Raw genomic sequence first — 263,055 nt, 5'->3', positions numbered from 1 at the left:
ACTAAAAATCGTAAGCGCCATTCACATTTTTATCAAAAAGTGAATGAAAATATTTAGTATTTTATAAATCAAAAACAGTCACGAAATCGAGAAGGTAAATACCTATGTACCTATTTGTGATTTTATACGAATTATTATCGTAAAATACGGTTGTAATGAGCATTTATATGATATTTTAGAGGTAACTTCAGGATTTTTTTTATCGAGCAAAATTTTTCCAATCGTGTTTTGGAAACAGTCATCCCATCACACATACGTTCTGTAATATATATTAGAAATTTCAGTGCGAAAAAACTTCAATATTGCACGCCTCATAAGCGAAGCGTTGAGGTGGGTACTACTGTCACTTCGCGCAAAACATCTGATTTTTCAAACTTAAAATGTCTTTATGTATCATACATTGCACTTGTAAGATAATACATACACACACATATTAAGAAAAAACACTATTTTTAACATTCATGATATTTTTGATTTCATTTTTGTTATTTAAACTAGTTAAAAACAGTTTAAAAAAGTTCTGTCTTGGACGTCCGTGTGTCTGTATGTGCGGAGGATTTTCTTGTTAACACGATAGCGACCGAAATACTTTACTAATCGAGTCTTTTTTTTTCTCTTACGCTTGAGTATGCTCAGGAATAGAACCCTTTCATTTTTCAGGGTCTGATTTGATGTGGTTTAATTGTTATTAAATAAACAAAAATAATAATTAATAAATAATTATTAAAAAAAAATTATGAGGCGTGCACTTTTGGATTTTCCAAACTATTTTTTTTTTCAATTATAGATAATAGTCCATTTTGCCGTTTTCACCTACTAAGGGCCCTTAAGAATGTGCCTTTAGCATCCTAAGTAGGTACATTTTTTTTTAATAATACATAAAAAGTATATAATAAAAAAAATTGCACGTGTACTAGTGTACACACGTAAGAAGTGAAACTTCTTTATGACCTTATTTTTCATAAAATAATACTTTACAGAAATACGTCGAATCACGCGCCATCCTTTTCTAATTCCTAGATAAGAAAAGGATGGCGCGTAACGGAAAAATGTCACGCGTAACGAAAAAATGTTACACTAAATTTTTTTCCAACCCCGATAAAGAAGTTTCACTTCAACAAATATTCGACTTAAAATTTTGACAGTGTATTAAGCATATAACTACAAATAAATAAATAATATAAATACAATGAAATTAGTGACAAAAAATCGCCTTAAAAATTACTTAATAAATACTGTTTTAAACGTATTACATTTTTTAATAAATACCATAAACAATATACACACAAATAGATTTTAAAAACTAAAACACGTTTAAACTCATGAAATTATTGTATTGTCACCGATCCTTGATAAGTGTACAAGTTTGAATTAAATCTGTCCGTTTAAAGTCAAAATCGAGTGTAAAGGAGTCGGTTACATACAAGAAGCTTATCTTCTTCTCTTATATATAAAAATGAATCGCAAAATGTGTTGGTAAGCGCATAACTCGAGAACGGTTGAACCGATTTCGATAATTCTTTTTTTATTATATTCCTTGAAGTACGAGGATGGTTCTTATGTAGAGAAAACGTAAACATGTACCACGGGCGAAGCCGGGGCGGACCGCTAGTATCTAATAAACTGGAGATTGCACTATGACCATTAACTTGTGTGAAAGGGATAAAAAAAAACATACAGGCGTCATTCAAGGTCATATTTTCTTGTTATAAGTTAATGTTCATACTGAAATCTCCAGTGTATTAGATATAAGCTTCTTGGTTACATACAAACATACAGGTGAAGCTAATAACAGCGTGTTAAAAATACAATTTTGTAAACTTTACTAACACATTTTTTTACACAAAAAAAATTATCTAGACGCATTTTTTTTAGAAAATTTTCTTTATTATTTTAATATATACGAATGTTTTATATTAAAATGCATTTCTTCATAAAGATCCTTCAATATTTTACCTGAAAAAAAAACCAATAATTTTCATATAAATACGTTAACAAAATACAAATCAGTTCAAGTTAGGACGTAACAAATAAAAAAATCGCCTTTTTTTCCAAATTACAAACCCCCCTTGTTACTCCCCCCCTTTTTCCACTTATATACTCACCCCCCACTAATCCTCGACACCCTACAAGCAACGCCAGGCGTCCTCATTAGCACGTCTCGACCATTTAGACCATAGTTTCTTCAAGTGCACTATATCCTACCTATATCTAACTAACCCCCCCTTTTTCACTACTTAAGTAACCTCCACTGTATTAACTAACGAAGCTACTCCCCTTTTTTACATTTTAATCCCTATTTCCCATATCCCCTCTTTTTATACTCACCCCCCACTAATCCTCGACACTTTGCAAGCAATTCCAGGCCATTTAGACCATAGTTTTTTCAAGTGCACTACATCTTACCTATAGCTGATTAACCCCCCTTTTTCTTCACTACCAACCCCTCCTATTATTCCTCCCCCCTTTTCCCACCCATATACTCACCCCCCGCTAATCCTCGACACTCTGCAAGCAACGCCAGGCGTCCTCATTAGCACGTCTCGACCGTTTGGGCCACGGTTTCTTCAAGTGAACATGTTCAACATGCGCACGCAGTTCGCCAGATGTTGTGAACGCTTTGCCGCAAGTGTCGCATTTGAACGGCTTGAGACCGGTGTGGATCTGTTTGAACAAAAGGATAAAACGAACGAATAAATAATCAATCAATCGAACGAATAAACAATCAATCAATCAATCGAGCAATCGATTGAACGAATAAACAATCAATCGAATAAACAATCGATAGATGAGTCGATTGTTAAATCGAACGATAAATCATTCGAACGAATCGAACAATTAAGCAATCAACTGATTATTATAATAATCAATCGATCGATTAATCAACTTACCAATCAATTAAATAAACCGACTTTACATGTATCAAGTGTCATGCACAGTGAAATATAGGCCTCCTCATTATCATCAACGTATAATTATCATCCTCAACCCATCCTTGTCATCCTCAACCCATCCTCACCATCCTCTTACCATTTTTAAACCATCCTCGTCATCCTCAACCCATATTTTCCATCCTCAAACCGAAAAATACTCACAAACATGTGCCGCCGCCGGTTATTATAGAACGCAAAGTGTTTCCCGCAAACTGGACACTCGTAAGACGGTCTCGTAGCGCTATGCACACGCATGTGAAACACTAGGTTTGTCTTATTACTTGAAATTTATCTATCCTCAACAAACAAATATAATCTTCAAGTTAACCTATGCTAACATCATAACTTCCATCCTCACCCTATAACTTCTATTCTCAAGCCCTCCTAGCCATCCTCAACGTATCCTTGTCAACCCCAACCCATCGTAGCCATCCTCATCATCTTCAACTCATCTTAAACATATATTCGTCATCCTCAACCCATCCTCATCATCCTCAACCCATCCCCGTCATCCTCATCACATCCCCGCCATCCTCAACATCCTCTTACCATTTTTAGCCCATCCTCAACCCATATTTTCCATCCTCAAACCGTAAAATACTCACAAACATGTGCCGCCGCCGGTTATTATAGAACGCAAAGTGTTTTCCACAAACTGGGCACTCGTAAGACGGTCTCGTAGCGCTGTGCACGCGCATGTGAAACACGAGGTTCGTTTTTTGCGTGAAACTTTTGTCGCAGCGATCGCACTTGAAGCGTTTCTCGCCTGTGTGCACCCACATGTGATCTTTTAGCAGCGCATTGCTCTGAAAGATTGAAAAAAAGATAGATAAAGATAGATAGATAAAAGAAATCCCAATCTACAATATGCTCTGAAAGATAGAAAGAAGAAATGTTCATACACATTTGGAATAGTTATAAAATAAAAAAGAGCGTGTGTGCCGAGCACACGTGTCACAAGTGAAACTTGTTTGGCACGATTTAAAGATACCAAAATGATGCTATATATTCATGCACTAGTATTTTCAGTAAATTCGTCGTACAAAATAATGTCGATGTTTCACATCTGCCAGGAATAATCAAATATTTTGAAGTGAAACATCTTTAGGCGCGTTGAGAGTAAAATTTCAAGGTTGCGTTATGGCAATACCGTCACGTCATGGAGTAAACCGACGATTTTGGTATCTTAGAATCATGCCAAAGAAGTTTCACTTCTGGCACATATATCTTTTTGTATAATTTAATACTAACCTGAAATATACGTCCGCACTGTTCGCACATGGCCGGTGTTTTCATGGCCGGGTACTTGGTTCGATTCTTGTCCGGGTGCACTCTGCGGAAATGCTGTGCGTATAGGCGCAAACCGTTTAATTGTACACCACACTGTAATATAAGAAAAATAGGAAAATTACATTTTTGAAGTGAAACTTCTTTATCGGGGTTGGAAAAAAATTTAGTGTAACATTTTTTCGTTACGCGTGACATTTTTCCGTTACGCGCCATCTTTTTCTTATCCCTACCACGCGTGATTCGACGTGTAATTTCTGTAAAGTTGCATATACACTGGTCATCAAAAAAATCGACCCACCTACACTATGTTTGCTATTTATCGATTATTTCACGAATAAGTCGTCTTATATTGTTGTATTTTGTTGTAAGGGTCTGATAACATGCTAATCATTATGTTTGTCGTAAATTTTACTGCACTGAATGATTCTTAACAAATTTGTATACAGAAATACTGTACAGTGTGGATTTGACGCTTTACGGCGGGACAAATTATGCCCGTGTTCCCAGTTCCAAAATGACTTTTTTCGGGGTCTCTTGTTCATAACGTTAAGTTTAATAATTGATGCTGTAGTTTTGATAAATTTTGTCTCAAAATAATGGATAATACTGTAGCTGAGGGGGCCCAAACTGTGGCTCTACTAAAACAGGGGTTATGTCAACTTGCCGTGGCTAAAAAGTAAAATCTGAGCTGTTTTGCAGTTCGATGAGTTTACCAAAGGTTTCTAGAGACTGGGCAGTATCGATGAAAATATTGATCTGCAAGAAATAGGGCGGCAACTCAAAGGGACGACCCCTAGATAATGTAACCAACTCTACAAAATCGACATCTGTCTGGTGTAGATCTCTAGTGACGCCTGCGTGAAGATAAGGAGGTGGGTATAAATGATAGAACTGTTAGAAGAAGACTTTAGGAGTAGAACCTAAGACCACACAAGCCAGAAACAGGGCCACAATCAGCCACAGCTCATCGACAAACCAGACTTCAATTGACTCGAAATCACGTAAACTGGACTATAGGCCAATGGGAGTCAGTGCTTTTGAGTGACAAGATGCGAATGACTTTATATGGTGCTGATAGACGTCTTTATGTCATGCGATGACCAGATGAACGATTTGTTCAGTGCTAGGTAAGAGAAACGGTCGATTATGATGGAGGCTCTGTAAAGTTCTAGAGTGGCATTTCTTTGACAAGACGCACGGAGCTTGACGATAAAAAGATGCTCATTAAATGCTGTTCAATACATTACCAAGGTTTTGGACAATCATATCGTGTAATATGCCGGCCGTATCTGCAAAAACTTCGAGTCTATGCATGATAATGCTCGGAAACACGTAGGGCGAATCGTGATCCAGTATTTAGAAGAGGTCCGCATTAGAGTTACACCCTGGTTAGCAAAAAGTCTCGGTTTGAAACCTACAGAGCACATGTGGGACAATTAAAAAATAAAGCTTAGAGCTCGTAATTCAACCCCTACAACAATAGGAGACCTGAAAACCGCCATGAGGGAAGAATGATAACGAATTCCTCAAGAGACCATCAAAATCTTGATTATTTCTTTAAAATGGTGAACGCAGGCTATCATTCCAGAAAGAAGAGAAAGTACTGAGTATAAATTCGAAGGAAACGTGGTCATAAGTTTCATGATTACAAAATAAACTGCATTTGAAATTAAATAAAGAAAAAGCTGAAAATTGAGGATTTTGATCTTTATTCGAAATTGACAATTTTTTTTATGATGTTAATGATTTTATGTGTTTATATTCGTGTAAATATGCACGTTTAATTAATCAGTTCAGTTTCCAAACAATTTTTTTCTTTAGTTTGTGAGAAAACCGCAATTTTCCGTAAAAATGCAGGTGGGTCGATTTTTTTGATGACCAGTGTAGTAAATAATTTTTTGAATAATATGTAGTTTAAAAAAACTAAAAAACACGCTTTTCATAGAAAACCGAACTAAAAAATAGAAAATTTTATCAAATTATTGTATTGTCATCGGTCCTCAATAAATCTACAAAGTTTGAACGAAATCTGACCGTTTAAAGTGGGTCAAAATCGCGCCCAAAGAAGTCGGTTACAAACATACAGTCGGTTACAAACATACAGGTGAAGCTAATATAAAGCGTGTAATAATAAAAATAGGGTCATAAAGAAGTTTCACTACTTACGTGTGTACACTAGTACACGCACATATTTTTTATTTTTAATATATTTTGTTCTATGCATGAGACACTCCTACGTCTGGATCGATGTCATTGAAATTGAAATTTTATCTATGTGCGTACATCCATACTTTAATATTATAAATGCGAAAGTAGCTCTGTCTGTCTGTCTGTTACTCAATCACGCCTTAACTACTGAACCAATTTGCATGAAATTAAGTATAGAGATATTTTGATACCCGAGAAAGGACATAGTCTACTTTTTACCCCGGGAAATAGGATAGGGTTTATCCCGGAAATCCCTCGGGAACGGGAATTATGCGAGTTTTTCTTTGATTGCGCGGGCGAAGCCGCGGGTGGAAAGCTAGTAATAAATAAAATCTTTATTTGAATTCATACATTAATTTGTTACATTAGATTGGGGTTCAGGCCCCCTTACTAGGTAATAGGTATAACCTGTATTAAGGGGACCTGTTCCTTCCCTAGTATTGATCCCTTACATGAATTAAAAAAGAGAAACATAAATTTAAGAAATTAAACAGTGTGTGTATGGATGTATAATGTACTAGCGGTCCGCCCCGGCTTCGCCCGTGGTACATATTTACGTTTTCTCTAAATAAGAACCATCCTCGTACTTCAAGGAATATAATAAAAAAAGAATTATCGAAATCGGTTCAGCCGTTCTCGAGTTATGCGCTTACCAACACATTTTGCGATTCATTTTTATATATATGAAGAAGAAGAAGAAGATAAGTATGAGTGTGTTTATGTGCATGTGTGTGTGAAAATATTTATTATAATATTATGTATGTCTGTTCGTGTGTGTTTTTTTCGTGGATACGTGTTTGTGTGCGCTTAGTATACTCAAGGTATTTGCCTCATAATTTTTGCTACACAATTTTTATTTTTTACACTACCTCTTTCCTTCTTTTTACTTTGACTGACCAGTTGACTTGGTTGGTAGTGATCCTGCCTTCCAACCCAGAAGCCGTGGGTTCGATCCCCACCCGGGGCAAATATTTGTGTGATGTTTGCTCTGTGTCTGGGTGTTAATCCATAGTAATATTATAAATGTGAAAATAACTCTTGTCTGTCTGTCTGTTACTCAATCACGCCTTAACTACTGAACCAATTTGCATGAAATTTGGTATGGAGATATTTTGATACCCGAGAAAGGACATAGACTACCTTTTATTGCGAAATATGTACCACGGGCGAAGCCGGGGCGGACCTCTAGTTATCTGAATAAGTATTTATTTAAAATGATATACATATGTATGTTTATCAGCCATCTGGTTTCCATAACACAAGCGAAAGCTTAGTATGGGATCAGATCGTGCCGTGTGTGAAAATTGTCCTGAAATATTTATTTCTCGCTATTTATTTATCGCTTCGCCCGCGTTTTCAAAGGAAAACCCGCATAGTTCCCGTTCCCGTGGGATTTCCGGGATAAAATCCTATGTGTTAATCCAAGTTACCCTCTATATGTGTGCTAAATTTCATTGTAATCGGTTCAGTAGTTTTTACGTGAAAGAGTAACAAACATCCATACATCCATACATCCATACTTACAAACTTTCGCCTTTATAATAGTATTAAGATTATATATTACGTATGTTTATCAGCCATCTGGATTCCATAACACAAGCGAAAGCAGGGATCAGATCGTGCCGTGTGTGAAAATTGAAAAAAATTATATTTATGTAAAATGTAAAACAAGCTGTATCTATTTATCTGAGGAATAAGAAAAAAATAACTGGAATGGTGGGTCGTATAAAAGTGAATTATAAAATATTTATATATTTATTTACTAATATTACCTGTTCACAAGTGATCACCTCAGCGGGGTTTTCATCATCTTGTCGATGCATCATCATCCGTCGATCACCGCGTCTAACCGCCACGCCCTTTTCTAGCGAACCCATGCTTTGCGAATCGTTGCGGATTCGATTCCTGTGAGAATTAAATATACATATCACTACATAGTATAAAACAAAGTCGTTTTCTCTGTCCCTATGTCCCTTTGTATGCTTAAATCTTTAAAACTACGCAAAGGATTTTAATGCGGTTTTTTTAATGGATAGAGTGATTCAAGAGGAAGGTTTTAGTATATAATTTATTAGGTTTTAGACAAAGCGGGCGAAGCCGCAGGCGGTAAGCTAGTAAATAAATAAATAAATACCACTCACGGATCATTATCGCTGCTGTGTTTCGACGACAACTTCAAGTGCCTTGAATGAGCCTCGTCTGATACAAATTTCACGTCGCATATTTCACAGTATGGCCCTTGTAGAGTTTCTTGTAGCTGCGAAATGGTTAAATGTCATAAATCTTAATATATATAAATCTCGTGTCACAATGTTTGTCCTCAATGGACTCCTCAACCACTTAACCGATTATAATAAAATTCGCACACCATGTGCAGTTCTATCCAACTTGAGAGATAGGATAGTTTAAACATGTAGGTACCACGGGCGAAGCCGGGGCGGACCTCTAGTATATATATATATAAAACTCAAAGGTGACTGATATAGTGATCTATCAACGCACAGCCCAAACCACTGGACGTATCGGGCTGAAATTTGACATGCAGGTAGATGTTTGGACGTAGGCATCCGCTAAGAAAGGATTTCCCGAAATTCTTGCGGGAGCGGGGAAAAACAGGGATGCACGTACAAAGTCGTGGGCGGAAGCTAGTAAATAAATAATAAATTAATATTTCAGGACAATTTTCAACTAATATGTATTATAAATATGAGAAAAATTTTGTGGATGGATGTATGTTTGTTTGTCTTTCAAGCGAAAACCATTAAATTAATTTTGATCATACTTGGCAGTGATGTAGCTTATGTACCAGAATAACATGTGAGCTATAGAAATACATATTTGCATTTTCCCCCGGATTCTCGTCTTCTAAAAACTTAAGGCCTTAAATATTTTTACGCATTGTAACGCAATTTCATCAATAAATAAATAAATATTTTGGAAAAATGTAATGATCAAAATGGAAATAAAACCAGTTAAAACTGACCATATCAGCTTAAATGGTTGCTAAAAATGGTCATAAATCCAAAGACTTAAAAAAATTTATTAGTCCCAGCTTATGCAGAAAATATCCCTAATTACTACCGTCAAATACCGCCAAAAAATCGTAAATTCTGGATAAAAAACACTTTTAAATATCCAAACTTATCCAACACTTAATTGCTACAGAGCACTACAATAAAATATCTGGGAATCCTGCCAATAAATCCAACTTTAAAACCGTCAAAATCGCAATTAAACCAATCAAAACTCACCGTTTCAGCGGCCAATCGGTGTTTCTTTTTCTTGTGAACCTTTCCTGTTTAAGAATGTATAGCCGCAGAGATCTCAAACGGTATAATATCTTCATTAAATACTGCAAATAAACCGGCTTTAAAACCGTCTAAATGGCAATAAAACCGGTCAAAACTCACCGTTTCAGCGGCCAATCGGTGTTTTTTCTTCTTGTGAACGTCTATACCCTTTCTGCTTAGGAATGTATAGCCGCAGAGTTCACAAACAAAATCGGAGACATGTTTGATCCTCACGTGGCCTAGGTAGGTAGTTACTTTGCTGAAAATGATGGGATTTTGGGTTAGATGTAGCTTGAACAAATATGTAGTTAGATGCAATTTAAAATTAGAAAATTTAAATATTATGATGCTCTCGGGGGGATTCGAACCCGCGTTCATCTCACATTATATTCTAAGATTTTTCATAATTATCTTAAAACTAGTGGTCCGCCCCAGCTTCGCCCGTGGTACATATTTCGCAATAAAAGGTAGCCTATGTCCTTTCTCGGGTATCAAAATATCTCCATACCATATATCATGCAAATTGTTTCAGTAGTTTAGGCGTGATTGAGTAACAGACAGACAGACAGAGTTACTTTCGCATTTATAATATTAGTACGGATTACTTTTGCTTCTATAAAAATAATGAAAACCCAAAAAAAACAATACCCATAACATATTGTTATGGTGTATTTTAAAATGAAGGCATCCTTTCGGCCTTTGCCTAGTAATTTTATTTTTAATTTTTATCTACTTCGAACAAATTAGGGGGCGGAAGCTAGGTTCAAATTTTAAATTATAGTTATGTAGTTTGTTTGAACGCGCTAATCTCGACAACTACTGGTCCGATTTGAAAAATTCTTTCGGTGTTAGATAGCCCATTTATCGAGGAAGGCTATAGGCTATATAACATCACGCTAAGACCAACAGGAGCGGAGCAATGCGGGTGAAACCGCGAAGCGCAGCTAGTTATAGATATAAATAAACTAGCTTACCGCCCGCGGCTTCGCCCGCTTTGTCTAAAACCTAATAAATTATATACTTAAACCTTCCTCTTGAATCACTCTATCTATTATAAAAACCGCATCAAAATCCGTTAAATAGTTTTAAAGATTTAAGCATACAAAGGGACATAGGGACAGAGAAAGCGACTTTTTTTTATACTATGTAGTGATAAATACTCACTCAAACTGACTAGGGCAATGTGGACACTGATATTTAGTGCCTGCGTGCCATTTTTCGTGCTCCCTTGCAACACCCCTGTAAAATAATAATATTTATTTTTATGGAAACTTAAATAAAAAAAAAAACTTTCTAAACAAATTTATTTCGAAGCGAAACTTCTTTAGGCGCGTTGGAGTAAAATTTCAAGATCGCGTCATGGCAATACCGTCACGTCATAGTATAAGGCAAATATATTTGGTATCTTGAATCTTGTTAAAGAAGTTTCACTTTGGACACGTGTGCTCGGCACACATGCCCTTTTTTTTAATTACGTTTATTTTTAGAGGTACTTTTCAACACGTCTGTATATTATTAATTTCACATGTATGTTTGTATGTAACGGACTCCTTGATACTTGATTTTGACTAAACGGACAGATTTAATTCAAACTTTGTACACTTATCAAGGATCGGTTACAATATGTACAATATTTTCATGAGTTTAAGCGTTAAAAATAAATATGTATTTCAGGACAATTTTCATACACGGCAACATCTATCCCATACTAAGCTTTCGCTTGTATTATGGAAACCAGATGGCTGATAAACATACATGTATAATTTTAAATAAATACTTATATAGATAATTAACACCCAGACACAGAGCAAACATCACACAAATATTTGCCCCGGGTGGGAATCGAACCAACGACTTCTGGCTTGGAAGGCAGGGCCACTACCAACCAAGCCAACCGGTCAGTCAGTACACAAATGTACTAGATATGTACTAGATAATAAAAGAAAAATACCTATTTCTCGTGACAAACGGACATCCCCTACAACTGAATTGCTCCGTGTGTTGCGATGTGATGTGCTTGCGCAGGGCGCGCCCGGTTTTCAGCCTAGTCTTGCAAATGAAGCATTCGAATGCCCCGGATTCCTGAAATTTGTTGAACATCCATATAATATTATAAATGCGAAAGTAACTCTGTCTGTCTGTCTGTTACTCAATCACGCCTAAACTACTGAACCAATTTGCATGAAATTTGGTATGGAGATATTTTGATACCCAAGAAAGGACATAGGCTACCTTTTATTGTGAAATATGTACCACGGGCGAAGCCGGGGCGGACCTCTAGTAATAAATATAAAAAAAGACGTGTGTCACTCGGGGACTGCCGCGGTAAAGCTATTGCATGCTATGCCTTCAAGCCACACCTCCGTGCCCGTCCCCGTGGGGAGCGTGAGGTTTTTTCGTTACGGAATTTCTGGATTCGGTCCCCGCGCTCAAGGCCCGCGATAGAAGCTATGCAATAGCTTAAAATTATTTTTTGGCGTCGTGTATGTATTAGGTATATTAATTTCTCCCTCCATTTTTTTTCAAAGTCAAACATTTATTTATTCAATTAGACTTCTTCTAGAAGCACTTTTGAAACGTCATTATATATCTTTAATATTTAACACCGATTCGGAAAGCAGTATCTATGGTGAAGAACCGGCAAGGTTTTTATTTTGTATTCATTTCTACATACATTATTGTTCATGTAAGTATAGGTGCTTTTTCAAATATATTTTTTACACTAAGGGCCGATTTTTCAATGCTTGGATAAAACTTATTCATCAAATAATGTATAAAACTTCAATTTTAAAAACATATTCTAATTGTCCGTATTTGACAGTTTACGTGACATTTTAATATTATCGTGTAATACTTTATTGGACTCATAAGTTTTATCCAAGCATTGAAAAATCGGCCCTTAGAGAATCAATTTTTATCTCTCTTTTACCTTTTGATTTCTTGTATTTTTTATATTTATTATCCATTCTCGTGCATCTATTTCTAATTCTACTTATGTTATGTTATGTATTTTATAAGGCCTTTGATTATTGAATTAGATTATTATTACATTATGTAGATCTTTATGTTTATTCTTAAATGGCTTTTGACAAGTGTATGTATCATGAAATGGGCAAGGTTAAGTGTCATAATACGCTTTTGACGTGTCGCGTGTCGTGTGTCTTGTGTCGTGTGTCGTGTGTCGTGTGTCGCGTGTCGTGTGTCGTGTGTCGTGTGTCGTGTGTCTTGTATCTTGTGTCTTGTGTCGTGTGTCGTGTGTCGTGTGTCGCGTGTCATGTGTCGTGTGTCGTGTGTCTTGTGTCTTGTGTCGTGTGTCGTGTGTCGTGTGTCGTGTGTCGCGTGTCGTGTGTCGCGTGTCATGTGTCGTGTGTCGTGTGTCTTGTGTCGTGTGTCGTGTGTCGTGTGTCGCGTGTCGTGTGTCGTGTGTCGTGTGTCGTGTGTCGTGTGTCGTGTGTCGTGTGTCTTGTATCTTGTGTCGTGTCGTGTGTCATGTGTCGTGTGTCCTATGTCGTGTGTCCTATGTCGTGTGTTTTTTGTCGTGTGTCGTGTGTCGTGTCGCTCACCGCACTGTGCCGCACCGCGTGCGCGTCGTACCGCGCCCGCACGTGGAAGCCCCTGAAGCACACCTCGCACTTATACGTCGCGCCTAGATACAGTTCCGACTGGCTGCGTTTGTTTATCTGTTCGATTTGTTCCTCGTACGATAGACTGGTGATTGTGAATAGGTTTTCGTCTATGTTCTCGTTGGTGCGACGACGTTTTACGTCGGAGGTTTTGAATCTGTGAAATTAATTAAATAAAATAAAGACGTGCGGCACTCGGAGACTGTCGGTAAAGCTATTGTATAAAAAGTATCACCGCTTTGCCGGTCGGAGTTAGGGGTGTTAGGTTATTTTCGTTAAGGAATTTCTGGATTCGATCTCCACGCTCAAGGCCCGCGATAGAAGCTATGCAATAGCTTAAAAGTACTAGTAAATACTTGTAAAAATACTTATCAATTAAAATTTTAGCAACACCATAAATGTAATCTAAAACTATTAGCGAGTACAGATAAATGTAGCTGAATTGTATCTATTAGATTAAAAATCACTCTAGTCATAATGTTCAATACTGAATGTAAATCATACACAGTACCACTGTCCATACAAATGACAATTTTTATTCAAATTTACAAATCATGCAATTCAAATTCAATTTTAGTAAGCAGTAAATTACTCATATGATTTGAAATAACACACTAATAAGTTCAAAATATATTGTTGAGATCTTTCCCAACCTTTAAATACTTACTTATCAACCGTCGCCGTAGCGCTATCTTCTATCTTAATCTTTTCCTTTTCATCTTTTCCCTCCATTTGTTTTATCTTTGCCAAATACTCTTTGACTTTAACTTTCTTTTTGACTTTAACTTTGTTCTTAACTTTCTTGACTTTGCACACTTCACTCAATGTCCTATCGTCTTCGCTTACGAAGCCGCATTCCTCAAAAAAAATCTCGTTACTTTCAACTTTAACTTCAACAGTTTCTTCTGGTTTGTCTTCCTCATTCTCTTCATAATCGTCATTGTTAGTTTCAAAGTCGTCATTTTCGACTTTTTGGCCGAAATTATCGACTTTCGGTTCTGCATTTGGTGTATTGTTATTATTATATGACGTGTTATTAGAGTTAGGTGTGTCTGCGTTTAAAAAATGGCTAGATAGATTAGATTCTAGACGATGGTTGCATCTATCTATTGATTTCACGTGGCGTACGGTTATCTGAAAATGCGAAACCTACGTTAATATTGCAAGAAGTCGGATTAATTCTAAAGTCACAATGAAATCGAATTTTACTTCACTATATATGTTTTATTTTAAGAAATAAGAAAACATAAGCTTTCACACTTTTTGTTATAGCCAAAATAAAAATCTACCATACTTGTTTACTTATCTACTTTAAAAATAGAGATTAAAAAGTGATAGGAAAATTACTAAAACCCGTAAAGAACATAATTGTATAAAAATGTCTTAGAAATATTGACAATGTTCATATTTTCGCTGTTGATGATGAATAAATAAATATAAATAAATAAATAAATAAATAAATATTATAGGACTTTATTACACAAATCGACCTAGTCCCACAGTAAGCTCAATTAAGGCTTGTGTTGTGGGTACTAGGCGACGATAAATTTAATAAATACATATTATATAGATAATAACACCCAGACCCAAGAACAAATAAATGAGTTCATCACACAAATATTTGCACTGAGCGGGGATCGAACCCGGGACCGTCGGCTCAGTAGGCAGTTACTTTACCACTGCGCCAACCGCGTCGTCCAGTATTGTTGTTGTTGACTGACTGGTTGGTTTGGTTGGTAGTGGCCCTGCCTTCCAAGCCAGAGGTAGTGGGTTCGATTCCCATCTAGCAAATATTGTGTGATGAACATAGATGTTTGCTCTGTGTCTGAGTGTTAATTATCTATATAAGTATTTATTTAAAATTATATATGTATGTTTATCAGCCATCTGGTTTCCATAACACAAGCGAAAGCTTAGTATGGGATCAGATCGTGCCGTGTGTCGAAAATTGTCCTGAAATATTTGTTCTTGAAGCTGTAGATGATAATGATGCTCTTAATGAAGATAATACTCACAAATTTATCAGAATTCAGCATGTCCAACAAAAGGCTATGGGCCCTGAGAGCCTTGCGCCGCAAGCTGTGCGCGGACACCAGGCGTTGCGTGCACTCCCAACATAGCTTTTGTGGCAGCTTGTCGGAAGCAGATATCTGAAAATGACATTTATTTTTTTATATGTATTGCGAATATTTAAATTATTAATTATAGTTTCGTTCTCAAAGGGTAAAACGGGACCAACATGCCGAGACTTCTCTGTCCGTCTGTCTATCACCGGGCTCTATCTCATCTTTAAAATTAAAAAAGAGCATGTGTGCGGAGCACACGTGTCAGCAGTGAAACTTCCTTGGCATTGCATTGACGCAACCTAGACATTTTACTCACAACGCGCCCAAAGAAGTTTCACTTCAATAAGTCATTGTTTTTATTAATTAACTTAAAAATTTTCTAATGGTCAGAAGTGGATAAATGTAATTTTAATGGCCTAATTCCTTACAAATAAAAAAATCATCAAAATCGGTTCACCCAATCGAAAGTTCAGTAACCAACTCAAAAAAATTACATTAAATTCAGATATTTTTTTTAAGTTGGCTGAGAGAGAAAATGGACACGCAAAATATTAAAAAACACCTGAATTAATTCAAATTCGTTTATTAACCGACTTCAAAAAAAAGGAGGAGGTTATCAATTCGGCCGGTATGTTTTTTTTTTTTTATGTATGTACACCGATTACTCCGTGGTTTCTGGACCGATTTACGTGATTCTTTTTTTGTTCGATGCGGGATGGTGTCGAATTGGTCCCATAAAAATTTTATTCGGATAGGCCCAGTAGTTTTTATTTTATGAGCATTTTTGTCTGTATTTGTAAATGTTGCAAGTGCAAGTTTGAAGTCGGTTGTTTTTAACGCAGTTATTGACTTGTTCAATCAAACTTAACCTAACCTTAGAGCTAAATACATTTAGGTGGTAATTGTATAATGGTAGCTGTATTTATGAATTAACGGTTCGAGACTGGCATCTTTGCTAAGTTACCGAGTAGGTGTATTAAAGACTAGCTGCTCCGCGCGGTTTCACCCCCGTGGCTCCACCCCTGTTGGTCGTAGCGTGATGATATATAGCCTATAACCTTCCTCGATAAATGGGCTATCTGACACCGAAAGAATTTTTCAAATAGTTCCAGTAGTTCCCGAGATTAGCGCGTTCAAACAAACAAACAAACTCTTCAGCTTTATAATACATATTAGTATAGATATCAGTGAATAGTACAATATTTTAATCAAGTATAACATATTCACTCACGACTCTATAGTCTATACACTAATAATTCAATAATCGGTTTCGGCGACGGCGAGGCAATTTTATAATAAAAAATTCACACTCAGACGTCGAACCTACCCATTATAGTGAAATATGATTATGTATTCTTTTCCATTAGTCGTAGGAAATCGATCAGTGAAACAGAATTTATAATGCATCTGACCTATACCTAACAAGGGTACACCTGACTTCAATTTAAAATTAAAGACTTCTAATTGATTTTAAACACATTTTTTAGTTATAGCATTGTCCTGACGGTTCGAACATTTTGTAGAGGTAGCGGTTTTTTTAACGGAGATACATATACATTTTTAATTTTTATTTTTGTGCTACCTCCACTTTTTTCTGTTCATGGTTTGAATTATGTATTAGCAAAACGTATAGGGTTGGCATTTTTCGTTAAAATCTGTAAAAAATTATCTCATTTTTAATTTAAATCTGCACTAAGGAACTGTTGGATCTCAAGAACTGTTGGTTCGATTTGAAAAACATAATATTCATTTTCTGTTGGATAGACCATTTATTCACTCTACGACGAATAATAGCGGAGAACATATTACTAGCAAACCTGGTGAACTCCGTTTCGCCACCAGAGACACCTTTTATTTGCTATAAACCTCACGGAACCCGAGACCTTTCCAACGAATGCAAAACCGTGGAATTCGGTTCGTGCGTTCTGGAGTAATAGCGTCAGGAAGGAAAACCCGACTTATTTTTATACAGTACATAAGTTATAGTTATATTTAAATGGCTCTACTTTAGTGCATAAAACTTAAGGCACATCTAGTCTATAATCGGGTAAAATGTAAAAATACTTAGTTACAACTTAATATTACTTAACCATTAGTCACTCACCGGTATTCCCGTCACCTCGTTGAATATTTGATGCAATTTGTGCCCAGTGAGGTCGTACATCTTTACGTCGATGTCAAGGCACATGCGACATACCTAGAAGCAAATATAATTAACTAGTGGTGCGCCCTCGCTTCGCCCATGGCACAAGTTTTCTCTCCATAAGAACCTGCATCCTCATACTTCAAGACCGCCTCCTTGGTACAGTGGTTGACGCGTGAGCGTAGAAGCGAGAGGTCCTGGGTTCGATTCCCGGTGGAGATGAAGAAAAAAAAATGTCTCTGTCTTGCAGGACACAGAAGGCCGATAACCTAATTGTCCCTAAAGAAAATCGATCAGTGAAACAAATGTATGCATAATCCATCTGCCCCTTACCCCACTTGGGGACATGGGACTTCACTATAATACATTTAATTAATAACTCAGGACCCGGAACCACAGACAGAATAGAAAATCTATTGTGTCTGGGACCAATCGGGCCGCTTGGGGCTCAATGGGTTAAGGTCACATAGTTTAATTCGCATAATGCAGCACATATAATAAATATTTAAGCAATAACCATTGAAATAAGATGTTAGAAATACATTTGTAACTACTGCAATGCAATATTAATATATTGAATAAATAATATAGATTACATACCCGAGTCAAAGCTGGATCGTCCATTTTGAGATTTACCTGAAAATAAATAATAAATAAATAAATATTTCAGGACAATTCTCACACACGGCACGATCTGATCCCATACTAAGCTTTCGCTTGTGTTATGGAAACCAGATGGCTGATTAACATACATATATAATTTTAAATAAATACTTATATAGATAATTATTAACATCCAAACACAGAGCAAATATTTATGTTCATCACACAAATATTTGCCCCGGGTGGGAATCGAACCCACAACCTCTGGCTTGGAAGGCAGGGTCACTACCAACCAAGCCAACCGGTCAGTCGAGTCGTTGTGATAAAATTATAACAATTAGAAATCTATAGTAATATCACAAAGCTGAAGAGGTTGTTTGCTTGAACTTGCTTATCTCAAGAACCAGAGGTCTGATTTGAAAAATTATTTCACTGTTAGATAGTCCATTTATCGAGGAAGGCTATAGGCTATATATCATCACGCTAATTCTAATAGGAGCAGAGCAATGCAGGTAAAACTGTGGGGCACAACCAGTAAAAAATATATGCAATCAATAATATATGATGTTGAGAATTGAGATACAGAAAATTATAATTAATTTTATTTTTTAAACAATAATTAGTAATGCATGGCAGGCCAGTGTAATATATAATATATTTTTTAAATTGCAATACTTTGAAAGCTGAAACCATTGTACTGTTCCCATATGATAAAATTTTGCATATGGAGAGATGAAGTTAATGAAAATAATGTATTTTCTACTGTGGCAATACCTATATTGTTGAATGTTTTTAATGTGAAAAGAAGTATAAATGTAAAGAAAACAAAACAAAGCAGGATATTCCTTAGAATTATTGAAATGAATATGAGAAGTACACATTCAGGGACCTATGCTTATTTCTCCATAGTAAAATAAAAAAAGGTACATATTTCATAATATTTAAAAAATATATACGTACACAAGACCGTTCAGTTAGAGCGCTTTTTAAAGACACAGCTGTTATATGTTCGGTAAAGAACGAAGTGTTTCATCGTAAATAATTTATCAAATAATCAATAAGTGCAACAGATGTAAGAATACCTTCGCACCTCGCTTTTTGCATTTAAAACGTTATATAAGTCAAATTATGGCTAATCAAGTGAGTATTTATTATTGAAATAGGATTTTTTTTACATTATCTTGCGTGTGAAAAATCGATATTTGCGTATCAAATATAATAAATTTTACTTACAAATTTGAATATCTCGTAACTTCTGTTTGATGTTTTGTGTGCAGCAACGTAGTTCCGAATATAACACCGGGTTTAAACGATTTGAATGCAATAATCACATAAAATAATATAATATACGTCGATTTTTATAGGCACGCATAAATATAGGAAACTTGCATAAAATTCCCCGTTACCGCTGTATAAAGGGGAAAATCTATCAAATTATAATTTTTTTAGTGTAACAATTATTTACAAGATACATAATCAATAAAATAAATTAAATTATTTATTTGTTTTGAGCATTCTGACAACAATTTATTATTGACAAGTGCAAATCTGACGCAGCCGCCATTATGTATTTAATATTTATGCCATTCATAGACAACCTATTTTGCTTGCGCAAATTTTACATTTTTATTTTCATTACAATAATAATTTTTAATTTATCTATACTAATATTATAAAGAGGAAAAGTTTGTAAGTATGTATGTATGTATGTATGTATGTATGGTTTTCACGCATAAACTACTGGACCGATTTCAAAAATTCTTTCACCATTAGAAAGCTGCATCTTTACTGAGCAACATAGGCTATATTGCATTTTCAAAAAAATTAGAGATCCTTACCAAAAATGCAATAATGTAACCCAAGGTGTAAAAAAATCCTCAATAAAACTTCTGTCATCGCGTGCGCTGCGGAATCTATTGAAGATAGAACAAAAAAATGTTCTACGGTATTATAGAATGGATCAATATCTACAAGAAAGTCCGCGATACCATATGTCCATCTTCAGTAGTTATGTTACTACAACAACTTTTTTACGTTTTCAAAGTAAATAGAAGTGCCGACAGTAATCAAACCATGTTATCCATACACATATATTAATCCTTATCCCATTAAATGATGTTTTATTATAGACTGTTTCAATACCAGCAAAATACTTTTTAAATGAAAAGAATTGGATATTCGAGCAGGCCGTAGTGCGGGGGTCACGGAGGAATTCTACCAATATGCGTCTTGACGGAACACATCTATGAAAGATTTCCCCACTAAAACAAAAAAAAAAGAAAAGGCAGTAGTGCGGGACGGGGTAAAGGTGATTTTCATGTGATTAAAAATTAAACCTATAGTCCGACCTATAGTAGACTTTTCACTGTAACGATATCGCTATCGATGCGGGTGAAACCGCAGGGCATTGCTAGTATATAATAATAGGTAGCTAGTTTGGATATACGATACACGCAAGATTGCTGGTACAGAATGGCGGCGAACAGCTGAAGACCGAGCCAAATGGCGTGCCTTAGGAGAGGCCTATGTCCAACAGTGGACGGAGAAAGGCTGAAGAGAGAGAGAGAGAGAGCTAGTTTGGAGCTCAAGCTGAAGCTATTTGTTGCATCTTCGATTGATTCTACCCTAAGATTCTACCGATAATCTATATCGATAATCCATGAAATTTATAATATTAATATTGCTATTTTCTGTGATCATTTCCTGTAAATTCTTATTCTTTGATACGATACGATACGAGTTGTTTAATGTTTAATAGCTGTTAGAAACTGCGATTATTTATGATACCCATTACTCATTTTTGCCCTAGTTAATGCATTTAAAAATTTAATGACATCCTAAAGTAGGTAAATACAACTATACAGGTAATTATTGGAAGATAAGTAATTATTAATGCATAAAATTTATAAAACTCATTCTATGTGGAACACTTGATTTAAATTATTAACGATAGGATTTTTTTTATTAAAGTGAAACTTTAATTACATCATCTCAAACTTTTTGGTCTGTGTAGCGCATGTCGCGTGTATCGCGGCTGCCGAGTAGGTATACCTACTCGGCAGCCGACCGTCACGCGACATGCGCTACACAAAGCAGTGTTCGGAACCGTTCGAACAGTTTCACTTTTACCGTGGTTTCATAAAACCACACAACATTTTTTAATTAATGTATATAAACAGTTTTTCTTTGATGTTTTTGGCTTGAAGTTGACCCGTCGAAGCAACGCGTTTAAAAAGAAGATCTGAGTAGCTTACAATTTGGTTAACAGCATGATACAAAACACAACTATCCTCTATTTACAAAGAATGTTACTGCTGTATATCGGTTCATATCCAAACTTTGTAGCTAAAAGTTATCAAGCGTTATTTAAAACTATCATTCTCTACCAATTAAAATTTTATATACTTATAAATGTGATAATTCTTGTAAGTTGACCAGTAATAATTATTATAATATAAATATGTACTATTAAAAATATAAATCGTTATTATTTATAGACCATGATTTTTAGTTTTTTCTATTTCGAAAAATCCTGAATTTACAAACCAGCGTGGTCACCCCACAGAAAGAGACAAAAAACATAACTGACGTCATTCAAGGTCATATTTTCTTGCTACGTTAATGTTCATATTGCAATCACCAGTGTATTAGATCACGATATTATAAGCTTCTTGGTCAAGCAAGGGTCAAGAACATAGAGTGAGAATAGTTATTCTACGGTCAAGCATTACTTCGAGCATCATAATATAGATTATGGAAAAATTAAGGCATTCTTACAACAATATTTACTCTGTGTAAACGCTTATATTTGACAATGACAGCGAAAGGAAAAAAATCATTTTTCAACCAATAGGTAGCTCTCGGCAATACCTAGCTTTTCTCGTAGGCTTTTCTAGTCTGCTAAAAAGAGACAGAAAATTGTTTTATTCTGTGGTTTTAAGCAGTCCCAATCAAATGGGTCAATGCTAAAATAATAAAAATGGATATTAAAATTGCGGAAATAGTTCTCTTTTTAAATAAATAGTTTTAATTTATGTAATAGGATGTAATATCTATTAAGTTTACCATTTCAATATATTCAGTAGTATCTAGAATCTAAAATAATACATAATTACAAATATGGTTGTGAAAAGCTAGCGACCGAGTTGTTTTTAAACATGTTTTTGAGAAAAACGATAATATTTTGAAAAACGATAATATAAAAATGCGGTGTTTCGTTCCGTCGTGTTATAATGACTCCAGGCATAAGCTTTCCAAATCCCAAGGGATAACATTTCACATGTAAGTAATATTAAATATCTTGGAACGTAAAAAACAAAATATATTTTTTTGTTTACATCACAAAACATAAAGTTTGTTTCATCATTTGTAAATGTAACGTGTATAGGTACTTTATTATTTAAAAATCTATGTAGTAAAGATAAATATGTATTTATTAAGTTTAAAAAAAGAACGTACCTACACACGAAAAAATAGACAGCATATCTAATACTGAGTGGTCCCTTTTGTCAACAGAGAAATGTTCAATACCAATTATTAACATATGCTTTTCTTATATTTTATTACTATTGTTACCTCTTATTTTTGCTTTGAATGTTACTTTTGTTTTTATTTTTTAATCTTGTATTGTATGTTTTTGTGTGCTGTTGACAATAAATGTTTTATTATTATGTTTCTCATTTCCATAATACTCGGGTACCACCAGAAGGACAGTACCCGGATCTTTGGAAGGCTTACGTGGGGACACGGATCCAACACGCAGAGGCCCTTTCGAGAATTTTAATGTGTTGTGGGACACCAGCCGCAGCCTGCCCATGACTGCACTATAGAGATACAGCCCTGGGCAGTCCGCGGCCGATGTAGGACTATTGCAGGGTATGGAAATTTAATGATTGGGCTATGGATTGGGATGCTAAATGGACTGGTACTGAGGACTATGGGAAACTATGGCACCTGCCTTTCTACTAAAAGAAAGTAAAAATATGTTGGCAGGTGGTGACTCGCCCTCTCACTGTATGGGCCCCCGAAATAAGTCGCTGCAATAGTGCGACAAGGGGGCAACATATTGTGAGCAGCTAAGGGTGGAGAGGCGTCCCTGGACTTTAAACTACGATCACGCGCTCCCTGAGGGTCCAGCATCACGTGCCCACTCGCCACTTACGCTTCGCATCCACCCTTCGAGCTAAAAGCTCTCGCGACTCCACTCTGGCCGGCCGGTTAAGGCAAGCCAGAGGTGGGGGTCCTGTCCTCGTCAGGCTTCACTCCGACCGGCCGCTGAAGGCGAGCCGGAGATGAAGACAGGGGCCTCCCCCGGGAGCACTCGGTTCCCGCGGGGTCGCTACTCCCCGACACCCCGCCACAAGGTGTCCTGCGGGTTGACTGATTGCACGGGTGGAATATCTATTGTCACGTAGACAATAGATATTCCAACCGTGGGCGATGGGGTCGTCACATCCCTACGCCCTTATTATTATTATGTTTCTCTCCATAATACACGGGTACCACCAGAAGGAAGGTACCCGGTCCTTTGGGAGGCTTACGTGGGGACACAGGTCCAACACGCAGAGGCCCTTTAGAGAATTTTAATGTGTTGTGGGACACCAGCCGCAGCCTGCCCATGACTGCACTATAGAGATACAGCCCTGGGCAGTCCGCGGCCGATGCAGGACTATTGTAAAATATGGAAATTAAAAATCTGGGTTATGGAAGGAGGTGTTCAGTGGATCGGTAGGTTGGGTCTATGGGGACTATGGACGTCTGCCTTTTCAATATTAAAAATTGAAAATAATGGCAGACGGTGACTCGCCAGTTCGGTCGATGGGCTCCCAAAAAGGTTACCGAGAATGGCAACAAGGGGGCAACATCAGCTGGACGGCTAGGGGTGTAGAGAGGTGCGGCACCGGTTTCACCATCGCGGGCCCGCAGGCCCGGAGCGGGTTTCCCCGCTATTACGCCATTAGACACTTCCACCCCCGAGCATATAGCTCTGGCGGCTCCACTCTGGACGGCCAACAAAGGCAAGCCAGAGGTGGGGGATCCTGAACCTCGTCATTGTTCACTCCGAACTGCCACTGGGACAGTCCAGAGGTGAGGACAGGGACCTCCCCCGGGAGCGCTCGGTTCCCGCGGGGTCGCTACTCCCCGACACCTCGCCACAAGGTGCCCTGCGGGGTGACTGACTGCACGGTTGGGATATCTATTGTAGATATGCCAACCGGGGGCGATGGGGTCGTCACATCCCTACGCCTTATTATTATTATTATTATGTTTCTCATTTCCATAATACTCGGGTACCACCAGAAGGACAGTACCCGGATCTTTGGAAGGCTTACGTGGGGACACGGATCCAACACGCAGAGGCCCTTTCGAGAATTTTAATGTGTTGTGGGACACCAGCCGCAGCCTGCCCATGACTGCACTATAGAGATACAGCCCTGGGCAGTCCGCGGCCGATGTAGGACTATTGCAGGGTATGGAAATTTAATGATTGGGCTATGGATTGGGATGCTAAATGGACTGGTACTGAGGACTATGGGAAACTATGGCACCTGCCTTTCTACTAAAAGAAAGTAAAAATATGTTGGCAGGTGGTGACTCGCCCTCTCACTGTATGGGCCCCCGAAATAAGTCGCTGCAATAGTGCGACAAGGGGGCAACATATTGTGAGCAGCTATGGGTGGAGAGGCGTCCCTGGACTTTAAACTACGATCACGCGCTCCCTGAGGGTCCAGCATCACGTGCCCACTCGCCACTTACGCTTCGCATCCACCCTTCGAGCTAAAAGCTCTCGCGACTCCACTCTGGCCGGCCGGTTAAGGCAAGCCAGAGGTGGGGGTCCTGTCCTCGTCAGGCTTCACTCCGACCGGCCGCTGAAGGCGAGCCGGAGATGAAGACAGGGGCCTCCCCCGGGAGCACTCGGTTCCCGCGGGGTCGCTACTCCCCGACACCCCGCCACAAGGTGTCCTGCGGGTTGACTGATTGCACGGGTGGAATATCTATTGTCACGTAGACAATAGATATTCCAACCGTGGGCGATGGGGTCGTCACATCCCTACGCCCTTATTATTATTATTATTAATTGTAATTTGAAACCTTTGTATGTTTGTATTGAATAGGGTCAAAAACTACTGGACCGATTTCAAAATTTCTTTTACCATTACTTAGAGGGATTCTTCCGAATCCGTATAGGCTATATTTTATTCCAGAAAACGGAAATATGTACCACGGGCGAAGCCGGGGCGGACCGCTAGTACTAGATATTATACTAGATAAACATTTTCATATTAGAATATATTTACACCAATAATTTTATAGTCCAAATTTTTTTATGTATGCTTTATTCGCCTGCGTTTTCAAAGAAAAACCCACATAGTTCCAATTCCCGTGGGATTTACGGGATAAAACCTATCCTATGTGTTAATCCAAGTTACCCTCTATATATGTGCTAAATTTTATTGTAATTGTTCCGTAGTATTTGCTGATATAGTAAAAAACAAAAATACACATCCTTACAAACTTTCTAATATTAGTAGGAAGGATAGGATAGAATAGGATAACTATCTGTTTTGAGAGAGCTTTGAAAATGACCTATTATATTATGTACTAGCTTACCGCCCGCGGCTTCTCCCGCTTTGTCTAAAACCTAATAAATTATATACTAAAACCTTCCTCTTGAATCACTCTTTCTATTACAAAAAACCCCATCAAAATCCATTGCGTACTTTTAAAGATTTAAGCATACAAAGGGAAATAGGGACAGAGAAAGCAACTGTTTTATACTATGTAGTGATTAGTATTTTCTATAGTATTTTTAACATTACAGGTTTCCTACAGAACCCATATTACGAGACGCCTGGTTGAAGGCCTTAAATATAGAGAACAGTTCACTGAAAGATCGTAATTTCATATGTTCAGAACATTTTAAAATGGAGGATGTGTATGTAACTCCAAGTGGCTTAAGGCGGCTGAGAAGTGGAGCGGTACCAATGAATGTAAGTTTATGATTAACTAGCGGTCCGCCCCGGCTTCGCCCGTGGTACATGTTTACGTTTTCTCTACATAAGAACCATCCTCGTACTCCATGGAATATAATAAAAAAAGAATTATCGAAATTGGTTCAGCCGTTCTCGAGTTATGCGCTTACCAACACATTTTGCGATTCATTTTTATATATAAGAATTAAAAGATAGAACAAACAAGCAAAAATAATTTATTGTGCACTAAAATAATAGGTATGGAAGTAAACATAAAACAAACTGTAATGGAATTAAAAATCCTACGACAAGAATATTTTTGCATTGCAAATGCAATCACTTTTGCATGGATCATTAATAGAAAAATGATTGAACAGAATATGATGAAACTTTAAGCTTTAGTCTGTAAATATTTTGTGGAATAATAACATTATTATGTTACTTAGGGCTGATTTTTCAATGCTTGGATAAAACTTATCTGTCCAATACAGTATTACACGATAATATTAAAATGTCACGTAAACTGTCAAATACGGGCAATTAGAATACGTTTTTAAAATGGTAGTTTTATACATTATTCGACGAATAAGTTTTAACCAAGGATTGAAAAATCAGCCCTAAATATATGTTACTAAATATGTTGTTGCTCTTTTCAGATTGATAACAATGAGTTTAGTGAAGATGTGAAACTGATGGTAAGTATTATCTTCTTAATATATAAAAACTTGGTGTTCCCCATACCTTTACCTGTATTGCTCCGCTCCTGTTGTTCTTAGCGTGATGATTATAGCCTTTGACGAAAATGGGTTATCTAACACCGAAAGAATTTTTCAAATCGGACCAGTGGATCCTGAGATTAGCGTGTGCAAACAAACAAACAAATACTTCAGCTTTATAATATTAGTATAGATTTGTAGTTTTTGACACAAACAGACAGATGCTTTAGAGTTTTTTTTATTATATAGGCCAAAACCTGACTGCAAATTTGACTATTAAATAATGGTTGGTGCCAATTTTTTAATTTTGATGTACCCAATGTCTCACACACATCTTTAAGTCAATGTCAAGGCGACATACCTAGAAACAAATATAATTAACTAGTGGTGCGCCCTCGCTTCGCACATGGCACATGTTTAAGTTTTCTTTCCATAAGAACCATCCTCGTACTTCAAGACCGCCTCCTTGGTACAGTGGTTGACGCGTGAGCGTAGAACCGAGAGGTCCAGGGTTCGATTCCCGGTGGAGACGGAGAAAAAAAAATGTCTTGGTCTAGCAGGACACAGAAGGCTGATCACCTACTTGTCCCTAAAGAAAATCGATCTGTGAAACAGATGTATAATGCATCTGCCCCTTACCCCACTAGGGGACATGGGACTTTTTAATGTCTCACACAATGGAGAAGAATGTATTAAACTGAGACTGTTTTCGCACTTGCTCTAATTCTACAGAGCCTGACTTTCGCGCGTCCGACTCGCGCTTTTTTTACCAATTTTTGACTAATTTTTTTATATTTGCAGGTATGTAGGGTATGTCTGGGCATGGATTTACAGTTGATACCTATTGCAAGGTACAGCTTGAACCAGGCGTATGATAGTGTAACGGGATGTGATGTGAGTATATTTGAATTTTTTTAGTGTTATAGCGTGAATGTAATGCTTTTTTTTTTAGTATTTTTAACCGATTTCAAAAAAAGAAGGAGGTTCTCAATTCGGCGGGTATATTTAATTTAAATATGTATGATAAGTGAACAATAATACTCTATCTTCTTATATATAAAAATGAATCGCAAAATGTGTTGGTAAGCGCATAACTCGAGAACGGCTGAACCTATTTCGATAATTCTTTTTTTATTATATTCCTTGAAGTACGAGGATGGTTCTTATGTACAGAAAACGTAAACATGTACCACGGGCGAAGCCGGGGCGGACCGCTAGTTTTAAATATATTCTAAATACAATACTACAATTGTTTTGAAATGAAAAAATATATTTTATAAGTAGTACTCCGCCCGCGGCTTCGCCCGCGCAGTCAAAGAAAAACCCGCATAGTTCCCGTTCCCGTGGGATTTCCGGGATTGCGTCATTTTCCCGGGATATAAAGTAGCCTATGTCCTTTCTCGGGTATCAAAATATCTCCATACCAAATTTCATGAAAATTGGTTCAGTAGTTTAGGCGTGATTGAGTAACAGACAGATAGACAGAGTTACTTTCGCATTTATAATATTAGTATGGATGCCACAGAATATGCCGCTTTCTACGGCATGTAAATTTTGCAAAATTTTCGAGCTTACTTTGCACAAACAATCTTTTTTTGACGTGACAACGTCTTATAATTCGATAGAGACGGCTGCACGTACGAAAAACATGACTCATGCGGCGTTACCTCGCTCTGAGGCGTTCCATGTAAGGCTTGAAGTGCAAGCGAGAGCGCGGAACGAGCGACAAAGAAGCACAATCGGACGTTGTCACGTTCAACTATCGTCAGTAAACCGACTTTACAACCAATTTTTTTTTGTAAAGTAATATATTTTTTTTATTACAGTTTCTAGAGAACAATCTACCTCAATACATTTGTATGGAGTGTGCGTGCCGTTTGAAAAACTGTTGGAGTTTTAAAAATAAGTGCCTGCGTGCTAGAAGCCTTTTGGATGATCTTTTTAGGAATAATATTAATGTGAGTATATATTTTATTTTATAACTAGCTGTGCTCCGCGGTTTTACACGCCGTGCTCCGCTCCTGTTGTGTGATGATATATTATAGACCGGTTGCCTTGGTTGGTAGTGGCCCCTTCCAAGCCAGTGGTCGTGGGTTCGATTCCCACCCGGCAAATATTTGTGTGATGGACATAGATGTTTGCTCTGTATCTGGGTGTTAATTATCTATAAGTATTTATTTAAAATTATATATGTATGTTTATCAGCCATCTGGTTTCCATAACACAAGCGAAAGCTTAGTATGGGATCAGATCGTGCTATGTGTGAAAATTGTCAAAAAAATTCTTGGTTTTTTAAATTTGTTGAATATTTCTATATTACAACCATTACAAAAATGTTTTAGTGATGCGTGTTTAAAAATTTGTGAGACATTAATTATTATACTATTGAGCTGCCTCAAATAACTGTTGTTATTGTTACAGGTAACATTAGACAATGTAAAAAGTATAGATCGTCAAGCGAATCAACTTACATCAAATTTGTCCACAAAAATACTAAATCCAGATAATATTATATGCATAGAATATACCGAAAATGAGAATATATTAAAAACTGAAGATGATTCAATTGACGAAACAAATATATTCTTAGTGGACGATTTTAATGAAAATCATTTAAATAATGATGAGAATAATCTGGCTGGTGATGATAATATCATAGATGATGGTGATGATAATATAATAAATGATGGATATTCATCAGATGACAGCTTACCTCTCGAGTTACAAAGAAAGAAAAGAAAGAAAGATAAAGTGAAGTCAGTGAAGAAAGTAAGGAAGAAAGAAGAGCCAAAGATAGATAGGCGCAGGAAGCCGTTCCTAAACAATGATTTGAATGAAACACTATTTACGATAACGGATTTGACGGTAGAAGAACAAGTAGCAGAAATACAAAAGAGACAAGAGTCGAGTAATTACAAAAATTCAGTCTACAAGTGTACGGCGTGTTTCAAAGGGTTTCTGGACGAAGATGCGTATAATTGTCACGTTTTGAGGCATTCTAATGTGAGTTTATTTAAATTAACCGACATTAAAAAAAGAAGGTCCTCAATTCGATTGTGTTTTTTGGGTTTGTTACCTCCTAACTTTGGACAGGATGAACCGATTTTGATTATTTATTTTTTATTTAAAAGTTGTTGCCTTCTGTGTGGTCCCATTTTATTCTGGTCTAGTTCTGACTATTTGACGGTAGTTCAATTTTTGTGTAACAATTACAGTAAATATATACTAGCTGCAACTTTGTCTGTTCTCAAATTTTGACCAACTAAAAATAACAAACTAGCCTTCTGCCCGCGGATTTCTTTCCCAGCTCAAACTATGTTTGTACCAAATTTCATTCTAAATCTGTTCAGCGGCTTACACGTGTAGAAGATACAGACAGAGTACTTTTTCAGTATTCATATATTCATATGTAGTACTAGTAGGGATAAATAGGAATTTTTCATGATAATTAAAAAATATTAACATTTTAAATTTTTAATACTGTTTCACAGCAATGCGGCGACCATCAATGCAGTATATGCAAAACATACTTCAAACACCCGCACGCGTTGCGCAAACACATAACCGCGCACCACACACAGCGGTACAGCTGCAACCGGTGTCCGTACGTCACTACGCATAGGTGATTATTCATTCGTTCGTTCATTTTTCATTTTAATGAAATTAAGTTCGATTATTCACACATTCATTCACCCCGTTTCATTTATTCACTCTCACTGTGTAATATATTATTGACTAGCTGTTCCCCGCGGTTTCACCCGCACTGCTACGCTCCTGTTGGTCTTAGCGTGATGATATATAGCCTATAGCCTTCCTCGATAAATGGGCTATCTAACACCGAAAGAATTTTTCAAATCGGACCAGTAGTTCCCGAGATTAGCGCGTTCAAACAAACAAACAAACAAACTCTTCAGCTTTATAAGATTAGTATAGATACATTCGTTTTTTTTCACACAGACACACACACTCACAAACGAATAATTTCGATCGTTCGTTCATTCACTCACAACTTTTTTTCACTCATTCGTAAGACTTGCCGAATTAGCACGTGAAATTTTTACTGTGCATTAAGACCAAACGAATATAGAGCGAGAGCTTTTAGTGTAAACGAAAATCATGTTCACTGTTGTTCAGTATTAGAACATTGCATACAATCTTTTCGAACGCAATAAGAACAACAAAAGAATGCTCTACGCCTGTTTACACTAAAACAATTTGATATAGTGGGGTTAGAAGGAACATTCGCTTGTTTGATCCAAATGTACCGTTACTAAATTAATTTTGTAACTTTGCGTATTTTTGGTACATTGTAATTATCGTTATCATTCACTACTTTTTGACGTGACAACGTCTTATAATTCGATAGCGCCGGCTGCACGCACGAAAAAACATGACTCATGCGGCGTTACCTCGCTCTGAGGCGTTCCATGTAAGGCTCAAACTCAAACATTCATTTATTCAATTAGACTACTATTTAGTAGCACTTTCGAATCGTCATTACATAGTATTTTTAACATTTACCACCGATTCGGAAAGCAGTATCTATGGAGAAGAATCGGCAAGAAACTCCATAGTTGCTCTTTTAAAATAATGTCAATAAATTTACATAATATGTAACTTATATCTAACTACATAATATGCCAAAGAACTGTCCTGTGGTTTTTACGCGACAACCCTCCATGGGTCTTTATCGTCCGTATATTCCTGAATACTGTAGGCATGAAGTGCAAGCGAGAGCGCGGAACGAGCGACAAAGAAGCACAATCGGACGTTGTCACGTTCAACTATCGTCAGTAAACCGACTTTACAGGCAACCAATTTCTTTTGTTATTTTATTAATACGCTTTTTTTTATATTACAGACAAACAGCTAGGCTCCACGAGAGATGGCACAAAGGGACGAAATACAAATGTCCGCATTGTCAAGATGAATTTGTGTGAGTACCCGCATTTGTAAAACAAATATTTAAATTAGGATTTTAACTTGTTTCAACTCATTAAACATGACGTTTTTGAAGTGACCCGTCTTTAGGCGCGTTGAGAGTAAAATTTCAAGGTCATGGCAATACTGTAATGGAGTAAGGTGACGATTTTGGTATCTTATGCCAAAGAAGTTTCACTTCTGACGCGTGTGCTCGGCACACACGCTCTATCTAATATATATAAATCTCGTGTCACAATGTTTGTCCTCAATGGACTCCTAAACCACTTAACCGATTATAATAAAATTCGCACACCATGTGCATGACTTTCTTTAATATATTTATAACTAGGTTTCCGCCCGCGGCTTCGCCCGCGCAGTCAAAGAAAAACCCGCATAGTTCCCGTTCCCGTGGGATTTCCGGGATTGCGACATTTTCCCGGGATAAAAAGTAGCCTATGTCCTTTCTCGGGTATCAAAATATCTCCATACCAAATTTCATGAAAATTGGTTCAGTTGTTTAGGCGTGATTGAGTAACAGACAGACAGACAGAGTTACTTTCGCATTTATAATATTAATATATTATTTTTCAGTAAATTCACAACATACATGGGCCACATACGTATAAAGCATCCATCGGATTTTGTGTGTGCGCTCTGCGGGTATTCCTTTGTGAGCGAAAAGGGTATAGAATTGCATAAGAAGTTGAAACATCGGTTGGAAGATGGCAAGGTGAGATTTAGATACTTATTTATATATTTATTTAAAAAAAATAAAATAAAAATTCTTCATTGACTGATTGATTGAATAGTTTTACATTTTGAAATACTGTGAAGTCTCGGACTCCCAAACTAGGTAAAAACCTGTTGTATTTAATTTATTTATTGTATTATCAAAAATTTTAAAATATATATTCAAAATCAGTACGTAGTATAAAACAAAGCCGCTTTCTCTGTCCCTATGTATGCTTAAATCTTTAAAACTACGCAACGGATTTTGATGCGGTTTTTTTTAATAGATAGAGTGATTCAAGAGGAAGGTTTTAGTATATAATTTACTAGCGACCCGCCCCGGCTTCGCACGGGTGCAATGCTGATACTAAATACCTACTATACAGAAAAATTGTGAACGTTGTATAGGTATAAAAATATAGCGGCCCGCTCCGGCCTCCGGCATCGCACGGGTATAAAATACATAGCCGGGCGGCCGCAAACGCTACGTCCTGCAATTTTTAAATCTGTAATATCTTCGAAAATATTCACTTAAATCATATGGTGTAAAGGGCCATATAGATCTATATTAAATGAACAATGTATCCATGGTATTTAATTGGTTAAGGATTAATGCTGTATTGGTTAAAATCGCTTCGAAAATTAGCCATTATTTGTCGTAAAAAGTAAATGACAAAAAAAAGTTATTGTGGGTTATCCATAAGAGATAGACATATACCATCGCGGACTTTTCTGTAGACCTTTTCAATGTGTATAATACTTAGTACATTATTTTGATAAAACTCGTAGGGTTCAGCCTGCGTTTGCAATGTAAGCGGAATAAATGTAATTTTTTACGACATCACATTAGAAACCTCAAAAATAACAGTACTTCTCCACTACTTAATGGATCTTATTATACATATAAACCTTCCTCTTGAATCACTCTATCTATTAAAAAAAACCGCATCAAAATCCGTTGCGTAGTTTCAAAGATTTAAGCGTACAAAGGGACATAGGGACATAGGGACATAGGGACAGGGAAAGCGACTTTGTTTTATACTATGTAGTGATTAGGTTTAAGACAAAGCGGGCGAAGCCGTGGTGGGAAGGCTAGTATTATATAAAATAGACCCAAATTGTATTGCTGAAGAGTTTGTTTGTTTGAATGTGCTAATCTCAAAAACTACTGGCCTGATTTGAAAAAATTCTTTCGGTGTTAGATAGCCCATTTATCGATATCATGGATCGAAAAGCGTAAGACGGATACCATTCCAAAATATCAAACATGCTCAACGTTAATAATCAAGTTTTCACTTCTGCCGGCACTTCCCCAGTGCAACCCGTCTTTTTTATTATTATTTGTACATATTTTAATTTAAGTTGATTTTCTTTATATTTTCTTCAAAATTTACAGATACCGGACGACGGTCCCCACTGTGAACTTTGTAATGTTCGATTCTTGGATCAATCAGCTTATAAGAAACACTTGAGCATGTCAGCGAGGCATAAGAATGAGTGAGTATAAAAAATAATGTAGAAATAAATATAAATTGTAATATATATTATGTATAAAGGATAGTAGCTTATGTACTTCTTTACCTTTTTTTATACGTTTAAAATTAGCTATCTATAAGTAAAGGTGTTGTTTGCTGTGAATTAAAAGCATTGCAAGTCATTTTTGCCCAGTTGTTTATCTTCGAGCCTTACATACACATCCATATAGTTAAAATCGAAGGTATTATTGAAGTGAAACTTCTTTATCGGGGTTGGAAAAAAATTGAGTGTAACATTTTTTCGTTACGCGTGACATTTTTCCGTTACGCGCCATCTTTTTCTTATCCCTACCACGCGTGATTCGACGTATTTCTGTAAAGTAGCATAAAGTAAATTATTTTTTTGAAATATAAGGTCATAAAGAAGTTTCACTTCTTACGTGTGTACACTAGTACACGCACACATTTTTTATTTCTTAAACAACACTATAAAACAAATACACTGCTACCAAACAGATCAAATCGATTACATATAGTATAATTTATTTTCCAAAAACACATTTCTACCGGGCAGAATCTAAAAATCATTCCCAAATCATTCATTCATTCCTTCATTCAAACAGCATTTCGAAAGACGACAGACGCAGGAAAGGCAGAAGAACGAATAATATAAAAGACAAGAAAGACGACGGTAGCGACGGTGATGAAAAGAAAAAATCCTATCCGAGCCAGCTTAGGAAGGCTGAGGGTCCTATACCGTGCGAACAGGTACTTATAAAATATTTATTTTTAAACATTTTCTGTTAAATTTTGTTTCCTTTAGTTTTTTAAGTAAGTATAATGAGGAATAATAATTTTGTCTATAGGTCAATACCATATAAATCTAAATAACAAGACACTATACTCGGATTTTTAATTAGACAAAGTAAACTGACAGCAGCTAATGTCACTTTGTAAAATAATGTTGCCACATTTAAAGTAATAGTGAGGAATTCAGTGCTCATTCAATCAGATGAATGAACAATGACTGTGAATAGTTCATCATTTCAAACTATAAAATAACATTATTTCTAATTATAATATATAAAGCTACATAAGATATAAGTTACTAGTAGAGTGTAATTATAATCATTTTTTTATTTTTATTGTTACGCTGTTTACGTTATTGTTTTTGTAATTTTTTCGTTAATTGTAACTAATTACGTTGTGTTTGTTGTCATTGTTGTGTTTATTTGATGTTATATTGTTACACACTAAATATTCACTAGACGATCGATTCAATTTCATTCATTCCCGATTTTCAATCATTCACTTTGTGACAACGCTATTTTTATTTCATCAAAAACTGACAACACAGAAAACGTCAGTTTACTTTATCTAATTAAAAATCCGAGTATAGTAGTATATATTGATTATTATTAAGTAACTAGCTTACCGCCCGCGGCTTCGCCCGCTTTGTCTAAAACCTAATAAATTATATACTTAAACCTTCCTCTTGAATCACTCTATCTGTTAAAAAATCTGCATCAAAATCCGTTGCGTAGTTCTAAAGATTTAAGCATACAAAGGTACATAGGGACAGAGTGAGCGACTTTGTTTTATACTATGTAGTGATAGTGATAAGTATGTTTATAAAATATTGTTTAGTATTTATTTATTTCATTTTATTTTATAATTTAAATAAGATTTTGATGCCTCTCTTTATACAGCAAACACTTGTCCTTTGCCTAAGGGGTCGCCTGGTAGAGATCACTCTGAAGTGATAAGGCCGCCACGTTGCATCTATTAAAGCTGTAACTATGAGATTATTTAATTTTAAATTTTACAAAAATAATATGTGTTATAAAGTGTTAAATAAATAAAATAAATAAATACTTACTTATTCAATCAGTTATGTTCTCTCTCATTGAATATTTTTTACTTTGTTAATATTTTTTCATATTTATTTCCAATGTGACATAAGTCATTCATTCATTCCTTCGTTCATTCATTCAGCTTTATAAATTATGCATTTATTAATTTATTCCCAGTGTGGCCTCCAACTTGAAGACTCAAGAGCGTACCACAGTCACTTTCGACGAATGCACCCGGACAAGAATCGAACCAACTACCCGTCCATGAAGTCGCCTTGTATGTGCGAAGTTTGTGGGCGGATGTTTCAGGTATATACAAACTCAAATAGAAACTAATATTATAAAGCTGAAGAGTTTGTTTGTTCGAACGCGCTAATCTCAGGAACTACTGATCCGATTTGAAAAATTCTTTCGGTTTTGGATAGAGGAATATCATCACGCTAAGACCAACAGGAGCGGAGCAATGCGGGTAAAACCGCAGAGCACAGCTAGTATTAAATAAATGGTTATATTTTATATGTACTATATACCCTTTAGAGTTCTAGTTAACACAAGTACAAGTTTATAAATTGAGAAAGTAAGTTTTGCGCCACGTTATGTTTTTATTATTTACTAGCGGTCCGCCCCGGCTTCGCCCGTGGTACATATTTCGCAATAAAAGGTAGCCTATGTTCTTTCTCAGGGTCTAAAGATTGTCTATGCCAAATTTCATCAAAATCGGTTAAGAGGTTTATGCGTGAAAACAATACATACCTACATACATAATTACAAACTTTTCCTCTTTATAATATTAGTATCGATTTTAATCCTATTATATCATCCACATGTAAACCTTAAAATTACATTCATAACTATGTTAACAATTACAAAATTAAAGAATATTTTTTTAAAGTTACACAGTTTTGTTCAGCCCTAGTATCTAGATACCCTAGTTTAGGTAGTTGTTTTGAGTGGATAACAACATTAGCGTATTTTACAGTATTAAGGAATATATGGACGATAAAAACCCATGGAGGGTTGTCGCATAAAAACCACAGGACAGTTCTTTGGCATATTATGATAATATATTATGATGTTACATATGTAATTTGTAAAATTGTAAAACTGACATGATTAAAAAGAGCAACTATGGAGTTTCTTGCCAATTCTTCTCCGTAGATACTGCTTGCCGAATCGGTGGTAAATGTTAAAAATATGTAATGACGTTTCAAAAGTGCTTCTAGAAGAAGTCCAATTGAATAAATAAATGTTTGAGTTTGAGTTTTTTTCGTTACCAGAGCCACGCCCTCCTCAAAGACCACCGCTGGGTGCACACCGGCGAACGTCCGTTTTCCTGCACACTGTGCGGCAAATCGTTTCGTATGCGACAACGTTTGGTCGCACATGGCCGTGTGCATAGTGCGGAGAGATCTGCGTACACTTGCGCACTGTGCGGCAAGAGCTTTAGCACGCATAGCAACTGTCAGCGGCATATGTTTGTGAGTATATACACTGTACACGGCTACATTTATTCATTATACTGGCTGCGCCACGCGGTTTCACCCGTATCGCTCCGCTCCTGTTGGTCTTAGCGTGATGATTAAGAGCTATTACGCACTGTCGACCAGTCGCTGGCGACTGTGACTTACACTATAGTTTAAATAGGGGCTTGCGCACTTAGTCGTCAGTCGTCCAGGAGTAATCACAGTCCACGACCACGACCAGTCGCCGGCGACTGGTCGATAGTGCGTAATAGCTCATATAGGCCGGTTGCAACTGACCATCAGTGCGTACGTCAGTCGCGCTTGTCATATGTATGGAAATTCATAAAACCGTTCATAGCTAGACCGACCATACGCATGCGAATTTCCATACATATGACATTGAGATAATATTAATAGGAGACGACACCGCCTACATCACTTATGTTCCACTCAACATACGTCATGTGACGTATGTTGAGCGGTATTTTTTAATGGTTTTAAAGTGAAACGCATCAAACATGCCTTCGTGTGTGTTACGATATTGCACAAATAATACAAATAATACGGAAAAGTGCAAAGGAATAACTTTCATCGTTAAGTACCTAACTAAATAATAATTTTTAAAACTTAGTTAGAGCAAGAAAATGGCGCACAGATTTTGTTCGTGGTGTCTCCTCCATACGTAGTAATATTATCTCAATGACATATGACAAGCGCGACTGACGTACGCACTGATGGTCGGTGAAGCTCTGCAACCGGCCTCAGGCGGCCTTAGGCGCGGGACATATCGCCGCGCCGGCAGCGGGCCTGCATCGAGTGCGCTATTGGCATTTTGTCTACACTAATATCACACCCCGGACACTCCATACAAAATGATCGTTTTGACAGTCACACTGTAGAGACTGCAAATGTGTGTGTTAACGCTTTATGGTTGGCACATTTGTGACTAGCGTAAAAAAAAAATTCGCGTTTTTCTGATGAAATACATCCGTAAACAGCACAATATCTAACCATTTTCTACGAAAAACGATAATCACAAATCCAAAATAATAAAATTACTTTAAGTCAATTTGATTAATGTTGTCAATCTTCGTTGCGTATCGTCCTTGCAGAAAAATATGGCCCATTTTATGTCTGATCGCGCGGGGGTGAGGTAAGTTTAATTTTGACGGGAGGCGGAGAGTGTCCGTTCTGTAGCGTTTAGTGTAGTTGTAGTTTATTATGTATTCTGTGCTAATATTATAAAGAGGAAAACTTTGTTTGTTTGTTTGTTTGATTGTAATGAATAGGCTCATAAACTACTGGACCGATTTTAAAAATTCTTTCACCATTCGAAAGCTACATTATCCACGAGTAACATAGGCTAGGTTTTACCCCGAAAATCCCACGGGAACGGGAACTATGCGGATTTTTCTTTGAAAACGCGGGCGAAGCCGCAGGCGGAAAGCTAGTATGAAATAATTTTGGAAAGGCGGCGCGACCTTGGCACAACCGTGGCGTGCCGTCTCGACGCCTGTCCAAAATTATTTCATACAAAATGTATAAGAAGCACGTGGTGCAAAACAGATTCAAGAGGTGCGCTTATGGCACGCCCGCGCCAAGCCGCGCGTGTTTGACCCGCGCCTTAGCCTTCCTCCATAAATGGGCGTGTTCAAACAAACTCTTCAGATTTATATTAGTCATTAGTATAATATTATGATTCCCAAAGATTTTGCCAATCTATACTAATATTATATAGCTGAAGAATTTGTTTGTTTGTTTGAACGCGCTAATCTCGGGAACTACTGGTCTGATTTGAAAAATTATTTCGGTGTTAGATAGCCCATTTATCGAGGAAGGCTATAGGCTATATATCATCACGCTGCGACTAACAGGAGCGGAGCAATGCGGGTGAAACCGCGAAGTGCATTTAGTTATAGATATAAACCGCTTACCGCCCGCGGCTTCGCCCGGTTTGTCTAAAACCTAATAAATTATATACTAAAACCTTCCTCTTGAATCACTCTATCTATTAAAAAAAACCGCATCAAAATCCGTTGCGTAGTTATAAAGATTTAAGCATACAAAGGGACATAGGGAAAGCGACTTTGTTTTATACTATGTAGTGATTAGTATAATAATATTATGAAAAAGGTTACAAAGGTTTTGTTGATAATATAGACTATTTCTTTACAACAGATACACACAGGCCTTCGCCCGTACAAATGCGAAATGTGCGGAAAATCCTTCAAACACGCGAGCGAGAAACGAGCGCATATAACTTATGTGCATCTCAAGAAACCGTGGCCGAAACGGAGTAGGGGGAAAAGGAGGGATAAGGTGAGAATCTATATATTGTATATAATAAATAATAGTTAAAAAAACTAAAAAACACGCTTTTTGCAAATGGAATAATTTTATCAAATTAGTGTATTGTCATTGGTCCTCAATAAATCTACAAAGTTTGAACGAAATCTGGCCGTTTAAAGTGGGTCAAAAACTCAAAATCGCGCCCAAAGAAGTCGGTTACAAACAAACATACAAACATACAGGTGAAGCTAATAAAAAGCGTATAAAAATGAAACCCGTTTCGCGTTGTCACGGCATCATGTATGAACGGCTGAACCGATTTCGATAATTCCTTTTTTTATTATATTCCCTGAAGTATGAGGATGGTTCTTATGTAGAGAAAACGTAAATATGTACCACGGGCGAAGCCGGGGCGGACCGCTAGTTTATAATAAAATGAAAATTTATTTGTCAGAATTGTGGTTATAAAATTTTTATAAAATTTATGTCACGACCGCACAATCGCCAACAAATGGCATACGAATATATATATGTTTACTAGCGGTCCGCTCCGGCTTCGCCCGTGGTATATATTTCGCAATAAAAGGTAGCCTATGTTCTTTCTCAGGGTCTAAAGATTGTCTGTGTCCATCAAAATCGGTTGAGAGGTTTAAGCGGGATAGCGTAACAGACAGACAGACAGAGTTACTTTCGCATTTATAATATTAGTAGAGATATAAATTAAATTAAAATTCCAATATATGTATATCATTTATTTATTTATTCATTTATTTATTTATTTATATACTCTTATCTATCATTCAACAACCATGAACACATTTTTGAACCGTATACAGAAATATTTATTAATTACTACTGTAAAAAATATGTTATGACGATTCAAAAGTTCTTCTAGATTCTAGAAGAAGTGTAATTGAATATTTAAATGTTTGAGTTTGGGTTTAATCCATATACTAATATTATAAATGCGACTGTCTGATAGACGTCTGTTACTCAATCACGATTCACGCCTAAACTACTGAACCAATTTTCATGAAATTTGGTATGGAGATATTTTGATACCCGAGAAAGGACATAGGCTTTTTATCCCGCGAAAATGACGCAATACCCTAAATCCCACGGGAACGGGAACTATGCGAGTTTTTCTTTGACTGTGCGGGCGAAGCCGCGGGCGGAAACATACTCATAAATAAATAAATAAATAAAATTATTCCAATTTCAGGGTCCACTACAGAATCAAGCAATGCCAAGCGAAATGGACACAAGTCAAGCAATATGGGCGCCGTGTGATCCGAAGTTATCGGAAATAAACTCTATTATAGATAAACCTATGTATTATAATTTAAAAATGTGATTAAATTTAGTTTTATAGCTCAAATGCTTTAAATATTAATAAAATGAAAAAAATCACGTGTGTGCCGAGCACACGTGTCAGAAGTGAAACTTTTTTGGCAAGATTCTTAGTTTGATCCTACATAATGATAATTCAATATTTTTAAGAGAAGACAAAAATCGATCACGTGGCGGGATTCAAACCCGCGTTCTTTTGGACGCATTGAGAGTAAAATTTCAAGGTTGCGTCACGTCATGGAGTAAGGCGACGATTTTGTCAAATCTTGCCAGAGAAGTTTCACTTCTGACACGTGTGCTCGGCGCTCTTTTTTTACATTAGACACATAAAAGACATTGATGATCGTATTTTTAGTTGAATTGCATTATATGTATATTATGTCACGGTTAATACTCATTATAGTCATTTATTTTGGTTATTATTATTATTAACTAGCTGTGCTCCGCGGTTTTATCCGCATTGCTCCGCTCTTGTTGGTCTTAGCGTGATGATATATAGACCATAGCCTTCCTCGATCTATCTTCTATCTAACACCGAAAGAATTTTACAAATCGGACCAGTAGTTCCTGAGATTAGCGCGTCCAAACAAACACACTCTTCGGCTTTACAATATTAGTATAGATATTGCAATTATCCGCCTGCTTAGTCAAATAAAAGTACCATGGGAATGAAATGTTTCACCGTGGTAAAAATATGCCTATATCGTTCCAGACACAAAAATAATATAAAATCGTTCTGTTGCGACTGGACAGAAAGACAAATAAACACACATTCGCATTTGTAATAGCTATAATATGTACTAATATTATAAAGCTGAAGAGTTTGTTCGTTTGAACGCGCTAATCTCAGGAACTACTGGTCCGATTCTAAAAATCTTTCGGTGTTAGATAGTCCATTTATCGAGGAAGGCTATAGGCTATATTATATCATCACGGTAAGACCAGCAATGCGGGTGAAACCGCAGGGTGCAGCTAGTATTTTTGTATATAGTAAGGATGCCTCAAGCCTTTTTATAAAAAGTACATGACATAGTGTTTCCTATTATACATAAAAGCTAGATATGGATTATTGCTATATTTTCACGAATTTTCACCAAAATCGATACAGCCGTTGTGTAACTTTTAAGTAGATATGTAAGATGTATGCATAATGTATGAAAGATGCTGGATAAATTATTGTATGAATTTTAGTAAGTTTATATTGAGTGGAATAAATAATTTTGTATTATTTAATTGTGGTTTTTTTTTTCTTTACCACCCATATTACCAACTTCAAACCAGATAGCTAGTTGAATTAGTACATAGTAACTCAATGAATTAAAATAGGTTTATTGCGCTAGGTTAGGTTACACACATGATTATGTTGTGCGCCAGGTAAAGCCTAGGTGTTATATTTAGCACATAATTATTTAATTCATTTACTTACACAACTTATTTTAATTCAATTAATTTTTTTTTTTCACCTATTTTGACTTACCTGTTTACACCTGCTTGCCAGTTAGTTATACACTGAAAAGAGTAGGCAAGCATACCTAGGCATATTCTGTGTATCAAAAACTATCAGTCAAATTTCATTTGGTTATCAAAAGTATGAAGGTGATGAAAAAAAATCGATAGAAGTTAATTTGATTAAAAATAGCCATGACCACTTTTCGATAGGCAAGCAATTATAGGCATATTTGTTTATAAAAAATATGTCTCATCTGGAAGATGAATATGTCTCATCTGAATTTTCTCAGTTCTATATACGATGCTATTTTATTAAAAACCTAACCTAACCAAAAACTTTGACAAAAACCTAACTTTTCAGAAAACTTAGCTAAACTAAACTAACCTAACTACAAAGAAACCTAACATGGATGCGATATTTTTGACACCGCGCTCCTGGAGAGTTTGCCACAGACGAAAGGCTAAGAAAATAAAAAAATGACGAGAAGATGCGGGATCTTTCGCAGAGCTTATAAAAAAAGGGAAAATTTTCAGTTCTGTATACGATGCTTCGGATTTGTTGAGCCAACGCTGCCCATTGTGAAAAGGGCTCATTAAATATGATTTTTATAATGTGTTAATTGCTACAGTTTATTGTAACTTTATAATATACACTGCCTAATTTAACAAAAGTAGATATAGTAACCGATGGCACGAAACAAAATACCTAAGCATAAAAAAATACTGTCCAGGTTATAAATAAAAAGAAATAAAACAACACATTAAGTATAACAAAAGGTTTATTAACAAAATGATTAAAATTAGTTCTACATTTCACTACGATACTTCTTAAATTCAAGCATTATATCTTATATTATGTTTTTCAACAATAAATATCAAGTAATTACTTCAACTAGCGTTCATTAAAATCTTATTTATTTTTTAACACCTGGAAAAGATTTATCGTATAAATAATTTCTCAAAACTTAAGCGAAATATCTTTTGATACCTACACGATTTTCAAAATGTACTTATAAAAAATAGGATTAGAACACGATTAGAAGCTTAGCTTTGTAGTATAAATAATAAAATTATTAATTAACAATTTTTTGGCTTATTTTTTTAAGTTAATTTAAAGCAGTATGAAAAATGTAAAAGTGAATTAATTCTATAAAATTTGAAATATTTATTAAATTCCCGCCAAAAGGAAAAAAAAAGATAACTTTTTCGTTACATAACAGCTGTCATTTATAAAATTTTGAGTGATCGTTGAATGGTCAACAAAAATTAACATTTAAACAAATTAAAATATTAAATTTGTTGTCGTTCATAAAATTATATAAAAATACATACATAACGTAACCAATAAAAAATACCATAATGTTTTAACTTAAATGTAAAAGTGTACAGATAAAAAAGAAGTTTAGTCACAATTTTTTTTATTGATTAAGTAATTTATTTGTTTATGGTCTATTGTCAATATAAATTATAGTTATTTAACGGCAGTGATATTTGGAATGATTTTAAATATTTTTTAGTCCATGTCGACCATGGCGCTAGTGTTGTGTGGTTGATCAATCTCTTCATCGTCCAATTCGATTTCTTCATCATCAACTTGAGCCTCCTGTGAAAAAAAAATTGAAAATATTATAATTATTTTAATTCCACGATGAAAAAACAAGTATGAAAACTAGTTTTTTCAACTAGTTACTTAATTTAAAAAAAAGTATCAGAATTTAGTTTTTTCGGTGCAAAATAAACTGATATTTTAAGACTACTACCAGTAGTGAAATAAAACATACAATTTTATAAATTGCGATTTATTACCTTTGCAATGTGAATAGACAAGATTCAGTAACAAGTATAAAGTTCTCTACGTATTAGTTAATTAATTTTAAAATAATCTTATCAATACGAAATAAACAATAAAAAGTTATACATATTTGAAGATATACTTGTAACGGTGCATTAAACCAAACGAACATAGAGCTAGAGCAAGAGCAAGAGCATTCTTTCGTGAACTTTTAGTGTAAACGAAAACTCGCATTAAGTGTTGTTCAGTATTAGAACATTGCATAGAATCTTTTCGAACGCACTAAGAACAACGAAAGAATGCTCTACGCCTGTTTACACTAAAATAATTTGACATAGTGGGGTTAGAATCAGCATGTTGTTGTCACTTGTTTTTTATAAATGCACCGTGAGACAAAAGGTATTCTTAATAAGCTTTAAAAGAAAACTTTCAAATTATATTACAAATTATAATGTGACCACAGACTGTTCTATTATTAAATAAATAAATAAATAAATAAATAATACTTAAATATTTCAGAACAATTTTCTCACACGGCACGATCTGATCCCATACTAAGCTTTCGCTTGTGTTATGGAAACCAGATGGCTGATAAACATACATATATAATTTTAAATAAATACCTATATAGATAATCAACACCCCGACACAGAGCAAACATCTACGTTCATTACACAAATATTTGCCCCGGGTGGGAATCGAACCCACGACCTCTGGCTTGGTCACTACCAACCAAGCTAACCGGTCAAAAGTCAATTCATATAAAACTAACCTGATATTGTTGATATTCCGATATCAAATCGTTCATATTGCTGGACGCTTCTGTGAACTCCATCTCATCCATACCTTCGCCTGTATACCAGTGGAGGAAAGCCTGGAAATAAATATTAGTGTTATGAATTTCTATTTGAAGTAAAAAACAGTAATGAAAACAGTATTTAGTAAACTATCTCTTCTCTTATATAAAACTAGCTATGCCCCGCGGTTTTACCCGCAGTGCTTCGCTCCTGTTGCTCTAAACGAGATAATATATAGCCTATCCTTCGATAAATGGGCTATCTAACACAGAAAGAACCAAATCAGACTAGTAGTTCCCGAGATTAGTGCGTTTAAACAAACAAACTCTTCAGCTTTATAATATTAGGTACAGATAATATTATTAACGCGCTAATCTCAGGAACTACTGGTCCGATTAGAAAAATTATTTCGGTGTTAGCATAGGCAAATATAACCTATTAGTCCATGGTGTTAGGCGCGGGTCAAACACGCGCGGCTTGTCGCGGGCGTGCCATAAGCGCACCTCTTGAATCTGTTTTGCACCACGTGCTTCTTATACATTTTGTATGAAACAATTTTGGACAGGCGTCGAGACGGCACGTGCCAAGGTTGCGCCGCCCCAAAATTATTTCATACAAAATGCCAATAGCGCACCCGATGCACGCCGGCAGCGCGCCGCTTGTATATGTCCCGCGCCTTAGATAGCCCATTTATCGAGGAAGGCTTATAGGCTATATATCATCACGCTAAGACCAACAGGAGCGGAGCAATGCGGGTGAAACCGCGGAGCACAGCTAGTAAATTATAATATCATTGATTTGAAATAAATAAATAAAAATCGTTTATTTGTTTCATGACTAAGTGTACAATCAGTTTTGAATACAGTAAAAATTGCATATTATAATAACGGGCACTTAATAGAGATATATTTAACTCACCCGTCTCCTAAACATAGCAGTAAATTGTTCAGAAATACGTTTAAATATCTCTTGTATAGCTGTAGTATTGCCAATGAATGTGGCGGCCATCTTGAGTCCGGCCGGCGGGACATCGCATACAGAAACCTTGAGGTTATTTGGAATCCATTCTACGAAGTATCTGTAAGAAAAAAACACTACATAGTAAAATATAAATATTTCAGGACAATTTTCACACACGGCACGATCTGATTCCATACTGAGCTTTCGCTTGTGTTATGGAAACCAGATGGCTGATAAACATACATATATAATTTTAAATAAATATTTATATAGATAATTATTAACACCCAACAAAATTTTATTTATTCATTCGTATTCCTTATGATTTAACATTAGTATAATAACTGAATAATTGAAGTAACAGTAGTATTTGTATTTTAGAACGAATTATATAATAATTCTTCTGCTGTTGACATTAATTTTGACTGAATAAAATTATATTAAAAACTTTATGAAGAGACTTTAAAATAATATTTAATAGGTAGGTAGGTAATAGGTAGTTCAATTCTCAACAAATAAATTTACTCCAGTTTACAAATACTTCTGCCCAGATTAATTCATTTATGTAACCATATTTAAATTCAGTCTACTAAGTCCCTTTTAGTTTCAACTACACTTCATTAATACCCAGTATCTTTATCATACTCATTTCTACCTCACTTCAACAACTACTCAGTTCAGTGTCAGTCTAAAGCGCGTCACACACGGTGAAGATACTATAATATTTTATCTTAAGATACGGTTATATTTTATATTACAGTATCTTAAGGTATCCGGTATCAGCGTTCGGACCATCATTTTTCTTATTGTCATTGCGTACTAAGAACTCTGTAGAACCGCCATCCTGTTACAAATGACCCACAAAATTTTGGGTCTTAGTACGCAATGACAAAAAGAATAATGATGGTCAGAACGCTGATACCGGATACCTTAAGATACTACATAATATAACGTTTTATATTAGAGAATCTTAACATAAAATATTATAGTATCTTCACCGTGTGTGATGCGCATTACTTTCGCATTTATAATATTAGTATGGATGTATAGTGACTCACCCGGAGTTCTTGTTCTGTATGGCCAGCACCTGTTCGTCCACGTCCCGCATGGACATGTGCCCACGGAACATGGTCGCCACGGTCAGGTAGCGCCCGTGACGCGGGTCGCACGCGGTCATCATGTTGCCCGGGTTGAACATCTTGACAAATTCAATAATTATTATAGACTAGTTTTCCGCCTGCGGCTTCGCCCGCGTTTTCAAAGAAAAACCCGCATAGTTCCCGTTCCCGTGGGATTTCCGGGATAAAACCTAGCCTATGTTACTCGTGGATAATGTAGCTTTCGAATGGTGAAAGAATTTTTAAAATCGGTCCAGTAGTTTATGAGCCTATTCATTACAATCAAACAAACAAACAAACAAAGTTTTCCTCTTTATAATATTAGTGTAGATGGGCCGAATATTCGTTTTATATTCGGTATTCAGCATACTTTACCGAATATTCGGCTGAATCACATTGTTCGGCAAATTGATACTCAAAGTTTTTACTGTTAAGACCCGTATATTATCGTATTTTAGAGTGTAGCTTTCTGATTTCTGTCACTGAAGCTTTATTTTCAATTAAAGTATATATTATTAATAAAAATGTAATTGTGTATATTCGAGTGTAGTATATTCATCTATATTTATCTTTATTTATATATCTACCTGTATATCTATTTTAATTATTATCATTTATTTATTTATCTTGTTTTTTTGTTCCTTGCCTTTTTTCTTCTACCTACCATCGTAATTTCAGTAAGCTTGTTACCTTTTGCCCAGGTTGCCTGGAAGAGATCACTTCTAAGTGATAAGGCCGCCTAATAAACTACACTGTTTTTTGTTTTGTATATTAGCAATAAGTTTTCTATGTATAATTTTATTGAAGAGTAAATAAATAAATAAAAATAAATAAAGTTGGTTGGTAAAAAGATAATAACTTATGCATAATATAGGTATCTAGCTGTACCGAATATTCGTATTCGGTGAAACCGATCCTTGATAAGTGTCAAAGTTTGAAATAAATCTATCCGTTATAGTGGGTCAAAATCGAGTCTAGAGGTGATCAAGGCGGTTCTTATAATCTATGACCTATGATCTATGAGAAATCCATACTAATATTATAAATGCGAATGTAACTATGTCTGTCTGTCTGTTACTCAATCACGCCTTAACTACTGAACCGATTTGCATGAAATTTGGTATAGAGATATTTTGATACCCGAGAAAGGACATAGGATAGGTTTTATCCCGGAAATCCTACGGGAACGGGTTTTTCTTTGAAAACGCGGGCGAAGCCGCGGGCGGAAAGCTAGTTACTAACTACAATACTAAAATACAAACATACAAGTGAAGCTAATACAAGCGTGTTTAAAGTGATTGAACAAACAAACCAACACAGGACTTTATACTTTTTTTTTACATTTCTAAAAAATGAATATTATGTCACTTACTTGGCTCATAAGCTCCGACACGTTTTGAGGTCTGTAGTCGAAAGAGTTTCGTGCGGTCAATGGAGCGAATCCTGGAAAAGAAAATTGTTTCATAAAACTTATTTTAACCCTAAAAAGAAGTCTCAAACAGCGCTGATTTCCTGCCAACGCATGCATTTCTAGCATGAATGCATTTCTAGCATAGGCTAGCATGCATGCATTTCTAGCATAGGCTAGCATGCATGCATTTCTAGCATAGGCTAGCATGCATGCATTTCTAGCATGAATGCATTTCTAGCATGGGCTAGCATGCATGCATTTCTAGCATGGGCTATGGAATGGGGCATTTCTGTAGCCCATGCTAGAAATCAGCGCCATAAAAGTAAAATTTTTATTAATTTGAATTAACATGTTTGTTTGAACGCGCTAATCTCAGGAACTACTGGACCGATTTGGAAAATTCTGTGCTAGATAGCCCTTTATTTATTGAGGAAAGCTATTATATATCATTACGCTAAGACCAACAGGAGTGGAGCCATGCGGGTAAAACCGCACAGCACAGCTAGTGTTAATTATAAACAGAAGATACAGATAATAATAATTACCAGGCATAAAGAAGTGTAATCTCGGGAAGGGCACCATGTTAACAGCTAACTTGCGTAGATCTGCGTTCAATTGTCCCGGGAAGCGAAGACATGTTGTTACACCTGACATTGTCATCTGTAATATGATATTATAAATCCTTACTAATATTATAAATGCGAAAGTAACTCTGTCTGTCTGTCTGTTACTCAATCACGCCTAAACTATTGAACCAATTTGCATGAAATTTGGTATGGAGATATTTTGATACCTGAGAAAAGACATAGGCTACCTTTTATTGCGAAATATGTACCACGGGCGAAGCTGGGGCGGACCACTAGTGTGTTATAAATGTTACTATGAATATCAATATGTATTGGTATTACCACAAAACAATTTAATCGCAGTCTAACTTTAAACCAGGGATCTGTCACTTTAATAGTTGTCTATGTGAAATACGACAAAACCAGATTACAGAGAACCCCCGGTTAAAGTTAAACCCTGTCTAAAGTTTTTTTTGTGGTAAGACATTATGTGTATTAAAAAGACCGCCTCCTGGTACAGTGATTGACGCGTGAGCGTAGAACTGAGGGGTCCTGGGTTCGATTCCCAGTGGAGACGAAAAAAAAAATTTCTCGGTCTGGCAGGACACAGAAGGCTGATCGATCAGTGAAACAGATGTATAATGCATCTGCCCCTTACCCCACTAGGGGACATGAGACTTCACTCATAGTATTAAAATACGCAATGGATTTTGATGCGGTTTTTTTAATAGTGACTAAGAGGAAGGTTTAATTATATAATTTATTATGTTTTAGACAAAGCGGGCGAAGCCGCAAGCGGAAAGCTAGTTGAAATATAAAACTTACCAAAAGAAATAAAACTTACCGAAATCAAATGATTCAGATCGCCATACGTAGGGCTGGCCAGTCTCAACGTCCTGAAGCATATATTATATAGCGCTTCGTTGTCTATACAAAATGTCATGTCCGTGTTTTCGACGAGTTGATGAACGGAGAGAGTTGCGTTGTATGGCTCTAAGACTACTTCTGATACCTGGAAATAAATTGTAATGTGTATAAGTATGTAAACAATGGACTATTTTTAATTATTTAAAATAATAATTTAAAAAATATATTCATGAGTTTTCAATCTATAGTGGTTTAAAGTTAACTCAAAAATGGAGCATTTTCGTAAATTTTCTAAAAAATCTTAGAGAAAGTGTAAGAAATGTTATAGTATGCTATATATTCGTGATCTACTCAATAAGTTCTTTCATTTGATACCCCACACGGCATGTTTTGGAAATTTTTATTTTTTTCTTTGTATGCCATATTTAATAACCGGGGTGGGGGGAGGGGGACCACAAAACTGGTTGGCAAAATCTGTATATAGGATGTCTGGGATCTATACAATATGTATCAGAAGTCAGATTTAGGTCCGCTATTTTTGCAAACGAACATCTCCTTGGAGCCTGTTCTATATCAAGTTATTGTTAACAATCGAAGTCAGTTTTGTTTGCTTTGTTTTTTTTTTTTTTGATATCTTTGTGTGTTGTTGTTAATGATCGATGCCCAAAACCCAATATACGAACCCCCAAACCCATCCATACCTTGGGGGACGGCACCACACTGAAGGTAGTCATGATCCTGTCAGGGAATTCCTCTCGAATCTTGCTGAGAAGGAGTGTCCCCATACCAGAGCCTGTACCACCTCCAAGGGAGTGGGCTAGTTGGAATCCTGGAGATAATTTATGGTTATCATTATTATATTAGGTTATATTATATTAATTTTTACGTAGCTTTATGCCATTACAATGATATTCCGTTTGAATTATAACAATTCTTAACATTTACGAGAAATTATTTCAACCTGACTTTACGTTTACGTCCTGGAAAACTTACATCGTTGGTATTTATCGACTAGTGCGGAAAGTATCGATAAACAAATGGCGATACTGGAAATGAGTACATATTTTTAAACCCGAAAAATCAAACCAAATAGTGAGACTATACCTGAAAAAATATCCATTTACCTATGACAACAATAGTTTTACAGACAAATTAAATGGGGACATCCATTTTCATAATAAATTAATATACACTAGCGCATACGTGTTTAACGGGTTAAAAATTACGAGAAAATGATAAGATGCATTTTTATGTTTTGGAAAACTTTCATTTTACTTACCTACTTAATCTATGCTAAAAAACTTAAATCAATACAACAACAACATAATAGGCGTTAAAAACCTACCGACGTGGCTGAATGCAAGCCACGCCTTTGCCTATAAAATAGTAAAGTATCGACACGAGCAATCACTAACGAACTGTCATGCGGATCAAGGATCGCCGTGCCAAGTTTTTTTTTTTTATAATATAAAATTCACAATAAAATTAATAATATCTAAATACACACTACAAAAACAATGTTTTTAAAAATGAACCTAAATACAATTTTATATTACCTTGTAAACAATCACATCCCTCAGCCTCTTTACGAATAACATCGAGCACTGCGTCGACCAATTCAGCGCCTTCTGTGTAGTGACCTTTGGCCCAGTTGTTACCTAAAGATAATATGATTATTTAAAATTATAGTTTTTTAAATGTTTATCACGTTTAATGAGTATGAGTGAATCGAGTAGGTATATTACCTACAAATAAATGTTTTGAAAAGTTACGTAGGTACCATAGTACCATGCAGGTATTAAGTTACAGCTACGCTACGTAGTTTCTACGAGAATTAACTTTGAGTAATTTTATCGATAGAGTCTGGCCAGTCAAAGCTGAACCGAGTAAAGGGCGGCAAATTGAAAAAATATGGACCTAGTAACATCGGCTTTAGTAGGAAAACACATTTTGATACTTTTGATATTCATAAAGGTGATCATAGTATATATATAGGTACATTAGGTACAACACAGCAGGATTTAAACGTTATTAAAGCAAATTATTTGAACCGTTTTCAACAAAACTGACAATTAACTACGCAGAAACACCATGATGACATTCCATAGTGTGGCCGCTACAAAAAACACTGGGTTCAGCTTTGGCTGGCCAGACTCTACCCTATAATGTTATACTCAAATGCATGAGTAAATTAAAAAAATAGTTTGGAAAATCCAAAAGTGCACGCCTCATAATTTTTTTTTAATAAATATTTATTAATTATTATTTTTGCTTATTTAATAACAATTAAACCACATCGAATCAGACCCTGAAAAATGAAAGGGTTCTATTCCTGAGCATACTCAAGCGTAAGAGAAAAAAAAAGACTCGATTAGTAAAGTATTTCGGTCGCTATCGTGTTAACAAGAAAATCCTCCGCACATACAGACACACGGACGTCCAAGACAGAACTTTTTTAAACTGTTTTTTAACTAGTTTAAATAACAAAAATGACATCAAAAATATCATGAATGTTAAAAATAGTGTTTTTTCTTAATATGTGTGTGTATATATTATCTTACAAGTGCAATGTATGATACATAAAGACATTTTAAGTTTGAAAAATCAGATGTTTTGCGCGAAGTGACAGTAGTACCCACCTCAACGCTTCGCTTATGAGGCGTGCAATATTCCATGGAACTTCGATAAAATACAATTTTATTTTCCGTTTGTTTTGGTCAGGTTTTTCCTCGTAACATTTATGATTTAACTAACTAGATATTTTCTCTTTTAATGTTTCACTAAAAACTGACAAAACATAACACATTTTAAATTGATGGTAAAACTTACCAGCCCCACTCTGTCCAAAGACAAAGTTGTCCGGTCTAAACAGCCCTCCATAGGGGCCAGATCTCACGGAGTCCATGGTCCCAGGCTCCAAATCAACCAGAACAGCGCGGGGCACATATTTCCCTAGAAATATATTACATTAAATATTTCAGTACAATTTTCACACACGGCACGGCATCCCATACTAAGCTTTCGCTTGTGTTATGGAAACCAGATGGTTGATAAACATACATATATTATATAATTTTAAATAAATACTAACATAGATAATTACCACCCAGACACAGAGCAAACATCTATGTTCATCACACAAATATTTGCTCTAGGTGGAAATCGAACCCACGACCTCTGGCTTGGAAGGCAGGGTCACTACTCACTACCAACCAACCAAGCCAACCGGTCAGTCTATATTATTCCATATTATTTATATTATGAAGTTTTATATACAGGGTGTAATCGTTTGTGCACAAGCGATTGTTCCGTAACTATTGCATATATCAAAAAACTTCAAATTGATATTGCAAGTAGGTACCTACTTAACCTAATGAGTAATGAGTAAAATGTTATAATAAAACGAGAAATTTTAAAAGATGTTACAATAAACACTCCCATACATTTAGTATGAGATATGAATAGCCCATGCACATTTGATATGAAAGATTTTAAGGTTTTTTTTTGCTTTCTAATCCATTGAGCCCCGAAAGACCCAATCGGTCCACGACACAATAGATTTTCTATTGTGTCTGTGATTCCAGGGCCGAAATAAATACACATTTGTGTAATAAATTAAAGGATAAAGTTTCTGAAAATAATGCAACAAGCAAAACAAATCTTACCACTAGAAGCTTCGGTGTAGTACACATTGAGTCTCTCTTGTAAAATGGGACTCTTGCCCGCGTATATACCATCTGGGCCTATGGCATGTTCGTGGGAGATTACCTCCCAGAACTGTAAATAAAATAACACATAAAATATAACTATAATATTATAGGAGATTGCCCAATTGACTATGGCACTTGGTATCGCAATCAAACTTATTGTGTCAAGATGAAATGTAGCTCAATATAAAGCTTGAAGTTAGTACTTAGTACTTTTAGAAACGATTAAAGTTTTTATGTAAATAAGCCGCAGTTCGCGAGAATAAAAATAAAACAATAGCTTTATTCAACGCTTCAAAAAAATACTTTATCGAGTCGATGAACGTTAAGTTTTACATTTATTACATAGGTAATATTTTAATTTACAATACTAATGTGAAAAGTTAATCGTAATAAACATTATTTCAAAATAATTAACGTCGAACACATTCATTCAACATTATAAGAAACTATGACATATATGACGCAGGACGCTTGCAAGAGAGATAGATATATGTGTCAAAACCACGGGTCAAAACAAAAACTTTTACTTTTATTACTATTTATTCGGTATAATTACGACTTAATGATAAATATGATCATTATAAATACAAATAGGAATTAACAATATCACGAACACGTGACACAACTAGTATTTTACCGATTCCATTCGTGGTCATACATGTTTCAATAGAATAACTTTTACTATTATTTCAATTTATCCGGTATAATTAAGACTTAATATTGATACATATGATCATTATAAATACAAATAGGAATTAACAATATCACGAATACGTGGCACAACTAAAATTTTAACGATACCACCCGTGGTCATTCTCCTTTACTAACGGTCCGCCCCGGCTCCGCCCGTGGTACATATTTACGTTTTCTCTGCATAAGAACCATCTTCGTACTTCAAGGAATAAAATAAAAAAAGAATTATCGAAATCGGTCCACACGTTCACACGGGTTTCATTTTTATATATTATCACTACATAGTATAAAACAAAGCGCTTTCTCTGTCCCTATGTATGCTTAAATCTTTAGAAGTACACAACGTATTTTGATGCGTTTTTTTTTAATAGATAACTAGAGTGATTCAAGAGGAAGGTTTTAGTATTTAATTTATTATGTTTTAGACAAAGCGGGCGAAGCCGCGGGCGGAATGCTAGTATAAGATAAAGAAAAAATTCGATCATGAGATGGGATTCTAAACCGCGTCCTTCACCCCAATCCAGGGCGAAAGCTTGAACAATTCAGCCACCCGTGATCCCGCCAGAGCATTTTTATTCATCTCTTCACAATAAAATTAGTGTACATTTCTTGCAAATACATTGTGAGCTTACATGAGATATAGAATGAGATTTGCACACATATAGAGCAATAATGCTTCGTTACATGAGTAACTAATACAAAACAATAATATACAAAAAAATGTGTGCGTGTACTAGTGTACACACGTAAGAAGTGAAACTTCTTTATCACCTTATTTTTCAAAAAATAATTTACTATATGCAACTTTACAGAAATACGTCGAATCACGCGTGGTAGGGATCAGAAAAAGATGGCGCGAAACGGAAAAATGTTACGCGTAACGAAAAAATGTTACACTAAATTTTTCTCCAACCCCGATAAAGAAGTTTCACTTCAATAATATAATAAATTATGCCACAGTGACTGTCTATCTGTCTCTTCTTCACGCCTAAACGACGTATCACGTAACCGATTGAAAAAAAGAGAATACATTTCCAAAACACACTTACTAGTCACTTGGATGAAATTTAGTACAAATAAAGTTGTGGCCTGAGAAAGTACATAGGATAGGTTTTATTCCCGAAATCCCACGGAAACTAGACCTGTTCCTGTTTTTCTTTGACTAAACAGGCAAAGCCGCGGTCGGAAAGCTAGTAGGTATAATTAAAATATTTTAACGCTTATACATAATCGTGTTCTTTATTCGCCTCGATTCGCACGAATGTGTAAATACGGCATAATATACTTAAGGGGGCGCATAAAGCAAAATAACCAATCTTCTATTAGATGATACGTGTAATATGCAAGACCAAATCTAAAAAATAAAATATATATCAAACTAGATGATAATATGTTCAACGATTCTGTTTAATCAAAAACATAAAATATTAAAATTTACTTGATAAAAAAAAATCACCAAGTTAGCTCTAATTTTCACACTTTTACGTTTTCTACTTGACATGGTAATACTTATTATGATTTTTTTTTCATAAACAATTATATTAAAACATTATAAAAAACCACTTTTATCGTGACAAAATCAAACGTTTATCTCGAGAAAAAAAGAGCGCCAAAAGTGGTTTATCGCAGATAAAACCAAAACTAAAAGTAATTACACAAAATGCTCTGACAAATATCTTGCAAATGTTTTAATATAATTGTTTATGAAAAAAAAAATCATAATAAGTATTACCATGTCAAGTAGAAAACGTAAAAGTGTGAAAATTAGAGCTAACTTGGTGATTTTTTTTTATCGAGTAAATTTTAATATTTTATGTTTTTGATTAAACAGAATCGTTGAACATATTATCATCTAGTTTGATATATATTTTATTTTTGAGATTTGGTCTTGAAAATTACACGTATCATCTAATAGAAGATTGGTTATTTTGCTTTATGCGCCCCCTTAACGATTCGACTAAAAATAGGATTGATTTTACATCATTTTGTGACGTCACAGGTTAATTCAAATTTCAAACGTAAAATAATAAAATAATGAAAGTGCAAAAATATCATTTATATTTATTTTAATTTAACTATGTAAGTCAGTGAAAAATTAAAACTAATTGCTATTGAAATGTAAAAATGTAATTCTAAGTAAATCGTACCGTTATCGTAATTATCTAAATAATAAATTATATATCTATATTTATTAACGATACGACATTATATCTTCTAGATTACATTATACATTATTTATTACATGTATGTTTTATTATAATTTGTCACACTATTAACGACTCTACCCTCTATATTTAGATTTTAGATAAGTATGAAATAAGTGTGAAATTAAATAATTTACACTCATATACCTACATATTGCACGCCTCATAAGCGAAGCGTTGAGGTGGGTACTACTGTCACTTCGCGCAAAACATCTGATTTTTCAAACTTAAAATGTCTTTATGTATCATACATTGCACTTGTAAGATAATACATACACACACATATTAAGAAAAAACACTATTTTTAACGTTCATGATATTTTTGATGTCATTTTTGTTATTTAAACTAGTTAAAAAACAGTTTAAAAAAGTTCTGTCTTGGACGTCCGTGTGTCTGTATGTGCGGATCCTTTTTCTTGTTAACACGATAGCGACCGAAATACTTTACTAATCGAGTCTTTTTTTTTCTCTTACGCTTGAGTATGCTCAGGAATAGAACCCTTTCATTTTTCAGGGTCTGATTCGATGTGGTTTAATTGTTATTAAATAAACAAAAATAATAATTAATAAATAATTATTAAAAAAAATTATGAGGCGTGCACTTTTGGATTTTCCAAACTATTTAAATTTTCCATCTACAATAGTAGAAATATGTTCGAACTACCTAGTATAGTATTACATTATCTATGGTACCACAAATCTGAAGAGTTTGTTTGTTTGAATGAACGCATCCCCGAAACTACTGCAGCAAATTGAAAAATTGATGAGTCATTGCGTGACATACATGTTTAATATCTAGATATTTGTATGGATAAAGAAAAAGATAAAAGAAAGTCGTGTTAATTAATTACCGTATAACTCAAGAACGTAAGCAAGAACGTAAGCAAGAACGGCTAAACTAATTTGAATGATCTTATGCGGCGGTATACTTTGCTTTCTTCAGAATAATTCGTGATTGAAAATTTTTATAATTTTAGAAAAAGGGGACCCGTGCGTAGCCGTCTTGATAAGCTAGTATCACACTAAAATTCTATGTTATATAATACTAGCTGCTCCTCGCGGTTTCACCCCCGTGGCTTCGCTCCTGTTGGTCGTAGCGTGATGATATATAACCTATAACCTTCCTCGATAAATGAGCTTTCTAACACCGAAAGAATTTTTTAAATCGGACCAGTAGTTCCCGAGATTAACGCGTTCAAACAAACAAACAAACTCTTCAGCTTTATAATATTAGCACAGACTAATAATAATATATACTACGTATATATTAGTATAGATGTACTTCTATACATTTAAATGGCTATGCATAAAGCTTTAGAACATTATTTTTTTCCAATTCAATGTCTTCTGTACAATTCTTTACAATAACAATAATTATAAATTGAAAAGTAAGTATGTAACTTTGTAGGTAGGTACCACGGGTAGGTACCTACTAGATTTCCGCCCGCGGCTTTACCTACGCAACGTAGTAAATAATACTGAAAACCCGCGCAGTCCCCGTTCCCGAGGGATTTCTGGGATACAGGTAACCTATCATAAGACCTTTCTCAGGTCACAAACTATTTTCGTGCCAATTAATAATAAAAAAAAAATCATCCAAATCGAATCAGTAGTGTAGGTGAAGAGACAAACAGACAGACACACAGAGTACATATCCACCATAACCAAATGCAGAAAAGGCAATTGAAACAAGACAAAAAATTACAAATTAACTAGAGAAGGCCTTAACCTGTCAGCGGTTCAAAGTTCAATGACCGAATGAATAACAATTTCGACGTGTACTAATCTAATAATTTAAAACTTCAACAGTACATTGATAATTCAATACTATATAATATTTGAATAGACTAAAAGGTTTTGCTTGGTTTTTATACACAAGTTTTAAAGGGTTAGAATAGAGAGAGACAATATTCGTTAAAAATGAAAATATCTTTCGTCTCATTCGCACATCACGTCATAAACGATAACCTACTGAAATAATTAAAAATATGTTTTTGTTAATTCAGCTGTAATAAATTGGTTTTATTAAAACTGTAATTAATTAGTCACAATCGAATTCTACATTCTTTTAATCATTTACACAATAAAAACTTTAATTAATTAGCGGCCAAAAAGGTTTCACGATTTGCCGGCCGTCACTGCATACATTTACGTAACCTGATGCATCGATAAATTAAAAAAAAAAGAAACAAAAAATACCAACCTTCGATCCAATTTGGTTGCCACACTGACCAGCCTGCACATGAACTATTTCACGCATTTTCACCAGAAACTAATAAAACAACAAATAACACAAAAATACACTGCAATTCAGTACTTCCAACTATACAAAAATTCACTGGAATTCAGTATTTCCTAGCACTTGCACTATGACAAACTTGGAAATCGAATATGTTATCTATATTGTGATAAGAAATGATAAGGATTATATCGAACCCATAAAGACCTACGTGACAATATAAAAATAGGTCAGAATAAAATGGTTTAGGTGTGTATTTCTATCGATTAAGATTCGACATTCGACCTTCGGTTGTAATAACATTGGGACTCATTTTGAAGTTTACTTCCTGAACGAATGTTAAGTAGATATTAGATAAATTTAATGGTATTTAATTGTTAATATGATATTACTTGATCGTTTATTTATTTATTTAGATAAATTGTTGTTAAATAAAGATCATTTATATAATAATATACTAAGATAATATATTATAGTATAAAAGAAAGCAATGTGTAATGTGTTGTAAAATAATATTTAATTTGTAGAAAGTCGCGTTATAAAAATTGTAATATGTATCTTTAAATTCCGTGATTATATTTGTAGTAGGTACCTATTCCTGTGGGATCCGGTTTTTTTAATATTTAAGTATAACATCATCATGACTGTCAATTAATCAGGATAAGATAGAGATAGTCAAAAATTAAAATAATTTGTTGAACATTTTCAGTATGGAAATTTCCATTATAGAAAATTTTTTAGTTAACATTAATTTAATGAAAGATACAATAAAGTAGAGCTGAGTAGAGCGAATTAATACGTTTGGTTTTTAAACTAATATTTTTCTGTCAGCTGTCAAATGCCATCAATATTTTGACTGGTGATACTTGTAAGTTAAAGAGGCTAGCAGCAATGTAAATATTATGTAAATATTAAAATAGAGCTCTCTAGTTGTATGAAAATTTATTGTTAAACATATGTTTTACAATAAAAAAAAGAAAGTATACGAAAAACGAAGAAATTTTGAACAAATCATGAAAGATATCACAGAATAATTCTGAAAAGTACAATAACTACAAGAAAATGTATAAAAAATCTTTATAAAAAGCGAAATGAAACTACGAAAACAAGCAAAAACATGAGGTTCATCAGTATATTCCTGTCGGTATCTATATTTGTTACAGCAATTATTGGTGATTATATAGTTTTTCATACAAGATACTCTGATGCCTTGATATTTAGAGCTCTAGCAGATAATTTCATACACGCAAGCATAGGATTTCTCTCAGCGCTGCTATTTTTCGAAAATATAGACGTGACGAGGCAAGCATGGTTGTACAACGTTATATTTTGTACCATTGTATCATCTTTTATTGATATAGACCATTTTATTGCTGCAAGATCTATACATTTCAAGGTAAGGTTCAATATTTATTTGTTTAACTATTAATTGTACCTAAGACACCATTTAATACTAAAACACATACTACAGAGATGAAGTAACTATAGTAGTGTGAAGTTCTATGTCCCCGAGTGGGGTAAGGGGCAGATGCGTTATACATCTGTTTCACTGATCGATTTTCTTTAGGGACAAGTAGGTGATCAGCCTTCTGTGTCCTGCCAGACCGAGACATTTTTTTTTTCTTCGTCTCCACCGGGAATCGAACCCCAACCCTTCGGTGTTACTATAGTAGTAACTATTTACTATTTCAAAATTAGTTGAGAATAAATTGTTCTGTTATTTTACATATTTAAGACTTAAAACCGATATTTTGTTTTAATAAATTCTTTACTATTATGTACTAAAATTGAAATTTTATTATTACTATTTCTCAGATGTGACTATATAATTAAAATGTACTCTATATATCTATACTAATAATATAAAGCTGAAGAGTTTGTTTGAACGCGCTAATCTCGGGAACTACTGGTCTGATTTGAAAAATTCTTTAGGTGTTAAATAGCCCATTTATCGAGGAAGGCTATAGGCGATATATCATCACGCTACAACCAAGAGGAGTGGAGCCACGGGGGTGAAACCGCGCGGAGCAGCTAGTTCAATATAAAGACATTTATTACAATTTTCTTTTCTCTAAATTTCACTACATAATATTATGTATTAAGATATTTTTCTTACTTGAATTTAAAATAAACTAGCGGTCCGCCCCGGCTTCGCCCGTGGTACATATTTACGTTTTCTCTACATAAGAACCATCCTCGTACTTTAAGGAATATAATAAAAAAAGAATTATCGAAATCGGTTCAGCCGTTCTCGAGTTATGCGCTTACCAACACATTTTGCGATTCATTTTTATATATAAGAAGATGAGCCATTCATACTAATATAAATATATTTTCCAGGATCTAACAAGCTTGAAACTACGGGGGTTCCTACACTGCACTACACTATGGTTAATAATCACATCAATTTTATTTATATACAGTTATATGTATAGAAAACTAAACATATACATTTTAACGTTCATGCTTACTATAGCATATACTAGTCATCACATTAGAGATGCTAATCGCAGAGGTATATGGTTTTATCCGTACGGACATACACAACCGATACCTAAATATATTTATATATCTCTTCTTTCTATATTACCAATGGTATTTGTATATATTTATCATTATTTCAAACCAGTGGGTAAAAATACAGTTGTGCAGTATTATTCTTTAGTCTAATATTTATTTTGAAGCATATATATATTATATATATCTATTGCATATATCTATTGCATAGCTTCAATCGCGGGCCTTGAGCGAAGGGACCGAATCCAGAAATTCCGTAATGAAAAAACCTCACGCTCCCCACTCCGACGGGCGCGGAGGTGTGGCTTGAAGGCATAGCATGCAATAGCTTTACAGCGGCAGTCCCCGTGTGACACACGTCTTTTTTTATACTGTGATTTATATATTAATTCAAACTCTTATTTATTTAGTCAATTAGACTACTTCTAGAAGCACTTTTGAATTGTCATAACATATTTTAACATTTACCACCGATTCGGAAAGCAGTATCTATGGAGAAGAACCGGCAAGAAACTCCATAGTTGCTCTTTTAAAATCATGTCAATATTACAATTTAATAAAAACTAGCTGTCCCTGCAAATGTTCTGCCATACTCTTATCACTTAGGGGTATGAAAAATAAATGTTGGTTGAACGAATTTACACAATAGACACACAAAGTTTCATGTGAATTGGTCCAGCCGTTTCGGAGGAGAATGGTAACTAACATTGACAATGGGAATTTTATATTAATAGAAAAGATATGTTATTTATATAGATATAGCCTAAAGTTAGAGCCAGCGCGCACGAGCAACTTTGTCGCCGCAACTATTTTGTCTCTCCACCCATGGGCTAGTATGAAAGTGCGCGCACGTAGCGACGCAATTCTCCATACAATTGATGGGAGAGACAAAATAGTTGCGGAGACAAAGTTGCTCGTGCGCGCTAGCTCTTATAGACAATATTTAACTAATGATATATTATGACAATAAATGAAATATAATTATTAAAATATGTCAATATGACATCAATAGTTGTAAAGCCTGCTACTCACTTACCTGCAGCAGGGGCAATATTGGAAACGCACCCTTAATTGGCTCCTTAATTGGGGTGTGTATAGGCAAGCAGGGGCAATTTAGAGAATAGCTGACATTGATGTAATTTGTGTGGAACCGAATTTGTTCCAATATTGCCCCTGCGGCAGCCGGCAGGTATGTGAGTAGCTGGCTTTCAGGATAGGCCTCTTATTTTGGAAGATTTCCCCACTTAAAAAAAAAGGATAGGCGTCTTATATGAATTTGAGTTATTATTTAGTGCCAGTTGGCAGATATCACATATTTATTTGTTTATAAAATTTTATTTATATTTATTACAGCCTTGGTTATGTTAATTTTTTGCATATTTATGTAAAATATCACAATGTTATAGAAATACTACTTATACCAGTAATAGAATAATATACATACTATAATTTTATGTAGGCCGTTTATAAATGACTGAAAAAGTTATTGAAATTCATCACAATTTGTTTAAAATTAATTATTAATTATTTTTTTATATAAAAAACCGTTGTGGTGTGTAGGTATGTAACTGAAAAATTATTGTATTCGAAAATTTTGTTTTTAAGTTATGTCGTTTTTATAGTTATAAAATTTTGTTTTTTTACGTTTGTGTTAACAAAAAAAAAATGTTTTGTGTGTGTTTATCAGCTGTCAAGTTTTTATACTAGTGGAGTTTACTACATTTGGGACTAGATGGCGCTGTACTAAATATTTTATACTTGTTTTAACTTATCAAGGACTGGTTTTTTTATAATAAGAAATGCAGTTCATTGGCATACTTGTAAATTTGGGGTACTTTCGAAAATTTCTGAATTTCTTTTAAGGTTTTTTTGGGTTTTAAGTACCGTATGAATATATGGCGGAAGATTTTTGCGTTGATTATTGCATTGGCATACTTAATCATATTATTTGTTATAAAACCATTACTTGATTTTACATTTTTATATAAGTTATATAATTAAATCAATATACTATTTACTCAACTATAATTATTTTAGTGGCTTTTAAATCCTCATATGAGACCGGATAGAAATTTCTATGGAGAACAGCCGGCAAATAACTATGTATATGTACTTGCTTCTTTCAATTCATATAATTATGTTAGTACCTAGACATTTCAAAAATAATCATCACATTTGATAATGTAATTCCCAAGAAATAGTCTACATACATACAATAAAAAAGTACCTCATTGTAGAATTAATAGGGTGATTGATATAACGGGTATTCATGGTACACAACATGTTTATTTATAAAAAATAATGCTTTAAATTTATATACTTAAGTAATTATACGTAAAACCAAGTGATTTTATATTATTTTTTTTCATAGCTTGTTTTTTTGTGTTTATTATACATAATTATTTTTGCTTTTTATTGTCCCAGTGATTTTATATTGTTATTGTAACTATAATGTTATAATGTTTTTATGAAATATATATGCTTTATTGACTTGTTAATTTACGGTTGTTTTATTTCAATATCCCAATGAATTATTAATTATAGAAATATGAATTAATGAATGATAGAAAATCCTTTATTGCTATAGAAATGAAAATATAAAAACATACAATAGTTAAGTACATTTAAAATAAGCAAAAGGCAGGCTTATCGCTAGCGATCTCTACCAGGCAACCCTGTATATAAAACACGTAGTATATTATTATTAGTCTGTGATAAAACCTATACTTACCTATTCTGAAATATATATTTTTATTTAAATTAGTTTAATTATTTCACAAGACTTTTGTTGGTCTTGCGTGATGATATATTATATAGCTTAAAGCATTCCTCGATTAATGGGCTATCTAACACCGAAAGAATTTTTTCAAATCTTACCCGTAGTTCCTGGTAAGCGCGTTCAAACAAAACAAACTCTTCAGCTTTATAATATTAGTAAAGAATATAGATTAAAATTTAAAAACTATATTACTTAGGTGTACTTTTGAAAAAAAAAGCTTGTCTGTACCAAATAGGCTACGAAACTATTGAAACAAGTTTTTTCAATTTAAAATTATAGTTTATTCACAGTTAAATTAATGAATATTAATATTTCCTATAAAAACAGTATTTACGGAAAGTAATTGACTATGCTAAAATAGCGTGTAACCAAATATAGAATTAAATTTCACTTATTTATACTTTGCATGATTATTACAAAGCAATAATACGAACTTTTCAACCAAATTCAAACAATATTGTTAAAAAAGAGCTTGTCTGCCGAGCACACGTGTCAGAAGTGAAACTTCTTGGCAAGATTCATCTATACTAATATTATAAAGAGGAAAAGTTTGTATGTATATGTATGGTTTTCACGCATAAACTACTGGACCGATTTTAATGAAATTTGGCACAGATAATCTTTAGAGTTTAGACCCTTGAGTTTAGAAAGAACATAGGCTACCTTTTATTGCGAAATATGTACCACGGTCCACGGGCGAAGCCGGGGCAGACCGCTAGTAGATACTAAAATCGTCGCCTTACTCCATGACGTGACGATATTGCCATGACTCGACTTTGAATTAAACTGATTTTGTAAATTATTTAACCACTAGTATTCCGCCCGCGGCTTCGCCCGCGTTTTCAAAGAGAAACCCGTTCCCGTAGGATTTCCGGGATAAAACCTATCCTATGTCCTTTCTCGGGTATCAAAATATCTCTATACCAAATTTCATGCAAATTGGTTCAGTAGTTAAGGCGTGATTGAGTAACAGACAGACAGACAGAGTTACTTTCGCATTTATAATATTAGTATGGACTAGCTTCCGCCCGCGACACCGTCCGCGCGGAATAATTAAGATTTATTTTTTTTCTACGTATTTTTCCGTGATAAAAAGTATCCTATTTTATGCCCAGGATATACCAAGTTTCATCGAAATCGAACCGTTAGTTTTTACGTGATGCCTTCACATACAGACAGACAGACAAAAAATTTTTTAATCACATATTTGGGTTTGATATCGATCCAGTAACACCCACTGCTATTTATTTTTTCAATATTTTCAATGTACAGAATTGACCCTTCTACAGATTTATTATATGTATAGATTAATTGAACGCTTCATTTATTCTTGAAATTAACTTCAGTGACATACGCTAGGTAGGCGTATAGATACCTGTACGTACGTTTTATAAATTTATAAGTACATAACACCTACAGACTATCAATGAACAAAACTACTATGGTCTATGACCTATGGTATTACCTAGTAGGTATATTATTACTAGCTGTGCTCCGGCCTCCGCGGTTATACCCGCATTGCTCCGCGGCCCGCGCCTGTTGGTCTTAGCGTGATGATATAAAGCATCAATGAACAAAACTACTATGGTCTATGACCTATGGTATTACCTAGTAGGTATATTATTACTAGCTGTGCTCCGGCCTCCGCGGTTATACCCGCATTGCTCCGCGGCCCGCGCCTGTTGGTCTTAGCGTGATGATATAAAGCATCAATGAACAAAACTACTATGGTCTATGACCTATGGTATTACCTAGTAGGTATATTATTACTAGCTGTGCTCCGGCCTCCGCGGTTATACCCGCATTGCTCCGCGGCCCGCGCCTTTTGGTCTTAGCGTGATGATATAAAGCATCAATGAACAAAACTACTATGGTCTATGACCTATGGTATTACCTAGTAGGTATATTATTACTAGCTGTGCTCCGGCCTCCGCGGTTATACCCGCATTGCTCCGCGGCCCGCGCCTGTTGGTCTTAGCGTGATGATATAAAGCATCAATGAACAAAACTACTATGGTCTATGACCTATGGTATTACCTAGTAGGTATATTATTACTAGCTGTGCTCCGGCCTCCGCGGTTATACCCGCATTGCTCCGCGGCCCGCGCCTGTTGGTCTTAGCGTGATGATATAAAGCATCAATGAACAAAACTACTATGGTCTATGACCTATGGTATTACCTAGTAGGTATATTATTACTAGCTGTGCTCCGGCCTCCGCGGTTATACCCGCATTGCTCCGCGGCCCGCGCCTGTTGGTCTTAGCGTGATGATATAAAGCATCAATGAACAAAACTACTATGGTCTATGACCTATGGTATTACCTAGTAGGTATATTATTACTAGCTGTGCTCCGGCCTCCGCGGTTATACCCGCATTGCTCCGCGGCCCGCGCCTGTTGGTCTTAGCGTGATGATATAAAGCATCAATGAACAAAACTACTATGGTCTATGACCTATGGTATTACCTAGTAGGTATATTATTACTAGCTGTGCTCCGGCCTCCGCGGTTATACCCGCATTGCTCCGCGGCCCGCGCCTTTTGGTCTTAGCGTGATGATATAAAGCATCAATGAACAAAACTACTATGGTCTATGACCTATGGTATTACCTAGTAGGTATATTATTACTAGCTGTGCTCCGGCCTCCGCGGTTATACCCGCATTGCTCCGCGGCCCGCGCCTGTTGGTCTTAGCGTGATGATATAAAGCATCAATGAACAAAACTACTATGGTCTATGACCTATGGTATTACCTAGTAGGTATATTATTACTAGCTGTGCTCCGGCCTCCGCGGTTATACCCGCATTGCTCCGCGGCCCGCGCCTGTTGGTCTTAGCGTGATGATATAAAGCATCAATGAACAAAACTACTATGGTCTATGACCTATGGTATTACCTAGTAGGTATATTATTACTAGCTGTGCTCCGGCCTCCGCGGTTATACCCGCATTGCTCCGCGGCCCGCGCCTGTTGGTCTTAGCGTGATGATATAAAGCATCAATGAACAAAACTACTATGGTCTATGACCTATGGTATTACCTAGTAGGTATATTATTACTAGCTGTGCTCCGGCCTCCGCGGTTATACCCGCATTGCTCCGCGGCCCGCGCCTGTTGGTCTTAGCGTGATGATATAAAGCATCAATGAACAAAACTACTATGGTCTATGACCTATGGTATTACCTAGTAGGTATATTATTACTAGCTGTGCTCCGGCCTCCGCGGTTATACCCGCATTGCTCCGCGGCCCGCGCCTGTTGGTCTTAGCGTGATGATATAAAGCATCAATGAACAAAACTACTATGGTCTATGACCTATGGTATTACCTAGTAGGTATATTATTACTAGCTGTGCTCCGGCCTCCGCGGTTATACCCGCATTGCTCCGCGGCCCGCGCCTGTTGGTCTTAGCGTGATGATATAAAGCATCAATGAACAAAACTACTATGGTCTATGACCTATGGTATTACCTAGTAGGTATATTATTACTAGCTGTGCTCCGGCCTCCGCGGTTATACCCGCATTGCTCCGCGGCCCGCGCCTGTTGGTCTTAGCGTGATGATATAAAGCATCAATGAACAAAACTACTATGGTCTATGACCTATGGTATTACCTAGTAGGTATATTATTACTAGCTGTGCTCCGGCCTCCGCGGTTATACCCGCATTGCTCCGCGGCCCGCGCCTGTTGGTCTTAGCGTGATGATATAAAGCATCAATGAACAAAACTACTATGGTCTATGACCTATGGTATTACCTAGTAGGTATATTATTACTAGCTGTGCTCCGGCCTCCGCGGTTATACCCGCATTGCTCCGCGGCCCGCGCCTGTTGGTCTTAGCGTGATGATATAAAGCATCAATGAACAAAACTACTATGGTCTATGACCTATGGTATTACCTAGTAGGTATATTATTACTAGCTGTGCTCCGGCCTCCGCGGTTATACCCGCATTGCTCCGCGGCCCGCGCCTGTTGGTCTTAGCGTGATGATATAAAGCATCAATGAACAAAACTACTATGGTCTATGACCTATGGTATTACCTAGTAGGTATATTATTACTAGCTGTGCTCCGGCCTCCGCGGTTATACCCGCATTGCTCCGCGGCCCGCGCCTGTTGGTCTTAGCGTGATGATATAAAGCATCAATGAACAAAACTACTATGGTCTATGACCTATGGTATTACCTAGTAGGTATATTATTACTAGCTGTGCTCCGGCCTCCGCGGTTATACCCGCATTGCTCCGCGGCCCGCGCCTGTTGGTCTTAGCGTGATGATATAAAGCCTAATATCCATACTAATATTATAAATGCGAAAGTAACTCTGTCTGTCTGTTACTCAATCACGCCTTAACTACTGAACCAATTTGCATGAAATTTGGTATTGAGATATTTTGATACCCGAGAAAGGACATAGGATAGGTTTTATCCCGGAAATCCTAAGGGAACGGGTTTTTCTTTGAAAACGCGGTCGAAGCCGCGGGCGGAAAGCTAGTATATAATATATAGCCTTCTTCGATATAATATGCTACCTAACACCGAAATAATTTTTCAAATCGGACCAGCAGATGCTGAAATTAGCGCGTTCAAACAAACAAACACTCACTCAAAGCTTTATAATATTAGTATAGATAAGTACCTACCTACTTTTCGCCTACAGACCATCAATTAACAAAATTACTATGACCTAAGGACTATAAGTATTATTTTATCTTTAATACTATTACCACAGTACCTATTACATCAATTGACAGCGTTTATAAGTCCATTTCCTGGAGTAGTCCGTTTTCTTATGGGCATGCTTGTATGGAAAGGTATACATTTTTGAGTAAAGCAATGAAATTTGGTTCGAATGTTGTTCTCGTCCACCTAAGCCCAAATCGCCTGGTAGCCAGTGTCTACTCCCCTGCAGAATGGAGGGAGGGGGGGTTATAGAACAGAGCGCCCGGCGCTCGGAAAAAAAATTCTGGCGGATTCATTTGGCCCTTTGAGTCGAGTTTGGTGTCGTTATCAGGTAACTAGATGATGCCCGATTCATTCCCCATACCAGTTTTTTAGGGTTCCCTAGCAAAATATGTCACAATCTTTAAAATAATAAACTTTTGGCAGTGGCAAAATCCAAACAAACCAGTATATTTTTATATTTTTGTATCAAACTTGGTTTATAAAAAAATACTGTCTGAAAGGCCATTTCATGCAGATTATAAAAACATTAACATGTAACATATATCTTACCATTTTCAATGTGAAATAAATTATAGAAAGTACAGGAACGTTCGTCAGCGCAGCGTAGGGGACGGCTAATAGACCCGAAAAATAAGCAATAACATAAAACAAAAACCAGTCAAGTGCGAGTCTGACTCGCCCATCGAGTGTTTCGTACTTATTTGTCCTATACCATGTTATCTTGTCTGGTAGGACCCGGTTAACTGATACACACACACTTTCGTCTTTATAATATTAGTGTGATTTTTAATCATCTTGGAATACATGATACTCTGTACTAGCCATATCTGTCGACTGTTCTTAACATTATTTTGGCTAGTAGCCATTACACTACTATATCGTATGTTCCAAAGCTAGAAGGTCTAAAAGAACTATAGGTACACCTGCATTTGAGGTATGGAAGGCATATCCGAATGTCACACGAGGATTTGAAGCACTTTACAGTGGCAAATATGCAGACAGTGAAATTGAAAAGTTTGTGATTACAATGCATGATAGGTAAGGACGGTGACGATATTATTTTTAAGGATACTCTTATCCAGAACTTATATTTTTTTATAATTATTATAAGTACATGTTTGTTTTTCACATTGTACCCCGCTGTGACATTAACTGAGGGTCGCAAACAAATTTTTAACAAAAACGGACAGGCAAATCGAAAATTTGCCTCCCACAGAAGCTGCCCTTAAACAACACACCTTAAGGGCAGTTTTACAGGCTGTATAATATATTAAGGGACCTAAAAAAATCAAAATATTCCTTGCCCATCTGAAATAAAAAGAAAAGAGAAGCTTTGAATTGATAAGATGTCGGTGCGTGAAATCTTGCAATTCCAGATTGAAGTGTTTTATACGCCAGCTCAAATGTACCGAATTATGTAATTGTGGAGGTGGTTGTCATTATTATTAATACAAAAACGTTCTATTATTATCTATCTTTATTTTTAACAATGTTACCTGACTTCATTTATAATTTAAAGATGATTAAAAATCACACTAATATTATAAAGACGAAAGTGTGTGTGTATCAGTTAACCGGGTCCTACCAGACAAGATAACATGGTATAGGACAAATAAGTACGAAACACTCGATGGGCGAGTCAGACTCGCACTTGACTGGTTTTTGTTTTATGTTATTGCTTATTTTTCGGGTCTATTAGCCGTCCCCTACGCTGCGCTGACGAACGTTCCTGTACTTTCTATAATTTATTTCACATTGAAAATGGTAAGATATATGTTACATGTTAATGTTTTTATAATCTGCATGAAATGGCCTTTCAGACAGTATTTTTTTATAAACCAAGTTTGATACAAAAATATAAAAATATACTGGTTTGTTTGGATTTTGCCACTGCCAAAAGTTTATTATTTTAAAGATTGTGACATATTTTGCTAGGGAACCCTAAAAAACTGGTATGGGGAATGAATCGGGCATCATCTAGTTACCTGATAACGACACCAAACTCGACTCAAAGGGCCAAATGAATCCGCCAGAATTTTTTTTCCGAGCGCCGGGCGCTCTGTTCTATAACCCCCCCTCCCTCCATTCTGCAGGGGAGTAGACACTGGCTACCAGGCGATTTGGGCTTAGGTGGACGAGTACAACATTCGAACCAAATTTCATTGCTTTACTCAAAAATGTATACCTTTTCCCATAAGAAAACGGACTAGAGAGTAAATTTTCATTTAACTGAAGTAACATCTTGATATAAAATGAAAATGGTCAATTACATCGTTATACACCTTCGCTAACTGTATCATTTGAAATGAGATTTTACGATTTAGTAGGCGGCGTATCACGGTTAATAATTTTTTGCCTTGGCGGTACTATTTAAGTAATGGATGAATTCAACAATATAAGTGATGAACGCCTCGGTTTGACCTAGATTACAAAAATACTGATTATTATATAGCTTATTTTTTTTAACAAATCTAGTTTTGATGTCATCGCCCGTGTGTTGCCCGGTAGGCCGGTAGTCGACTACAATTTTCAACCAATTTATGTCTCATTCATATTTTGTTTTCGTGACAAAATATAATATTATTTGTTCAAGTTTTTATTTAAAATTCAGCTGCATTGAAACAACATATTTATTACTAGCGGTCCGCCCCGGCTTCGCCCGTGGTACATGTTTACGTTTTTTCTACATAAGAACCATCCTCGTACTTCAAGGAATATAATAAAAAAAGAATTATCGAAATCGGTTCAGCCGTTCTCGAGTTATGCGCTTACCAACACATTTTGCGATTCATTTTTATATATAAGAAGAAGATTTATTATTTAGTCTACTAGCATTATTTCAAACTTTTGGGTAATATTATTTGGTATCTAATCTATACTTAGTTACTAATATTATAAACTAGATTTCCGCCCGCGGCTTCGCCCGCGTTTGCAAAGGAAAACCCGCATAGTTCCCGTTCCCGTGGGATTTCCGGGATAAAAACTATCCTATGTGTTAATCCAAGTTACCCTCTATATGTGTGCTAAATTTCATTGTAATCGGTTCAGTAGTTTTTACGTGAAAGAGTAACAAACATCCATACATCCATACATCCTTACAAACTTTCGCCTTTATAATAGTATTAAGATAAGATATTATGAAGAAATTGTTTGTTCTTTAACGCGATAATCAGAGGTACCACGGGTCCAATTTGAAAAATTATTTCACTGTTAAATACTTAGGTTAAATACTTTACGACTAACAGAAGCGGCGCAATGCGGGTAAAACCGCGGGGATTTGCCTATATTCTAATCTTCTAATATATAAAATTCCCGTGTCACAATGTTAGTTACCGTACTCCTCCAAAACAGCTGGACCGATTCTCATGAAATTTTCTGTGCATATCGGGCAGGTCTGAGAATGGGCTAACATCTATTTTTACACGCTTTATATTAGCTTCACCTGTATGTTTGTAACCGACTTCTTTGGGCGCGATTGACCCACTTTAAACGGCCAGATTTCGTTCAAACTTTGTAGATTTATTGAGGACCGATGACAATACACTAATTTGATAAAATAAATAATAGTTAAAAAAAAAATAAAAAACACGCTTTTTATAAAAAACCGACCGAAAAGCGTGTTTTTTAGTTTTTTTTTAACTATTATTATTATTCATACCCCTAACCTAAGTGATAAGAGTAACGTTTGCCGGGACAGCTAGAAATATTATAAACTTTTCTTATGCATAGATGGAGTTGTGTAGGGCATGCAGAACCGGATCCGGTTCCAAGTTTCCGAAACCCGGTTCCAAATCGAGCTCAGAACCGGGTAGAACCGGGTTACCCGGTTCTTTTATAATACTTCGGAAAAAATACGAAATTAAACAAAAGTAACTGTAAAAGTACCTGATAGGCCTTTATTTTACGCGGCTTGTGTCTTATTTTATTAAATTAATAAAGAAACAAAATTTCAATACTTCTCTTTATTTATCAGTCTTATAAAAGTACCTTGGCCCTTAGTCAAACGTCAGTATCGCCGAGGAATAGAAATTGCTAACGCTAATTATTGACATAAGCTCATGATATTTTGGTAATGGTTCGGTCACACTACCAACGACGATGACGACCACGACCAAAATTCAAATCTTGCCAAAATTTATTCAAAATAAAATATTTAAATCTCCCGTCATTGCGGTACTCGGAAAAAAATTAATTCGAGGTCAATTAATAAAAAAATAGTTTTTTTTTGCGATTTTCGCCGAGACGGTAAGTTTATCATACAATCACCTGGAACCAAAATTGTACATCATAAAACTATCTACAAAAAAGGTTAAATACATTTTTTCCTAGGAGCTACCGTTTCTACGAAAAACCTATTTTTTTATCCATTGATCTCGAAAAAATTTTTTTTATTGTGTTTTGCACAATTTATTTAATTTCGACTGGATGAAAATTTTGTTCGTGGTCGTCGTCGTCGTTGGTAGTGTGACCGAATCCTTAGGCAAAACATCATACGCTTATGTCAATTTGTATCGATAGCGTATTCTATTCCTTAGCGTTTTGACGGTTGTCTCGGCGCTCTTGTTATCATAATATCACATAAAAACATGAAAAGTACCCAGCTGTAGGTTTTGAGTCCCATGCGAATGTCGAAATTTTCGAAAATTTTCAGCATTTACGGCTGTATCTTTTGATGCGTTGGCTTGTGAGTTGGACTTTTTCACATAAAAGGGACCGAAGACTTGAGTATTCGATATAAATTTCAGCTTGATACCAAAAACAAAAACATGACTGGATCATTTAATATGATTCAGTAAAATTAACAGCTTTTCAAATTCACGAGAAATCTAATAAAAATATTTCTGTAGCCTAATTTTTGTCATTTTCGAAGCCTAATTTTTTTTGGTAATACAACCGTAGGAAACTTATAGCATCTAAAGTTAGACAACCAATCGGAGCCACGTTTGAGGCGTGGCACGAAAATTCGCGATGCACGTGAGTCTGACGTTGCCAGATACAATAAATTTGTTAAAATAATGCAGCAAAATATAAATAATACTTTATTTTTTAATATTTTGGTCGGAACCGGGAGAACCGGGTTTCATACTATTCAGACCCGGTTCTCAAGATCATCAAAAAACCCGGGTTTACCCGGGTTTTTCGGAACCGGGTAAACCCGGGTGCATGCCCTAGAGTTGTGCCGTGTGTGCGTCTAAAAATATTTGTTAATTAGTTCTACATTCCACTACTGACTACAATAATTTCACACGTTCTTATTAATTAGGTACTAGATTTCCGCCCGCGGCTTCGCCCGCGTTTTCAAAGGAAAACCCGCATAGTTCCCGTTCCCGTGGGATTTCCGGGATAAAACCTATCCTATGTGTTAATCCAAGTTACCCTCTATATGTGTGCTAAATTTCATTGTAATCGGTTCAGTAGTTTTAACGTGAAAGAGTAACAAACATCCATACATCATATCCAAACAAACTTTCGCCTTTATAATAGTATTAAGATAAGATTAAGATAAGATTAATAATATGTTCACACGGTCACACAGACTTAAAGATGTATGTGTATTGTTTCGTACACATTGGAAAGTATTCAATTGATATAAAAGTACTAGAGGTCCGGCCCGGCTTCGCCCGTGTTACATATTTCGCAATAAAAGGTAGCCTATGTCCTTTCTCGGGTATCAAAATATCTCCATACCAAATTTCATGCACATTGGTTTAGTAGTTTAGGCGTGATTGAGTAACAGACAGACAGACAGAGTTACTTTCGCATTTATAATATTAGTATGGATTTAGCTTCTACAGTTACTTTTAGCCACACCATAGATAATATTATTATCTATACTAATATTATAAAGCTGAAAAGTTTGTTTGTTTGAACACGCTAATCTCAGGAACTACTAGTCCGATTTGTAAAATTTATTTGGGTGGGATGTAAGATCACACACACAGATCGAGTATATACTGATAGACACTTATCGAGTATAGGCTATATAATATGATCACGCTAAGACCAACAGAAGCGGAGGCAAGCGGGTGAAACCGCGGAGCGCAGCTAGGTAGTTAGGTAGTAGGTTTAAGTTTTTTAGCATAGGTAGGTATTTAGGTAAGTAAAACGAAAGTTTTCGGCATATCTTTATATGTATCACAATAAAACTCGTATTTAATTTCAAGCCATAATCTTTATGCCTCAGGTACTTGTAAGATATGGCCATTTAAATACCTACCTAACTACAGCGTCAGTAAAAACTTTATGTATTATTCTGAGAATTTACTTTTCCCAAACGTCCATAAGCAGGTTACGAGTCGACGGAGAAACAAACAAACAAAAAATTCTGATTACGCTTTCTCGGCATCTTATCTTATACTTCCTACCCATATTAAAATGCAGATAAGTACATATTTGTGAGGATGTATGTTTGTTACTCTTACACGCAATAACTACCAGACGGATTTGGATGAAACTCTACAGTAATATAGGTCATACATCCGAATAACACATGAGCTATAGAAATACTTGATTTTGCCCGCGGGTGAAACCGTGCGGCACAGCTAGTACCTACCTATTACGCGAAAGTTTGTAAAAATGTTTGTTACTCTTTCACGCAAGCACTGCTCATCAGATATGTGTGAAATTTAGTACAGAGATAGATTATAGTCTGCATTAGCACACTTTTTTACCAGATACCATACGGGTGACGACCACCTCCTTGGTACAGACGTAGAACCAATCTTGGTTTCGACCCGGTAGAGACGATCGAAGAACAAAAATGTCGGTCTGGCAAGACACAGAAGGCAGCTGTTTACCTACTTGTCCCTAAAGAAAATCGACCAGTGAAACATAATGCATACTGCATCTGCCCCATATCCCACTAGGGGACACGGGACTTCACTTTTTACGCGGATGACGCGGGTTCCAACTAGTTTATAATACTAGCTGTGCCCCGTGTTTTACCCGCATTGCTCCGCTCCTGTTGGTCTTAGCGTGATGATATAATATAGCCTTGCTCGATAAATCGGCTATCTAACAACGAAAGAATTTTAAATTCGGACCAGTAGTTCCTGATATTAGCGCGTTCAAACAAACAAACTCTTCAGTTTTATAATATGTATTAGTGTAGATTTAAACTGACGAAGCCTGCGACGAAAACATACAAATGGCCGACGAAATATTATACAAATACTTATATCAAATTTCAGCCAAATCCGATTAGTAGTTTTGGAAGTTCGTGTGAATGAGCAACACATAAAAACAATATACCTACTTACATATTATATTTTCATACATAGTATGATGCTGCATACATTTTTATGCTATAAGAATTTATTTATCTGACTAGCGGCCCGCCCCGGCTTCGCCCGTGGTACATATGAAAAATAGATGTTGGCCGATTCTCAGACTTACCCGATATGCACAGAAAATTTCATGAGAATCGGTCCACCCGTTTCGGAGAAGTATGCAGACTAACATTGTGACACGAGAATTTTATATATAAGATACAACATAATTATTCATAGACTAAAATAATGCACAGTGTTGACTTTTAATTTGTGTTGTACTTACATTTTAATTTTTTTTAACCTTAATTCTATTTTCTTACCAACCTGGTCAAAATGCACAGAAAACTACTATAAAATTTATTGGTAAAGTTATTTTTAAAGTGAAACTTTTATTACATCGTCTCAAACTTTTTGGTCTGTGTAGCGCATGTCGCGTGACGCTCGAACCGTACGATAATTATTATCGTACAAATACGATAATTTTGTGCTTAAGTTTCACTTTTACCGTGGTTTCATAAAACCACAAAATATTTTTTTATTATGAGCATTTTTAATTAATTTTAAGATATGTAATTTCAAATTTCAATCTAACTAGGTATCTGTGTATAAAATTTCATCAACATTCTATCTCTAGTGATCTCTCGCGTGATTAAGTTACCAACTTCAAACTTTCGCTTTTCTAATAGCAGAAACAATTAAATTTTGCGACGTCAGCTGAGAAAATACTTAAAATAGGTACCTACCTGGCTACCTTTCTTAATTGAGGAGCGTCGGAACAAAAACCGATAAACGACATGCTGTATTTTTTTTTTTTTTTTGTAATTTCGATGCTTTTGCATAATTTTACATGATAAGCTTATTGAATCTGTTCTAAAGCCGATGAATCTAGTAGAAAAATGCGCTTCAAGTTAAATGATCTATACAGATACCGATAAATCCACTGATGAGGTAAAAGAAAATTGATATCTTAACAGAAACCGATAAATCCTACATAAATTTGATAGATTTTTATAAGGTTGAGACAAAAACCGATATAGCAATTTTTTAATTTTTAATTATTTAATTCCTCATATACTTAGTTTTACCCAAAAATGTTAATGGTTTTTTCACATAGCGATAAATCCTTAGTTGATTTTTTCAAAAAACGATAAATCCGGATAGTCTAAGCAAAAACCGCTATATCCATTTTTTTTTATTTTTTTTTTCGTTTATTACTTCACACACGAATCTGTTGATTTGGCCACCAAACAATGGTGCTAATGTTGATATATTAAGATTTTCTACTCTCTTTTACCTAAAAAAACAAAGAAATTAAACGTTTTTTCCGATTTGTCAAAAATCTTAGAAAGTGGATTTAGCGGTTTTTGTTCCGAAGCTCCTCAATTCTTATAAAAAGACACTTTTATTAGCTTCACCTGTATTTTTGTATGTAACCGACTTCTTTTGACTCGATTTTACCCCACTTTAAACGGACAGATTTAATTCAAACTTTGTACACTTAACAAGGATCATAGTGATAATACAATAATAATTTCTTATTATAAAGTTCATCCTCGAGTTCATCACAACAAAAAATACTTATAAGCGTGTTTTTTTTAAATATATTTTATTATTTCTTGTTATCTAGATTACTGAATATCACAGATTATTAAATCGTTATTAAAGTAACTATAGTTTATTATATTATCTGTATTATTAGCTGGCCCTTACGTTCCAAGACATTTTATAATTATTATAGGAGTATAAAAAATTTTAAAGACCAATTCTCAGACCTACCAAATTACACAAAAAAATATAATCAAACCGGTCAAGCGTTTTCGGAGGGTTAGAGTTACAAAGACACGAGCATTTTATCTCAACTAGGTAGTAGGTAAGTAGATCATATTATTAAAAACATTTTTGTTATGTATGTTTGTAATGTTTTGACATAAAACTACTGGACCGATTTCAATAATTCGTTCACAAGCAGAAAGCTACATTTTTGTCACATAAGCTGTAGGTACAATTTTATCTCTTGAGTCTGGACACCCCACCCCGGGCGAAGCCGGGACGAGCAGTTATTATGTTTAAAGTACCTACTTAATATAGTTCGTATAAGTATATTATATTTTATGTTTAAAGATATTATAATTAATATACCAATGAATAAAATTGTATTTAAATGTTTGTAATTAATATAGAAATAACACCTCTTATCACGATGTCTTAACAATGTAGGTTACGATATAATTCTTACAACAAAATATGTTATCTGTTTGTTTATATTTTAAAAACACCGGTATAATGACGTTCTTTAGTAAAAGACGTATACTTCCGATATCACTAAATGGAGTAGAAACCATGTAGAAACTATTATTTTAAACCATCACGTAAAACTATAAGAAATCATCAAAAAGACAACTAACGACACGGTTACACGTAAAAAAACACGAACGAAGCACAGATAGTTATTAATATTATTTATAATATTTAATATATTACACTATATTTGTCACAAACACAAAACACAACGCGACCTCAACAGAAAATCAACGCAACTGAAGCAGTCGAGTGAGACAAAATGAAAGTTTGTGAACTAGGGTTCCGTAGAGAAATTAATTATTTTATTGGATTTAAATTGCGTTTTTTTACAAGGTAGAAATCAAGTAAGACTTTGTACTATTAGAAATTATTGGTAGTTTAACCAAAGAAGTTTATTTATTAATAAAAATTAACCACAGTACTTAAGTTTTTTTTAATACGAATAGAAATTTATATATTATTTAAAAAACGGCCGTTGTAGATACAAAAACTGTTTAATTAAATAACCCAGGGAAAGAAAATAAACTTAGCCTTAACCAAGTTAACCTAAACCCTAAAAACAATGTTATTTTTGTTGTTAGGTATGTACTTTAAAAATTAAGCTAAAAATCTGCTAGAAATTATTACCTATATTACAATACATACCTATTTTTTTTGTCAAATTCTCTTTTGTTTAGAACAAAAAAAATCTTAAAACCAAAATATTAGACATTAAGAAATTAAATATATTGTACGGAACCCGCTCTAATACGTCGTTAACAATAAAATTGTCATGCATTCAAGATGATGATTGTTACCGTTTTTTCTAACAACTATACGCTGATAAACTACGTCTATGGTTTATTTATAGATTATCAACGATATTTTGTGCTTTGAACCTCAGAGGAAGCTTTGAACAGAAATAAAACATTCATTTCAAGGTTATGTAATGAAGACAAATATAATACCACATACTAATAATACTGTAGCAGTAGGTTAGATACCTACTGCTTTTTTCCCATTAATACGTAGGTATGTATGTATCTTTCTTAGCTCTGTAGGGCAGAGCTTAATTGAGACACGTTATGAATTGTTATTTTGATCGGCTGGTAATTTTACTAAATAGGTACATGCGGTAAGTCTTGCCATCACAGACTAATAATAATATACTACGTATACAACTTGCCATGGAAAATTTTTGAACGTTTGTCTTAACCATGTCTGTGGTCTTAACGTTTGTGAGTCATATTGTTTACTAGCTGCACTTCGCAGTTTCACCCGCATTGCTCCGCTCCTGTTGGTCTTAGCGTGATGATGTATAGCCTATAGCCTCCTCGATAAATGGGCTATCTAACACCAATAGAATTTTTAAATCGGACCAGTAGGTAGTTCCCGAGATTAGCGCGTTCAAACAAACAAACTCTTCAGCTTTATATAATATTAGTATAGATAGGTATATTGTATTAATTTTGAAACTTGATGTAGTGATAGGGTTATGATGAGGTAGTTATGTCTTGTTTCTATATATAACTAGCGGTCCGCCCCGGCTTCGCCCGTGGTACATGTCTACGTTTTCTCTACATAAGAACCATCCTCGTACTTCAAGGAATATAATAAAAAATAAGAATTATCGAAATCGGTTCAGCCGTTCTCGAGTTATGCGCTTACCAACACATTTTGCGATTCATTTTTATATATAAGATATCATTGAGTTATGTACATAAATAAAACAAACAAATAATAATAATAAATCTTTAATATCCTAATTACATTTATTCACCAGGCCAAACAACACTCTCTATCCAGTCCAAATAGCTAGATACTCGTGTATATATCGCGGGTTTGCCTGACTGGGCGCATTTTCTGCCAAATGACGTCACTCCTATGACGTAGAATATGCATTGGTTGTCACGTGACGCCACTTGCAAGGGGGAACCGGAGTCGCCCTGGAAATTTAATGTGATTATTGTTATTATTTATAAAATAATACTGATTTATTTTCTTTTCGGAATATTTTCAAATTTAAAGGTAAATTAAGAAAATATTTTTGATTTATTTATTGCATCAGAACATAAACCTAGAGGTTTTCATTAAGTCTTAAAGCAGTATTAATTACAGTGTGAAAAAAGGACAGAGATAGATCGCCAACACTCTGGAAATAGTACTGTTTTAAGACGTCTTTGTTCAGTTGAATTTCATACAGCATTCATAATTAAATAGTGACGTTAAATTACACAGTGCATATTTATTGATATTTATTATTATTATAAAACATTTTATTTTAAAACGAATAAAAAAATAGAAAAACACGCGTTTTTTTTAAAAAGAGCCCGTGTGCCGAGCACACGTGTCAGAAGTGAAACTTCCTTGGCAAGATTCAAAGATACCAAAATCGTCGACTTACTTGAAATGTTACTCTCTACGCGCCTAAAGAAATTTCACTTCAAAAAATATCATCTATAATAATTTTCTCTTCTCTTCTTTTTAATCAAGCGCCTAGGCGTTTAATTAAAAAACCTATTTATTAATTTCCCTATTCATACCTGACAAGTATCCTTCCCCCCTCTCAACTCGCCGGCACACATCTGCGAATTGGCGAATCCTTGCCAATTTCGGTTCATATAATCAACCAATAGTTGATCACAGTATCTATTATCTAGTAATGTAAGAGACACTTTCTGTAACTCTTTCGATGTCTCTGTTATTCGTGAGTCTGGAAAATAATAAAAAAATGTGTGCGTGTTAGTACGTGTGTACACACGTAAGAAGTGAAACTTCTTTATATGACTATATTTTTCAAAAAATAATTTACTATTTGCAACTTTACAGAAATACGTCAATCACGCGTGTGGGATAAAAACAAGATGGCGTGTAACGGAAAAATGTTACGCGTAACGAAAAAAAGTTACACTAAATTTTTTTCCAACCCCGATAAAGAAGTTTCACTTCCAAAAAAACACAAAAAAGTACTAGTCATAAAAAATCACATAAATTTTACAAAATATGTACATATATCATTTTAAACAATCATTTTTACACTCACTTGGATCAGTAACCCCCCACCCCGTAGCCAAGGCTCTAGTATGTCCCTTGAAGTCAGGTTTTACCCATAAACAAGCAGGTCGGATGTTAGTACTAAAGTCTATGTCTGTCATGAGTTCTATTAACGCTATATCGTTGTATTTGCTGGGAGAACGGTATTGTGGATGTGTTATTATGTTTTTTATGCCCACCTGTAAAATAAATAAATATTACTGCCAATATCTGACTAATCTATACTAATATTATAAATCTGAAGAGTTCCCATTTGAAAAATTCTTTCGGTAGATAGCCTATTTATCGAGGAAGGCTATAGACTATATATCATCACGCTAAGACCAACTGGAGCGGAGCAATGCGGGTAAAACCGTGGGGCGCAGCTAGTTTTAAATAAATGTTTATATAGATAACTAGCTGTGCTCCGCGGTTTCACCCGCATGGCTCTGCTCTCGTTGGTCTTAGCGTGATGATGTATTATAAGAAAATGATACATGAACAAAATAATTTTTTCAAATCGGACCAGTAATTCCTGAGATTAGCGCGTTCAAACAAACTCTTCAGTTTTATAATATTAGTATAGATTTGTTTGTACATAAATACATGTGTATATGTTTGTGTGATTAAATTGCATGTGCACGTGTACATATTTGTATGTATGTATGTATACTTTACATTGACCGCCTCCTTGGTACAGGGGTTGACGCGTGAGCGTAGAACCGAGGGGTCCTGGCCCCTGGGTTCGATTCCCGGTGGAGACGAAGAAAAAAAAATGTCTCGGTCTGGCAGGACACAGAAGGCTGATCACCTACTTGTCCCTAAAGATCGATCAGTGAAACAGATGTAAAATGCATCTGTCCCTTACCCCACTAGGGGACATGGGACTTCACTTTATGTATACTTACTTCAACCGGTTCAGCCCCATCCTGCACATTGGGGTCCAGATTCTGATCTCCAAGACGTACTATAGTCGGTGAGTTATTTATTCGTCTTGTTGTTTTAGTACAATGGCCGGCTGTAAGAACGAATCGAGAGCTGATAAGGGACCCTCCGCAGAGGAATATGTAGGAGGTCTGGTCTTCGTCTAACCAGCCTATGGCTGCCTGTGAAATATAGAAATAATATCAATTAAAAGAGAGTGTGTGCCGAGCACGTGTCAGGAGCGAAACTTATTGGGCTGGGGTAAAGATACGAAAATCATCGCATTTTGGGGGCGTGACGGTATTGCCATGAAATTTTACTAAAGAAGTTTTACTTAGGGTAATGAAGATGGAACAGAAATGCAGTCGAATTGATTGATGCCTCCTCTTTTTTTTGTTAACGGCTACAAAGAATGAAAGTACCTAATATCTAATAAGTAATGATATATACTTAGGGCCGATTTTTCAATGCTTGGATAAAACTTATCCGTCCAATAAAGTATTACACGATAATATTAAAATGTCACGTAAACTGTCAAATACGGGCAATTAGAATACGTTTTAAAAATGGTAGTTTTATACATTATTCGACGAATAAGTTTTATCCAAGCATTGAAAAATCGGCCCTAAGAAGTATATTATTCAGGAATAATAGCGGCCTACAGTGTTTAATAAAGTGAGTATTGGATGATGATTGATGTATGGATGGATTGTTGATGGATAGTTGTATGTTTTGTGACCACTATAACTTTTTTACACGCTTTATATTAGCTTCACCTGTATGTTTGTTTTTTGTAACCAACTTCTTTGGGCGCGATTTTGACCCACTTTAAACGGCCAGATTTCGTTCAAACTTTGTAGATTTATTAAGGACCGATGACAATACACTAATTTGATAAAATTATTCCATTTTTTAGTTCGGTTTCTATAAAAAGCGTGTTTTTTAGTTTTTTTTAACTATTATTACTTATATTATTAACTTTATTAACTCCAAATATTTACCATATGCGGAAACTCCCCAGTACTAGCAGCCTCTCCCCCCACGATCAGTTCCACCCCATTATAATCACATTTAGCTGCAGATATGGATAGTGTATCTGGGTCTGGGACGAGGGGGATGAAATCAACCGTTTGTGTCACCCCACGGCTGTATTCTTCGCATTCTGGGGGTAGATAAAAAAAATGTAAGTTGTAGGTTGTGTATAGGACAACTCATGTTTATAAAACTGTATTTAGCATAAGTACATATGAATTGTTTTGTCGCTGTATTTAAATAAATTACTTAAATATTTTTTTACTGTTTTCCAATTTTTAGCACTTAATCTTTTTCAGCTCTCATTTGCTTTGTGGAAGAAATTGTATAATTGACATATTTATAAAAGAAATAAGACTCACAATACCGCCTATTCAAAAGTAGTAAAAAATTGTTCAATTTTGCAACAGTAATGTAATAAATAAATGTTTTATTTATTTAATGTACAAAGTCTATTGTATCGCTTATAAGAAAACTCTGCCCAGTACATGTACATGTAGGCAGAGTTACGCTCAGGACAAATTTTGAGAGTGAGTGTGAGTTTAGTTGTTTTTTGTATGTCAGTGATTTGAAACTATTATTTTATTTTATGAAATCTACTAAGTATACAAAAATAAGTCGGGTTTTCCTTCCTGACGCAATAACTCCAGAAAGCACGAACCAATTTCCACGGTTTTGCATTCGTTGGAAAGGTCTCGGGCTCCGTGAGGTTTCTAGCAAAGAAAAGGCGTCTCTGGTGGCGAAACGGAGTTCGCCGGGTTTGCTAGTTGGCTATAAATTCATAGTTCATACTCACTTCGTTCGCTGAGTCTCAATTTTTTATTTTTATTTGCTGATTGATTCGACCAGACTGGCCTGCGACTGTAACGAAAAATTTAGTAAAATAACAAAATATGTAGTTACCTGAATTACATGTAATCACTACATAGTATAAAACGAAGTCACTTTCTCTATGCCTATGTCCCTTTGTATCTTTAAAACTTCGCAACAGATTTTGATGCGGTTTTTTAATAGATAGAGTGATTCAAGAGGAAGGTTTAAGAATATAATTTATTAGGTTTTAGACAAAGCGGGCGAAGCCGCGAGCGGTAAGCTAGTTTTTATCATAAAGTTATGATACTAGTGGTTTGTCTTGACTTCGCCCGTGGTACATGTACATAATATAATCTATAGCACTCAGGGATCACGTAGTTATATATCCAACTATGAAATTATTTTTGATATCGGTCCATTAGTTTCTGAGATCAGCGCGTTCAAACAAACAAATTCTTCAGCTTTATAATATAAGTATAGATACTAGCTTTTCGCCCGCGTTTTCAAAGGAAAACCCGCATAGTTCCCGTTCCCGTGGGATTTCCGGGATAAATCCTATTCTACGTGTTAATCCAAGTTATTAGTTACCCTCTATATGTGTGCTAAATTTCATTATAATCGGTTCAGTAGTTTATGCGTGAAAACCATACATACATACATACAAACCTTTCCTCTTTATAATATTATTAGTATAGAAGTATAGATATTACTTACTCGCTCTGCCGTGTGGCAGCTTGCAAAATGGACGATCCATCTCTACAGCAAACTATCACACCATCAAATGTGTAGGAGCATATAGATGGGTTAATACCGTTACGGCTGAAAAATAAAACATATATTGTGTTATTTTACTATATAAAAATAAGTCGAGTTTTCCTTCCTGACGCGCTATAACTCCAGAATGCACGAACCGATTAATAATAAATAAATAACTTTATTGGCATTAAAAAATAGGTACAGCTTATATATGAATCCATAGGCTCCTGAATTAGTTAAAGATTTTTTAGTTATAGATTTCCACGGTTTTGCATTCGTTGGAAAGGTCTCGGGCTCCGTGAGGTTTATAGCAAAGAAAAAGTGTCTCTGGTAGCGAAACACAGTTCGCCCGGTTTGCTAGTTATGTATAAATATAATAAAGATTTGGATCATATTTGGATATATAGAGGGGAGAGCACGAAAACTATCGTCAAATTCGTATCTTCCCAAATAATAATTTTCAAATTCCCATTTGTATTGTATTGAAGAGAATTTGAAAAGCGCCTCTGCCGAGCGTAAAAGGAACTAATTTTTTGAAGTGAAACTTCTTTATCGGGGTTGGAAAAAAATTTAGTGTAACATTTTTCCGTTACGCGCCATCTTTTTCTTATCCTTACCACGCGTGATTCGACGTATTTCTCTAAAGTTGCATATAGTAAATTATTTTTTGAAAAATAAGGTCATACAGAAGTTTCACTTCTTACGTGTGTACACTAGTACATGCTCACATTTTTTTTTCGACAAGCCGGTACTGTGTTGCAGCCAATTACGGTACGCGCGATACGTATTCCAATACGCTTATTATAATGCTAATTAAGTAGGTAATTAACTTAACACTTAACAAACAAACAAACTAATAAAACTACTATTAAACTTTGTAATTGTTCAAAACAATATTTAATATAAATACTTACGTATTATCCTCTCTAACAGAAACACACTGATTGGCGGGCACACATCTACCCACTATTTGAGTCGGCTGTACTATACATGGTTCACCAACTGAAAAATAATATTTTTAGTCTAATTAAAGCACATAATATTAAAATACTATACATTAAGGTTTCTTTAGACTTTTAACGTGATAACGTTTTTAAAATCGTTTTAGTCGGATGACATGTTCAGAAACTTGTGTCTATATATACAGTATTATCTATGAACTTGTGTCACACCAAAACCTCACGAGCGCGATCGCAGGTATAACGAGAGAGAGACGGACCGATCTCCCGTCTCATCTCGAGCGCTGCCACCAATAAGACGTTATCACGTAAACATCTCGATCGTAAACGTACTTTACAAACAACCAATTTTTATGTTACCCTAATGAAATAAGTTCGAATTCGAATTAAAAATTTGTTGTAAACTACTTATGTTGATTTTAGTCATTTTTTTTTTACAAGAAATGATGATTTTTTTATCTTTTCTTTTACAGTAGGTAGCAATAGCAATGAAGCCGTGGCTATACGTATCTTAGGCTAATAAAATATTTTAACGGAAAAATGAAGTGTAACTACAAAAACTTAATTCTGACAACAATAATTATTGTTTGATAGGTACAATATTGATTGTGAAGTCCCGTGTCCCCATAGTGGTGTAAGGGGCAGATGCATTATTCATACATCTGTTTCACTGATCGATTTTCTTTAGGGACAAGTAGGTCAGCCTTCTGTGTCCTGCCAGACCGAGACATTATTTTTTTCTTCGTCTCCACCGGGAATCGAACCCGCAGGACCCCTCAGTTATACGCTCAAGCGCCAACCACTGTACCAAGGAGGCGGTACCTATTGTAGTAGGTACAATATAGATTTAAAAAAATAAAAAATGGTGCGTAAAATCACGTAAAATTTAGATGTCGGAATAAATGCAATTTCATATAAAAAATAAACATGTTTTCCTGTACATTTTTTGACCTTTTTATAGGTATTATAGTTATACGTTATAATAATAAATAGTAACCACATTAAATATTTTGTACATAATACAAGATGCTCCACATGACTGGGCTTGTAAAATAACAAAAACTTACTCCTCTGGGGTAATCCTCCACTTGCGAAAACAAGGAAAATAAATAGTATTAACATTTTTAATTACTTTGTACGTTAGTCCATTGTTGTACCTGTAAATAAACATGTTTAGATATTAACTGGAAATTTATAAATCTATTATCTATACCATAATAATATTATAAAGCTGAAGTTTTTCTGTTTGTTTGAACGCGCTAATCTCGGGAACTAGGTACTGGTCCGATTTGAAAAATTATTTCGGTGCTAGCTCATTTATCGAGGAAGGCTATAGGCTATATTATATCATCACGCTACGACCAACAGAAGTGGACTGTGGAGCCTCGGGGGTGAAACCGCGCGGAGCAGCTAGTATGTAGATAAAATTTTTATGTTCATAACTACTATTTAAGGAAGGAATAGACCTCCCCTGAGTATATATGTTCTGTGGAATAGACAGTGTAATAGAAAACTTTAAAATCTGAATTAACACTTTTTTAAATCTGTTTTTAATATTTTTAAAACCTTAGGCTGTATTCAGAAAGAAAGCTGGAAACTTATAATCGCTTATCGGCGCTGGTTCGTTGGAAGGAAAGGAAACAGGTTGAAGCAGACCAATACAAAGTTTATATGGCAGCGCTGACAAGCGCCGGTAAGCGCTTAAATAAGTTTTCAGCTTTCTTTCTGAATACGCCCTTAGAGTATATATTACAATTTAAAAAGTAAGTTAGTTTAAAAGTAAGTTAGTTTAGAAGTGCGTTTAGAAGTGAATAGAAAGCATATATTAGTGATAAGTGTTTATATGCCTACAGACTGCGTTATAAACCTTACGGAGTTTACGGACTGTCTCGCATCGGTGAGTTGTATAATAGACAATGAAAATACTGAATATGTTTATTTGTTAGGGGACTATAATGCCCATCCAAATGAATTGTTTTATAAAGAATTGATTGATTTTTGCAATGAACAAAAATGGCATTGTATTGACATTGAATTATTAGGATTAAATTCTGGTTCCTTTACTTTTATTAGTGATAGCCATGGTAGTAAGAGATGGCTAGACCATTGCTTGGTGACACAAGCAACTAAGCTTACAATAAGACATTGTTATATACAGTATGATAGTTTCTGGTCTGATCACTTTCCTTTGATTCTTGAATGTGACTTGGGGTCTGTAAATGTGAAGATATCAAGGACATTTCTTCCTTTTAATAAAATTGTATGGGGGGAACGGAATACTGAACAAATAAAAATGTATAGCAAAAATTGTAATGATAAATTGAAATTGTTATCTTTTCCTGATGTATTAAATTTGTGTTGTAATAAGCATTGTAATGACATGGAACATAGAAAATTATTAGATAATATGTATAACAAAATTATATCAATATTATGTGACTCCGCTATTAGTAGTAGTGATGACCATAGGCATACCTGTAGGAGAAAAAGAGTTGTGGGGTGGAACCGACATGTGGCTCCAGCATATAGGAAGGCTAGGTCTGCCTTGCAAATCTGGTTAGACATGGGTCAACCACAATTTGGTAGAATATATGATGAAATGCGTGAAACCAAACGCATATTTAAATCACGTTTAAGATGGTGTCAAAATAATGAAGAAAAAATCAAAATGGATATTTTAGCAACACATAATACTAACAAAGATTTTCATAGTTTTTGGAAGGCAACAAATAAGTTAAGTGCAAAGCCAAGCCTTCCTGCTTCTATTGAAGGTTGTAGTGATCCGCATGAAATTGCCCATATCTTTAAATGTCATTTTTCTGTAAAACCTTTGCAAGTGGCTTCATGTGAAGAGGTGCCGGATGCTGAGACCTCCGATGATATTACTATTCGGTTCACTGATAAAGATATTCAAAATAGAATAAACTGCATAACTCGAGGGAAATCACCTGGTCATGATGGTCTCAGCATCGAGCATCTGCGCTATGCTGGACCCCACATGTCGCGTGTACTTGCTTTACTGTTCAATTTATGTATCAGTCATTCTTACCTGCCTTATGACATGATGAAGACAGTAGTTGTACCAATTGTAAAAAATAAAACCGGCGATCTCACAGACAAGGGTAATTACCGACCCATTTCACTGGCTACGGTGATTGCCAAGGTCTTTGATGGGATGCTTGAACCGCTTTTAAAAACCTCTATAAATCTACATGATAACCAGTTCGGTTTTCGAGCCGGACTAGGCACTGAAAATGCTGTCCTGTGCTTAAAACATGTCATCAGGTACTATACATCAAAGCAAACCCCAATCTATGCCTGCTTTCTGGACCTGTCCAAGGCATTTGACCGGGTGTCATATGAGGTCTTATGGAGGAAGCTTAGAGATTACCACTTGTCTCCTGAATTGATCAGGATTCTACAGTTTTGGTATGGTAACCAGGCCAATACAGTTCGTTGGGCTGGTGTTCATTCGGACACATTTAAACTTGAATGTGGGGTAAGACAAGGAGGGTTGACTTCTCCGACACTCTTTAACTTGTACATTAATGCACTTATTGTTGAACTTAGCAACACTCATATTGGGTGTCATATTGATGACACTTGTGTCAATAATATTAGCTATGCAGATGACATGGTCTTATTGAGCGCGTCAGCATGTGGGCTCCGTAAGTTGATTACTATATGTGAAAGGTATGCCGATGGTCATGGCTTGCTCTATAACGCATGTAAAAGTGAGGTTATGGTTTTCGAGGCAGGCCGGAAATCACCCCGGTCAATGCCTCCAATCACCCTGAATGGGCTTGTTTTAAAAAGAGTCAATGAATATAAATATCTTGGCCATATACTGACATCCGACTTGAAGGATAATGCTGACATCGAGAGGGAGCGTAGAGCGTTGTCGGTCCGTGCGAACATGGTGGCCAGGAGGTTTGCTCGTTGTTCCACTGAAGTGAAATTAACACTATTCAGAGCATATTGCTCTAATTTCTACACGTGCAGCCTCTGGTATAACTATGGTCGTCGGGCATACAATGCTCTGCGTATTCAATATAACAACGCATTCAGAGCACTGATGGGGCTGCCTCGCCACTGTAGCGCATCAGGGATGTTTGCTGAAGCTCGGGTAGATTGCTTTTATAGTATAATACGGAAGAGATGTACATCTCTGGTGCGCCGGGTGCGGGGCAGTACCAACACTGCTCTAAAAATGATCGCAGACAGATATGATTGTGTGTACTTGCACCATTGCGAGCAAGTACACACAACCTATATCAATAAAAATAAAATGACATTATATAAATGGTAAATTGTAAAATGATAATATTTAAATAATTAATGTAATGTACTAACATAGTAATTAAGAAATTACTAACAAATGGACCTATGATGTCTTATCAATAAATAAATTATTATTATGTTTCTCATTTCCATAATACTCGGGTACCACCAGAAGGACAGTACCCGGATCTTTGGAAGGCTTACGTGGGGACACGGATCCAACACGCAGAGGCCCTTTCGAGAATTTTAATGTGTTGTGGGACACCAGCCGCAGCCTGCCCATGACTGCACTATAGAGATACAGCCCTAGGCAGTCCGCGGCCGATGTAGGACTATTGCAGGGTATGGAAATTTAATAATTGGGCTATGGATTGGGATGCTAAATGGACTGGTACTGGGGACTATGGGAAACTATGGCACCTGCCTTTCTACTAAAAGAAAGTAAAAATATGTTGGCAGGTGGTGACTCGCCCTCTCACTGTATGGGCCCCCGAAATAAGTCGCTGCAATAGTGCGACAAGGGGGCAACATATTGTGAGCAGCTAAGGGTGGAGAGGCGTCCCTGGACTTTAAACTACGATCACGCGCTCCCTGAGGGTCCAGCATCACGTGCCCACTCGCCACTTACGCTTCGCATCCACCCTTCGAGCTAAAAGCTCTCGCGACTCCACTCTGGCCGGCCGGTTAAGGCAAGCCAGAGGCGGGGGTCCTGTCCTCGTCAGGCTTCACTCCGACCGGCCGGTGAAGGCAAGCCGGAGATGAAGACAGGGGCCTCCCCCGGGAGCACTCGGTTCCCGCGGGGTCGCTACTCCCCGACACCCCGCCACAAGGTGTCCTGCGGGTTGACTGATTGCACGGGTGGAATATCTGTTGTCACGTAGACAACAGATATTCCAACCGCGGGCGATGGGGTCGTCACATCCCTACGCCTTTATTATTATATTATTATTAAAGTATCTTCTTCACTTTACCACGAATTATTCAACAGATGACAATAATTTTATTGAAAAAAAAACATGCATGAAAATTAAAAAAAAGTTTGGAATGGAATTCTGTCATCGTTCTAAAATATTCTTTTGTTATTGTCACACAATATTATGTCCCTCAGCTTATTAATCTGAAGCTTATGTCATCCACTTAAGAAAGACCTTGGTAAAGTCCTATACTTAAGTTAAAATATTTACTTATTTAATAGCACATCAAGACAACGTTTATAAGTAAGGCTGTATCAGCCTTACTTAAAAACGTCTCTTAAATTTAAGAGCCCCTCTTAGCTGTTGGTCAACGTTTTGTTCACTTAAAGCCAAACCTGTGATAAACCCAATTCAGTGTTGAGAAGTGTTTATGCAACTGTTAACTTGTCAAGTTTTAAATCTATTTGAGAGACATCATGGCGGGTATTATTGTCAAACAGCTGTTGTCAATAGTTGCAAAGAATAAAGTTTAATTAGTGTTTTTATGCTATTGCATAGCTTCTATCGCGGACCTTGAGCGCGGGGACCGAATCCAGAAATTGCGCAGGGTCTCTCCAAGTGATCAAGACCACTATTGTTGCTTGTGCAGTTTTGCACAATAGCAATACTCTTTATTGAGTCTATTTTAAATCAAGGTACAAACTACTATGTAAACAAAGTATAATTAATAATGCCAATATGTATGTACATAAAAAATAATCATATTTTAATTAATTATTTTGTATTTTTCTAGATCCTTCAGGCCTTGAAAATCAATTAATCGATCCAACTGTCCCTGATAATACTGCCGTGATAACTAAGAATGCAGTAATCGCAAAATGGCGGTTTTGAGATAAACGCGGGAAAGATATTTTTACATATTTGAGGAGGATGTTTATATTTTATAGCCCTTGAAATCTATCAATAAAATTGGAAAAAATACAAGCTTTACAAAGATAATTATCTTATATTTCATAAATTAGTATATTCATTAATAATGCGTATGATTGCGTTTAGGTTTAGCATCAGGCCATGTGAAAATCACATGATACTAAGTCTAAATACAGTACTTGCGCTCATTACTGCATTATGTTCTAGCGCATGTTGATTACTGCGTTATTGTTTAGTATTTAATACAGGTTTTTAATGTCCGGGGCTAAGTAGATGTACACATAATATCTTCTCACTTTTACACAGATTTAAAAAAAATGCTCTACGGTTGAAACCTACTGCGGGGATATCAAAATTAAACAATTTGTAGAAGAAAATTAAGTCTTATTAAGACAACATTTATTTTAACGTCAGTTAAACTGACATATATACAGGGTGTAATCGTTAAGTGTGCACAGGCGATTATTCCGTAACTATTACAGATATCAAAAAACTATTAACTGATATTGAAAGTACTTAACCTAATGAGTAAAATGGCCATAATAAATTTTAAATTTTTAAAAATAAAACGAGAAATATCCAAATTACTATATAATAATAATATAGTGCCTGGGGGTCTTCATCTCGGATTAGAGTTATAGTGAATGAATTATTATGATCGATGTGGGATATTGTTTTTTAAACTATAAATTGCAATGTTTACCCAATTTTTTTTGTGCACTCCATTGTTTCATTGTTTAAACAAATTATTGTGAAAAATTCATGTTTGACCATAGAGGGTGTCCCAAGAAGTAGTGATATACTGAAGCTGGGAGGTAGAGGACATGAAGGGCTATCCGAATCACCCCCATGTATATTATGCGATTTTTCGTATTTTCGGAGTTATGATGTTTTTTTCAAATTTTCACCTATCGCCGAGTAAGTAGAGATTTTGATTTATGGTGACGTGAATTATGGTGGTAAATGCTTGATTTTTTTTGTGTGCTAAGCTGAAAGATAGGCTAATTCAGTATAGTAACATTTACTATGGTTAGATCTTCGAATGGAATAAAAAAAAGAATTTAATGCCAAAAAGACAAAATTACCCAGTATGTTCATAACTTCAAGGGCCCGTAAAAAATAAAATCACATAAAAAATATCCGTTTGGCTTTTTAAAAACTTACTCTATCTATGAGGTAGCTACCCTGAAAATTTCATTTTATTATTCATAAGACTTCAATCGAAAAATTGAAATCTGAAAGTGGTAAGTGCAAAATTTTAATGCAAACAAAATAAAACCAATTACAAGGTGTTTAATTACAATAAATTTTCAAAATGACCCCCTCTGTCGCTCACTACAAGTGCAACATCACCGGAAAAAGTTGTCTTTTAAATGTCTGAATACCCTTTTATTATTTTAATGGTTTCTTCTGCTACTCTCAATTTCCAGGTTAATTCGTCCAAATTGTGGCATTCTCTCGAGTAGACGAGGTCTTTTTAGTATCTCCATACAAAAAAATGCCGGCGTAGTCAGATTTCATACATCAACACTTCAACTTTGAATGATTCCATCACGAATTTTATAGCCGTCCAGAAAACCGATTATTATCGAGATATCCAGAAAAGGATTTCTGGTATAACCAACTTAGAGACACTTGCAGCAAAATATCATTCGGATTATTATAATTTGCTGAAAAATTCAATTCACCTCAATAATGTTGAAAAGAAAATTAATCTAAGTAGATGCAGCAATGGAGCAAATATACAAGTACCCACATAGAAGAGAATGATGATTGCCAATTTACCATACAAAAGTTGAAAAACGTCATAACTACAGAGCATATCCCGGTAGAAAAAACTATTAAAAAACGACTAATAGAACGCTTTCACGATGATATTATCATTTCAACTCAATATTTGATGTAGGCAACAATGTTGGTAATTGCAATATATTTAAATAAACAGATTTGGTACTAATATTTTTTTTTCTTTTCATTAGTCGTAATTCATTACCTTATTTTTTTAAATGTACTCAATAGAGTACGTTTAATTTATAATTAAACCGGCCGAGAAATTCTATTGTACATAGCAGTTGTGGCTCCGCTCTCCCCTCCACGTTTTTTCTATCTGTTCGAGATCCCAACTGCTATTTTTATACACAGATATCTTTGAAAAATATTCCTATATGTCTACTCGAATAAAAAAAAAGAAATACTGTTTAAAGTGAAAATATATGGTCAAACGTTAATTTTTCATAATATTTTTTTTAAACAACGAAACAATGGAGTACACAAAAAAAATTTGGGTAAACATTGTAATTTATAGTTTAAAAAACAATATCCCACATCGATCATATTAATTCATTCACTATAATTACTCTAATCCGAGGTTATACGGTTTTGAATGCTCCAGGCACTCCACTAATATGACGACGACGCACTGATTTGCTTCAACAAAACGCAGCACTGTATCGTACGGTTACGATCTCGCGAACTTTTACTACACACAAATGCAGTAATGTGGAGAACTGCGTTTTGACGTAGCAATTGATCTACAGACATTGGAATAAAATGTTACAGTAATGGCTATTACTGCACTTTATTTTAGGGTATCTTAACAAGAACTGCATTCTTTTTTAGCACATGTTTAATACGGCGCTTTTTCTTATCATTGATATAGTTTTCATGTAAGTACTGCAAAAATCGTTAGCTAAAAAACATACTTCCGGGTAACTTTTTTATGAAATTAATTTTTTTTCATGTTAATAAACCCCTTGGGATCCCATTTCTTGCAAAAAGTAAAAATCCCAAAAATGTCGATTACTGCATTCTTTGTTATCGGGGCAGAATATAGAAGATGAAGACGAAAACATAAACAGGGCCATTTATATTGAAGCTTATTTTAATCAATAAAACTATATTTTATTATATCATTCTAATTTTATTTATTTTTTTGTAAATATTCTTCCTCTAATGTAAGTATTTGGAGCTTTTTCTCGTGAAGCTCCCTTTCTTGTTCCATTCTTAATAGGTGAAGCTCCCTCTCTTGTTCTATTCTAATTAGATGCAACTCTTGTTGCTGCTTCATTAATTCCTCCCTGCTTTTTTTTGCAAGGAGGAATAATTGATGCTCATAATCGGAATTTGAATTCCCACTGTAAAAATAACAAACATTATCTATATCTTCTTCTTCTTCTTCTTCTTATATATAAAAATGAATCGCAAAATGTGTTGGTAAGCGCATAACTCGAGAACGGCTGAACCAATTTCGATAATTCTTTTTTTATTATATTCCTTGAAGTACGAGGATGGTTTTCATGTAGAGAAAACGTAAACATGTACCACGGGCGAAGCCGGGGCGGACCGCTAGTAGTATATAAAACTCAAAGATGACTGATATAGTGATCTATCAATGCACAGCCAAAACCACTGGACGTATCAGGCTGAAATTTGGCATGCAGGTAGATGTTAGGACGTAGGCATCCGCTAAGAAAGGATTTCCCGAAATTCTTGTGGGAATAGGGAAAAACGGGGATGCACGTACAAAGTAGTGGGCGGAAGCTAGTTTCACATAAATCACAGCTGAACAATAATCACAGGAAATTTCATGACATTCTATTTACAACATTACATACTTACGTTTTTTTTAGTTGAGCTTGGAAATTATGTGTAGATTTTGTTACTCGTGGCGATTCAGGCTAAAAATAAAAAAAAATAATTATATCAAAATAATACAAATTCTATTTATAATACTGATATTTTTGTATATTATAACTGATAAAATATTATACAAATTATTATATGTATAATATGATTACCTTTGCACGTGCAGTGCTTTCTAATGAATCATTAGCAGGACTTGGTGGTGGAAGGGCCTGTCATGTTTCTCACCTTTCTAAAATTTGAAGCCTTAGCCCGATTCTTCATATTCCTCCACTGATTTTGTATTTGGTTCATGTCTCTTTTATGGAGTGAAATGATATTGTAACTAAAATATAAAGACAATAATAATGTTATTACAGGTACATTTATTAATCACAAGAAATTGTTAGAATAAGCAAAACTAAAATAACCAAAACCAACCAAGACAAAAGATCTTCCCATGCAAGTTTTTTTGCTGTATTTGTGTTTGTCGACGTATCCTTATTCTCTAATATATGTGCTCGCTCGAGCACTAATTTTCGAAGCAGTTTCTAAAGAGAAATATATATTTATTAATAACTAGCGGTCCGCCCCGGCTTCGCCCGTGGTACATATTTACGTTTTCTCTACATAAAAACCATCCTCGTACTTCAAGGAATATAATAAAAAAAGAATTATCGAAAGCGGTTCAGCCGTTCTCGAGTTATGCGCTTACCAACACATTTTGCGATTCATTTTTATATAGGTATAAGATTAAAACATGTAAGGAAATAAGTACATTCTATTAGATTTTGTGTGTACATTACGTACCTTATCCTCCTCACTCCAATTCGTCGAACGGGAACGTTTATTGATCGTTGAGCTCATTTTAATTAAAACTGAATTTGAATTTATCAATAAATATCAATAATCTCAAATCTGTGATAACGACAAATGTTTGAAATTAGAAAGTTTTTAATTTCCTGTCAGTTAAACGTCAATGTCATGTAAAATAAAGTCTTTTGCTTTTGTCGTAGTCTATTGTCAAAAAGTACAATTGTGAAGTTTTACGTGAATAGTGGGTTTTATTTCAATATAATGTTACTAGAAAAGTAGAAAAAAATATTTTGACGTTACTCAGTTGAGAGTGTGGTTGAGAGACTGCAGGGAGAGGTTTACGTATGTTTATTTATTTTATCCATTGATCAGGGCGCGGGAGCCGGGAGTTGAGAGTTATATAGCTGAGATGTGTAATGTGTATAAGCAACAGATCAGTCAGTTTTTAAGTTATAAACAGACGTTCGAATTTGGTACGGACCGCACCGTGACCTTGGTGCGCTCCGGACCATATTCGATCGTGTGTACAGTGGTCCGCCGGACATAATTATTATTATTGACGGTACGGTTGGTTCGATGGTTTTTTCATCCGAACTTGGTGCGGACCGTACCAAATTCGCGCGTGTGGACGGGCGATCGCACCGGACAGCGCATTAGTCATAGACTATATACTTATTACAGCTTTAGTCACAGTTCAACCGCCAAACAAAACGGACGTCGGTCGATCGTTATCAATGGCGATGGCGTCGGATGACGTGGCTAATACTGAAAAAAGATTAATAATATAAATTTTAGAACTCTACAAAGATTTATGATATGACTGCATATGTCTGAATGAATCCCTGTCTTTTAAATATAATTTTGCCCATTCTTTTCTCTTCGTTTTCTTCTTTTCAATGGTTGTAACTTGTACTTGTACTTGTACCAAAAGAAGCCTTGAACTGAGGTCTACATGTGAAAAAAATACAACATTCTAACCACGAATTTATTACGAGAAATAGATTTTCAAAGAATTCGGTTTGACTTTTAATGAGATTACTATGATCAATGCTCGAAATATTCACAAAAAAAGGAGATTAATTTGTATTAATTTGATATTATTGAATTGTCTTATAAATCTAAGATATTTTTTTTGTTCAGTTAATTTATTACATTGTAATAAATTAACCTTTTACCTACATATAATAATATATTGAAATATCGACTAACTAACGACTAAAACAAACAAAAACTTGGTAATAGATAGATGATATATATAATTTTGTTTACTAGGGACAACCCTGACATTCTTTGAAAATCTATATCTCGTAATAACTTCGTGGCTAGAATGTGGTATTTTTGTCACATGTAGAACTCAGTTCAAGGTTTCTTTTGGTACTAAACAGAGCTTCTACTAACGCCTGCATATAATATAAAAAAATAAAAACGAAAATCAGTAAAAATTACAATACTTTCGCCTCTATCGACAATATCGAAAATTTCAAAAAGGGATAATTTGCGCCTTTAATCACTTCATATATTAGCAACATAATAAATTATCTAGTCACTAGTGTATCTATTTTTTTATACGAATTTATTTAGCTCAGTCGGCCGCGAAAATTCCAATATTTTAAATGTTTTTTTAAAAATCGTAAATTTAATCGTAATTTTTAAACTAAGAAATATTTTCTTTGTGCGGCAATGCCTGGACGGATAGCCGAAACCGATTGAATATTGAAACTGTAAAGGCGAAGCTGCAAATTAATTAAATGTAATTTTAAATTATCGTGCAAAGATTTTTATACATTCGCTTTAGAAAATGAAGAGCTATTAAAAGCTGTTTCTTCCAACAGCAAATATAAATGCCAAAAATAAATTTTCTCTATTTAACATTGCTGTTTTAATTATCTCCCGTAAAAGATAACTAAAACTCGTATTTTTGATGCTGTTAACCCTTAAATCCTGGCATCTTAAATACTGGCAACCCTAGGTGCGGTGCGGTCGTGTGGCGAGTCGATCGCACCGCACGAGTACGGTGGTCCGGTCGCACCAGTTCGAACGTCTGTTTATAATATTACAAGTAAGGCTGTTACATAATTAGTCTGACTATAAATACTGTTACCTAAGTACCTACATTAAAAAAAATCCATATTATTTCAAATTTAGAATCAGTCGTTCTGATAATAATATTATCATTATCTATGTTTTCTAAAAAAATGTATAATATTAACTACATATTTTGAATTTGGAATCAGTCATTCTGAATATTGCATTAGCTTTTCGCGCCAGTCGGTAGTATTTTTTTTTTATTAAAATGCATTGTTGTAATAAATAAACAAATTGCTGTTATTAGTGATAGCATTATACCTATTATAAAGTTAGTAGTTATTAGAGCCATACAGTTAATAAATAATTTTTAAACTATTCGCTTGGTAATTGTCGTATTTTTATGAATATTAATACCTGTGTGATTGAAAAATATGTATCTTACCATGGTGAGTACCTAAGTATAATATATAAAAACAATATATGTATTTAAGTTTTCAATTTAAATTGATGGATGTTATTGTGATGATACTGTGTCTGTGATTATAGGATCATTTATCAAGTAAGTTCACGTGACAGTCCTCGTCCGCTTTTTCTAAAACCTAATAAATTATACACTAAAACCTTCGTCTTGAATCAATCAAAACAGCCGCATCAAAATCCGTTGCGTAGTTTTAAAGATTTAAGCGTACAAAGGGACACAGGACAAGAAAAAGCGACTTTGTTTTATACTATGTAGGTAGTGACAATACTCAAATTTATGAAAAAAAACGTAAAGAATGGTCAATAGGCTTACACAAAAAATGTAAATAAGAGAAGTATAAAGACAAGATGATTCTTATAAACAACTAGTTGTGCTCCGCGGTTTTACGCGCAATGCTCCGCTCCTGTTGATCTTAGCGAGATGATATAGATAATATTATAGCCTATTCCCTATACTATAGCCTTCCTCGATAAATGGGCTATCTATCACCGAAATAATTTTTCAAATCGGACCGGTAGTTGCTGAGATTAGCGCGTTCAAACAAACAAACAAACTCTTCAGTTTTAATAATATTAGTATAGACTACATATTATAGATATAGACTATAGATACCTACATAAAAACTACAAATGAATTGATTTTGTCATCTTCCTACTTGAAATCGTAACTACGCCATAGAACAAGGAAAATATTGTAAAATAAGTAATTTGCATGATTTATGAGCAGTTTGTTGTCACATTTTTATTAAAAACTAGCGGTCCGCCCCGGCTTCGCCCGTGGTACATATTTACGTTTTCTCTACATAAAAACCATCCTCGTACTTCAAGGAATTTAATAAAAAAAGAATTATCGAAATCGGTTCAGCCGTTCTCGAGTTATGCGCTTACCAACACATTTTGCGATTCATTTTTATATATAAAGATCTAGTTTTATTACTATCAATATTGTTTCAATGAAATCTATTTTTGAATGGCTATTTTTACGCCTTCCATGGTGAAGAACACCCACAAAATTTTATAAAAACAAAAACAAACATTACAATTTTATTTATTTGTAATTCTCAATCTTCCTTTACTTAGATGCTTACTTCCATATCACTACATAGTATAAAACAAAGTCGCTTTCTCTGTCCCTAGACCCTATGTATGTTTAAATTTAATTATACCTACTAGTCTAAGATCCCACCGCAGGATCAGTGCGTTCATCGGTTTTTTGCTGAAAACCGAATTTTTATATCATTTGACGTGACGTGTAGACTATAGGTACATTTTATTCAAAAAACAAGTGAGCGAATTTTTTTCCCAAAAATCGATTAGAAAAATTTTAATTAAACATGCTTGCGGCCAAATTTTGACTGGCAACCTAGTCGATATATATTCTCCTAATTATAAATATACATAAAAATTCGGTTTTCAGCAAAAAACCGATGAACGCACTGATCCTGCAGCCGGATCTCGTACTATACCTACTGTGTGTGATGCTAATTTGCTTATTAAACGAAATAGCACAAAAAATACTTCATGTTTGTGTAGATATACCGTGTACCCATACGCATACCTTATATGCACTTGAAGTAGATTAAAAAAAACAAGGAAAATAACAATAATAAAAACAGAAAAAATGCAACAGTCTCTGATTCACATTAAAACTGTAGTAATTTTCCTACATCTTAAATAATAATAGTTTATAAAAACTAAAAAACACGCTTTTTATAGAAAACCGAACTAAAAAATAGAAAATTTTATCAAATTAGTGTATTGTCATCGGTCCTCAATAAATCTACAAAGTTTGAACGCAATCGCCGTAAATCGCGCCCAAAGAAGTCGGTTACAAACAAACAAACATACAGGTGAAGCTAATATAAAGCGTGTAAAAAAGGTTTGAAAGAATACGCATTTTATAGGTCTTCTTATAAATATATCGGCCTGGTTTCATATATTATTATCAAAAAACAAAATACGGTCGCATTTAGAACCTCCTCTATTTTTTGTAGTCGGTTGTAAATACAATAAACTTGAACACAGATAATGTAAAACTATACATGTTTGGAAAGTCCATTACAATGTATAAGGATGTATCAGAATTCATAGCCTATGCACAGTATTACAATACTATTATTGTAATACTGTGGCCTATGTTACTCTTAAAAGAATTCGTTTTGGGATTAAATCGGAAACGTATTTAAATATCGTAATAATAAACTTTAGAAATTTATTAATAGTGGTTAGAACAGATAATAGAATAGAAACTAGCTTTTCGACAGCAGCTTCGCTAGAAATAGGTATTTCCCATAAGAATATTTCCCCGTGGTAAAAAACTAAAAAGTAGCCTTTGTAATCTTATAGTTATAACTAGAGATGCAACGAATAGTTGTTTGGCCGGATACCGGATACCGGATGTTCGGCCTGACCACCAGCCGAATGTTCGGTATCCGGCCGCCGAATATTCGGCCGGCGGCATTTTGAGTTTCGTAGGTGCGTGTCGCGCACCGGCACGCCGCCCGCGCCGTGCAGGTGCAGGACTTGTTTCGTAGTGAACGTTCGCGCGGTCACAGTTCTTGGTAGAGACACTTTTATCGTCAGTCAGCACGAAACAATTTCGTGAAAAAAAATTTCGTTAAAAATAATAAAAAGCTTCAATTACAACTGTGTCTTTATTTAGATTCTATTTATAAAATCTACCAAGTTTACTATCCGGTATCCGGCCTGATAGTACATTACCATCCGGTATCCGGCCGGATAGTAAAAAAGGGCCGGATAAGCCGGATACCGGATAGGAACCGAATATTCGGTGCATCTCTAGTTATAACTTATAACTATACAGGGTGTCCCACTGTTGGTATACTAAGCTCAAAGGAGGTTATAGTTTTGCATACGCTGACTACGTAAAAAATACTTATAAAATTCCAGACGCAGTTTTTTTTCAAATAGATGAATTCTTAAAACTCTATGTGTACACCCATAACAAGCAAACCGCCCAGATTTGCTACCAGCATGTGAAGCACGTTTAAGATTATGTTTTCATAGACAAAATGCTCACATTAGCGAAGCGGTATATGCCGGTTGCGCGAAGCTAGAGAAGAAAACATGGATTTTCAGGAAAAATTTAGCAAAAAATTTTTGACGTAATTTTGTTGTTTAAGTATTTTTTACGTAATCAGTGTATGCAAGACTACAAGACCCTTCGCGCTTAGTATACCAATAGTGGGACACCCTGTATACAAATAAAAAAATAATATTAGAAAATCGCTGCGTTGCGACGTGGACGATAGACGAACCAACAGACTTTCGCATTTATTGGTAGGTATATCAAAATATAATTACAATAAAGAGTAAGGAATACTATAGACTTTCTCTACATAATTAACTTTGTCAAATTGTAGGAAATTATATTAAAAAAAAGACGTGTGTCACTCGGGGACTGCCGCGGTAAAGCTATTGCATGCTGCCTTCAAGCCTCACCTCCGTGCGTAAGGTTTTTTTTTTTTTTTATGGTAGAAGAAGGCAAACGAGCCGACGCGACGCCTTGCCTGATGGTAAGCTAAGTGCGCCGCCCATAGACTACCGTAACTAGGTTACGGGTGTTGTCTACTGGTAGAGGGAGAGGGACAGGATATTTAGTAAGGTTTTTTCGTTACGGAATTTCTGGATTCGGTCCCCGCACTCAAGGCCCGCGGTAGAAGCTATGCAATAGCTTAATTAATACCTACCTGACTCTTTAAAAGTCTTTTGAACTTTAAAAAGCTGACTTATAATCTTTAGATTATAGTCGTGTTTGTATTGTTTTATACCTACACTAAAATAGAATTAATTTTGATGAAACTTGTGATTCAATTGAACATAAATAAATAAAACTTAGTAGGTATATATGGTGGAAATTTTTCATTGATAAAAATTAAGAATAGGTGGAAATTTTTGATGGACCCTAGAGGAGATAGGTAGCAAAATTTTCTAAAAACCATAATTCCTTGATTATACAAAATAAACTATACTGAATACAGTTATTACTACTCACTTATTCCATTTACACACCATACTTAGGTATTTTAAAACTAAACTACAAATCTACATAAAATGACTGCAGATGATATCCTGTTTTGAAAAAAAAAACTCAAAATTCATTTCCAAATACATACATACTTGAAGGAATAAACAGAAATATACAAGATAAGTCGAATAATAAGAAAAATACAATCCTTACCTCGATTTTTCTCACGATTTTAAAACAAATTTGAATTATAATTAATTTTTAAAACACGTCTGCAAGCTAACTTACAAGGACACAACTGATTGAATTCAAAGTATTACATAGATTAGTTATAAATAGAGGCGGTGAATCCATTTTAATATTATAAACGTGTGTCTGTCTCTTACGCTTTCACGGCTAAAGAATAGCTCCAATTTCGTTGAAGGAATGAATGACAATAGTTGAAAACACACTACTGTGTTCATTTCGGTGTATCAGTTGCATTAAACTAATCTGATTTTTTATCATCCTCGTGACCCCAATAAGGTCGAAGTAATAAATTATTAAGATGTGTATTCTTATTTTTATCAAGAAGTGATACGTCATAGGAGTGCACTGTGCAAGTAATCAAGTAAAAACTTTATATCAATTTGATGGCGAAAATTAGATTGAAAATAACATAAAATTGACATATAACATTATCAAGCTTATACAAATAAGCTAAAAAAATAACAGAACCATCCTTAATTATTTTCCTAAATAAAGTATTTTATAGTCATAATATGCGAGTGGAACCGCAGGGTACAACTTGTATAAAATAAAATAGCTTTCTCTGTTTTATCATTACTCTGTGCACCTGTACTTGAGTTAATCCGGTTTGAAGACATGCATCAAGATTCAAGAGCAAGTTCAAAATAGCGCTACTTTTCCACGAAATACTACTTTTTCTGTTCAAAAGGTATAGGAGGTGGAATAATAAAAAAGAAAAATAAAAAAGTTATGATTCCGGCCAGGATCGAACTGGCGGCCTTCTGCGTGTAAAGCAGATGTGATAACCACTACACCACGGAACCCGTTGTTAGTAAGCTGAAAATAAGTATTGTATGGTTTTTGAAAACTTGTTCTGTACGATAAAATTACAGTTTTATAAAACTTTATTGTTTGCAATAAATTAATTATGCAAGAAATACGAAAAATACAAGAAAATAATAGTTGAAAACGTATTTTAAAGATGGCGTTGATATTCGTACAATAATGAATAATATTTAAAACATATTAATTTAAATACAAGTAAGGATTAATAAATAATATTTTATCTTGTGGATTTTAACACTTTTTTCGAAATAAAATTAATTCAAGAAACAGAAACTGGATTTTCATGTAAATAATAAAGTTTAACTGTGTGATACATTTATATAAACATAGATGGCGCTGTTATTAATTTCTTGGCAAGTGTGGACTCGTTCTAGTTAGTAAAGTTTCCGCTAGATGGCGCTGAAATATATTCTGTAGTATTGCGTAAATTGAATGGTGCATTTTTGATTTGTGAACCATTTGTCTTCGCACTAATATTTACAGATATTTGTGAAAATTAAGCTTTTGCATAGAAAACTTAGATACTATAATATTAGCTGTTCACCCCTGTTCTATCCGGGTTGTAATTTTTTTTCAAAATATTAGGACCGTATTATTCTATGCCCATCTCCTGGTTCTAAGCTATCTTCCTACCAATTTTCAAAAAATCGGTTCAGCCGTTTTTGAGTTATGAATTATGTAACTAACACGTGCATTTATTTAAAAAATATAGATAGTTATTTAAAAAAATGTTGTGTGGTTTTGTAAAACTACGGTAAAAGTGAAACTGTTCGAACGGTTCCGAACACTGCTTTGTGTAGCGCATGTCGCGTGCCGAGTAGGTATACCTACTCGGCAGCAGCGATACACGCGACATGCGCTACACAGACCAAAAAGTTTGAGACGATGTAATAAAAGTTTCACTTTAATAGATAGATAGTTATAGATAACGACATGAATAACTACCAAACCAACTTAATAACTTTCATAGTCTTCAGGGATTGAGAAAATGTGATTTTCATACAAAGTCGCCTGATAATATCGTTATCAGATTATATTCACACCTGCATTGTATATGACGATTAAAGATATTTATATATTGATAATGTTCAAATTTGAGTATAATTTTACCTTTATCATTACAAACTATAAAACAAAGTTGATTTCTGATATCTGTCTGTCTCTATGCGTGCTTAGAATTTCAAAGCATGATTCATACCATAGACAAATATAACCTAGATTCTATTTGTCCATGTTCATACTACACCGTGACGGGTACGGTACGTGCTGGAGCCGGGAAACAAATGCCCTATCCCGTCCGTGTCCGAGCTAATCATATAAAAATTGGTTGTCTGTAAAGTCGGTTTACTGGCGATAGTTGAACGTGACAACGTCCGATTGTGCTTCTTTGTCGCTCGTTCCGCGCTCTCGCTTGCACTTCAAGCCTTACATGGAATGCCTCAGAGCGAGGTAACGCCGCATGAGTCATGTTTTTTCGAGCGTGCAGCCGGCTCTATCGAATTATAAGACGTTGTCACGTCAAAAAACGATACAATAATGTTTGACCGCCCCGGACGGGACACGGTCCGGTCGCGACACGGGGTAGCGTAAATCATCTTTAAAATTACCTACCTAGCGAATTTTGATGCGTTTCTTTTACTAGATACTAGATAAAGTTGTTCAAGAAAAAGATAAACAATTTGTTAAGATTTAGACAACACAGACAGAGCCGTGGGTGGAAAGTTAGTTAAAAATAATAATTAATCTAATTGAATACTCCATCGACCTTCCCTTTTTCACTTTACTGAGTTGTTCTTCTTTTACTTCGCAGTCAGTTCTTCTTTTTCTTTGCAGTTTTTATATATAGAATTTAAAATAAGATTAATAAAATAAGGTTTTGTATATTAGAACTACCTCCTAAACATTTTACCGCATATTATTACATGTAGGTACCTACGTATATACCTATTTGTATTTAAGTACATAAAAAATAATTAACATATTATATTTTGTAGAAATAATAATAAAAAGTGAACTGTCTAAACATCACTATATCTACGTATTAATCACCAATTTATTGATAAATTATCAAATAATATCCTTCAGGTGTTTCGATATTTTTAATACACTGATAGTTGTGTCATAGTTTAGTAAGTTTAGTCCTATAGGCATAGTACTCTGTGTTAGGTAGTGAAATGTACGGAAAAATAGTTATAATTGTGGGTATGTATTTTTATTGTATTGTTTATTAACCAATTGTGAACAAGGAGAGTTATGTTCTTCATGTTTATTTATACAGGGTGTCCCACTGTTGGTATACTAAGCTCAAAGGAGGTTATAGTTTTGCATACGCTGAGTTCGTAAAAATACTTATAAAATTCCAGACGTTTTTTTCAAAAAGATGAATTCTTAAAACTCTATGTATGTACCCATAACAAGCAACCCGCTCAACTTTGCCACCAGCACGTGAGCTATCGTTTGTTTTCAAAGACAAAATGCTCACATTAGCGAAGCAGTACATGCCGTCTGTCTGCGCGAAGCTACAGAAGAAAACATGAATTTTCAGGAAAAATTTATCAATTTTTTTTAACTTTTAATTTTGTTGTTTAAGTATTTTTTACGTGATCAGTGTATGCAAAACTACAAGTCCCTTCGCGGTTTGTATACCAATAGTGGGACACCCTGTATATTTTCTTTTAGTATGTAGTCGATACTCGATAGATTCATCTTATTCATGTGAGAGTTTGCAATCGAACTATTTAAATACGTATAGTTACGTAGAAATGACTTAGAAGAAACAATACTTTTAAATTTGCAGCTTTTTCAATTAATAAAATCGATGTTTCGTAATAGGTTAAATAGGAACTCTTTTTTTATAACCGACTTCAAAAAAGGAGGAGGTTCTCAATTCGACCGTCTAGATTCTCTACATTGTTTTGCTATTTTCATCATTATTATTCTACTTTAAGCATTATTTATTTGTTCTTAACACTAATTTCAGTAATCCTTTAATAACCACACTATTATTAGCCCTATAATTATTCATCTTAATGCTCTATTTGGTATATTCGCGCGATATACTTATTATCTCTTGAAAACCATACCTTTTTTATTGTTTATCCTGATAATTCAAAGGTAAATAAATGTAATGACCAAGTAAGTCGCGTTTAAAATTCCTTATAATATTTTCAGCGCTCGTCCATACAGCATCAGCTCTATGGCAATGCACCAATGATAGTGACTGTTCGAGTCGAAATGGTAGTATATGTGTAGAAGGTACTTGCAAGTGTCCCACGGGACAAGAACCTGGGAGGGGAGGAACGGATTGTATTAGGGGTAAGTAAACCTTATTTAAATAAATAAATCCTATATCCTACTTCCTATCCTACTATCCTACTAATCCTATCCTACCTATCCTATCCTACTAATATTATAAATGCGAAAGTTTGTGAGGAATGAGGATGGATGTGTAACAAACATACACAATTTTTGTTACTCTTTCACGCAAATACTACTGAACCGATTACTATGAAATTGAGCACACGTATAGAGGGTAACTTGGATTAACACATAGGATAGGTTTTATCCCGGAAATCCCACGGGAACGGGAACTACGCGGGTTTTTCTTTGAATAAGTATGCGGGTGAAGCTGCGGGCGGAAAGCTAGTAAATAAATATTTCAGAACAATTTTCACATACGGCACGATGTGATCCCATACTAAGCTTTCGCTTGTGTTATTGACCCTTACGGTCGATTCATTAAAAATCCTCGATTCGATTTCCCGCAGCATAAAACGGTAGCTACCCAGCTACCGTGTCATAGTACGATATTTTGATTTCATTCACCGACTTTAAAAAAAGGAGGTTCTCAGTTCAGTCGATATATTTTTTTCGTTATTCTATTTTCTTTAATTTTTAAATGCTATTGGTATTACCACAAAACAATTTAAACACAGTCTAACTTTAAACCAGGGATCTGTCACTTTAATAGTTGTCTATGTGAAATACGACAAAACCAGATTAAAGAGAACCCGCGCTTAAAGTTAAACCCTGTCTAAAGCTTTTTGTGGTAAGACAGTAAATATTTATTTCCAGTTGCACCGTATTATTCGTCGCCGTGCGTGGACACAACTCAATGTTCAAGACTATTTAGTAACTATGAATGCAGACAAGTAACTAATTCAAGTAAGTTATTTTTATGGTTTCTTATGATTGAACGTATAGGAAAGTTTTGTTCTTGTTTCTTTTGAACTTAAAGCTGATATTTACATAAATCTTTGATCTAGCTCTAAGATAACATTTTCTATTCTTTCAATAAAAAAATACATAAGTAGATACTCAATAAATAAATAATAATTTTACAATTCAGTTCATAATCGTCATATTACCTACTATATTGTTAAACATTTTTTTTATTCTAAAATAATAATATGAGTTACACTTTCATAAGCAGTCTACATAAATCACAATACACCTCAATAATTATTATTTTGACCTATAACATAATGTTACATATTATATAATATACTTAATACAATAAAAACATTTTTTTTGGGAATTGTTTAATAGTTGCCTATTCAACCATTCCCAAAAAATTTTACACAATTTATACAATTTTTCCAATTTTTTTCTTTAGCAATCTCAATCTGCGCTTGTCTCCCCGGCACCCATTACTTCCTCGGTCGTTGTTGGAACACGAAATCCTTTGGCGAATCTTGTACAAGGGATGAGGAATGTCTATCAACCCCTAGAGACCCGTTCAGTTTAAAGTGTGATGGGGTGTGTGTGTGTTCTGATGGGTACTATGAACGGCAGAGGGGGGAGTGTAGGAAGATTGGAAAAGGTAGGTTTTTAGGATAAATTATTATTAAGGAATAAAAAATTGTTTATAGTATCAATGTATTAAAAAAATTGGTTGTTTATAAAGTAGGTTTACGATCGAGATGTTTACGTGATAACGTCTTATTGGTGGCAGCGCTCGACATGAGACGGGAGATCGGTCCGTCTCTCTCTCGTTATACCTGCGATCGCGCTCGTGAGGTTTTGGTGTGACACAAGTTTCTGAACATGTCACCCGACTAAAACGATTTTAAAAACGTTATCACGTTAAAAAAAATTATAAAAAAACCACTGTTATTTCACCACACTAGTTCTTTGCCATATGTATAGTACCTATACGGTAATAATTAAGATTTGAAGAAAAGAGAAACAATCAAAACACATTTTTTCGTCATACTAATACACCATAATCTCTTGTCTTCGACTGTAGTGCCTTGGTAACTGAAAACATTTGAAAAAATATTGTTTTTTGTACATATGTAATTAAAAGTGTATACGTAGTTCGAAATAAACATTGCTTTACATAGATTTACATTATATTTAGTGTAAAACTCTGTCAATGTATAGTGAAGATGCGATTTATTAATTTAATTAATGTAAAACAAACAGGCGAGACTGAAATTAAAAACTAAAAATACGGGTAGTTATACAAAACTAATTTAACATTTTCAGCGGTCGGCGATGGTTGTGTGGTAGACTCTGACTGTCAGTTCACAGGAGGCGCTTGTGATATTAACACGTTTTCTTGTGTTGATAGTACTGGTAAGTTTTTATTTATTAATCATTATAAATTCAGTGTTGGTAAGATCTTTGTTTATCTGTAATTTTTACATTTAATTTTCATCGTAAAAACCATCACAACTTTTAAATAAATACATCAAACTTTATTAATTACTATCCCACTAGCGAACAATCTAGATTGTAGAATAATTGCGTGTCCGTCACCGCAGGTGTGCGTTGCGTTATAATAAGCTATTGTTACAAACGCAAATAATAAATAAACTCCAACAATATAGAACATTCTTTATTCTTCTAATAGCATAGATTAAAAATTAGCTCTTTAAGAAATCACTTAAAAACGGGATAAAACATCTTTCAGTACCCAAAATCCTATCATCGAAGGTTCGTAGAACAGCACTCGTTCGATGTAGAACACTCAATGACGGACCGCGCAGTGCAAGCGGTGCACTATGTCCGTCACCGCAGCTGTGCATTGCGTTATAATAAGTTATTGCTACAAACGCACTTAATAAATGAACTCGAACATATACATAGTATTTTTCTAATAGCACAGATAAACAAAACAATCTAGAAAATTCTATAGTCTTCTAATAGCACAGATTAAAAATGTATCTTTTAGAAGCTATTTATAAATGGAATCAATATCTTTCAGTACCCCAAATCGCAGCATCGATGGTTCTAGAACAGCACTTGTTCGATGTAGAACACTCGATGACAGACCGCACAGTACAAGCAGTACACGATACAGCGTGTAACGCAAGTGTTGCGTGTCCGTCACCGCAGCTGTGCGTTGATAGAACGTGCGTTTGTCCGGTTGGATTTTATATGTATGAGGATAAGTGTTATGCAGGTTAGTTGTATTTTATTTATTTATGACTAGATTTCCACCCGCGGCTTTGCCCGCGTTTTCATAGAAAATAATGCATAGTTCCCGTTCCTATGGGATGAAATGTAACCTATGTCTTATTCTGGGTCTTCAGCTACCTACATAATAAATTTTATTGTAATCGGTTTAGTAGTATTTGCGTGAAAGAGTAATAAACATCCATCCTCACAAAATTTCGCATCAATAATATTAGTAGGATGATTTTTCTGAAAGTAACGATTCAATTTCTAATGACTTAGTGACTTAATGAGACTTACTAAAGTTATTTTCTTAATAATATGTAGGTAGTAGTAGAAATGGTAGTAGGTAATTTGTATGAAGTATTAGTGGGTAGTTTTGAAATTACAATTATTTTGTAGTAGTTTTATTTATTGGTAATAATTTTACATTGTAGAACATAATATGTTGGTATTTTATAATATGTGTTGTTTATAATATGTAGTTTCAAGCAGTTTTTAGCAATAATTTGCCTTTTTTGCAATAATATTTTTTTATTTATTCGTAATTATTTGGTGTGTTTATAATTTACATTAATTTCTTCGCAGTGAAATAGTTTTGATACAAACAGTACTAATTTACGTGATCATTCACTATCCTTTTCAAACATTTGTTGTATATAGTTTAACTAGTATTCTTCTTTTTTTTCAATCTACCCTCTCTGTTTTTCAATAAATAAGTATATTTTCTTTTATCCTTATAACTATCTGTACATATAAATTTATATTATTTCAGAATTAGGAACACCATCCACCCCTGAGCAATGTGGTGGTCTCTTAGCGACTGTTATAGATGGTGTATGTGCTTGTCCCCCTAACTTCTTTTATAATGTTAATATGAGGGACTGTATTAAAGGTAAGGTTTTATTTATAAATACGTAAATTTTGTTTAAGTACATAAAGAATATAATAAAATTAACATGTGTGTTTCACGCTCAGGGACAAAAATTGGGATGGAATTTGAAAAGCAATTTCTTTCTCTTTTTTTTACCCTGCCTTTAAATTAATTTTTATTAATATGTCATATTTAGCATGTAATGAGAAAAATCTATTGTATTTTTATAAGATGATGAATTGAAAAAGTTTTTATAAAACTTATTATCTAGTTTCTATAGAATGAAAATGACACAATTTTATATAATATGCATAAAAAAAATAACTAATACACTTGTCCAATTAAACTCGACGTCCCCTTTTGTTAAATTATTCAAATAAAGAATTATAACACATTTTTTTTCGGCTCTTCTACGTTTTTGAATCGATAGTAAATATTCAAGTGCGTAAAGTTATTTTAACGGTCATTAATTGTTTTGAAATTCATATTTAGTTTTTTATAGCATTCAAATTCTTTTTTTTAATTTTTAAAGAATATTATAAATTAAAATAATTCGATTTGTTTTATTTCGTTTTGTTTTATAATATACTAGCTTCCGCCCACAACTTTGCCCCGTTCCCGCAAGAATTTCGGGAAATCCTTTCTTAGCGGATGCCTACGTCCTAACATCTACCTGCATGCCAAATTTCAGCCCGATACGTGCAGTGGTTTGGGCTGTGCGTTGATAGATCACTATATCAGTCACCTTTGAGTTTTATATAATAGATTTTTATTCCAGTAACACGCCGAATCACCGATTCTTGTGTGATCGACGCAAACTGCCACACATTCGGGGCGGAGTCCCGCTGTGGGGCGCCACGGGAGCCCTGGGGCTTCCGCACTTGCGAGTGTATCACTGAGAACGCGGTGTGGGACAGTAGTAGGAATATGTGCAGGCTGTTCGCTGGTAAGAAATTCGAACTCAAACTCAACTCAAACTCAAATCTAACTTAACTTAAAATTTTACCTAAAAGTTAAGTCAATCTCGACTCAAACTCAACTTAAAATAAAATTCAACTCAAACTCAAATCTAACAACTTAAATTTTACCTAAAAGTTAACTCAAACTCAACTCAAACTCAACTCACACTCAACTCAAACACAACTTAAATTTAACTCAAAGTCTACTCAAACTCAACTCATACTCCATCCTTGACTGACTTCCTATACAATTTGAAAATTTGATAACTTTTCTTCAACTGCCATCTGAAATATCACCTCTAAAAATCAGCGCTGCATCTTATTCATAGACTAGCTGCGCTCCGTGGTTTCACCCGCGTGGCACCGCTCCTGTTGGTCTTAGCCTTCCTCGATAAATAGGCTATCTAACACTCAAAGAATTTTTCAAATCAGACCAGTAGTTCCTGAGATTAGCGCGTTCAAACAAACTCTTTAGCTATATAATATTACTAACTTACCGCCCGCGGCTTCGCCCGCTTTGTTTAAAACCTAACAAATTATATACTAAAACCTTCCTCTTGAATGAACTCTATTGAAAAAAAAACACATCAAAATCCGTTGCGTAGTTTTAAAGATTTAAGCATATACAGAGAAAGCGACTTTGTTTTATACTATGTAGTGATTATATAATTTTTTATAGGTGTTGGTGAAACATGTTCAATAGACAGTGACTGTATGGCCGGGGAGGTCGAAATCAACTGTGTCTTGAATGATGAGGGTGTTGGTTATTGTAGGTGCCCAGCGCATTTGACTGAAATAAATGGATTGTGCTTGAATATGGGGCTTGGTGAGTATATAATATAAATCATTATTTATATTTAACTAGCGGTCCGGCCCGGCTTCGCCCGTGGTACATATTTACGTTTTCTCTACGTAAAAACCATCCTCGTACTTCAAGGAATATAATAAAAAAAGAATTATCGAAATCGGTTCAGCCGTTCTCGAGTTATGCGCTTACCAACACATTTTGCGATTCATTTTTATATATAAGAAGATATAATTTACATATATGTATAACTGATTTATATATATGTTATATAAATAATTATATTTATAAATAAATAAATATTTCAGGACAATTTTCACACACGGCACGATCTGATCCCATACTAAGCTTTCGCTTGTGTTATGGAAACCAGATGGCTGATAAACATACATAAATTTTAAATAAATACTTACCTAAGTATATGGATAAATAACACCCAGGTTCCAGACACAAAGCAAACATCTATGTTCATTATATGTATTAGTTTGGAAGAGCATATTAATAAACGTTATCCATCTTATCATTCCTAGACAAATATTTTGTGATAATGAATAATTCATTCTGTACAAGCATTTTATAAAAAAAACTTCCAAAACATATACATATTATTTAAATAAGTGCATCAGTCATCAGTCATTTGGCCATAAAAACTTTCCTCACACTCTAACTAGATGGCGTTATTAATTATTTTTTATTTTCGTCTCAAACTTTTTGCTCTGTGTAGCGCATGTCGCGTGACGGTCGAACCGTACGATAATTATCGTAGAAATACGATAATTTTGTGCCTAAGTTTCACTTTTACCGTGGTTTCATAAAACCACAGAACATTTATTTATTATTAACTATTAATTATTACAGAATTGGGTGACAGCTGTCAATCGAGTCTAGAATGTACCGGAACAGCGAATACCGCTTGTGTTAGTGGTAAATGTGATTGCGCTGAAGGTTTCCAATTGGAAGGCGAACAGTGTGCGCCTGGTAAGTAAAAATATATCACAAAAAGACATTGAGTTACTATGTACGTACGTACTAGAGAGGCCATCGCTACTACACTTTTTCTAACACGAGTTAGAGCCAATCGTCTGAAACCAATTTTTTTTTGTTACATTGATTGGTTTTAATTGATAAGTTTATTCATATTTTTTTAATAAGATAAACAATATTTAATTGTTACATTGATTGGTTTTAATTTATAAGTAATAAAAGGCAGAATATTTGCAAAGTGTATGACTCACTAGCCGGCCCGCGCCGCCATCATATTTTGTTCGTGTTGTCCTCTCTATAATAATACCTCAATGCAAAAAGAGTATAAAGTTAAAATATATCCCAAAAGAAGTGTAAAGGTCAAATTTTGAGTAAATCAAAGGCAAAATATTATATAATATCAAATGAAGTTTAAAAGTCAAATTAAAAAGTAAATGCTTCTTCAAGTAAAATTTAAAATGTTCAAAATGTTTCCATTTGAAAGGCGGTCAGTGTGCGCCTAGTAGACAAAGTGAGTCGTTTGACTAACTTTGACAGTTGACTATAAATCTATAATAATAGCACATATTATAATGTAATAGGTACAAGACTATATTAAATAAAAAAAGGTATGCGTGTACTAGAGTACACACGTAAGAAGTGAAACTTCTTTATGACCTTAAAAATGTCACAAGTATGGCGTAACGCAAAAATGTCACGCGTACAGTGTAACGCAAAAATGTCACGCGTACGACGTAATGCAAAAATGTTACACTAAATTTTTGTCCAACCCCGATAAAGAAGTTTCACTTCAATATTGATTATTTATTGAATTGAAACATCTTTATCGGGGTTGGAAAAAAATTTAGTGTAACATTTTTCGTTACGCGTGACATTTTTCCGTTACGCGCCATCTATTTCTTATCCCTACCACGCGTGATTCAACGTATTTCTGTAAAGTTGCATATAGTAAATTATTTTTTGAAAAATAAGGTCATAAAGAAGTTTCACTTCTTACGTGTGTACACTAGTACATGCACACATTTTTTATATTAAAGTATCTGTAATATAAAAATCAATTTAAAATTCTTTTTTACAGTTATCGGAGGGCCCTGCACATACGATACAGACTGTGTTATAGATAACACAATTTGCAAGGACAATAATGGCGTCTCCACTTGTCAGTGTGATCAACAATATGTGGCTTATGATCAGCAGTGTTGGACAAGTGAGTTTCTTTATTTTAATTAAAATATATGTTTTACAAATTCGTCAAACACTTTAGTCCATATTCTGAAAATAATTAAAAGGTACGTTCCCACCGTGTCGTGACGACAGATAATCGTGTAGTTTTAAGTGTCGTGGCTTATATGTTTAAATGGAGGTGTTCACATTTAGAACGACACAATTTACTGTCGTCTACGACAGTTTTTGCAGTGACGACACTTTGTCGTGACAGTGGGAACGGCAAGCACGACAGTCGTAAAACGATAAAAAATCGTGGACGGCAACTCTATGACGTCCATTGAACTCAGGAGAGTAAACGCACTGGTAATCACCAAGCGAACGCAGAGGCGACTAGATTTGTAGCTTGCTGATGATGTGTAAACGACAAAGCGACTGCCAGGAAACGATAAAATGTCGTCGCGATCCAATGGGAACAGCTAGATACGACAGTCGCTAAACGATAAAAAATATTGACGACAAACAATCGTTATAATGGGAACAGGTAGAGACGACAGTCGTCGAACGATAAATTAGTCGTTACGACATAGTGGGAACGCGCCCTAAGGCCCCAGGTTGTTGAAAAATAACAATTTTTTATCCACTTGAATACAGACGATTTCAACACTACAAAGTGTTGAAATCTATGTATCTATCTATCTTACTAGCTTCGCCCCGCGGTTTTACCCGCAGTGCTCCGCTCCTGTTGGTCTTAGCGTGATGATAATATATATATAGTCTATAGCCTGCCACGATAAATGGGCTTTCTAACACCAAAGAATTTATCAAATCGGACCAGTAGTTCCTGAGATTAGCACGTTCAAACAAACTATTCAGCTTTTAGTATAGATTAAAATAATGTTGATAATAATGATAGAGATATTAAAAACATTATTTAGGGCCGATTTTTCAATGCTTGGATAAAACTTATCCGTCCAATAAAGTAATACACAATAATATTAAAATGTCACATAAACTATCAAATACGGGCAATTAGAATACGTTTTTAAAATGGTAGTTTTATACATTATTCGACGGATAAGTTTTATCCAAGCATTGAAAAATCGGCCCTTAATAATACAAATATTTTATCCCCAGTATCCCCCGGCTTCAATTCCACATGTTCTATAACAGAACAATGTACAGCATCTATGGGAAATGCGGGTACTTGTGTGGATGGTTCTTGTATGTGTTCTAGCGGGTACCACTTTAGGGATGGTCAGTGTTGGCAGATTACTGGTAAGTCATTATTTATTAAATGATGATTTTTTTATTGTTTCTGTTCTTGTTGCAAATTGTTAACATATACAGGGTGTCCCGCTGTTGGTATACTAAGCTCAAAGGTGGTTATAGTTTTGCATGCGCTGAGTACGTAAAAAAATACTTTAAAAATTCCAGATGCATTTTTTTTCAAATAGATGAATTCTTAAAACTCTTTGTGTACACCTCTAACAGGCAACCCGCCCAACTTTGTCACCAGCATGTGAGCTATCGTTTAAGATTGTTTTCATAGACAACATAGACAAATAAAACATGGATTTTCAGGAAAAACTTAGCAAAAAATTTTTGACGTAATTTTGTTGTTTCAGTATTTTTTACATGATCAGTGTATGCAAAACTACAAGTCCCTTCGCGCTTAGTATACCAATAGTGGGACACTCTGTATAGCATACATATTATATCGGTAATAGTTGTAATGAATTACTTCTTGAGCCTCTTTGAGCTCTTTTGATGAAAATGTAATTAATTCGCATCACTAACATGTAAATGTTATGATATTTCTTTATTAGGGAAGAGCCTAGTGCGGGGTCCGCTGTCATAAACTGTATATATTTAAATAACCTTCTTTTGGCAAATAAATATAATTTTTTTTTTTATCATTTTTTTTCTCAGAAGTTATTTGAAAAATGATATGTACATGGAATATTTCAAGATAAATGATTTAGTAAGCATTTCTATTCATTTCAGGTCTATTCCAAACATGTTCTCGTTCAAGCCAATGTTATTTGCAAGGAATGAGCGATGTAGTTGTTTGTAGAAATGGCAGGTGTCAATGTGACTTTGACCATCCTTATTCTGATGCATTGCAGACTTGCAGTAAGTTGTTTGACTAACTTGACTATTTAAGAATAAGTTGACTATTTTATGGTTAACGTTGACTATTTTATGGTTAACGTTGACTATTTTATGGTTAACGTTGACTATTTTATGGTTAACGTTGACTATTTTATGGTTAACGTTGACTATTTTATGGTTAACGTTGACTATTTTATGGTTAACGTTGACTATTTTATGGTTAACGTTGACTATTTTATGGTTAACGTTGACTATTTTATGGTTAACGTTGACTATTTTTTTGTTTATTTAATGTTATAACTTAGATTAACTTGAACAGTTTTTGGACTAATATTAGTTAAACGTGTGTCGTTATGTATTTTTAAAACTGTAAAACTTGTAGACTTGCTGTGCTGTGAGTTATTTGACTATGTAAGAATAAGTTGATTATTATAATTTACTTGACTATTTATGATAACCTAAGTATCGTTTAATTGAGTATGTATATTTGGTAAAATTGACTATTTTGTTGTTTACTTGACTATGTATGGTTAAATGTCTATCTACTTATGGTTTACTTGATTATTTATAGTGAACTTGACTATTTATAGTGAACTTGACTATTTATAGTGAACTTGACTATTTATAGTGAACTTGACTATTTATAGTGAACTTGACTATTTATAGTGAAATTGACTATTTATAGTGAACTTCACTATTCATGGTTAAGTTGACCATTTATAGTTTACCTGACTATTTATTGGTGAACTTGACTATTTGATTGCTTACTTGATTATTTACAAATAGTTAATTATTATGACTTATTTGTTAATTCTAACATGATGATATTAATATATTTTTCTTCATTCCACAGCATCATCTGGAACCAGTATAAGTGCAAGCATCTTTATAATAGCTGCTGCTGTGTTTACTTTTATAAGAAATTAATGTATTTATTAAATAAATAAATTATTTTAAAATATGCTATTGTGATTATTTAATAAATTATTATCTGTACATAATTAAATAAATACTCAAATGTAGTAATGTTCGTTTTATTTATGAAGCCTTGTTAATAATTCTATGGTAGTGTAATTGGGAACCATATGTACAAACTACCGTTTGCAATATATAAAACTACATAGTATAAAACAAAGTCGCTTTCTCTGTCCCTATGTCCCTATGTATGCTCAAATTTTTAAAACTACGCAACGGATTTTGTTGCGGTTTTTTTATAGATAGAGTGTGTCAAAAGAAAGGTTTTAGTATATAACTTATTATGTATTAGACAAAGCGGGCGAAGCCGCGGGCGGAAAGCTAATAATCTTATATATAAAATTCTCGTGTCACAATGTTAGTCTGCATACTCCTCCGAAACGGGTTGACCGATTCTCATGAAATTTTCTGTGCATATCGGGTAAGTCTGAGAATCGGCCAACATCTATTTTTCATATGTACCACGGGCGAAGCCGGGGCGGGCCGCTAGTAAGTATATAAAGTGAAGTCCCGTGTGGTAGTGGGGTAAGGGGCAGATGCATTATGCATACATCTGTTTCACTGATCGATTTTCTTTAAGGACAAATAGGTGAACAGCCTTCTGTGTCCTACCAGACCGAGACTTTTTCATTCGTCTCCACCGGGAATAAAACCCAAGATCCTTGATATTATTTTATAAAAAATACAACGCAAGCTTAAGTCGCTAAACATGTAGGTAGCTCTCTCAATAGTAAAAGAATTTTTAAAACGATCGAATACACAGTTTTTCACTTAAATTTTATCTTACAAAGTTAATAAAAATCAATCACATATTGAAACATTTTACATTTCAATAAAGTGTAAGAACAACAAACAACAATTTGTTCAATAAAGTGTATTGGGATTGTCCTTTAGTAAATCCTGAAATAAAGAAAAAACATGTTTTCTATAAGTAGGTAATATAAAAGGTAATAGTTATATTATTCAAAACAAAACCAGACGTAATCGAACAATTCATTAAAATCGAATTAGCGAACGACACCGCCATTTTCGAATTAAAAATACATTATAATAATAACTTTATTGTGTACTAGTTATGCCTGCGACTTCGCGTGTGAGTCGGTATAACTTTTTAATTTTGTTTCTTTAGTTATATTGTGTTTATTTTTTACTAGCTTCCGCCCACGACTTTGTACGTGCATCCCCGTTTTCCCCCGTTCCCGCAAGAATTTCGGGAAATCCTTTCTTAGCGGATGCCTACGTCCTAACATCTAACTGCATGCCAAATTTCAGCCCGATACGTCCAGTGGTTTGGGCTGTGCGTTGATAGATCACTATATCAGTGACCTTTGAGTTTTATATATTACTAGCGGCCCGCCCCGGCTTCGCCCGTGGTACATATGAAAAATAGATGTTGGCCGATTCTCAGACTTACCCGATATGCACAGAAAATTTCATGAGAATCGGTCCACCCGTTTCGGAGGAGTATGCAGACTAACATTGTGACACGAGAATTTTATATATATATAGAGATATAGATTTACGTGTGTATCAATGTAATTTATTTATTTATTTATTTTACAAAGGATAGCCAACAATTGTTAACACTAATTTTAGACATACAAGGAGAATGCAATTTAACAAATCAAGTGCAACAATTAATTATAGGCTAACACCACATGCCTTCAAAAACGGTTATGATTTAAGAACAAAAAAAAAAACTGATAGCTACACAAAATAACGTTTAACAATTATCAATAAAATATCTATTTAAAAAAATAATTTCAGTCATATTAAAATAAAATCGGAATACAAAATTACAATTTTAAAATATTAAATTAAATTACATAAACACCAACTTAAAAATTCATTTTTTTATATAAATTATGTATTGTAAATTATGTAAATTATGTAAAACATAATGTATTGATATCTATCTTTCAAAATCTGGGATAAAATAATGCTGTGCATGCAGTTAACTGTATTGTAATTTGAAGTTATTTTGTGTACATAATACATACCTCTATCTATTCCGAATTGGTAGTAAATAGTTTTTTTTTAATGTGGGGTAATCTTCCAAAGATACCCATGGCCCCCGGGGAAGGAGCCGTGGGTTATGTCAGATTCTTACCGACTAAAACCCCACTGTGTTCCGTCGAGCCGCTTTAGTGATGGGGCCGCGGGTATTGGTTGGAATTCTTCCGCCGTACCTAGTATCTATGTACTATTTAGTAAAACCCATACAAATACTCTTCTAGGAGAAGTCTATTTGAATAAATAAATGTTTGAGCTTTGAATATGTTTCCTGCTTTTCTAGAGATTAGGCCAGAAATTTAAACTCTACTCTCTGTCTTGCCTAAGTGTGAATTTTCAATCGAATTCAATTTTTTATCTTCCATGTACGGACATCAAAAACTTACATTATTACCAATATTAAAAGTATCTCGATTCTCGTTTAAGTTACGTGCAAATTGTAACAAAATGGTTTTCTAGTAAAATAATGTTTTACATGTTAATAAAGGCATTTCCTATGAAGTTAAGTTATAAGTAACTAAGTAGGTTTCCGCCCGCGGCTTCGCCCGCGCAGTCAAAGAAAAACCCGCATAGTTCCCGTTCCCGTGGGATTTCCGGGATTGTGTCATTTTCCCAGGATAAAAAATAGCCTATGTCCTTTCTCAGGTATCAAAATATCTCCATACAAAATTTCATGAAAATTGGTTCAGTAGTTTAGGCGTGATTGAGTAACAGACATACAGACAGAGTTACTTTCGCATTTATAATATTAGTATGGATAACGAGTCTAAAAAAGTACTTATGTTACAAGAACCTAATATGTATTGCTTTAAATTGGTGTAGATCATAGAAAAAACAATAATAATTGTCTTGTTATTTAGATTTCTATGGTGTAGATATAAGAATTTTCCAATTTGGCTTAGCATTTTTGTCATTCAACTTTGGGATTGGTAGAGGTGCGATCAAATAATACAAAGCTGCCAACGTGTAGGTGAGCGTCCCCACGATATTTTGCCCTCAATTTGTTCCTGCACTAAGTCTGTCTCTTTCTCGTTATGTGGCCAAAGAATTTCAAAATTCGCATCTGCACAATCGACGATAGCCTATGATAAATTTTTCGACGATTCCGCATTTTGAGCGACCAAGTTTCCGCACCATCACTACATAGTATAAAACAAAGTCGCTTTCTCTGTTCCTATATATTATTGTCCTTATGACCCTTTGTATGCTTAAATCTTTAAAACTACGCAACGGATTTTCCTGCGGTTTTTTTAGATAGAGTGAGTGATAATTTATTAGGTTTTAGACAAAGCGGGCGAAGCCGCGGGCGGTAAGCTAGTAGCATACAAATTATATACAATTCGAATAATTTAATACCATAATATGACATGATCTAATTCTAGATGAGGTCAGGAGTTACCACCAAATAAAAAATAGATTAAAAACAGAACAACAACCTTTAAAACACAAGGTGAATAACATCAAGCTCTACATCACACAATCAAGTTATCAACAAATCTCATATTAATTAGAACTATGATTAGAACATTATATTTAACGAAAATGGGAATCAAAATTCTTTAACCAAAAGGGCAAACACGCATCGAAAATTCTGTACGTTTGAATGTATGTAAAACCTTCAACATCCTTACAATAATTAAAACGTCTTTAAATAAAAACCTTTTCACTATAAAATGACCTTTACGCTACTAAAAATAGAATTCAATTTGCTTGCACTTAACAATTCTTTGATATAAAATTCAAAATGGCGTACCCATATACGCAGTTAAGTGAAGTTGAATATTATGTATATGACGATAGAGTTTATTTCAGAATGTAGTGTGTAAATGTTTTTATTTTTTAAACCAAAGCTCATGGCAAAGATGTCGTGTTATGCCAAAGGTCAAATTGTTAAACAGTACCCTTAAAAACCATTTATCGGCCAAGAAAAAACATCGATCCGAATTAAGTAGTAATTAATGACTTGAGGTATTTAATACATTACTTTTTTGTATTATAATTATGTATTTTTTTTAATAAAAGTCATACTAATATTATAAATGCGAAAGCTTGTGAGGATGTGTGTGAAATCTAAGTCGTTGTTGAGTTGTTTGTTTGCTTGAACGCACTAATCTCAGGACCCACGCTTACGATTTGAAAAATTGTTACATAGTCCATTTATCGAGGAAGGCTATATTAAGCACCTACTACCTGTGCCGCGCGGTTTCACCTGCGTGGCCCCACTCCTGTTGGTCTTAGCGTGATGATATATAGCCTATAGCCTTCCTCGATAAATGGGCTATCTAACACCGAAAGAATTTTTCAAATCAGACCAGTAGTTCCCGAGATTAGCGCGTTCAAACAAACAAACAAACAAAATCTTCAGCTTTATAATATTATGTAGTATAGATATATCATCACGCTAAGACCAATAGGAGCTGAGCAATGCGGGGAAAACCGTGGGGCAGCGTTGGTAATTAATATGGTAACTACATAATACAATGAATAAAATTGATGATAGTTTATAGAGATGGTGAAAAGAAAAGAAAATTATAGTATTATTCGTTTTAAGGTGCATTTACAACAAAAGAGCGAATGCTCATTCTAACCTCACTGTCAAATTCTTTTAGTGTAAACAGGCGTAGAGCATTTTTCGTTTTTTTAGCGCGTTCGAAAAGTTCCATGAATGTTCTAATACTGAACAACACTGAATACGAGTTTTCGTTTACACCAAAAGAGCACGAAATAATGCTCTAGCTCTAGCTCTATGTTCGTAGATCTAAATGCACCGTTAGATTACCTACATTTATTTATTATTAATTACTTAACAATTTTTCATATAAACATAATTCACATAATACGACATACTCTTAATCACATCGTTTTTCGAACAGATAAAGTTAAACATTTTGGTCAATTCTCATAAATATGCGATAGTACCTACTTATAATGTATAGCGACTGATATTTTATAAAAGTGAGTTCATTCAATCTATTTTATTACTCAAAATCTAAATGGATGTAACCTTGGCCTTGTTATTTTAGCAAATATGGCGCTCAGAGCTGTCAGGTTTCCCGCGTTTTAACATTTTGACAGGGTAATGGTGGACTCTGTTTTTAATAAGACCTCGTTTTGTTTTCAAAGAGTATTATTTCTGCTTTCTTGATTATTATTCTTATTATAGCGTAGTTTACTGTTAGAAGGAGAATTTATTTATATCAAGTTCATGGTATCCAAATTGTAATGTAATAATTAAATCCTTATATTAAGTACTAGCTTCCGCCCGCGGCTTTGCCCGCGTGGTGTTTTGATAAAAAGTAGCCTATGTTCTTTCTCAGGGTCTAAAGATTATCTGTGTCAAATTTCATCAAAATCGGTTGAGAGGTTTAAGCGGGAAAGCGTAACAGACAGACAGAGTTACTTTCGCATTTATAATATTAGTAGGGATAACATCAATATTAGTAATTGAAAAATAATTGAAAAGTATAAAATCAGAGTTTTAAAAACTTTTCAAAATTAAATATGCTTTCCGTAGCGTATGAAGAAAGAGAATAGCAAGAAAAAATTTGATGATATATACTTATTATTAATTACATTAAGTAATTAATAATAAGTATCGATTTAATAGTGTTTTGATTATGTATAAAATAATAAAAAATCGATCACATGGCGGAATTCAAACCCTATTTTGGTTTCCCGTAGCGATGTACGTCCGTAGCACTTACGTAGGCTAAGGCCTACGACCATATTAGCTCCATGTTAGCTCTAATCAAATTTCATATTTTTAAAAAGAATACAAAGTTCTTTGATTTCTCAAAATTAACCATTTACGTCTTCGTATCCTTTACTGACTCTTCTCTAAAAAATGACAGAAAATATATCTTATTAATCTAAAAATCGAAATCTAAAAAACTTTCAGTCAAGCCAGTCTTTTTCTAATTCTTTAAATTACCCTTTATATTTTCCAAGAATGGTTGGACAAAGTACATCAACAATTATAAAACCCCGTAAAATTAATCAATTTTATATGACGTCATTCAATCCATACTAATATTATAAATGCGAAAGTAACTCTGTCTGTCTGTCTGTTACTCAATCACGCCTAAACTATTGAACCAATTTGCATGAAATGTGGTATGGAGATATTTTGATACCCGAGAAAGGACATAGGCTACCTTTTATTGCGAAATATGTACCACGGGCGAAGCCGGGGCGGACCTCTAGTTTTACATATTTCGATCAGGGATCAACGTTTATTGGTTTCCGTTGTCGTAGAATCATGCAATCTTGTTTGTAAGCATTTTGTATAATCATGTTTGCGATGTAAAAATAACTCAAAAATGGAATGTGAAGAAGAGTTTAATACATTAGAAAATTGCCCAAAGAATGTGCATTATTTGGTTTGATAAATTGTAATAGATTGTATTACAGAATTCATAAATCTAAATGTCACTCACAACTGTATACAGGGTTACTTGTAAAACACCAGCAACCTCGCAGGACAAGATAGCTAACATCATAAGTAACAACATTTGTTCTTCGACTATTGGCATAACGGAATAAATTATTTTTAAATCATATTTTAAGCTTTTATTGTACGCTATATTAGTTTAACATTAGGCGAGATTCTGGTACCACCCAAAAAAAAGTAGAGCCATTACCGTTTCTTGAATAGAGTTTTGTACATATTATAGACAAATTTAACGACTCGATAGAGCTTTTAAGATGTGAGATTTTTTTTGAATATACAGGCGGATATGTTTTCTACCATAGAATAGCACAGTTCCCGAAGAATGTTAGGGAGAAAGAAAGGAAGGCAAGGAATCACTACATATTATAAAATAAACTATAAAGTCGCTTTGCGCGGTCTGTATGTATGCTTAGATCTTTAAAATTACGAATCAGATTTTCATGGTGTTTTTAATAGATAGATTAATTGAAGAGGGAAGTTTTAGTATATAATTTACAAAACGGGCGAATCCGCATGCGGAAAGTGTTACTACTTATATTATAAATGCACAAGTTTGTATGTTTGTTACTATTTACGAAAAACTGCAGAACCGATTTTCTTGAAATTTAAAGTATTGTTAAGTCTTAACAATATTGTATTAAAAATATGGTTTTAGCCAATACAGGCGAATGCTTAACTGTATAATCGATATTATACAGATATTAAAAACACTTAATTCCATTTTATATCTGCAGCAAAACATTAACAGCAAGGTAAATTCGAATAGTTAGAATAATAACCAGCGAAGCCTACATAGAAATTCCGCCTAGCACCCTTGCATGTTGCGAGAGAGGTCACTTTATGTTGGTCGTACATTATACTACTGTGGGGCGGTTAATTTTATCGCTATACAGGGTGCTGGTGTTTTTTAATTACTTATTTATGGTAGCGTATGTATGTGTGACCGCCTCCTTGGTACAGTGGTTGGCGCTTGAGCGTAGAACCGAGGGGTCCTGGGTTCGATTCCCGGTGGAGACGAAGAAAAAAAAAATGTCTTGGTCTGGCAGGACACATAAGGCTGATCACCTACTTGTCCCTAAAGAAAATCGATCAGTGAAACAGATGTATGAATAACTGCCCCTTACCCCACTACGGGGACACGGGACTTCACTTATGTATGTATGTGTTGTGAACAGGAAAAACGGGATTGTTTATATATTTAAAGTACCATATTCACTACTGTAAAATCTTGCAATTTTTTTTTTGTTCAGTGTTCGGATACTACAAGAAATAAAAGTGAATGAAAAAGTGATTTCTTCGGTGAAAAATTCTACAGAAAAGCTATGTAAAGTAAAACAAATACATCACTCAATTTTGGTTTAAAAATTTGATCATAAAATATACTGCAACGACGTAAATTTAATCTATACTAATATTATAAAGTTAAAGTGTTTGTTTGTTTGTTTGAACGCGCTAATCTCGGGGACTACTGGTCCGATTTGAAAAATTATTTCGGTGTTAGATAGCTCATTTATCGAAGAAGGCTATATAGGTATATCATCACGCTACGACCAACAGGAGCGGAGCCACGGGGATGAAACCGCACGGAGCAGCTAGTATACTTATAAACTTACTTATAAATAACTAGCTTACCGCCCGCGGCTTCGCCCGCTTTGTCTAAACCATAATAAATTATATACTAAAACCTTCCTCTTGAATCACTCTAGCTATTAAAAAAAACCGCATCAAAATCCGTTTCGTAGTTTTAAAGACTTAAGCATACAAAGGGACATAGGGACAGAGAAAGCGACTTTGTTTTATTACTATGTAGTGATTAAAGAAATAAAACTCCATGGATAATTCAATGACTTTATTATTCATATTCGTTTACATGATATTATGAAAACTTATAATTATGTGTAAGCTTACACACCACCTGAAAACACACAAAAATAAAAATAAAAGAAACACCATTTCTAAGCATCCTGTATACCAAGAAAAGAACCTTCGTGTGCGGCTTAACTTAGTCCCGCGTCAACTACCGCCGCCAACGAACGAAGAAAGAAAACTCCAAAACTGTAACTAAAATATAATACCACAGTGAATAAAATTAAAAATAAAACTTAAAAAAGAAATAATAACAATAAAACCTCCTTCGTGTGTTCTAAACGCAATTTTAAATCGAATCTAATGCACGCGCTTTTTGCACGCATTTTTTTTAATCTGTTTGTAAAATTACCATAGTTAATGCATATTTTGTTTTAAATTCATTATTGTATAAAAAATGTAATGCAAAAAAATTGTAAAATTCTTCTATATTAAGATTTTTCAAGTAGGTATAAGACAGACAAATTATTTTTATAAAAACTTATTTTTGCAAGGAATTAATCTTAAATTTTAAACACTTATTTTTATAAAGATTAATTATTTAATTCAAAATAGATTATGGTATTCTACAAACAGAAAATTAATTAAATTTATTTTAAACGTTTTGCGTAATATTTTTGCACAGCGCAGCTTTTCACAGTATCATAATACGCTTTTTCACAATCATAGACAATATATACATAGAAATAGTTCACTGAGTGTGTTTATTACAAAATAAACAGTAATAATTATTACAACGTATTTAATTAACTCTTTTTTCTTTACACAACATTTTCTAAGTAGGTAATAAGTTACAGTAAGCTGTGGGATCATATTTTTCTTAATTTTTTTTTTCATAATGGCATTTCCCGCCAAATAAAGGACGCTACAGATACGCAATACTTTTTTTTTTAATTCAAAAGAATTATTCTTTTTAAATTACCATTGTTTATGACGTAATCAAAAAGTTGATTCCTTCATAAAATTGGTACAAATATTAAGATATTTCATACGATACATTAGTCCATACAAATATTATAAAGAGGAAAGGTTTGATTTTTTGTTTGTTTGTTTGTTTGTATGAATTGAATAGGCTCCGAAACTACTTGGCAGATTTGAAAAATTCTTTCACTGTTGGAAAGCTACATCATTTCTGAGTGACATAGGCTAGGTTTTATCCCGGAAATCCCACGGGAACGGGAACTATGCGGGTTTTTTTTTGAAAACGCGGGCGAAGCCGCAGGCGGAAAGCTAGTATTATTAAAATCTTAAATTAGCTAGTTTCTTTCACATTTATTTTTAGGATTTTTATACTCAACTCTATGTAACAATTCTTTCATTTTTTAAGTAATTTTACACTAAAAATAACGTCTTAATGACTAACACTGAAACAAAATAACATATTATTTTATACATGACCTGCTACTTGCTGATCTAAAAGATAAGCGAGTCATAAATTCACATAATTAACATGGAGAGATGTTTGCGTGTTGGTATGTTACTGCTTATCAGTTATTAAGCCAACTTAATTCCAAGTTATCGTTTGGTAGCTAAGTGATGATACTAAAAACTTAGGTCCTTTTTACGTAGTAACTGCTGACACGATTTCAATGAAATTTTGAAGAGAGATTAGATTTAACACTAATTGTAGAAAAATAGGGTTTTGTATAAGACATTATAATGTTATAAATGCGAAAATCACTCTGATGTTGCGATTTTACGCCAGAACCGCTGAAGGGATTTAGATGAATTGAAGATGTAGATACATATAGCTCGTATCCTAGTGAAGGAAATAGAAAATTTATCTCAAAACTAAACTTGAAAGTGGTGAAATAATTGTGCAGTTTGCGAGCGAAGCAAGGACGGAAAGCTTATAGCTTTCCATAGAGCGTTATTAAAATAAAAATTATTTTGCAATGTTTTTTAATTTATTTGATTTCGTTTATTTGTCAGACTGTTTCAATCGTCATAATATTATGAACACTTATATTATACCTGATGTGATTTGGACTTAATTGAAGTTTGATATCTTCTTCCATTCTATTTCATTTTACGGACTTGTCCGTAAAAATATATGTAGGTACATCTTTCCTATACTAGGGGTTAGGGATTTTAAACTCTCCACAAGGCGCCCCTGACGTTTATTGCCTCAGGGCCTTATGATTAATTCCGGCCCTGACCCATTTTTAATAATTTACTATGGAATATTTTTATTAAGTTTATTTTAAAATATATGTTGTTACCTACTTGTAAAGATTAACATTTTGTAATCGAAGGAATTTTTTTAATAAATTTTATGATTAGTTTTAATTTTAGACTTATTGTCTTTATTCATAGACAACGGAGCGTGTTTTTAGTATGATTTTTATGCTATATTAATTGAAAACTCGAAGCGCAAAAATAATATATTTTAACGTAGGCTTTGTTGAATAAAAAACATTTAAGCATTAACCATTTATTAATTAAAATAGCCTTTGTTAGTCAAAACTTCAGCTCTGCATACAAGAGCAATCAAATTCGGTCCACTCTTTCTGCAAATACCTGAAACAAACAAACACACAAATTTAATTAGTTGTAACAGGCTTTTATGGTGTACCGTGTAGATATTGGCATTTAGAAGAGACATTTAAATTTTATATCATAAATAAATAGATAGATAATGAACACCTTTCTAAGGCGTAGGTACCTTTTCTTTCACTTAGGCACTATAATTTTGTAAAACAATAATTTTTAGTCGTATTAACACAATGTAGTACTTACGTAGATGTTAAATGTTATGTAGGATGAAATTATGTAGTTTATGAATATTATGTAGACAACGCGATTTAATTTAGACCTATGTACATATTAATTAATAGTATAAAAACATAAGTAGATTTGTTAACTGTATTATATAGATACAATATCCATGTAAATATGTAAATAGATAACAAAATTTAGCCAAAATCCACGTAGAGTTCACAAATATAAAACCTTTTTAAAATTATTTTTAGTACTGGCAACCGAAGGCTAAAAAAAAGAAAAAATGTGGCTTCAATACAACGTGCTCCTCATACTATTGTTTCTATGCGGTCTCTCTGCGCTAAGCACTTTCGGGGTGTCGAATACGCGACCACCGTTAATGCGACCTACGACAACGCAGGCACCTGGTAATTTTAATCTGTGGAATTTTTTATCTGTATTTCGTAAATGTCATGTGTCAAAATTAGACAGCTTTTAGATTTGAGTTGCCAATAAAGAAAAAAGTAGATGGAATTTGAATTATGTAGATTGGTTGATGTTGTAAAGTATGTAGTTTTGGGTAGTTTGGATAAAAGTAAGTATTTAATCTAATTGGTTTACTATTTAACTTTATGTTTTAATACAAAATTTATTTTAAAGCCTGTATCCTGTATCAAAATTGAAGAATGATTTGCGTTATAGATACTCTTTCTTTTTCCTCGTTTGTCTTATTTCAATAGATATTTTAATTTAATTAAAAATAATATGGTAATCAATGCGGATAAAATATCTCGTTATATGTTTTATTTAAACAAAACACATACTTATACATCTATTGCCTCGTCCCTTAATCTGAATTTCGAAAAAATATTACGACTTTTTATTGAAAGGGGTTGCAATGTTTATAAATATGAAACTTAAGGCCCATTCAAACCAGAGCGGTATCCGCTACCGCCGTGGGTAGCGGTATCCCGATGGCACGCGATTAAATCTCCTACGGAGTATGTTATAGACTCTAATCGCGTACCGATCGGTATACTCATACCCACGGCGGTAGCGGATACCGCTCTGGTTTAAATAGGCCTTTATGTAGATACTATGTGATACAACTAAGAATTAGATAAACCTCAGCGCCATACTGTGACGTCATAGCTATGTAAATTAATAAGAAATTACTAAACAAACGAATTAATAATTTAAGTTAATCAACAACGTTTAAAATTGATGTGAGATTGAGCCAAAGTAATTTTTATTCAATATTTTAATATAAGGCAGTCCTGCGTTGCCCAGTTTTTCCAATGTCCTCTAATGAATGGATTTCTTTGAGCCAAAATAAAATAAAATGACAAATAAAGGTTGAAGTTCATATTCTTAGTTGGATCGCATTTTACCTACATAAGATTCGGTAATTATTTATTGAATAACGTTATAAAATTATATTCTCAAGAAGTATAAAACAAATGTGAACCATTGAATATTTAAGACTTTACGTGGGTTACTTACTTTAAGGAATAATAAATTATTTGATTGATTGATTGCTTGTTTATATTGTTGTATAAACGAATAATGGATTTTAATAATTAAATCGAAACATAGTAATCACGCAATGGGGTATTGTAAATTAAAATAATTAATAAACGGAATCTCTGGCGTTCTCTCCGCCCCGGCTTGGCGCGACAGGATGCGGGTTCGAGTCCCGCCTCGTGATAGAATTTTTTCTATTCTTTATAAATTTATATGTATAAAGCATTTGAATGCCATTAAACAAAAAATATCAAATTCAAACGGAATCTCATTTCGAAAAATACTGAAATAATTACATACACTACAACAAGAATATTATACCATAGTAATGAGTATGGTATAATATTCTTATTTACTCAATTTATTCAACTACATAATATATGACATAAACAACAAGGAAACTTATTAACGATATAAATATGTAATATTATAAAAACCAAGCTTTCGTACATAAGCTATTGTTGTTTCAATAAACACCTACATTGAGTGTACGTTAATATTTTATACAATTTACTCATCATTATTTTAATTTGCAAGCTAAAGCCTAGCTTGATTCATATGCGTAATCAAGGCAAATATACAAAATATTTTTTTAATAGGTACATAATATGCTGACTATATCAAATATCAATACACTAAAACTAAATGCTTCAAACGGTCAAACAAACGTATAAAAACCGTGACAGAACGCTTTTGCACAAACATTAATAAAAAAACGAATCATATCCTCAATTCTCAAAACAAATACTCATTGCCATCACACAAAATTGTCATCGAACACAAAAGAAAAAAAAACATAACTGTCAAAGAAATGTCAATGTCATAAATCATGAAATGGCGCTTTGACCGCCAACTGTCACGCACACAACTATCTGATGAATGATGACAAAAGAAATCAAAAGAATTGAAATCAAAAGAATTGAAATGAAATCAATTTATTCAATGCTATTCTACAATTGCGTGATTGAAAAGCTATGTCCTTTCATTGATATTACCTACAGAAATCGAAATTGAAAAACAATTATTTGATTGGCAACATTTGTACGATTTTAGCTTTATCAAAAATGAACCTAAAAATAGTACTTTTACATTAATTAATCCTTTTATTTATGGATTATTGAATTTTGATGTAACTCAAAAGAGTTATTTAAAATTCAACTATCCGTAAACTAGAAAAATCGTTAGAAATTAAAAATAACTTTGTGTTGTAGCTAATTACTGAACCTATAGATCGGTACTTAATACAATATTGACGATTCCCCATCAACTATCTAGGATAAATTATTACTTCAAAACTTAATAAACAAAACACACACGAAACAATTCTAACCAAACCACGTTCTACAGCCTCCAGTGCAAAATGTATACAAAATCAATCCTTATAACTATAACCGTGTGTCTATTCATAAGAACAACACACTCGTTCGGAATATCTTCGTTTGGAAGAGCGTACACAGAACCGCCGAAATCTACGTCCACAACACAAGCACCGGGTAAGAATTTTAATGTTGCCATGTTTTAAATGTCATTTTTGAAAAAAAAATAATAATAGTGAAACTCTTTTTTTTCGTAGAAGCAAAGGTTTTGAAAAAAATATTGTATGCTTTTTAGAGTAGTGTATTTCTTGTAACTAATTGGATTAAAAAATCATTATTAAAATATGTTGCCATGTTAAGAATAATTAAAAAGTAAGTAATTGATATAAGAAGTGACTATATTTTTTTTTATAAAGACTATAAAATTAAAATTTATAAAGACTATAAAATTAAAAATATGTAATATAAAAGCTTCGTCTATATGATTTTAGGGATATTAAGAAATATATCAAAAGAATACATCTTTTAACTGCTTTCACAAATAATGGTTACTTAGTAAAATGATTGTTGTTGGCACAGGAGGCAGAATCAACAGCTGTGGATAATTCCTAGTAGAATGATTGACCCTGGATCTTCTATTGTTTTTATATCAAATTTCATTCAAATCGGTGCAGTGATTTAGCTTTGAAAGAGTAACATACATACAAACTTTTATCATAATTTTAGGACGGATTCACTCAAAATAAAATTATATTTTCGGAATTTTGAAGTACCTACCTAATCAAAGAGATAATTAACGTTAAAATTACCGTTGTATTATGTACCTAAATCGAATTCACTGACTAAGGAGCTACATTTGGTGCTATACAGGGTGTAATCGTTAAGTGTGCACAGGCGATTATTCCGTAACTATTGCAGATATCAAAAAACTTTAAACTGATATCGAAAGCCCTTTACCTAATGAGTAAAATGACAATAATAACTTTTTAAAAATAAAACGGGAAGTATCCAATATTATTTTTAAAAAGCCAAGTAAGAAGTTATTGTTGATCTATAGCCCAGTCATTTAAGCTTAATTTACGCCTCTATCCCGAAAACGGTTCACCGTATAAATGTTTTTTTTTTAACAAAGGTTTAGAGAATTATGTATTCCACAAAAAACTTGAACGATGTCAAGGGACATCCGGATAGAACGAAGTGTTAAGTTAGAGAGAGACAGACAGAGAACCACGCGCACGCCGCACGGCTTACAACTTAACTCTAGCAAAACGTGTCGTGACAACTGGAAACTGGATTTACACTCGAGGTTTCTCTCCTGTGCTTCCCGGGTAAAATATAGCCTATGTAACAACCATCTCACATGCATTCTCGTTTAAATATGCAGGAATAAAGATGTACCTAATTAACCTATTCAATATCACTACATAGTATAAAACAAAGTCGGTTTCTCTGTCCCTATGTCCCTTTGTACGCTTAAATCTTTAAAACTACGCAACGGATTTTGATGCGGTTTTTTTAATAGATAGAGTGATTCAAGAGGAAGGTATAAGGAAGGTATATAATTTATTAGGTTTTAGACAAAGCGGGCGAAGCTGCGGGCGGTAAGCTAGTCATCGTATAAGAATTTACAAATCTTTGCTTATAAACTGAAGCTGTGTTAATAATGATCTCATGAAAGGAAGAAGAACCCGGTATTTTGGAAGGCTTACATGGGGACATATTATGTCCAACATGCACTTTTATAGAATTTTTATTGCGTTGTAGGATACCAATAAAAACAAGCAGGATTACTAAATTGAAACTAAAATGAGTCCACTTTACCTTAAGTCACATCTTGGCTTATCGAGATCATCGTCGAGTGCTTTCCTGCTGATTTATAAAAAAATCTATTATAACTCAAGCATAGTAATTTGCAGTTCAAATTAAATAAAAAAAATGTGTGCGTGTACTAGTGTACACACGTAAGAAGTGAAACTTCTTTATGACCTTATTTTTCAAAAAAAAATAATTTACTATATGCAACTTTACAGAAATACGTCGAATCACGCGTGGTAGGGATAAGAAAAAGATGGCGCGTAACGGAAAAATGTCACGCGTAACGAAAAAATGTTACACTAAATTTTTTTCCAACCCCGATAAAGAAGTTTCACTTCAAAAATATATAAGAGAATAGACAAGATAAAAAGTTTCCCAGAGTCAGCGTATAGTGATTGTTTATACTCAAAGCCATATTTCAAATAAATACTTATCTTATTAAGTATTTCTAAAAATTATTATACGATTACAGATTCGTTTTCGCTTCGCTCGCTCGCTATCTGCCTTTTAATTACCTATCTTAAAAGAAGAAATTAATTGTAAATACTCAAGGTTTTATGATATTATCGTTTAAAATTATGTATTTTTATGAATATACATGGAATATACGATACCTATATTATGATATTGTTCAAAACGGGTAGAAGAAAATCTGAAACTAAATTCGAATGATGTTACAACAAGAATTACTATTTAAAAAAATATATATATATAATAAATATATACATACTAGCTTTCCGCCTGCGGCCTCGCCCGCGTTTTCAAAGAAAAACCCGCATAGTTCCCGTTCCCGTGGGATTTCCGGGATAAAACCTATCCTATGTTGCTCAGTGAAGATGCAGCTTTCTAATGGTGAAAGAATTTTTGAAATCGGTCCAGTAGTTTATGCGTGAAAACCATACATAAATACATACATACATAATTACAAACCTTTCCTCTTTATAATATTAGTATAGACATCAGTAATTTAAGCCAAATTCGATCGCAAAATCGTACGAACCTTATGAGGTATTTTAGACTATAATCTCTCTATACAGGGTGTCCCACTGTTGGTATACTAAGCTCAAAGGAGGTTATAGTTTTGCATACGCTGAGTATGCAAAACTATAACGCGCGTATAGCGCTTAGTATACCAATAGTGGGACACCCTGTACAGAGCATTTTGTCTTGATCCTTTCAGCGTTTTATTACATTCTGGCGTGATAGAGTAACAAACATACATACTTTCGCATTTATAATATTAAAATTATCTCTATTTTGCACCCACACATTGACTTACAACAAACAACTAGACACACGATCACGCGCAAAATTGTCTGAAGCAAAACTCTGCCGAGTTTTCTAATGAGCGATACAATAGATTTTGAACATAACTGCTATGAAATAAAGTTTTAATTTCAATGGATATTATAAACAAAGTGACTTGGGCTTTTTTGTAGAACTTTTAAAAAAGGCGTTTGTAAGTCAAGTTGTATAAAGTACGTCAATGCACCCAAATAAATGAAAATTTCATACACAGATTGTCACAAAGTAATAATGCTTTGCTACAGATAAAAATAACATGAAACACTCTTTTCTGTTTATAATCGATAGCGACGGCTTTTACGTGTTATAAAATTTTACATAACTGTATCACAGTGAATTAATTCTTGTTAATACAAATTCCGTTCGAAATTTACATTTAGGTATACAAATATTCTTGTAAATATATAGTTAGCTTCTAGTTTTTGGGCTGGCTTTTCAATTTGCTGATAATGTCCCTGCCCACTTATTATGTCTTAAAGCAGTATTATAGTGGAAAACTGATAGCACTATATTATAAGTCGTGTAGCGCCATCACTTTGTCACACTGGAAAAAATACTGCTATAAGACATCATGGCAACTCCCCTGAAAGCCTATGTGATACTTTTCTATGTATACAGGGTGTATCGTTAAGTGTGCACAGGCGATTATTCCGTAACTGTTGCAGATATCAAATAAATTTAAACTGATATTGAAAGTACCTACACCTAATGAGTAAAATGACAATAATAACTTTTTGGAAGTAAAATGAGAAATATCCAAAAAATTTACATTAAACACTCCCATAGTACTTACAATATCAGTTTAAAGTTTTTTGATATCTGTAATAGTTACGGAATAATCGCCTGCGCACACTTAACGATTACACCCTGTATATTCTCAGGTAAATTTCGACATATGCCTAGGCTTAAAAGAACCTATGTACAGAAACTGTGAAACTGGCCGTTAGACTAAGAGCTGATTTTTCAATCGTTGGTTAATTCTTATTCGTCGAATAACGTATTAAACTACCATTTCAAAAATGTATTCTTTGCCTGCCTCTAGTCTAAACGAACGCCGTCGCTACCGACACACGCTTCCACACACTGACATAACCCCCCATTATAGCACAAACGTCACAGAGTGACAGTGACAGTGACAGTGTTGCCATAGCAACGAAGCGTTAAGGCGCGTTCACAATGCATATATTTTTGGTGGTCAAGATGTGGTGCAGGAGACAGGCTGCGGCGGCTATATTGCCGCTGTTACTCGTTGGTTGGCTTACTGGGGAATCCTCTGAGGCTCTCACGACGTTCGGGAAGAGTAATACGCAAGCGCCTAAGGATGTTGCGCCGACACCGCCACCAGGTAAGTTTTGCTTGTCATTAGATTCATGTCACAGATAAAAAAGTGTAGAGTATAGAATAGATTATAGAGATTCATGGCATAGTTCGCCCTTAGAGCGTTTTCACATTATCCGATCCGATATCGGATATCGGACACCGATAGCCGATATCCGATATCGGATAAAATTTTCCCTTTCACATTGTCCGATAAAATCCTTCCGATATCATCATGAGTGTTGCCAGAAATTTTTAGAGAAAACTAAACTAAATTGCCAGTTGATAATAAAGGTATAATTAAAAAAAAATCAAATGATAGATCATAGTTGTACATACATTAAAAATAACTACGTAAAAAAAAAAACAACTTTAAAAAAAGAAAAGTAAAATGTAAAAAGATTTGATATCATTAATTACTGCATATTATGTAGATGTGCTATTTACTAAATAGTTTTGATATCGGTCATTTGTATAGTATAGGTATGTTAACACATTATAAATTAAATAAATTTATATCAATACCTACTACAACCTAGTATTAGTTAATAATTTTAGTAATACATAATATTATGTATCAGTAAATACCTTTCAAAATCTATGAAATGTATTTTTAACAAGACGTACCTAACTAGTCATTTAGTCATTTTTTCACTATATACATTTATAAAAGTTCATGTAGTACCTATGATAAATCTATTAAGTGATACAATCTTTGTTCACATTTTCTATTATTTTTCTTATTACACTGCAAATAATATTGTCACCCGTTCAAATATATATTTTATAATATGATTGTTGTCATTTCCTGTAAGTAAAGATACATAAATTATTTTATTGTCACAAGCAATTATTTTAGAATTAGGAGTTTTCAAATATTATTTGTTGTTAATTCAAAATAAAAATAAAATCGGTGTGAAATCTCCTCCTTTTTTTGAAGTCAGTTTAAAAACAAAGCACTCAATGACAACAATACAATAAACAGCACAACCACAGAGCACAACCAACATCCGAGTAGGAGGAGGAGCGAGGCAGAATGAGTTAAAATAAAGATGATAGACACTAATATTTTCGAAGATAGATATTTGAATTTAAGAACGCAATATATTAATTTTGTTTACTTCAGTTCAGTTCAGTTCAGCCAATTGCCGTATATTTTAATATGGCAATTAAATTAGCTGCCGTATAAATCGTATTTTTAATGCCTATAAATACTTAAATGTGTGTTTTCTTAATAAAAAAAGGTTTCTTTTAATAGAAAGGATTTTAGGTTAAAGCAAAGAATTTTTTTAAAGATTTAGCGCCCTATAAGACTGAAAATACACAAACTAGTGCTTTTTTGCTGTTGGTATACTGCCTTTTCGAAAATTGTGTTGGCAACACTGAACATTATCGTCCGATAGCTCACGGGTATATCGGTGTCGGCTCCGATATCCGATATCGGATCGGACAATGTGAAAGACAGGTACATATTTCATACATTTTACTTCCCTCCGATATCGGATATCGGCTATCGGCTTGCGATATCCGATATCGGATCGGATAATGTGAAAACGCTCTTATGGAAATCGGTAAGGCCATAGACAAAAAGAAGAAGAGATTTCCGAATTCCGGTCAATAAGCTAAGCCAAGCCAAGCTAATATATCATTAGGTAAAATGCAGAGTAGGTTAGGTATAGAGTATAGACTATAGATGAATGATGAAAATCGAATTAAAAAAAATGGAACGGAAAAATTCGCCTTTCAAAACTACGAAGATTTTAAACCCTTTAAACCGGCAACTCTATTTTGGGCGTAGGGTTTAAAGAATGATATAACATGTGAGTATTTTTAAAATCCAACATGTATTTGTTTTGGAAGAAAAACTGTTGGATCGAAATTAAACTTTCAGTAATTTAATAATTTCACACGCTTGAAGCAAAATCCATACAACCTTTTATGCTAGTGCTACAATGTGTATCAAAGAATGCTAAATAGAATGCTCTGATACAAAATTAGATACATAAATCTCTCAGATATATACCACAATCCCTACCATAAATAAAATCGCACATTTAATACCTATAGTCTAATCTATTTCATAAAAGGTCACGAATTGCGTGCCCGCTATTTTTAATACGTCATCAATTTTATATGACAAGTGATTGATGAAAGGCTATTATTGTATATCGTGGCTTGCAAGGCAATTTTTGAATTAAATATAGTATGGTGTAAGACTTTGGCTGTTATAATTCATTTATAGTAGGTATACCTATACTAGCTTTCCGCCCGCGTGGTCTATGTCATATCTATACACATAATAAAATCGATCTACAATAGATACCAGCGCTAAAAATACATTTTTGAGAATTTTTGTCTGTTCGTTTGTATGTCTGCTTGTCTGTATGTATGTCCGGGCTAATCCCATAAAGTACTGCATGGATTTACTTCAAAATTGGTACAGCGATAGCTTGAGACCTGAGAAAGGACAAAGGATATGTTTATCCCGGTAATCCAATGGGAACCACCATCCAACCATCTGGTACGGGTGCTATTAACGTTTTAAAAAAAGTCATTTTAGTATAGTTGGGTTTATGATATACTGTTTCTCTTGCTATTTCGGTTAGAGTCCGCGCTGTCTGGCTGGTGGTAGTGGTTGCGTTTATTAGTGCGCACAGGAAAATATCCGTAATTTAAAGTCATTTATTAACGCGTAATTTTTAATCTTTTGCCTTTAGATAGATCCATCAGACATAAATTTGTTATTGCAAGACGTTTTTTTCGTTGTTAAATAGGTGCCATACGCAATTTTTTATTTCGAAATCATTAAAATGTCATCGAAATAAGTGAAATTACATCAACATGAATCCGCTTAAAAGGTAAGTAATAACTTTATTACTTATATTATATTATCCTTTTTTAATACTTATATTGAATAATTAGTAAACTAATATTTTTAATAGATGGTTTCATATTTATTACACTTTTGGGTATTAATATTATGAATTTGATGATATGTATTTGGTTTTTATCAAGTTTACATTAACGTCCTATTTGAGATTCGTTGGGAAAAGGAGGCACCATGGTAGATTGTTGCTAAAAAATTGTAAATAGTAAAATGAATATTATACATAGTATATCCTTCACGAGGACTCATGTTGATGGAAATTCACTTATTTCGATGACATTTTAATGATTTTGAAATAAAAAATTGCGTCTGGCACTTATTTAACAACGAAAAAAACGTCTTGCAATAAAAAAAATATGTCTCATGGATCTATCTAAAGGCAAAAGATTAAAAATTACGCGTTAAAAAATGACTTTAAATTAAGGATATTTTCCTGTGCAGATAAGATGCGCACTAATAAACGCAACCACTGCGACCAGCCAGACAGCCCGGACTCTAACCGAAATAGCAAGAGAAACAGTATATCAAAGAACCAACTATACTAAAATGCTCTCTTGTCAACGTTGGTATCATACGAATCTCTTTGTGGACGTTGGGAAAAAGTAAATCCTCAGCATATTACAAAATGACGAGCATTTGTAAACGGCGAAATTATACAATTTGCCTGCGAATGTATTTTATTATCTACATTTAAAGTAAAAGACATTTAACTTACCTTCAACCAAATGCTATAAATTACGTAGGCAGTATTGATTGTATTATTGTTACACGCAAAACTACGCAATGCTATTCATATGTAAAACAAGTGTTACCAAAAACGACGCAGTTCTTAATTCGTAGCTTTCACAGAATAAGTAATATGTACTTAGCTATTTTTACATTATAATGTTACTAATCTACATCTACACTAATATTATAAAGAGGAAAACTTTGTTTGTTTGTTTGATTGTAATGAATAGGCTCATAAACTACTGGACCGATTTTAAAAATTCTTTCACCATTCGAAAGCTACATTAACCACGAGTAACATAGGCTAGGTTTTATCCCGGAAATCCCACGGGAACGGGAACTATGCGGGTTTTTCTTTGAAAACGCGGGCGAAGCCGCAGGCGGAAAGCTAGTTTTTAATAGATAGAGTGATTCAAGGTACATAATTTATTATGTTTTAGACAAAGCGGGCGAAGCCGCGGGCGGAAAGCTAGTAGAATAATAAAAATACTAATCACTACATAGTATAAAACAAAGTCGCTTTCTCTGTCTCTATGTCCCTATGTCCATAAGTATGCTTAAATCTTTAAAACTACGCAACGGATTTTGATGCGCTTTTTTTAATAGATAGAGTGATTCAAGAGGAAGGTTTTAGTATATAATTTATTATGTTTTAGACAAAGCGGGCGAAGCCGGGGGCGGAAAGCTAGTAGAACAATAAAATAGAATATTAAAAAGCCTAAATATAGAAAGTTAAAGGGTTATAAATAACAGACTAATAAAATATTCTGGAACTTGTTCTATCTTCATACCTAGGTGAATTGAAATGTCTTGGTACCTACTTTCCGAATTGAAGTTTAGGTATATGTGATGATGAGTTTTATCCTACTTCCTATATCTAATATCTAATATCTAATCTAATATTCTAATATCATCACTACATAGTATAAAACAAAGTCGCTTTCCCTGTCCCTATGTCCCTATGTCCCTATGTCCCTTTGTACGCTTAAATCTTTGAAACTACGCAACGGATTTTGATGCGGTTTTTTTTAATAGATAGAGTGATTCAAGAGGAAGGTTTATATGTATAATAACATCCATTAAGTAGTGGAGAAGTACTGTTATTTTTGAGGTTTCTAATGTGATGTCGTAAAAAATTACATTTATTCCGCTTACATTGCAAACGCAGGCTGAACCCTACGAGTTTTATCAAAATAATGTACTAAGTATTATACACATTGAAAAGGTCTACAGAAAAGTCCGCGATGGTATATGTCTATCTCTTATGGATAACCCACAATAACTTTTTTTTGTCATTTACTTTTTACGACAAATAATGGCTAATTTTCGAAGCGATTTTAACCAATACAGCATTAATCCTTAACCGATTAAATACCATGGATACATTGTTCATTTAATATAGATCTATATGGCCCTTTACACCGTATGATTTAAGTGAATATTTTCGAAGATATTACAGATTTAAAAATTGCGGGACGTAGCGTTTGCGGCCGCCCGGCTATGTATTTTATACCCGTGCGATGCCGGAGCGGGCCGCTATATTTTTACACGCTTTATATTAGCTTCACCTGTATGTTTGTATGTTTGTAACCGACTTCTTTGGGCGCGATTTTGACCCACTTTAAACGGCCAGATTTCGTTCAAACTTTGTAGATTTATTGAGGACCGATGACAATACACTAATTTGATAAAATTTTCTATTTTTTAGTTCGGTTTTCTATAAAAAGCGTGTTTTTTAGTTTTTTTTAACTATTATTATTATACCTATACAACGTTCACAATTTTTCTGTAGTGTATTTAGTATCAGCATTGCACCCGTGCGAAGCCGGGGCGGGTCGCTAGTATATTATAAAGGCGAAAGTTTGTAAGGATGTATGGATGTATGTATGTTTGTTACTTTTTCACGCAAATACTACTAAACCGATTACAATGAAATTTAGCACACATATAGAGGGTAACTTGGATTAACACATAGGATAGGTTTTATCCCGGAAATCCCACGGGAACGGGAACTATAGGTTTTTCTTTGAAAACGCGAGCGAAACCGTGGGCGGAAAGTTAGTAGTTTCATCAGTCTTATATGTTAGTCACTAAGTATAATATTAGTCATTGCAATTGAAATACACTCTATGATCTAAAAGTATGAACATAATAATAATTTAATTAATAATAATTTTTACATTATAATAACATAATAATTTGAAAATAACCATTCACTATGTTAACCTTTTAGCATAGTAAAAAGAGAGCTTATCAACCGATAACTTTGTCCATGAAAATCACAGACTTAATACAATACATGTAATATATAATACTAGCTTTCCGCCCGCGGCTTCGCCCGCGTTTTCAAAGAAAAACCCGTTCCCGTAGGATTTCCGGGATAAAACCTATCCTATGTCCTTTCTCGGGCATCAAAATATCTCTATACCAAATTTCATGCAAATTGGTTCAGTAGTTAAGGCGTGATTGAGTAACAGACAGACGGACAGAGTTACTTTCGCATTTATAATATTAGTATGGATATATTCGCAAGGAATTATTCAAACGTTATTGCTTCTAAATTATCATTTTATACCCGTACCCTCTCGTACCGGCTATAATTTTACAACAGTTACTTTCGATTCTACGAATATAATACTCAATGTTGTATTTTGGTAAAGATCTTATCAAACGAATATAACTACTGACTAGAGCTTTGCTATTTTTGTTTTGTTTCTAGGAATAAGTTTTAATAAAGACACACACATAGAAATTCACACTTAAACTTAACTTAAACACGGACATGTTATAATGTTATGTTGGTGACCTATCTACGCCTTTTAACTTAATAATATCTTATTTGTGACTGACCGGATGGCTTGGTTGGTAGTGGCCCTGCCTTCCAAGCCAGAGGTCGTGGGCTCGATTCCCACCCGGGGCAAATATTTGTGTGATGAACATAGATGTTTGCTCTGTGTCTGGGTGTTAATTATTATCTGTATAAGTATTTATTTAAAAATTAACTATATATGTATGTTTCCATAACACAAGCGAAAGCTTAGTATGGGATCAGATTGTGCCGTGTGTGAAAATAGTCCTGAAATATTTATTTATTTTATTTATTTATTTAACTCTTATACATACGGGAAATTTTGTTACAATTTTACACAAAAACACATTATGTACCTACAGTTTATTAGGCGGCCTTATCACTTAGCTATGATCTTTTCTAGACAACCGGAATATCATTGGCCAATAAAAGCGTTTAAAAAGTAACAATCACGAAGGCGATATTCTATTTTAGTAATTTGACATTTAACTCAATGTTGCGAGTGTAAATATGTATAATGGCAACACTAACAGCCACATTTCGTAACTTCCGTTTAGTAGTAGTTGATGGTTATCGCATTTTTTATACTGGTCACAAAATGGGTCCATTAATATCGGATTTACACTTGGCAATGTTAATTTTTGTACTTTTTATGTAAGTAGTAGGACTGTAAAATGTACCTCTATAGATTGATTAATAAAAAGGGTGTTTGTTTCTATTGGATTCTTTGAAACCAAAATTAATAATCGAACTTCTTATTTTAAGTAGTAACTCGTACCTACTAGAAATCTCTACGTTCTATGTTTTTTTCAATCAAAATTTTAGAACAGTTTCGCTAATAATTTTTTAATGTAGTATGACCACAAAACATGAATAAAGTATGTATTATTCGTATATCAGAGCAGAATCGTAGTAAAGCAAAAAGCTAAGAGCGTTTTATTTTGCGTATAAAACGCTTTATAGGTCAGATAACGCGAGGGGTCAGCTTGTTTTGGTCGGCAACTTCCGCACGTCAAGTTAGAGGCCACTGTAGATATCTATAGACTACGTAATGAGGTAAATCGGCTTGACCTATGCAACGGTTGGTTGTCGTTTTTAATTGGTTTTGGAAAGGGTAAATAGTTAGTTGTACTGTCAAGGAGTAATAGCATGGACGAATATTATTGGTCCATGGTAATACGACGATTTTGGTATCTTCCAATATTGCCAAAGAAGTTTCACTTCTGACACGTGTGCTCAGCACATACGCTCTTTTTATTTATTCCCCCATCTATCATACTTCTGTTGAATTAATGCCGAAACGTAAGCCTTCCAAATGATCTGGTTATTTCCTCTGTTCACCGGATGTTATCCGTATACCTTTTGTGCAGTAGTGCAGTAACAAGAAAACCAATCAAACTGACAAAAAAAAGACGTGTAGCACTCGGGGACTGCCGCGGTAAAGCTATTGCATAGCATGCCTTCAAGCCACACCTCCGTGTCCGTCGGAGTGGGGAGCGTGAGGTTTTTTTCGTTACGGAATTTCTGGATTCGGTCCCCGCGCTCAAGGCCCGCGATAGAAGCTATGCAATAGCTTAAAAATACAATCTGAATTCTGAATCGCTAATCTGTAGTACACGTGTTCGCTCTATCTAATTTTTCAAATATATTAAATAAAATAAAATTACATGTCCAATGTGCATGAAATGTATAACTTACACTACATGTACAGCTTGTATAAGTTGTATATCATTAATTATGACTTGTATAGCCCGTACAAATTTAATAACCCATTGTACATAGGTATAGTATGTAAAACACAATATCTTGTTTGACCTGTAGGTACAACCTATTTTACATGTATAGAATACTAGCGGTCCGCCGCGGCTTCGCCCGTGGTACATATAAAAAATAGATGTTGGCCGATTCTCAGACTTACCCGATATGCACAGAAAATTTCATGAGAATCGGTCCACCCGTTTCGGAGGAGTATGCAGACTAACACTGTGACACGAGAATTTTATATATAAGACTAGCGGTCCGCCCCGGCTTCGCCCGTGGTACATATGAAAAATAGATGTTGGCCGATTCTCAGACTTACCCGATATGCACAGAAAATTTCATGAGAATCGGTCCACCCGTTTCGGAGGAGTATGCAGACTAACATTGTGACACGAGAATTTTATATATAAGAAGATTATATAGATCCACGAAGGGTTGTCGCATAAGATAGAATAAGAATCACAGGACAGTTCTTTGGCATATATTATGTAGTTACTTATTATAATGTAAAATTAAATTGTAATATTGACATGATTTTAAAAGAGCAACTAAGGAGTTTCTTGCCGGTTCTTCTCCAGATACGGCTGGTAAATGTTAAAAAATGTTATGACGATTCAAAAGTGCTTCTCGAAGAAGTCTAATTGAATAAATAAATGTTTGAGTTTGAGTATGAGTTTACCTTGTATAATAATTTACCACGTATACTTACTCTCTTTCAGCACGCGCGTGTTCCCGGCAAGCAGAATGCGCGGGAATCACCAGCTCGTCATGCGTGAGGACGCACTATGACCCAGTCACTCGATGCCTGTGTGGGGACAATCTGCCCCCTGTGAATGGGCAGTGTGAGGCACAGACGAAGAGTAAGTAACGTTTTATGTTTTGTATAACATAGGGTTTTTTGAAAGGTCTCAGTAAAGAAGGTCTTGTTGGAAGGATGAGAAGACGACGAAAAGTGAGATTCGTTTTATATACCTAAAACTAGCTGCCCCAACAGATGTTGTTCTGCCCTAGCCCCTTTTTCGAGTTTGCTCTCCACAAGAACCTTCCTAGTGTCTTAACAAAAACGTCAAAAAATTTCCTTTTTTATTTTGCGAATTGGTTGAGCTGATCATTTAGTTTTACGCTGAGCAACACATTTGGCGATATTTTTTTTAAAGAGATATAGATAGAGCCTACATAATATAGATATAACATGGACGTTGCCATCAAAATGTTAGATTCAAGTTATCTTTCGTAAAAGATAGTGCTTTCATAAGGTCGGTGGTAAGTTTTCCTGAGAAGAGTAAAGTATTATTTTTTCCTTTTGTAAAAGATTATGCTTTTACATGTCAACATGGTAATTACGAAGAAAAGTCAGTTTCGTGTTATCATTGCGTATAATATACCTACCTAACTAGTACTTTCATGAGGTGGAATTTTCAATCAGTTAATTAGTTTCTAAATATATTTCGTACACACAAACAAAAAAATATTCTCTTTATTTTTACTAGGTAAATCTATGATATACCTACTAGATTTCCGCCCGCGGCTACGCCCGCGTTTTCAAAGGAAAACCCGCATAGTTCCCGTTCCCGTGGGATTTCCGGGATAAAAACTATCCTATGACCTATGTGTTAATCCAAGTTACCCTCTATATATGTGCTAAATTTAATTGTAATCGGTTAAGTAGAATTTGCGTGGAAGAGAAACAAACATACACACACACATCCTCACAAACTTCCGCATTTATAATATTAGTAGGATTTTTACTATAAGTATGAAAAACTGCCTACAGCTATATAATTTCTTTTCACTAAATATTTCGTCACTTATTTCGGCAGGAAATTACGTTTCTGTCCAATTTTCGTTGTAGAATACGGTAATATTAATAGTTTTGCGAATAAATTATGATTTCAAATGTCATGCAAGCCGATGGTAATAATTCTTTTAGGTCATAGATGTTATAGGCTAGATTATAATATAATATTAGCATTATAAATCTACTAGCGACCCGCCCCGGCTTCGCACGGCGGCCGGCCGGTACCGCCGCAAACGCTACGTCCCGCAATTTTTAAATCTGTAATATCTTCGAAAATATTCACTTAAATCATACGGTGTAAAGGGCCATATAGATCTATATTAAATGAACAATATATTCAAGGTATTTAATTCGTTAAGGATTAATGCTGTATTGGTTAAAATCGCTTCGAAAATTAACCATTATTTGTCGTAAAAAGTAAATAACAAAAAAAAGTTATTGTGGGTTATCCATAAGAGATAGACATATACCATCGCGGACTTTTCTGTAGACCTTTTCAATGTATACAATACTTAGTACATTATTTTGATAAAAATCGTAGGGTTCAGCCTGCGTTTGCAATGTAAGCGGAAAAAATGTAATTATTTACGACATCACATTAGAAACCTCAAAAATAACAGTACTTCTCCACTATTTAATGGATGTTATTATACATATAAACCTTCCTCTTGAATCACTCTATCTATTAAAAAAAACCGCATCAAAATCCGTTGCGTAGTTTCAAAGATTTAAGCGTACAAAGGGACATAGGGACATAGGGACATAGGGACATAGGGACATAGGGACATAGGGACATAGGGACATAGGGACAGGGAAAGCGACTTTGTTTTATACTATGTAGTGATACTAATACATATTATAAAGCTGAAGAGTTTGTTTGTTTGTTTGAACGCGCTAATCTCGGAGACTACTGGTCCGATTCGAAAAATTCTTTCGGTGTTAGATAGCTCATTTATCGAGGAAGGCTATAGGCTATATATCATCACAGCCACGGGGGTGAAACCGCGCGGAGCAGCTATTTATAAATAATAGGTAATAGAAAACATAAATTTATGTGCAGTTGCGTGCGCTAAAAAAGGAAGCCACTCAGCATACCTGAGGCATAATACCTCAGCACTGATTTTCAATTTGAATTTTTTTTAGGTAGGTAGATAATAGCCGACTTGGCACGTACTCGACGGCCAATATAGGTAGGCATTTTTTAAGTGTCTTCTTTAGGCACGTAGAGAGTAAAAGTTCAAGGTCGCGTATAGCCATGACTGTCACGTCATGGAGTAAAGCGACAATTTTGGTATCTTTGAATCTTGCCAAAGAAGTTTCACTTCTCACACGTGTGCTCGGCACACACGATCTTTTTAACAGAACAAAAAATAAATATTATTATTTTATTCAGGAAATATCTTTATAAGTTAACTTCTTACTTAAAAGTTAAAAATAATTCTAAATTAAAATTAACACATACATTTATGTACCTATTTGAAATAAATCGATACGAATATTCATAAAAATAAAATGCAATATTAACCATTTAAGTTTTCACCTACACGTCCAGACTACAGAATTACCTCATTTCCTGAAGTTGGTTAAAGCTATTGTTCCTCGATTCCCTTACAACCCTGAAATTGTAATATTACTTATTCAGTAAAAATAAGGTCATGTTAGGGGTCAAGGATTTTTATATTAACACAGTTGTTTCCGAATTAGAGCGGTTTGCAGCTTTTCCTGGTGGTAAAATGCATTACAATTTAGGTATACCTACTACTATTATTTACTTGCTGCGCTTCGCGGTTTCACCCGCGTGGCGGGCTAATCCCAGGAGCTACTGGTCCGATTTGAAATTTTCTTTCGGTGTTAGATTGCCCATTTATCGAGGAAGGCTATAGGCTATATATCATCACGCTACTACCAATAGGAGCGGAGCAATGCGGGTAAAACCGCGTTCGTGAACCATTCGTTAATGAAAAATAAAAACGTTAATTAGCGAAATGATAACCTTAATGAAACAGGCTCTTTTACTTAGTTACGTTAAATACTTTTACTTAGTTAATCTTTGATCTTAAGTTAAGGTAAGCACGAACTTAACAATGGCCAATGTCACAACGCCTTATTATATTTAATCACGATATTATAATCGTGGTAATTGTGAGCTTTTCATGTAAATCGCAATTAATTTATTTTGCCAAGGTCAAGAATAACAAAGGGAATTGTTTTTTACATTTGTTGGAAGTTTGTTTGGTTTCTAAACGTTTCAATGTTTTAATTTATTTAAATACTAGCTGTGCCTCGCGTTTTCACCCACATGGCTCTGCTCCTTTTGGGCTTAGCGTAATGATATATACTATATAGCCTATAGCCTTCCTCGATAAATGGGCTATCTAACACAGAAAGAATTTTGCAAATCGGACCAGTACCTAGTTCTTGAGATTAGCGCGTTCAAAGAAACAAACTCTTCAGCTTTACAATATTAGTATGGTACCTACTTATAGATTAATCATCGTCATTATTAAATTTTATTTTAATGGATAACTAATTCGTTGATTAAAACATTTTGTAAATTAAGCTGGCTATTCACGTACCTGCAGCAGGGGCAATATTGGAACAATTTCGGTTGCACGGCGGTCGGAGCAATTTCAGCTGTTCTCTTAGGTGCCCCTGCTTGCCTATACACATCACAATTAAGTAGCCAATTCCAATATTGCCCCTGCTGCAAGTATGTGAGTAACCGGCTTAATTACAACTATAATATTATGTATACAATCTCAATATGATGAAAAAATGTTTCAAAAGTCATTTCAAAACGAATTGATTCCTTGAAAAATTTGCCTATTTTTATCATTTAAAATGTCATGGTAACTATGTAACTGTCATTTATACGTGATAGTTTCACATATTTGCATTCATAGTGCCTATTGGTTTATTGGAATTATAGCGCTTGATGACTTATAAGTAGAGCGTTGTAATATGTTGTACGTTGTACACTGGAAATAATACTGCTTTGCTGCATCATGAAACAGGGGCGTTTTCGTTTCGTTTTTCATCTTATTAAAGCTCGTCTTTCCAATTTAAATTAGAGATTATCTCATTAAATCGTGTTTTATTTTATCCTACTTCCTACTAATATTATAAATGCGAAAGTTTGTGAGGATGTGTATGTGTGTGGTTGTTGCTCTTTCACGCAAATACTACTGAACCGATTGCAATGAAATTTAGCACACATAGGTATAGAGGGTAACTTGGATTAACACATAGGATAGGGAACGGGAACTATGCGGTATTTTCTTTGAAAACGCGGGCGAAGCCGCGGGCGTAAATTATAATTTTACACTCCACACTTAACTATTAATATTTATTTATAAACAGTCTATTTTTTCATGTAGATAACCTTATTTTAAGTTAAGGAAGAGCGGGTCCTCCTGACACAGGCTTTCTCTTAAACTTACTCTACTACTTCGTATTGTGTAAAACTTAGAAATGAAATAAACTATTTTTATTTTTTGATAATTTTCAGCGCTCTACCACGTCTGCGCGAACAGCGACGAATGCAACGACGGTCTCATATGCCTATCGCCTAACATCACGGGAGCTGCTCCGGCACACATGCGCGTGTTCATGCCGCAGGACAAAATCTGCCTGTGTGATACTGAAAATGGATATAAGGAGAAAGAACATACTTGCAATGGTAAGAACTAAGTGGTTATGAAAGAGGAGAGATAACCCTTTTTATATGAATGATATTATGTTTTAAGTAGCGCATCGGGGTTATTCGAAATGACGCAGTTAATCTAATATTATGAAGTTAATATGTAGGTGATGGATTCAAAATATGAATGCTTCACAATTTTCTGAAATTACCCCACATTCGCACTTCCCCCGATGCAATACATATTATGTTTTAACTTATTTATATTACTTCTATAATAAACTTTAACAAAATGTAAACAGCCTGGCACCTTCAAATTCTCAAAACTAGACCTTTCAATGGGATTAGATGGGAGACACCAAGTATGTACCTAGCAAATAAAAAAGAATTATCAAAATCGGTACCCATAGTCGAAAGTTATGAGGTGATAAACAAAAAATACAGCTGAAAAGAGAACCTCTTCATTTTTTCGAAATCGGTTGAAAATTGTTTTTGTTTATTTCAGATGCGGACATCTTGAACACGTCTCTCTTCGCTATTCTCTTCGTTTCTTGTTTAAGAAAAATTGTATTGTAAATAATTTACAGTTGAACTGCACTTTTTTAGAAGTCTCTGTGTGGTATGTTGCAACGCAAGCTCTTTTGTTAAATTTTAATCGCATTAGTATCGATATAATAATATTATATTGTAATAATTCTATGAATATTATACGACTTGCTACGAATCAAGAGTTGTCGCCGCGCCGCGGCCGTTAGTACTAACAAACACACACACACACACACACTACATACACATGCTTATTACATAACATACCTACATGAAACATGCACATTTTGATGTACCTAGGCAATGCTAATAACATATAAGCATTTTTAATGTTAAATTGTTTTATCTATGAAAAGTTATATTATCTATCAAAATATCTGTATTTACCTTAGATTAAAACAAAAAGAAGAAAAAGAAATAAATATTAATCGAAAATATCAAGAATAAATACCTATATCGTATACGAATCGTAACTACTATTTTAGTGCAATGTCACTGTCTACGCCTGTTAATTTATAATAGCAATCGCGCGCGCACCGACATGAATTGTCATTTTTATTTATTATTTATTGGCCGGGTAGAATGTATTTTTTTACTCATAAAGAAACCTTTGTACAAATGGGGCGTTGGTGTTGAAAATAAAATCTTTATACAAGGAATATTGAGTTTCCCTAAAGAAATTCCAGTTCCCATGCCTAAAGCGGGAACAATTTGGCGACCGTGACAGGACGAAAACGGATTTCACCGCAAAATACGAGTTTATTACAAAATATCTACACATCTACGCAACATTGTTTCTGGAATTGACGACTTCAATTTGGGACTGATTCCTGTCGAAAAGGATAACCTGCTCGTCTGAACAACGATACAGCTAAAGTGTCGTGCCGGAGTGCAGCTCATAGTACCAAGTTAAGTGCAAATCCTTAATTCCAATAACACATTCCTATACCTAACCTTATAACATAAAATTTACTTTCATAATTATCCAAAAATTACCTATAATTTCGCTTCCATTTGTGTAAAACAATTTAAATTATAGTAATATTGGTTTATCAATACCTATTATCATTTCTTCACGCCATATTCCCTTGCGGGATTGGCATGTAAATCATAATTCATTTGTTCCAAATTAAATTCATTTTTTGTTTACAACAAGCTCGAATATCATAGCCCTTCTCGCTTATAAACTCGACTTCGCCGAATAATTTCAGGAGCCGTCTTCTCAGGCGACTAAATATCGCTTGCACGATTTTCTGCGAAGCAGCTGCGTGTGAGCAGCAGCCCAGCTACCAGCGGCAGGTTCCACCAGGCGAGGAGCGTGAGATAAGCATTTTATTTCTTCCATAATTTTATCAAGCTTGTTGACGTGCATTTAAATAATTAATTAATCGAAAAATAATTACACAATTTCAAAATAATTACATACAATTAAATTTTAATTTCATAACAATATTCAATTAAACTATTTTACAAAATGTCTACGGAACCTAATCCAAAGTTATTAAGAGATTTATATTCAAAAAGGTCTGCTATTAAGGGCCAAATTACAAAATTTAAAAATTATTTGGACAGAATTAGCGAGTCCACTTCAATGGATGAACTATTAATGGCTGAATTTAAGTTGAAACTTGGCAAATTCGAAGCATTGTCAACAAAGTTTGATGTGTTGCAGACTGAGATTGAGGTTCTTAATTCTGAAAATATAGATTCCGAGATTGATGAAAGAGACGACATTGAGAACGATTTCGTCCAAAGTATTGCTTCTGCTAAAATAATGATTAAACAATATGATAATTTATTTAATGACAACGAAAATCGTAGAAAATCAATGGGCAATGAAGACTCTTTCCATCAAGACTCAAATGTTAAATTACCACGAATCGAAATCTCAAAGTTTGATGGTTCATACTTCCGTTGGCTTGAGTTCCGCGATACATTTTCAAATTTAGTTCATAAAAACAAAAATATTACTGATATACATAAATTTCATTATTTACTTTCTTACCTTGTGGGTGATGCGGCACGGATTGTCTCTAATCTCGAAGTGTCAACAGCAAACTACCAGGCAGCCTGGACGCTACTTTGCGACAGATATAATAACAAAAGGCTTCTTGTTGATCATCACTTAGATTCTTTACTTAATATTCAATCTATAACTCGTGAGTCCGACAAGTCACTACGTTTTTTAGTCGATCATGTTACAAAAAATCTGCGCGCCTTGTCTAGCCTGGGTCAGCCTACTGACTATTGGGATGTACTTATGATATTTATTTTATCTTCTAAATTGGACAAATGTACTCTTGTTAAATGGGAAGAGTATCGAAATACTATTGATGACATTCCAACTTTGCAACAATTTCAAAGATTTTTAATCGACCGTGCAGATGTGTTAGAATCTTTAAATCGTAATAAGGTTGGCACTAATAATGAATCCCAAAATAATTCTAAATCACAATTCACGTCATGTCCCTCACAACTAAATTCACAAAAAAATAATAATTTTAATACAAATAGAAATACTAATTCATTTTATACATCTAATCAAAATAAATTAAACGTTTATCTTTGCATAATTTGTAACGAAAATCACAGAATTTATGACTGTCCTACATTTAAGTCTAAAAACATTCAAGATAGGCTGTCGTATGTAAATAAATATAAATTATGTCGAAATTGCCTCAGACAAGGGCATCCTGTCAGTAACTGCCGCATGGGTTCATGTCGACAATGCCAGCAAAAACACAACACTCTTCTCCATAATTCTAATGATGACGTCACTGCCAACTTCAGCACAGATGAGCAAGTTGAACCAAACGAATCTGTAGCCGCCTTTTCTAGACAAATGTCCAAACATGTTCTCCTATCTACAGCATTGATAGAAGTTTTTAACCCAATTAATAAGCAAGTAGAAAAGGTTCGTGCTCTCTTGGATTGTGGCAGCCAGTCTTCATTTGTCACTAAATCCCTGCAACGAAGAATGTCATTGAGAACTTGCCCATTGCAGGCAATGAATGTCATTGGCATTGGCAATAATTCTTCTAATACAGTGCACGAAAGCTGTCTCACTCAATTAAAATCTCTAAATAGCAACTATAGCGTTACTCTTTCATGTCTTGTTCTCAACGAATTGACGGGCCGCTTACCTAAGACGCCAGTTGACATTCAAGGTCTCAAAATACCTAATTCTTTAACTTTGGCGGACCCTGAGTTCTACAAGCCAGCTCCGATTGAAGTTTTAATTGGAGCAGATATCTTCTGGGACATTCTAGAAAGCGAACAGCTTTCTTTAGGTCCTAATAATCCTAAATTGCAAAATTCTAAATTCGGCTGGTTAATAGCTGGCCCAATCAATAATTCTCGTAGTAACGAAATTCATTGCAATCATGCCATAATTACAAACCCTACTTCTAACAAAATTCACAAAATGCTCACAAAATTCTGGGAGCTTGAAGAGCTACCCGAAAAAACTGTTCGAAGTCAAAATGAAATGAAATGAAATGAAATGAAATGAAATGAAATGAAATGAAAATGAAATGAAATGAAATGAAATGAAAAAATTTATTTGTCCATTATATGATTTACAATGAATGTACGACAGTGGGTCCCAAACTAAGTGAAATACTTGTGTCTTGGGACCCTGAGTTGCGCTTCTTGGTTATATACATATGTTATGGACAGTAGAAAGTTAACAAGTAGGTAAATAATCTAATGTAATGGAAGTTAATACAATTAATAAAAAAAAAATAAAAGAAAAACAAAGTACATTATTTTGCGGTTTGGAGCACGCGTGTTCGTGATAGTGTGTGTGGTTTAAGTGTGTGTGTGTTTAAGTGTGTGTGTGTGTGTGTGAGTGAGTGCGTGTTTGTGTGTGTGTGACATTGTTTGTGGGTGAAGGCATATTGTTATAGTGTGTGTCAGCTCAGTGGTCCTTTAAGTAATTGTTCGGTTTCTTCAAAAGACAGCGTATGTAACCATTTCTTTATGACCTTCTTGCATGTGTAGTTCGATAGTAGTGTTATGTTACAATGTTTGTTGACACTATTGTATAAATGACATAGTATGCGAAAAACACTTTCTAAATACCGCCACTCGCTTAGAAAGCGGCAGATTCTGCGTGAAGTTACCCCTAAAGGACTCACCTGACTGCCTCGGCGATTCATATTCTCAAGCTAAAAAACGATTCCTAAATCTTGAGAAAAGATTTAGACGAAATAATATCTAATCACCGCCTGTGATGATGAAGATCAACTTAAATACATTCAAAATTCAGTTTCAAACGCTCTAAATTCAGCTTGTTTTTCTCTACGAAAGTACAAAACTAATTCAAAAAACTTATTTCAAAATTTACACGAAAGTAATACAGAACATTTGACAATCAGTGAGTCGTCGAGCACTCTCGGACTTTGTTGGGATCCATCGAAGGATGCCTTCAATTTTCCAATCGAAATTCCACTTCATACTGACAAAATCACAAAGAGACATATCCTCTCAAGTTCATTTCGAATCTTCGATCCTTTGGGTCTTTTGAGCCCGTGTATTATTCAACCAAAGATGTTGCTCCAAAAATTGTGGCTCAAGGGTGTTGAGTGGGATGAACCTGTGTCGCAGGATATCAAAAATGACTGGTTGGACATTGTAGATAATCTAAAATTTCTTTCAAAATTCGATATTTCTCGCAGAGTTCTTTGTGATTCACCAAAAATCATCGAATTGCATTCGTTTAGCGATGCATCTCAATGCGCTTACGGAGCTTGCATTTATATGAGATCCATATCTAAAGGCGATGAGGTCATGGTGCGACTTCTTTGCTCTAAGTCCAAGGTGGCGCCACTAAAGCCCACCACGATTCCACGTTTAGAGCTTTGTGCCGCTGGTCTCTCTGCAAGACTCTGCAAACAAGTATTGGAGTCGATTAGATTCGTTCCTACAAGAGTCGTACATTGGAGTGATTCTTCAGTAGTGTTGGCCTGGATTAACAGCAATCCTAACAAACTAAAAACTTATGTGGCCAACAGGATAGGCGAAATACAGGAGCTCACTAGCCCACAATCTTGGCGATATGTGCCCACTAAATCCAATCCCGCTGATTTGATCTCACGCGGATTAAACGGCAGTCAACTGCCTCTTAACGATTTATGGTGGTGTGGTCCTGATTTCTTGCTCCGAGACGAGTCCCAATGGCCTAAACTTAACAAAAAATACGAAGAAGACCTACCTGAAGTCAAGGTCCATACAGCCGTCGAATCTGAAATAAATTTTGATTTTAAAAAATATTCTAAATTTACAAAACTTCAAAGAACTTTTAGTTACATTTTACGATTTTTACACAACTCTAAAAAACAAAATAAAAATAATAAACTTACCGGTATTCTATCAACTGACGAATTAAATAATTCTTTTAATTTTATTTGCACGCTGTCCCAAAAACAAAGTTTTAATTCTGAATTTGATAAGTTGTCAAATGGTAAACCTTTAAGCCCAAAATCAAATATTTTATCGTTGTCTCCATTTTTTGATCATCAGGCGAATCTCATAAGAGTCGGTGGCAGGCTCGGTTCATCTGAATATAAATTTGAAAAGAAGCATCCCATTCTTCTAAATTCAACTCATCATGTGACGAAGCTTCTTTTTGAACGCGAACACGTTCGATCTATGCATGCAGGACCGCAACTTCTGTTGTCGATTATCCGCGAATCTGTTTGGCCTGTAAATGGCAGAAAACTAGCTAGGCGCGTTGTCAAAAACTGCGTTACCTGCAGTCGTCTTCGTGGTCAGACTTATAATCCAAAAATGGCTGACTTACCTTCAAATCGCGTCAACGTTGACTTTCCCTTCAAGTCCGTTGGAGTGGACTATGCGGGCCCTTTCTTCATTCTAAATCGTAAAGGACGCGGTGCTAGAGTAGTTAAGTGCTACTTATGTTTGTTTGTGTGTCTGCGTTTCAAATGCATTCACTTAGAGGTCGTGTCTGATTTGACAAAAGATGCTTATATTATGACACTTCGCAGATTTGTGGCACGCCGTGGGAAGCCAACCGAAATGTTTTCCGACAACGGTAAAAATTTTGTAGCTGCCGCGAAAGAATTGAATAGTTTTCTAAAGGCTAATCAGGAACCTCTCTCTGAGTTTGCTGCTCAGGAGGGAATACAATTTTCTTTTATCCCCGCTTACGCTCCTCACTTTGGTGGAATATGGGAGGCCGGGGTTAAGTCCGCTAAATTTCATATAAAGCGAGTCATGGGCAATACTCATCTCACATTTGAGGAACTTTCGACATTGTTTGCTCAAGTGGAGGCCATTCTCAATAGCCGTCCTCTGTGTCCCATGTCATCTTCCCCCAATGACTTCCTTTCCTTGTCCCCAGGGCACTTCTTAATCGGAAGACCATTGAATGCACTGCCGGCTCCTTCGTTGGATAATGCTAAAGAGAGCTCCCTGGATAGATATGGCAGACTTGAACAAATTCGCCAACACTTCTGGAAGAGATGGCAGAAAGAGTATATCTCAGAAATGCAACTACGAACCAAATGGAAGGTTGACAAATCAAAAATAAACGTCGGAGACCTCGTACTGCTTCAAGAGGATAATTCTCCACCACTTTGTTGGCGCATGGGGCGTATCGTTCGATTATTCCATGGAACAGACGGCGTTTGTCGAGTTTCGGACGTCGAAACTACAAGAGGCTGTGTTCGAAGACCTTTGGTTCGACTGTGTCCTCTGCCCACTTCTGATGACCTTCAAGCTTGAAAATCTACGCTTTTCACCGGGGGGAGGATTATGTCTACGCCTGTTAATTTATAATAGCAATCGCGCGCGCACCGACATGAATTGTCATTTTTATTTATTATTTATTGGCCGGGTAGAATGTATTTTTTTACTCATAAAGAAACCTTTGTACAAATGGGGCGTTGGTGTTGAAAATAAAATCTTTATACAAGGAATATTGAGTTTCCCTAAAGAAATTCCAGTTCCCATGCCTAAAGCGGGAACAGTCACGTTCAATTTAAAATTAATAAAATATAAAATTGATGTTCCTTTCACATACAAGGCTACGCTTTACATTGCTTTAAATAAAAATTACCATATTACTATGTACTTGTTGAATAATAATATACTAAAACACCACATTATATGTAGTAGATTTAATAATCTTTACTGTAAATAATTTCATAAACAGAAAGACATAATATGTATCTGTACCTATTTATCATTATAAATTATATTTTTATTAGATACTAGCGGTCCGCCCCGGCTTCGCCCGTGGTACATATTTACGGTTTCACTACATAAGAACCATCCTCGAACGTCAAGGAATATAATAAAAAAAGAATTATCGAAATCGGTTCAGCCGTTCTCGAGTTATGCGCTTACCAACACATTTTGCGATTCATTTTTATATATAAGATGCCAAAATTTTAAACACCTATTTTTAATAAACATTGTATTTTCAAGCTCAATTCGAAATATATTAATAACTATTTACATGCATTTAAGTGCCTGATACGTAATATCTTAACCGTCCATTTATTTTGTATTTAAAAAAATAACAAATTTTAGTTTTAAAATTGTATTTAAAAATCGTTTATATTATTTTCTCTACCGAGTCCTAAGACAGCTTATGACACGAATAAGTTAACAATACTGGCAATAGTCTTAAACCGGCTACTCACTTACCTGCAGCAGGGGCAATATTGGAATTGCACCCTTATTTGGCTTCCTAACTGTGACGTGCATAGTCAAGCAGGGGCAATTTAGAGAACAGCTGAAATTGCTCCGATCGCCAAGCAACCGAGATTGTTATACCAATATTGCCCCTGGGGCAGGTACGTGAGTAACCGGCTTTATTGATATTTTTTTAAGATTTTGTAAATACAAAATATTCACATAATTTTATTGTCTTGCACGTCGTTTATAAAGTCACTTTTTAATCACAATGTTTAAAAATTTACAGTCTATTAGCTGTGCTATTAGTAAAAATAAATGTAAAACTGTTACTGAATAAATATTTTATTAATATTAGATAATATAGCCGTAAGAGATTTTAAAGTTTATCAATTACATATTTGTGATTGCTTTTTTTAGCGATAGAATAATATTGATTGTACTTAGATAAGTGTCGTGTTAGTTTGTGTTTTCAATAAAATATTATATATTACTGCACGCTTTTTGTGTGTTTATTTTTTAACCTTCTTAGACATATGTTCATATGCTGTGTTCATATTATGTATTCATATTAAATCTATTCCAATAGTATGAAACGCTAGTCTCAAGATCAACTAGAAAATCCAGTAGATCTTTTTCAAAAATTCTTCCACAGTTGTGTTTGTACGTGATCCTTGATTGCTATAGGCCATATATATGTGTCGCGGGCGAAGCATGGATCGACCGCTAGTTAACATAAAATACTCTCTTTTTCTTATGTAGAAAACATGTAATTATAAAACAACAAAAAAGGATTTATATAAATCAATTCATGAACAGGAGCATTAGATTACCATAGACATTCAACAATAATGATAAATGACACTAACAAATGTCAACTATAAGCGTATAAGCTGTCGCCTGTCATACAAATTGTAAACATTCAACATTGCATTTCTGTGTTTTACATTGCACATGTTTCACAAATAAACATTAATAATGGCTAAAGATCCACTGGATGAACTAACTGAATTTCTTAAACCAGAATCAAGAATCGACCTGAAACACATTTCTTTAGACCACCTATTAGGAGTATCGGGAACCGATGAAGGAATCAAGGTTTTACTCGGAAAGGAGCAAATTATCAAAAACATTATCGATTTAACGAACGATAGAATAGAAGAAATAAGCAAAAATGCTCTTCTATTACTAGTTAACGTGACAGCGAACGCGGAAGGTGCATTGGAGCTGCTTAAATACAAGCCAGACACGAAGAAAAATATAGTCGAATTATTTATAGGTTATGTCATGGATCCCCAAAAAAAGAACGCAGATGCAGTATGTATGATCTTATCGAACATCACACGGGTGGAAGAAGCATTGGACATATGTACAGAGACTTTTCTGCCGCATCTAAATGATATTCTTAACATATTCGCTAACATAGATTACAACAAAGTCGGTTCCAATTTGAACTACCTCGGACCGATGTTTAGCAACCTAAGCTGTAGTCCACGTATACGCAAATGGTTGACGGAAGAAAACCCGCACATTCCTTTGATAAAGCTCCTCCCGTTTTGCAATTACAACCAATCGAACATACGACGTGGCGGCGCTATCGGTGTTTTACGAAATATATCCTTCGACACATCATACCACAACTTTCTACTATCAAGCGATTTAGATCTACTAACATACTTACTGACGCCTATAATCGGCAATGAAGACTACCCAGATGACGAAATGGACGCACTACCGATAGCATTACAATACTTACCAAAGGAAAAAGAACGTGACGCAGACATAGATATTCGCAAAATGGTTTTGGAAACGCTAAACAAGTTATGTGCTACGAAGCATGGAAGGGAGGTACTACGAAATAATGGCGTGTATTACATATTACGAGAATATCATAAATGGGAAAAAGATCCGAAAGTTTTGCTCGCTTGTGAGAATGTGGTAGATATATTAATACAAAAGGAGGAGGAAGTAGGGGCAGATGATTTATCTAAAGTGGATGTACCGGAGGATATGAAGGAAAAATTTGTAAATATGGATAAAGATTACATTAATGATGTGCAGTCTAGTTAGTATAGAATTTTAATAAAGGACTAGCGGTCCGCCCCGGCTTCGCCCGTGGTACCTACATGTTTAAACTATCCTATCTCTCAAGTTGGATCGAACTGCACATGGTGTGCGAATTTTATTATAATCGGTTAAGTGGTTTAGGAGTCCATTGAGGACAAACATTGTGACACGAGATTTATATATATTAAGATAATACAGATGATGTATTTTAAAGTTTATACTATTGCTTCTCTAGTAGGGTTGTAAATTTTGTTAACAATGAGGGAAGAAGTCTATAATTAAGCAAAATACATCTTAATAATAATATAAATGCGGTTTCTGAGGATGTGTATGAGTGTGTTTGTTACTCTTTCACGCAAATACTACTGAACCGATTACAATGAAATTGAGCAAACATATAGATGGTAACCTTGATTTACACATAGGATAAGTTTTATCCCGGAAATCCCACGGGAACAGGAACTATGCGGGTTTTCCTTTGAAAACCGCGGGCGGAAATCTAGTTATAAATAAATATTAAATATCAAAAATCATTCAAATGTATTTTTTTACCCTGGAATTGATTTGAACATAATTTTGCCAATTTATAGATTGAAAGCGATTTTTAAATATTAAATGTTTAAATAAAAAGCATTTATCAAATGTTTTATTTACACTTTATTTTTTATTTTTACAAAAGCAGCACAGATAATATACATGTGGCAGTAAACTCAAACATTTTTTCTTAAATATACAATAAAACAAAAAAATTATTCATAATTAACATTTGACTAACTAAACACATCAAAACGTGTTGAGCCATTTAATAGTTATGGTGGAATAGACATACATTTTGATACCATTACATTTTGGACAGTTGAATAAAAATTTAATACCATTTTTTATCCTTTAGGCATTTTAATAGAATCTGTCTTCATAAAAAGGCTGAGTTTTTGGACTAAAGTGGCTAAAGGAAAAAGGTTATGTTTTTATTCCTCTGAATAGAAATTCTTCATAATCATACTACTAAGTACTAATATACTAAACAAAACATTGTTAAGTGGTAACTGATAAAAAATACCCAAATTATAAGTTTTTATTTAACAGAAATACAAGTAAACAAACTGGGGCCGAATTATGACCACTTATTTCCAGTCAGTTTACGCCGTGAATTCAACTGACTGGCAAATTCATATAATACCTACCATAATTAAACATGGCTGGTTATTGCGATCTTAATATGAATTTGCCAGTCACTTCAATTCACGGCGTAATCTGTCTGGAAACGAGAGATCATAATACGTCCACAGAGTAATGTTTGTTCTAAAAAAAAACAAAGATTCTCAAATATTTATGGTATTACCACGAAAGAATTTAAACACAGTTTAACTTTAAACCAGGGATCTGTTCATTTAATAGTTGTCTATGTGAAATACGACAAAACCAGATTAAAGAGAACACGCGCTTAAAGTTAAGCCCTGTCTAAAGTTTTTTGTGGTAAGACGGTTAGTTCTATTAGCTGACAATTTTACATATTTCAACAGGAAAAAATATGCACTGCTACGCTGTACTATAACCAAAACTAGAGTTTTCACTTGGGGTTGCGTTATCAGGTAAGGGTAAAGAAGACGAATCGTAACAATATAGTCCATTCATCTATACTAATATTATAAAGCTGAAGAGTTTGTTTGAACGCGCTAATCTCGGGAACTACTGGTCCGATTTGAAAAATTCTTTCAGTGCTAGATAGCCCATTTATCGAAGAACGCTACAGGCTATATCTCATCACACTAAGACCAACAGGAGCTGTGTGAGCTTACTCTTCAGCTATATAATATTAAGTATAGATTATGTTAACATTTAACATTACAATAGAAAATTTGCAAAATCTACCCACATTTAAAAAAATATATTGTTTTTTTGAAAAATACGTCTTTTTTAAATGTGTTATAAAATGAAGCAAACAATTATTATAATTGATATTGTCATTTTACACACTTTTACAGGTAATTATAAAAAGTCCAGGGTTGTCACATAACATAAAATAAGAAAAAAAAGCTTTTTTTGTCATATTACTACTTATACCAAAAACCGTGCTACACATAAAAACAATTCAACCCATAGGTTGTCTGGTAGAGATTACTCATTTCCGTTAAGTCTATCTTACAAATAGCTTTTTTTCTCTTTTGTTTTTTGTGTTAAAAATAGCACATTTATACTTTTTATATTATTTTTTTTGAGTTTTTTGTTGGTAGTAACAGTAGGTAGTAGGCAATAAACAAAGATTGTCTGGTAGAGATTACTAATTACAGTTAAGTTTTAAGTTTACCTTACAAATTATCTTTTTTTTTTAAACAGCTCAATTATATTCTTTCTTTATACTTATTTCTTTTTCTAACAGCAATTATACTTTTATTTTTGATGTTAAAACTTAAACATAGCACAATTACATTATTTTTAATTATTTTTTATTTTTTTGTTGGTACCAAATTAGAATTATAATGAAAAAATATTTTTTTTACAGAATCTTACCCTTAAAATATAAATCTTTTAATTAGTAGGTGGTTTGTATGTCTGTATCGCTATTTTCCTGGCCATTCGTCTCTCCGAAGGAGTCGCACCTTTCACTTTCATTATGATATGAGGAGCTTTCGCCGCTACATCTGGCTTGTATGTTGTTGTTGCGTCCTGAAAATTTTAATTATTTATTTATTTACGACTGACCGGTTGGCTTGGTTGGTAGTGACCCTGCCTTCCAAGCCAGAGGTCGTGGGTTCGGGAATCGAATCTAAATATTTATGTGATGAACATAGATGTTTGCTCTGTGTCTGGGTGTTTCTTATCTATATAAGTATTTATTTAAAATTATATAATATGTATGTTTATCAGCCATCTGGTTTCCATAACACAAGCGAAAGCTTACTATGGGATCAGATAGTGCCGTGTGTGAAAATTGTCCTGAAATATTTATTTATTTTTACATACATGTGGGATGATGAGGTGAGATGTATGATTAATTGATGTTTCTGAACGTGTAAGATTACTTTCTGAACGATGATTAGAATGGAAGAACGATGAGCGAATCAATGAGTGAATGTGAATGTGAAGTAGAGAGCGAATGAGGAATGATCTTTCTCTTTTCATTGGGATCGTGGGTGAAGACGGCTGTTTCTCTGTAAGATGTTTTCTAAAAATTAAGATTGTGGTCCGAAAATAAATCTCAAGAAGTTCAAAGTGTTTTTCATTTGGCCCCGATCCTACAATCTTGGGGGCTCGTCCAATTGAAAGAGGAAAATCAAAGATTACGACGGAAAGACGATCGGCGGGAAAGTTAGGTTATCTCACCGGGCGAGGCGGCGCGGCGTGGTACAACTTTTCATGCTAACAAGACGACGACGACTAATAAGACGTATTCCAATAAGACGACAACTATAAGAAAGACGCAAAGATGGGAAAAAAGGACAAGAGAAACAGCAGCAGTTTTAATATTGAAGACGAAGGAAGGAAAGAATTTAAACAAAATGGCGGCGACACACAGCAGCAACAGAACACACTATTCATGACGGCGGACCTTATACCGAAATTTACCGGACAAGACTCTAATTACCCTGTACACAAGTGGATTCAAGATATCGAAGATAATGGATTAATATTTCAATGGACACCATTACAGCAACTTCTTGTTGCCAGGCGATCACTAAGCGGGACGGCGCTTCTTTGGCTTAAATCGGAACGACCATTCAAGACATGGCAGGAGCTGGCGGAAGAAATAGTAAAGGAATTTCCATCTACGTGGGATACGAAAACGGTACATGAATTAATGAGTGCGAGAACGAAAAAGCCGAACGAAAGTTGCATTGATTATCTACTTATCATGAAGGAGATGGGTAAGCGCGGCAAATTAGCTGATTACGTGACTATAAAGTACATAGTTGACGGTATTATTGATGATGAATCCAGTAAGATTATGCTATATGGAATTAAGACGTATGCGGAATTAAAAGAAAAGCTGAAAATTTATGAGTTAGTAAAGTCAAAAACGAATAAAATTAGTCCCAGTCAAGACCGTCAAGATAAGCCTACAAGTGTATATTCGAATTCATCTCATGTAAGAAACACATTTCGTTGTTATAATTGTGGTGATCACGGGCATGCCTCATCAAGCTGCCCTAACAAAGAAAAAGGAGCTAAATGTTTTCGTTGTAACTCATACGGACATATAGCATCAGCATGTGATCTGAAAAAAACAGGCGCATCAAGATTTGAAAATAGAAGCATTCATAAACAAGATGGCGTCAGCGCAAGCGGCGGCGATAAGAACGAAATTCAATCGCAACAAATCAGAAGTATGAAAAGAACGATGTTCGGATCTGTCGGCGAATCAAGTTTCGATCTGAAGTTTGTCGGTCAAGATGGCGGCATAAGAAATAATGAACGAATGATTGACTATGATTGCAATGAAGTTTCTATTAATCAGTTGACAGATGACAAGTCTCAACAGGTTATGAAGATTGTAAACAATGACGAATTAATAAAGAAAAGTTTAAGTGAAGAAAGTCGTTTGAAAAAAATAATTTTGAATAATACTGAAACCACAGCGCTCATGGACAGTGGTAGCGACGTGAATTTGGTCAACGAGGACGTTTATTTATCGATGTGTACCCCAAAATACGACGACAACGTTGTACTCACCGGTCTCGGCAGTGCAAAAGTTAAAACACTTGGACATTGTGTTGTGAAGTTACGAATAGACGGGCGTGATTTCGAACAAGAGACATTTTATATTGTACCTAATAACTGTATGCCTTACTGTGCTATTGTAGGTCGTGCGTTCTTGAGCAATGTTTTTATGGTAATGGATGAAGGAACAGTGTTTGTATTTCCGAAAGATGAAAGTTGGATGACGAAAATTAATTGTTTTTTCTCTACTGTTGATCTTGTAGGTACAGTAAGTAATGAAAGTGTGAAAGATGAAGTAGTGAGGTTAGTTGACAGCTACATGCCACAGCAAACAAAGGAAGCTCCAGTGGAACTGAAAATTACTTTGATGGATGAGACACCTGTTGCACAGCGGCCACGCAGACTGTCACCTAAGGAGCAGCACGAGGTTGACAAGCAGATTCAAGAATGGTTAAAAGACGGCATTATAAGGGTAAGTTATTCAGATTTTGCTAGTCCTCTGGTATTGGTAAAAAAGAAAGACGGTTCAATTAGGATTTGTATTGATTACAGACTGTTAAACAAAAAGATTTTAAAAGATGAATATCCTCTTCCAATAGTAGACGATCTTATAGATAAATTAGCAAGCGCTAAAGTGTATTCAGCCTTAGATTTAAAGAATGGATATTTTCATTTGAAAATAAATGAAGAGTCATGCAAATATACAGCTTTTGTCACCCCGACAGGACAATATGAATTTTTGAGAGCACCTTTTGGGTTAGCTACTTGTCCTAAAGTGTTTATGAGATTAATAACAACAATTTTCAGAGATATGATTGCATCGGGAATTATCATAATATTCATCGATGATTTGTTGATTCCAGCTCGAGATGAACAGCAAGCTGTTATGAGACTGAAACAAGTTTTACAAAGAGCATCAGAATATGGATTGAATATCAACTGGAAGAAGTCACAGCTGTTAGTAAAGAGAGTTGAGTATCTCGGACATGTGATTGAAAATGGAACGGTCATGCCTTCCCCTGACAAGACTGAAGCTGTACTCAAATTTCCAGAACCACAGAATACCAAGCAGTTACACAGTTTCTTAGGACTGTGCTCATATTTTAGAAAGTTTATTGAAAATTATGCTCAGATTGCTCAACCACTTACAGATTTATTGAAGAAAGATGCAGATTTTAAGTTTTATGATGAACACAGATTAGTTTTTAACATGCTTAAACAGAGTTTAACGAGTGCACCTGTACTCAAGATTTATAATTTCAATGATGAAACAGAATTACACACTGATGCGTCGAATATAGCATATTCAGCAATTTTAATGCAAAGAAGTAGCGAAGACGGAGAACTGCATCCTGTTCATTTCATGAGTCGTAGAACATCAGACGCAGAAAGCAAGTACACAAGCTATGAATTGGAAGCTTTAGCTATCATAGAAGGCGTTAAAAAGTTCAGACATTACTTACATGGTAAACCTTTTAAGATTGTAACAGACTGCAAAGCTTTTGAGATGACTTTAAAGAAGAAAGACCTGGTGCAGTGTACTAGAGTAGCAAGATGGATTTTACTTCTACAAGATTATGAATTTATTGTTGAACATCGCAGCGGTAGTAAGATGCGACATACCGATGCATTGAGTCGAAATCCATATGTGTCTGCGATTACTATGGACCTGCATAAAGAATTGCAATGTGCACAGGAGAGCGACGATGGTTTGAAAGCTATTATTGATGTCCTGCAAGACGGAAAGACATACAATGACTATTGTATTTATCAAGGCTTACTACGCAAAGGGCCAGAGCAGTCCCTAGTTGTTCCCAGAAAAATGGAGGATTTTATTATAAGAAAAGCACATGAAAATGGACATTTTGGAAAGAAGAAGACTATAGAACTGATTAGTAAAGATTATTATATTGAAAACTTAGAGAAGAAGGTAACTGATCTATTGGCGTCATGTGTTCCTTGTATATTGGGCAGCAGAAAAGAAGGTAAACAAGAAGGCTATTTACATCCTATTTCTAAAGAAGAAGGACCCCTGCACACTTTACACTGCGATCACATAGGGCCTCTAGCGGAGACGAAGAAAAAGTATAATTACATACTCACTATTGTTGATGGTTTCACAAAATTTGTGTGGATATTCCCAGTGAAGACGGTATCAGCTAAAGAAACTATAGATAAAATGGAGATTTTACAACAGACATTTGGTAACCCAGCCAGAATTGTAAGCGACCGAGGAGCAGCATTCACGAGTAAAGATTTTGAAGAGTATTGTGAGCGAGAAGGAATCCAGCACGTTAAAATCACAACAGGAGTGCCAAGAGGGAATGGTCAAGTTGAACGTATTCACCGTACAATGATATCAGTACTTACCAAGATGAGTATAGAGGAGCCTACACACTGGTATAAGCATACAAGTAAGTTGCAAAGAGCACTAAATAGTACTTACCAGAGAAGTATCAAAACAACACCTTTTGAACTGCTTACTGGAGTGAAGATGCGACAAAAAGAAGATATTGAACTTGTACATATGCTAGAAGAAGAATATGTATCTAGTTTTATAGCTCGGAGAGAAGAAACAAGAATTAAAGCAAAAGAACAGATTTTAAAAATACAAGAAGAAAATAAGAAAAATTATAATAAGAAAAGGAAACCTAGTATACAATACAACATAGGAGATTTAGTTGCTATCAAGAAGACTCAATTTGGAACATCTATGAAGTTAAAAGCAAAATTTATTGGTCCATATAAGATTACAGGAATAAAGGGCAATGATAGGTATGATGTTGAAAAAGTTTGTGATACTGGAGAGGGATCCAAGAAAACATCATCTTGTGCTGAATTTATGAAGAAATGGTCTGATCGAGTTTGAGGTAAGAATACTGTTTTATTTTGCCTTAACATTTTTATCTGTTTCAGGTTATTCTGAAGACTTATATATTTTTCTATAATAATGTGTATGAAAGACTATGCTTGAAAGAAAGGTGGAAGATTTGTTTATTTTATAAGATTTATTGCTCAAATTATTATCTTGTGATACATGTTAAAGTTGTATGTGTTAACTACACTACTAAGAAGGAAAGGTCATGGGTTAAATAAAACAATAAGGTTTATTGTTTAAAGTCTTTATTTATATTTTGTGTAACAAGATGTAAGAAAAAGTTTTTCTTTAAGTTTATTTAAACTTAGTAATTAACTATAGAAAGGTTTTGTAAGTTTTGATTTTATTTGAAAATGTAATGTTTTCTTAAAGGTTTATTTTGTTATGAGTATTTAAAGTAGAACGGTACTATTGTTTTTGTTTAAGTTGAAAGTTTTAAAGTGTAAAGAAACTTGTAAGATTTTGTTTTTGTTTAATAAGTATGAACTCTAAACATTTAAAGATATTTGTAAGTTTTTGTTTATGCGGAAAGTTTAAAAAATTTAAAGATACTTGTAAGATTGTTTGTATAACTCTATAATTGTTTGTGTTAATACGGTGTTATGATGACTGATGATGGAAGATGATGATGATGATGAATGACTGATGACTGTGTGTGCATGTCTGAGGGCAGACATGGTGCAGGAATGGCCGAGTGTGGGATGATGAGGTGAGATGTATGATTAATTGATGTTTCTGAACGTGTAAGATTACTTTCTGAACGATGATTAGAATGGAAGAACGATGAGCGAATCAATGAGTGAATGTGAATGTGAAGTAGAGAGCGAATGAGGAATGATCTTTCTCTTTTCATTGGGATCGTGGGTGAAGACGGCTGTTTCTCTGTAAGATGTTTTCTAAAAATTAAGATTGTGGTCCGAAAATAAATCTCAAGAAGTTCAAAGTGTTTTTCATTTGGCCCCGATCCTACATACATTTATTATATACATTAGTTAGAGCTATTTGTTATAAGAATATTTGTAATAATTTTGTTTATAATTTATAAATAAACAATATATGTACCTATAAATAACGATTGTGACAAAAATCTATACTAATAATATTATAAAGCTGAAGAGTTTTTTTGTTTGTTTGAACACGCTAATCTCAGGAACTACAGGTCCGATTAGAAAAATTATTTTGGTGTTTCCCATTTATCGATGAAGGCTATAGGCTATATATCATCACGCTAAGACGAACAGGAGCGAAACACTGCAGGTAAAACCGCGGAGCACAGCTAGTAAGTGTGCTGTGTCTTGATCATTTGACATAATATTTTTGCCTGTGATATTTTACTAAATCAGGTGATCAGTTTAACATGAGCCTATTTAAAATAAATAAAACAAAAATAATACAACCGAAGCCCAGATTTATTCATAACTAGCGGTCCGCCCCGGCTTCGCCCGTGGTACATATTTCGCAATAAAAGGTAGCCTATGTTCTTTCTCAGGGTCTAAAGATTATCCGTGCCAAATTTCATCAAAATCGGTCCAGTAGTTTAAGCGTGAAAACCATACATACATACATACAAACCTTTCCTCTTTATAATATTAGTATAGATAATACTATACTCACACATTCCCAAGTCTCCTCACAAGGTGCTATAGGTTGTGTCTTCAATTCAACAACTGGCTTATATTCATCGTCCATAACATATATCTGTGTGTCTAGCATCTCTCGTTTCGGACACACACTCACATGGTACTGCAAAGACATATTTATATCACTACATAGTAAAATTTATTTTAAGATTTATTAGATACTAGGCTTCGCCCGTGGTACATATTTCGCAATAAAAGGTAGCCTATGTCCTTTCTCGGGTATCAAAATATCTCTATACCAAATTTCATGCAAATTGGTTCAGTAGTTAAGGCGTGATTGAGTAACAGACAGACAGACAGAGTTACTTTCGCATTTATAATATTAGTATGGATAGTATGGATAAGTTACGTATTATGTAAAATTAAATTGTAATATTGACATGATTTTAAAAGAGCAAGAGTTTCTTGCCGGTTCTTCTCCATAGATACTGCTTTCCGAATCGGTGGTAAATGTTAAAAATATGTAATGACGATATAAAAGTGCTTCTAAAAGTAGTCTAATTGAATAAATAAATGTTTGAGTTTGAGTCTGAGTTTAGTATAAAACTAAATCACTTTCTCTGTCCCTATGTATGCTTAAATCTTTAAAACTACGCAACGGATTTTGATGTTTTTTTTATATAGAGAGATTGAAGAAGACTTATATGTATTTTATTTATTAATTCTTCATTTTATACACAGTTAAGTAATATTAGTAGTTATATTTTTGTATACAATTGACTGCCTCATGGTTGTTTTTATATCTTAATACAGTGGAATCCGTTTATAAACACGTCATAATAAACGGACGTCATACAAAGCATTTTGTAGAAAATAAACAATTTCCTGTTTTTGTTAGTATTTAATTCAGAGAAACAAAATAGAGATGCCTACACATTGAGACTCAGAACAAACAAAAAAAAGTGATGTCGGATATCTCAATTTTCCCAAATAGAAATTAGTGTTGAAAGTTTTAGAATTCATTTCGGTCAGTATAACCGGACAATTTATTAAAAATTGGTCACAATAAACGACATGTTCTTTGTATAAACGATGTATATAAACGATGTCATTTTATCCGACTTTTATTAAGAATTTTATATGAAAACCAAACTTTGCTGTGTAATACGTCATAATAAGCGGTTGGTCAATATAACCGGAGTCATAATAAAAGGATTCTACTGTATACATAAATCTCGTGTCACAATGTTTGTCCTCAATGGACTCCTAAACCACTTAACCGATTATAATAAAATTCGCACACCATGTGCAGTTTGATCCAACTTGAGAGAGAGGATAGTTTAAACATGTAGGTACCACGGGCGAAGCCGGGGCAAACCACTAGTACATATAATAAATCTGTAGAAGTTCTATATACAGATCACAGACCCTCATAATGGACAATTGCAGCCGTGCGAAACCAGGTAAAGTCGCTAGTTTATGGAAAAAAATCTATTGTTCTTTGTATCAATAAAACTAGAAAATGGACATTATGGACGATAGGGCAGATTAACAATTATACTTACATCAAGTTGCACATCCTTAACCACGTGCGTCGAATCGAACGGACAATTCAGTTTCTTACAATTTGGATGCTGTTTTCTACACTTCTGTAGATGTCCGTGCATCCTGTAGTGTTCCACTTGGTGTGCCTTGTTGTAGGGGCAGGTTGTCATTTGGTGTGGGTTTGGTTCCGCCATTACTGTGAAAATAAAACATTTATCAATCTAAATACATTTAGCGTCATGTGACGATCTGGCTAACACACAATATTTTATTATTTGTATTTGCGTAGTATGCGTGCCGCGACTATGTCATAGAATAATAAATATTATAATTATTTTGTATGGGTGTAATGCATGTCTGTATTTTTTGTGTTTTGTGTGATGAATGTTTGTGTTATAATTAAATCCATACTATAATATTATAAATGCGAAAGTAACTCTGTCTGTTACTCAATCACGCCTAAACTACTGAACCAATTTGCATGAAATTTGGTATGGAGATATTTTGATACCCGGGATAGGACATAGGCTACCTTTTATTGCAAAATAATATGTACCACAGGCGAAGCCGGGGCGGACCTCTAGTATGAAATAAAATATTTAAATACTTATTATGTGTAAAATATACGTATGATAAACTACATACACTACAATATTGTGTGTTAGCCACAACTACACTGACAACAGGTGGACGAAGACTGTGACTATGTGTAAAGGTCCCCATGGTCACAGAAGCATAGGAAGACCTAAGGCAAGATGGAGGTATGAGATTGTAACCATCGGAACCCATAATTGGCCAAATTTTGCAAAAAACCGCATTAAATGGCAATCTCTGGAGGAGGCCTTCACATGAAGAGGGGTTGATTGTTTTTTTTTTATTTACATCAACATGTAGTGTAGCATGGTTGTGAAATCTTTTATTTATGTACATAAGAAGTATAATATAAGAAGTCTGTTCACAGCAAAATTCATATGATAAGTGTGCAAGTGTAGTAATTTCTCTTCAAATTCATTATTTATTAATTATAACTATAACTATAGCGTCAATGTGGTCAATTGTGAACAGGGGTGATTGGAAACAACTCCACTTTCATCATTAATACCTATTCTAAATAACTTTTACAACTATAATATTTCATTTCATAGATCTGATATGAACAATATATAGTGTAAGTAATTGTTTTTATAAAATGAATCTTTTCATACGCTGATATTTCTAAGAAAGACACCTGAAGCCTGTTGTCATTGTTAATTGTGCCACTATTCTTAATATACTTGATTTGTAGGGCATTACCTATCTTATGGCATGCACAAAATACTTTTAAAATATTCTTAATAATATTATAAATTTAAAAGTTACTTTGTCCATCTGTCTCTTCTTCAAGCCTTACTCACTTCTTTGGATGAAATTTGATACAAATATAGTTTGAGATCTGAGAAAAGACACAGGATGGGGATTTATCAAATCCCACGGGATGGGTCATGGGGTAACTATGCGGATTTTACTTTGACAACGCGGGCGAAGCCGTGGCCGGAAAGCTAGTTCAAAATAAATTACCACGACTTGATCTGTTAATTTTTACATTGATTCAAGGTTATTTATTAGTTATAGTTGTATACGTAGTATATTATTATTAGTCTGTGGTTATAGTTAAAAAAAATCTCTGTGTAAACTGTAAAGTTTAATCACAAGTCTGACTACCTTATTCACGTTCAAGTAAAAGTTTCTGAGTCGGTATTTTTAAAAAAAGCTGACGTAAAATAACAGTCAATAAATTACAAATGAATAACATATTTCCAAATGTAGGTACTTACTGGTTTTAAATACAGAAAATCTGGGACTTTTGAAAATGTTATCCTCACAATTTGGACTAAGTTTTTATTTGCTTAACTTCTGTTTCTACGTCACCAAAATAGTTATTTGAGTAGTAATATAGCGTCTTAAGCGTAGCGGTCAATCCCCGACGTACGTCGGCTCAAGGCCGCGGTGCTGGATGTATCACAGATAACTATATATTAGTCAGAGAGGATGTATCACGTAGTATTTGTATTCTCTTTGGATGTATCCTACTGACGATCGTGCGCGCATCAAGCATGGCTAGGGTTGCCAACTTTTATTTGAAGAAATAGAGTATAATTTGGAAAATCCAAAAGTGCACGCCTCATAATTTTTTTTTAATAAATATTTATTAATTATTATTTTTGTTTATTTAATAACAATTAAACCACATCGAATCAGACCCTGAAAAATGAAAGGGTTCTATTCCTGAGCATACTCAATGGACGATGTTTCATACAAAACAATAAAAATATTTTTGCGTTGCGATGCGGCCCGGCCCGATCCGCCTAGTGGACGCCTAGCATAAGCTGTAGTCCACGTATACGCAAATGGTTGATGGAAGAAACCGCACATTCCTTTGATAAAGCTCCTCCCGTTTTGCAATTACAACCAATCGAACATACGACGTGGCGGCGCTATCGGTGTTTTACGAAATATATCCTTCGACACATCATACCACAACTTTCTACTATCAAGCGATTTAGAGCTAGCGCGCACCACGACTTTATGCAGCGTGATTATTTTATCGCAGAAATACAACGTATGAGTTACTATGACAATGCGCGCACATGCGATTAAATAATCGCAACGATTTTAAAATTGTGATTTGTCACATTTTGCTGCGACTGCTCGCGACGCGATTGTCGCGAAAATGAAATGCAGAATATGAAATTGTATGGTACCGCGCGCACTGCCATAATAAAATCGCACACTCGGGCCCGGCCGGCACTTCACAGTTCACTTGTGTTTCGTCTGTCCAACAGTAAACATCGTAGTGGTATAGGTACTGTTTGGTAAACATAAACTCAGTAATCTGTCAAAAGTTTGAATTAATTTATTTATTTATTTAACACTTTATTGTGCAAGAAACAAAATATACATAAATCTTACAATAATAAAAAATAATAAAAAAGCACAAAGGGCAGCCTTTTGGCGGAATTTTCATTCTATAATAGCCAAAGAATTTTTTGGGATACATCCATATCAGAAATACAATGAATATGGATATCCATACATGGAAGTTCATTGTATTTCTGATAAAAGAAACCTTGGACAATTCTATCTGCTGTAAAAGGATGAGTCCAATATTGACGAATTTTCTTTTTTTTTCTTCTTATCCTCCGAAGTAGTAAATAAAGACAAGCAACTTGTACGAAATCCATGATGAAAGTGAGTAATGATCACTATTAAATTATCGCTGTGCGCGCACCGTACTCTCTGCGATTTTCTACAGCGCGATTTTGAAATCGTGTCGCAAAAATAAAAATCGTGGTGCGTGCTTGGCCTTAAAGTATAAACAGACGTTCGAATTTGGTACGGACCTTGGTGCGCTCCGGACCATATTCGATCATGTGTACAGTGGTCCGCCGGACATAATTATTATTATTGACGGTACGGTCGGTTCGATGGTTTTTTCTTCCGAACTTGGTGCGGACCGTACCAAATTCGCGCGTGTGGACGGTCGATCGCACCGGACAGCGCTTTAGTCATAGACTATATACTTATTACAGCTTTAGTCACAGTTCTACCGCCAAACAAAACGGACGTCGGTCGATCGTTATCAATGGCGATGGCGTCGGATGACGTGGCTATTACTGAAAAAAGATTAATAATATAAATTTTAGAACTCTACAAAGATTTATGATATGACTGCATATGTCTGAATGAATCCCTGTCTTTTAAATATAATTTTGTCCATTCTTTTCTCTTCGTTTTCTTCTTTTCAATGGTTGTAACTTGTACTTGTACTTGTACCAAAAGAAGCCTTGAACTGAGGTCTACATGTGAAAAAAATACAACATTCTAACCACGAATTTATTACGAGAAATAGATTTTCAAAGAATTCGGTTTGACTTTTAATGAGATTACTATGATCAATGCTCGAAATATTCACAAAAAAAGGAGATTAATTTGTATTAATTTGATATTATTGAATTGTCTTATAAATCTAAGATATTTTTTTTGTTCAGTTAATTTATTACATACAAGGATTAAGTACCTACCTATAATAATATATTGAAATATCGACTTTAACTAACGACTAAAACCTAAACAAAAACTTGGTAATAGATAGATGATATATATAATTTTGTTTACTAGGGACAACCCTGACATTCTTTGAAAATCTATATCTTGTAATAACTTCGTGGCTAGAATGTGGTATTTTTGTCACATGTAGAACTCAGTTCAAGGTTTCTTTTGGTACTAAACAGAGCTTCTACTAACGCCTGCATATAATATAAAAAAATAAAAACGAAAATCAGTAAAAATTACAATACTTTCGCCTCTATCGACAATATCGAAAATTCTGGCGAGTCGATCGCACCGCACGAGTACGGTGGTCCGGTCGCACGGCGCACCAGTTCGAACGTCTGTTTAAAGTATTAGATCTACTAACATACTTACTGACGCCTATAATCGGCAATGAAGACTACCCAGATGACGAAATGGACGCACTACCGATAACGTTACAATACTTACCAAAGGAAAAAGAACGTGACGCAGACATTGATATTCGCAAAATGGTTTTGGAGACGCTAAACAAGTTATGTGCTACGAAGCATGGAAGGGAGGTACTACGAAATAATGGCGTGTATTACATATTACGAGAATATCATAAATGGGAAAAAGATCCGAAAGTTTTGCTCGCTTGTGAAAATGTGGTAGATATATTAATACAAAAGGAGGAGGAAGTAGGTGCAGATGATTTATCTAAAGTTGATGTACCGGAGGACATGAAGGAAAAATTTGTAAATATGGATGAAGATTACATTAAAGATGTGCAGTCTAGTTAGTATAGAATTTTAATAAAGGACTAGCGGTCCGCCCCGGCTTTGCCCGTGGTACCTACATGTTTAAACTATCCTATCTCTCAAGTTGGATCGAACTGCACATGGTGTGCGAATTTTATTATAATCAGTTAAGTGGTTTAGGAGTCCATTGAGGACAAACATTGTGACACAAGATTTATATATATTAAGATAATACAGATGATGTATTTTAAAGTTTATACTATTGCTTCTCTAGTAGGGTTGTAAATTTTGTTATCAATGAGGGAAGAAGTCTATAATTAAGTAAAATACATCCTAATCACTACATAGTATAAAACAAAGTCGCTTTCTCTGTCCCTATGTATGCTTAAATCTTTAAAACTACGCAACGGATTTTGATGCGGTTTTTTATATTGATAAAGTGATTCAAGAGGGAGGTTTAAGTATATTATAATTTATTAGGATTAAGACAAAACGGGCGAAGCCGCGGGCGGTAAGCTAGTAATATTATAAATGCGGTTTGTGAGGATGTGTATGTGTGTGTTTGTTACTCTTTCACTCAAATACTACTGAACCAATTACAATGAAATTTAGCAAACATATAGGGTAACTTTGATTAACACATAGGATAAGTTTTATCCCAGAAATCCCACGGGAACGGGAACTATGCAGGTTTTCCTTTGAAAACGCGGGCGAAAATCTAGTTATAAATAAATATTAAATATCAAAAATCATTCAAATGTATTTTTTTACCATGGAATTGATTGGAACATAATTTTGCCAATTTTATAGATTGAAAGCTATTTTATATGTATGTTTTAATAAAAGGCATGATTATCAAATGTTTTATTTACACTTTATTTTTTATTTTTACAAAAGCAGTACAGAGAATATACATGTGGCAGTAAACTCAAACATTTTTTCTTTGGCCCTGCGCAGACGGCACACTTTTTGTGCGATCGAGTCTGCGGCGCACAAAAAGTCTGCATGGCGCGCAAAAAGTCGGTCGCGGATTTTTCACAGACTCAACGCACACGACGCACATCTTCGATCATTTTGTCGGCAGAGCTGTAGGGACGTAGACGCTATGGAAATCGTGTAAAGTGTGCGCCGTCTGCGTTAGCGCGCGTTGAAGCAAACGTTCAATTCTTTTCACACACTTTTGTGCGGAGCGGCGCGGTGTGGTCTGCCCGAATTACACGGATTTTTTGTGCGGCGGACTTTTTGCGCGTCGTGTGCGTTACTGCATATAATTTCATAGGTTCTATTTTCACAGACTAAAAAGTGCGTCACGGATAGTCTGTCGTCTGCGCAGGGCCTTAATTTTACAATAAAACAAAAAAATTATTCATAATTAACATTTGACTAACTAAACACATCAAAACGTGTTGAGCCATTTAATAGTTATGGTGGAATAGACATACATTTTGATACCATTACATTTTGGACAGTTGAATAAAAATTTAATACCATTTTTTATCCTTTAGGCATTTTAATAGAATCTGTCTTCATAAAAAGGCTGAGTTTTTGGACTAAAGTGGCTAAAGGAAAAAGGTTATGTTTTTATTCCTCTGAATAGAAATTCTTCATAATCATACTACTAAGTACTAATATACTAAACAAAACATTGTTAAGTGGTAACTGATAAAAAATACCCAAATTATAAGTTTTTATTTAACAGAAATACAAGTAAACAAACTGGGGCCGAATTATGACCACTTATTTCCAGTCAGTTTACGACGTGAATTCAACTGACTGGCAAATTCATATAATACTTACCATAATTAAACATGGCTGGTTATTGCGATCTTAATATGAATTTGCCAGTCACTTCAATTCACGGCGTAATCTGTCTGGAAACGAGAGATCATAATACGTCCACAGAGTAATGTTTGTTCTAAACAAAAACAAAGATTCTCAAATATTTATGGTATTACCACGAAAGAATTTAAACACAGTTTAACTTTAAACCAGGGATCTGTTCATTTAATAGTTGTCTATGTGAAATACGACAAAACCAGATTAAAGAGAACACGCGCTTAAAGTTAAGCCCTGTCTAAAGTTTTTTGTGGTAAGACGGTTAGTTCTATTAGCTGACAATTTTACATATTTCAACAGGAAAAAAATATGCACTGCTACGCTGTACTATAACCAAAACTAGAGTTTTCACTTGGGGTTGCGTTATCAGGTAAGGGTAAAGAAGACGAATCGTAACAATATAGTCCATTCATCTATACTAATATTATAAAGCTGAAGAGTTTGTTTGAATGCGCTAATCTCGGGAACTACTGGTCCGATTTGAAAAATTCTTTCAGTGCTAGATAGCCCATTTATCGAAGAACGCTACAGGCTATAATATCTCATCACACTAAGACCAACAGGAGCTGTGTGAGCTTACTCTTCAGCTATATAATATTAAGTATAGATTATGTTAACATTTAACATTACAATAGAAAATTTGCTAAATCTACCCACATTTAAAAAAATATATTTTTTTTTTTTAAATACGTCTTTTTTAAATGAAACAAACAATTATAATAATTGATATTGTCATTTTACACACTTTTACAGGTAATTATAAAAAGTCCAGGGTTGTCACATAACATAAAATTAGAAAAAAAAGCTTTTTTTGTCATATTACTACTTATACCAAAAACCGTGCTACACATAAAAACAATTCAACCCAAAGGTTGTCTGGTAGAGATTACTCATTTCCGTTAAGTCTATCTTACAAATAGCTTTTTTCTCTTTTGTTTTTTGTGTTAAAAATAGCACATTTATACTTTTTATATTATTTTTTTTGAGTTTTTTGTTGGTAGTAACAGTAGGTAGTAGGCAATAAACAAAGATTGTCTGGTAGAGATTACTAATTACAGTTAAGTTTTAAGTTTACCTTACAAATTATCTTTTTTTTTTAAACAGCACAATTATATTCTTTCTTTATACTTATTTCTTTTTCTACAGCAATTATACTTTTATTTTTGATGTTAAACATAGCACAATTACATTCTTATTATTTATTTTTTATTTTTTTGTTGGTAAGTACCAAATTAGAATTATAATGAAAAAATATTTTTTTTACAGAATCTTACCCTTAAAATATAAATTAATTATTAGTAGGTGGTTTGTATGTCTGTATCGCTATCTTCCTGGCCATTCGTCTCTCCGAAGGAGTCGCACCTTTCACTTTCATTATGATATGAGGAGCTTTCGCCGCTACATCTGGCTTGTAGGTTGTTGTTGCGTCCTGAAATTTTAATTATTTATTTATTTTTACATATATTAATTATAGACATTAGTTAGAACTATTTGTTATAAGAATATTTGTAGTAATTTTGTTTATAATTTATAAATAAACAATATATGTACCTATAAATAACGATTGTGACAAAAATCTATACTAATAATATTATAAAGCTGAAGAGTTTTTTTGTTTGTTTGAACACGCTTATCTCAGGAACTACTGGTCCGATTGGAAAAATTATTTTGGTGTTTCCCAGTTATCGATGAAGGCTATAGGCTATATATCATCACGCTAAGACGAACAGGAGCGAAACACTGCAGGTAAAACCGCGGAGCACAGCTAGTAAGTGTGCTGTGTCTTGATCATATGACATATAATATTTTTGCCTGTGATATTTTACTAAATCAGGTGATCAGTTTAACATGAGCCTATTTAAAATAAATAAAACAAAAATAATACAAGCGAAGCCCGGATTTACTAATAATAAAACTATACTCACACATTCCCAAGTCTCCTCACAAGGGGCTATTGGTTGAGTTTTCAATTCGACAACTGGCTTGTATTCATCATCCATAACATATATCTGTGTGTCTAGCATCTCTCGTTTTGGACACACACTCACATGGTACTGTAAAGACATATTTATATCACTACATAGTATAATTGATTTTAAGATTTATCCATACTAATATTATAAATGCGAAAGTAACTCTGTCTGTCTGTCTGTTACTCAATCACGCTTAAACTACTGAACCAATTTGCATGAAATTTGGTATGGAGATATTTTGATACCCGAGAAAGGACATAGACTACTTTTTATTACGAAATATGTACCTACCACGGGCGAAGCCCGGGCGGACCGCTAGTTAGATATAAGTTACATATTATGTAAAATTAAATTGTAATAATGACATGATTTTAAAAGAGCAACTATGGAGTTTCTTGTCTGTTCTTCTCCATAGATACTGCTTTCCGAATCGGTGGTAATGTTAAAAATATGTAATGACGATTTAAAAGTGCTTCTAAAAGTAGTCTAATTGAATAAATAAATGTTTGAGTTTGAGTCTGAGTTTAGTATTCAAAACAAAGTCGCTTTCTCTGTCCCTATGTATGCTTAAATCTTTCAAACTACGCAACGGATTTTGATGTTTTTTTTTTATACATATAGAGAGATTGAAGAAGACTTATATGTATTTTATTTATTTATTCTTCATTGTATACACAGTTAAGTAATATTAGTAGTTAGATTTTTGTATACAATTGACTGCTTCACGGTTAAGTTTTTATATACTTAATTATGACAATTAGGTAGAAGTTCTATATACAGATCACAGACCCTCATAATGGACAATTGCAGCCATGTGAAACCAGGTAAAGACGCTAGTTTATGGAAAAAAATCTATTGTTCTTTGTATCACTAAAACTAGACAATGGACATTTGCAAAAGCTGAAGAGTTTGTTTGTTTGAACGCGCTAATCTCGGGAACTACTGTTCCGATTGGAGAAATTCATTCAGTGTTAGATAGCTCATTTATCGAGGAAGGCTATAGGGTATAATATATCATCACGTTAAGACAAGCAGGAGCAGAGCACTGCAGGTAAAACCGCAGGGAGCAGCTTGTACTTAACAAAAATGTGTTGCTAATTGTAACACAAAAAGGGACGATAGGGCAGATTAACAATACTTACATCAAGTTCCACATCATTAACCACGTGCGTCGAATCGAACGGACAATTCAATTTCTTACAATTCGGATGCTGTTTTCTACACTTCTGTAGGTGTACGTGCATCCTGTAGTGTTCCACTTGGTGTGCCTTGTTGTAGGGGCAGGTTGTCATTTGGTGGGGGTTTGGTTCTGCCATTACTGTAAAAATGAAACATTTATCAATCTAAATACATTTAGCGTCATGTGACGATGTGGCTAACACACAATATTTTATTATTTGTATTTGCGTAGTATGCGTGCCGCGACTATGTCAAAGAATAATAAATACATATTAAATTATTTTGTATGGGTGTAATGCATGTCTGTATTTTTTGTGTTTTGTGTGATGAATGTTTATGTTATAATTAAATACGAATATAAATATGAAATAAAATATTTAAATTGTACTTGTTATGTGTAAAATATACGTATGACATACACTACATACACTACAATATTGTGTGTTAGCCACAACTACACAGACAACAGGTGGACGAAGACTGTGATTATGTGGTAAGGTCCCCATGGTCACAGAAGCATAGGAAGACCTAAGGCAAGATGGAGGTATGAGATTATACCATCGGAACCCATAATTGGCCAAATCTTGCAAAAAACCGCATTAAATGGCAATCTCTGGAGGAGGCCTTCACATGAAGAGGGGTTGATTGTTTTTTTTTTTTTACATCAACATGTAGTGTAGCATGGTTGTGAAATATCTTTTATTTATGTACTTACATAAGAAGTCTGTTCACAAAAAAAGGCAAAATTTATGTAGTAGCAATTTCTCTTCAAATTCATTATTTATTAATTATTACTATAGGGTCAATGTGGTTAATTGTGAATAGAGGTGATTGGAAACAACTCCACTTTCATCATTAATACCTATTCTACTATAGTATAATATATATAGTATAGTATAATATTTCATTTTATAGATCTGACATGAACAATATAATTATAGTGTAAGTAATTGTTTTTATTTTTAAGCCTGTTGTCATTGTTAATTGTGCCACTATTCTTGAAATACTTTGTCTGTAGGGCATTACCTATCTTATGGCATGCACAAAATACTTTAAAAATATTCTTATTAATATTAATAAAAATATTCTTAATATATAAATATAATAAAGATACTTTGTCCGTCTGTCTCTTCTTCAAGGATCAAGCCTTACTCACTTCTTTGGATGAAATTTGATACAAATATTTTTTTTAAGATTTGAGAAGACACAGGATGGGGTTTTATCAAATCCCACGGGGTACTATGCGGATTTTACTTTGACAACGCGGGCGAAGCCGCGGCCGGAAAGCTAGTTCAAAATAAAAACTACCACGACTTGATCTGTTAATTTTTACATTGACTCAAGGTAATTTATTACTTACGTTAAAAAAAATCTCTTGTGTAAAGTTTAATCAAAAGTCTGACAACCTTATTCACATACAAGTAAAAGTGTATTCTGAGTCGGTATTTTAAAAAAAAAAGCTGACGTAAAATAACAGTCAATAAATTACAAATGAAAAAAATATTTCAAGATGTAGGTACTTACTGGTTTTAAATACAGAAGATCTGGGACTTTTGAAAATGTTATCCTCACAATTTGGACTAATTTTTATTTGCTTAACTTCTGTTTCTACGTCACTAAAATAGTTATTTGATTAGTAATATGAGTATTGAATCTGGACACAACAAAGGGACCACAGAAAGGGACCAACGGCAGCTCAAAATCTCAAATGACAATAATGAATAATCGATGATCGTCGATCGAACATGACACAGATGACAGAACAATCACAGATAAAAATCATGACATGCAACTTCCATGTTTTGGGATTGGCCCAAGCATAGAGGTCTATGTTTAGCTTGTGTTTCTATGGCTGCTTAGATTATCCCTTATTCAAACGCGAGCCTGTGGAGGAGCTAACAAAAAAGTAAGATACGTTCCTGGGTAATTTTGGGTCGTAGATTTCAAAAATACACACAAAAAAGGGGTTAGTGGGGGGGAAGTACCCTTTTTTCGGTGGGAAGTATATATCCCGTCATCTGTTCTCTCTTGTAAAAAGTTTGGAAAGGTGGGAACTATAGCTCCCAGTGTCCACTCCAGACATCAATATTTTAAAACACTAGTTAGTTGCCCTGACTCCACTTGTGAATTTAATGTTATCGTAAAAAATTATAAAGATCAAGTTTTTTAATAAAGGAGGTGAAAGTACTCATCAATGCAAGTTTATTTTACTGAGGAAAGAATTCGGGAATTGAAAAATGAATGACTTCAACATAAAAATGGCATTTTTCTAAAACAAAATAAAAACAATAGGTAAATACTAATGTATTGAGTTAAGATTTCTAATTATCTGATCAGGAAATAACAAATAACAATAAATAAGTTGCTTATACCAACTAAAAAAGATTTTTTAGACACACAGATTTTATATATAGAATTTCCGAATGTCGTGTGCAGTGACGAACACTGGGATGATATCTTCCCACTTAAAGACTTAATTTCAATCGACTCTACCAAGGTATAAACGAAAGATACTGGGCATATTTTTACGTTTCACGCAACCGTAATATAGTCTAGTTTACATAGCTAGAACTCAAATCTACTTATCTAATTTTTTTTGAGCACTACACCAAAAACTAAAAAATAACGGTCGTTTTCGGCTGCAAAATCATGTCACCTGACTTTGACGTGTGTTTACCATGACATGTAATAATTCTCTGAAAAGTGTTTCCATGAAAAAAAGTTCTCTAAAATGTTAAGATTGCGTAGATAAATATTACACTGCATTAGGTTTAAGCATATAAAAATAAAACATGATTTACTTCAATCTGAGACGTGGGAAGTATAGCTCCCAGCGTTTTAATAAGGGTTATACACCTAGGTGTATAATCTAAGTATGGCTGTTTTCCAATTACAGAGCATAATGCGACTCAGTGCCGCACAATGCCGAATTATTCTGATGCTTTATTGGAACGTGAAACGCACCAGCAGGTTGCGCTAAGTTCAGTGTTGAAAAAAAAATATTCATAGAGTTAGCAATAACCTCATTTAATGTGTAAATAAAGTGGTATACATAATAATTGGTTGAAAAATATTTACGGTTATTTTAAGTAATTTGGATTTTGATTATTTAATTAAAATTTTTTTGAATGTTTGTACCTTTATCCATACTTATATTTATTTTTTTAACACAATTTGAATTAACTTTGATTATTTCGAAAAAACTACAATGAAACGAAAGCTTTAAATTTTTTTCCAACAATTAATAATTACTAACGATAAATCGATTGCACGCATCAATTCACGCGCATTACTTTTATGAGTGCTCGATTGTGCGAAGCGTTGCTGTAGTTGGAACATTCAACGTTGAGCATTATGCCGCATAATGCGCTCTAGTGCTGTAATTAGAAAACGGGGTATACCTCTAGGTCTCTGCAGACTGCATCGACTTGCGACAGATCTCGGTGGTTATCGGTCTAATTTCATATATCGCCCGCACGGCTTTTGATTTTGTTTATTTGAAAATAACGAGTCAATGACAAAGTCGTGAATGCTCTCGTGAAGAAACTATACAGTCAATAGGATTTTATGAGAACTTAAGATGGAATAGTGATTATTTTTATTATTCCTATCTCGGCACTCGTAAGATCTCGTGTGTAAATACCTCCACGATAAGTTGCGGAAGTATGATCCACGAGCTTCTCGCAGGACATTTATTGCAGAAATAAATTTCAGGACATGTAAACGATATTGCAAAGAACTCATGCAAAACTTCCGCGAGTTTACTTACAAGTGGAAACACTGCCTTAGAGTATGTATTCTCTTACGTAGTACATATTTGTATTCTCTTTGTATGCTCTAGGTGCTCTAGCCCGAGGAAAAAAAATGTGTGCGTGTACTAGTGTACACACGTAAGAAGTGAAACTTCTTTATGACCTTATTTTCCAAAAAATAATTTACTATATGCAACTTTACAGAAATACGTCGAATCACGCGTGGTAGGGATAAGAAAAATGTCACGCGTAACGAAAAAATGTTACGTTAAAGTTTCACTTCAATAACCTGTGACAATAAGTAATAACCGACGAGAGGCATTGACATCGTCGATGTATACCAAGAAGCTTATATCTAATACACTGGAGATTGCACTATGACCAATAACTTGCATTGTAACAAGAAAATATGACGTTTAATGACGCCTGTATACTTTTTCCTCCCTTTCACACCAACTTGCCAAGTTAGGTGTGAAAGGGATAAAAAAACATACAGGCGTCACCAAACGTCATACTTTCTTGTTACAAGTCAATGGTCACAGTGCAATCTCCAGTGTATTAGATATAAGTTTCTTGATGTATACAATATTATTTCATTTTAGATAACTTTTTAACTTGTTTTTAACCAATTTTTATCTACATCATATTCTATGAGAATTTTTTAACCCATTTTAATGTGTATTTCACAGACATTTAAAGTAATGTTTAAACATCTGTGATGTATTTGCATTATTTTGTATTTTAATTTTATTTTGTCTGTGGTTAGTTAAAAACTTCAAATGTCAAAACAATAAAGATTTGAAATATTACTCTGAGTTTGAAATAGATTTGAATTTTGATGAGAAAGCGAACTGGTAAAAGTTTAACTTGAGTTCTTGGGTTGATGACATTTTGCTTCTTCTGAAATTTGTATTCCTTTTTTGAATTATTTGTGTTATTGAGCGCATGTTATATTGAGAAAAAGTTTAGCTAGCTTATACCTACTTCAGGCTACAAATTTAATAACGAGGTAGTCTTAAATTTACTGGTAAGTTATCTGCCTTAAAGGCTAAAATGTACCTTAAGGGCCATAGAGTTGGGCAACCAAAATTTTTTTGGAGAAAGGTCTATGCCTAAGTAACTGACCCGTAAAATCTTAACCGGCGGAGATTTATAGTTTTTTAGAAATTAATTATCAAAGTTTCATAATTTTTCATACAATTTCGAGCAACCATCTTGACATTTGTTTTTTTTGTTGCGTTTCGATGGCGTTTCGTTCTTGCAAGTACAATTCTTGTAAAATGTAATTTTTTTCAATGATGGAATATTATGTATTCAATATTAAGCTGCGAAAGTCCGAATCTAGCTAAAAAACGTTACGCTAAAATAAGCATTGCATTATCATAAGACTTGCCACAGAACCGAAGCTGTCAACCCCGAATTCCACGTGGTCTTGTCTGCCCTACCCCTAGAGTGTATGTAAAAAGCCGGAGGCGCGGAGGGAGAGGAAGACCGTGCTTTGTCACGCAAGGGCGGAAGGGCTGCACTTCCCGTAGCGCCGGAGCTAAGGCAGTGTCTGACACAATATAAAAATCGATTTTTGAAAAATCGATTTTTTTCAAATTTGTATTTGCAATGTAAATATAAATCCATTTTTATGTAGCCCAAGAATGGTACCATAATAAACAATCTCTGGGATCTCTTATCAGTAAAATCAGGAATTTTTTTAGTTCAGGGAATTCGATAATATTGTGAGTACATTCAGTTAATTCTAAATATTTTTTTTTACCATAAAAGAAAAAATCGAAAGTCGATTTGAGATCGAGCACACGAATTGGGTTAGCCCGCTTTGAGTAGCAGATCTGAATCGGAGCACCCTGACTTGAGTCAAATTAGGTCACTTTGAGTAGCAGATCTGAATCAGAGCACCCCAACTTGAGTCGATTTAGGTTACATTGAGTAGCATATCCGAATCAGAGCACCCCGACTTGAGTCGAGTTAGGTCACTTCGAGTAGCAGATCCGAATCGGAGCACCCCGATCCCACGTGGTTTTGTCTGTCACACAACTAGAGTGTTTTTGTAAAGCGAGGGGGCGACGAAGCGAGTCTTCTGGCGAAGCCCACTCGTTTCCCCCTCCTTAAAAAAGTTTACATTTTCACCCTAAACTATTAAAAAAAATGTCAAAAATTACTGTATTTTATGTTGTATTCTTATCCCCCCTCCTTTTTCCAACCCTCCCTGCCAAATCTCCTCTCCATTACCCCCTTTTTCCTATTACATTTCGTAACATAACCTCAAAAATTGTTTTGCATTTTTCTCGAAAAGGGGGGGGGGGTTCCGAACCTCCCCCTTCACAGAGGGGGTTCCTCTCCCCCCCTCCTCACCTCCTCCCCCCCTTTACCCCCCCCTTCAACGGCCTTTAAAGTACATTTTTACCTTTAAATTTCTCATGATAACTAGTTTCCGTTAGTATAATATATATAACTAGCGGTCCGCCCCGGCATCGCCCGTGGTACATATTTTGCAATAAAATACCTATGTTCTTTCTCAGGGTCTAAAGATTGTCTGTGCCAAATTTCATCAAAATCGGTTGAGAGGTTTAAGCGGGAAAGCGTAACAGACAGACAGACAGAGTTACTTTCGTATTTTATAATATTAGTATGAAAGTAGGAATAGTAGGGATAGGGATATTTGGGCTTCAAAATAAACTTATGAGGTGAAAAACTATCCACACAGGTAAAGAAAAACAGTGGCAACTTAGTACTGCTGTACTTCAAAGGAATAAAAGTCTAAAATTCTACTTAATTTTTATTTGTATTAATTTAACTATAATGGAAAACATTTTGGAAGATCCAGTTCAACTATCCAAAGGAATCAACTTACAGTAAGTGTATTTTAAAGATAATTCATATAATTTTATTATTTAGTAGAATGAAATTTTAGCATCATTCGCTGAATTTTAGTAAAACTAAAAAAATTGTTTTTACAAAATTATAAAAAAAGTGAAGTCTCATATTCCCAAGTGGGGTAAGGGGCAGATGCATTATACATCTGTTTCACTGATCAATTTTCTATAGGGACAAGTAGGTGATCAGCCTTCTGTGTCCTGCCAGACCGAGACATTATTTTTCTTCGTCTCCACGGGGAATCGAACCCAGGACCCCTCGGTTCTACGCTCACATGTCAACCACTGTACCAAGGAGGCGGTCCAAAAATTATAGTACAGTAAAATTTTCAATTTAAGCTCTAGTGAATTTTTTGAGCATTACAATGTTTGCTAAACATATTTTTCTCAATATTTATTTTTAATTTCAGTGAATTATTAACAACGTCTACGGAATTTAGCATAGATGTTGATTTCAAGAAATCTGATCTCCCTATTGATCGAGAATTCTTTGATGATTTAGAGGATGACAGGTATACAATAGTACTTCTACTATAAAAAAATTAGTCAGGTTTTCCTTCCTGACGCTATAACTCCAGAACGCACGAACCGATTTCCACGGTTTTGCATTTGTTAGAAAGGTCTCGGGCTCCGTGAGGTTTATAGCAAAAAGAAAAGGTATCTTTGGTGGCGAAACGGAGTTCGCCGGATTTGCTAGTCAATAGTCATAGTATAAAACAAAGTCGCTTTCTCTGTCCCTATGTCCCTATGTATGCTTAAATCTTTAAAATTACGCAACAGATTTTGATGCGCTTTTTTAAATAGATATAGTGAAGGCGAAGTGGGTGTAGCCGCGGGCAGAAAGCTTGTAATAATTATTAATTAGCTATTCATATCTCATGTTGTTTTTAACAAAATTTATAGAAGTCTGTCTATGGATTGGAAAAAATATTTGTCTATAAAATATACATGTTGAAATGTAATAAAACCGGCCAAGTGCGAGTCGGGCTCGCGCACAAAGGGTTCCGTAGCAGCAAATATAATAAATTACAGTTAAATCAACCTATCTCAAAAACTATAAGAGATACTTTGATCAAACCAAAAATCGTTGAAAGAGTTAATTAGCATGCATCACCTCTATTTTTTTTAGAATTTTATACCCCGTAGTTATAAAAATAGAGGGGGGGGGACATACTTTTTACGACTTTGAGAGCTGATATCTCAAAAACCGTTCACTTTAAGAAAAATGTTTTTTAGAAAACTTTATATCATTTTAAAAGACCTTTCCATTGATACCCCACACGGGTATGTACATCGAAAAAAAAAATTTCATCCCTCAGTTACATGTATGGGGGGCCCCACCCCCAATTCTTTTTTTTACTATTTAGTGTCATATTTTTGTAGCGGTTCATACAACACATATTCCCATCAAATTTCATCACTGTAGTACTTATAGTTTCCGAGTAAATCGGCTGTGACAGACGGACAGACGGACAGACGGACAGACGGACATGACGAAACTATAAGGGTTCCGTTTTTGCCATTTTGGCTACGGAACCCTAAAAAGGATTTCTAAGTAAATCATTATTTTATAAGCTTTGCACATGTATGTTTGTAAACGACTGCTTTAGACTCGATTTTGACGCACTTTAAACAGACAGATTAAATTCAAACTTACACTTATCAATAATTGGGGATATTACAATATACCCTACTAATATTATAAATGCGAAAGTAACTCTGTCTGTCTGTCACGCTTTCCCGCTTAAACCTCTCAACCGATTTTTATGAAATTTAGCACAGACAATCTTAAGACCTTGAGAAAGAACATAGGCTACCTTTTATCAAAACACCACGCGGGCGAAGCCGCGGGCGGAAGCTAGTTTCTGATAAAAGCATGTTTTTTAGTTTTTTAAACCTATCTGTAACTTATATTTTAGTGACACAGAAGATGTTTTGCAATATATTGAGGAATCGGCTTCTAAAATGATGTTAAGCTGCCCGGAATATCATTCGTTCAGTGATTTATCAACAAAAATGATTGATTGTGTCTCTACAGGGGACGTTAAAATGCTCATTTTGGAGGAGGGTAAGTGATGGGAAATGCAACTTTATTGTATTGAATTAGAGTTGATTTTTGAATGTTAATATAGTTTGGTATTGAGAAATACTGTTTACAAGCTGTGCCCCGCGGTTTCACTCGCATTGCTCTGTTGGTCTTGATGATTTATAGCCTATAGTCTTCCTTGATAAATGGGCTATCTAACACTGAAAGAATGATACTTAGAATTTTTTTAATCGGACCAGTAGTTCCTGAGATTAGCACGTTCAAACAAACAAAATCTTCAGCTTTATAATATTAGTATAGATGACAAATGCAACTTTATTGTGTTGATTTAGAGCTGATTTTTTTGTGTATTTACAGTTAAGAATTGAGAAATACTGTTTATTAGAAATGAAACTATATTATTGTCTTGAATTAGAGTTGATATTCCAGTGGCTTTATAGATTGTTTTTGTGTAAAGCTTTTCCTAGTAATGATGGCTTTTATCCATTAGGCCATGTAATAATTGTAATTACGTATTTCCGTTGCCGCTATAACCACAAATACTAAAAATTAAAAAAAAATATATATTAATCCATCAGGCCCCGGAATCACAGACACAATAGAAAATCTATTGTGTCGCGGCCGGATCTGGCCGTTCGGGGCTCAATGACTATATCCACATAGTAAGAAACCCGTCGTGCGCGAGTCCGACTCGCACTTGGCCGGTTTTTATATCATTAACTAGCTTCCGCCCGCGGCTTCGCCCGTGTGGTGTTTTGATAAAAGGTCCTATGTTCTTTCTCAGGGTCTAAAGATAGTATGTGCCAAATTTCATCAAAATCGTTTGATAGGTTTAAGCGGGAAAGCGTAGCAGACAGACAGACAGAGTTAATTTCGCATTTATAATATTAGTAGGGATTATTTACTAAAGATGAAAGAGATAAAACACACAATATTAATTATAGGTGACGGTCCCATAATACCAGTGGACGCCGAAGTGACGATACACTATGCAGCCTACTGGGAAAAAGATAAAATACCATTCGATTCTACCCTCACTATGAACAATGGAGCTCCTATGGTAAGTTGTTTGCAGTCATACTTATTTTTTACTAGCTGCTCCGCGCGGTTTCACCCCCGTGACTCCTCTCCCGTTGGTCGTAGCGTGATGATATTAGCCTATAGCCTTCCTCGATAAATGAGCTATCTAACACCGAAAGAATTTTTCAAATCGGACCAGTAGTTCCCGAGATTAGCGCGTTCAAACAAACAAACAAACTCTTCAGCTTCAATATTGTATAGATTTTATTTTCAAACACTTTATTGTGCTGTAAACAAAACAGTAGTAGGTACAATATTAAACTAGGACAAACAACACAGCAGGTTCTCTTATTACTAAAAAGTAATTTCTTCCAGGCAACCAATAGATTGTGTGAAAACGATATTACTAAAAAATCATACTATTTTTGATGTGAAACTTTCTTAGGCGAGTTGAGAATAAAATTTCAAGGTTGCGTCATGGCAATACCATCACGTCATGGAGTAAGGCGACGATTTTGGTATCTTTGAATCTTGCCAAAGAAGTTTCACTTCTGACACGTGTGCTCGGCACATGCGCTCTTTTTCGTAATATTATAAATGTGACAGTTTTTAAACGATGAATGTTTCCTTACTCTTCACGAAATATGGTTTATAGTGTTTTTTTTTATTTAAAAATATCCAAATAATTAAATTTTTAAGTTTATTTTGATTCAAATACATAGGTTGGATGTGTAATGTAATATTTAGACAAAGCGGGTGAAGCCGCGGCGGTTATGTATATTTATTATAATTAATTATAATGTTATTATTGTTTTAGCGTATAAAACTCGGCAAAGGATCTTGCATACCCGGCCTAGAGATCGGTATAACTATGGTCAGGGGCCCCAAAGCGAGATTCCTTTTGTTAATACAGCCGGCGTTGGCTTGGGGCCCTCAGGGTGTGTTGCCGAGAGTGAGGCCCGAAGCAGCCCTGTTTACTATTGAGTTGTACACCGTTAATGATCTGCAAGCTCCTATCAGGTAAGTTTTGTATCAAAAAAAGAAAAAATGGTTGTCTGTAAAGTCGGTTTACTGACGATAGTTGAACGTGACAACGTCCGATTGTGCTTCTTTGTCGCTCGTTCCGCGCTCTCGCTTGCACTTCAAGTCTTACATGGAACGCCTCAGAGCGAGGTAACGCCGCATGAGTCATGTTTTTTCGTGCGTGCAGCCGGATCTATCGAATTATAAGACGTTGTCACGTCAAAAAAGTTTGTTACCAATGAGGTATTAGTGAAAAGTAAAAAAAAGTCTGTTTAAAGAATATTTAACTCTAGCTGTGCCGCGCGGTTTCACTAGCGTGGCTTCGCTCCTGTTGGTCTTACCGTGATGATATATAGCCTTATAGCGGTTACCTATCTTAATCTCGAATTTTAATATTCCGAATATCATAATCCAGAAAACGTTTGGACATTTTTTCATAACCCCGAATTTTAAAATTTCGAAGTTTTGTTTGCCATATAATCGCAACTCCGAATTTCATTTGCCCATTTCTTTATTTGTACGAAGTTTTACAATCCAGACGAATGAGTTCCAGACATACGAAATCTAAATGCACAAAATCCAGATGACCTTAATCCATATGCACGAAAGCCAGATTTTTAAAACACAAATTTTTGAAATACAGCTAATTGATATCCAGACAAACAATGTCCAGATTTTTGAAATTCAAATAAACGATATCCAGCAAAACGAAATCCTTCCAGGGGGACGCAGCACGAACCTAACCTAACCTTCTGAATAGATTTTAACGCTTTAACCTTTCTGTAATGGGCAAGTAAAACAATAGCGAGTCGGTTCTGGCACTCGCCGGCCGCTGCCGCGGCACGCTCGCTTCGCTCGCTCGGCTCGTGCGTGGGGGGTCACAGTTCAAACCTAACCTAACCTACTGAGTCTAATTTGACACTTAAACCTTTCTGTAATAGGCAAGTAAAACAATAGCGAGTCAGTTCTAGCGTGGGGGTCGTAGTTCAAACCTAACCAACTGAGTCGACTTTGACACTAAAACTGGTCTGTAATGGACAAGTAAAACAATAAATTTACTTACTGACAATGATTATTTTCAGTCGATAGTAAAGGTATAATCACGATTGTATGGAAATCAAATAAAAAGATTATGAAAATCTGGCAATAGTTTATCTGTTATACGATTATATGGGAACCAAATAAAAAGATTATGAAAATTTGGCAATAGTTTATTTGGAAAATGGTACGATGGGAAACAAAAAAAAGTATTCTGAGAATCTGGTATAATGAGATCTGTATTATGAGAATACGGGAAACAAAAAAATACTTTTTAAAAATTTGGTTTTGGTGCATCTGGAAATTGATTCATCTGGGAAATTAAAAAAGGAATTTTAAAAATTTGTCATTCATTACATCTGTCTTTTAAAAGTTCTAACAACCGTTTTCGGGGTTTTAAGATTCGGGTAATAGAAATTCGAGTTTTTAATAGGTTACCCCTTATAGCCTTCCTTTCATACCAATTTATTTTATGATTTTAAAGTGAAACTTTTATTACATCGTCTCAAACTTTTTGGTCTGTGTAGCGCATGTCGCGTGACGGTCGAACCATGCGATAATTATCGTACAAATACGATAATTTTGTGCCTAAGTTTCACTTTTACCGTGGTTTCATAAAACCACACAACATTTTTTTTGTTTATTGTCTTGTTAATTTAATTACAGGTTCAACGACCTGCCATCCGAAGAACAAAGCAAATTCGAAGTGACCACAAGAACTGTGAACTCGTTACACGCTCAAGCCAAAGATTTCTTCGCCAAACGGAAATACAACAAGTGCATAAAAAACTATCAACAGTCCATGTACGTTCTTAATTTATCTGTGGTCAAAAATGCCACGGAGGAAGCGGAAGTGAAGCGTTTAAAAATAAATACATATGTCAATTTGGCGGTGTGCTATTATAAAATAAATAAACCGAAATACGTGATCAATATGTGTGAAAATCTTGATTTTGTCACCGATATAAATAAACATTGCAAAGCATTGTTTTATTACGGTCGAGCGTACGAAATGTTAGGTAAAACGGATGACGCGTTAAAGTACTATAAGTTAGCATTGAAATTGGAACCTAAAAATCGCGATATCGGTAAAGCGTTAGCTAATTTGGATAAATACAATAAAAAATCGGCGGAAAATGAAAAGGAATTGTGGCAGAATGCTCTCCGGTCTGTGCCTGAAAAGAAAAAAGTTGTCTATGACGTTGACAGTGACTTTTTAAACACGGTTCGTGACATGTGTCAAGATTTGGCGGGAAGTGACGAATATACGAAGTTTGAACTGCCAAATAGTTTTACGAGTAACGAAGTTAATTGTATCAAGGATTTGTGTTCTGAATTTGACGGTCTAATTGTGCAAGAAGACGGTGAAGGAAAGAAGAAAAAGGTTTTTATTATTAGGAAAGATGCGTCGTGATATTAAGTAACTTTTTTACTTTACCTGTAATATTTTATTTTTTAGTATTTGGTAGTATTTTATTTTTGTGTTTTATTACGTTAAACGTACTTACTCGGTTGATTTTTAACGTCAGACGTGAAATCAACAGCCAAACATGACTGTGTCATAAATTCTTTTTGATATTCAAGTAGGTACATATATGATATAACTAGCTTTCCGCCCGCGGCTTCGCCCGCATTTTCAAAGATAAACCCGCATAGTTCCCGTTCCCGTGGGATTTCCGGGATAAAACCTATCCTATGTGTTAATCCAAGTTACCCTCTATATGTGTGCTAAAATTCATTGTAATCGGTTCAGTAGTTTTTGCGTGAAAGAGTAACAAACATCCATACAAACTTTCACATTTATAATATTAATAATAGGATATTAGTATATTACTAACTTAAATCCCTATTATTGGCAGTACTCACTCGGATCAGGAGTCGCCAATAAAGAAAAACAAGAAGTAGGATTGCTAACATTTTTATTTGATTATACTTTTTTAAAGAATATAGTTCTCTAAAGCTAGAAATTTTCAAACCCGTCCATACAGTTACTTTAAAAACTTCTATAAATGGTGAGTAATTGTTGTTGTAGTTTAAAGTTGATTTCTTCCAACCTAGAAATAGGATATCTCTTATAAAAACTTGACAATAATAATATGTAATATGTTAAAATCGGCCAAGTGCGAGTCGGACTTGCGCACGAAGGGTTCCGTACTATGGGCTTATTATTTTTTAGTACATATTTGTTATAGCGGCATAATTTGTGAATATTTCAGCTTTTTAGCTATCACGGCTTATGAGATACAGACAGACAGACAGACAGACAAGGAAGTCTAAGTAATAGTACGAAACCCTAAAACTTGATTACATTACGGGATTTGAACCCGCGTCCTTACTGTGGGAATGCCTTTCGGCTAACTTTATTTTGATTTATAAAAATAATTAATATTATAAAATTAAAGATTCAATTTTAGTGATATTTTGTTAAACAGTTATTGATATTGTTCATAAAACATTGTTACATAGTGTACAGGAGAGTTTAAAAAAATCTATGTATTACTACATTTTTAAAGGATTATATATTTTTAATACAAAGTTTATTACAGTACAATACAAACTTAATGGCGGCTCGGAACGTTGAACGAACTGATGCGCAGAAAACAATTTCAGATATTACCGGAACGTTAGAGTCGGATACCTGCGCGCTCGTGCATTCGCAGCTAACTTCCAAACCGCCAATAAGTTTAAATTGAACTGTAACCATATTTCTTACATAGTATATTTTGTTATCTTCTATCTTTTAATTATAATATTTACCTAAGCTAAGACATTGTTTTAAGTATAAATGAAAGACCAAAAAGATTTATAATTCGTTTATTAAATATTTCTTTTATATTATGTCTTTTTTTTACATAAAGAAAACACCCTTACAATACTTTATCTACAATAATTAGGCATCTTTCTTTACAGACAAATTTCTTCCAAGTTTCAACTAATGTAACTAGCTTTCCACCCGCGGCTTCGCGCGGGTTTTTCTTTCGCTCGAGTTTGCAAAGAAAAACCCGCATAGTTCCCGTTCCCGTGGGATATCCGGGATAAAACCTATGTGTTAATCCAAGTTACACTGTAACTTGATATTGATATTTGCGGAGACTCACTCATGTAATAACTTACAGCATAATAAATGAACTTTTGTGGCTTTCTTTCCCGAGGTTGAAACTGGATGAAAAATAATCAGTAAAATATAGATATAATATGTACTGCTGTACGTAATAACTACTATTAATATTTAATACCTACAACTGTAAACTAACAACTGTTGTTGATAATACCGTAAAAAGGAATATGTGTAAATGTCACAAAAGTCACTCTGACGTAGACACTAGACATTTGACAGTTGACACATAGCCGTGACGTGTTTATCACTGAACCAACTTGTTTTTTGAATTCGTTAGCAGAAATAATTATTGCTTATTCTTATTTTATCATAAAATCGATAACGCGTTCTATCACGTACCTCCACGTATATTTGCATTGACAGGTAAATTGATTTTCCATCCATTTAGCACGCTTCTTCGCCACAGTGATACGTGGTCACATATTTCGTAATTTTGAAATAAGTTTACGCGTTTAACGTTAGAAAATTGAATAAACTGTTAGATCGGTTGTGTATCTAAGTGTTAAGTGTGTGTACAAATTATTTTTAGGCAGGAAAATGTGGCGGTTCCTTATATTGTCGGCGTTGGTTCAAATAACTATATCGCAGCAATATCAACAGAAAGTCGCTCCCGGCGTCCCTCCACAGAACTATCAGGTAACAATTAACATCTTTTATTATCTATATTTAAGTTAGAAAAAAGTTTTTGTTTAAAAGTTCTTTAAAAAAAAACTTTCTCTACTTTCACTTTTTGACAGCTGTTAGCTGTGAAAAATAGGTTCAAAATAAACATGCATAAAATTGTGTTTTTGGCTATTTTATATAGTAGGTATGTAATTTTGTGGTTAAACTGGTAAAGGAGGAAAATGATGTGGAATATTTTACAGAATTGATATTGATAATATCATGAATACAATAGTATAATTATTAAACTTAATAATTAATAAAAAATATATACTTTATAATAATCTATTAAGAGATGGACCAAAGAGATGGCCTTACAGATTCAATTTATGTAATATAATAAATTTTCATTTTATTAATCGTGAATTATATTTAAACTAGCTGTGCCCTATGGTTTTACCCGCATTGCTCCGCTCCTGTTGGCTTTAGCGTGATGATATAATAAAAAGAATTTTTCAAATCGGACAAGTAGTTCCTGAGATGAGCGCGTTCAAACAAACAAACTCTTCAACTTTATAATGTTAAGTATAGATATAGTATAGATTTATGATGTTGAAGATAATTCTCAATATGTTTTGAAGTTACAATTAGATATAAAAGTTACATAATATAAATGATATTGATATAAAAGTGGTAGAACTGGGTTCTAAAGATTACAAATAAATCAACAAACATCCTATTAGCATATTTTAGATAATAAATTACTAATTTATTCAGTAAAACTTATTTTAAAGGCTTATGTTAAATACAATTTTAAATAATAAATTGGTATATGATTGCATTGCATGCATGATTGAACAGTGTATAACCTGTACAAGAAAATGCCATCACTTGTTCTCTACTAGAAGATATTGTTCAAATTCTTGGCTGCTTAGATACTTTACTATATTTTATTTACTAAACTGTCTACAACCTAATTAGATTTAAAAAAGATTGCAAGAACTGTCTTTTACATGATAAGGGCGCCCTCTCTATCTAGCTATAATTTTAAATTTTAAGGATCTTTATGTATACCAGTTGCAATAAATAAAGTGTAAGAATTTCTTGTTGGTTACCATTTAACAAAAAAATAGTCAATGGACTTTTTAATATAAATCTATTACTATAATCTATGGATTAACAACTACCTAGTTAAGGAGACCAAGTTGGTATTTAAACCAGTTGGTGTATCAAATTTATAATGTGTAAATTTTCTATTAGAAGTTTAATTTTATAATTATTTATTTTCAGAACTATCAACCGCCTCCTCCGCCCCCCACGCCACAACAGGTTAGTTTAAACTACTACATAATTATTAATTACGGTTCTCTTATTATTCTTATTACTAATACTCTGCTAGTCAGCTTTAGCTTCACTCATGGTACAAATATAGCCTATACCAAAAAAAAATCACATATTCAACCATGAAAGAATTTTCAAATTGTTTCATTTGTGTCTGGGATTATTAGAGCATTCAATCAAAAAAAAAAACAAACTCTTTTCAGTTTAATATTACTAGTATAGTCACTGGTGGTCAAAATTTGGAAAGAAATCATAATTTTTGTTATTGATTAAATGTATTTAAAGCGATATTTTATTTGTTGTTAAAAATGAAATCCCATGTCCCCTAGTGGGGTAAGGGGCAGATTATACATCTGTTTCACTGATCGATTTTCTTTAGGGACAAGTAGGTGATCAGCCTTCTATGTCCTGCCAGACCGAGGCATTATTTTTCTTCGTCTCCACCGGGAATCGAACCCAGGCCTCTCAGTTCTACGCTCACGCGTCAACCACTGTATCAAGTCCATTTTAACTTTGTTACTATACATAAAAAGCTGCTGTAACAATACCCAGTTTCAATAATTATAATTCTTAAACAGCAACTAATACTTTTAAAGTTGTTTATATAATTTAAAGCTACTTTTAGAATACCTAGGAATCTGATTTATTATCGATTACAGCAACAATATGCACCACCTCCTCAACAACAGTATCAGCAACAGGTCCCCGTGCAACAGATGCCGGTGCAACAACAAATGCCGGTGCAACAACAAGTGCCCGTGCAACAGGTTAACGTGCAACCGCCGCACGGTCATGGTCACGGTTAGTTAGTACTTATAGTCAGTGATAGGCAGTATGGTCACTTATAGTCAGTGATAGTCAGTATGGTCACTAATAGTCAGTGTTTTGTAATTTGTGTAAGTTTAAATAGGTAAATTAGTCGCTACTAGCGCAGTAAATTGCCAAAAGTCAGAATTGTAAAGCTTTTTGTCAGTCATAAGTCATGACTTTTTAGTCAAAAGGAAATGCAACAAGAATTGTAACATAATAAATATATTATTTCAGATCCCCAGCTATTGAACGCTGCCAATATAGCGCAAGAAAGAGAGTGAGTAAATTTAAAGTAAATTACTAATTTTCTATATGTATAAAATATATATTATGTATATTATATTCTGTTATTCAACTTCAAAAAAGGGGGAGATACTCAATTTGACTGTAGTTTTCAAGTGAAACTTCTTTAGGCGCGTTGAGAGTAATTTTGTCATGTGTGTCACGGCAATACCGACACGTCACGGAGTTATGCGACGCTTTTAGTATTTTTGAATCTTGCCACAGAAGTTTCACTTCTGACGCGTGTGCTTGGCACACACTTGTAAGCTTTGTAAGCTAAAAGCTTTCCCTGCAGCTTCGTCCGCTTTGTCCTAAACTGAACAAGTTATATACTAAAACCCAGACAGCGACAGCTACTTTTTACATACTCACAAACATTGAAATATCTAATAAAAACACCATAAATTACAGTCACATCCAAGAGCACATGGAGGTGCCCATAGACACGTCCAAGATGTCGGAACAAGAACTGCAATTTCACTATTTCAAAATGCACGACGCGGATAATAATAATAAATTGGACGGATGTGAACTTATCAAGTCGTTGATACATTGGCATGGTGAGATTTTCTTTTTTATTTATTTTTTTAAAGTCCATTTAAAATGTATGAGCAATAGAGTAAATTTCAAGTATTCTTTATTGTGTATGAAACTTGGATAACGATGAAGAAAAATAAAGATTTGTTTTTACAGAAATTTTACAAATACTTGTAAAATTAAAACATTATTGATTAGATAAAAATTTTAAGATGCTAGATATTAAAAAAAAAGCTTTTCATTTTATGTGCAATGGGAGTGTAAATGTCATTAGTTTATGTAGTTGAGTTTTAAACATGATTCAAGGGGTAAATTTATCATTGGAGACTTGTCTATGGTTTAAATAAAATTATTTTTTTCCGTATATTACTTACTTAAAACATTATTTGTATTTTTACCTGTTAATTTGGACTGTTACATTGTGTAAATAAAAAATATGCTCTACAAAATTATTTCTTTTTAAAAACCATAGACACTTCCCGCCAATTTCGCCTGTCATTAAATGTCAATGTCATTATATGTCACCTGTCATTTGTCATCTGTCATTATATGTTACATTGGGGCTTTGGTTCTAGTAGAACAGGGGCACAAGCAACAACCGCAGCAAGGCCAGCCTCCGGTCGGCGAGAAAATATTCAAAGACGACGAATTGACTAATTTAATAGACCCCATATTGAATATGGACGATCACAATAGAGACGGTTTCATAGACTACCCAGAGTTTGTGCGCGCGCAACAAAAGAACCAGAGACAAGACGGACAATAGTAAAAACTAAATTAAAAAAAATAGTTTTTTACTGGCAACATTCAACCGCAAGATGTATTATTTCCTCTCTTATTTATTAAATGTTGCCATAAACGATTATTACGATGCTCAAATGAGATCTTTCTTATTTTTTGGAGCAATTAGATTGTCTAAAGAAGGGTGCATATTTTCTCGAATTTAAAAATTATTGAATTGGAATTAAAAATATATTACTGAATGTTCTTTGTTAAATATGTGTTATCTGTGATTAAAAATAAAGAATCAACAACACACTGGATTAAAAATAAGTAAATATATATCTAGTACAAAATAATCGAACTTTATACGAATGTTTTTAAACTGAACGTCAATCTTAAAGTTTTGTTCCTCGAAGCTATTTTTAAGACTAGACTTACTAATGTTTACCACAAAAATCTTTAGACAGGGTTTATCTTTAAGCGCGGGTTCTCTTTAATCTGGTTTTGACTTTTGTCGTATTTCACATAGACAACTATTAAAGTGACGGATCCCTGGTTTAAAGATAGACTGCGTTTAAATTGTTTTGTGGTAATACCACTAGAATTTGCAGGTTATGTTTAATAGTGAATAATGTTCTAACTACATGTGTATATATTTGAAGAAAATAACGGTTTTATAATAATATCTATCCTAAATACACAGATGTGATATTTAAACGGAGTAAAAGAGACGCAAGATATAAATGGCGAGTTAAAGAGCGAGAGGGCATGATTCGAAATATTAAAGTTTAAAACTTTTCTTTTTATTCTAATTAACAGTATTTCTTTTGATCTTTTTTCGGTAAGGTTGATGTCGAAATTATTATTTAGTAATCATAACATTCCGGCCATTTTATTTTAAAACGTATCATTGTGATTTTTTTAATCGCGGTCAAAAAAGACAAAAAAAAATGACTGCATATTCCGCCAATTTTTGTGGATTGTCAATGTCAGTTTCTGGCGCTATTTTTAATGCTGTTGCCACTTAGAAAATGTGTTTCTGTATTTTTTTTAAGTATCAACTATAGACATAAAGACATATCAGCAATATGTCACAAAATTATAATCATTTTAAATAGAAGATTTTTTTAGAAATCGTATCTGGGATATTTCACTCCTCTATGTCTATGGTTGATGTTCCATAGATAATAAATAATGTGGGCATGTCATCAATATTATGTGTCATTCTATGTTTGTCTGTGTAAATGGTTGTGTATGGTTTGTTGATGGTTAATTAAATTTTATATATTTAATGTGTTGTTTCATTTATTATGTCCTTGTTTTTGGTGATGGGTAAAGAATTTAAATAAATACTTTGTGTCAGTACCATAGCCACTCATGATAATATTTAAAGCGTGATGATATTATATCTTATAGATAAATGAGCTATCTAACACCGAAATAATTTTTCAAATCGGACCAGTAGTTCCCGAGATTTGCGCGTTCAAACAAACAAACGAATTCTTGGGCTTTATAAAATCAGTATAGACATAAAATATATAATATTATCTTCTAAGATCTATTTTAAGAAAAATCTTTGGAATTCACAATACTGGTCACCTATTTCTCCGTTATGAAATTCATCTGCCCCATATTCAAAAGGGTATACGGTAGTCGGTACTTCTAAAACTAAAGAATGTTAAATAGCTCTTAAAAAAGTTTTACTTCAAAGATGCATATATTTTGTATCTGAAATTATCTCATGTTTAAAACCGGTTAAAATCGGCATTTCATTGTAAAGTGTATCATGACTCCCTTAATATGACATGGGTGAGTAGCATTATGTTTATTTTGTGACATTTTTTTACCATTTGTATGATTAAATTGCTGAAAAATCCATTGAAGAAATAGGTCATATTCAATATTCATTGACAAAATGTCTACTCACATAAACGCGGATTTTACATATATAAAATTCTGTCTTATACCTAATCTTTTTTTATCGTCACGAAATAAGTCTTTGGCATATTATATTTCCGTGGTCTTTGTTGGTTGGAATTATTTTATTACTGGCAACATAATTTCAAGCTCTGACAGCGGTACGTCCGCGGGACTTATTTCGTGGTGAATTTTAAATTAGAAGTAAAAATTCGCGCTTATTCGTTCTTTCGCGCTTTTAAATTTTTTAATGTGGCATTCAGGAATTGAGTTTTCGATACTGTGATTATAATATTATATCAAGTCAAATACTAGTTTTTATTTACTGCAATTTTCAGGAAAAGTGGAGAAAGGCTATGTGATATATTCTGACAAACAGCTGGAAGAATTAATGGAGAAAGCGCTTACACATACTGATATTAACAACGATGGTTATATTGACTATTTGGAATACAGAATCAGCCACTACAAGGCTAGACTTGCCACTGAAAAAGCCGAAGCCCAGGCATAGAAGATTTAAAGTTTAACACCGCTTTTCTGTAGATTCTGTGCTTATTCCTTGTACTATTTTATAAAATTATTCTAGCATAGATAATTAGTTAGTTTAATAAATGAAATAAATAAGTAAATCTATTCAATTTTACAAAATAAATTCGTCTCTATAGTTGAAAGTTCCAATTTTATCCGTCGATATTGTTCTTTTTTATTATTGAGTACAAAGAGTCAGCTCAGAATCTTCTTATTTCAAATTTTATTTTATTGTATAAAATTGTTTTCTCTAATGGCATTTTTATTTCTTGTTAATAAATAAATTTTTATCTCTACGCTATCTCTATTTCTATGATTGTGTAGTTTTTCTTTCACTCACCTAGGGAAAATTTAAATTTTCCTAATGAACAATCGAAGGAAAAATCTATATTACCTAACTAGTAACTACATTTAAACGTTCAAGTACATAATATTATAATTATACTATTTTTCATAAATCTTTCATGTACAGACAGTTGGCTACTTACGATTAAAATTTATAAGTAACTACCAATTTTTTTTATTTTTAACGTAAATTTTAGACTTCTAAGTATATTATTTTAGCATTATATCAAATAAACATTTAATTGTTATATATCTAGATATCGACGGAAAAGTCGTAGAAACTGAGAAAGTTTACAAAGATGAAGACTTGATAGAAATAGTCGAAGATGCTTTGAAGTCAGCGGATAAGAATAGAGATGGTTACATTGATTACATGGAATTCAGAACGCATACTATATAAATAAATGTATTGATTATATTATATTGTGTTTTATTTATATTATCCATTGCTTTTTTTGTCTTCTATAAATAACAAGTACTTACCGTAGGTATATTACGATCTGTATGAACGTTATAATGGTAATAGCAAAAGTGTGTTTGTATGTTCTACTCTACTCTCATGGCAAAATAGCTCAACCGATTTTATAAATTTATAAAGAATAGAAAAAATTCGAGCAAGAGGCGGGACTCGAACCCGCATCCTTTCCCGCCAATTAGAGATCAACCGATTGTGCTGAATTTGATGATAGTGATAGTCAATGAACTATCTAGATTGTGTTGATAATTAAAAAAAATAGCAAAGATGTTACAAAAATTATTCTGAAATTTAAAATTTAAATACATAATTTCAGATAATTTCAAAATGAATATAAAAATTAAATTAGTTGAAAACTTGATAGGAAAAAAGTCTTAATATTAAGCTTAATATTATCACAGACTAATAATAATATACTACGTATACAAATATTATTATTATTGCTGTGCAATTACTATTGACTATTAATTTTACTTATAGATAGATAGGTAGTTAACTATTTTTGGGTCATAATATTATGAACTTCAAACTTAGAAAATCAAAACAACCCAAGAGTTTTAAATTCCTATTTATTTGAATTCATACATTTATTCATAGTACATACCTAAGCAAGCATAGTATTTCGATTTCTAACTAGCAGTTGAAAGAATATAAAAAAATGGTTTATTAGTTTTCGAGATTACATTACCTGCCTACAATTATTAATATCCAATTAACTACCTCTATTATACGCAGTATGTCCCACTATTGGTATACTAAGCGCGAAGGGACTTGTTGTTTTGCATACACTGATCACGTAAAAAATACTTAAACAACAAATTTACGTAAAAAAATGTTTGCTAAATTTTTCCTGAAAATCCATGTTTTCTTCTCTAACTTCGCGCAGCCGGCATATACCGCTTCTCTAATGTGAGCGTTTTGTCTATGAAAACATAATCTTAATTGATAGCTCACGTGCTGGTGGCAAAGTATGGGTGGGTTGCTTGTTATGGGTGTACCTACACATAGAGTTTTAAGAATTAATCTATTTGAAAAAAAAATGCGTCTTGAATTTTATAAGTATTTTTACGTACTCAGCGTATGCAAAACTATAACCTCCTTTGAGCTTATAGTATACCAACACTGGGAACACCCTGTATAAGCACTTTTTAGATGTCACAGGCAAAGTTTAAAATTAGTGAAACCAGTCTCGTACAGAAATTGTTTACTGTATTATTATATTAATATCTGTGACATTACGAGAAAATAATATTAGGTATATTAGGTATGTCTAGTTGAATAAATAAATATTAAATATCCAAGCATGACGTTTTTTTTTCAATTTACAATAAATTGTAAGCTAATACTTGTTTTAGATCACGAAGGCAAAGAAATAGTGACCACAGCGATATACAAAGATGAAGAATTAGTTAACATGGTGGAAGGCGCCTTGAAGGAAACAGATTTGAATAATGACGGTTATATAGACTACGCAGAATATCGGGCTAAATCTATGGTATAGGCACAGTCTAATGGACCCTCTTCACAATGGGCAGCGTTGGGCGAGTCGAGGCAATCACGATGCGATAGTGTATAGCTTAGCTGTCTTTCTACAAAACACTTTTAGACAGGGTTTAACTTTAAGCACGGGTTCTCTTTAATCTGGTTTTGTCGTATTTCACATAGACAACTGTTAAAAGTGACAGATCCTTGGTTTAAAGTTAGACTGTGTTTAAATTGTTTTGTGGTAAGACCATGATGATCGACCGTCATTGTAGATGTTTAATGTTTATTCATAATCACCGTACTGGCTATGGATAATTTTTATTTAATTTAAGTATATCATTAGTATTATTAAGTTGCGAGGCCGCAATGTTGTCTATACGTTTCTGACTTTTGTATATTTCTGGCAAAAAAGTAGGTACCTACGTTCGCGTAGTCATGGCACAGAACATATTATAAACTCAGGGGAGAGTCATGATAACCTAATGCTAATTTAGAATAAAATAAACTTAAATCCTATGCTTGAAATTTCATACGTATATTCTGTAAGATACTTATTGCCACTTGCCAGACGCATTCAGTGGGCTATAACTTTTGCCAGACGCTTTAAAGCTATCAAAGAAAATTTGTAATTTTACATTTACATAATATTATCTTGTTTTTGTCAACTATTCAAGGGATTATTATTAACAAATACTGGTTATAATAAGGTTTTTTATTACAAACATGACAATATGCAATACATAAAATCTTTCCTTTTATAATGAACTAGTGGTCCGCCCCGCTTCGCCCGTGGTACATATTTAGTATCCTATGTCCTTCTCCTGGCTCTAAACTACCTCCCTGCCAATTTTCAGCTAAATCCGTTCGGCCGTTCTTGAGTTCTATGTGGAGTAAAACACGACTTTCTTTTATATGTATATATAAAGATATGAATATTGTTTGTGAAACCTTTACGTGTTTCTCTTTGCAGTTTCTGTTGGTGAATCTTTTTTTTGACAATCTTCCTAACATATTTATTTATTTATAGCTGTCCCGGCAAACTTTGTTTAGCCTTTTTCTTAAGAGTATGATAGAGGTCGGCCGATTCTCATTCATATTTACCAAATAGGCTCAAAAAATGTCATCAGAATCGGTCCAACCGGAAGGAGTATGGTTACTAACATTATGACATGAGAATTATAATATAAAGGTGGTTTAAATAAAAACACAAGGTTTCGAATAAGTTATTTATTTAATATAATTTAATATAACAATAACAAATGAGTAACAATACCAATCCCAATAAAATAAAAGTTAAGCATCATACCATGAAGTTTTAAAACAGTATTATTTCCAGTTTGGAAAGAATATCTAAACATATATATACGACACGATCTGATCCCATACTAAGCTTTCGCTTGTGTTATGGAAACCAGATGGCTGATAAACATACATATATAAATTTAAATAAATACTCATATAGATAAATAACACCCAGACACAGAGAAAACATCTATGTTCATCACATAAATATTTGCCCCGGGTGGGAATCGAACCCACGACCACTGGCTTGGAACGCAGGGTACCAACCAAGCCAACCGGTCAGTCATATGAGTTGTCTAGCGCCATCTCTTTCCCATGATGGAAATAATACTGCTTAAGACATCATGGTATCTAAAATATAACTGCTATATAACGCTACATAAAAATTAAAAAGCTAACAATATTATGGCCGCAGACATTAAAATAATAAGAATATTTCAATGATATTAAACATAGCGTTTTTTCTGTGAGCAAAATTAACCTGAAAACCTTTAATTAAGAAATTTAAATATAACTAATAGGATAAATGTATGTGTGTGCGTGTGTGTTTGTGAGTGTGTGGAAATATTCGATGGGCCCTGGAGGGAAAGTACTTGGAATACTGCAGATATCAAATTGTGCTGAAAGGAAACATTCCTTTATTTTGAAAAAGAAATATTCAAATTCAAAGATTTTCGAAAATTCACTTGCTTCGACCATAATAACTTTACTTTCCCTCCATGACCAACCGAAAATTTTCACACTGTATATGTGTGTGTTGGAATGTGTGTGAATGTTTTGTGTGTGTGTCTATGTAGTTTATGTGTATGTTTGAAAATCACCAATCATATTTTGGCGCTAAAGCGTTTCGCATAGTAACACTATATTCACTAGGCCCTTAACTGCGTGTATACATACGTCTGTCTGTGTATATGTATATATATGTGAATGCTTTATGTGTTTATGTTCATGTTTGTTAATATGCGTGTATGTATGTGTATATGTAAATCACCAATCATATTTAGGTGCTAAAGCATCTCGCATAGTAACACTATGTTCGCTATAGAACTGCGAATACCAATCGCGGAAGCCACGAATTGCCTTGTCCGCCCGTACGTAAGGTGGGGAATGAATATGCTTCTTGTTGTTCCAGATTTTAACGTCACGATCGAACTGTATGGGTAAAGGTATAAATGATAAATTTATTTATTTAAATACTTTATTGTACTGACAACAAAAAATATTACTATTATATTTAAATTTTAAAGGGCAGAAAAAATCCAGAGGCGGGATTCGAACCCACGTACTTCACCTTATAATATATATAATATCAAGTAAGTACGAGACAAATATTGAAAAATAGCTGAATGTATGTGATAAATTTGAAGGTAAGTTGCGATAAATTAAAAAATAAACCAGAATTTTTAGATATTAAAAATTACAAAAGTCTATGCCTCCAAATCAAAAATACCAGACAAGAAAGACTTTTTTGAAGGGAAACTTCTTTATCGGGGTAGGAAAAAAATTTAGTGTAACATTTTTTCGTTACGCGTGACATTTTCCGTTACGCGCCATCTTTTTCTTATCCCTACCACGCGTGATTCGACGTATTTCTGTAAAGTTGCATATAGTAAATATTTTTTTGAAAAATAAAGAAGTTTCACTTCTTACGTGTGTACACTAGTACACGCAAACATTTTTTTATAAAATTGAAAGAAAAAACTATTTATTCATTTAAATATCTTACCTGTTTAGCCTCAATCAAAGCCATAGGGCTGATCAGAACAGCATTCCAAGTTGGCGAATAAACCCTATGTATTATTTTTTGTAACATTGGTCCCAAAGGAGTTATAGATTGTACTATCAAAAATGGACCGAATAATGTATCGAAAGATAATCGGACATGGGCTGGACCGATCTGAAATAATAATTCATGATTTTAGTAATATTTATATTTCACCCAAAAAGCAATGATTTTGATGGGGGTTTTTTATTAGATAGAGTGATTTAAGAGGGATATTTTATTATATAATTTACCTATGTTTAGCCTATGTTCTTTCTCAGGGTCTAAAGATTATCAGCTGTGCCAAATTTCATCAAAATCGATCCAGTAGTTTATGCGTGAAAACCATACATACATACATACATACAAACATTTATCCTCTTTATAATATTATTAGTATAGATTAGGTTTTTGATAAAGCGGGCGAAGCCGTGGGCAGAAAGCTAGTATAATATAAATCCTACTAATATTATAAATGCGAAAGTTTGTGAGGATGTGCGAGTGTGTGTGTGTTTGTTACTCTTTCACGCAAATACTACTGAACCGATTACAATGAAATTTAGCACACATATAGAGGGTAACTTGGAATAACACATAGGATAGGTTTTATCCCGGAAATCCCACGGGAACTCCCGTTCCCGTTTTCACAGAAAAATCCGTATAGTTCCCACTAAGCGGGTTTTTCTGTGAAAACGCAGGTGAAGCCGCGGGCGGAAAGCTATAGTTACTAACATAATTTTGATTATCTAGTTCAACACAACTAATACTATACATTTCGTTTACAAAGAAAAACCCGCATAGTTCCCGTTTCTCTAATATTTCCGGGATAATAAGTATTCTGTCTGATTCTGGGTCTTCAGCTACTTACATACCAAATTTCATTGTAATCGGTTCAGTAGTTTTTCGTGAAAGAGTAACCAACATCCATCCTCAAATTTTCGCATTTATAAAAATTATAATATTAGCTTTTAAGTCACGTACCATTAATGGATCTCTGTCATCTAATTAAATAAATAAATAAATACATATTATAGGACATTATTACACAAATCGACCTAGTCCCACAGTAAGCTCAATTAAGGCTTGTGTTGTAAATTGTTTAAATAAATAAATATTAGTAGGATTAACCTACCTGTTCCACAATACCAGACAAAGGGAATAAATTCATTTTCATAAGAAGAAACTTTTGGTCTATAGTCAGTTTCGCGATGTGCCAGTCGTCTGTTTTTGTCCAACTTGTCGTCCAATAGTGGAAGCCTGGAGAAAGAAATATAGAAAAAAAATGTATGCGTGTACTAGAGTACACACGTAAGAAGTGAAACTTCTTTATGACCTTATTTTTCAAAAAATAATTTACTATAATATGCAACTTTACAGATATACGTCGAATCAAAGATGGCGCGTAACGGAAAAATGTCACGCGTAACGATAAAATGTTACATTAAATGTTTTTCCAACCCCGATAAAGAAGTTTCACTTCAAATACTAAAAAATGGTTTTTTTGAACAACAAAAAATTTAGTGTAACATTTTTTCGTTACGCGTGACATTTTTCCGTTACACGCCATCTTTTTCTTATCCCTACCACGCGTGATTCGACGTATTTCTGTAAAGTTGCATATAGTAAATTATTTTTTGAAAAATAAGGTCATAAAGAAGTTTCACTTCTTACGTGTATACTGTGTACACTAGTACACGCGCACAATTTTTTTTAATTTTAATGGATTTTAAAGCGCAGGAATGCAAATGATAAATGGAATAATTTTTATTGTACGTGTTTATCTAATGTTAATTTTTTCTATATTGTTATATGCTACATAAATATAACACAATTGCTTCTCATCAATTCTAGATAGTATTGCGACTAGAATTCTTAAAAAATAAAAAATTATACACTTTTTCCTCTTAACTAATATTTTTTTTTAAATGACCGGATCTTAAGCAATCTCATTTGTAACTCTATGAATTTTTTTCTGCAACTTCAAAGTACGTAATTTATAACTCAATTAGCTTTCCGCCCGCGGCTTCGCCCGCGCAGTCAAAGAAAAACCCATTCGGAAATCCCACGGGAACGTGAACTATGCGGGTTTTTATTTGAAAACGCGGGCGAAGCCGCGGGCGGAAAGCTAGTATTAAATAATTTACATAATAAAACTTACCTATAATATCATTAAGAAACGGGAACTCTTTGCCCAAGTTGGTCAATGCATTCAAACCATGCACTGTATGAAGGTGAGACGCGTCTGCTGCGTTTTCTGGGATATCCTGTAAATATTATCAAAATATTATAACTTAAACAGAAACAATATGAGTGCTATTTCAGTTTGTATGTGGCACATGAAATTGACAATTAATTTACATAGGCACTTAATATTATAAAGCTGAAGAGTTTGTTTGTTTGAACGCGCTAATATCAGAAACTGCTGGTCCGATTTGAAAAATTCTTTCGGTGTTAGATAGCCCATTTATCGAGGAAGGCTATAGGCTATATATATCATCACGCTAAGACCAACATGAGCGGAGCCACGTGGGTGAAACCGCGGAGCGTAGCTAGTTAAAAGATATAGGTGTAATATTTGCCCTTGCTGGTGTGCTTAAAATTAGAATGAATTTATATTATATTTTAATACTATTGAAAAAAAGCTCAACAACTTTATTCTATCATTACTTATACAGGGTGGAAGGTTAAGATGGGGCATGAAGGGCAGGTACCTTAACCGTTGTAGCTACATGAAAACGTTCTTAGGAGACTATCCTTAAATTCTTGAGAAATTTTAATCTGCTTTCACAGATATTTGAAAAAATGTACGGTCAGCAAGGAAATCGGCAGTTTTCAAAAAAAATTTTTTTGATGCTAATCGATCCAGTTTCTCATGGGGATCAAAACACTCTAAAAGACCAACTGAGGTATGAGTACTAGAAAAGTCAGAAATCGCGAAAAACTATTCCCACACATTCACTAAGAAAATAAGTGATTCAACAAAAGATGCGCTAATAGAAAACTCCAAAGAGATTTTCAGGCTTCAAAATTTTTTGTTTCTGATTATTAAAACACATACTGATAATAAGAAGAAACATTAATTTAATTAAACGGTTGTCAAAGAAAATAAAAAATAACAAAATAATAACAAAAAACAACATTTAAAGTGGTGATAATTCCAGAATTTCTGAAATAATTTACATAAAACTTATGATATGAGATGCTCAAAGTGGTCACCGTTTTGACGTAAACATAGGTTTGTTCGTTTTACTACTGAGCGCGTAGCAGCCGACAACTTATTTGGGTGAATTCCATAAAGTATTGCAGAAAGTGAATCTTTTAGTTCTTGAGCATTGTTGTATGATCTTTTATAAATTTCATTCTTTACATAACCCCAGATGAAAAAATCTAGAGGTGTCAAGTCGGGGCTACGGGGCGGCCATCACCACTTTAAATGTTGTTTTTTGTTATTATTTTGTTATTTTTTATTTTCTTTGACAACCGTTTAATTAAATTAATGTTTCTTCTTATTATCAGTATGTGTTTTAATAATCAGAAACAAAAAATTTTGAAGCCTGAAAATCTCTTTGGAGTTTTCTATTAGCGCATCTTTTGTTGAATCACTTATTTTCTTAGTGAATGTGTGGAAATAGTTTTTCGCGATTTCTGACTTTTCTAGTACTCATACCTCAGTTGGTCTTTTAGAGTGTTTTGATCCCCATGAGAAACTGGATCGATTAGCATCAAAAAATTTTTTTTTGAAAACTGCCGATTTCCTTGCTGACCGTACATTTTTTCAAATATCTGTGAAAGCAGATTAAAATTTCTCAAGAATTTAAGGATAGTCTCCTAAGAACGTTTTCATGTAGCTACAACGGTTAAGGTACCTGCCCTTCATGCCCCATCTTAACCTTCCACCCTATATTATTCTATCATTATAAAATTGTAACTAACTATTACTATGATTGATTTTAATAAAATTTGCATACAAAAAATAATCAGTCAAATTAAACAACTACATATTATCACACCAATAAAGGAGTAGAAATTAAAGACTTTAATGCGAATTTTAAACCCGATTTATTAATTTTTTCCGACAACACGCTCGCAGCAAAATATTTAAAACGTTGGGATAAGAACGGAAAATCGTAATTAAAAACTTTTACAATACAGCGAAAGAACGATGGTTATGTCACAGAATGCTGAATAGTAGCTAACGCTAGTTACTTATGTTTCACTTTCGAGTGTATGTATGGTGTCCCTTAAAAAAACGAAAAGAATAAAAAAATCTTTATTTTCATTTTTCAATACTCACCCGTATATGTGTACCAACAATGAACTCATTCCTACCCCTTAACCCCCAAGATTTAATCTTATCTACTTCAGGGACGGTCCACTGTGGGGGTCGACCCTCAACATCATACCAGACCCAAACGGCACCATCTAATTCCGTTGAATGCCAGGTTTTTAGTGTCACTTTTGGTACTGAAATAATAATAAAATAAATAAAAAATGTGTGCGTGTACTATAGTGTACACACGTAAAAAGTGAAACTTCTTCCTGACCTTAAAAATGTCACGAGTATGGCGTAACGCAAAAATGTCACGCGTACGGCGTAACGCAAAAATGTCACGCGTACGGCGTAACGCAAAAATGTCACGCGTACGGCGTAACGAAAAAATGTCACGTGTACGGCATAACGCAAAAATGTTACACTAAATTTTTGTCCAACCCCGATAAAGAAGTTTCACTTCAATAAAACTTGACTTGACTGACCGGTTGGCTTGGTTGTTATCCAAGCCAGTGGTCGTGGGTTCGATTCCCACCCAGGGCAAATATTTGTGTGATGAACATAGATGTTTGCTCTGTGTCTGGGTGTTGATTATTTATATAAGTATTTATTTAAAATTATATATATGTATGTTTATCAGCCAACTGGTTTCCATAACACAAGCGAAAGCTTAGAATGGGATCAGATCGTGCCGTGTGTGTAAATTGTCCTGAAATATTTATTTATTTATTTGTAATAATGGAGTAGACTATTTATGGAAGTTTTTGAATAGTTATAACACAAATAAATAGTAAAGTCATGAGTTACGATTCACGTTTTATTACTTGATAATTGATATGTTTTAGAATCGTAATAATCTTATATATAAAATTCTCGTGTCACAATATTAGTCTGCATACTCCTCCGAAACGGGTGGACCGATTCTCATTAAATTTTCTGTGCATATCGGGTCAGTAAACTGTAAGTCTGAGAATCGACCAACATCTATTTTTCATATGTACCACGGGCGAAGCCGGGGCGGACCGCTAGTATCTTTATAAAATAATTGTCATTTTAGAAAAGCTCCGGTGGGACTACATTGAATGCCGTATGTAATAAACTAAGGGCCGATTTTTCAATGTTTGGATAAAACTTATCCGTCCAATAAAGTATTACTACACGATAAAATTAAAATGTCACGTAAACTGCCAATACGGGCAATTAGAATACGTTTTTAAAATGGTAGTTTTATACATTATTCGATGAATAAGTTTTATCCAAGCATTGAAAAATCGGCCCTTAGTTGGTAAAAATTTAAATTGTTATTTAATCAAACTCTTATAGCAGTTTCTTGTAAATTAATTAGATTAGTATAAAATAATATTGAACATTATGTATACCTATACAGTACACATATTTACCAGACACTTTCTGTGGATCATAACTTTTACCAGACGCTTTAAAACTCAACAAAATAATAATAATAGTTAAAAAAAACTAAAAAACACGCTTTTTATAGAAAACCGAACTAAAAAATAGAAAATTTTATCAAATTAGTGTATTGTCATCGGTCCTCAATAAATCTACAAAGTTTGAACGAAATCTGGCCCAAAGAAGTCGGTTACAAACATACAGGTGAAGCTAATATAAAGCGTGTAAAAATATGTTTAAATTTACCTTTAAAATAATCAATTAAATATACTTACTAGTCTTCGTATCAGGTATATAAGTGCATTCTCCATTTTCCCCGAACCTCCACAAGTGAAAGGGGCATTCTATACAGTTGCCCCTGACTGCCCCACCGGACCCGAAACTTGCCCCTAAATGGGGGCAATATGCGTCTACTACCCTTGCAACACCATCCTCTCCACGATAGATACAGAAGTTTTGCCCTAAAATATAAAAATGAAAGTATTACAAGCGTTATTACAAATATAATATTAATCTATACTAATATTATAAAGCTGAAGAGTTTGTTTGTTTGTTTGAACGCGCTAATCTTAGGAATTTTCATTGTAATCGGTTCAGTAGTATTTGCGTGAAAGAGTAACAAATATACGTACATACATACACATTACACATACTTACCTACATCCTCACAAACTTTCGCATTTATAATATTAGTAGGATATGTTTTTGCATACTGTTAATGTCAGCTAAGCTAAACATGCTGTAAAACTGAATTACTTATAAGATACTAGCTTTCCACCCGCGGCATCGCCCGCGCAGTCAAAGAAAATCCCGCATAGTTCCCGTTCCCGTGGGATTTCCGGAATAAAACTTATCCTATGTCCCGGGGTAAAAAGTAGCCTATGTCCTTTCTCGGGTATCAAAATATCTCTATACCAAATTTCATGCAAATTGGTTCAGTAGTTAAGGCGTGATTGAGTAACAGACAGACAGAGTTATTTTCGCATTTATAATGGTATATACATATATGGATTCGCATGGTATGGATTTTACCATGCTTACTCGAAAATAAATGAATTTGAATTTTATAATTTGAAAAACACGTCACACGTCAATTTACGCAACATAAATTTTTAGTATCGTCCGTGAAAATATTGCTTCAAACACGAAGTAAATAAAAACATTATTTGGAGTACATTTAGTACGAATTACATGACCAATTTAACACGCCTTTTTGTGTTTTGAAAATGTTAGTGGCATTGAAACATTATTTCACTGTTAGATAACCTATTCATCGAGGAAGGCTGTATTTAATCTTGCTAAGACCAACAGGAGCAGAGCACTGCTGGTAAAACCGCGGAGCACAGCTAGTATAATATAAAATTGAATTGCAATATGTGTTGGAAAGCGCATAACTCGAAAACGGATGAACCGATTTCGTAAATTCAAATTCACAAAATTATAAATTATGTTTTAAATTATATTTTTAAAGCTTATTTAAAACTTACCTAATGCATCAATCGAAGCGACTCCCCCTTTCTTTAGATCCCGACTTTCAACCAATTCATACCATCCATTCGGATAAGGAGGGGGGATCTTTTTCCCCACGGCACGATTCCTTTGGGACCTTTTTATGTGTAAAGTCCTGTCGATTCCCTTTGTGTGGGGGATGTGGTCGAAACCGAGGGAAGTATATTCCTGTAAGGAAATTGTATTTCGAATTATTAAGTTTAATTATACTATAAAAGATAGTATAATTTCCGCCCGCGGCTTCGCCCGCGTTTTCAAAGAAAAACCTACATAGTTCACGTTCCTGTGGGATTTCCGGGATGAAATCCTGTGTTAATCCAAGTTACCCTTTATATGTGTGCTAAATTTCATAGTAATCGGTTCAGTAGTATTTGCATGAAAGGGTAACAAATTAATACACACACATCCTCACAAACTTTCGCATTTATAATATTATCTATCTATTAGGATAGGATTATGCTTAATGATCTAAGGGATAATGCGATAAACTCATGAAATAATTTTGATAAGAGAGAAAAAAAGCTATAGAATCTGTAATGCATAAAATGGAAGAATTCTAACAAATACCCGCGGCCCCATCATTAAAGCGGCTCGACGGAACACAGTGGGGTTTAGTCGGTAAGATTCCGACATAACCCACGACTCCTTCCCCGGGGGCCGTGGGTATCTTTGGAAGATTTCCCCACTATATAAAAAAAAAATACCTATCTGAAAAAGCGCCATTTTTTTTCCTAAAAAATCTACTCGTAATATAAGTTATGTGTAAATATTATTTTGTGTTGTATTTGTTTTATATTGACGTTAACTAGAAGTATTAATATAATTATAATAAACGACAAATAAATATTACACTCCTTTTTGGATTGTGCTAAAATTTTCATAGAAAATTATCAATGTTTTTGCGAAACAATATGACATTTATAATGTCAATTATTGAATTGTCTAGACGAAGTACATTCAAGGTTAGAAATAATTTGCAACTAGATGAAAATTAGTAGCATTTATATCAAAATTATAAACAATATGTTAATAGTGTTATATTGATAATCTCCGGATATAAATACTACTAGCTTTCCGCCCGCGGCTTCGCCCGCGTCTCCAAAGAAAAACCCGCATAGTTCCCGTAACCCGTTCCCGTGGGATTTCCGAGATAAAACATATCCTATGTCCTTTTTTTTTTATAGTGGGGAAATCTTCCAAAGATAGGTACCCACGGCCCCCGGGGAAGGAGCCGTGGGTTATGTCGGATTCTTACCGACTAAAACCCCACTGTGTTCCGTCGAGCCGCTTTAATGATGGGGCCGCGGGTATTTGTTGGAATTCTTCCGCGACATATCCTATATCCTACAAGTCCTCTATATTTGCGCTTAATTTCATTGTAATCCGTTCTGTAGTATTTGCGTGAAACAGTAACAAACATACATACACACATATACATCTTTCACAAACTTGCACATTTATATTATTAGTAGGATAAGTAGGGTAGGATATGATATTTTAAGTGAATACAGGCAAATACATTTTCAAAGCACTTTCATGGGCGTTTCACACGTCTACAGACACAGTCAATGCTGTCAATGGTTGCTATAGTAACCAGACAACTTACAAGTTACGATGAACTTACATTTTTAATCGAATCTTTCGACCAAACGAACATAGAGGATCAAGAGCAAGAGCATTCTTTCGTGATCTTTTAGTGTAAACGAAAACTCGCATTCAGTGTTGTTCAGTATTAGAACATTGCATAGAATCTTTTCGAACGCACTTTAGAACAACGAAAGGATGCTCTACGCCTGTTTACACTAAAATAATGTGACATAGTGGGGTTATAATGAGCATTCGCTCGTTTGATCTAAAATCTAAATGCATCTGCATCGTTACAAATTATCGTATTCCAATGAACGCCTAGGGGCTTTTTTTTATCCTAACTAATATTATAAATGCGAAAGTAACTCTGTCTCCTTGATTTGCATGAAATTTGCTACAGAGACAGCTTTAAACTGAGAAAGGATATAGGATAGGTTTTTCCCAGAAGTTTCACGGGAACGGGAACTATGCGGGTTTCTTTGACGAAGTCGAGAGCGGAAAACTAGTGATTTATAAAAGAATGTTGACAAGCACTTTGTAATAATATTAATCGTATGTACACTAAGTATGTTAATGTGAATATATGCTTCACAGTGGGCAGCGTTGGGCGAGTAAATGCAATCACGATAGTGTAGAGCCTAAATGTCTGATCGGCCTTCATTGTATATGTTTATCCATAATCGCCGTAATGGAAGCAACATCGACGATCATTTGTTGGGCCAACACTGCCCATTGTGTAGAGGGCCTATTAAATTTTAATGAAAGCTGCGCATAATAGTATTAAGAAATGTATATTATTCACTAGCTTTCCGCCCGCGGCTTCGCCCGCGTTTTCAGAGAAAAACCCGTTTCCGTAGGATTTCCGGGATAAAACCTATCCTATGTCCTTTCTCGGGTATCAAAATATCTCTATACCAAATTTCATGCAAATTGGTTCAGTAGTTCAGGCGTGATTGAGTAACAGACAGACAGATAGAGTTACTTTCGCATTTATAATATTAGTATGGATAATAATATTAAATAAAAAATAATTAGGCGTCACGTGAAGGTATTAACGCAGAGAGTGGAACGAATTTATTCAAATTTAAAATAACGGTGATGAACTGCCAAATTATTATTTCAAATACAATAGGTACTTAATTATTTATATTAATTTAGATAAACTTATGCAAATTAATAAAAAGGCCTAACTATGTACAGTTTTAATAAGTTGTAAAAAACGCTTTCTCTGTAATAATTCAATTATTATTTTCATTTAATATTTAAATAAATTATCTATACAGGGTGTAATCGGTAAGTGTGCACAAGCGATTATTCCGTAACTATTGCATATATCAAAAACTTTAAACTGATATCGAAAGTACTTAACCTCATGAGTAAAATGACCATTATAAATATAAAAAAATAAAACGAGAAATATCCAAAAATGTTACATTAAACGCTCCCATACATTTTATTTCCCATACATTTTGTATTCATAGCAGATTTTCGAAGTGACGTCCTCATTGTGCAATACAGTGAGGAACTCTATTTACAGTTTTTAAATGAACTTCAAATTAGCGACGTTATTAAAGCAGAAAACCAAAAAATGAAAGAAAAAGCTACAATCTTTCATATGTACATGGGATATTCATATCTCATACTAAATGTATGGGAGGGTTTGAAGTTAATTTTTTAGATATTTCTCGATTTATTTTTAAAAATTTATTATGACCATTTTATTAATGAGGTTAAGTACTTTCGATATTAGTTTAAAGTTTTTTGATATCTCTAATAGTTACGGAATAATCGCCTATGCACACTTTACGATTACATCCTGTATAATAAAACTAGCCGCTCCGCGCGGTTTCACCCCCGTGGCTCCTCTCCTGTTGGTCGTAGCGTGATGATTTATAGCCTATAGCCTTCCTCGATAAATGAGCTACCTAACACCGAAATAATTTTTCAAATCGGACCAGTAGTTCTCGAGATTAGCGCGTTCAAACAAACAAACAAACAAACAAACTCTTCAGCTTTATAATATCAGGATAGATGAATCGCCAAATGTGTTGCTTAGCGTAAAACTTGAAAACGGCTCGACTTATTCCGCAATTTTATTACGTTTTTATAAAGGCACAAGGAAGGTCTTATGGAGAGAAAGCACGAAAAAGGGTCAATAGGGCAGAACAATGTCTGCTTGGAATTTATTAAATCTAATACATATTATAAAGGCGAAAGTTTGTAAGGATGTATGGATGTATGGATGTATGGATGTTTGTTACTCTTTCACGTAAAAACAACTGAACCGGTTACAATGAAATTTAGCACACATATAGAAGGTAACTTGGATTAACACATAGGGTAGGTTTTATCCCGGAAATCCCACGGGAACGGGAACTATGCGGGTTTTCCTTTGAAAACGCGGGCGAAGCCGCGGGCGGAAATCTAGTAAATATTAAAATAATATGATCAGTTAGTTTCACAACCTTTTTTCTGGATATCTTCTGTATATTGTTTATTAACTTTTACTGTTAAATTGTTACTTATCTGTTAAATTGAAATATCTGAATATCTAAAATACTTTTACAAGCTTGAAACCCGCGGCTTTGTCCGCGTAATCAATGAAAATTGAAATAATTGGAAATAATGAGAATTTTCACCGCTGTAAAAAGCCTATGTCAATATTTTAGCCTCCTAACTATTTCAACACAAATATTATATTTTTCCTACTCAAACTCAAACTCAAACTCAAACATTTATTTATTCAATACATTCATACTAATATTATAAATGCGAAAGTTTGTGAGGATGGATGTATGTGTATGTTTGTTACTCTTTCACGCAAATACACCGACAACACCAAAAGAGTTTTTCAAATCAGACCAGTATTTCCTGAGATTAGCGCGTTCAAACAAACAAACAAACTCTTTAGCTTTATAATATTAAGTAGGTATAGATGAAAGCTAAAATGTAAGCTAAAATAACTAAGCTTTGTTTTAGTTTCTTACTAGATTTCCTCCCGCGGCTTCGCCCGCGTTTTCAAAGGAAAACCCGCATAGTTCCCGTTCTCGTGGGATTTCCGGGATAAAACCTATCCTATGTGCTAATCCAAGTTACCCTCTATATGTGTGCTAAATTTCATTGTAATCGGTTCAGTAGTTTTTACGTGAAAGAGTAACAAACATCCATACATCCATACAAACTTTCGCCTTTATAATAGTATTAAGATTAAAGTGTATTAATATGACAAGACTATGTAGATTTAGAAAAGCTAGTATGGTTTACAAAACCAAGTCATAATTTTATTGTAAACTAGCGGTCCGCCCCGGCTTCGCCCGTGGTACATATTTACGTTTTCTCTACATAAAAACCATCCTCGTACTTCAAGGAATATAATAAAAAAAGAATTATCGAAATCGGTTCAGCCGTTCTCGAGTTATGCGCTTACCAACACATTTTGCGATTCATTTTTATATATAAGATTTAAAAATGCGAAAAAATCTTTTGAAGTAATTGCTGACAGAAGTTCTACAAAATTATGTAAATTGGTACAAAACTGTTTACTGTTTAAATAGATGTTGAAATGTTTTTTTTTATAATAAATAATAATATTGTAAATACTTATCTAACGTTAATTTTAAAGGCGTTTTTTATTCAAAATTAACAAGCACGACTCCTACATTTTTTTACATAAGTTTTAAATTTAGCACTACTTATATTTTATAAACCTTAATATAAGTAAAACCTTAATTAAAATGGAGACTTATATATATATTATTATAATAAATAGATAGGTTTACTTAGGATTTACTTACCCGTATTATGTTTGAAGGCTTCACATATCCGCGATAGAATCCAAAAAGTATCACCATCAAAAGCACAGATAAAACAATCAAATAAAAATAAACATAAATAGCTCCTACAAATGTGTACGTCAAAGACCACAATCCTTGGAAGAGTATAAAAAACATTTCATTCGAATCCCATTTTTCAACAACACATTCTTTTTCCCGCCAAACTTTATGTTCTAAATTTCGGGAATCCATTTTCAAAATGTGCTGTCAATTTTTTTCATCGAATTTTTTTTCTTAATTTTTTTTCACTGTAAGGCCAGTGACACTTTTTTAATATAAATATTTTGTTTTAATAAAAATTATTTATTAAATATAGATAAAACAAGAGCAACACTGCTTTACTTAGCATCTATAGTAAAATGAATCCCCACTCCTAAAAGATAAATTCGACTGTGTTTTATATCAATTGCTTCGCTTAATAAGAATTTCAGATTAATACTTTTAGGGTTCCTTTATATTTCTTTTCATTTATTATATCTAGATAACTAAGTAAATTTATTTCATATGCTATTTTAGAACTGTTTAGAACTTAGAGCATTGGTTTAATGCTCTAAAGTCTAAGGTTTAGAATGATGTAATTATTATTGTCTAATGTGTGAATTTTACTTAGTGAAACATATTATAAAGTTATTTTTATAAATTTTAAATTTATGATACATGCTAATAAATAAAATTTATGTATCGATTGTTTGAATATGAATTCGGAGTTTTGTGAATAACAACATATTATTATTTTTATTTTTCTGTTTCACTGATCGATTTTCACAACAAGAGACAAGTAGGTGATCAGCCTTCCGTGTCCTACCAGACCAAGACATTTTTTTTTCTTATTCTATCGGGTAGGTCTGAGAATCAGCAAATATCTATTTTTCACACCTCTAAGTAAGTCAACGTTTGCAGGGACAGCTAGCTGCTTACTGCTTATTTAAATTATTATAATCTATCGGTGTGAAGCCGATAAATAGGGAATGTCCTTTCAGTATGATGGGTTAGGTTACGTTCAGCTTTTTTTTTAAATTAGCAGAAACCGTTCACGTTGACTCATACCTGTAGGCTGCACCTGCCCGAAGTTTGGGAGGTAAATTCTTGGCATGATACATAAATAATGTGTGCGTGTACTAGTGTACACACGTAAGAAGTGAAACTTCTTTATGACCTTATTTTTCAAAAAATAATTTACTATACGCAGAAATACGTCGAATCACGCGTGGTAGGGATAAGAAAAAGATGGCGCGTAACGGAAAAATGTCACGCGTAACGAAAAAATTTTACACTAAATTTTTTTCCAACCCCGATAAAGAAGTTTCACTTCAATTATTGCGATATTCGCACAGTAACGAAAAATAATGCGTTAACTTTTAGTAAGTACCTACTTGGTTACGGATCCAATTATTCGAAGGCTTGCAATTTTAGATTACAATGTTACGGCGCGACATGTTATATTGTATATGTCGCGTATAACCAAGGAAAACGGGTTTCATTTTTACATACATAGAAGAAGATTGGTTATATACGACATTAAAATTATACGGAACCCACAACAATATAACATCTCACACTTGACCGTGCGGATTTATTTAGAGGTTTTTATCATCTCATCACAACAACTAATAAGGATGCGAGAAAAACCTCATTAGTTACATACGATGCATTTTATAGTGCTAATCATGTTCAAAGTTACAGAATTATGTATTTTTTTGTATTTTGTTGTTGGTTGAGATATGGTTGAGATATATATAAAAATAATAGTTACTCATCTGCCCCCCTAGTCAAGTGGCTTTCTGTTAGCGTAGCGTTCAATAGAATAGACTACGAATGTATGAAATTGACGAAGGCTGTAGATAAACGTATCTACAGCTTACGTCAATCTCATACATTCGTAGTCTATTCTATTGAACGCTAGGTACGCTAACAGAAAGCCACTTGACTAGGGGGGCTGGAGAGTAGGAATACCAATTTTGGTAAGGAATTACATTTTTTAAGAATTACCTATTTTAAATAATTAGTCTTACTTTAAAATCTATGTGCATTTTATAATCAAACAAGCTGCGCTTCGCGGTTTCTATCACGTGGCCTATAGCTTTAAAATCAATGTGCATTTTATAACCAAACAAGCTGCGCTTCGCGGTTTCACCCGCGTGGCCTATAGCTTTAAAATCAATGTGCATTTTATAATCAAACAAGCTGCGCTTCGCGGTTTCACTCGCGTGGCCTATAGCTTTAAAATCAATGTGCATTTTATAATCAAACAAGCTGCGCTTCGCGGTTTCTATCACGTGGCCTATAGCTTTAAAATCAATGTGCATTTTATAATCAAACAAGCTGCGCTTCGCGGTTTCACCCGCGTGGCCTATAGCTTTAAAATCTATGTGCATTTTATAATCAAACAAGCTGCGCTTCGCGGTTTCACCCGCGTGGTCTATAGCCTTCTCCGGTAATCCTCATAAACTGACTAGGTACTTTAATTGCTCTAAGGAATTTTTATACATAGGTATACTAGCTTCCGCCCGCGGCTTCGCCCGCGGCTTCGCCCGCGTGGTGTTTTGATAAAAGGTAGCCTAATATGTTCTTGCTCAGGGTCTAAAGATTCGAATTTCATCAAAATCGGTTGAGAGGTTTAAGCGGGAAAGCGTAACAGACAGACAGACAGACAGAGTTACTTTCGCAATTATAATATTAGTAGGGATAAAATAGACAGTTCTTGTAGTTAAGTTATTAATTAAGATCAAAAAAATTTGATTAAATTTCAAATTAAATTTATTTTGATTGTTATTAAAAAATGAACGCTGTGAAAATCTATTTTCACATGAAAACGTATTTTTTATATTACCTATTTATTGATATAATATATAAATGGGTTAAAAGAAATAAAATAACTAATAAGCATAATATTTTATTTCAACTTTCACAATTTACAAGCAGTCAGTTCATACAGATTTAACGGCCAGCTCCCCTAGACAAGTGGCTTTCTATTAGCGTAAAGTTCAATAGAATAGATTATGAATGTATGAGATTGACGTAATCAATCGTCGTCGTCGTCGTAATCAAACGTCAATCTCATACATTCATAATCTATTCTATTGAACTTTACGCTAATAGAAAGCCACTTGTCTAGGGGGGCTGTTCAGATTAGATCGGTATCCGCTACCGCCGTGGTTGCGGTATCCCGAGGGCACGCGATTAAATCTCTTACATAGTATATTATAGAGACTCTAATCGCGTACCGATCGGCTGTTCGCTATCGTACTCGGATCGGTACGCGAGAGTACATCGACCGGCGGTAGCGGATACCGCTCTAGTTTGAATATGCCTTAAATCAAGAATAGCACTATAGTAGAGCCATTTTAATAGGCAACATTTGACAGTTCAAAAAAAATTAAACAACATAACCTAGTAACGACGACATAGAATAACATGATATTTCGTTTTGTTAGAACAGCACATTTGCTTAACTTTTTTCAATTACTAGTTACATTTTTATAATAATAATGACCGATACAAGTAGTTTTAAGATTTGATTTTACTGATAAACCATTCTAAACATAATAAACAATTTCTTATTTAAGAACTGACGTCGCTACAATTTTGTGTCCTATACCTTTTTTCTTTTTAAATAAAAATTAGACGTTACTCTAAAAATGGAAATCTGACATCTAGAATCGAATGCATTGATTACATTTGAATAAAAAATCATAATAATATAATAAATGCGTTTTTTTAATTATGTATTATACTTGTCTTATATTGCTCCTTAAATTTACGAAAGAAAGTACATATTACTGAGGCAGGGATTCGCCTGATGAATTTTAAAATTGACGTGTTTCCAGTTTGATTGACAAATTTTTCAAGTCCGTATCGATTATTTTACTTTAAATACTTATAAATGGCGCATAAATGTATAAAATATATAAATTATTCTAATTAGAGCCGATTTTTCAATGCTTGGATAAAACTTATCCGTCCAATAAAGTATTAACTACACGATAATATTAAAATGTCACGTAAACTGTAAAATACGGGCAATTAAAATACGTTTTTAAAATGGTAGTTTTGTACATTATTCGACGAATAAGTTTTAACCAAGGATTGAAAAATCAGCCCATAACTAGCTATATTTCTGTAACATTATTCAAAAAATTACAAATATCAACAAGCGAATTATTAAAAACAAAACACAATTGATTCTTAATCTTATTTAAGGACGCATATACAAATTGACGCGCATCAATTTTACGTTTTGAGTCTTACTACTACACGTGCACGGCTCACACACACAGCGAAATGCGAGAAACGACGAAATTATGACTAAACTGACACGACTTGATAATTGAACTTATTTTTATTGCCATGTTTTTTTTTTTAATTTACTTTGATTTGTTTGTAACGTTGAATGGTCACAAAAGTAGATACCATTTACCTAATTTCATTGGACAGTGATTGATTGGTAAACAAGTACTTGCCAAAGTGTACTTCGAAGACGGCTACTGGAACTAATAGATGATTAGAGCTACGTGTACCAAGTTTGGGCTCATTTTGTTAGTTATGTTGAGACCTTACCTCCGGACTTGATGGAGTGACCTGAAGGTATACTTCGAAGACTGCTACTGGAACTAATATACGAGCTGAGCTAGGTGTGCCGAGTTTGGGCTCGTTTTTTAGTATATAATTTTGTTGTGGTATCAAATGCAAGTGGGTTTTCGAAAACTAGAAAGAAAATACTTTTATTTGGCACATACATATACTACTGATAGGTACTTGCAAATACTTTTTAAGTTCCAATATACTGAAACATTACTATAAATAAAATGTTGTGTGGTTTTATGAAACCACGGTAAAAGTGAAACTGTTCGAACGGTTCCGAACACTGCTTTGTGTAGCGCATGTCGCGTGACGGTCGGCTGCCGAGTAGGTATACCTACTCGGCAGCCGCGATACACGCGACATGCGCTACACAGACCAAAAAGTTTGAGACGATGTAATAAAAGTTTCACTTTAATAAAATCTATCAAAAATCTTATATCATACGTATATAATATGTATCTTTATTTATATCTAACTAGCGACCCGCCCATGCTTCGCATGGGTCATGGGTGCAATGGCACGGCCGCGGCGGCCGGCCGGTACCGCCGCAAACGCTACGTCCCGCAATTTTTAAATCTGTAATATCTTTGAAAATATTCACTTAAATCATACGGTGTAAAGGGCCATATAGATCTATATTAAATGAACAATGTATTTAAGGTATTTAATTGGTTAAGAATTAATGCTGTATTGGTTAAAATCGCTTCGAAAATTAGCCATTATTTGTCGTAAAAAGTAAATGACAAAAAAAAGTAATTGTGGGTTATCCATAAGAGATAGACATATACCATCACGGACTTTTCTGTAGACTTTTTCAATGTGTACAATACTTAGTACATTATTTTGATAAAACTCGTAGGGTTCAGCCTGCGTTTGCAATGTAAGCGGAAAAAATGTTATTATTTACGACATCACATTAGAAACCTCAAAAATAACAGTACTTTTCCACTATTTAATGGATGTTATTATACATATAAACCTTCCTCTTGAATCACTCTATCTATTAAAAAAAACCACATCAAAATCCGTTGCGTAGTTTCAAATATTTAAGCGTACAAAGGGACATAGGGACAGAGAAAGCGACTTTGTTTTATATGTACTATGTAGTGATGATAGTGGTAATATAATGTATCTATCTATTTATAATCAATGTGTAGAGTAGAGTAGTGTAGGGTAGGATAGATAGGGTAGGGTTATGTAGGGTAAAAGATAAAAAAATGGATAAAACTCACGAAAAACAATTCTTTTTAATTAATTCTTAGTTTTCATTATATTACTATGGCAATTTGATGAATGTTCCTGTAGTTCCATATTTCTTTTGAATCTTGGATCGGTCAATTCTGGAAGGAGGCTGTTCTTATAAAATGGAATTAAATGTGTCTTCATGTTCTCCTTCAAAAATTGATCGTCATATCTTTCCAGTTGCCCTTCGGGTGTATCATCACGACTACCTTCACGTAGCTCTAATCGTCTATTAGTCCCAGTAGCCGTCTTCGAAGTACACCTTCAGTACACTCCATCAAGTCCGGAGGTAAGGTCTCAACGTAACTAACAAAACGAGCCCAAACTCGGCATACCTAGCTCTACTCGTCTATTAGTTCCAGTAGCCGTCTTCGAAGTACACCTTCAGGTCACTCCATCAAGTCCGGAGGTAAGGTCTCAACATAACTAACAAAACGAGCCCAAACTCGGCATACCTAGCTCTACTCGTCTATTAGTTCCAGTAGCCGTCTTCGAAGTACACCTTCAGGTCACTCCATCAAGTCCGGAGGTAAGGTCTCAACGTAACTAACAAAACGAGCCCAAACTCGGCATACCTAGCTCTACTCGTCTATTAGTTCCAGTAGCAGTCTTCGAAGTACACCTTCAGGTCACTTCATCAAGTCCGGAGGTAAGGTCTCAACGTAACTAACAAAACGAGCCCAAACTCGGCATACCTAGCTCTACTCGTCTATTAGTTCCAGTAGCCGTCTTCGAAGTACACCTTCAGGTCACTCCATCAAGTCCGGAGGTAAGGTCTCAACGTAACTAACAAAACGAGCCCAAACTCGGCATACCTAGCTCTACTCGTCTTTTAGTTCCAGTAGCCGTCTTCGAAGTACACCTTCAGGTCACTCCATCAAGTCCGGAGGTAAGGTCTCAACATAACTAGCAAAACGAGCCCAAACTCGGCATACCTAGCTCTACTCGTCTATTAGTTCCAGTAGCCGTCTTCGAAGTACACCTTCAGGTCACTCCATCAAGTCCGGAGGTAAGGTCTCAACGTAACTAACAAAACGAGCCCAAACTCGGCATTCCTAGCTCTACTCGTCTATTAGTTCCAGTAGCAGTCTTCGAAGTACACCTTCAGGTCACTCCATCAAGTCCGGAGGTAAGGTCTCAACATAACTAACAAAACGAGCCCAAACTCGGCATACCTAGCTCTACTCGTCTATTAGTTCCGGTAGCCGTCTTCGAAGTACACCTTCAGGTCACTCCATCAAGTCCGGAGGTAAGGTCTCAACATAACTAACAAAACGAGCCCAAACTCGGCATACCTAGCTCTACTCGTCTATTAGTTCCAGTAGCAGTCTTCGAAGTATACGTTCAGGTCACTCCATCAAGTCAGAAACTAAATATGAAATTTATAATCCCATAAGTATAAAATCTATAAATAAAATAAATGCGTGAAGGATCAAGTTTATTAGGTGAAATATTTTGTATTCGTACAGTGATCTTTTCGTAAACGAGGAGCTGCTTACAAGCGTCACAGTGTCCACTCACAACGGCGGCCGAGCGCAGACTAAAATATTTCATTACAAATTTTTGTGCAATAAATCAAGATGAGCCGGTAAAATAACCCTTATTTCAATCCAATAAGTATCACGCGTTACAACTAAATATGTGAAAAAATAAGGTTTCATTTTCATTTTTTTCTCAGCCTATTTGTAACATTTTGATAGTTTTATCTAGTACCTTTTTGAGTTAGACATGTCTACTTACTTAAAATATTTTTAAATAAATCAATTTGTTTTATTAAATACAAGAAAAATGTTCGTTTATTCAGCACGATATTGTCAATTTTGGGTGAAGAGGCAACGGAAATTATTTTTTTCAATATTATAAACCAAAATTTTCGACTTAAAATATAGTACCATTTAAAGATTAAGGAGTAATCTATTTATGGTAATTATTAGTTAAATTTGGTTTTGTACTATTTCGCCGCAAAATGCACCGAAAAACTGCGTATTTTTGTCAGATTCGTAAACGCGTCCTTAAGTCACTGAGTTAGGTACTACAAATAACAAAATTGTCCAGGAATATAAAAGTTACTTAATGTAGTGTATATGTCGTTCGTGGACGATTTCTAAGAGTACCCGCGGCCCCGGCTAACTGCGCGGCTCGACGGAACACAGTGGGGTTTTAGTCGGTAAGAATCCGACATAACCCTTGGCTCCATCCCCGGGGGCCATGGGTATCTTTCGAAGATTTCCCCACTATAAAAAAAAAAAAAGTGTATATGTCGTGGCCATATCGTAAATTTGCTCATTTCATGAAATGACTGACCATTTCACGAAATGGTCGCATTTCGTGAAATGGTCAATTTAGTTTGGCCACATCATGATGTGGCTTGAGCAGATCAATGATAAGAAATCGTTTCACGATATGGCCAACTAAACTCGCGGTTTTTTCATGAAATGATCAAAATTATTTGATCATATCGTAAAATAGTTACATTAATCATTGGTAGAGGCGCTGCAAGTTCTGTGTTCATGTGATAAGATGGCGGCCGCTGGCGAAAATTTAATTATTCGCAGTTAAAAACTTCATATTATTCGTTTAATAACAATATGAAGAAAGTCATAGCAAAGAATTTACGACGGTTCGAGTACTATGGAAAATGTGGATATCTTATATGTATTGAAGAAATAATAATAGTTTAAAAAAACTAAAAAACACGCTTTTCATAGAAAACCGAACTAAAAAATAGAAAATTTTATCAAATTATTGTATTGTCATCGGTCCTCAATAAATCTACAAAGTTTGAACGAAATCTGGCCGTTTAAAGTGGGTCAAAATCGCGCCCAAAGAAGTCGGTTACAAACATACAGTCGGTTACAAACATACAGGTGAAGCTAATATAAAGCGTGTAAAAATGCGTCTTCAATAAAATAATTTAAGACGCATTTTTTCTTTTAGGGTAGGTACTTATATATTTATATATCCTAACTACTATAGTATTGTAATTGCTTGTTTTTTAAAAAGCGATCCGCTTCTGGCACTCGCCGGCCGCTGCCGCGGCACGCTCGCTTTGCCCGCTCGGCTCGTGCATTGTTTATCAAAGTCTAACCTAACCTAACCTAACTGTTTTTTATTGCAAAAACGATTCGCTTCTGGCATTCGCCGGCCGCTGTCGCGGCACTAACTTAAATGACATTAAACAAGTTTTTAGAATATTCTGAATTTTTTTAATATTTTATGGACTCTTTATATTTAAACGATCTGGCCAAATGTGGATGGCCAAATCGTGAAACGTTGACGATTTAACGATCTGATCAAACTATGTTGGCCATTTCATTAAATGCGACCATTTCGTGACCGTTCTTTCACTCGTTATCATGGTTACCCTTACCAGTCATAGCATCGCGCATAGTAACACTATGTTCGCTATAGAACTGCGCGAACCAGTCACAGAAGGCACGAACCGACTAATATCCATAACACTGCGTTACCATGGTAACCACTCCTTTAACTCTACGTTACCATGGTAACCATATCTGTTTCACTACGTTACCATGGTTACCAATAAAAAAGTCACCAATCCAACGGCTTAGTCATAGCATCGCGCATGGACACGCTATGTTCGCTATAGAACTGCGCGAACCAGTCACGGAAAGCCCGGATCGACTTGTCCGCCCGTACGTAAGGGGGTGAGCTGACATGCTTCTTGTTGTTCCAGATTACCACGTCACGTTCGAACTGCAAAGATAGAATTTAGATAATATACAATAACAACAAACTATTACACTCACAATCATATATACTTTAGACGATGCATTGACGTGCAATAAACAACTAAACTTAACAGAGCAAAACACAGTTATAAACATGTTATAAACAGAATAACATCCAGTACGGAAAATCTCTATAAAACGTTCGAAACACAAACAAACATGCGCATTGACGGCAATCCTAATCGCAGTGTTGCGTTCAATTTTTTAATGAACAAAACAAAATATCAATAACAATAAATAACAACTTTTTGGTTCCATTAATTTTATTTTATCGAAAAGGCCTTGGTTGCTTTACTGTTCGTTCTGTTTACTGTGGCATAACTAACTTATATTAGGCAGTTCACTGCGGTAAAAAGTAGCATACATCTCATTTGAATCGCACATAGCGATGGGAAACATTGACAAATACTGAGTTGATTGAAAAACAATCAAAATTGGAAAATGCCCAGTACCTAGGTACCTACTATATCTTCTATAAACATAAGTACATATTTTCCTTCCTGTTTACTGTCAAATTTCAATGTGTAAATATGTGCTTGCTATATGTTATATCAGTTATATATATTTGGTGTTTTTGTGTTTTGTTTACAACAAATGTTTTATTATTTCAAACAATCAAATACACGTTTGCATTTTAAAAATACTAGTTGTAATGATAATAACTAGTAACTAAATACTAATAGTCAAAAGTATTATTACCTGATAAGCCTCAGCCAATACAAGAACCGCGCCGAACAGCGCATTTCGAGCTGGCGAATATATTCGATGAACAACCTTCTGTAGCATTGGGCCTATTGGTGTAACAGATTGTATCACTACAGTGGAGCCGAAGATTGAGTTGAAATGGAGACGAACGTGGGCTGGACCGATCTGGGAAAACATAACAAGCAAAAGGTATAAAACTTATTATATACTATTGATTTAATATTTTTGTGGATGAATAGTTGTCAATGTAGTTGTCATTATTTCATGTCTGTAGTTCTGTACCTGTCGAATACTATAAAATGCCGCTTTCCTTTGAATCGTGGCTAGGGGCTCGGACGTTGTTTATACGACGTTTGACCCAACTACCCTCACTTTGCTAATAGCCGTTGACTTGCTGCGATTTGTTATCAACTACCTACATCAATTAGGTAGCTGTGTAGAATCGCAGTACATTCTTATTACATTCAAAATTATATTAAACCTAGCTCCGCGTATTATTTCTAATACTACTGATTATTTTTATTATTGAAAAAAAATAAGAAAAGGGTACAAAATAAGACGAATGGTCATTGGCGTACAATTAAGAACTACCTACACTCAAAATGAATCACGCTCAAAAAATTCAAAGCAAAACTCCTTTTAACTGGATTCAATTTTGTATTGTTTAAAAAATGAACGAACGGTGTATGCGCTAATAACTTTTTCAACGTATAAGTATATCACAGGCAATAATTATTATGTCTAACATTTTAGCATTTAGTGATTGATGAGAAGATAGTTTAAAAAGATTAAACGCTATGCAATTATCATTATTTTTAACAAAAAATAAAACTACCTTCACATTGTTTGAACTCAACTTTCAAACAACAAAAATCAGTATCAAAATCTTTTCACCAAGCCATAAGTTCTGAAGTACACAAAAAATACAGTCAAATTGACAGCCTCCTTCTTTTTTATGTCGATTGAAGAATAAACAGAGGTGATGAATGAATGAACAAGGGATGCTTGCCGGCCTTTAAGGTAGGAGTACGCTCTTTTCTTGAAGGTACCTAAGTCGTTACCGTTTGGAAATACCGCATCAGGAAGTTCGTTCCATAAGTTCGTTGTGCGCGGAAAGAAGCTTCTTTTGAAGAGCGCAGTCATCGACCGCCAAGAGTAAAGGTGGTGCGGGTGGTATTTGGAAATTGATGTTACAATCTCCACTCACCTGTTTAACAGAAATATTGAACGGGAATACATTATAGTTCATTATAATGTAGCTCTGATCGATTTTCATTTCAGCAACATGAGATTCATCCGACTTCATCCATTCTGTTCTCCAGATATGATGGCCTGAAATGGAAAAATATTACTTTAAACTTAATTTAAACCTAAACTAATACTTACACGCAAAATATTACTTGTACAAGAATACTAATTTATTGGCAATTTATTAAATTGATTGTTTGTTTGAATGCGCTAATCTCAGGAACTAATAGTCCGATTTGAAAAATTCTTCCGGTGTTAGATAGCCCATTTGTCGAGGAAGTCTATTATATAGGTCATATATATATCACTAGAGGTCCGCCCCGGCTTCGCCCGTGGTACATATTTCGCAATAAAAGGTAGCCTATGTCCTTTCTCGGGTATCAAAATATCTCCATACCAAATTTCATGCAAGTTGGTTCAGTAGTTTAGGCGTGATTGAGTAACAGACAGACAGACAGAGTTACTTTCGCATTTATAATATTAATAGTATGGATTATGCTAAGACCAACAGGACCGAAGCCATGCGGGTGAAACCGCGAAGCGCAGCTAGTAAATAATATCTGATAATAAATCGTCAATCTTGTTATGTGAGTGATACTTACCGACTATATTATTTAAAAACGGCATTTTGCCACCAATATCTGTCATAAATGATAGTTTATGGATAGAGTTGAGATGTGCTGCATCTGACGCATTCTCCGGGATATCCTGAGAAAAAGAACACTGATTGTAGAAAATTCGATATTAGGTTTAATGCGAATAAAATAAAATTTACGTATGGTGATGAACCTATTAGTACCTAATTATATTGTACTACTAGCTGTCCGCCCCGGCTTCGCCCGTGGTACATATTTACGTTTTCTCTACGTAAAAACCATCCTCGTACTTCAAGGAATATAATAAAAAAAGAATTATCGAAATCGGTTCAGCCGTTCTCGAGTTATGCGCTTACCAACACATTTTGCGATTCATTTTTATATATAAGAAGATATAGTTGTCAAATAATTATTTATATTTTGAAAATGCTGACAAACGATTCTTATTAAGAAAACCAGCTAAATTAATAAAAAAATCGAAATCAATGGGACCACACAACAACCACAGAACCTACACAACAAAAATACGAACAGACAGAAAACATGGAATTAATTTTAGTTTGATAAAAACTATTTTTAATAAAATTTAAATAAATGTTAAAGATTGTCATAACTAGCCCTGTTGGCTGTTTCATTTATATGCTCTAAAATCTAAATTAATCTATACTTATACTTATCTTAATATATATAAATCTCGTGTCACAATGTGTCCTCAATGGACTCCTAAACCACTTAACCGATTATAATAAAATTCGCACACCATGTGCAGTTCGATCCAAATTGAGAGATAGGATAGTTTAAACATGTAGGTACCACGGGCGAAGCCGGGGCGGACCACTAGTATATTATAAAGAGGAAAGGTTTGTAATTATGTATATATGTATTATGTATGTATGGTTTTCACTCATAAACTACTGGACCGATTACAATGAAATTTAGCACACATATAGAGGGTAACTTGGATTAACACATAGGATAGGTTTTATCCCGGAAATCCCACGGGAACGGGAACTATTCCGGTTTTTCTTTGTAAACGCGAGCGAAGCCGCGAGCGGAAAGCTAGTATTAAATAAAAATAGTAGTCCATGCACTTTTGATAACGAAATCACTTACGCGTATATGAGCGCTAATCAAGAACTCATTCCTGCCCCTATACCCCCAGGTCTTAGTCTCCTCCAGTTCTGGGACGGTCCACAGCGGGGGTCGTCCCTCTGCGTCATACCAGACCCAGACAGCCCCATCCGTTTCCATTGTCTGCCAGGTTTTTATTGATATTCCCTTTGGTACTGGAAGTAGACATAATTTTTAGTTTTCTATCAAATCAAATCAAATAAAATATACGAGCAAATAAACATATTTGATTTGATTATTTGCCACCATAATTATGATGATAAATTACCCAACCTGAAATATCTTTATCAAAAATAGAATTGTACATTTTATTGACCAGTATGCTAATAACTGATGTTATTTATTTATCCTATTAATATTATAAATGTGAAAGTTTGTATGGATAAACATCCACGTTACTCTTTCACGTAAAAACTACTGAACCGATTACAATGACATTTAGCACACATATAGAGGGTAACTTGGATTAACACATAGGATAGGTTTTATCCCGGAAATCCCACGGGAACGGGAACTATGCGGGTTTATCTTTCAAAATGCGGGCGAAGCCGCGGGCGGAAAGCTAGTATGTTTATATTTCAAATGTTGTTTTCGAGGGATTGGGTCTTATGAAAAGTAATTTTAGAAACTAACTATCTTTTAATTGTTACTGAATAAACATGTTTGATGTATGATTCTGATTCTGATTATGTATTCTCATTCTCATTCATATTTTATATATTTTTGTAATAACAATATCCATTAAAATCCATAACAAGACTCAAAATCACGCTGGAAACTTTTTCAAAGCATATATTCAAATCAAATCAAATCATTTATTTATTTCTCCTCACAATTCCCAATCTCAAAAATTAATCTTCATTCATAAAAAAATATCAAACATAAATTTATAAAGAATAGAAAAAATTCGATCACGAGGCGGGACTCGAACCCGCATCCTTCGCGCCATTCCGGGGCGGATGCCTGACCAACTCAGCCACTCGTGACCCGCCAGAGCAATCGAATTTATTCTATTCTTTCAGTTTTATGTGTCTGAAGGGACACACCGCGCGCCATCTATTGAGATGATTAACAACCATTTCAACCAATATGAATGTTGTTAATCATCTCAATAGATGGCGCGCGGTGTGTCCCTTCAGACACATAAAACTGAAAGAATAGAATAAATTCGATTGCTCTGGCGGGTCACGAGTGGCTGAGTTGGTCAGGCATCCGCCCCGGAATGGCGCGAAGGATGCGGGTTCGAGTCCCGCCTCGTGATCGAATTTTTTCTATTCTTTATAAATTTATATTTATAAAGCATTTGAATGCCATAAAACCAAAAATATAAATTCAAATATCAAACAATTAGCTGGAGTTGGAGGAGCTGGTGTCTGAAATGGGTTTTAACCGGTATCACAGATACCCTGCCCGAGGGCACCAAAATGGCAGAGGCAACCAAAATACAATTACAAAAATATGTTTCACATAATTCAAAAGTTTGTGGTTAGGTAGTGAGAACGACATATTATTATTGCACGCCTCATAAGCGAAGCGTTGAGGTGGGTACTACTGTCACTTCGCGCAAAACATCTGATTTTTCAAACTTAAAATGTCTTTATGTATCATACATTGCACTTGTAAGATAATACATACACACACATATTAAGAAAAAACACTATTTTTAACGTTCATGATATTTTTGATGTCATTTTTGTTATTTAAACTAGTTAAAAAACAGTTTAAAAAAGTTCTGTCTTGGACGTCCGTGTGTCTGTATGTGCGGATCCTTTTTCTTGTTAACACGATAGCGACCGAAATACTTTACAAATCGAGTCTTTTTTTTTCTCTTACGCTTGAGTATGCTCGGGAATAGAACCCTTTCATTTTTCAGGGTCTGATTCGATGTGGTTTAATTGTTATTAAATAAACAAAAATAATAATTAATAAATATTTATTAAAAAAAATTATGAGGCGTGCACTTTTGGATTTTCCAAATTATTATTTGGTATATTACAGGTTGAGCTAACAAATGCGTGTTAAATTGTTAATACTTACTATTCTTAATATCAGGTATGTATGAGCAGGCGCCATCTTCTCCAAATCTCCAATGATGAAAGGGGCACTCTATACAATTGCCCTTAACTGCCCCACCGATCCCCAAATTTGCCCCTAAGTGGGGGCAATATCCGTCGACCGCTCTCGCGACACCATCTTCACCACGGTAGACGCAAAATGTTTGCCCTGTAAAAATAACACGCGTGTTTATACGATGTTTTTCTTTTTAATCTATGTTTATTTAGAGATTTTTGTCCAAAAGGACGATGCCAATCCCATCGTACCTTGTACAAATATATGTTACACTTAAAATTTATATTAGTTACACTTTAAAATTTAAAGTTGAATAGCATTCTAGCTGCATCAGAGTGTGGTGCAGCTAGAATGCTATGATATACACCAACATTCATAGAATTTATTTTAAAAAATTCGTCAGCAAGCATAGAGGTATTATTATAGAGAGGACACCACGAACAAAATCTGTGCGACAAGCGCGGCGGCACGGGGCGGCTAGTGAGTCATACACTTTGTAGATATTCTGCCTCTTATTACTTATAAATTAAAACCAATCAATGTAACAAATAAATGTTGTTTATCTTATTAAAAAATATGAATAAACTTATCAATTAAAACCAATTAAAACCAATGTAACAAAAAAAATTGTTTGAGACGATTGACTCTAACTCGTGTTACAAAAAGTGTACTTAGTAGCGATGGCCTCTCTAGTACGTAGTACATAGTAACTCAGTGTCAGCAAGTCCTTTCTTTTACCATCATTCCGAACACACTCCAATCTCCATGAGGTAGTGTTGACCATCGTCATATTTGAATTTAAATTTCATTGTAATTTTATGATCCGCCTACTAAAATGCCAAGTAAATTAGATCTGTATGTGTATACTGTATCGTATACTATGTACTATAATTGGTTGAATAATTATTTAAATTAATAATTTATTTCAATGAGTTTTTTCGTCACACGACAGAACTTCCATATTCTAATCGAAATCAAGTAAAATATGTATGTAACCGATACGTTACAACTTACAACCGCCATCCGCCAGAGAATGTTCCATCAAAACATATCCAGTTGTTTCAGACAATAATCGCAATAAACAGACGGACACACATACGAATTCAAAAAATGTAATATTGGCATGCATAATACATAAATCCATATGCATTTAAAAAGATGCGATTTTATTTATTTACTAGCGGTCCGCCCCGGCTTCGCCCGTGGTACATAATTACGTTTTCTCTACATAAGAACCATCCTCGTACTTCAAGGAATATAATAAAAAAACAATTATCGAAATCGATTCAGCCGTTCTCGAGTTATGCGCTTACCAACACATTTTGCGATTCATTTTTATATATAAAGGATGAACATAGGTATCGATCATACATTATTGTAACATGACAGCAGATATTCCACTTTATCCATAGCTAAATAAAACTTACCCAATGCGTCCACAGACGACACCCCTCCAATCTTCAAATCCCTCCCCTCTATTATCGCATACCAGCCATTAGGATATGGAGGGGGTATCTTATACCCCAGGGGACGGTTCGCTTGAGCCCTGGTTATGTGAAGGTCTCTATCCACCCCCTTTATGTAAGGGATGTGGCTGAATCCTATGTCGGTTAATTCCTGGAATATAAGAAACAAGCATTATTATTGTGAAAACAATCTGTTAATTTATGTAGGTAGCACTAGCTTTCCGCCCGCGGCTTCGCCCGCGTTTTCAAAGAAAAACCCGCATAGTTCCCCGTCCCGTGGGATTTCCGGGATAGAACCTATCCTATGTGTTAATCCAAGTTACCCTCTATATATGTAGGTAGTAAATTTTATTTTAATCGGTTCAGTAGTATTACTTTTTGACATGTATTTAAAAACAAAAAAATTACTTGATCTATGAATTGTTTGAATTGTTTGAATGAATTGTTGATAATTTAATCTTTGACTGCCATAGTTTCTAAGATACTTTACTAATTGTTAGACATAATTTATTGTTATACTGTGATGGAATGTAACGTATTGTATTTTATGTGATTGAATGTTATGTAGGTATTTATTGATTTAACTATATTTTAAGTGATTTAGTGTACTGTACTTAGCTATATTGATGTGATATTTATCTGTAGGTACTATGATTAATTAGATTCAACTTATTTTATGACATGTATTTTTGGAAATTATTTTACTTGATCTATGAATTGTGCTAATTAATGTAATTTTTAATAATTTTTTTTCCCTCAACTATGCTGTGTGCATACAATTAATTGGTTGGCATTTCACCGCAACATGTAATTAAATTTGTGTTTATCGAGGCAAAATTGTCAGCTGTGGTGTGCACCTTATTAAATAAATAAATAAATATTCGCGTGAAAGAGTAACAAACTTACACATACATCCATCCTCATAAACTTTCGCATTTATAATATTAGTAGGATATAATATCACTACATATATAAATGCCTAAACTGCTGAACAGATTTGGATGAAGTTTGTTAAAAAGATAGTTTCAGTTTTTCTAAGGTCTAAAAGCATTGTGGGCGAACAGCTAATACATAAGTAAAATAATAAATAAATAACTTACCCGTATAACAACTCCAGGATTCCAATACGCTCTATAGATGCCATATAAAATAGCGGCCAATATCACAGACAACAGAATAACACTCGAATATTTATACGTCATTTCAAAAACAGCCAGTACCAATGTCCAAGTCAAATTTAAGAAAAATAAAAACATCTCCTCTGCTTCCCATTTAAAAATATGACATTGGTTTGCGCGCGCATTTTCAATCTGTATTCCATGGTCCGCCATTTTGAATGCTCCGTCCGCCATGGCTGTTGAAAAATAATGATATTCAAAACTGCGTGATCATCAAATACTTCCCTCATATTTAATTATATAATGACCATTTATTGGATATACCAAATTGCAAATTTTATGTGTGTCACTGTTACAAAAAAACAAGTTGTTTCAATTGGAATTTTGAAGAAAACAATTATAAATTGATGTTTAAACGGTGTAATTTTTAGGGTTCCGTACATAAGGTGTAAAAACGATACCCTATTACTGAGACTTCCCTGTCTGTTTATCAGTCCGTCCGTTCGTATGTCATCAGACTGAATCTTATAAACCATGAATATAGACAGTTGAAATTTTCAGAGATGATATATTTCTGTGTGATAACAACAAATACTTTTTTTCTATTCTTTATAAATTTATATTAAATTTATAACAAATCTACACTAATATTATAAAGAGGAAAACTTTGTTTGTTTGTTTGTTTGTTTGTTTGATTGTAATGAATAGGCTCATAAACTACTGGACCGATTTTGATGAAATTTGGCACAGATAATCTTTAGACCCTCAGAAAGAACATAGGCTACCTTTTATTGCGAAATATGTACCACGGGCGAAGCCGGGGCGGACCGCTAGTACTTAATAAAAAGAAAGTTAACGTGCAATGATTGACGGTTGGTCTTGAATGGTTACCAATTTTTTTGCAATTTCTCTACAATAGCTAATAATATTATGTACGGAACCCAAAGCGTCGCGATTCCGACTCACACTTGGTCGATTTGTTTTTATTTATTCAGTTTCAGTAGGTTTTTAATTATTATAACTAATTTTTAATATGTTTCAAAATTCGATAAAATCAATCTTATAAAACCTCATTCGTCTCAATCGTGCAAAAAGGTAGCTGAAAATCAGTATTCAATATAAAATATTCATAATGTCCGTTGGTTTGTCACGTTGTTGCTGAACTGTAGAAAGTATGAATTTTGATGTCTATGTCTATTTGATGTATATGTCTATGTCTATATTCGTAATATATGGAAACATTTGTCTGTTTGTAACGGTTTTTGAAAATTGTTTCACCAACAGAAAACTGCGTCTTTACTAAATAATATAAGCTATATAGGTAATATTTGTCAACCCGGGTGAGGCCGGGAAACACAGCTAGTTCGTCTATATAAATATTATAAAGCTGAAGAGATTGTTTGAACGCGCTAACCTCGGTAATTATTGGTCCGTTTTCAAAAATTCTTGCACAGTTGGACATGTACGTGATCCCTGAGTGCTTTCGGCAATAATATCTATGTGTTATATCACAGTATTGTAATACTGTGGTTATATTATGTAACAATAGATGAATTCACAGCTTCCAGCAGTACTACAGTACTCTCTATCGATAGTTAAGCAGCCCCCCTAGTCAAGTGGCTTTCTGTTAGCGTAGCGTTCAATAGAATAGACTACGAATGTATGAGATTGACGTAGGCTGTAGATAAACGTATCTACAGCTTACGTCAATCTCATACATTCGTAGTCTATTCTATTGAACGCTACGCTAACAGAAAGCCACTTGACTAGGGGGGCTGTATAGCTTAACTATCGATTAAAATGAAAATTAATGTAGGATTAAGGAAAGTACATAAAACATAACGCCAAACAGTGTCGAATTACCTATCAGGGAATGTCATTGGTATCCTATCTTACTTATAATATTATAAATGCGAAAGTTTGTGAGGATGTGTATGTGTGTGTGTGTGTGTTTGTTACTCTTTCACGCAAATACTACTGAACCGATTACAATTAAATTTAGCACACATATAGAGGGTTACTTGGATTAACACATAGGATAGGTTTTATCCCGGAAATCTCACGGGAACGTGAACTATGCGGGTTTTCCTTTGAAAACGCGGGCGAAGCCGCGTGCGGAAATCTAGTCAACCGTAAATATAAGTAATTTTTAAAATAGTATACCTAGATGTTGTTTGATTATTAATAATTTAAACTTTATTGATCTTTAAAACAGCGCCAAAACTTGTTATGAGGAATGCATATTAAATTCAAAATGGCGCCTCATGAAATGACAGCTGACACGTAAAATAAGCACGCGTGTAAAGTTTCAGCATTATCGGTCAAGGTTAGTTTAAACACTACTACTATTTTTTATCTACAAACTTACTAACATACTAACTAACTAAATTGTTAGGTAACAATTTTGTTGTAGTCTCATTCATTAGTTTTCCGCACTAACTTACTAAAAAATTCATATACATTGCTGACTAAGAAACTTTCATAAACAATTGAATAAATAGGAAAAGTAAATCTTATATATAAAATTCTCGTGTCACAATGTTAGTCTGCATACTCCTCCGAAACGGGTGGACCGATTCTCATGAAATTTTCTGTGCATATCGGGTAAGTCTGAGAATCGGCCAACATCTATTTTTCATATGTACCACGGGCGAAGCCGGGGCGGACCGCTAGTAATATATAAAGAATGTTTTAAATTTTAATGAATAAGTATGTAACTACATCTTTCTGAATAAAATGCTGTATCATTGAGTAACTATGTACTGCGTTAATAATATGTCAATACGTATACTTACTACGTCAATGAGTAGACTACATTACTACGAATTTCAAAGCTACCCTGGGGCCTTAGACAAAGTAACAATTGAAAAACGATAACGAAGTTAGAAAAGGCAAAAATGTATGGGATTGACATACGCCGCGTTAGATCACGTGGTCTATCTAATGTCAATCCCATACATTTTTCCTTTTCTAACTTCGTTATCGTTTTTTAATTGATACTTTGTCTACGGGCCCTGTAATCTTATCTAAAAATAAATACATGTAAATAAGAAGGTATAACATAAAAAGGGCTTGTAAAACCAAACTAAGATCGGTCGAGTCAACGCAAAAAGCGAAAAGGGTTAAATTAACAAAGTCGGGCACAGTCTCGTATACTGTATCCCAAATACCTAAACAGGGCGATTCGTCCTCCCAGTAACCCGCACGTATTAGCGGGCGGCGCCAGCAACCTGCTGCAGAGGACGAATCGTTCTGCCCCCCTAGTCAAGTGGCTTTCTGTTATGGCGGCTGTACACACTCGCCGAGACACACCGAGACAGGCCGAGAACGAGTATGTACACGGTGCATTCGTCTTGTCTCGCTCTCTCGTGTCTCGCCTCGGTTGTCTCGGTCTCTGGTCGGTTTTTTGCGCCCGAGTCAAAGGGTCTCGTTGAGTCTCGCCGCTCGCGAGGAAAATGAGAGCGAGCATGTACACACTCGTTCATGGAAGTTTTAATATTTATTTACCTGTTTCTACTGCGGTGCATAGTAATCATCCACCATCTTCTTTTTCTCCATGGTTTGAGAATTTTTTGTTGTGTGTACAGCCGCGGTTAGCGTAGCGACGTAAGCTGTAGATACGGTATCTACAGCTTACGTCAATCTCATACATTCGTAGTCTATTCTATTGACCGCTACGCTAACAGAAAGCCACTTGATTAGGGGGGCTGAACAGCATCCCCCACGCAGCCTCCTAACGGAGGCCGCGTGTGTGAACGAGAAGACCTCGTCGTCAACTCATGAAATTATTGTATTTTCACCGATTTTGAATAGATATTAATTCATCAACAGGAAGGTTTATTTATTTATTTATTTATAATACTTCATTGTACAAAACAATATAGGAAATTTGGTACAAATTAGTGAGGTACAAAAATTTTGCACAATAGGCGGCCTTATTGCTACACAGCAATCTCTGCCAGGCTAGGTTATAGTATTCCCTACTTTAATTTTGTACGGTGTATGTATTCCGGAATACTGATATATACCTACTCTTGAACAAACAGACAGCAGAATCAACACGCAGGTAAAACAATTTTTTATTACAAATATTCCCATCCATATACACATACATATATATTTTCATTCATATATAATATATACGCCCTATATCTATCTGATTTAGTGACATATCACACTAGCGGATTGCGAGCGGTTTCAAAGCGGAGCGGGTGCGCAACGAATACGTTGCGGGCGCGCAACGAACACGCCGCGGTTGCGCAGCGAATTCGTTGCGGACGCGTCATTTTGTATACTCTCGCACAAAAGCCAGCCCTTCCGCCTTGCCTAACTTCCATTCAATATTTCCATCGTTTCTGTAGCACTCAATTTTTTAACCGTACTGTGGAAATGCACTTACTTAACAGTTAACTAAAGATGTAATAACAACTGGAGTTGTTAAAAAAAGGTGCTATAAAATTGAATTACTAGGACTTTTAGAATGTACCATACATTCCAAAAGTATGTAACGACTGACCAGTATAATCTCTCCCATAGCAACGTATGTTATAAAGAGATTTTGTGAACCTAATTATGAGCAAAGTGATAGTGAGTTGCTGGTTGCTTGATAAAATTTTCTATTCACTGCTATTTATCTAATAATAAGATAGCCCTGTTTTAGTTAAGGAGCTTTAACATTTATTTCACTAATGAACTTTCTTAATGAGCAATTAAGTTATCTGATTGCATTTCGACCAAGATTTAATAGATAAAACAATACCCTAAACATTAACATGTTATGAAACTCGTAAAAAATAATGATCTCATAATTATTATACTATCACAAGTTATAAGTAACAACCAGCACGGATTCCATTTTGTTAATGAGTGTACATGACTGCGACGTAAACGTTGCGCATCTGCCACGCGTCCGCAACGAATTCGCTGCGCAACCGCAACGTATTCGTTGCGCACCCGCTCCGCTTTGAAACCGCTCGCAATCCGCTAGTGTGATATGTCACTTATTTAAATATCTATGTAAGAGCCGATTTTTCAATGCTTGGATAAAATTTATTCGTCGAATAATGTATAAAACTGCCATTTTAAAAACGTATTCTAATTGCCCGTATTTGACAGTTTACGTGACATTTTAATATTATCGTGTAATACTTTATTGGACGGATAAGTTTTATCCAACCATTGAAAAATCGGCCCTTAGTATAATAATATTGTTTATTTTGTTTTATAATATACTAGCGGTCCGCCCCGGCTTCGCCCGTGGTACATATTTACGTTTTCTCTACATAAAAACCATCCTCGTACTTCAAGGAATATAATAAAAAAAGAATTATCGAAATCGGTACAGCCGTTCTCGAGTTATGCGCTTACCAACACATTTTGCGATTCATTTTTATATATAAAGAAGATATATGCATATTATATCATGTACACAATATGTAGACGTATTTATAAATTTTTACCTTTATTGATAGGAACAGTTATAGATGTAATTTTATTTTATTATAAGTATTTATATAAATGTAGGACCTCGGAAATACGCGGGCAGACTGAAAATCAGCGCTGTTCGGGTGTTAGCCCACAGCATGGCTGAGTCTGTTCCGATTGCCTAATACGTGTTTACTTTTAAGTTAAGTTAGTCTAAGTTTTTGTTGGCAATAAAGCTTTTTTTCTTTCTTTCTTCTTTGATATGTAGGTATAAAATCTTTTTAGTTGATATTATTATTACTATACGACGCGCCATGAAATAATTTTTCTTTCGTGTCACATTTACGACCAACATTAAATTTTTGTAATTTATTTACCACTAGGTAGTAGTTATTGTAAAACGGTCTATAACATACACGTAAATTAAAAAATGATATTTATTCATAGCGCTTGTCACAGGCATAACTAGTTTATTTGTTTTGTAGTTACAAATAGACAAACAAAATTATCCCTACTTTTAATATTATAAATGCGAAAGTAACTCTGTCTGTCTGTCTGTTACGCTTTCCCGTTTAAACCTCTCAACCGATTTTGATTAAATTTGGCATAGACAATCTTTAGACCCTGAGAAAAAACAAAGGCTACCTTTTATCAAAACACCACACGGGCGAAGCCTTGGGCGGAAGCTAGTTTTATATAATATGTATAAATGCGGAAACGTGTCCGCTTACTGGCGCCAATTATTTTATTATGACTATTATTTCATTATAAAAACATAGATATAGTATTTCTAGACAGCTATTTGTAATACCTAGTGCTTATTATCAACAATTATTGCATTTTTTGTTCTTCATATAGAACTTGAAAACTTCAAAAAAAGGAGAAAGTTCCTTCTAAATTAGATAGTATACTTTTTAAGCTATTGCATAGCTTCTATCGCGGGCCTTGAGCGCGGGGACCGAATCCAGAAATTCCGTAACGAAAAAACCTCACGCTCCCCACTCCGACGGACACGGAGGTGTGGCTTGAAGGCATAACATGCAATAGCTTTACCGCGGCAGTCCCCGAGTGACACACGTCTTTTTTTAATCTATACTTGATATTATAAAGCTGAAGAGTTTGTTTGTTTGAACGCGCTAATCTCGGGAACTACTGGTCCGATTTGAAAAATTATTTCACTGTTGTTATTTCACAGACCATTTATCGAGGAAGGCAATAGGCTATATGTCATCACGCTAAGACCAACAGGAGGTGAGCACTGCGGGTAAAACCGCGGAGCACAACTAGTGCATACTTCATACACATATCAAGGATCGGTGAAAATGCAATAATTTAACGAGTTATTTTTTCAGCTTCTATTATATAATATTTATCTTCAAAATGAGAATGATGCAATATTTCAAGTTTCATAAATTAGTTTGTACTTTGTACTATAGGTATTTCTATCAATAATTTTTTGATTAGTTGTATTTATTGATTAGTTTATAAGTTAATCTCATGATTAATCGATCGATCGAATCGATCTCATGATCGATTTAAAAAATTATTGTACCATTAAAAAGTTACATCTTTACTGCGTAACATGAGCTAAATTTATATCCTTATTCTTTCTAGTAATTAAAAAAAATATTAATTTTAATACATGGTACATTTCGCTGTCAGTCGTCGTTCAATTTTACCCGCATTGCTCCGCTCCTATTGGCCTTATCGTGATGATATACAGCCTATAATAGCCTTCCTCGATAAATAGTCTATCTAACAGTGAAATAATTTTTCAAATCGTGGTTCCTGAGATTCGCGCGATCAAACAAACTCTTCAGCTTTTGTATATAAATTAACTAGGTTTCCGCCTGCGGCTTCGCCCGCGCAGTCAAAGAAAAACCCGCATAGTTCCCGTTCCCGTGGGATTTCCGGGATTACATCATTTCCCGGGATAAAAAGTAGCCTATCTCCTTTCTCGGGTATCAAAATATCTCCATACCAAATTTCATGAAAATTGGTTCAGTAGTTTAGGCGTGATTGAGTAACAGACAGACAGACAGAGTTACTTTCGCATTTATAATATTAGTATGGATTATTTATTAAAATATATGGCCTACATATTCAGCTGATGTTACAAGGCCAAACAATAAAAACATAGGTGTTAAATGTCTTGTTATATGAGTAGGTAGATTCATGGAAAACACCTAGTATTTCTGAGAATTTTACACCTAACTGAATTACTGAATACCATAACGCTGACATCATTTTACAGTATTTTGTGACAGGCGCCATTATAGTTTTTATTTATTATGAAAATTATGATTATGATTACGATTATGAAAAAGGGTGTAAAGTTTTTAATTTTTTTTTTCAATTTCGTTAAATGTTTTTATCGAACGAACGAATGCTCATTATAACCCCACAGTCAATTTCTTAGGCCGGCCATACATCAGTTCACACATCAGTTTTACCTAATAAATTATATACTAAAACCTACTTCGACAATCCCTCTATCTATTAAAAAAACTGCATCATTTTAAAGATTTAAACATACATAGGGATATATCATATAGGGACAGAGAAAGCGACTTTGTTACACGCTTTATATTAGCTTCACCTGTATGTTTGTAACCGACTTCTTTGGGCGCGATTTTGACCCACTTTAAACGGCCAGATTTCGTTCAAACTTTGTAGATTTATTGAGGACCGATGACAATACACTAATTTGATAAAATTTTCTATTTTTTAGTTCGGTTTTCTATAAAAAGCGTGTTTTTTAGTTTTTTTAAACTACATACTATTTTATGTAAGATACATTTTCACTTCAGAACAGCTGAACGTTACCTACTGTATAATTATAGACTACTAGCTTTCCGCCCGCGGTTTGGCCCGCGTTTTCAAAGAAAAACGCGCATAGTTTCCGTTCCCGAGGGATTTCCGGGATGAAACCTATCATATCTCTCAATTTGGATCGAACTGCACATGATGTGCGAATTTTATTATAATCGGTTAAGTGGTTTAGGAGTCTATTGAGGACAAACATTGTGACACGAGATTTATATATATTAAGAGATGATCCACGTGCAAACTGAAATTATTTACACGATGTAGAAGCAAACCTATTAAAAATAATGCTTATGTTCGCAAAGTAAATACATACTTATTATTGTAATAATTTATTTATATATACAGTACTAGCTTACCGCCCGCGGCTTCGCCCGCGTATTCAAAGAAAAATCCGCATAGGTCCTGTTCCCGTGTGATTTCCGGGATAAAACCTATCCTATCGCCGAAAGCTTGTTTTCTATAAAATGAAAATGAGCGCGAAACTCGAGCACGGCTGATCCGATTTCGGTAATTCTTTGAAATCATAAACATGGACCACGGGCGAAGCCGCGGTGGGCCGCTAGTTTTAGATAATAGTAATACTAAAATACAATTAAAAACTTACCCAACATAGAAGTGACCACTACAAGATTAGGTTTTAAACTGACGCCATGTCAGATCAGGAACGCTATATATTTAAATTTTAAATTTTCATATTTGAATTGCCGTATAATTTTGAGGGCTGCTTATGTTCTATAGCAGAGGGTTCAGGAGGGTTGCTAGGGGCAAAAAAAGATGTATTATTCAGTGCTGTGTTTGAATAAAAATAACTACGTTAAAAAAAACCGACTTCAAAAACGGAAAAGTAAAAAATAACAAAGATTTGCAAAGCAAATGTAATATTTACCGGCTTAATATAGTGCTTGTCACCGACGTCAAACCTATTTAATAAATAGTACATCAAAATAATACGCAACGAGCCTATTATCTAATAATGCAATAATTTGATGTTCCTTCATTTTAGGCGACTATTAATAATTATGATTATTTTTCCGACCCAAATATCGACCAATAGAATTGCACCATTCGACGTCACGTGGTACAACCTACATGGTATTATAACTATACTGATAATTTTTTGAAAATTTTCTCTGGTCGTTGACGTCAAACTGACAGGTTGAATTCAATTGTGAAATTTTTGGCCGACATTTGGGACGGAAAAATAATCTCCCGAATACCACACGAGCTTCAAAATTATCTGGCATTTCCCTCAAGGTTCCCTGCAAACAAATAAAGTCGTCAAGTTTTTCAGGAAAAATCACTTGCGCTTCGCGCTCGTGATTTTTTAACCTTGACTAAAAACTTGACTCCTTCATTTGTTTGCAACGAACCTATCGGAAAATACCCGATAATTTTGAAGCTCTTGTGGTATTATAAGTGAATAATGACCACTTAAATTTACGCGTGAGCATAGAATGCATTTGTCCCTTACCCGGTAGGCGGTACCCTTCTAGGGACTTCACTACCTTTGGTTCATGGTTTTCATGTTTACAATAATTGAATTTTTTACTACATTTACTGCAATACCTATTCCACAAATTGTATGTTATAAAATATAATATTTCCTTATAAATTATATTTCCAAAGCAAGCGTTTGAAAATTATTTATCCTTTATTTGTGGAGAGGCACAAACATTCAAATTCAATACAAATACAATACACACAGACACAGACACAGACACAGACACAGACACAGACATAGACACAGACACAAACACAAACACAAACACAAACACGTACACAAACACGTACACAAACACGTACACGTACACGTACACGTACACGTACACGTACACGTACACGTACACGTACACGTACATTTACAAGTACACGTACACGTACACGTACACGTACACGTACACGTACACGTACACGTACACGTACACGTACACATACACATACACATACACATACACAAACAAAACAACAAATTCAAAATCAAATTATTTGCTAGAATGTAGTTATATTTTTACAAATTACATTGTTATATCGCTAATACATTCTACCCACTATCTGGGTGTGCAAAAATTTTTGAAGTGAAACTTCTTTATCGGGGTTGGATTTATCGGGGTTGGACAAAAATTTAGTGTAACATTTTTGCGTTACGCCGTACGAGTGACATTTTTGCGTTACGCCGTAAGCGTGACATTTTTGCGTTACGCCATACTCGTGACATTTTTAAGGTCATAAAGAAGTTTCACTTCTTACGTGTGTACTCTAGTACACGCATACATTTTTTTTTTACTTAATATCATTGGTTCCAAACCAATTCCTTTGTGACATAATAGTGCTATCCACCAGTAATGTGCGAAGTTGTGTAGCGAGGAATGTGTTTAAAAAAAATATTTAGTTTGAAGTGGTTATTTACATTTGTTTATTGAAGTGAAACTTCTTTAACGGGGTTGGAAAAAAAATTAGTGTAACATTTTTTGATTTTTCGTTACGCGTGACAATTTTCCGTTACGCGCCATCTTTTTCTTATCCCTAGCACGCGATTCAACGTATTTCTGTAAAGTTGCATAATATAGTAAATTATTTTTTGAAAAATAAGGTCATAAAGAAGTTTCACTTCTTACGTGTGTACACTAGTACACGCACACATTTTTTTCAAACTTCGCTACACATCGTCGCACATTATTTGTGGAAAAGCACGATTATACGCAGGTAAAGATTACATAAATGATAAAAGAGGGTATATTATCTATTCTAGTTTATTTGTCCCAAATTCACGGCCACTTTATATTAGTCCCGAGAAAGATTTCACTTACAAATGATTCTCTGACGTAAAGTGCATGATACATCTAAGTTATGAATCGATTATGATAACGTAAAAACAATTATGTGTATTTTTACTTTGAAAAATGTTTCTGCTAATAATTCAAATATGTACTTACCAATCTATTATACTAATACATATTATAAAGCTGAAGACTTTGTTTGTTTGTTTGAACGCACTAATCGCGGGAACTACTGGTCTTTTTTGAAAAATTCTTTCGGTGTTAGTCCATTTATCAGAAAGGCTAGGTATAGGGCATACGCTATAAATTATAATATTATATCATCACGCTAAGGCCTAAGACCACAATAGAAGTGGAGCCACGCGGGTGAAATCGCAGAGTACAGCTAGTAACGTATATATAATATATATATACATATATGTATGTAGTGATAAAATGTCAAAAAGATTTATTTTTTATTCAATATGTACAGAAATAAATGTCTTCTTTTAACGTGACATAGAGATAATATGTACTACGTACGTACGTACGTACGTACGTATATTATCTCTATGTATCGTGAATACATTTTTGCGTTTATTCAATCTGTAATAAAAAAAAAAAAAAAAAAAATAAAAAAAAAAATAAAAAAGCCCATTTATTTTCTACAAACCAGTTACAATCATTTAAGACTACATATTTTTATATCTACGTTATAGTTACACTTAGTTGATCAATTTACATTAAAAGTAAGTTGGTTGTAGTACATATATTTTGTTCGTTAGTTAACAGTATTTTTAGCTTTATTAAATTTTTACTTTATTTTAAGTTTATGAATTATCATTTATTTTCTTATTTCTTTAAATGTTTTTTTTAAGGATTGTCTGTAGAAACCCCGTATTGGGTAAAGGCCTCCCCCAAAAAAAAAAAAAAATTCTCAAATGAGATTGCACTATGATAGCTGTTGTGTGTATTCATTTGGAGGGTTGTGGTCATTATCTTCCACGGTGACCAGCCGGGTTGGAAGATGTTCTTGGTATCTGGTTCTTGTTGTGCTGTGATCTATGTTGGAGAAGGGGCTTAGTTGTTATATGTTCTTGTTATTTACGTTCTGAGTGTTATTTGTTTTAACTGTATTTGTATTTACTAAAAAGTTTAACATGCCGGGTTTTATCACTCCTTCTGATATGCTATTTGATCTTTTGGCCGTCGATTTGAGCTGTTGTTGTTTATTCTTTTTATTGGTTTGAGTAGTTTTCTCAATTTTTGGGATTGTGCTATTTTCAGGTGATAAAGAAAGTTTTCTTTTGTGCATGCTTTCGGTAATAATTAATTTGTCGTATTTGATTGTAGCTGTGTTACCCTTTTCTTTCTCTATTTTCAATTGTTCTTTTAATCCTTTTCTCTTTTCTAGTATATATTTCGGATAGTCCGCTTGAACGTAGTAGGGAGTATCTTTTAACATCAGTTTTTTCTTAAGAATTTTTATTTTTATTCCCAAAGTAGAAAAAGTAATTACAATTGGGCGTGGTCTGTCGCCTTTCTTTCCTACTCTCCTCGCTTCTTGAATATCAAAATAATTTATCAATTATTCAATCTGTAATAATTAATCTAAAAGTTCTATTGTGTAGTAGTAAAAATGAGTTGATTTTCAATGATTCCTTGATTCCATTTTTATTGAAATTGTTCTATTTCAATATTTTCAATTTACATTGTGTTGTTTACAAACGCTATCGTTATAATATAATCGATGCAGTCTAGACAAACAGACTTAACGCATAAAAAACCTATAAAAACCGATAGCAAGCTTCAACGCACTGTTTCAAAGTCAATATGCGTAACTTCATCTATTTATAAACATAAATGGTCTTACCACAAAACAATTTAAACACAGTCTAACTTTAAACCAGAGACACAGTATTACAATATTATTTCCTACAGTAAGGAATCGCCTTTGATGTCGCGCGATGCCGCCGCCAGCGTAGGTACTTACGCTGCCACACGAAAATACGCTAGGGTTGCAACAAATGGGAATTAAAACAATTGTGATTATTAATATTATGATGAAATCATTTATTCATATGTACATTCAAAATAATTGCGATTATTAAATCTGATGTAATTATTTGTTCATAAATATATAATTACAGATATTGCACTGCTAAATATTATTTACGTGGACACTTTATTTTTGGATGTTCTTAATTGTATATTATAACATTTAACTAAGTAATGCATTCGCATTGGGATGTACAATCTGATTAGAAAATAATGAGGACAACATATGTACATAGCTTTGATTTTAATTCAACAGATACAATTAATACAATCTTTCTGAAATATTGTTTCCTTCTGGGATTTCAATGTAGATTTACATCCGTAAACGGAACAGTTTGTGCGCGCCATAATAGAATATGTAAGTACCTATGTATAATAAAATTATTACACAAAAAATACGACTGCGTCATCCTTTCGCGCTAGGTAAAGCAAACTAAGCGTGTTTGCTTTACGCAGCCCGCGTCGCCCGACCCCCGCCAGTTCCCCTCCGTTTCTCTGCACAAGTACATTCGTCGCACTACTGTAGGAAATAATGGTAATACTGTGCCAGAGATCTGTCACTTTAAGAAATAGAAATACCTAGTAGAAATAGTTGTCTAATGTCTATGTGAAATACGACAAAACCAGATTAAAGAGAACCCGCGCTTAAAGTTAAACCCTGTCTAAAGTTTTTTGTGGTAAGTTTAATACCAGACTATATATTACGATTTTATTTAAAAAAAATACACGATTAGAAATTATAGCTTAATTTTTGTGGTAAACATAATATTTTAAATTCGTAATTTTTACGTCATGGATAAGTTCAGAAGACGTTTAAGCGCCATAAATCCGCCATTTTTATTTCTTTTTTATAATTACATATTAGGTATGTAAACAGCATATTAACAGTGTTTGTCGTAGTAATTATTTAGTTACCTATCTGTTGTTAGTCTCACAACTATTAGGTAAATAGGTAATAATTCATATTTTATTTTATTATTACCCATAAGGCGACTTTAAAATGTTGGCATAAACCCTCTATGAATAATTTTATACTAAAGTAACATTTTTTTAAATATAAAACACAAAATTCATTAGGTAGTTACATGCCTATTTTCAATAAGATATGGGTATTATTAAATAAATAAAAAACCCAACTGCAAATAGGTCGTTCCAAAGAATGTACAATGTACATAGGTTCATACATACGTACACACGAAAAATATAATCCTCCTTCTGTCGCAGTCGGGTAAAAATCAAAATTATTGTTTTTGGTTAACTGAATTACTAAACTGACATAAAATAAATCGTAGGTAAATCCTATAATTAAACTAGCAAAGATTTGAGAAATTCGGGGCAAAAATAAAGTATTAACCAATAAAATAATTAATCATTGTTTAAGTCCCTATTTGCCAATTTTTATAACAGACTGAGTCTGCTCTAAAAAGGATATATTTTTGCAACATTTTTCATACATGCATAATGCATAGGTATGCGTGATGTTTATATCAATTTTATAGTCCTCCTCGAATGGGTCTCTCCGACAATGGCGACAAATAAATAATTTTCGAATCGAACCAGTATTTCCGAAAATTAGAGCATTATAAGTCCACTAGCTTACCGCCCGCGGCTTCGCCCGCTTTGTCTAATACCTAATAAATTATATACTAAAACCTTCCTCTTGAATCACTCTATCTATTAAAAAAAAACGAATCAAAATCCGTTGCGTAGTTTCAAAGATTCAAGCTTACAAAGGGACATAGGGACAGAGAAAGCGACTTTGTTTTATACTATGTAGTGAGTAATGATAAGAATAATTAATCTTAAAAACTCGAAAGTGTTTACTTTTGTTTTTCTTCCACATTTGGCTTAGGCAAAATATAAGGTATCGCGCTGAAACATCTGATTCTCAGGGGAATTTCATTGGACTATTACATCATAAGTACATATCTATATCTATACTAATATTATAAAGAGGAAAAGTTTGTATGTATGTATGGTTTTCACGCATAAACTACTGGACCGATTTTGATGAAATTTGGCACTGATAATCTTTAGACCCTGAGAAAGAACATAGGCTACCTTTTATTGCGAAATATGTACCACGGGCGAAGCCGGGGCGGACCGCTAGTATTAATTAATACTATCACTATAAACTACTAGCTGCGCTTCGCGGTTTCACCCGCGTAGCTCTCCTCCTGTTGGTCTTAGCCAAGACCTTCCTCCGTGAATGAAATCTTCAACTTTATAATATTAGTATAGAGAGTCTGCCACTTTGTCAGCAAGCCAAACTTGCCGGTTGCCCTATACAAATGCAATAATTATTGCAAATGGCCACCCCGTGTGTCCTACGGGGCGTCGCGTCGGTCACGTATCTCGATCTCGAAGGGAATTATTTTTAATAATTCAAATGCTGTTCTGACGCAAATCGCGACTACATATTGTTTTCGTTTGAATGGAATATTAGATTGTGTTCGAATACTCGTACAAGAGATTATAAAATTAATATTGTTTTTTTAATTACTAAATTTTACGTTCTTTTGAGTAATTTCAATTTAAAGCTGTGTCCAGATAATTCTGGACTCAGATAATTCACATTCTTTCTCGAATGTGAATTGGAGTTTAATAAGTTAGTATATACATATATATATACATATATATATATATCTATTATAATGCGAATACAACTCAGATATTCATGATTATATGGCTACATGGTGTTAAGACAATAGTAGGTAGAAAATATCTTCAATATACCGGAAATCAGCTACGCAAAGACTAAAATTTAATATATAATAAGTGGCATAGGATTAATTTCATGACATTGATAATTATACAATCAATGTTAATATTATCCTGTTTAAGAATGAATGAAAGAAAGAAAGAATTTCTCTTTTATTTCCAAATTCCAATACACAATTAAAAAAAATGTGTGCGTGTACTAGTGTACACACGTAGGAAGTGAAACTTATTTATCAAAAATTAATTTATTATATAATATAAACTTTACAGAAAAACGTCGAATCACGCGTGGTAAGGATAAGAAAAAGATGGCGCGTAACGAAAAAATGTTACACTAAATTTTTTCCAACCCCGATAAAGAAGTTTCACTTCAAAAAATACAATATACAAAAAAGTACAATAGTCAATAATGCATGCATTAATTTCAGTGCATCGAGACAGTTTGGTGTCAACCGACATGTAGAAGAATCAAAAGTTCGACGGCATGTGACATCCACCAATCCGCACTTGGCCAGCGTGGTGGATTATGGCCTGTACCCTCATAGGAGGAGCGTGTCCCTGCTGTGGGAACATGTATGGGCTGATGATGATGATGATTAATATCGCACAACTTATTCCAACGTGAAAACGCAACGTTACATTGGATGTGTAATGTACTTATGTATTTTTTTTATTTAACAAAGTAATAAACGCTTACATATAGTAGTGAAGAGTATGGGTGAGTGATCAAAAATATACCACGAAGGATTAAAACTTAAAATACAGTATTTTTTGTGAACTTTTTATTTTAGAATTTTCAAGAAAATAACCTAAAATCTAAAAAAGAATTGAAATTTCTTTAGGCGCGTTGAGAGTTAAATTTCAAGGTCGCGTTAGGGCGATACCGTCACGTCATCGGTTAGGCGACAATTTTGGTATTTTAGAATTTTCAAGAAAATAACCTAAAATCTAAAAAAAGCTGGCAAAGCAACTGCAATCAAATCAGTGCTACGAGTTATTATAGGCTAAGTAGGTAATGACAATTTAACATATTTTTCAGTACCTACACTAAAACTCGGGGACTGCCGCGGTAAAGCTATCGCATAGTATGCCTTCAAGCCACACCTCCGAGCCCGTCGGAGTGGGGAGCGTGAGGTTTTTTCGTTACGGAATTTCTCGATTCGGTCCCCGCGCTCAAGGCCCGCGATAGAAGCTATGCAATAGCTTAAAAATACCCACAATTAAAAAAAAACTTGCAAGTACGCGTATCCGATCGAACTTTCTCAAAATGGCTGCCACTGCCTAACGGTGACGAAAACAGTGTCACAGTGTACAGCAATTATGTATTTATACAATACAATCGAGAAATGTACAGTTAAGGCGCTGTTTTAAGAAAATTCTACTGTTATTTCAAATTTGGATATATTATAATGTCGGGGAGTTTCCACTGTTATGGTGAAATTAGTTGCCAAAAACAAGGCATGAGTACTTGGTATGGTAACTTTGGGCTTGGCACAAAGCTTATGGCGACAAATTTGAGAAAGTTTTTTCTTGTAGACGATGTCATTTTATCATATGAAAACGTGATACAAAGAGGGTACATGTGTTTAAAATATTTAAATATTTTTAAAACATTTTCTTGCTATATGATCGATTTTCTTTGCGAATATGGTAATCAGCGTTTTTTTAAATATCTTTTCATAATATTCGAGCACTACTAGAAAGAAGATCTTTTTGCCTTCGTGGAGAGATAGGTCCAACACGCAGAGAATGCCTATAGAGTATCATATTATCTCATTCTTAATCCTTAGAATATCTCTTGCAAATGTTTTCACTACAAACTTTAAATAATAATTGAAGTGAAACTTCTTTATCGGGGTTGGAAAAAAATTTAGTGTAACATTTTTTCATTACGCGTGACATTTATCCGTTACGCGCCATCTTGTTTTTATCCCTACCACGCGTGATTGACGTATTTCTGTAAAGTTGTATATAGTAAATTATTTTTTGAAAAATAAGGTCATAAAGAAGTTTCACTTCTTACGTGTGTACACTAGTACACGCACACATTTTTTTTTATAAGTCGTGTGACAACCGTAAGCCTGTACTCAACCTGTACTATACACTCTCTATAGTATAGAGATACAGCCCTAGACAGTCTAAGTTGATGTAGGACTATTGCAAAATCGGCAGAAAGTAAACTGGGCTATGGAAAGAGGGTTTTAGATGCATTGGTAACAAGGTCTAGAAGTAGCTTTATCGTCTGGCCTTTCCAACTTGGAAAAACTGAAAATGTCTGACTATGATTTGTAAATTCGGTAAGTAAGCACCCTAAATATTTGTCTGTTATAGTACTTAAGATACCTATCTATACTAATATTATAAAGCTGAAGACTTTGTTCGTTTGGACGCGCTAATCTCAGAAACTACTAGTCCGATTTGAAAAATTATTTCGGTGTTAGATAGCCCATTTATCGAGGAAGGCTATAGGCTATATATCACCACGCTAAGACCAACAAGAGCGGAGCAATGCGGGTGAAACCGCAGGTCTCAGCTAGTAATTAATATAACTGACCCACTCATCTTTATATGCTCTCAAAAATGTTTCTTACCGTTGAGAATTTTTCATAGTTTCTCCGCTCATTTTGTTCGTAACTTGATTATATCCTGTAGCCGTTTTCGATTAATGGACAATCCAACATAAAAAATCAATCGTAGTCAGTAGTTAGTAGTTCCTGAGGTAAGCTCGTTCAAACAAACAGTTTATGTTTTATTTTATGGAAAGATATATCCTTTTTTATAAGCAACAAATGGCGAGATATCCTGACGAAATTTATTGAAAATTATTCGGGGATACGTTTGCATACAGAGCAAAAAATCGAAGGTCGCCATATATATTTTTTCTATATTTCCGTGTGATAGGGGTGTCTGTTTTGAAATAATTGAAGAAGCTGTATGATATGACATGATATATATACTTAATATGATAAAGCTGAAGAGTTTGTTTGTTTGAACGCGCTAATCTCAGAAACGACTAGTCTGATTTGAAAAAATATTTCGGTGTTAAATAGCACATTTATCGAGGAAGGCTATCCTATCCTATCCTACTAATATCATAAATGCGAAAATTTGTGAGGATGGCTATATTATGTATATATGTATGTGTGTACTCTTTCACGCAAATGCTACTAAAAATTTAGCACATGAGGTAACTTGGATTAACACATAGGACATCCCACGGGAACGGAACTATGCGGGTTTTTCTTTATACAGAAATACGCAGCTGGTGATTGTTGTAATAACTAAATAATCTATACTAATATTATAAAGCTGAAGAGTTTGTTTGTTTGTTTGTTTGAACGCGCTAATCTCGGGAACTACTGGTCCGATTTGAAAAATTCTTTCGGTGTTAGATAGCTCATTTATCGAGGAAGGCTATAGGCTATATATCATCACGCTAAGACCAACAGGAGTGGAGCCACGGGGGTGAAACCGCGTGGAGCAGGTAGTAATAAATAATAATTTTATTTTATCAACATACATAATGTCATTATAAATCTAGAACATGAATGATTTACTATTTTCCTTATTTTTCAATCAATTCATCAAAATTTGCACAACCATTAAAAAACAAGCTATCGAAGCGTTTTCTACATTCGAAAACATGTTTGAAAAATAGTGGTAATTAGGCCGATTGTGTATTTTTAAATTTCAAGTCGACTACATATTATTATGTATATCTACTTATTTCAAACTAGCTTTCCACCCGCGGCTTCGCCCTTGTTTGTTTCATTTTCACGCAAATACTACTAAACCGATTACAATGAAATTTAGCACAAATATAGAGGGTAACTTGGATTAACACATAGGATAGGTTTTATCCCGGAAATCCCACGGGAACGGGAACTATGCGGGTTTTTGTTTAAAATCGCGGGTGGAAAGCTACAATAAAACTTATTATTGTTTACAGCTGGCAACCCTACAAGTCTCGACGGATTTTGGCTGTACAGAATAAATTGGGTCATCTTGGGTCACGTAATCAAAATATTCTTCCGGTTGGTAAAAAAACATCACGTCTCAAGGCTTCAACTTATGTTATTATAAATATGAATCTATGTGACTGTAATACAAAATCAATGAAACGATTTTCATGTGTTTTGGTGTACAATAGAATAGGTGTGGATTTGTATGGTAAAGTAAAAGGTTGGTAGGTATGTGATAATCTTGTTTATATAAAACTAGCTTTCCGCCCGCGGCTTCGCCCGCGCAGTTAAAGAAAAACCCGCATAGTTCCCGTTCCCGTGGGATTTCCGGGATTGCGTCATTTTCCCGGGATAAAAAGTAGCCTATGTCTTTTCTCGGGTATCAAAATATCTCCATACCAAATTTCATGCAAATTGGTTCAATAGTTTAGGCGTGATTGAGTAACAGACAGACAGACAGAGTTACTTTCGCATTTATAATATTAGTATGGATTGTTATTCGTCGTTGTAGCGTTTTCAGAAGCTCCTTGATTGAAAAGATACCGTCTACGTGTTAAAAATTTATTTGTAGGAAATTCGGAACATATATTTTATGGTATAGAATCTAGATAATTAAATCTACATTATTAACTAGCGGTCCGCCCCGGCTTCGCCCGTGGTACCTACATGTTTAAACTATCCTATCTCTCAAGTTGGATCGAACTGCACATGGTGTGCGAATTTTATTATAATCGGTTAAGTGGTTTAGGAGTCCATTGAGGACAAACATTGTGACACGAGATTTATATATATTAAGATTTGGTACGGGGGGAGGTAATAACCTCCCCCCGTATAATATTAATAATAATTAGGACGTAGGGTAATTTCTCAAATGGTATCAAGTAGGTAGTATAAGACCACAGTATAACAATATTATTTCCTAAGACGGTATATTTTATACGTATTATGTATGTATGTATGTTTTCCTTTCTGAATATTTTTAAGAATAAATAAATATATAAAATATCCTACAGCAGTATAAACATAATATAGTGAAGCTTCGTAAAATATATACATCTCTTTCTTATTCACTCTACTTTATATCTCTCTGCTCTCTTTTGTAAAAAAGGTGCCTACACGTGCCGTTTTTTTGACATTACGTTTTCGTTTGATTATCCTATCTATAGGTACCTACTAATATTATAAAGCTGAAGAGTTTGTTTGTTTGAACGCGCTTATCTCAGGAACTACTGATCCAATTTGAAAAATTGTTTCGGTGTTAGATCGATCGAGGTTCGAGCTATTCAAGAGGAAGGTTTCAGTATATAAGATTGACATTAATTATTCATCAAATGTTATTTTTTTATTGCCTGATAGGGACGCGATTGACCACGATCACGCCTGATGATAAGCTGAGATGTGGCCTATGATGATGCGCGCTTCCCTAGAAGGTACCCGTTCACTCTTTTCTTGAAGACCTCCATGTTGTAGGTACTCGTCGGGGAATTAAATCATCATATCTATTAACTAATATTCTAATATTTCTAATATATATTATAAAGGCGAAAGTTTGTAAGGATGTATGGATGTATGGATGTTTGTTACTCTTTCACGTAAAAACTACTGAACCGATTACAATGAAATTTATCACACATATAGAGTTCACACATTATCCCGGAAATCCCACGGGAACGGGAACCATGCGGGTTTTCCTTTGCAAACGCGGGCGAAGCCGCGGGCGGAAATCTAGTATATTATATACCTAATCATCTTTTATTTTTATGTAAAATACTATTTTATATGTATAAGTCTTAATTTTTTTAATTATGTGCCCATCATTTGAGCAGCCTGGTGACCTTAAGTTAAGAGTTTCACTTATATACCAACATCAGTTTTTGTATATCTAAAGACTATATTATTTAATATGTTTCTTAGCAAACTTATCCAAAGGTAAAAAAACATAATAAGCTTTTTAAATTAGATATTTATCCATATAATAGGAATGTATAAATAACATTCATTGTATCCTTGCAATCCCAAAAAATATCCGAACTGCGTAGATGTTATGTGTTCTTAGAAATGGTGTCACTTTAAAACCGTCGGTGTTGCCCCACTTAAGCGTATACATTAACAAACAAAGAGATCTAAATATAAGTTTGTTTTGAACGAAATGTCATATACATGACGTTATTGTTTCGTAAGGACTCCCTCCTGTTATTCTGGAATATTCTTCTAAAATATGGAATTGACGCACCAGTCAGCTGCCCATGTACAAATCAGTCTTCTAAAAGTGCGTCTACTACTATTTTTACCTACTAAGAATGTATTATGTGATAAAATGTCACGTAAACTGTCAAATACGGACAAGTAGATTACGTTTTTAAAATGGTAGTTTTATGTACATTGTTCGACGAATAAGTTTTAACCAAGGATTAAAAACCAGCCCTAATTCGTGTTTTTTCAAATTGTTATATTGTTTCATACCAAACAACGGTTACAGTTAACTTAAAAAATAGGTCATCCTGAAACAGGTCGAGAAAACCATCAATATAAATGTGACAGGTGAAAAAATGATGCGTCATAGTATTACATAAACATGATGTCTAGATTTAAGACTGTGTCTAGATCTAGGTTAGACCAGTTTGTTTGGACTTTACGTGATTTTTAAACAAAATGCCTATTTCTATACGGAAGTAATGATATATGTGGGTTAATTACTTCAATTACATGCTATTAATGTGTTTAATTCTATGTTTAATTGCGATTTATAAAATGAAAGATCGGATTTATTGACGAAATAATTGATAGATTAAAAGTTGTGGAATAAGAGCTTTTTGTTACGGAAACAAAAGAATATGTCAAAGAGAATAACATAATATAGACTAATAAATAATTTGGAAAATCCAAAAGTGCACGCCTCATAATTTTTTTTTTAATAAATATTTATTAATTATTATTTTTGTTTATTTAATAACAATTAAACCACATCGAATCAGACCCTGAAAAATGAAAGGGTTCTATTCCTGAGCATACTCAAGCGTAAGAGAAAAAAAAAGACTCGATTAGTAAAGTATTTCGGTCGCTATCGTGTTAACAAGAAAAAGGATCCGCACATACAGACACACGGACGTCCAAGACAGAACTTTTTTAAACTGTTTTTTAACTAGTTTAAATAACAAAAATGACATCAAAAATATCATGAACGTTAAAAATAGTGTTTTTTCTTAATATGTGTGTGTATGTATTATCTTACAAGTGCAATGTATGATACATAAAGACATTTTAAGTTTGAAAAATCAGATGTTTTGCGCGAAGTGACAGTAGTACCCACCTCAACGCTTCGCTTATGAGGCGTGCAAAAATGGAGAATGATCAGGGCTTTTTGTCAAAAATAAAACTAGGTATGCGAATGAAATAAGGTGTGTTAATTCATATATTTAGTAGATATTAATTGTAAGTTTAGAATTTAGATACATGAACAAAGATGGGGCCATAGCATGTGTGCAATTTCAGTCATTTAAACGAAAAGTCGCTGACTACATGCTTAAACTAAATTGAAGAGTCTCCTATATAGCATTGTTTATGCTATATAGGAGACTAGCGGTCCGCCCCGGCTTCGCCCGTGGTACATATTTCGCAATAAAAAGTAGCCTATGTCCTTTCTCGGGTATCAAAATATCTCTATACCAAATTTCATGCAAATTGGTTTAGTAGTTTAGGCGTGATTGAGTAACAGACAGACAGACAGAGTTACTTTCGCATTTATAATATTATTATGGATTATGGATTAATATAATCATGAAAACATTTAGGTATAGATAATTACTATTATTCATTTATTAGATAGGTAATATATAAAGGGTGATTTTTTTGCTGGTTTCTTTTTGGCAATACTGTTTTTGATAGATCACGCGTGAATCGTGTCTTGTGTCTTTATCAAACTTGTTCAGTTTGGTCTATAATTTAACCATGAATCGACTTACGAACGAACAACGCTTGCAAATTATTGAATTTTACTATCAAAATGCATGCTCGGTTAAGAGAGTGTGAAGTCGGTTAAGAAGTGCGCGATGCACTTCATCGATTGGCGATTTTATTTTTTTTTGCCCAAAATGGAAGAATTGGACATGCCTCACACGTGGTTTCAAAAAGACGGTGCCACATACCACACGGCACGCGAAACAATAGCCCAATTGAGAGCCGTCTTCGGCGAACAGTTTATCTCACGTTTTGGGCCCGTCGATTGGCCGCCTAGATCGCGTGATCAAACGTCTTTGGACTATTTCTTATGCCTACAGGGATAAACCAGCAACGATTGACGCACTGGTAGCCAATATTGAAGCATTTAAGTATTCGTGATATACCGGCCGATATGTTGTAGAGAGTGTGCCGAAATGCGAATGGGCCATCTAAACCGGAGCCGTGGCCATCATTTGCATGAAATCATCTTCAAACATTAAATTATATTGATCGTTTTATCAATTCCATTATAGATTACATCAACATTTTCAAGTTTTTTGTGTTTTTTTTGAAAATCAAATCCTATACCTCTTAAAAAATCACCCGTTAGAATATTATTATATGTATAGAATAGGCCGAAATCTGTTGAGCCGTTGCGCATGAGAACATGCGCTTAGCAACTTTAGCGTTTCATTTGTAGGTATATTATAGATATTATAATCTACTAGCTTACCGCCCGCGGCTTCGCCCGCTTTGTCTAAAACCTAATAAATCATATACTAAAACCTTCCTCGTGAATCACTTTATCTTTTAAAAAAAACCGCATCAAAATCCGTTGCGTAGTTTTAAAGATATAAGCATACAAAGGGACATAGGGACAGAGAAAGCGACTTTGTTTTATACTATGTAGTGATTAATTATTTTCCTGTAAAATGTGTTCGAAATGTCTGGATAATTAATAGTAGTGTAAAAAAAATCATGTTAAAACCCGCTAAACTAA

General features: G+C 34.4%; 16 protein-coding genes, 1 non-coding gene and 1 pseudogene across 38 annotated transcripts; 10 read left to right on the top strand and 8 right to left on the bottom strand.

The window, feature by feature from the left end:
• Positions 1-808: 808 nt before the first annotated feature.
• LOC149895480 (uncharacterized) lies at positions 809-19,695 on the bottom strand. 4 transcript variants are annotated; one of them, XM_090118978.1, is made up of 16 exons: positions 19,390-19,695; positions 18,154-18,189; positions 17,515-17,607; positions 15,360-15,494; positions 14,012-14,493; positions 13,285-13,501; positions 11,673-11,803; positions 10,886-10,960; positions 9,881-9,980; positions 9,683-9,721; positions 8,573-8,688; positions 8,204-8,336; positions 4,185-4,316; positions 3,539-3,739; positions 2,488-2,664; positions 809-1,956 (listed from the first exon to the last, which is right to left on the bottom strand). In XM_090118978.1, exons 2-15 carry the CDS (start codon positions 18,175-18,177, stop codon positions 2,494-2,496), a joined length of 2,049 nt encoding a protein of 682 aa, XP_089975104.1. In that variant the 5' UTR covers positions 18,178-18,189; positions 19,390-19,695; the 3' UTR covers positions 809-1,956; positions 2,488-2,493. The 4 variants fall into 4 exon arrangements, with proteins under 4 accessions (XP_089975104.1, XP_089975107.1, XP_089975106.1 ...); XM_090118981.1 differs by having other exon boundaries at positions 14,012-14,478; XM_090118980.1 differs by lacking the exon at positions 9,683-9,721 and having other exon boundaries at positions 9,842-9,980.
• A 2,665-nt stretch (positions 19,696-22,360) lies between these two features.
• LOC149895479 (uncharacterized) lies at positions 22,361-40,956 on the top strand. Its single transcript, XM_090118873.1, has 15 exons — positions 22,361-22,437; positions 25,979-26,147; positions 26,786-26,824; positions 27,647-27,739; positions 28,672-28,803; positions 29,267-29,848; positions 30,337-30,467; positions 31,707-31,781; positions 32,360-32,498; positions 33,894-33,994; positions 34,596-34,740; positions 36,003-36,134; positions 37,103-37,303; positions 39,467-39,607; positions 40,800-40,956. Exons 1-15 carry the CDS (start codon positions 22,361-22,363, stop codon positions 40,929-40,931), a joined length of 2,289 nt encoding a protein of 762 aa, XP_089974999.1. The 3' UTR covers positions 40,932-40,956.
• A 2,634-nt stretch (positions 40,957-43,590) lies between these two features.
• On the bottom strand, positions 43,591-78,533 carry LOC149895477 (tubulin beta-1 chain-like). 6 transcript variants are annotated; one of them, XM_090119083.1, is made up of 13 exons: positions 78,464-78,533; positions 58,698-58,940; positions 53,553-53,664; positions 52,717-52,839; positions 51,444-51,545; positions 50,589-50,716; positions 49,865-50,032; positions 49,000-49,114; positions 48,416-48,486; positions 46,984-47,123; positions 45,884-46,043; positions 44,941-45,042; positions 43,591-43,979 (listed from the first exon to the last, which is right to left on the bottom strand). In XM_090119083.1, the coding sequence occupies exons 2-13, from the start codon at positions 58,752-58,754 to the stop codon at positions 43,890-43,892; spliced, it is 1,368 nt and encodes a 455-aa protein (XP_089975209.1). In that variant the 5' UTR covers positions 58,755-58,940; positions 78,464-78,533; the 3' UTR covers positions 43,591-43,889. The 6 variants fall into 6 exon arrangements, with proteins under 6 accessions (XP_089975209.1, XP_089975212.1, XP_089975210.1 ...); XM_090119086.1 differs by having other exon boundaries at positions 58,698-58,871; XM_090119084.1 differs by having other exon boundaries at positions 78,388-78,510.
• On the top strand, positions 59,625-61,412 carry LOC149895478 (transmembrane protein 267). The gene is made up of 2 exons (XM_090119061.1): positions 59,625-60,129; positions 61,074-61,412. Exons 1-2 carry the CDS (start codon positions 59,851-59,853, stop codon positions 61,401-61,403), a joined length of 609 nt encoding a protein of 202 aa, XP_089975187.1. The 5' UTR covers positions 59,625-59,850; the 3' UTR covers positions 61,404-61,412.
• Positions 78,534-80,016: 1,483 nt separating the features above from the next.
• LOC149895476 (venom protease-like) lies at positions 80,017-103,148 on the bottom strand. 5 transcript variants are annotated; one of them, XM_090118851.1, is made up of 11 exons: positions 95,775-95,873; positions 95,523-95,581; positions 86,847-86,936; positions 85,735-85,822; positions 84,779-84,883; positions 84,048-84,112; positions 83,221-83,381; positions 82,204-82,401; positions 81,306-81,495; positions 80,806-80,975; positions 80,017-80,208 (listed from the first exon to the last, which is right to left on the bottom strand). In XM_090118851.1, exons 3-11 carry the CDS (start codon positions 86,899-86,901, stop codon positions 80,035-80,037), a joined length of 1,206 nt encoding a protein of 401 aa, XP_089974977.1. In that variant the 5' UTR covers positions 86,902-86,936; positions 95,523-95,581; positions 95,775-95,873; the 3' UTR covers positions 80,017-80,034. The 5 variants fall into 5 exon arrangements, with proteins under 5 accessions (XP_089974977.1, XP_089974978.1, XP_089974975.1 ...); XM_090118852.1 differs by lacking the exon at positions 95,775-95,873 and adding an exon at positions 95,702-95,749; XM_090118849.1 differs by lacking the exons at positions 95,523-95,581; positions 95,775-95,873 and adding an exon at positions 103,051-103,148.
• A 668-nt stretch (positions 103,149-103,816) lies between these two features.
• Positions 103,817-103,889, bottom strand: TRNAV-UAC (transfer RNA valine (anticodon UAC)). Its single transcript has one exon. It is a non-coding gene; the product is annotated as a tRNA-Val (tRNA).
• A 2,135-nt stretch (positions 103,890-106,024) lies between these two features.
• LOC149895474 (uncharacterized) lies at positions 106,025-118,206 on the top strand. The gene is made up of 14 exons (XM_090118997.1): positions 106,025-106,113; positions 107,083-107,226; positions 107,986-108,075; positions 108,527-108,733; positions 109,402-109,491; positions 110,123-110,320; positions 111,089-111,208; positions 111,966-112,133; positions 112,826-112,972; positions 113,810-113,929; positions 115,014-115,142; positions 116,237-116,377; positions 117,107-117,235; positions 118,068-118,206. The coding sequence occupies exons 1-14, from the start codon at positions 106,086-106,088 to the stop codon at positions 118,139-118,141; spliced, it is 1,785 nt and encodes a 594-aa protein (XP_089975123.1). The 5' UTR covers positions 106,025-106,085; the 3' UTR covers positions 118,142-118,206.
• Positions 118,207-126,666: 8,460 nt separating this feature from the next.
• Positions 126,667-151,068, top strand: sosie (oogenesis-related protein sosie). 4 transcript variants are annotated; one of them, XM_090119076.1, is made up of 5 exons: positions 126,667-126,709; positions 136,284-136,523; positions 145,401-145,541; positions 149,988-150,158; positions 150,625-151,068. In XM_090119076.1, exons 2-5 carry the CDS (start codon positions 136,355-136,357, stop codon positions 150,693-150,695), a joined length of 552 nt encoding a protein of 183 aa, XP_089975202.1. In that variant the 5' UTR covers positions 126,667-126,709; positions 136,284-136,354; the 3' UTR covers positions 150,696-151,068. The 4 variants fall into 4 exon arrangements, with proteins under 4 accessions (XP_089975202.1, XP_089975205.1, XP_089975203.1 ...); XM_090119079.1 differs by lacking the exon at positions 136,284-136,523 and adding an exon at positions 129,491-129,646; XM_090119077.1 differs by having other exon boundaries at positions 126,673-126,709; positions 136,379-136,523.
• Positions 151,069-153,375: 2,307 nt separating this feature from the next.
• LOC149895472 (uncharacterized) lies at positions 153,376-154,161 on the top strand. Its single transcript, XM_090118778.1, has one exon. It carries the CDS (start codon positions 153,376-153,378, stop codon positions 154,159-154,161), a length of 786 nt encoding a protein of 261 aa, XP_089974904.1.
• Positions 154,162-156,512: 2,351 nt separating this feature from the next.
• Positions 156,513-157,653, top strand: LOC149895471 (uncharacterized). The gene has a single exon (XM_090119080.1). The coding sequence runs from the start codon at positions 156,660-156,662 to the stop codon at positions 157,410-157,412; it is 753 nt and encodes a 250-aa protein (XP_089975206.1). The 5' UTR covers positions 156,513-156,659; the 3' UTR covers positions 157,413-157,653.
• A 1,573-nt stretch (positions 157,654-159,226) lies between these two features.
• On the top strand, positions 159,227-161,009 carry LOC149895470 (co-chaperone protein HGH1 homolog pseudogene; annotated as a pseudogene).
• Positions 161,010-162,810: 1,801 nt separating this feature from the next.
• LOC149895468 (uncharacterized) lies at positions 162,811-182,521 on the bottom strand. Of its 4 annotated transcripts, none has more exons than XM_090118826.1 (4): positions 182,380-182,521; positions 171,077-171,252; positions 169,546-169,674; positions 162,811-163,061 (listed from the first exon to the last, which is right to left on the bottom strand). In XM_090118826.1, exons 2-4 carry the CDS (start codon positions 171,248-171,250, stop codon positions 162,924-162,926), a joined length of 441 nt encoding a protein of 146 aa, XP_089974952.1. In that variant the 5' UTR covers positions 171,251-171,252; positions 182,380-182,521; the 3' UTR covers positions 162,811-162,923. The 4 variants fall into 4 exon arrangements, with proteins under 4 accessions (XP_089974952.1, XP_089974949.1, XP_089974951.1 ...); XM_090118823.1 differs by lacking the exon at positions 182,380-182,521 and adding an exon at positions 172,871-173,070; XM_090118825.1 differs by lacking the exon at positions 182,380-182,521 and adding an exon at positions 172,451-172,617.
• On the top strand, positions 175,382-176,619 carry LOC149895469 (co-chaperone protein HGH1 homolog; the record flags this gene model as incomplete). Its single annotated transcript, XM_090118777.1, has 1 exon — positions 175,382-176,619. A coding segment is annotated over one exon (528 nt), but the record flags the coding sequence as incomplete, so codon positions are not given.
• On the bottom strand, positions 177,542-182,521 carry LOC149895467 (uncharacterized). The gene is made up of 4 exons (XM_090118822.1): positions 182,380-182,521; positions 180,819-180,994; positions 179,629-179,757; positions 177,542-179,132 (listed from the first exon to the last, which is right to left on the bottom strand). The coding sequence occupies exons 2-4, from the start codon at positions 180,990-180,992 to the stop codon at positions 178,992-178,994; spliced, it is 444 nt and encodes a 147-aa protein (XP_089974948.1). The 5' UTR covers positions 180,993-180,994; positions 182,380-182,521; the 3' UTR covers positions 177,542-178,991.
• Positions 182,522-185,467: 2,946 nt separating this feature from the next.
• LOC149895466 (inactive peptidyl-prolyl cis-trans isomerase shutdown-like) lies at positions 185,468-194,202 on the top strand. The gene is made up of 7 exons (XM_090119059.1): positions 185,468-185,634; positions 187,324-187,471; positions 187,903-188,004; positions 189,412-189,560; positions 190,484-190,599; positions 191,377-191,579; positions 193,287-194,202. The coding sequence occupies exons 2-7, from the start codon at positions 187,419-187,421 to the stop codon at positions 194,032-194,034; spliced, it is 1,371 nt and encodes a 456-aa protein (XP_089975185.1). The 5' UTR covers positions 185,468-185,634; positions 187,324-187,418; the 3' UTR covers positions 194,035-194,202.
• Positions 194,203-195,963: 1,761 nt separating this feature from the next.
• Positions 195,964-204,815, top strand: LOC149895465 (lymphotoxin beta receptor inhibitor). 4 transcript variants are annotated; one of them, XM_090118913.1, is made up of 7 exons: positions 195,964-196,101; positions 196,268-196,374; positions 197,632-197,670; positions 198,342-198,483; positions 198,727-198,769; positions 199,186-199,334; positions 204,655-204,815. In XM_090118913.1, the coding sequence occupies exons 2-7, from the start codon at positions 196,276-196,278 to the stop codon at positions 204,798-204,800; spliced, it is 618 nt and encodes a 205-aa protein (XP_089975039.1). In that variant the 5' UTR covers positions 195,964-196,101; positions 196,268-196,275; the 3' UTR covers positions 204,801-204,815. The 4 variants fall into 4 exon arrangements, with proteins under 4 accessions (XP_089975039.1, XP_089975038.1, XP_089975036.1 ...); XM_090118912.1 differs by lacking the exon at positions 204,655-204,815 and adding an exon at positions 199,890-201,326; XM_090118910.1 differs by lacking the exon at positions 204,655-204,815 and adding an exon at positions 199,887-201,326.
• Positions 204,816-207,047: 2,232 nt separating this feature from the next.
• Positions 207,048-220,649, bottom strand: LOC149895464 (cholesterol 7-desaturase nvd-like). Its single transcript, XM_090118776.1, has 8 exons — positions 220,419-220,649; positions 215,016-215,205; positions 213,804-213,989; positions 212,143-212,312; positions 210,007-210,112; positions 208,981-209,105; positions 207,813-207,983; positions 207,048-207,238 (listed from the first exon to the last, which is right to left on the bottom strand). Exons 1-8 carry the CDS (start codon positions 220,647-220,649, stop codon positions 207,074-207,076), a joined length of 1,344 nt encoding a protein of 447 aa, XP_089974902.1. The 3' UTR covers positions 207,048-207,073.
• Positions 220,650-228,536: 7,887 nt separating this feature from the next.
• LOC149895463 (cholesterol 7-desaturase nvd-like) lies at positions 228,537-241,179 on the bottom strand. The gene is made up of 9 exons (XM_090118863.1): positions 241,158-241,179; positions 238,349-238,602; positions 237,210-237,399; positions 235,750-235,935; positions 233,695-233,867; positions 232,588-232,693; positions 231,945-232,069; positions 230,732-230,902; positions 228,537-229,997 (listed from the first exon to the last, which is right to left on the bottom strand). The coding sequence occupies exons 2-9, from the start codon at positions 238,598-238,600 to the stop codon at positions 229,833-229,835; spliced, it is 1,368 nt and encodes a 455-aa protein (XP_089974989.1). The 5' UTR covers positions 238,601-238,602; positions 241,158-241,179; the 3' UTR covers positions 228,537-229,832.
• Between the last annotated feature and the right edge of the window lie 21,876 nt (positions 241,180-263,055).

This window comes from Colias eurytheme, chromosome 31, assembly GCF_061535395.1.
Source record: "Colias eurytheme isolate Ceu_HAF_F1 chromosome 31, ilColEury1 Martin Lab GWU primary, whole genome shotgun sequence".
In the NCBI taxonomy this organism is placed as follows: Eukaryota; Metazoa; Arthropoda; class Insecta; order Lepidoptera; family Pieridae; genus Colias; species Colias eurytheme.
This window is presented reverse-complemented; position numbering and strand designations above follow the sequence as displayed.

Coding starts and splice junctions, on each gene's coding strand:
- LOC149895480 (XM_090118980.1), bottom strand. CDS start 18,177: ATGGACGATCCAGCTTTGACTCGG. Junction 13,502..14,011: donor GCTACGGCGACGGTTGATAA/GTAAGTATTTAA, acceptor TTAATTTCACAG/ATTCAAAACCTCCGACGTAA. Junction 8,337..8,572: donor CACAGCAGCGATAATGATCC/GTGAGTGGTATT, acceptor TAATTCTCACAG/GAATCGAATCCGCAACGATT.
- LOC149895471 (XM_090119080.1), top strand. CDS start 156,660: ATGACACTTCGCAGATTTGTGGCACGCCGTGGGAAGCCAACCGAAATG.
- LOC149895474 (XM_090118997.1), top strand. CDS start 106,086: ATGTACGGAAAAATAGTTATAATTGTGG. Junction 108,076..108,526: donor CAGACAAGTAACTAATTCAA/GTAAGTTATTTT, acceptor TTTTTTCTTTAG/CAATCTCAATCTGCGCTTGT. Junction 111,209..111,965: donor TATGAGGGACTGTATTAAAG/GTAAGGTTTTAT, acceptor TTTTTATTCCAG/TAACACGCCGAATCACCGAT.
- LOC149895478 (XM_090119061.1), top strand. CDS start 59,851: ATGAGGTTCATCAGTATATTCCTGTCGGTATCTATATTTGTTACAGCA. Junction 60,130..61,073: donor CAAGATCTATACATTTCAAG/GTAAGGTTCAAT, acceptor TATATTTTCCAG/GATCTAACAAGCTTGAAACT.
- LOC149895468 (XM_090118826.1), bottom strand. CDS start 171,250: ATGGCGGAACCAAACCCACACCAAATGACAACCTGCCCCTACAACAAG. Junction 169,675..171,076: donor TTAAGGATGTGCAACTTGAT/GTAAGTATAATT, acceptor ATGTCTTTGCAG/TACCATGTGAGTGTGTGTCC. Junction 163,062..169,545: donor GTGAGGAGACTTGGGAATGT/GTGAGTATAGTA, acceptor TAAAATTTTCAG/GACGCAACAACAACATACAA.
- LOC149895472 (XM_090118778.1), top strand. CDS start 153,376: ATGGGTTCATGTCGACAATGCCAGCAAAAACACAACACTCTTCTCCAT.
- LOC149895476 (XM_090118849.1), bottom strand. CDS start 86,901: ATGTTAATACTATTTATTTTCCTTGTTTTCGCAAGTGGAGGATTACCC. Junction 82,402..83,220: donor CTGGGGAGTTTCCGCATATG/GTAAATATTTGG, acceptor TATATTTCACAG/GCAGCCATAGGCTGGTTAGA. Junction 80,976..81,305: donor GTGGGGGGTTACTGATCCAA/GTGAGTGTAAAA, acceptor ATTATTTTCCAG/ACTCACGAATAACAGAGACA.
- LOC149895465 (XM_090118910.1), top strand. CDS start 196,276: ATGTGGCGGTTCCTTATATTGTCGGCGTTGGTTCAAATAACTATATCG. Junction 197,671..198,341: donor CGCCCCCCACGCCACAACAG/GTTAGTTTAAAC, acceptor TATCGATTACAG/CAACAATATGCACCACCTCC. Junction 199,335..199,886: donor GTCGTTGATACATTGGCATG/GTGAGATTTTCT, acceptor CTTTGGTTCTAG/TAGAACAGGGGCACAAGCAA.
- LOC149895467 (XM_090118822.1), bottom strand. CDS start 180,992: ATGGCAGAACCAAACCCCCACCAAATGACAACCTGCCCCTACAACAAG. Junction 179,758..180,818: donor TTAATGATGTGGAACTTGAT/GTAAGTATTGTT, acceptor ATGTCTTTACAG/TACCATGTGAGTGTGTGTCC. Junction 179,133..179,628: donor GTGAGGAGACTTGGGAATGT/GTGAGTATAGTT, acceptor TTAAAATTTCAG/GACGCAACAACAACCTACAA.
- sosie (XM_090119076.1), top strand. CDS start 136,355: ATGCATATATTTTTGGTGGTCAAGATGTGGTGCAGGAGACAGGCTGCG. Junction 136,524..145,400: donor TGCGCCGACACCGCCACCAG/GTAAGTTTTGCT, acceptor ACTCTCTTTCAG/CACGCGCGTGTTCCCGGCAA. Junction 145,542..149,987: donor GTGTGAGGCACAGACGAAGA/GTAAGTAACGTT, acceptor GATAATTTTCAG/CGCTCTACCACGTCTGCGCG.
- LOC149895466 (XM_090119059.1), top strand. CDS start 187,419: ATGGAAAACATTTTGGAAGATCCAGTTCAACTATCCAAAGGAATCAAC. Junction 188,005..189,411: donor GATGATTTAGAGGATGACAG/GTATACAATAGT, acceptor CTTATATTTTAG/TGACACAGAAGATGTTTTGC. Junction 189,561..190,483: donor AATGCTCATTTTGGAGGAGG/GTAAGTGATGGG, acceptor TATTAATTATAG/GTGACGGTCCCATAATACCA.
- LOC149895477 (XM_090119083.1), bottom strand. CDS start 58,754: ATGCGTGAAATAGTTCATGTGCAGGCTGGTCAGTGTGGCAACCAAATT. Junction 50,033..50,588: donor GTGTGGTGCCGTCCCCCAAG/GTATGGATGGGT, acceptor ATTTATTTCCAG/GTATCAGAAGTAGTCTTAGA. Junction 45,043..45,883: donor CTGCTATGTTTAGGAGACGG/GTGAGTTAAATA, acceptor ATTTATTTCCAG/GCTTTCCTCCACTGGTATAC.
- LOC149895479 (XM_090118873.1), top strand. CDS start 22,361: ATGCGGTGTTTCGTTCCGTCGTGTTATAATGACTCCAGGCATAAGCTT. Junction 27,740..28,671: donor ATAGTGTAACGGGATGTGAT/GTGAGTATATTT, acceptor TTTTTATTACAG/TTTCTAGAGAACAATCTACC. Junction 32,499..33,893: donor ATCGGTTGGAAGATGGCAAG/GTGAGATTTAGA, acceptor CAAAATTTACAG/ATACCGGACGACGGTCCCCA.
- LOC149895463 (XM_090118863.1), bottom strand. CDS start 238,600: ATGGCGGACGGAGCATTCAAAATGGCGGACCATGGAATACAGATTGAA. Junction 235,936..237,209: donor GTCGTCTGTGGACGCATTGG/GTAAGTTTTATT, acceptor TTATTTTTACAG/GGCAAACATTTTGCGTCTAC. Junction 229,998..230,731: donor TATTGGCTGAGGCTTATCAG/GTAATAATACTT, acceptor CTATCTTTGCAG/TTCGAACGTGACGTGGTAAT.
- LOC149895464 (XM_090118776.1), bottom strand. CDS start 220,649: ATGGATTCCCGAAATTTAGAACATAAAGTTTGGCGGGAAAAAGAATGT. Junction 213,990..215,015: donor CGCTTCGATTGATGCATTAG/GTAAGTTTTAAA, acceptor TTTATATTTTAG/GGCAAAACTTCTGTATCTAT. Junction 210,113..212,142: donor TTGTTGGTACACATATACGG/GTGAGTATTGAA, acceptor TAATATTTACAG/GATATCCCAGAAAACGCAGC.